At 43.2% G+C, this 288,358-nt stretch overlaps 5 protein-coding genes, 1 long non-coding RNA gene and 1 other non-coding gene across 16 annotated transcripts in view; 4 read left to right on the top strand and 3 right to left on the bottom strand.

Moving 5' to 3' along the window:
* Positions 1-10,196: 10,196 nt before the first annotated feature.
* Positions 10,197-28,826, bottom strand: LOC128330049 (uncharacterized). The gene is made up of 8 exons (XM_053262222.1): positions 28,602-28,826; positions 23,428-23,593; positions 21,495-21,608; positions 16,813-16,882; positions 16,415-16,613; positions 16,169-16,330; positions 12,266-12,323; positions 10,197-10,447 (listed from the first exon to the last, which is right to left on the bottom strand). Exons 1-8 carry the CDS (start codon positions 28,607-28,609, stop codon positions 10,340-10,342), a joined length of 885 nt encoding a protein of 294 aa, XP_053118197.1. The 5' UTR covers positions 28,610-28,826; the 3' UTR covers positions 10,197-10,339.
* LARS2 (leucyl-tRNA synthetase 2, mitochondrial) lies at positions 28,705-123,790 on the top strand. 3 transcript variants are annotated; one of them, XM_053262219.1, is made up of 21 exons: positions 28,705-28,848; positions 36,276-36,534; positions 37,157-37,285; positions 46,132-46,223; positions 47,074-47,134; positions 54,254-54,343; positions 55,856-55,999; positions 75,044-75,151; positions 77,118-77,277; positions 78,903-79,007; positions 80,929-81,044; positions 87,970-88,253; positions 92,483-92,581; positions 95,646-95,783; positions 99,233-99,336; positions 100,938-101,120; positions 101,691-101,860; positions 105,183-105,260; positions 112,796-112,907; positions 120,537-120,664; positions 123,237-123,790. In XM_053262219.1, the coding sequence occupies exons 2-21, from the start codon at positions 36,301-36,303 to the stop codon at positions 123,414-123,416; spliced, it is 2,715 nt and encodes a 904-aa protein (XP_053118194.1). In that variant the 5' UTR covers positions 28,705-28,848; positions 36,276-36,300; the 3' UTR covers positions 123,417-123,790. The 3 variants fall into 3 exon arrangements, with proteins under 3 accessions (XP_053118194.1, XP_053118195.1, XP_053118196.1); XM_053262220.1 differs by lacking the exon at positions 95,646-95,783; XM_053262221.1 differs by lacking the exons at positions 28,705-28,848; positions 36,276-36,534 and adding an exon at positions 42,812-42,966 and having other exon boundaries at positions 37,159-37,285.
* LOC128330050 (uncharacterized) lies at positions 46,591-136,584 on the bottom strand. Its single transcript, XR_008309933.1, has 6 exons — positions 136,501-136,584; positions 133,228-133,374; positions 72,645-72,737; positions 48,819-48,950; positions 48,498-48,621; positions 46,591-48,021 (listed from the first exon to the last, which is right to left on the bottom strand). It is a non-coding gene; the product is annotated as an uncharacterized LOC128330050 (long non-coding RNA).
* A 22,822-nt stretch (positions 136,585-159,406) lies between these two features.
* Positions 159,407-215,583, top strand: LIMD1 (LIM domain containing 1). Of its 5 annotated transcripts, none has more exons than XM_053265405.1 (9): positions 159,407-159,822; positions 160,538-162,326; positions 191,629-191,730; positions 204,250-204,317; positions 205,176-205,238; positions 208,123-208,253; positions 210,342-210,393; positions 211,837-211,905; positions 213,613-215,583. In XM_053265405.1, the coding sequence occupies exons 2-9, from the start codon at positions 160,850-160,852 to the stop codon at positions 213,748-213,750; spliced, it is 2,100 nt and encodes a 699-aa protein (XP_053121380.1). In that variant the 5' UTR covers positions 159,407-159,822; positions 160,538-160,849; the 3' UTR covers positions 213,751-215,583. The 5 variants fall into 5 exon arrangements, with proteins under 5 accessions (XP_053121380.1, XP_053121379.1, XP_053121382.1 ...); XM_053265404.1 differs by having other exon boundaries at positions 159,407-159,791; XM_053265407.1 differs by lacking the exon at positions 159,407-159,822 and adding an exon at positions 159,909-160,120.
* Positions 215,584-217,494: 1,911 nt separating this feature from the next.
* On the bottom strand, positions 217,495-276,218 carry SACM1L (SAC1 like phosphatidylinositide phosphatase). Its single transcript, XM_053262014.1, has 20 exons — positions 275,954-276,218; positions 252,198-252,295; positions 250,206-250,280; positions 247,315-247,442; positions 246,702-246,851; positions 246,170-246,229; positions 238,285-238,318; positions 236,383-236,484; positions 230,876-230,961; positions 230,638-230,724; positions 229,495-229,563; positions 229,325-229,404; positions 228,007-228,105; positions 226,619-226,757; positions 226,337-226,406; positions 226,160-226,232; positions 224,686-224,779; positions 223,827-223,919; positions 222,114-222,171; positions 217,495-219,503 (listed from the first exon to the last, which is right to left on the bottom strand). Exons 1-20 carry the CDS (start codon positions 275,989-275,991, stop codon positions 219,367-219,369), a joined length of 1,770 nt encoding a protein of 589 aa, XP_053117989.1. The 5' UTR covers positions 275,992-276,218; the 3' UTR covers positions 217,495-219,366.
* A 291-nt stretch (positions 276,219-276,509) lies between these two features.
* TRNAR-ACG (transfer RNA arginine (anticodon ACG)) lies at positions 276,510-276,582 on the top strand. Its single transcript has one exon. It is a non-coding gene; the product is annotated as a tRNA-Arg (tRNA).
* A 10,368-nt stretch (positions 276,583-286,950) lies between these two features.
* The window catches only part of SNRPD1 (small nuclear ribonucleoprotein D1 polypeptide), a 6,470-nt gene continuing 5,062 nt past the window's right edge, over positions 286,951-288,358 (top strand). Inside the window, exon 1 of one of the 4 annotated variants that reach the window (XM_053265508.1) lies at positions 286,951-287,177. In XM_053265508.1, the coding sequence (XP_053121483.1) occupies positions 287,164-287,177 (14 nt within the window). In that variant the 5' untranslated portion in view covers positions 286,951-287,163. The other 3 variants (XM_053265510.1, XM_053265509.1, XM_053265511.1) reach the window with 3 other exon arrangements.

The raw sequence follows: 288,358 nt of genomic DNA on the forward strand, positions 1-288,358 counted from the left end.
AGGAGAACTCATCCACCTACACCTACTTCTGCAAAATATCTGAGTTTCAAATATGGTTTGCTGTATCAGTTGCAGGGGGTGGGGAAGAGTTGGTGTTTTAGACACCATGATTTCATAGGTTCCACTGGGCACGGCAAATCAGTTGCACAGTTCTCTGGATCGTGGCTCCTATGTTTTCTAACAGTCCTGATCCTTTCTTCTAAACATACTTACACGGAAATAATTGCCAGCACATTTAACAGGACTTACTTTCTGGATGGAGACTAAGAACATTTACATAATGGAGACTTTCAGTACAGTACAATTTTTGGCTGTCCACAAACTTAATAGAATACTTTATACCTTTACAGGTTTGAACATTTAGAAGACATGGAAGATGGGGATACGTCTGTACACTGAAGGAAGCAAAAGTGTCAAGACATGGAAGGAGTTTTACTGTGTAGCTATTCCACGTGCTTCACTGCAGGGACTTGCAAGCCCTTTTAAGTCAAGGATCTTTTCAGATTTAGGCCTTCTTTCTATTTTATAAAGAGATAGAAACCTACCACACGCAGTACAGAACATTCTCTACAGTCCATTAAGAGATGATTCATGATACTCTATTAATTATTACCATCTGTACAGTCATTTTCTTTCCCATGTATTTAATATGCACATAGTGAACAAACTGAATTGACTAATCATCGTGAACACAGTGCTATGACGATGCCACAAGAAGTGTGAACACAGCAGTTTATTTGCACAGTACTGAAGCTGGGATTAAAGGGTACAGCAGATGCATGGCTGCTATCAAAAGCCAGCACCACCACTACCTCCTCTCCCCACATACATTTAGGGATACTCAACACATGAAGTCATCATGCTCCCCAAGTTTTCCCCACACCCACTTGATTTCACTGTGTGCATCTTGAAGAAACAGGAAAATTCATAGCACAATGACATTGGCACATGTAAATGTCACACATAGTAAAGTCATTCTCACATCCAATATCACTTTGGAGAGGAGAGCTGGTCTTGTGGTAGCAAGCATGACTTGTCCCCTTAGCTAAGCAGTTTCCGCCCTGGTTGCATATGAATGGGAGACTTGATGTGTGAGCACCGTAAGATATTCCCCAGGGGATGGAGCCACTCTGGGAAGAGCAGAAGGTTCCAAGTTCCCTCCCTGGCACCTCCAAGACAGGTCTGAGAGAGGTTCCTGCCTGCAGCTTTGGAGAAGCTGCTGCCGGTCTGTGTAGACAATACTGAGCTAGATGGACCTATGGTCTGACTCAGTATATGGCAGCTTCCTATGTTCCAGGAAGCTGCCATTCCCCCGCAGATGATCACTCTGCTTGTCTATGGCACATGAGCCACACACCCAAATGATCTGTGCTGTTGTAAGCAGCACAGATTTTTGGAGGCCAGGATTTTATTTTTTTATTTTTATTTTTTTTATTTATTGTTGCATTTATATACCGCCTTTCGTTAAAAGACAACCCCAAGGCGGTTTACAAAAGTTAAAACATACAATAAAAGACAATAAAAATATTAAGCTAAAAATATATATAAAAACAGACCAAATTTAAAATCTATAAAATACTAGCATAAAAAGGATGACATGTCCTGGCCTCCAGATATCCCAGAATGCACCATGCAACAAGTGCAGTGCATGGGGGATACCCCCGTGAGACAGGCACTCTAGGAATTCATCTGCAAACAGCCCAAGCACACACATAAAATCCTGGCACCAAGGTTAAGGGCATGCTTGTGCCCTTAACCTCAGCTATAGGCCAGGCTGTTAGGCAGATGGAGTTAGGCAGGTGAGCAGTACTGGGATCCACAAAGATCCCAGTGCTGCACACAAGCAGCCTAACCAAGGTGGGCTGCCCTAACCTGGGTTAGGCTGCCCGTGAGCACAGCCTTACTAAGTCACAGTGTTGCTGGTCTTGGTGGCAGCCTTGTGTCTGCCATAGATGTATAGTTCTGGCCTCTGCCTCATGAACTGGACTCATATTAAGTCTGGTCAGAAAATGACTCCACAAATTTGATTTCTCTGCTATTTACTCTCTCAGGTCTTAAGCACTTCTATACACTTCTTTGCCATGTGTATTTATCAGAGAGGAGGTTGAACTTTATTTAGCATGTCTTTTCTGCTTCTGAAAAGGTTACACTGTTTTCTTATTTTTGCTGAGTGCCACATATGATAGTGGAAGTGGAAAGGCAGGATACTTGTCCTGGAAATTCTCAGTCACAACAGTCTCTCCTGGGTTTGGGGGGGCGGGTTCCGCCCAATCTATAAATAACAGTACCAAACAATATCATTACTGCTGGTACTGTATATTATGAGGGCAGACAGCAATGTATTTTCTTAGATTCAACTATTATGGAAAGATTGGCTCTGAAAAAAGTATTTTCATTAAAACTTGCTGCAGAACAAATAATTATATCTGCTTGCTTTTATGGCAGCTGCCAATCAGTAGAAGATGTGCATCCTAAATAGATTTGTTGACTTGGCCTCTAGAATTAGGGACATGTCTTGAGAGTTCTTTTGGAATTACTTTCTGGCTTTCTGATAAATTTATTGTTGTAGCCAATATCCAGTGGATGATATAATATCACTAGTGAAATAATATTATTGATAACATTACTCATGGTAACTACTGATAGTTATTGATAAATATCCTTGCAGTGGAACGAAAACTGCATAAGAGTGATTCATTTCATAAAATACGGAACCTATTATTCAGCTCCATAACCTTATGCCTAGATTGCCAATATTTTTCTTCTTCTTCACTCCTCACCTGACAAGAATTTTATTCTAAAGCAGTACCACCTTTACTTCTTGCTGTTTTTTAGAAGAATGGTTCTGCTCCTTGACTTGCCTCCATGTACAATATAACAAAAAAGAAAAAAATCTTCAAGCTAGTCAGATTCTATGACCTGAAAGTTAACAATGTAAGGGAGACCAAGCTACCAATTAGCTTCAATCTCTCATCCACTATGAATTCACTATGCGGCCTTCAACAAGCTACTCTCTCTGCCTCACATTTGCAATTTGGGGATAATAATATTGATCTTCATTAAAAAGTTGTTGTAAGGATCACAGAACAAGATAATGGACATAAAGCTATTTTAAACTCAAGGCACTAAATATGATGTATTAATGTATGCAGATTATAATGCTTAAATCCAATCAGCACATAGCTACCAATTGTATGGTAGGTTAAGAGGTTTTCCACACACTCGTCTATCTTTACATCCTTATAGCAACACACTTAAAAAAATACATATTCTGGCTTAGTGGCTACCACAGGTTCCACACAGCCTGGAAAAGTGAGTAATAGAGAGCAAATCATATCAGGTAGATGGACCATTTAAATCAAATGCAGTGCATTTGCTCTTTTTGGAACAAACCACACAGCAGTGTCCTTAGGATCCATCCAATGTATGCTAGCATTTGTTGGCTTTAAAAAGCCAAGTTCCAAAACATACTCAGAAGCATTGCAAGTGGTCTTAACACCACTTACTGTGGCACCTTATAGATGCATAAGTGGTTGTGAATTATAGTCCACTTCAAATACAGTGAAAGCTCAGGTTTCAATAAATGCATTCATCTTTTACAGTGCCATAAGACTTTGTTGGTTTGGGTAGCTCAAACCCCAAACAGCTGTCTCCTGGTAGTTTTTTGTTGTGTTTCTGTTAGTGAAAAGGGATTTCAAGCATTGCTCTGGGGGAAATCCATCTCATTTCCCTAGCAAATTTGGTCAGAAGGTTTTTTTGGCCTTTGCTTGAAGAACTCACACCAACCCCCCACACGATACAGCTGCTCTCCAGAATATTTGTCATCTTACACTCCCATTACAAGCCATGTAAAGTATCTTTGGTATTTCTTTTACATGTTGTTGAGCTAAATAACTTCTAAGTAGAGTTTGGTGTCAAATGTTCAGGATTATAATTGGTGGTGATGAATGAGACAGAAAAGCCTAATATAGCATCAAAACCTGAAGCTACCGTGTTTTTATTTTAAATTTAAGATGACATCTGTTGCAACGAACACACATATGTTCTCTTGTGAAATTCAACTGAAGCATTAAGTATATATATATTATATAATGCTGTAGAAATAACTGTTTGAATTCTATTCTGCTGCCAGCTCTGTAAGGCCTATTCAGATGTCTGTTTTTCAAATGGTAAAACCCTCACATAAAACTATCCACTTCACAAAGGGGAAGTATTTATTGCATGCAATTTACTAAAGTGTGACAATTCTGCACAAAAAATCCCTTCATAAAACTAAATTTCTACACAAGAGTGAGGTGACTGAGCCCAAGGACTTTACCACCACAGAAAAAAGTGTCTGAATGAGACACTATCTGCCAGTAATTCCTACCACTCCGTTTGCCTGTCCTACCAAAAAAACAAAAAACAAAAAAAGCTTCTAGAGAGTGTGGGGAGGAGCAAGCAGCTGTGAGTCACTGACGCCATGCCCTGACCTTGGGAAATTTTACTGGGCAAACACCAGGGATGCTGCTTGCTTTACTGGGATGGCACCAGGCATTGCTTAGACACTTTTAAGCATATAATTGCAATCACAAAGACAGGAAACGTGCTTACAAGAGCCAGCCAGCAGTCTTAAAGAAAGTGAATTCTACACCCAATAGAATATTCTGTGCTTGAAGGGAAAGACAACACACCATCTACATACAGTTTTAATTTTTAAAAGTTACCATTATTATTATTATCACAAATATTTTTATACCACCTTTCAGCCACAAGCTCTCAAAGCAGTTCTCACAGAAAAAGAAACAGATGACAGAAAGCCAATTATGTCCTCTTAGCACCCTCAGACGTCTTTCAGTGAGTACATTAAATTCCATTAGGATAATATCTGCATTAAACCACCTTAAGTGGCGCAGCAGGGAAATTCTTGACTAACAAGCAGAAGGTTGCTGGTTTGAATCCCCGCTGCTACTATATTGGGCAGCAGCGATACAGGAAGATGCTGAAAGGCATAATCTCATACTAGGGATGTGCACGGACCGGTACGGAGGCCATTCTATAGGCCTCCGGACTGGTCTGGACACGGGGCAGTCTGGTCCGGCAAGATTCGGGTGGGGGGTTCCAAAGCGGGGGGGGGGGCTTTACTTACCCCTCCCAACAAAGGCGCCGTATTTCGTTGAGCTATCGGGCGGCAGGATAATTCCCTGCTGCCCGCTTCAATCCCCGCTTGGCTCCTTAAGAATTAAGAATCGGGTGGCAGGATACCTCCCTGCTGCCCCCTTCAAAACCCCGCTTGGCTTGCGGCTGCCCCCTTCAAGCCCCCTGCCGCCCCCAATCCCCCTGCCGCCCCCTTCTTGCCAGGTCTCCATTGAAAACGGGCGGCAGGATAACTCCCTGCCGCCCCTTTGCCAGCTTGGCTGCAAATGGCTTCTAAGAAGCCTTTTGAGTGCGTGCGCGCGCGCAAAAGGCTTCTTAGAAGCCATTTGCAGCCAAGCCGGCGAAGGGGCGGCAGGGAGTTATCCTGCCGCCCATTTTCTAAAAGGCTCCTTTTAGAAATCAGGCAGCAGGATAACTCCCTGCCGCCCCTTTGCCTGCTCAAAAGCCAAGCCGGCAAAGGGGCGGCAGGGAGTTATCCTGCCGCCCGATTTCTAAAAGGAACCCTTTTAGAAAACGGGCGGCAGGATAACTCCCGGCCGCCCCTTTGCCGGCTTGGCTGCAAAAGGCTTCTTAGAAGCCATTTGCAGCCAAGCCGGCAAAAGGGTGGCAGGGAGTTATCCTGCTGCCCGTTTTCAATGGAGACCTGGCAAGAAGGGGGTGGCAGGGGGGTTGGGGGTGGCAGGGGGCTTGAAGGGAGCGGCCGCCAGCCAAGCAGGGTCTTGAAGGGGGCAGCAGGGAGGTATCCTGCCGCCCAATTCTTAATTCTTAAGAAGCCAAGCGGGGATTGAAGCGGGCAGCAGGGAGGTATCCTGCCGCCCGATAGCTCAACAAAATACGGCGCCTTTGTTGGGAGGGGTAAGTAAAGCCCCCCCGTCCTTATTGGAACCCCGCACCCCAGTGCCGGACCACAGCTCTGCGGTTCCATGCACACCCCTATCTCATACTGTGTGGGAGGAGGCAATGATAAACCCCTCCTGTACTCTACCAAAGAAAACCACAGGGCTCTGTGGGCACCAGGAGTCGACACCGACTTGATGCCACACTTTACTTAATATCTGCATTACTTTCTAGCCAACTAAGAATGCAACTATCGTAAATCCACTGCAGCCATTGAGACGAGCATGTTAACATGCTACTAAACAGGTGTGAACCGCTTCTCCATCCCCATCTACTGTTATTGCCCTTTTATCATTCCAGACTACACTTACAATGTTATGTGAACACACACACACACACTAATAGTTTCTCCCACATCTGATGCCCTCTACAAACTTGCTCACAAATTCTCTCAGAAAAATCTGTTGTTCTTTAATTCCCAAGGTATGTGGTCCCCTAGCCTATAAAATGCTGAGACCCTTTACAATATGGACTGTTTAAGAGGAAGTCCTCCTGCATCCCAGAATGCCCTGTGCTAGCAGCACAGTGGCTTATCTCATTAGAGCAGCTGCTGCGCTGAGCACAGCCACTTCTCCCCCCCCCAGCTCGCTGCCCAAAATGGCAGCGGGCTGGGGGGAAGCCTTCCACCCTGTGGCAATTGCCCAGACGATTCCCTGCTGAAGTAGAACAAACCCACTGTTTATTCTACCTTGGTAAGATGCCGGGTAGAAGAACAGGGCTACAGGGAGCAGCCAGGAGCGGAGTTACCCCAGGCAGCTCGTGTCATGAGAACAGTCTCACCATCTTTTAAAGCAGGAGGAAGAGAAAGGGCAATTGAGTAGGCTTCATTGAACATCCTGCTAAGCACCCCGCCCCCACTTCTTTCTCCTCCTGTAGCTGCATACATGAGCAACACTGATATAAAGAGCTAGAACACTTTGTCACAGGCATAGTTATTGCTGAAAGGAGAAAATTGCACTGTACCCCTCCATAGAAGCCACAACTCTTTAACTCTAATATTTACAAGTTGTAAGAAAGGAGTTAAAAAGAAAGTGTTTTGGTAACTAACAAGATGACTTGCAATAATAGGGTAAAAGCAGCCAAGACAGGAACCAGACTGTTGGCCCAGGAATCAAGGAGGTGGTACATTTAGGAAGTCTTACAGGATTTTCCATGAGCCAATCTCATACAGTGTGTTCCTATTTGCAAAGCACAAACATTCAAATCCAGATTTCTCAGGAGACCAGCTGGCATTTTGATCTGCACACTAGTTACTGCAGATTAGAAAGCCAAAGATCAAAGCTTGAGAGCTTATTATGTTTAGAAATATTTTATTTTTCTCCCCAACTGCCTATGCAGCATTTTCCAGTGAACTATCCACACAGATAATATCAGCCCGCCATGCTCCCTCTCCAACTTTCCTCTCTTCTCTTTAGAACTCAGATATACCACTGTGGCAATTTTGAAGCAACTTTCTGAAATCAGAGTTGCTCGGCCTTTTCTTTCTTCCAGTTTGCAGATTCTGCATTCTTGGGCTCTGGGGAGGGTTGTCGGCAGCAAGCAACCTCAGAGGAACAATGATCTAAACCTATTAAGGGCAGGAAAGGCGGTCTGTCAACTCTATATCCCCGTCCCAATTATGATGAAAATTGCTGTAGTAGGGAGAAAAATGAAAGAGTTCTGTATCACAATGTGGATGAGAGGGCTTGGTGTGATGACTCAACCACCACTGACAAGCACAATAAAGACACAGAACCTATCCAGTTCACTGTTTTCAGGTTAGGTAGGTTAAGAATAATTATTTCTCCCTAAAGTAGTGGATCAATATGAAACAGGAAATGCAGTCCATTAAAAAAAGAAAATCCTCTATTTGTTTGATCAAAGACACCAAATGTCCGCTCCAAACTGAGCAAGACAATAAAAAGCTTCCAGGAGATTCTGGGGACTATGAAGCAGCAATCTCTTGGACCTCGTCCCTCAAACTTGGTATGGATTTCTTAGTATTGTCAGTATTGCCCCTATTTCCCAGTATTAGAAGAACAACATGGGAGGAGCTCACACTGAAGCAGCTCCCATGCAGGAAAAGGTAATGTCAGGAGAGGCCTTATGATATGACAGGCCAATACTTCTAAGGCTTTATAAGACTCAATTAGTAAGTCTTTGGTTAAAAAAAAAAATTGGGTTTCTACCCTATTCTTACAATTTTTGAAGTAGGAAGGGGATATTAGTGACTTGGAAGCATCCTTTAGAATAAAACCTTTTTTTTTTTTTTTTTTAAGTGTGGAAAGATCATTTATTTTTGCTTTCCCATGACCACTGATCTCCTTCCCTCTCAAAAAAAGATAACCTTTGATGAAACTTTTTCTGTAATGAGAGGCAAGGAAGTGCAGAGTCCTAGCCACAGGCAAATCTAAAACTTTAACTGAATATAAAATAAAATTAACTGAATATAAAATGCTGAAAATTAAATTAATGCTATTTAATTTTGCACAATTCATTCTGTATCTGCTAGTTATTAAGAAGGGCTTGGAGGACACCAACTGAGGACCATCTGCTCTCCCATGAACTGCCCAACTGTGAAGGCCCTTTTCAAAGGGCACCTTTGGAGGCCCTTGCCTGTGGAACTCCACCCCTCGAGATGTTAGCAGGATTGGCACCAAGTCTTTTTAATGTGCTAGTTAATACATTCTCATTTGCCCATGTTTTTAATTAGCAGGACATAGTTTGTTACTGATTTTTTAAGTGTTTTAATTTTTGTTATTCGCTTATTTTATAATTCCTACCATATCAGTGTTTATTTGTTTCATGGTAAGTATGTTTTATTTTAATGCAGGGACTTAAGAAATCATCCTGGTGGTGGTTTTTTTAAAAATTAAAAATGCAGGGCATAAATGGTCTAAATAAATCCACCACCCTGTGACTACTAGATATAGTATAGACTAGCTGTGACTTCTGAAATTTTACTGTTTCCTACACATGAAGGAATTGTTCCCAGTTGCCCCTTTCTGGCTGGTGTCAGCTGCCTGGGGTTTTAATTTCCCATCAGCTTCAGCCGCCATACCAGTAATTATACTCCAGAGAAACATAAAAGTAGTAGAGTTTGTTTTTATAATTAAAGTAAAAAACAAACCCTTCTGAATAGTAGTTGAAAAACTGAATGGTGCACAGACACCGTCTTCTCAATAAATTGTGCTAACATTAACTCACAGTTAATTCCTATATTACTATTAAAACAACAGTCTCACTTCTTTCTCATTCTCTCCCTCAAATTACTTGGCATTCTTTCCCTCCCCCAGTTGCCTTGAAATGTATACTTCCTCCCATGAAAGGCAGTTTCGTTTCAAATCTCAGGTCAAATTCTAGTTCTCTCATGGGTTCGCCTTGATGCTAGCTTAGATACAATTCACTTACATGAATTACAATTAATTCCACACCCTGTGACTGGAAATATTACTCTGCAGTATCTGTGACGTCTTACGTTTTATGCCCATTGGCTCTAATATACCTTTGCAATCTTGCTGGCTAGAAATTTTTTTTTTTTTAAACAAAATGAGCACCAATATTTCTCAAAGATACAGAATTCCAGTGCAACTGCAGCACACAGAGAAATCTAACTGCGCTACTATACTTCCAAGTCTGTTTTTAAGAACACAAAGCAAAGTTAGCAGCAGAGATCCAAACAGAAAGAAGGAATACAGAAAGGAAAGAAATGTGTTTATATAGCAACTCCTAGCTCCTAGGCAAGCTCTGACCCAAGGCACTCAACAACTACAATAAACCAACACATAGAATCCAGAACTGGGATCTTATTGTTTTTCCTTCCTTTATTATTTTAAATTTCTAGTTTTCAAGCAACCATTAGGGGTGTGGGAGGAGACCATGCATGCTATCTTGAGTTCCTTGGAGAAAGGGCAGGATAGAATCTACAAAGTGTTTGCAAGTATGCAGGAACTATTTGATTTTAAGAGGAAAAGGATTCAGCTTTTGCTATGAGAACTGCGGAAAACTCTTAAGTTCACCAGGGTCAGAGAACAACTGCTATCTGGCCTTGGTAAAGACCTGAACATGTATACCCTTGCTAGGTTTTGACCAAGGACGGCCTGCCTCCTGGTGGATATGGAAACAAATAAAAGGCAATAGAGCCCTTTCCTTGTAGAACCTGTTGGCACGAGTGACCCAAGGCATCGTTTTCAAGGAATCTTTATTACAACAGATAAAAGGATAAAACAAAACATCCAAATAATATATGTTTAAAAAGATTAGAATAAAGCACTTTCCTTTATTCTTGTGAGTCTTCCATTCACAGTGCTTGCATCAAACATGTCTCTCATCTATCAAAAGGTGCTGGGGAATGGACAACCAGAGGCTGGAGAGGACGTAGAGCTCTGTCCATACCGAGCTCTCCACGAGCCATCCGGGAAAGGATCCCATCCACCTGCACAAGAAAGAAAGGTCTCAGTGGATCTAAAATCACAATCCTGTCTATCTGTCTGTCTATCTATCTATCTAATTCACTAAGATGTACCCATGGCTAATCTCATGTGGGGCAGCTCTCGTGAGAGTTTACGAGCGGGCAGCCGGGGGAGGGGGAGGGAGAGAAGGCAGGGGCAGCGGGTGGGGAGGCCAGGGAGAGAAGGCGGGGCGGCTGGGGAGAGTGGCTGGAGAGAGAAGGTGGTGGTGGCCAGAGGGGTGGAGAGAGAAAGCGGCAACGACCGGAGAGAGAAAGCAGTGGCACTCGGGGCGGGGGGAGGCGGAAAGAGAAAACTGAGGAAGAGGAACATCTGCCCACAGGTAGGGCCTAGGGTGAGGGACTGGGTGCCTGTCTGTCTGCTTCCCCCCCCCTCGCTTACTATCTGCCCCCCAGGACCGGCTGCTGGACTGTGGTGAGGTTTTGCAGGACTGGGGCCCAGAGGAGGTGGTTTCCATCTGCCGGAGCTTGCTGCTCAGGGATATTTAGGGTGCTGCCAGTGGCGGCAGGCACACCACCAGCAGGGCTGAGGGCCAGGCTTTCTAGCCCAGGTATTTGTGTGTGGGGGGTATTTAATTGTGGGGCTTCTGTTAAAATTAGTCCTGGGTGTGATTGTTTTAGAATGTGTCTGGGCTTACCTGGAGATGGGGGCCGTGTCCACTGACTGCAGTGCAGCAATTCCGGTGGTGGTGGGGAACAGAAGAAGTAACATTGGCAGGCCAGTGGGTCGTTACAGCAGAAGGGGACTTGGAAATCTAATAACTACTTTACTATGTCATTTATTTTGTCTTAACTAACTGTTTTAAGTTGGGTGTTTTTTTTGTCATTTATTTTAACTAACGTTTTAGCTTTTTCTTTGTTTGTTGTAAACCGCCCAGAGATGCAAGTTTTGGGCAGTATAGAAGTGTGTTAAATAAATAAAATAAATAAGATATGCCAGCACACAACTAGACTCTCCAGCTACTTCTTATAGCTGGGCTATACAACTTCAGTCCTCCAGCTGTTGTTGGACTACAACTTCCATCATCTCCAGTGGCCAATAGTCGGGGATTATGGGAATTATAGTCCAACAACAGCTGGAGGGCCAAAGTTATGGAGTCCTGTCTTACAGCAAAGTCATCTTCACCTCTTAAGTAGAAAGCTCCTGTGGTCCTTCTCTGGTATCCCCAAATAAACCAGCCTGGGGAAGCCTCAGATCTGAACTAGGCATGTGCCCGAAACGTTTCGGAGGCCATTGTAAAGGCCTCCGAAATGTTTTGGCGCTGGGGCGGTTTTCGGTGTTTCAGCACCGGCGGGGGTAGTACTTTAAGGGCGGGGGAGGGTGCACTCACCCCCCCTGCGTTTCCCCCACCGGCGCTCTGTAAATTTCAAGCCCCTCGGGGCGACAGCGTTCCTCCCTGCCGGCCTGTTCCCCCCGTCGGCCGGAAGTCGCGTGCGCACACACGACGGGCACACGCGCACCCGCCACTTCCGGCCGATGGGGGGAACAGAGCGGCAGGGAGGAATGCTGCCGCCCCGAGGGGCTTGAAATTTACAGAGCGCCGGCGGGGGAAACGCGGCGGGGGAATGAGTACACCCTCCCCTGCCCTTAAAGTACTACCCCCACTGGTGCCAAAGACCATTCATGCACCTCTCTAATCTGAACCAGATATTTCCCATTCCAAGTCAGAGATAAGGATAACAGGAAATGGCCACTCAAGCAATGAGCACCTCCATAGTAATGATCTCTGACAGATGAACAGAAGCACTGAAATAAGACCACCTCACCCTTTCCATGGTACTCACTCGCTGGGCATAAGCCTGGTCCTCTTGAGGTTGGTACAATTTCTTTATCTCTATGGTCCTGCAGAGCCAGGGCAGAGAGGTTATTATTAAGTAAGCAGTTTAATAAACCATCATCAGAGATGTGGGTTTTCTGGAAGATTTTCCCATGCAAAATTTCCCACAATTGCATAACGCCTTTCCCTTAAAAATTACTGTAAAAGCTTTCCTGATTGTGGAAATCAGGGGCATCCTCGAACCATGCTTCGAGCACCGGTTCAAGTCCTGGTTGGGAGCGGAAGCTTTAAGAAAAAAGAGGAGAGTAGGGCCCTACCTGCTCTCTGCCATACTATGCAGCTTCCTGCTGGGGAAGCGCTCGGCCTCTTTTTTTAAAGCTCCTGCTCCCAACCAGGGTGCTTTCCAGACTATCTGCTGGAACAGCAGCAAAATGCCTCCGTTCGGGCAAGTCACATTCGGATTATAAACAGTAGGGGGAGCAGTCTTGTGGAAACTAACAACCCGGAAAAACAGCAACTTTTTAACACCGGATATACTAGCTCTATATAGTAGCAATTAAATTTGCAACAAAGCATTGGAAATGTGAACTGCACCCTGCGGTCCGCATAGGGACTGCGGTGTCATGACGCAGGAAGTGTGGAAGTACACTTCCGAGATACGTCCTGACCCCGTTGTAGGGTCTAGTCAGGAAAGCGCCCAGGACGTGAACCAGTGCTTGAACCACAGTTCAAGCATACCCCTAGTGGAAATTACAATTGATTGCGATCTGATTTGGCATGTTACTTGACAAACTTATACAATTAAAAAAGTAATCAAGTAGAAATTTTAGAAATGGAAAATGTTCTACTTCACATTTCTGGCCATCATCATGTGCTAAGCTCTCTCTCTACCCAACAGCAACCATTTTTAAACCAAAAAAAGAGAAGGGATGAGATATGCTTGCAGCCGAAGCCCTGGTGAGAAGCAGCAAGTTCTCCATGTCTTATGGAAGAGGAAAATAGATACCTAGATATATTCTGGTGCTTGTGCACTTTAGCTTCAGTGTGCACACAAAAGTCCCAAACTCTGCTGAAAATTCAAACATTTAACCAGCATTTCTCAAACTTCTCAAAACTCACACAGATACACCCACTATTGCTAGCTGTGCTTATTCTGCCCAGCTCCCAAAGGCTCCCTGCTTGCAGTTGCATCTCCAGGATTGGAGATTGCACTTTTACTATGCTCAGGAGCTGCACCGCAGTGTGAGCTCTCAGTTTATAGTATGCATGGGGACAGGTCACTTAGTTGGTAGTGGGCTAGTTGCCCCTAGATTTGGCTGCAAGCAACACAAATTGGAATAGGGATAAGATGCACACACACCCTCCCTGTGAACAAGTCCCAGCTAAGTAGACTCCAGAGTTAACTATAAGAGAGTTAACTCCTGAGGTTACTCTGAACTTAGAGTGAATCACCTCATTCCCCTCACAGGAAATACCTTGCTAACAGAACCAATCATGCCAAGCAGGGAAAAAGCAGATTAGACGGTGAAGTACTCCTGCTAACTGGGCAAAGAGGCACCTTTTACCATGGTGATTCTCTTTATTTAGCAGGGGTAGAGTAACTGGCCCTATCCACCCCCAGCACAGTACTTCCAGTGACTGTTGCTGATGTCTGTCTTATGTTTCTTTTTAGATTGTGAACCCTTTGGGACAGGGATCCATCTTATTTGTTTGTTATTTTTCTGTGTAAACTGCCCTGAGCCATTTTTGGAAGGGCGGTATAGAAATTGAAACAACAACAACAACAACATCAAAATAATCAACATAGCAATACCAGGGGATAGCAGAATAGAAGAAAAAGAAATAGAAAAAATAACCAAATACAAAGATCTACAAATTGAAATTGAAAGGCTGTGGCAGAAAAAGACCAAAATAATCCCAGTGGTAATTGGCGCCCTGGGTGCAGTTCCAAAAGACCTTGAAGAGCACCTCAACACCATAGGGGCCACAGAAATCACCATCAGCCAATTACAAAAAGCAGCTTTACTGGAAACAGCCTATATTCTGCGACGATATCTATAACAATTGACAATAAAATTGAGCCATCCCAGGTCCTTGGGAAGGACTCGATGTCTGGATAAAACAAACCAGTCAATAACACCTGTCTGACTGTGTAAACAAGATAATAATAATAATAATAATAATAATAATAATAATAATAATAATAAGAAGAAGAAGAAGAAGAAGAAGAAGAAGAAGAAGAAGAAGAAGAAGAAGAAGAAGAAGAAGAAGAAGTAATGTTCTCCCCATCACAAAAGAGATAAGTCAGTAACGTGGCTTAGAGGTGTAAAGGTAAAGTGTGCTGTCAAATCAATTTTGACTCCTGGCGCCCACAGAGCCCTGTGGTTTTCTTTGGTAGAATACAGGAGGGGTTTACCATTGCCTTCTCCCACACAGTATGAGATGATGCCTTTCAGCATCTTCCTATATCGCTGCTGCCCGATATAGAACCAGTGAGAATTCGAACTGGCAACCTTATGCTTGTTAGTCAAGCCTTTCCCCGCTACACCACTTAAGGCGACTGCTTAGAGGTGTACCCATTGAAATCAGTGTTCCCTCTAATTTTTTTCATCTGTGTGCAGAATGAATTTTGTTCTGGGAGGCAGTATCAAGGCAATGTGTGCACACATACATTCAGAGTGGGGCATTCCTGATTCAGCCTGAACAGGATCTAAAATTAACTGAGCGGACATTAAAAAAAAACTTGTGAGTGCACACAAGTGTGCACACAGAGGGAACACTGATTGAAATTATTGATAGTATTACTGGAGAGTCCTTCAAGCACAGATATTCTTTCATGTACCTGCATACTCACAATCAGTCTTGCACACAAAAAGGCGATTCACACATCGTCTCACCCAGGAGGAACAATCAGACACACTGTGTTCCACGCAGGTACATCCTGGCCCTTCTAATCAGCAAACAGTAGGAATGTGCCCCAAGGCACGTTTTGGTATAGAAGTGTCCCCAGTTCCATGACCCAGTGTGCTCTCCCTTGCCTTCCACTGGAGACTCCGACAAGAACCCCAGCAAGCAATCTTGGTGCTCCCTTGTATGCTGTCCTTGGGACCCCACTGAGCATTCCATGTGCTCTCTTGCAGCCTACAAAGAGCTTGAAATCACTATCTGGATCGGTCCTTGTGCCAATCCATCCAGCTTGCCTCGCACCTATAGGAAGCTGGATCCACGGAGAAACCTCTCTCGTGGGCATGCCTCCTCATACTAATTCCGCCAACCCTCCTGCCTTCCGTCACACTGAGGAGTGAGATTCTGCAATCCAGAAACCTTGTCGTCCAAGTCAGGTGAATATGAGCATTGGCCATCCTTGGGCCCCGAAACAATTTCTTCTCCCCTTTCTTAAACCCAACCCCACCTCTCTGTCTCAAGCCTCTTTTCGCTTACCCGCCTGGAAACTTGCACAATTAGACCTTAAGCTAAATGTTGTTTATTTAGAAACATACAATTTTACTACAATGAGGCATTACTAACTTAAAGAGTTAGTAATGTCTCATTGTAGTAAAATTGTGTAGTAACATTTCTGTTGCTCTAATCACACCATTCTCTTCCTGTATCCCCCTTATTTTAAATAAATCCTTCTTTAGATTTTAAACTATATCTTGCCTCAAACCCAATCACTTCTTGAGTCCAAACGTTTACACAAATTAAAACTGGTGGAGCTGCCCCTTTAAGAGCAAGTTCCCCACAACACCCGAACATTGGGGGTGCCTACCAAACACCCCTGGGTCAGTTTCATTAACACCACCCACCCACACCCTGAATTAAAACTGGATACACACTTTTTGGGTTGCCACGATCTTTCTCCTTCTATGAATATACTTGAGAGATAAGTAGCTCTGTGGACACTGCTCACCTTCTTCTGTCATTGGATGCACCAGTTGATGGGAACAGAGGCTGAGATGCACTCAACTCACAGGGTGTCTCGACCTTTAAGAACTTCTGAGTAGAGGTAGTCTGGTTACCTTTCCCCTGTATTTGATGGCACAAGAGACATCTTTTGGGCTTCTCTCGATTCCTGTGGTAGTGAACCAAGAGGGTGTTAAACATGGATTGGGTGAAGGATCCATAGGAGGGAGAATAGACAGTGATGGAACTTCACCTGAGCACACAGTCCTCACAGACATGGTTGTCAGACAAGTCATCGGGGACAGGGATGTTGAGTGGGGGCAGGAGAAATGGGATGAGGTTCTCCCCATCCTGGACACAGACCACACCTCCACGGAGCAACAGAGGAGCCCAGCTGGATTTTGGGCGGTAAAGTGCCATTCCATGGACCACACACCAGCCAAGGACATCATCTAAAAAGAAAGCAATTCTTGCTCAGCAGTGCTCCCTCACCCTGTCATCAGGCTTTGCAGATGTCTTTCTTCCCAGCTCTGCAGAGTCCAATCTGTCATCATCTCTTCCAACAGTCCCAATTTTCCTCCCCAATACCCCTTTATCTACAAGCCTTAGTTATCGCCTTAATTCATTCCCCCAAAAGAAAAATTTAGTCACCTGTTTTCTTTTCAGAGGGCCCAGTTTTCACATCCTTCATCATATCCAGAGGAGGGACTATCCGTGATGCCTGGAAGAGGTGGACATCAGAGACACACAGTTGACCTCTTCACTCCTGACCTTACGCTTTCCCTTATTTCCACAAAATGTATCTTTCGCCCATCCACCTTCTGCTCTATGTCTCACCATGCCCACAGCAGCCTCTCTCTTCCCACCCAAATATTTCTCTCTGAGCATTTTTGGACCCTAATAGCCCCATCTGTGCTGTGCCTTTATCAGCCCTCATCTCCTCCCTTCACTTTTGGCCTTGTCTTACTTTGACAGCAAGTTGCCTGAGCAGTACTATACCATTTCTACATTTGACATTTCTGAATTAATACATTTTAATATTAGAAGTATTTATTTATTTATTGTTAAATTTATAAACCACCTGATCCAGGCCTGCTGGATCAGATCAAGAATTTATCTAGTCCAGTATCCTGTTTCCAGGAATGGCCAACCAGATGCATTTGGGAAGCCCATAAACAATGTATGAAGGCATCAGTCTTCTCATATTCTGTGTCCCAGCATCTGGTATTCAGAGGCATACTGGCTCATAGGAACATAGCAATAGCAATAGCACTTACATTTATATACCGCTCTATAGCCGGAGCTCTCTAAGCGGTTTACAATGATTTAGCATATTGCCCCCAACATTCTGGGTACTCATTTTACCGACCTCGGAAGGATGGAAGGCTGAGTCAACCTTGAGTCCCTGGTCAGGATCGAACTTGTAACCTTCTGGTTACAGGGCGGCAGTTTTACCACTGCGCCACCAGGGGCTCATAGGAAGCTATTGATCCATCTAGCTTGGTATTGTCTACACCAGGGCTGCACAACTCAAATGCCCTGGTGGGCTGGAATAATCCACAACTTGGCATGCAGGGGCTGAGGTCAAATTCTTAGCACTTGTGGATCTATAACCCTTGTCAATGGACCCATATTTTTTACCAAGGATAGTGGCCAGATAATAGGCCCTGTCCCTGCTCAATCAGTGGGGCCCCTAGAGTGCATGCCAGCCCAACAAATGCCTAGTCCTCTCCTCTCCCTACATCATTGTTGCTTTCAGGCTGCAATGATAGGCATGCTTACATGGGAGCACTGGCTGCACTGGGCACACAATGGAGCATATTTCTGAGAAAGCATGCACAGGATAGCGCTATAAGGCAGTTCTCAGCTCCTGTGTTGCTGCAGGATACCTGGGGGCCAGTAAAATAGTCCCTGTGGGCTGAATTCAGTCCCCGGGCCTTATGTTGTGCAGGTCTGATCTACACTGACTGGAAGCAGCTCTGCAAGGCTTCAGACAGGCATCTCTCCCAGCCCTCCCTGGAGTTGCCAGGAAGTGAACCTGGGACCTTCTGCATGCAAGCAGATGCTCTACCACTGAGCTACTACCCCAAATATCTTACAGCAGACAATGCTCACATGTAGTCACCCATCCAAACGCAAACCAGGCAGACCCTGCTTAGCAAAGGGGACAGTTCACACTCACTACACAAGACCAGCTTTCCTTCCCGCAACATCATCATCCTAGAAAATGCAGAAATCCACACCTGAAGCAGATCACTGGGCCATCTGGCTTAGTGCTGCCTACTTTGATTGGCAGTGTCTCTTCAAGGTGTCAGACAGAAGTCGTTGCTTTGCAGCAGGACTCCTCCCTCAACTGGAAATGCTAGGGACAGATCTGGTCCAAACTTTCCCAGCCCTTGAGGTAATGTAGTGAGCTGCATTCCTTACATTTTGGCATGCTCTGCATGTCAATTCCCTGCCACCCTTGCTCTGTCCTATAGCATGTACAGTGTGCTGCACACACCAATTTCCCCACTACCTACCCAATTTTCTCCACACTGTACAGAAGATGCTACATACCCATCTCTCCCCAAACCATACACCATTTGTGCTGCACCTTCTCACCCTGACTTCTCCAAGCAGGAATCCCAGCCCCCTATCCAAGAGGGACTGAAAGGCCAAAGGGAGGACTGGGCAGGGAGAGCAAGGGTGGCTGCCAAGTGGGGGGCAGGAGTTAGTCAGCTGGCCAAGGAAGCTAGTGGGCAATTCTCTGCCGCCACCTATCCATCACTTGAGGCAACCGTGGTTCCCTTTAAGCTGCGTGGCTGTGCACCAGTAGCAGGGTAAAAAAAGGGTTAGCTTCCCTTCCTGCTGCTGGTCCTTCCCTCCCAGGAGGAGGCAATACAAGATTTGCCTTCATTCTTGTGCTGCTCACGCTAGGCATTTGAATGTTAATTAGTTAGTTATTCGGTTTCTATACCGCCCTTCCAAAAATGGCTCAGGGCGGTTTACACAGAGAAATAATAAATAAAAATAAGATAGAACCCTGTCCCCAAAGGGCTCACAATCTAAAAGAAACGTAAGACAGACACCAACAACAGTCACTGGAAGTACTGTGCTGGGGGTCGATAGGGCCAGTTACTCTCCCCCTGCTAAACTTGGCAAAGAGGCACCTTTTGATGTGGTGATTCTCTTTAAGGTGCCTCTTTGCCAAGTTAGCAGGGGTATTATTAGTTAGCAGGGGAATGTAATTATTGCAGATCGAGAAAGCGAGGCGAGGAGGAGCTGAAAGGTGGACACTGACTGGGCTTGTGTTGCCTTCCTCAGTAAAAGTAAAACAAAACCCTTGCAAATCTCCATTGCATGTATGTGTTTGTTTCTTCCCAGCTTGAAAGCGTGTATGTGCCTGGCTGCTGTGTGCTTCTGAAAGCCAGTTTGCTTTTGTTTGTTCCACAAAAGGGGGGCGGGGGGAGAATGGCAGCAGGACAGCTTGGAAGGGATATAAATGTATAAAATGCATAAAAAGAGGCTAGAAAACAAATGAGTAACTGTACAGGGGAAGAGTCTTAATTTGCTAGAAATCCCTGTAGAACTGTTGTAATCTTTAGCTGATATTACCAGAATGTTTTCAGACAATTCCTTGATTGTTTTGTGCTCATTATTTTGTCCCGCTATGGACTATCAATTGGAGGAGATGATCACATTAATGGAGATGTTGTGTTGCATTCAGGCTTAGTCAAGCCGTTTTTATTTTAGCAGAATGGGAAAGAGTGGAATGGGAGACTTAAACTGTGTACTTGCTACTTATATCTATCTGGGCTAGTCTTTTTAATCCCTGATCATGTTATGATAAACATGAATGGTGCTGGACATAAAATACCACTTTTCCAAAATATAATGAATTCCACCCTGCCCCGCCGCCATATAATGTCCAAACACTTTCCCCCCTTTCTTCCCCCACCTCTCCCTCTCTTCCAATAACAACTGCTTAGGAACATAGGAAACTGCCATATACTGAGTCAGACCATTGGTCTATCTAGCTCAGTATTGTCTTCACAGACTGGCAGCAGCTTCTCCAAGGTTGCAGGCAGGAATCTCTCTCAGCCCTATCTTGGAGAAGCCAGGGAGGGAACTTGAAACCTTCTGCTCTTCCCAGAGCAGCTCCATCCCCTAAGGGGAATATCTTACAGTGCTCACACATCAAGTCTCCCATTCAGATGCAACCAGGGCAGACCCTGCTTAGCTATGGGGACAAGTCATGCTTGCTACCACAAGACCAGCTCTCCTCTCCTCTGCTTAAGTATAGTACAGGTTGTTGTGATGATAAGCTAAATGTTTTTATTATACTTGCAGTGAAAAAAAGTAAAAATCCAATTTTATATATAGAATTGTAAGATATACTTTTTCAGAAAAAAATCTGAATAGCATATTTTAACTATTATTGTTCTCAGCAGATTTTTAACACTCAATAATGATCTCAATAATAGTTAAAATAGGATATTCAGAATTTTTCTGAAAAAGCAAAAAGACTACTAAACTCGTGTTTAAGTAATGAAAACAGCTATAATTATATTTCCCAGTTAATTAATTGAAGGCTTTTGTTCCATATGTGATTTAGTTATTCCAGATCTTGTCTACTGAGGGAACCTACTAGCACTATTCCCCAAGAATTATCAAATTTTGATAAATGGCAGAGAAGATAAAAAAGAATAGATCAAGCAGGAGCCTAACCCAGTAGGTATGGTTCTGCCAAGATTGGTTTTGACCTATTGCCATATCAACACTCTACTTTCAGAAAAGCCCAGACAGAGCTTGGCTTCAGCCCCAAAGTTAGCATACTTAGTTGGACACTATAAAGCTATAAATCCAATTTTATAAATAGATTTTATATTATAATTTTATAAATAGAACAGAATTGTAAAATACACTTCTTTCCTTCCATATTTGTATGTGTGTGTTATATCCATAGTGGCACATAATAATGCATGTGGATGCACACTGCCTTGATAATGCCATCCAGAACCAACCTCATTCCACTCACAGATGAAAAAAAAAAAATTAGAGGGAACACTGGAGGCAACTACTTCACACAGTCTTATTGGCAAGCTGACTGTGACTAGGGGTTTGCATGCAAAGCTCTACCATGGAGCTAGGAGCACTCATCAGTTAAGCATAGCCCTCTCTCAGTGCTGCCACAAGATGGGGGTGGGGAGGGAATGCATCTACCCCCTGCCTTTGCCATTCTTGTTTCCAACCCAGACATGCCAATTTCCACTCTCCTGATGGCTGAGTAATACATTAGCAATGTTCTCTGCGGAGACCTTACTGTCCTACAATTGGGACAGTACACTCACCTGATGGCTCTGGCAACACTTTTCAGTACTGTTTGTGGCTGCTGCTACACCACTTTCCATTTTCAACGCTGGTTGTCCATGATAGGATTTCAGCCTTTCCACCAGTTCAACAGTCTGGGAAGGAGAAAGTGGAGAAATGGTCAGAAGGTAAGAATTTAACATGGGTCACTGGAGCAAAAATATTAAAGAGCCTCTTTTTCTTGTCCACTAGTGTGTGTGTGTGTGTATTAAAAAAAAATAATCAAATGTGTACATTGCCCCAAACTTTCATCTCTGCGTGGTTAACAATAGCATAAAACCAATTAAAAACCATATACAAAAAACTTTAAAACTATTTAACAATTTAAAAATAAACCAGAAATTAAAATCCAAAAATTTTAGGAAGCTGAGAAAGCTTGGGTGAAAAGATGGGCTTTCAGGTGTTTTTTGAAAATTGCCAGAGATGGGGAGGATTGCATCCCAGCAGGGAGCGCATTCCACAATCTTGGGGCAGCGACCAAGAAGGCCGATCTCTGTGTAGCCACCAAACGAGTCAGCGGCAACCGGAGACGGACCTCCCCTGGTGACCTCAATGGGAGGTGGGGCTCATAGTGAAGAAGACGCTCTCTTAGATACCCAGGGCCTAAGCCGTTTAGGGCTTTATAAGTTATAACTAGCACTTTGTATTTTGTCCGGAAACGTACTGGCAGCCTTCCATATTTGTATGTGGTTTCATTTGATTTCTCTCTTTGAAATGTTAGAACTCCCAATATTTTGTGAAACTTCTCAGCAGCTAGATATTTTAGTCCATCAGAAGTTGTACCCCAAGGCAGGGGAATAAGTGCAGTTGCTTCTGAATAAGCAGTGCCTCCTGTTTTTGCCTTATCAACTCCGAAGAGAAAAGCAGTATTTTCTTTATTAGCATTCAATGAAAGAATCTCATTAAATGGAAATCTGAAATGGTGCTAGACCATACTATCATCTAATAGGGGTGTGCATGGAACCGCGGAGCTGCGGTCCGGCACTGGGGTGGGGGGTTCCATTAAGGGCGGGGGGGGCTTTACTTACCCCTCCCAACAACGGCGCCGTATTTAGTTGAGCAATCGGGCGGCAGGATACCTCCCTGCCACCCGCTTCAATCCCCGCTTGGCTCCTTAAGAACTAAGAATCGGGTGGCAGGATACCTCCCTGCTGCCCCCTTCAAACCCCACTTGGATGGCGGCTGCCCCCTTCAATCTCCCTGCCGCCCCCAATCCCCCTGCCGCCCCCTTCATTCCCGTTTCTCCATTGAAATCGGGCGGCAGGATAACTCCCTGCCACCCCTTTGCCGGCTTGGCTTTTGAGCAGGCAAAGGGGCGGCAGGGAGTTATCCTGCCACCCGATTTCTAAAAGGAACAACTGCTCCTTTTAGAAAACGGGCGGCAGGATAACTCCCTGCCCCCCCTTTGCCGGCTTGGCTGCAAAAGGCTTAAAAGCCTTTTGCAGCCAAGCCAGCAAAGGGGCGGCAGGGAGTTATCCTGCCGCCAGATTTCAATGGAGAAACGGGAATGAAGGGGGCGGCAGGGGGATTGGGGGCGGCAGGGAGATTGAAGGGGGCAGCCGCCAGCCAAGCGGGGTTTGAAGGGGGCAGCAAGGAGGTATCCTGCCGCCCGATTCTTAGTTCTTAAGGAGCCAAGCGGGGATTGAAGCGGGCGGCAGGGAGGTATCCTGCCGCCCGATTGCTCAACTAAATATGGCGCCGTTGTTGGGAGGGGTAAGTAAAGCCCCCCCCCCGCCCTTAATGGAACCCCCCCACCCAAATCTTGCCGGACCGGACCGCCCGTGTCCGGACCGGTCCAGAGGCCCGTAGAATGGCCTCCGGACCAGTCCGTGCACATCCCTATCATCTAATACTAAATAGTGTAATTAATAAGGCACAGAAAGTTCAATATAAATCAGGACAACTTCCTCTCACCTTCCCTGTGGCGCGCAGGCCCAGCTTCTTGCATTGCTGCTGCAGCTGTGTCCTTTTCAGGGCACTGTAGTCAGTTTCCTTAACTAGTGTACCCAAAGAGCCCTTGACTGGTGGACGCAGAGACTGTTTCGTTAGTTTGCGGCCCGGGTGGCACATTGCAAGGCCCCTAAGCAAAAAAGAAAAACAGTAAGTGGAAATCAAGAGTGGGGGGAACCAGTCTCTGTTTTTCTCATCCATGTCTGATATTACTAGCCAGTTTAAGCCATCAACACCCATGACTAATCAATGGATGGCAGAAATGCCATTCTCTTGTTGAACAGCAGATTGACTAAATTCAATACCATGGTGGATGAGTACTGGCATACCAGGCCTCTTCTCCTACTGAGAGCCCCTGGTGGCGCAGTGGTAAAACTGCCACCCTGTAACCAGAAGGTTGCAAGTTCGATCCTGACCAGGGGCTCAAGGTTGACTCAGCCTTCCATCCTTCCGAGGTCGGTAAAATGAGTACCCAAAATGTTGGGGGCAATATGCTAAATCATTGTAAACCGCTTAGAGAGCCCCGGCTATAGAGCAGTATATAAATGTAAGTGCTATTGCTACTGCTCCATTTTCACTGGTTCCTCTGGTTTAGAGAAGAACTCAGATGAAGAAGCAGAAGGAGAAAATGCAGATAGTCCCCAACTCATACCAAAGCGAATTGATTGTATAGAACACCCACACAGAAACTTAATTGCTATATTCTTTGCAAATAAAATCACTTAGAGTGATTGCTAGTTCAGATATTCTGTATTGCAGGTTATGTTTCAATCAGTACTTTGTACCTTACTCCAACAAACATCACTTTCCATTGCATTACTTGAACAGAGCACAAAACTATAGTGCTTAATAGTTTTTCCTGTACTTGAAGAAAAAGTGCTTTGGAAGGATGCTTCTACAAAAATGACACTGCATCATTAGCCAGCTGGTCCAGGTTTCACCACTTTGTACAACCTGGGGAGATGAAGGGGCAGCTTAACAGGACAGTGTGGTAGTCCCTGTCTGGTGTCATTAAACTGCAAGTTTTTCTAGAAGGGGAGACCCACTGACAGCTACACTCCAAAGCAGTGTTCTCTCTAATTTTCTTCATCTCTCTGTGTTGCACCAAACAAAACTCAAAACATAAGTTTTGTTCTGGGCAACAGTACAAAGGCAGTGTGTGCACATGCATTCAGAGTGGGGCCTTCCTGATTCAACCTGAGTGGGATCTAAAATTAACCAAGTGGACATCCAAAAATGTGTGAGCGTGCACACATGTGCACACCTTGGAGGCAGACAACTGTATGCTTTCTCTCATGTTTGCTACAATTACACTTTTGCACTTCTGCATTGTCCACTTGTGTTTGCTTTGGGGACGAGTCCCTGTGGTGCAACATCTGGAATTGTGGAACTGCCCAGCAGGCCCGTATCTACACTGGGTCAAAAAGGGGCCCAGCCCTAGTAAGTGACTTTCCTGTCAGAGATCGGGCAGCAACCGCAGCTCACTGACAACATTGCACTGTCATAACATAAGAACAGCCCTGCTGGATCAGGTCCGAGACCCATCTAGTCCAACATCATGTTTCACACAGTAGCACACCAGGTGCCGCTGGGAAGCCCACAGGCAGGAGCTGAGGACATGCCCTCTCTCCTGCTGTTACTCCCCTGCAACTGGTATTCAGAGGCATCCTGCCTCTGAGGCTGGAGGTGGCCTTTAGCCCTCCAACTAGTAGCCAATGATAGACCTCTCCTCCATAAAGTTATCCAAACCTCTCTTAAAGCCATCCAGGTTGTTGGCTGTCACAAATGTTCCCTCTAACAGGGATTTCCAGATGTTGTTGACTACAACTCCCATAATCCCCAGACAAAGGCACAGCTGGGGATGCTAGGAGTTGTAGTGAACAACATCTGGAAATCCCTGTTAGAAAGAACATTAGCTGCCATGATATCTTGGGCAGAGAATTCCACAAGTTGATTATGCTTTATGTGAAGAAGTACTTCCCTTTGTTGTACCTAAATTTCTTGGCAATCAATTTCATGGGATGACCCTTGGTTCTAGTGTTATGCGAGAGGGAGAAAAAATTCTCTCTATCCACTTTCTCCACACCATGCATGATTTTATAGACCTCTATCATGTCTCCCCACAAGCATCTTTTTTCTAAACTAAAAAGCCCCAGGTGTTGTAGCCTTGCCTCATAAGGAAGGTGCTCTAGGCTCCGATCCTCTTGGTTGCCCTTTTCTACAATGTCCAGTTCTTTAGGTATGGACAGTTCTATAAAGTCCTTCTTTAGGTATGGTGACCAGAACTCTACGCAGTACTTCAAGTGTGGCTGCACCATAGTTTTGCATAAGGGCATTATAATATTAGCAGTTGATGTCACCATCATCCTCAGAGCACAGAAGAAGCAAAGGAAATAGGGAGGTGCCTGCTGCCTGGTGGAGGAAAGTAATGGGGAAGGAGAGTTGAAGACGAGATAAGACAGTGCCTCCTCCTCCTCCACTTCATTCATTCAATTTCTATATCGCCCTTCCAAAAATGGCTTAGGGTGGTTTACATGGAGAAATAATAAATACAAATAAGATGGATCCCTGTCCCCAAAGGGTTCACAATCCAAAAAGAAACATAAGATAGACACCACCAGCAACAGTCACTGGACATACTGTGCTGGGGGTGGATAGGGCCAGTTACTCCCCGCCGCCCGCAAATAAAAGAGAATCACCATGTTAAAAGGTGCCTCTTTGCCAAGTTAGCAGGGGAGCACTTGTCCTTGGCTGAAGAGTGTGCAGGCTGAAGCCGACTGACAGCTCCTCTCCAGGAATTTCCCTCAGCTGAGCAGTAAGCCAGCCTCAGCCTACACACTCCTCAGGAAATGGCAAGCAGAGGAGGGACTCAGGGAGACAGGGGTGGGGATAAGAGAGAAAGGAATTCAGAAGGTATTTGCTTGGAGATAGGAGGGAGGGGAGATGGTTGTGAGAGGAACAGAGGGGGTGGGAGAAGAGCAATTCAAACACCATTTTTGTATTTCTTTCTAAAATACAAAAATGGAAACTTTTACTTTAAAGTTTATTTAAAGTAAACTTTAAGTGGTCAGTTTACTTTAGGGAAATTTCTTTTTGCGTAGCACACATTCATTCTGCAGTTGTTATTATTAACCGCCAGAGATGAAAGTTTGGGGTGACGTACAAATTTGATAAACAGATGTAGGTTACAAGTTCCCACCCTGGCATCTCCAAGACAAGGCTGAGAGAGACTCCTGCCTGCAATCTTGGAGATGCTGTTGCCACTCTGTGTAGACCAGGGATTCTCAACTGTTGGGTCCCCAGATGTTAATAGACTTCATCTCCCATAATCCCCAACCAAAGGCCACTGGGGCTGGGGATTATGGGGGTTGATGTCCAATAACATTTGTAGACAATACTGAGCTAGCTGGACCAATGGTCTGACTCAGTATATGGCAGCTTCCCTTGTTCCTATGACGCTAGGCCTGAATAAGAATATCTGCTGGAATGCTTTAGCTGCTCACTACTGTCCATTTAGCCTTCTTATTGGGCCTGGATTTACAAGGCAATGCAGAAGCAGTGGACACTCCTGCCAACAGCTGTGCTGTTTTAGATGTTCCATCCCCCTGCATCAGGGAGTGAGGCAATAGTATTGCTGCTGGAAAGAGCATCTGTGATTTCCCACCACTGGCTTATTTGGTAGTGGTGGGGCAGCAGCAGTCACCCCAGGGGTCAGCAGGGTGGGTTCTTGGACCTGTGCTCAAATCACTTCAGAAACCACCCCTGAGAAGCCAAGCCAAAGACAGAGTCAGAGGGGGTTCTCCTCTCCTGGAAGGGCTGCAGCTTTATTTTTGGCAATACCTTTTACCAGAAGAGTTAAAACATTTTGCTGCCTGCTCTCCTGTGTTATTAATCAAGATGCATGTTTTTAGAAACAGTTGCATTTCATATGCAACTTCAATGAGCATGTTTTTAGGAAACAGTTGCATTTCATATGCAACTTCAATGAGCATGTTTTTAGGAAACAGTTGCATTTCATATGCAACTTCAATGAGCCCCTAGTGGCGCAGTGGTAAAAACTGCTGCCCTGTAACCAGAAGGTTACAAGTTCGATCCTGACCAGGGGCTCAAGGTTGACTCAGCCTTCCATCCTTCCGAGGTCGGTAAAATGAGTACCCAGAATGTTGGGGGCAATATGCTAAATCATTGTAAACCGCTTAGAGAGCTTCCAGCTATAGAGCGGTATATAAATGTAAGTGCTATATTATAGAATACCCAACTCTTCAATACAAGAAATAAATCCTAAAAAGTCACCACTTTCTACCGAGGGTTTTATTTCTGCATGAAACAAATTACAAGCACACATTTGTTGGCAGCCAATAGCAACAAGGCACAACAAAAAGGAGAATAGGATGTAGCCTAGAAATATAGTGTATTGCATCCTGCTTTTTTATTTTTAAAAATAGTAATAATAATCAAATCAATTCTCATTATTTTGCCTTAGCTACTAACAAAACACGAGAAAGCTTTGTAGTAAAAGTGAAAATTCCAGGTTGTTTTTTTTTAAGGTCAGTTTGAACTTTGAGGGGAGATTGTTATAATACACATTATTCAAAGGGGTTTATCAGCTTGCTAGGAATGCAAAGAGAAGGAACGGCCACTGGCCGTCGGCCAAGGACAGAACTCAGGAGCAATCCCCATTTTTATTTTGTCCAAGGACTCTCTACTAACTAACGTGGCGAAAAGCAAAAAAGACACAAAGCCTAGTAATACCCAACTATATCGAGTCACAGCGACACATTTATCGCTGGTTACCACATCACTGATTCAATTAATGAAGACGAACGGAACCAGACCTCTTTCGCAAGGCTAAATCTCTTTTCTAAAACAAGTTTAACTCTCAGCCAGAGATCACCCACAAACTAGCGCGGCAGTTTAGGAACACAGTTCTGGGCAAGAGATTTAGAGGGAGTGGGAAACCGACTCCATAGACAGGGTCGGTTACGGTAGGACTCGAGGCTATTTCGTTCTACACTGATTGGAGTTATACGGACAAAGCCAGTTTCTCTCTCACACACCCAGCTTGCATGAGGCTGGCACACAGGGCATGAGAAGATAAAAAGCAACACTGCTACGAATGGGAAGACACGCCAACTCACCTCGGCATTCTGAACCACGCCTAGTTGCAACTTCGCTCAGTGCACTTTCCGTTTCAAACTGCGCGCACTGCTCTGCAGCGGCTACTCCCAGAACGCGTCTCCCCTGCCGGTGTACTTTTGCGCCTGCGCGGCCTCTTCTTTCGCTCAGTAGTGGGTGGGATTAAAGTGGCAAGATGGCGGCGCCCAGCGGTTTAGGAGAGTAGAGGGAGACGTGAGTGACCGCGATCTCCCCTCCTCGTGCGCACAGGTAATGCCCGCATTTTTTTCGCCAGTCACTTATTGGCCCGCCGGTCACTTTCGTTTCGCCTGCCCGCTCGGCCCTGCGCTCAGCTGCCCACGTTGCATACGCTTATTGAGTAACCTCTTCTTGCAGCAGAGGCGCTTGCAGTCGTATGCGCTCGCTTAGGTGTAAGCCCCATAGAGCTCAGCCGAGCACTCTTCTGAATAAACCTGCCTGAGTTTGGGATGCAAGTGCATTAGATGACCCTTCCCACCTTTTTGTGTTGGGGAAAATATCTCCGTGATCTAAGGCTTCAGTTGACCCCAGGACGCAGCACTCATCTATAGATCAAGTGAAGCAAAGTAATAAAAACACTACATATCTTTAAGAGTGAAGTGAGAGAGCGATGAATTGCAGAGTATGACAATGCAAGGCCGTCCCTAAAGGGGCGTGGGACGCTAGCTGGGAGCAGCAGCGCTGGGGCATGGGTGCTGGGGCATGGGCAGCAGCACCCACCCTCACCGTAGTAGCGGCTCAATGCGCACACTCGGACCCATTCTGCTCAACTGTGCGCCCTTGGCGCAGGGGTAGGGGCAGGGGCGATGGTCTTGATCCAAAGCCCCTGGGGACGCTCCTGACAGGGTTCATAGATAAAACAACACTGATCTGAAAATTTCAAAGGCACGAGGTATCATATCTGATATTCCTCTGTAAACGTTCAGATATACTGTATATATAAGATTATTTCATATATGCAACCAGATGGCATTCAAAATTTGAGCTTTGCACCTTTTTTTGCATGTGTTTGCTGTAAGACTACTGATCTGGAAAAAAGAGTGTTTTTTTGCATACGAAGAGTGCCTTTATCTCAGCCATCAGAGCCTATTTCACTCAAAACATCTTTTGATGTTGAGGTGTGTGGGGTGGGGGAGGGTGGAATTGACATATGGGAGAATGATTCATGCAGCCGCCAAGGTCTCTTCTGAGCTGGAAGTGGAACATTTCCACTTCCTGGAGCACCATGTGACAGCATGATCTTTCAAAACATATAGATCATGCTCTCCCTCACAAGTGCCTTTGCACTAACACTGGCAAAGCATCTCTTTATTGTAGAAGTTTGTCCTAGAACATGTTCCAGGTGAACAGTCCCAAAGAACACTATTGTAGAGCCCATATACTTATGTATGTATGTATGTATGTATATATGTGTGTGTTTATATTTGTACACTGCCCCAAACTTCCATCTCTGGGCGGCTTACAGCAACATACAACAAAGCAAAACAGAAATCAGTATCTTACAACAATTCAAAACCATGTCTAGTTAAAAAGCTTGGGTGAATAAATGTGTCTTTAAAGACTTTTTAAAAGTTGTTAGAGATGGGGAGGCTCTTATTTCATCAGGGAGCACATTCCAGAGTCTCAGGGTGGCAACAGAGAAGGCCCATCCCTGTGCAGCCGCCAAATGAGCTGGTGGCAACTGCAGATGAACCTCTCCAGATGATCGTAATGGGGCTCATGGTGAAGAAGACATTCTCTTAAATACCCTGGGCCTGGGCTGTTTAGGGCTTTATAGGTTTTAACCAACACCTTGTATTTTGTCTGGAAACTTAGTGGTAGCCAGTGTAGCTGTTTCAATACAGGAGTAATATGGTCTCTCCTAGATGCCACCTGGCTGCCACATTCTGTACCAACTGCAGTTTCTGACTACATACAAAGGCAGCCCCATATAGAGCTCATTGCAGTAGTCAAGACTGGATGTTACCAGCATATGTACTACTGTTCTGAGGTCATTCATCTCAAGAAACAGATGCAGCTGGTGTATCAGCTGAAGCTGATAGAAAGCGCCTCTGGCTTCCTCCTCAACTTGAGATACCAGGGAAAGGTTTTGATCCAGAAGCACTCCCAGACTGTGTACCTGTTCCTTCTGGGGAAGTGTGATCCCATCCAGAACTGGCAGATAAAAATAGTCTCCCGAGTTCTGATCCCACACAATAAGATTAAGTAAATACATAATAAATAAATAAAGTACCTCTGTCTTATTTGTATTCAGTTTCGTTATCCCAGGCAGGCATTTCTTCCTCCAGGAAGGCATTTAGGGAGGTTATGACTTCTCTTGATGACGCTGGCATGGAGAAATAGATTTGGGTGTCATCAGCATATGGATAATACCCTGCACCAAATCTCCTGATGATCTCTCCCAGTGGTTTCATGTAGATATTAAAAGACAGTATGGAGCCCTGAGGGATGCCATATAAAAGTTCATGTTTTGAATCACAGCCCCCATGCAACATCTTCTGTAATCTGCCCGAGAGCTAGGAATGGAACCACTGCAAACCACTTCCTCCCACTCCTAACCCTCTCAGCCTCTCCAAAAGGATACTATGGTTGATAGTAATGAAAGCTGCCGAGAGATCCAGAAGTACCAACAGAGTTGCAATCCTTCTGTCAATTCCCCATTGGAGATCATCCATTAGGTCACCAGTCTCCACCCCATAGCCCTCCCCCAAACCAGTTTGAAATGGGTCTAGATATTCAGTTTCTTCCTTGGCTGTCTTGAGCTGGGAGTCCACCACCCTCTCAGTTACCCTGCCCAACCATGGAAGGTTGGAGACAGGCCTGTAGTTGCTTAACTCTAAGGGATCCAATGCAGGCTTCTTCAGATGATGGCTAATGATTTCCTCCTTAAGTCAGGAAGGCATACTACTTTTCCTCAGAGAAGCATTTATAATATCTACCACTACCAGGCCCTCTGCAACAACTCCCCTGCCAGATAATATAAGCCACGTTGGACAAGAGTCAGGAGAACAGGTGGTAGGCCCCACCATTCCAAGCAGCTTATCTACATCATCAGGAATCACAAACTGAAATTGATACAGTCTAACCACATAAGAGGAGTTGCTAGACACCTCCACATTACTTCAATAATCATGGGGTCTAAGTTGGCCCAAATACAAGAGATTTTATCCACAAGAAACTTATTTAAAACATCACAATGGGTAATTGATGGTTCCAAATTCTTATTTAAAAGGAGGAGGGGCACATGCTAGCCCTCTCACAACCCCAAACAACTTGGCTGGGCATTAGCTTGTGGATGCAATACTAATACTGGTCCCATAGTTCTTCCGTATACCAAGGGGCCAATTTTGAAGTGGGTCAGAAAGGATGCTTTGGAATGATCATGTCTACTGCCCTGGTGAGTTTGCTATTCCAGTTCTCCACCAGAGCATCGACAGAATCACTGGCAGAGTCAACACGAAGTCCTTCCAAGGCTTCTTGGAATCCTATGAGATATAACCTTCTTGGGCAGACAATCCTAATAGGCCTGTCACCCCTGCAGAGGTGGGACATGATTGTGAGTCCAACCTTAACCAGATGGTGGTTTGTCCATGACAGTGGGGAGATGACAGGAGTCCCCACCCACGAAACACGACCCTGATCAGAGTAAAAGACCAGATCAAGCATGTGTCCTGCAATGTGTCGGTCCAGAGGCCACTTAGGATAGGCCCATAGTTGTCACGGCTACTATTAACTTGTGAGCCGCCCCGGACAAATTGTTCTCAATGTGAACATTGAAGTCCCCCACCACCATAAGCCTGGGAGACTTCAATGTCAAGCCCGCATATGAACACACTCATAATTTCCAAGTATACCATTTTATTTTAAAACTTCTTAGCTGCCTTTTCACAGAGAACTGTAGCCCTATTCAGATATTGTTGTACAGGTGTACAGATGTTTGTATATGATGTTTTTATGTGAATGACTATACCTGTGTTCATTTTAAAAGTGAAACTGGGTACAGGCCCCTCGAAGGATAGGAAATGTACTGCTGCACCTGTGTTCAATGTAGTGTGTGAATAACTGTACCTTTGTACACTGTACACTTGTATGTGTGTTCAGCATTAAGTCTGAATAGGGCTTCTGTGCACAGTGTGATGTGCAATAAAATAAACATGAAAAACATTGGATATTATATAATAAAACAGCAACCAGCAAAAAACAATGCAGTTTCTAACTTCTGAGCACAAAAATTCAGCTCACACGATGTGTGCAAACATAAAGACCAATTTTCACTTCCTTTGAATACAGAGGGGCTCAAGTGGGTTTTATCTGTAAGAAAGTTCCAGAGGGTAAGTGCCAAATTAGAGAATGCTCTACATTTTGCCCTTATCAACCTCATCCTGAATAGAGGGGATGCAGCCAAGGGTCCCCAGAAAATCCCAGCAAATGGAGGCAGAGGCAGTCCCAAACATATGCTATGTTGTACCCGGCCTGTTTGCCTATCTACCTAATTGCTCGGATTTTATGTATTCGTTACATTTATATCCTGCCTTTCTTCCATGATGGAACTCAAAGTGGCATAACCTACAGGCCTTTCGCTGCTTGAGGTGAAAGGCAGCAAGCCATCTCTTCTGACACTGATGCCACCCCACCTCATCAGCCCTGCTCCTGACACTGCTCCAACCCTGCCTCCCTCACCAGCCTTCTCCTTGTTCATCAGACTGGCCTCACCTTCCAGGATGTGAGCTGCCACTTGGTGTTGTCCATCCTTGATCCAGCAGCGACCTCTCCTCGTTGCTGCTGCACTAGCACCACTAGTTTGCTTGTGCATGTTCTCTCTTCCATCCAGGAAAAAACTTATCTTCCATTTGGGAGCAGACAAAATGTTGGGAGACAAATGTCTCCCGATGCTGTCCTTGAAGGCACAGGTGGCGGCAGTGTGCAGGAGTGCTTTTTACCAGCTGCGGCTGGTACATCAGCTGTGACCCTACTTGGAGAAGGCAGACCTGACCTCAGTCACTCATACTTTGGTGACATCCAGATTGGACTACTGCAATGCACTCTATGTGGGGCTGCCCTTGAAGATGGTTTGGAAGCTTCAGTTGGTTCAGAATGCTGCTTCCTGGATGCTCGTGGGCACAAGTTGCTTCATGAGGGTTATACCTCATGAGGGTTACACCTTATCCTGTGGCAGCTTCAATAGTTACCGGTCCGCTTCTGGGCTAGATTCAAGGTCATGGTCTTAACCTTTAAAGCCCTACACAGCTTGGAACTGGGGTACCCGTCAGACTACATTCACCCATAGGAACCTGCAAGGACATCAGCATCTCATCTTATACCTAATGAGGGTTACACCTCATGAGGGTTACACCTCATCCTGTGGCAGCTTCAATAGTTACCAGTCCACTTCTGGGCTAGATTCAAGGTCATGGTCTTAACCTTTAAAGCCCTACACAGCTTGGTACCGGGGTACCCGTCAGACTACATTCACCCATAGGAACCTGCAAGCACATTCAGCATCTCAGGCCTTACTCATGGCCCTGCCACGAATGGCGATCCACCTGGCAGAGACTAGAGACGGCCTTTTCGGTTGTGGCCCCTCAACTCTGGAACACCCTCCCAGAAGATACTCCCTCCCTTAGTGTTTTTAAGAAACAACTGGAAATGTATCTTTTTAGAGAGGCTTTTAAATATCTGATCCTCTGCTTTTATCTGGTAGGTTTCTTAGTGTTTAGCTTTTTACTGATAACTTTTAATTCTAGTTTTAAAACTTGTTATTTTAATTGTGGTTTAAAAAACTTGTGTGAGATAAACAGATAATTTTCATCTTATTTTATTAATAGATAATAGATAAATAGAACATAGATTGCAAGCCACCCAAGCAGTAGTGCACAGAAAGGGCTGGTTATAAATATTTTTGATGATGATGATGATGATGATGATGATGATGATGATGATGATGATGATGATGATTGGAGCAAAAAAAGTTGCCTAGAGGGAAGAAAGACAGAGGGCATTAGTGAGCTGCTGGTGCAAGGAAAGCAGTGGTGACAAGGAGATGCTGCCTCTGAATGCATGCTCTGTCCTTGGCACTGCAAGAACAAGCAGCAGCAGTAGCATGACCGAGAAGGTGATGCCAGCCTGGTCAGGGAGAAGAGAGGGGCATTGGGGCCAGTGAGGCAAGGGGTGGGGCTGGCAATGGGGGGAAATGCCAAGAGATGGGGCAGCAGTAGTAGGGGTGAGCTGGGGGCAGCAGACAGGTGGGGTGACATCTGCAGAGGGGATCTGAGGGCCCACACTTGTGGTTTGATGCAGTTGCTACACCTTATGGGGAATCTGCCCCTGGTACATGGGGTTTCCCTAGCAGTCCCATCCAGACACTGGCCAGACTCTGACCTGCTTAGTTTCAGCAAGTTTGCTGCCTCACAGGCACCATGAAACACTTCTGGAAACCTTCTGGAAAACAATATTCTTTAACAAAAGAATTGTATTATATTTATATGGCGGAGTCTTCATCATAAAAGAGCTACACTGGCTACCGATGAGTTTCTGGGCAAAGTACAAGGTTTTGGTTACCCTCTATAATAAAAGCCTTGGGTGTGATCCCGTGTCTCTGCGCCCGTGTCTTTCTCGGCCGTTCTGGGCATGCGCGGAGCGTCCGAGAAAGATACGGCTGCAGAGACACAGCGGCCATGTTGGAGGAGGAGAAGCAGCGGCCGCCGTGAAGCCGGGCGGGGGGAAGAGGCGGCGGGGGAAGCTGGCCGAGGTGGTGGCGGAGCCTTGGCCAGAGGACGCGGCACGGCCGAGACAGCGGCGGAGCCTTGGTTCTGGCCTGGCTGCGCCGCCGAAGCCGGGCGGGGTGAAGAGGCGGCGGGGGAAGCTGGCCGAGGCGGCGGTGGAGCCGAGGCCTGGCGGCGCTGCCGAAGCCGGGCGGGGGGAAGAGGACCACCCCACCCAAAACCACCACAGAGGAAGAGGAAGAGGAAGAAGCCGGGCGAGGCGGCAGCAGAGCCGCCGCCACCGGACGGGGTGAGGAGGCGGCGGGGGAAGCCGGAAAGGGGAGGGTGGCGGGGGGCCCTTGCCTGGCCGGGGAGACCGGCCGCGGCATGGAGGCTGGCGGCGGGGGGAGGGGAAATGGCGGCGGGGGGCCCGGAGCGCACAACTCTCCTAGCGCCCGTTAATTTAACGGGCCTAAAATAACTAGTAGCCTATAAAGCCCTAAACAGCGTGGGTCCTGGGTATCTAAGAGAACATCTTCTTTGATATGAACCACACCGCCCATTGAGATCATCTGGAGAGGTTCGTCTGCAGTTGCCACCAGCACGTCTGGTGGCTACTCGGGGATGGGCCTTCTCCATTGCTGCCCTTAGGCTTTGGAACACACTTCCTGCTGAAATAAGAGCCTCTCCGTCTCTTACAATTTTTTAAAAGGCAGTCAAGACTCATTTGTTTACCCTGGCTTTTAATTAGCTATTGTTTTAATTGTGTTTTAATAGTTTTACATTTTAAATTTTAATTTTTGAAATGTTTTAATCTTTTTATTTATTAATCTTAATCTATTTATTGTTTATTGTCTTGTAAACTGCCCAGAGAACTTGCATTTTGGGTGGTATAAAAATGTGTTAAGTAAATAAATAATAAATAAATGACGATGAAATAACGTTGTGTTTTCACAGGGCTGCCACCGTAATATGCTGCAGAATGCAGTCAACTTTTCATACCTTTCTCACTTGTCCCTCATATTGGGAAAGACCATTAAATGGAGCATTGAGCCGAATCAAATGGCAGAAGAGGCTAGTTCCAAGAGACGTCAGATCTATTTACAGTGAAACAGGGAAGTGGGAAAGAAACTATGGATTGGAGACTAGGCAGAGAGTTGAAAGCTGGTGGTATTCAAGAATAAAAGACCAGTTCAACAAAATTGCAGACATAGATGTAAGCATGATGACAATGTTGAGAATACATATTGTTCTTGTTTCTCATATTAGCTGTTCATGGAAACAACCCCCCATTTCTTGCAGTTCTCAGCCCATGCTATTTCATCTCCAGTCTGAAACAACTGACCTGCAGCTGTCAGGAATTGCATCAACTCCAGTGAATTGTGTGATCCAGGCTTGGCCTGTTGTTAATGTGCAAAACTGTTTGAACCCTGCCCATAGTGAAAAGTGCAGCTTATCACCCTGTTTCCAAAATATAAATATTGCTATATTCATTACAGCACTGAATACCAGAGCAAGACTCTGTAAACTTTTCTACTGAGTCATCCTAAGTTAGGAAAACAGTTCATATCTCATTTTGTCATTCCCTATGAAGCCAGAACCAAAAGTGACTTCAAAAGAAATAAATAGGACCATAACTGTTGACCGTAGTTTTTCAGTTTTGCCATCACCAATTCCTTTAATTGAATGATCATCTAATCAAACTTGCAGCCTTCCTTTTAAGATACACAATGTTAAAAAACAAACTAAAAAACAACCCAACTGTGAATTTTTAAATAGCATGCATTAAATAGCTTTTTAAAAGTTAGAGCTTACAAAAGTTTCTTTTGTTTGTCTAGAAATCAAGACCAAAGTTTTATGTCCTGTCAATGTTTCCATATCCTTCTGGAAAGCTTCACATGGGGCATGTTCGAGTCTACACCATAAGTGACACGATAGCACGGTTTCAGAAAATGAGAGGAATGCAGGTATCTTATTACTAGGCTATTAAATTCTGGTTTTTAGATTGGATCTGATTTTTTACTAATTTTAAAATGAGTTTTTAAGCTGCTTCGTATTGTATTTTGTATTTTCTTCTTCTTTTTTGTCTGTTATGATTGAATGTGTTATGTGTTTTAATTATATGTTTTAATCCTCTGTTGTGGGCCTCCAGAGAACAATTTGTTATAAGGTGGCTAACAAATAAAGTGTAATAATAATAATAATAATAATTTCTTGTTTACACAGTTTACATTATCTCTTGTTTACACAGTCAGACAGGTGTTATTGACTGGTTTGTTTTATCCAGACATCGAGTCCTTCCCAAGGACCTGGGATGCCAGAATTTTATTGTCAATTGTTATAGATATTGTCGCAGAATATAGGCTGTTCCCAGTAAAGCTGCTTTTTGTAATTGGCTGATGGTGATTTCTGTGGCCCCTATGGTGTTGAGGTGCTCTTCAAGGTCTTTTGGAACTGCACCCAGGGCTCCAATTACCACTGGGATTATTTTGGTCTTTTTCTGACACAGCCTTTCCATTTCCATTTGTAGATCTTTGTATTTGGTGATTTTTTCTATTTCTTTTTCTTCTATTCTGCTATCCCCTGGTATTGCTATGTCGATTATTTTGACTTGTTTTTCTTTCTTCTCAACTACAGTTATATCTGGTGTATTGTGTGGCAGATGTTTGTCTGTTTGTAGTCGGAAGTCCCATAATATTTTTACATCTTCATTTTCTTCAACTTTTTCAATTTTATGGTCCCACCAATTTTTGGCTACAGGTAGCTTGTATTTTTTGCAGATGTTCCAGTGTATCATCCCTGCTACCCTGTCATGCTTTTGTTTGTAGTCAGTCTGTGCAATCTTTTTACAACAGCTGATTAGGTGGTCCACAGTTTCATCTGCTTCTTTACAAAGGTGGCACTTGCTGTTTGTTGTGGATTTTTCGACTTTTGCTCTTATTGCATTTGTTCTTAGTGCCTGTTCTTGCGCAGCCAGTATTAAACCCTCTGTTTCTTTCTTCAAGCAACCATTCTTAAGCCATTGCCAGGTCTTGGTGATGTCTGATTTTCCACTTGTATTGTGCAAATATTGACCATGCAGGGGCTTATTTTTCCATTTTTCTGCTCGGTTCTTGACTTGTTCTTTCTTGTAGGCCTGCTTTCTTTCATTGGTGTTGAATAGTTTTGCATTATTGACCATTTGAAGTGCATCTTCTTCACTGTCCTTGATATATTCTTCAAGGCCTCTTTTATCCTCCTCTACTCTTTGATGGGCTTGCAGCATTCCTCTTCCACCTGAGCTGCGAGGGAGGTATAGCCTATCTACATCACTGCGGGGGTGCAGAGCATGATTGATGGTCATGATTTTCCTGGTCTTACGATCTAGCGTCTCTAGCTCTGCCTGGGTCCAGTCTATTATTCCTGCAGTGTATCTGATAATAGGTATAGCCCAGGTGTTTATGGCTTGTATGGTGTTCCCGCCATTGAGTTTGGACTTTAGGATTTTTCTAACTCTCCTGATGTATTCACTTCCCATTTTTCTTTTAACTTCAGTGTGTGTGATGTTATCAGCCTGGAGAATGCCCAAGTATTTGTAATGTTCTTTCTCTTCCAGGTTCTTGATCTTGCTTCCATTGGGCAGTTCTATTCCTTCTGTTTTTGTTGTTTTCCCTCTGTTCATTATTAATGCAGCACACTTGTCTAGTCCAAACTCCATTGCTATATTGCTACTGAATATACGGACAGTGTTTAGCAGTGATTCAATTTGTGACTGGGACTTTCCATACAACTTCAGATCGTCCATGTACAGCAGATGGTTGATTTTACTTGATGTTTTAGATGTTTGGTATCCGAGGCCTGTTTTGTTTAGTATTTGTGAAAGTGGTGTCATGGCGATTACAAACAACAGAGGGGATAGTGAGTCCCCTTGGAAAATGCCTCTTCTAATGCTAACCTGTCCAAGTGTCTCGCCATTGATTGTTAACTGTGTACTCCACATGCTCATTGCTTTTTTTATAAATATCTGAATGTTTTTGCTGACACCAGTTATTTCTAAACATTTTAGTATCCATGTGTGAGGCAGTGAATCGAAGGCTTTCTTGTAGTCAATCCATGCAACACTTATATTGGTTTTTCTTCTCTTGCAATTTTCTAAAATCATTTTGTCAATCAGCAGCTGGTCTTTTGTGCCTCTGGTGTTGGGGCAATTTCCTTTCTGTTCAACTGGAAGCTGTTTGTTAGTTAATAAGTGTTGCATGACTTCATCTGCTATTATTCCAGTTAATAATTTGAACATGGTTGGCAGGCAGGTGATCGGTCTATAATTACTTGGAACTGCACCTTTTGCTGGGTCTTTCATGATGAGATGAGTTTTCCCAGTTGTTAGCCATTGTTCAATATCACCTCCTTGCAAAATGTGATTGAACTGTTTTGATAGTTGTTTATGAAGGCTTGTTAGGTGTTTAAGCCAAAAGCCATGCAGTTCATCGTTGCCTGGAGCAGTCCAATTTTTAATTTTCTTTGCTCTTTCACTTATTAATTCTGGTGTTATTATTAGATCTTGCATTTGTTGGTTACATTTTTTGACCTCTTTCATCCAGCCTGCTTTTTTATTATAATCTATTGGATTGTCCCATAATTTCCCCCAGAATTGCACTGTTTCTTCTTTATTTGGTGTTTCTAGGTTTCTCGCAGTTTCTCCTTCTATGCTTTGGTAGAAACGTCTCTGATTCGACTGGAATTGGAGATTCTGCCTGTGTTGTGTAATTCTGGCTTCATACCTGCTAATCTTCTTTGATACTCCTGTTATTTGCTGCTTTATTATTTCCAGGACTTCTCTAATTTTCCTTGAATCTAGGTGGTAGTTTTGGATCAGATACTGTTTGGTGTTTTCATTCTTCAGCTTCTTGTCTTTAATATCTTTCAATTTACTAGCATCTGATCTAAGCCTGGAGATTTTATTTTCTAATCTAATCTTCCATTTAGGTGATGTACTACTTTCTTTTTTTACAGGTCCACTGATCTTATATCCGAGCTCTTGTGTTGTTATTGTTGCTGCACTGTACATTAGTTGGTTTGTTTCTTGCAAATTCTTGGTTGTTATCTCTGCAAGTGCAGCATTGACATCTTTTAATGCCTGAGCAAGTTGTTTTTTGGCAACTGTTTTTAGAGCTGGAAGTCGAACCCTGGTGGTTGTTTGGTTCATGTGCTCAGTTATTTTTTGTTTTAGTTCTTGTTGCTTTTCTGTTAAACGGCATTTGGGTTTTTGAGGTGAAGGCAAAGGTGTGGTTGCCTGGTTTTGATTTTGAAACAGTTCAGTAACAGTGGCATCCTCGATTTCCAACACCTCCTCCACCTGCGCCTGAGCAACTTCTTCAATTGGTGGTAATTCTTCTTCCATATCTTGAGCCTGTGTTGCTCTTTGCAGTTCTTCCAGCTCAACTCCTGTGAATACTTTATTTCTTATTATGTATCTTCTCTGGTCTGCTAGCCTTTGTTCTGTTATTTCTGTATCTGGATGCTTCTCTTTCCAAATTTGGTACATTCTTTTTAAATAACCTCTTCTAGTTGGACTAGACTTGTAATAGCAGATCATTATTTCCTTGTTGGCATTTTTCGTATATTTTTTTCGGTTATGCGACGTTTCTTCCGGTAACTTTGCTGTCTTCAGCCCTGGTTGCTCAACTGAAGATCCTGAGTCCTGTTGCCCACTTGCCACCAGATGTCCAGGGACTATAGCACCTGGCGTGGTCCTTGTTGACCCAGGCGACGACCGATCCGGTATAGATTTGTTAAAGTTACATCTCACCATATTGTTGATGGGAGAGGCACTCTTTGTCTGGCTCCTCTGGTGAGACCTGTCCAGTAAGGTTGGACCTCTGGCATAGCTCTCACCTTCCTCAGAGCACACAAGCCCCACAACCACGCCAAGGTAGTGCCTCACTGGGGGGAATAATAATAATAATAATAATAATAATAATAATAATAATAATAATAATTATTATTATTATTATTATATGCCATGAATTTATATAAGCCCTTCTTAAAATAATCCAGGTGGCTGTCACCACATCTTGTGGCAGTTAATTCTGTAGATTATGTGTTGTGTGAAAAAGTACTTCCTTTTGTTGGTCTTAAATTTCTTAGCAATCATTTTCATTGGATGACCCCTCGTTCTAGTGTTGTGCAAGAGGAAGAAAAATTTCTCTCTATCCACTCTCTCCAAACTTTGCATGATTTTATAGATCTCTGTAATGTTGCCCCTCAGTTGTCTTTTTTCTAAACTAACAAGCTCCAGGTTTTGTAGCCTTACCTCCTAAGGAAGATGCTCTAGGCCCCTGATCATCTTGGTTGCCCTATGCTGCACCTTTTCCAGTTCTCTAATGTCCTTTCTGAGGTATGGTGACCAGAACTATACACAGTACTCCAAATAAGGCCGCAACATAGGTTTGTATAAGGACATTAAGATATTAGTAGTTTTATTTTCAATCCCCTTTCTAATACTTCGAAGAATGGAATTGACCTTTCTCACAGCTGCCACACATTGTGTCGACACTTTCAAATGAGCTGTCCACCATGACCCCAAGATCTCTCTCCTGATCAATCATTAGCTCAGACCCCATCAGCATATAAGTGAAGTTGGGTTTTTTTTTTTTGCCCCAAATATGCATACCTTTACACTTGCTGACACTGAAACACATTTGCCATTTTGTTACCCACTCCCTCAGTTTTGAGAGATCCTTTTGGGGCTCCTCACAATCTGTTGTGGATTTCACTACACTAAATAGTTTGGTGTAATCTGCAAATTTGGCCACCTTGATGCTTATCCCAACTTATAGATCATTTATGAATAAATGGAAAAGCACTGGTCCCAAGCACTGGCAAGAGTGGCTTTTATAAAAATGAAACATCTGCTCTGTAATAGGGATTTCAGTATAGAACTGAAAATTTGCATGGTGAGGTGTTACATCTATTCAGCTTACATGGTGAGGTGTTACATCTGTTTATCTTGCTTTATGGAATGGAAGCTTGGACACTTTAAAAAGAGAATATGAACAAACTAGAATCTTTTGAGCTCTGGATATATCAATGTATATTAAGAATATAATGGGTAGATAAAATTATCAACGAGGAAGTTTTGAGAAGAATGGCAAAAGAGAAAGAGCTAATTAACATCATTAAGAAAAGAAAACGTGAATATCTTGGCCATGTTATTAGAGAGGAAAAATACTCCTCACTGCAGTTAATCATGTAGGAAAAATTAAAGGAAGAAGAAGTGTTGGAAGATGAAGAACAGCTGAAAAATTTGTGTGAATGGATGCACATCCTCAGAACCTTTTCGAGCAGCAGCATCCAAAGTCAGAATAGCTTTAATGATAGCTAACCTCTTGTAGGAGATAGCACCTGAAGAAAAAGGTCCCAATACAGATCCCTGGGGGACCCCACTTCTTCCTTCGCTCCATTTAGAGAACTGTCCATTTATACCTACCCTCTGTTTCCTGTCTTTTAACCAGTTACCAATCTACACATGAATCTATCCCTTTATCCCATGACTGCTAAGCTTTCTCAGGAATATTTGAGGAGGAACTTCGTTGAAAGCTTTTTAAAAAACCCCAGTATACTATGTCAACTGGATCAACTTTATCCACACGCCAAAGAACTCCAAAAGGTTGGCGAGGCAAGATGTACCAATACTAATACAATACAATACAATACAATACATTGTATTGTAATGTAATGTAAGATTTACCTTTGCAGAAGCCATGCTGGTTCTCATTCAGCAGGGCCTGTTCTATATGCGTAACAATTTTATCTTTGAGAATGCATTCCATCAATTTGCACGGCACAAATGTTAAGCTAACTGGCCTGTAATATCCCAGATCCCACCACCACCACCCCGATCCCTTTCCCCCCTATGTTTTGTGCATTCAAAATGTATCGTTTATAATGTATTTTGTACAATACATGTTTTTGTATGGTAGAGCTGCTTAACCTCAGCCCTCCTATAGTCGTTGGCCTGCAACTCCCATAATCCCTGGCTCTTGGCCACCGGGACTGGGGATTATGGGAGTTGTAGTCCAAAAACAGCTGGAGGGCCAAAGTTGAGCAGCCCTGCTGTATGGTCACAACTAAAGACATCTGTTCCAAAAACTAACTAATGAGTTAAAACAAACAAACACACACAGTTCACAGGAATTTAATTTGCATTTAAATATGATAAATATATACATGGGTCCACAAATTTAGACTAGGATTTTTGGTGTTAGGATCAATTCTTCTCCTCCCCTCAGTCTTGTGTAGGGAGGAGTATCTTCTTTGTTCTCATGCTGGGCAGCCATAAGGGTTTCATTGCTGAGCTGCTAGTAGCAATCTCTCTCCATATAATACACTAAGGCTGTAGTGGCAAGCCCCGCCCACACAGTGCTTTACCAATCAGAGATAACTGAACAGAAGCACCGTGGTGATTGGGCAGTGGGGGTTCAATAAGCAGATAGGGAAGAGGAGACAGTAAGGGGCGAGTGAAAGAGTGAGTGGTGAGGGGGGGCAAGTGAGTGAGAAAGCGGGGAGGGGGCAAGCAAGTAAGTGGGGAGAATGGCTGAGCGAAGGGGAGGGGCGGGCGAGTGAGTGAGTGAGCGGCATGGAGGGGGCAAGTGAGCGGTGGGGAGGGGGTGAGTGAGAGTGATCAGGGAGTGAGAGAGCAAGTCGTGGGGAAGGGGTGAGTGAGCGAGCAAGCAGGGAGTGAGCAAGCAAGTGGCAGTGAGTGGATGCGAGCGAGAGAGCGGCGAGTGAGAGAGCAGTGCGGAGGGGGCGAGTGAGAGAGCAGCGGGATGGGGGCAAGTGAGTGGAGGGGAGGGGTGAGTGAGTGAGTGAGTGAACAGGGAGTGAGCAAGCGAGCAGTGGGGAGGGGTGAGTGAGCCTTGGGGAGGGGGCAAGTGAGCGAGCTCAGAGTGGGTGTCTGACACTGAGCAATAAAGCAGGGACTGTGGCAGGAGGCAAGGAGAGCAACAAGGTCCTAGCGCACAGATGCTCTGTGTGGGTTCAGCTAGTATTTATTATTTCTTAAGAACCTAAAAGAAAACTGTGATTTTATGTACAACATAAAAACACAGCATATGAAAAGCAAAATCCTGCCCACTGTCTAAAGAAACATAAGGAACAGGGAGTGGAGGAAAGACAGACAAATGATAAATGAAATGCAGTTAGCTCAATTAATTGAACAAAATAGATTTGTCAGCATATTCATGTGAAAATAGATGTGCCTTGAGGTACTTCTTAAAGAGTGACAGGAACTAGACTGACTGTCTGAATATCTGGAGGCAATGAGTGGGTGGAAGAACTAGGGGAACTAGGGTAGTGCATGTTGATATCACATGACCAGTGGCTACACAGCCCTGATGTCCACAAATTCATGTGAAAGATGCCTAAACACAAATAGCTACCCATGAAAGCAACTTCCATGTCACTGGGGCAGTCAGAGAAGCAGGGAATTGTCCCTAAGCCTATGCTGCATTTTGGAGGTACAGCTCAAGGTCAGGGCCCCTACTTCTTGTGGAAGGAGCTGTGCCCCTTGGGCAACTATAGATTTTTGGTTGGCCACCAAGGTGTTCCCAATTAAGGCTATAAGGTCAGTATTTTGAGGTGGCGTTTTTCCATGGAGGCCTTATATGAAACCCAACATCCATTTGGCATTTTCTCTTTTTGCCTACACACGTATAGACAGTGAAGAGACTAACAATATTTCATTTCATCAACTTCAGCGTCACAGCCTGGAGAACTTTTCAGAGACCTGGAGATTTCATCACTGATCTTTGAAAAAGCAGTGATGAGTTCCCGCTGCTAATCACTCTAAAATTAAGTAATTCTAGTTATTGAGCATGCTAAGCTGTAGAACATTTATATCTGTAAGAACACCACTCTTCTTATAAAACATGGATTGCTATAATAGCAAAGTCTTTAACAACAACAAAACCACTTTATAACCAGAATTCATAACAAACACACAGCACTGCTGGATGCCTTACTTTGATAAGTTAAATGTATTATATAGACATCTCCATGTTAAGTTGGTCTCTTTGGGAAGCTTGGATGCAACAAGAAAAAGTATTTCTTGGACAGCAAATGTGCCAGCTGCAGCTTCAGAATGTTAAAAAGTACACTTTTCTTGATGCAAACTCTTGGACTTCTGTGTGAATCCATGTGTGTGCGTGTGCAGAGTACGAACAAGACAAAAAGTATCCCATATGTTGTCCTTAAAGTGAAACTGTTTGTGACAAGCACAGTTTGGATGACTCAACAGAAGTACAAAAATGCTGAAATCTAAAAGATGCCCATTTATTTATTTATTTATTTATTTATTTATTTATTTATTTATTATACCGCCTTTCATTAAAATGATCTCAAGGAGGTTTACGAAACATTTAAAAACAACATAAAACCATTAACAACTACACAATAAGAATTCAAATGGAATAAAGCCATAAAAAACTACACAAAAGGAATTCAAATGGAATATAAAAATACAAATCTAATTAAAAGTTTTTAAAAAACATGTACAATATAACCATAAGATACAAAGTAGCAGCGAACAAAACGCTCATTTAAAAGCCTGGTTAAAAAGCCAAGATTTTACTTGCTTGCTAAAAACGGTGATGGAGACCGGGAGAGCATTCCAAAGACTGGGCGCAATGACTGAGAAGGCCCTGGCCCATGTACATGACTGGTGAGCCTCCCTCATTTTTGGCACATAAAGCAGGACCCCTTTTTGAGCTCTGGGTGTGTTACTAAATTCATTCCGGTAACTGACAAAGGATGACATGTCTTATTTTTGTTGCAGGTGATAAATCCAATGGGATGGGATGCATTTGGATTACCTGCAGAGAATGCTGCCATCGAGCATGAGTTACATCCAGCAAACTGGACACAGAGGTGCTTATTTTTCTAACTGAACTACAAATTTGACAGTGCTTAAGCAGGAAGTCATGCTTAGATTGCTTCTCTTGCCCTCCACTCAACTGATCAGCAAACCACAGGGTTTGGATGTGCATTAGCCTGCATATTCATCATTTTAATTTATCTATAAACCCCCAACATTTGGCACAAAAGTCTAGGATTGTGTATATTTTCCATGGCTCAGTTTGTATTGCTGTGTGCCTCCTCCTAGATCAAGGGTAGCAAACTTGGCCCTCCAGGTGTTACTGAACTACAATTCCCATCTTCCCCAGCCACATTAAATTGTGGTTGAGGATGCTGGGAGTTTTAGTCTAGAAACAGCTGGAGGGCCAAGTTTGCCCCAGCCACCACATCCTAGATGGACGAATACAGCTATGGAATATGTGTATTACAGCACAATCCTATACATTTTATTTGGAAATCCCACTACATTCAATGGGGATTACTCTTTAATAAGTGTGTAAGTTAATCATCCCAAGTGTGTGTTACTTTATTGCTATTTTCCCCCCCACTGGACCAGAAAGAAATGTTTTTTCCTCCCTTAAATATATTTTTGCAATGCTGAAAAATTGATGTGACCTGAGTTAATTTGTTACCCGGAATGAGACTCAGAAAGTATCAGCCTTGCAAAGCATTGTTGCAAAGTGAGTGATGTTTGGAGCTGTGAGGCAAGTGGATGGACCTAGGATAGGCAGAGTTGAGTCAGCTCCAGTTGGAAGACGTTGGGTGACTGGAACTATGTGCAAGCTCCACCATTTCTGTTTGGCATCACCCGCCCTTGAAATATTCCTTGGTGCTCAAAGATGAATGTTGTTTTGTCTTTCAGTAATATTCAACACATGAAAGAGCAGTTCAGTGCATTAGGCCTGTCTTTTAGCTGGGATCGGGTAAGCCATTTTTAAATGAGTTAAATTTAAAATGTAATTGCTAAGCTTCAAGGAGCAAAGTTATCTTTGTAGTACTGAAGTTTTAGCATCTAGCTATATCATATTGCAGTCTTATTATAAAGCCCTCCAAAGTGACTCTCTGCTGCAAAAAAATATTTGTCTGTTTTGGTGGTTTGGGAGGGGGTGTCTTTTATTTTATTTTTTTACTTTAGTGCTGTGCCTCTGCAGTGAGGGATGCAGGGTGGGGCCAGCAAGTAGGTATAGGAGGTGAGGTGGGACGGCATCAGTGTCAGGGAGGGGGGCTTGTGGCTCAAGCAGCGAAAGGCAATGAGTTAGCGTCTCATGCATGCTACCTAGAGTTCTAGCATGGAAGAAAGGCAAGGAGTTATTATAACAAATAAATAAGGTAATAATTAAATAGGGGACATTGGGGAAGTTGGCTGGTGGGCTCCAGCAGTTCCGACACTGGTGTTCAGTTGCTGCTGATCACCATTTTTGTTCCTCTAACCACTCATCCAGCAAAAGTTCCAGGTCATCAATAGCAACCAGGTGAGTGGTTAGAGACAGGATTGCCATATTGTTAAAATACATGAAAACCAAAGTTAAAGGATTTTATTTTCTCTGCTGGTGTAGGATGTCACCCATCGTGGGTTATCCCCACCCACATGCTCCAGAAGGCAGGACTTATGCAAATGAAGAAACCACACCATATATGCCCCTTCTGGGCAGTTCCTTATAGTTCTTTTATCCTACCATGTTCCAAATGGCCATAGATAGCCTGTTTCTCTTTTTGGGCCTACTCTCTGCTAACTCTGCTTTTTCACCCTTTTTCTTCATCCTCTTGTTTTTTTCCTTTCTGCTCTCCATCGCCTTATTTTCTGCCTCTTCTGCTACCAAAAAACAAAACAAAAAAAAAATTCTTAATTTGATTTGGAATTGCTCCCTTTTCTGTCTTCCTCCTCCCTTCCTTCCAGCCCAATGGCGTGTGAGCAGCAGAAGCAGATTGTGCTGGTGTTTAGGGCAAAACACGCCAAGCAGCAACTTTTCCTGCTGAGAACGTGGGAGGTCTCCCCAGCAGGAGACATCAGAGGGAGCTTCGCTCATGCCTCTGAGTCCCTGCTGCTCCTCTCTAAGACGCAGCCAATGAAAGAGGCTCTGGATGCAATCCTCGCCACAGGAGCTCGCCCAGGCACTGCAAAAAGAAACAAACTTGCTCCTCCTCAAAGCAAAGGCAGCGAGATTCATTGCAGGAGGGGAGTGAGCACATTGAAGCGGGCAAGAGCCCATCGCCTACTGAGATGCTCTACCCTCCACCCCCGACTCGCTCCCCAGCCAGACGGAGCCCCAAGGTGAGCGCACACACCTCCTTTGCCAGGCTCCTGCTAGAACATCCAGCGACCCAGTGGAGGGAGAAAGCAGGTCCTGCACCTTTCCCAAGTTCGCCTCCTCAACCAGTGGGTGGCTCCAGCTACACTGCCAACGAAGACCTGGAGAATGAGGGGGAAGAGAGTGGTGGGCAGCTGAAGGAGGAAAGCACACCAGTCAGCAATCTGGTGGACCCTTTCCTTAATACAGGGGGACCAAATAATCAGGCAGACCTGATTATTAACCTCTGCTCCCTCCCAGCGACCCGGACGACCCAGCGGCTCCACCCCAGACAATAATTACTGAGCGCCCGTCTCACCCTGTGGGCTGGCAGGAGTGGGTCATGCAGGCCGTTCAAAGATCCATAGAGCCAGTCATAAGGAATGCAAGGCCCATGGCAGACACAGGAGGCACAGGGACAGCTCTGATTCATCCTGTTCTTACTCTGTTCCTGAAAAAAGGCATAAAAGAGCAATGGGAAGAGGCCGAGGTCTCCTCAATTCTGCCATTCCTCGGAGTCATCAGGGAATAAATCCCCAAACTTGTTCCAGCCTCTGGGATCTCTGGATCCACTGGAACATCCTGACTCTCTAAGTGATCAATCTACTTTGTAGGAACTGTTGTGAACTACACCTGGTTTCGCACTCTGTATATGCTCAGAGGGAAAGAGGCAAGGTCACATCATACACAAACTGAATTGGTTCTTGGAGATGGTGACCATGTAGTATCTGGGCGCGTAAACAGAGATAGAGAGAGACACACTCAGAAAGTTCAATGGGCTTTATTATTTAAAAAATTGCTCATTGGGATAAAATAAAAACATGTTTCCGATTCAAAGTGTAGTGTAATGTGGCTAACTAACATATGTGTGTGCACTCAGTAATCACAGCTATCTAGCAGTCTAACAAATCCTAATGCAACATTTAGAGAGAAACAGAGAAAGAGAAGGAGGAGGAAGGGAAGGCTTAGGAAGGGGGGTGGCAGTGATTAGTAGGGAGGAGGGAAGTGGGGAGCTGGCTAGGCTGTGCGTTGAATAGGCATCTCACCAGGTCCACGAAGAAGGCTTCAAAGGAATTGTTCATTGCTGGAACTTGAGAGCGATGCAGGCTTCAGCTGGAGGAGAAACGTGGGTGCTGGAGAACAGGAAGCTGGGGGTGATGCAAGCTTCTAGCAGCCAAGCAGGCTGGTCAAGAAGACAGTTTGCTCAGAGCGAGGCAGAGAGTCAGAGCACCATGGCTGGGGAAGTCTTGACTTCTCACTGCGCAGCAGAAGTCACAGACAGTTCCTGTCCATGGACAGAGTTCCTGCTTGTTGCCCCGCGGCTTAGCAGCAAACTCTGGGATGGCTCTTGAGCAAGTATGCTTGTTAGGCAAAGATTGCTAATCTGCCATGTCCAGAGACTCCTCCTTATAGTGGTTTCATTTTTTGAGGTCCATTTGAGTCTCCTGGATCACAAAAGGTGTCCACTGCTGTTATCCTCTGGATATTGTCTTTTAATTATCAAAATTAGCTCAGGATATTTGGTCCGTCCAGGGTAAACAGGGTCTCAGTTCATCTCCTTTTAGCAGAGTATTGTTCTATTGTCATTTCCAAAGTAAATTTGCCTCTTGGTCCCAAGAATGTTAAAAGTCAGGAGTTAGTGAAAGAATTAGCTCTATTTGTGTGAGACAGCGATTAAATTACTTCTTGTGTACATCTATCTAGTGTGTAATTATAGCAAAAGAATGTTTAAAGGAACATCAAAAAGGGGTACATGTTTGAGGCTTGTTAATCAATACATTTGACTAAGGGAGAAGCATCCTGTCAGCGAGGTAAGGGGATTTCTGGAGAGCAAATTAATTTTAGCAGTGTGAGACTGGTAATCAAGCAAGACCCATTGTGTCTCTTGTGAGTTTCACAGACACTGATAAACAATGCTAGATTGCCCCTGCCCCTGCCCTGAAACAAATCATTTACCAGGCAGTCATGAGATCTGAGTAACATGTACTTGTTAGGTCATCTGAATTCAGGCCTTAATTGATTTCTTAATAAAATGGAATCAGACACAGGCCTGGGTTCCATATAATTCTGGGTTGGTGGCTCTGGGTTTAATGTTGGGGTCAGGGTGTCCCCAACAGAACAGGAAATGGTGGAGGACCCCTCTTCTGCCCCAAATCAACGTTTGTTTCTATAGGAGGATTTTCAAGCCTTGATTACTCAGGTTTTAGCTGCCTTGGGGCTTAAGAAAATACAGACTGAGGCTCAGGAAGCTCACTCTAAGGGTTCACTAGTTCTTCCTATGCCCACAAAGCCTCAGACTAGGGCCCATATGTTAGAGGGCTTCATTAAAATGGTAAAGCAGGAGTGGGAGAAGCCCTCCTCTTCTGAGCGCACTAGCTTTATGCCTAACAAGTTTTACAATTTACAAGAAGAAGCACTGGAGTTGCTTAAGGTTCCCCCTAGTGATGCACCAATCATGGCACTCAATGGTGTGGTGTTGCCAAGGGATAGGGACTCTATGCTGAAAGAGCCTACCAACAAGGGCTGAGGCAGCCATGCGTAAGGTCCATGAGTCCTTGTCCTTGGCCTTCAGGGTGGACACTGCTGCTTCTTTAATCTCCAGACCGTCCATACTCTGGACTGATGAATTACTAAATGACCCACCCTCAGATCCTAACTAGCTGAGGCATAAGCTCCTGCGGCTGCAAAGGGCTGCAGCCTTTACATCTGATGCTACATTGGACAGTATTAAATTCTTGGCCAGGGCCTTTAACTCAAGCACAAGGCCCTGCTTTCCTCCTTTAAGAGGAAGAGCTGGTCTTGTGGTAGCAAGCATGACTTGTCCCCTTAGCTAAGCAGGGTCCACCCTGGTTGCATATGAAAGGGAGACTTGATGTGTGAGCACTGTAAGATATTCCCCTCAGGGGATGGAGCCGCTCTGGGAAGAGCAGAAGGTTCCAGGTTACCTCCCTGGCATCTCCAAGATGGGACTGAGAAAGATTGCTGTGTGCAACCTTGGAGGAGCCACAACCAGGCTGTGAAGACAATACTAAGCTAGATAGACCAATGGTCAGTATATGGCAGCTTCCTATGTTCCTAAGGAGAAGGGGTACAATTGTAAGTTTAACCAACCTCTCGGAGCTTTTCACCCTTCTTTCAATAACAGGGATGTTCCTAGGTCCGCTAGGCCATCATGGAACAGATCCAAAGGACAGGGCAGGCAGTCTTTCCAGTCTCTGCAGCCCCATTCAGCATCACCCCGCATCATCACTCTCATGGCCAACACATGTGTGTGCACTGAACAGGGCTTCAAGCAGGGAGCTGCAGTCCTGCACCCACGAATTTAAGCAAGCACCGAAGGGTGGAAAGCAGCGGGGCAGGGAGGGCCTGATAGGAAGAACCTTCTATGTCACTTAAAGCAACTTCCCCACCCTCCTGGAAGTGCACGGAACCGGTTCCATGCACATCTCTATTGGTGACCATGATCTTTGCATCACACAAAGCCTCCACGGATTGTATCTACCAGACAACATGGAGGAGCTTCCTTTGTTGGGCTGCATGGAACTCCTTATCTGTACAAGACTGCAAGCTCACAGGGCTCCTTGCTTTCCTACAGGAGGGTCTCACATTGGGCTTGAAAGCTAGTGCCCTGAAGAGACAAGCATCGTGTCTGACCTAGATGTTGTCCCAGGATGGCCCAGGGCCTATGGTTTGTCAGCCTCTGCCACAAAAGTTACTCACGGGAGCTGCCTATCTGTTGTCTCTGGTTTGTCATCACTTTCCAACATGGGACTTGCATACGGTTCAGCAGTCGCCCTTTGAGCCATTGCACAGAGCACCAATACGGATTCTGTCCATGAAGGTGGCGTTCCTGGTGGCAATTACATCCACCTGGTGGGTTCTGGAGTTTCAGGCCCAATCAGTTCATTTTCTCCAAGGAGGACGAAAGACTGATTCCAGATCCATCTTTTATTCCAAAGATCAACTCAGTATTTCATAGATCAGAAGACATTTACTTATCTTCTTTTTGTCCAAAGCCACAACATGACAAGAAGCACTGGCAGAAGTTGGGTGTGTGCAGGGCCCTATGCATCTACATCACGTGTACGGGATCTTTTCAAAAGTCTGACTCAATGATTGTTTCAATTCAATCTCGTACATTGGGTCAGAGAAGGTCTCAGCGGCTACCATGGATGCTGGATGAAGGCGTGCCTTAAGTTGGCGTATGTGGAACAGCATGTACCTGTTCCACATAGTGTGACAGCTCATTCCATCAGGTTGGCTTCCACTTCGGTGGCATTTTCCACTAAGACTTATCTGGAAGAGATCTGTAAGCGGCCACCTGAAGTCACAGTCCACATTCTCAAGAAATTACAAGATGGATGTGCATGCCTCCTCTAGGGCATTGTTTGGCTGGAGAGTCCTTCAAAGGGTCCTGTCCAGGCAGTAGATCTAAGCCAGGCTTGTTCCCTCCCATAGGTCTGAGCTGTGGCATTTCACATGATGGATGACCTCCTACAACAGCAGAGAAAGGAACACTGGTATTCACCATGAAAGTTTCTTCTTGCTGGTGTAACAGAGATCACCCATGCCCACCCCGGGTTATGGGCCCAGTTCTACCACCCGGGAAGACTGGGGGCTTGGCTTCCTTGCACTGCTCTTGCCTCAATTTCTTGCCTGTCCTGCTGTATATACTTCTTTGCACCTTGTATGGTGTTGTTTTGAATAACTTGTTCTCGCTAGTTTGTTCTATTCTGTTTTCTACCCTTCGGGGGCTGTTTATTTCTTCTGTGGCTCAGGCTTTTCAATGAAACTAGAAGGAACTGCCCAGAAGGGGTGGTTTCTTCATTTGCATAGTCCTGCCTTCTGGAGCATGTGGGTGGGGATAACCCATGATGGGTGACTTCCATTATGCCTGCAAGAAGAAACCTTCACGGTGAGTACCAATGTTCCTTTCTAAGATTATCTTTCTTTTGAAATTGTCAAATAAATAATAGGATAGCAGCTTGTCAGCTTTTTGTGTCTTTGGTGAAGAGAGGCTTTATTTTCCTTGCCTTTAGCTAGAAACCAGCTAGTCAGCTTTTGTGTGTGACCCAAGAGAACTGTTTTTATGTTCCTCACCTGCATCAAGACTCTTACAAAGCCACACAGTGGCCAGAGAAGTCATTGAAGCACATACTCAAGGGATGCAACTCCATAATCCTGCACCTTGAGCTCAGTAACATAATTGTGCTACAAAAGCTGTGCTGTGCCTGTATTGGAAGAAAACATAGACCTCCCAGATATACCCCACCCTCTGATTGTAAAACAGCAGTTAGATGGCCTACCTGATGACAGTCATGGACTAGTTTAGCTATGCTAGATTGTGACCATGGAGTCCCCGCCCACCTAAAATGACTTCCTCATTTGTTGAAAATAGAAGGAACGACTTCCCCATTTGTTGAAACAGAAGTAAAGCAGGAGTCCAGTGCATTCATCAGAATGCATGTGGAATATTGAATCAGGTGATAGTCAGTGTTCTCTCTAATTTTTTTCATCTGTGTGCGGAATGAGTTTTGTTCTGGGCGGCAGTATCAAGGCAGTGTGTGTGCATGTGCAGTCAGAATGGGGCCTTCCTGATTCAACCTGAGCGGGATCTAAAATTTACTGAGCTGACATAAAAAAAACTTGTGAGCACGTGCACATGCCTTAGAGGGAACACTGGTGATAGTCTTTTGGGGGAATGCTTGGGTTGTGGTAACTCAGTATTAGAATTGTTCTTATTCTTTTTTACAGGAAATAACCACTTATTTGCCAGACTACTATAAGTGGACGCAGTATCTCTTTATTAAACTTTATGAAGCTGGATTAGCCTATCAGAATGAAGTAAGCTCAACTCTGTTACATTACATTGTCACATTATGGATGTGCTTTTGAAAAACCCCGGGTAGTTATTCTTTGCAAGACAACTTTCAGGCTCAGAGATGCAGGTAACACGTGCACAGGGTGCACTGTGCACAGGTATTGAAAGGTGTTCTGCATCACATGTTATCTATAAAATTAATGAACGATTGGTAAGAAACCATCTTGCAGTGCCAGGTTTAGTTATATTGTATTAAATTTTAATAATAAAGTGTCTTTTGTGGACTATGTGGGATCAGTTGTTCTCTGTAAGAATTTCTGACTTTGCCAAATGAATTATGTAAACTTCCTGGGTGTGCCAGATGCATACAAGGAAGAATTGGGCATCACTTGCTTTAAATAATTCATTCACAATATAGGTGCCTATAGAAACATGTTGGCTTTGCTCTGGTTCAGCCTAATAAGCCCTTGAGCAGCTGTGGGTGAAGAAGTCAAATGCAGGAATTGCTGTGAGAAGACATTTTTCAGCCCCTTAGAACCTAATTTGACGAGAACCAAAAAGGCCTGTCTGTGAATGACAGTTCACACAGCAGACTCCTATCTCTTTAGATGCAATATGAAAGAATAAGGTTTGGAGGGAGTATAAGAACTGAGGTGTTCAGAGAGACATCAGCTTAATATGAGGGAGGGCTCAGCATACAAGCTGTTTACATAGGCATTGTTTAGCTGTGCGATACTTGAAAAAGTAGTAAAAAAAGAAATTTCTTTCCTGAAATTATGCAAATTGCTTTTGCCTCATCAAAGAGGACCTAGAGCAGGGGTGCTTAGGCTCTTCTGTAGATGTTGGCCTGCAACTCCTATAATCCCTGGCTGTTGACCACTGTGGCTGGAGATTATGAGAGTTGTAGACCAAAAACAGCTGGTGGGGCCTAAGCCTGACCTAGAAGCAGCCTCTATACAGGTCAAATTACTGTCTGCAATTCCTGACAAATTATTACTCAGGGCTTTCTGTTTGTTTTAATAGAGAAGGCACTTCTTTCAGCCCTGATTTGTTAAGGTTATGACCGGTCATTGAGTACCATGCGCTTTTGCAGCTGGGGATACTTCAGAATCAGTTTGTGATTCAACATTTGTGTGGGCAGGTGGGATGTCTGCTGCTCAACAGGGAAATTCCACTGGATGAGTACAAGCCCTAAGAGATGCCAAAAGCAGCACTGGATCCGGGCCCAAAGGTCTCCAGCCTTCCTCAGTAGGCTCAATTAGAATTCGGTTCAACATTTGTACTGTATTATCACCATTTCCCCTGATTCTGAATAACTGAATGCTTTTTATGAGAGATTTGTGAAAAACAATTCTGGCATATGCACTTCCATAAGGCTTTAAGAGGAGAATCAATTGTTTGTCTCTAATTGCAAGAGGCACTCTCAAACTGATAAGTGATTTGGGCGCCCACAAAAAGTATACTTTGGCTCTTTGGTTTGGTGACATGCTTCCTAAAACCAGTATCTGCTCTTTTTAATTCCCGGCATCATTTAGGCAATGGTTAATTGGGATCCTGTGGACCAGACTGTTCTTGCTAATGAACAGGTGGATGAAAATGGCTGTTCATGGCGCTCAGGAGCAAAAGTGGAAAAGAAATACCTCAAACAATGGTTTATTAAGACTACTGCCTATGCAAAGGTGTGAGTATAAGTGGTTTTGGGCAATAGAGCCTACTCTTGAGAGATCTTTCCAGGTCCTTATCAAGTTTGTAGATCATAGGATTGATTGATTGATTGATTGATTAGGTGCTGTCAAGTCGGTGTCGACTCTTAGCAACCACATAGATAGATCCCTCCGGGCTGATAACATAATATTGATAACAGCTATTTATTTATTTATTTCTATGCTTTTAATGTAAGAGCAGGACTTTGCTCCTTTGGTGCAAATATATACTATAACTATGCTAGCACAAACAATCTGATACAGCTACATCATTATAATGTGCTTAGAGCATCCTTTTAGGTTTGGAACAATGGACTATTTCAGTTTTTAAACTGAAGCATTTTCTGGTGTAAAACTGGCGAGTTGTGCTAACACAGTTTTAAATGCAATTTACACTTTTAGCAGACTTTATTATACACATCTCTGTGTGTAGAGAACACAAACTTGATATGTATGGGTCATGAGAACTGTTTTTCTTAGACAATATTTTCTTGTCCTGTTTTTTTTCCTGTGTGACAAATTGGAAATACGGGTTTGCTGTTTTACATTTCAGTGCCTGGACCAATATGAACCAAATCGGGTACAGTTGTAGGGACACATAGGGAGGGACATCTCAGTGGCATAGTTTGTGATGATGTCATCCACCCCGATTCAAGATGCGGACATGTAAATGTTTGAGATACAAGTGGGCTAACTTGTGAACCGCCTAACCAATTTAACCAAATTTGCTACAGCTGTAGGGACACATAGGGATGCCTCAGTGGCATAGTTTGTAATGATGTCATCTACCGCAGTTCAAGATGGACACGTGAACATTTGAAGTGCAAGTGGGCTAACCTATGAACATTTTAAACCTAACATTCCAAGTAATTTGAACCAAATTTGGTACAGTTGTAGTGAGGGACACACAGGGACAATGCAATGGCATAGTTTGTGATGATGTCATCCACCCTGATTCAAGATGGCAGACATGTGAACATTTGAGGTGCAAGTTGGAACCGATTTGGACCAAATTTGGTACAGTTGTAGGGACACTTAGGGACACCTCAAACGCATAGTGTGTGATGTCATCCACCCCAATTCAAGATGACAGATGCATGAATGTTTGAGGCGCAAGTGGGCTAACTTGTGAACTGCCTAACCAATTCGGACCAAATTATTCCAGTTGTAGGAATAGTGAAAGGAAAGCAGGCAGATTACTTCTTACTAGAACAACTTCTTAATATTGGTGTAGTAGCATAACCATTCCTTAGGAAGTCTTATTACCCCTGTCTGTTAACAACATTTTACAAGTCTGCTTTCTCTTGCTGCTTTTTAAATACTTTCTTCAGTGAATTTTGATAGGCCATGTTATAGGGCAGGCCAGAGCAGGGCAGGTTTAGTCAAGAGCTATGGGCCACAAGTATGTAGCCCACAAAGGTTTACTCCTTGCTCCACAAAGAGTTTCCAATCCTCTCTGTCCCCGCCCCCCACTGCCAGTGGTTGAGTTACCATGTAGCATCAAGCTACATGAGCTTTGGAAGAGCTCTTAGGAACCTGCACATAGCCTCTAGAACTTACTATGCCTATTATAGGGAATTCAGCTCCATATGTGAACATATCTTGTTGTCTTCTTTTTCTGCCTCTTTCTCTCTTCACTGATAACTTCTGTATTTCTTTTTGTTGTTTTACCCAAAGTCATTTAACTTGTGAATCAATTAGCAGCAATAACCACCTGTAATTTCTACTGTATCGCAGTAACATGTACTTGGCATTATTAGCTTTCCAATGTCAGTGGGGTTTTTTGCTCTGGATTGGCTGTTGTTAATTGTGAAGGTAAAGGTAAACTGTGCCATCAAGTCAGTGTCAACTCCTGGTGACCCCAGAGCCCTGTGGTTGTCTTTGGTAGATTACAGGAGGGGTTTACCATCACCATCTCCAGCGCAGTATGAGATGATGCCTTTCAGCACCTTTCCTATATCACTGCTGCCCGATATACGTGTTTCCCATAGTCTGGGAAACATCCCAGCGGGGATTCAAACTGGCAACCTCTGGCTTGATAATCAAGTCATTTTCCCGCTGTGCATTGTTAACTGTACACACATGAATACAGTGGTCCCTCTACTTACGAAATTAATCCGTTCCGAATGCACATTTGTAAGTCGAAAAATTCGTAAGTCGAAAAGCGGTTTCCCATAGGAATGCATTGGGAACGGATTAATGCGTTCCGGAGCCTAGAAAAAAGACCCAGACCCCCAGTAAGGCTTGCAAACTGCACAGGAACATTTCTTTTCAAGAATAAACAGGCAGTAAACAGGCAGGCAAGTCAAGGAAACCGCATGTAAAATTTGTAAGTTGAGGAAACCCCATCTAAAAATTTGTAAGTCGAGGAAACCCCATCTAAAAATTTGTAAGTCGAAAAAACCGCATCTAAAACCGGATCTAAAACTGCCGTTTGTAACTCGAAAAATACTTATGTCGAGTAGTTTGTAAGTCGAGGGACCACTGTATTGCTGATTCACCTGAATGGGCTTGTTTAACACAGACCAGGAGTTCATGGGGTCCATGTCTGCTTTGAAAACAGTTTCCTGCTTTTTCAGAAGCTTGTTTTGCCAATATAATTTGATTCAGTGGCTTTGCTAACTGACACATTGCCTTCATCATGTCACAAGACATCCATAAGCTTTTGGATCCATCCATAAACGATCTCACATTTTAAAGGCCTATTTTTTTAAAAAAAACTCCCTCTAACCTTGTCACACTGTCCCCTGTTAACCAACAACAAATCCCTCCTTTAACACAACTTCTCTGCTCCCTACTCCCAAAGTGTGATATTCATTAATCTTCCTTCATAGCTATTAGTGGACCATGATTGACAGCCAGAAATATCTGTATAGGCTGCAAAAAATGCCAATGAGCCATGCTGGGGTCACATAATACACCTCATGTCAGCCATTCCTCCATAATGTCTGCTTGGTGCACAACCAAATCACATTTTGAAGGTTCTCTTATGCTCTCAGTGGGGAGGGGGGGATCTTTAAAATAATTAGTGTTTGTTTTTTTTAAACCATTTTGTTTGTATGTTAAAAAAACCTCTCTGATATTTCATATACAGTATTGATGATATATTTTAAAAGCAGAATAAATTAGTTTCCATAGTTACTTAGTTATATATGCAGATGCCTTTAGAAGGCTCCCACTTAATGTTACTAGTTAGTTATTTTTGTGTTGAAATCGGAGAGTGGCTTCTTTTTCCCTTCTACTGGGAATTTCTTTTCCGTATATATTTATGTGTGTGTGTGTGTGTGTGTGTGTGTGTGTGTGTGTGTGTACACACACACACACACACACACACACACATATACTGGTAAACTGGGCTTGCATTCCTCCTAGACCATGAAAGGATCATGCACCCTCCATTGTCTTTCCCTGCCATGCTGTTGCTGCTGCTTATGCATGGCCGCCATGTGCTCACCGCCAGTTTGCCTTCCAATGGTCCTCTTGCCTGCCCCGTATTCTTGTGCATGCCACCTCAAGCATGCCACTAGTCCACCTGCTACTCCTCTGCCTGCCTCCATCTTGTGTGCAGCATGCATCCCAGTACATCTCCTGCAGGGGCGTAACGAGGCTGGAGTGGGCCCAGAGACAAAATTTTAAAATGGGCCCCTCGCTGATACACACATACTCACTTCACATTTGACTTGCCTTTGGGGGCCCCCTCAAAGCGTGGGGGTCCCCAGGCAGCCGCCTCCCCTTGCCTAATGGTAGTTACGCCCCTGATCTCCTGCCTGACTCTGTTTTTTCACACATGTCATCTTGTGTGTGCTGCCAATCCACCTCCTGCCTGCCTTTGCCCTCCTGCCCACTCCTCCATCTCTTCCTCAGCCTTCCCGCCATCCCTTCCTGCTTCTGACCCCTGCAGGTGAATGGAGGGTGGTGTGCCCATGCCCATGTGCTGCCACTGGGGGAGAGGGCCAAAAACAGACCCCCTGTGTACTAGCTGTGACCCTGCTCAAAAAGTACCCAAAGGTTTGTCAGAAGGTATCTTTCCACATGCTTTTCAAATGGGAGAGTTTTTCCATGTTTTCTGGCAACTTAATTTTTCTGGGATTTTTTATTTTTCTAGTAGTCTGGGCGAGGTCTGCAGCCTACCTGCCAAATGGCATGTTTTTATCTTTCGTGATTTGGTCTGGGAATTTCATGAGAGTAAGTGAGGCCCAAGCAGCGTTCTATAAAGCTGCTTGAGCCTCACTGACTGACATGAAACTCCCAGACCAAACCACGAAACAAAAGAAGTTGAAAATCCAAGAAGAATTCATTAGAAGAATTCATTAGTGTCCCAAACAATGTGAAAAATCTCTCCCATTGGAAAAGAATGAGAGAGGGTTAGGATTACAGTTCGAACAAGCTTTGGGAGTTTTCTCGGATACTTTTAGGTACAGAAAGTCCAGATTTTGTGGTTCAGGAAGCATGCTTACAAACTGCAACCTATTTAGAGAAAGAGAGATAGAGAGTGCTATCAAACCCTAACTTAATCAGTGATGGAAGCAGACATTCCTTATCGCTGGCCACTGCTAGTATTATCCTTTCCAGAGTGTTATTGCTGACTGACCAAAAGGCTTTGCATTGGGAGTGAACAAGCTGCCTCCTAAGAACATAAGAACATAAGAACAGCCCTGCTGGATCAGGCCCAAGGCCCGTCTAGTCCAGCATCCTGTTTCGCACAGTGGCCCACCAGATGCCATTGGGAGCCTACAGTCAGGAGTTGAGGGCATGCCCTCTCACCTGCCATTACTCCCCTGCAACTGGTACTCAGAGGCACCCTGCCCTTGAGGCAGGAGGTGGCCTACAGCCCTCCGACTAGTAGCCATTGATAGACCTCTGCTCCATGAAGTCATCCAAACCCCTCTTAAAGCCATCCAGGTTGTTGGCTGTCACCACATCCTAAGGCAGAGCGTTCCACAAGTGGATCACGCGTTGTGTGAAAAAGTACTTCCGTTTGTTGGTCCTAGACCTTCTGGCAATCAATTTCATGGAGTGACCCCTGGTTCTAGTGTTGTGTGAGAGGGAAAAGAATCTCTCTCCCTCCACTTTCTCCACACCATGCATGATTTTATAGACCTCTATCATGTCTCCCCGCAGTCGTCTTTTTTCTAAACTAAAAAGCCCCAGGTGTTGTAGTCTTGCCTCATAGGAAAGGTGCTCTAGTCCCCTGATCATCTTGGTTGCCCTTTTCTGTACCTTCTCTAGTTCAACAATGTCCTTTTTAAGATGTAGTGACCAGAACTGTACGCAGTACTCCAAGTGTGGTCGCACCATAGTTTTGTATAAGGGTATTATAATGTTAGCCGTTTTATTTTCAATCCCCTTCCTAATGATCCCTAGCATGGAATTTGCCTCTTTCACAGCTGCCGCACATTGAGTCGACACTTTCAACGAGCTGTCAACCACAACCCCAAGATCCCTCTCCTGGTCCGTCACCGACAGCTCGGATCCCATCAGCATGTACTTGAAGTTGGGGTTTTTCGTCCCAATGTGCATCACTTTACACTTGCTAACATTGAACTGCATTTGCCATTTTGTCGCCCACTCCCCCAGGTTGGAGAGATCCTTTTGGAGCTGCTCACAATCCGTTTGAGATTTCACTACCCGGAAGAGTTTGGTATCATCTGCAAATTTGGCCACGTCGCTGCTTACCCCTGCTTCTAGATCATTTATGAATACATTAAAAAGCACCGCTCCCAGTACAGATCCCTGGGGGACCCCACTTCTTACTTCCCTCCATTGTGAAAATTCTCCATTTATACCTACCCTCTGTTTCCTGTCTTTCAACCAGTTAGCAATCCACACATGTACTTGTCCCTTTATCCCATGACAGCTAAGTTTCCTCAGGAGCCTTTGATGAGGAACTTTGTCAAAAGCTTTTTGGAAGTCCAGGTAGACTATGTCAACTGGATCACCTTGATCCACACACTTGTTGACACTCTCAAAGAAGTCCAAAAGGTTGGTGAGGCAAGATTTACCTTTGCGGAAGCCATGCTGGCTCACTCCCAGCAGGGCCTGTTCTTCTAGGTGCTTTACAATTTTATCCTTGAGGATGCTTTCCATCAATTTGCCTGGAACGGATGTTAGGCTAACTGGCCTGTAATTTCCCGGATCTCCCCTGGATCCCTTTTTGAAAATCGGTGTTACATTTGCAACTCTCCAGTCCTCTGGTACAGAGCCCGATTTCAGGGATAAGTTAAATATTTTAGCAAGAAGGTCGGCAATTTGACATTTGAGTTCTTTGAGGACTCTTGGATGGATGCCATCCGGCCCTGGTGATTTGTTAGCTTTCAGTTTTTCCAGACAGTTTAGAACATCATCCCTTGTCACTTTTATCTGACTCAGCTCTCTAGCCTCCATCCCTAAAAAGCCTGGTTCAGGAACAGGTATATGCTCAGTATCCTCTGCCATGAAGACAGATGCAAAGAACTCATTCAGTTTCTCTGCAACCTCCATATCCTCCTTAATAATCCCTTTCACTCCCTCATTATCTAATGGTCCAACTGCCTCCCTGGCAGGTTTCCTGCTTCTGATGTACTTAAAGAAGTTTTTGTTATTCCCCTTGATACTTTTGGCTGAATGTTCCTCAAACTCTCTTTTTGCCTCCCTTATTGTCACCTTGCATTTCTTTTGCCAGAGTTTGTGTTCCTTTTTGTTCTCTTCGTTAGGACAGGCCTTCCAATTTCGGAAGGAAGTCTTCTTCCCTTTTATGGCTTCCTTGACGGTACCCGTTAGCCATGCTGGCATCCTCTTGTGACCCATCCTCTTGATGAGTCACTAATTCAACAAACTAAGAGGACCTTGGTGAACTGGAGAGCAGTCTCCTGGAAGAGACAGGCATATTGCATACATAAGGATGGTCATGTACCCAACACCACGCATCGCTGGAGCCTAGTATGAAGAACTTTCTTTCTCATGGTTCCATTAATAATGCCTCTGATTCAGCTTACCTAACATTAACACCGTCAAAGTCAGTAATAGGCAAATTTAGCACTTGAGAAGCATGAAAAGTACAGTACATGTAGAATTATAATCAAAAGCTTATCTAAGGTTGCACTGATAACCATTCATTGTTACTAATAGATGCTTGGAAACAATGGGGTTTTTTGAACTGGAAAAAGTTCTGTTTTGGAAAAATTGCAGTCCCACATCTCTGGACAGAGGAATGGAAAATCTCTAATTATTTGAAGACCTTTCCAGACAATCATTTTGTAGTGCAATCAGTGTTCAGTAGAGGCCAATTTGTTGGGCAGAATCCAGCTGTTTTCAAGAAGATATTTTGAAAGGCTGGTTTTCATTAAGCTGTTTTGACCTGGCATTTTAGAGTGATGCTTTATGCTTAAAATTGACCTGCTAGCTGTAATTAAGACATCAACTATACATGGCAATGAAAGCCAACTACAGTATAGTCCTATGGGAGCTGGAAGCAACCTGAATTTTAATCTGAGTCTCTTGTTCTGAGGCTGTGTTATCTAGATTGATATGCTCTTAACAAACTTTGACTTCTTCATTTTAATTACCTGTTTTACAGCAGTTGCCAGTAAGGATAATCAAATCACCATTTCAGTAAAGTACCATGTAAAAAATAAGCACAGAATCTACAATTAATACACCACCAAAGCACTTTAGCCTATATAAATGCTTCCCAAATCTTTGTCAAGAGGTGCCCTTATTTTTTCTGAATAAAACCCAAGAAGGTTTACTTTTGGAATTTGTAAGAGTCAGAACTAAATGTCCCTCAGAGGAGCCTACCCACTGTGCATCTCTGCACGAGTCACTGTTTTGGGCATGCCTCCTTTGAGGACAGGGAATTCTGTGTTGGGAGCAATTGCATTGTTCAAATAGAACAGATGTAGAGATGCATCAGAATGACCTGCTCCCAGTGGAGGCTGATTAGGAGGAGCGCACCCAAAACGGTACTTCATACAGAGAAGCACAGGACCACCTCCTCTGTGGGTGGGTAAGCACTTTAGACCAGATACTTGCTTTAAATTTTTTTATTTTATTTTATTTTATTTTTTGCAGCACATTTGTAGTTAAGTCAGCACACAGTTTTGGAATTTGTGGCCTGTATCATCTCAAGCAAGTCTGCAATGCAAGGCCTGTGTTGTTTTGGTGGCAGGAACTTGAAGCACATGTAATTTGTATACCTTTTTAGGGGAGCTGTGTGCTTTTCCCACACAGCCAGGTCCCACAACTCACCCACCATGGGTCCTATCTGTGAGTTTTGCCCAGGTTCTAGAAATTTGTTTCCATGTGTGTTGGCAACCCTAGTGGTAAAGATCTTTTTAACTGCTAACCAGGTGCTGCCTACACCATCAAAATAGATGGTTTGTTAGTTTAAAAAGACAAACCCTGGGCTTTAGACAGGGGTATTTTCCAGTCCTACTAGGAGATGCCAGGGATTGAACCTGAGACCTTTTGCTTGTAAAGCATGTTCTCTATCACTGAGCTACAGCCCCTTCCCAATAGCACTCTGAAGAACATGATTTATTTTCTTTTCAGTGAAAAATGAAATATTTCTTTGAATAGAAAAAAGGAGCATGACCTAATCTCTCTCAAAAAGAAGTTCTTAAAAACAGGTAATGTCACTTTGTTGCCAGAAGAATAGTTTTGGTTTTTTCCATGCTTGCTCCTATTTTTCCCTGTCCCCAGGTTTTTATATCTGTCATTCCTCATGGTCCTTTGTCACAGTTCTTATCTTCCTAGCAGAGAGATATTAAAAACTGTTTTCAAGTTTTTGCATCCTGGAAAGCTTTGGGTGGTGTTTTTCCCCGCTCCCCTCCCTCCAGGGGTTCTCTAAGCGCCATGTCCCAAAGTGTCATGGCCTGCTAACAGACAGAATAATCTACACTCCCTGTTGTGGGCAAGATAAGGAAAGATATCTAAACAGTCTTGACTCTTCAGACTGAATACCAAAAGACTGTCCCTAGATTCTTCAGGGACATTCTGTAAGGATGTTGAAATTATCTTTAGTAACCTGTTAAAATAATGAAATGTTGAAAAAATAATATTGATAATAATATAGTTAAGTTATCAGGTACTGTTGATCTGAATCATTATTGCCTAAAATTAATGGACACAGTTTAATTTAAGCAACAGTTGTGAACAAACTTGTGGGAAACCATTTGATGAATAGTTTTTGTTACTGATGGCGATATTATTATTAGTATTAGTATTAGTATTAATTCAATTTCTATACCGCCCTTCCAAAAATGGTTCAGGGCAGTTTACACAGAGAAATAACCAACAAATATCTCTCTGACATAGGTATCTTTCTATTTTCAGCATCTTGTTTTAATAGGCAACTGTGATGCTGGAGATACATCGACTATATAATATTGGTAGCTTTCTGCAAACAATGCACTTTGATATTTTGAAAAATAAAAATGAGAACTTAGCGGAGGAAGGACAGTGCTTCACATACTATGAAATTCCTCCCCGCCACCACCATGACTACTCTGCAATAAGGAGAGGAGAATGTGGGAAGGGAAGACATCTCTCTCACCACGCCAGGCCATGCTCAGATTCAGAACTGAGGTGCAGAGGCAGTGTAGCACAGGTTGTGGTCAAGGCTGCAGGCTGTGTTACAAAATATGTCAAAAACTAATTTTCTTAGTTATCAGGCAGCTTGGGTTTAGAATACCTCATTGTAAATAAATGCTTGCTACATAAGTTTAAATTTTGGATTGGTCAATTTCTACTTCCCACATTCTGCTCTAGTTCAGGCATAATAAACCATGAACAGGAGATCACGCTTGCAAACACCCCCCACCCATCACACTTTTAGGGAAGAGATTGGAAGCTTCCTCTGATGTTTTGTGGCAAAGCACAGTTTTCCCTTTCATCCAAATTCAATATCCTGATTTGCTAACCTGGTGTGTTAACTAACTGTAGTTTGACGAAACCATAGTTTCCTCAGTTCAGACAAAATGGGAAGTTTCAGGTTGCTACAAATCTTTCGAAAAAAGCTTTCAATCTCTTTTCCTCACATGTGAGCACAAAGCTTGTGTTCATAACAATAAATCATGATTTGTTGTGTCTGAACTTGGCTTTCAAAAATTAGTTTTCCAGAGAATAAGCAGAATTCCTGTTTTTGCTATTATTTAGGCCAGGTTTTGTACTATGTTAAAATTATTTTTCAATCTTGGTGTTTAAAGCAAGGGAACTTTGGAATGTTAATTCCGAGATAAGCCATGGACTTAGTATTCCATGCACTTTCACTGTTTAAATTGTTTATGTTGACTCTGTTGCCGCTTAAATTTTAAGTAGAATTTGAAAGGTTCATTCCTGGACACTAATCTTTTCTCTTTGTAACATCTCAGATCTGTTTTCAATCTAGGTCATCCTTTTGCTAGGTACGCCCAGCTCTATAATTCCCTCATCTCTCTGTCTCTTAGCAACTGGCACTATTGACTGCCATCTCTGAAATTTCCTCTTGTATTGCTGGATTCTCTTCTCCATAAAGTTTTGTCCTGCTGTTCCACTGCCATCACCTTTGAATTCAGGCAGATTTTTGGAGTAATGCTCAGTTGTAAATTATTCTAACTTCTCCATTGTTCATATTGATTTCCCTGGAGGATCAGAAACACTGATATAAATTTCTCCTAAATTTAATATCAATTTCTAAAGATTAAGATATATAATTTGTGCTTTATGCTTCCCCTATGATACACTGTTTCCTTTTACAGATTTGTTAAAATCCTTGTATTTGAATATGCAAGGCTTCTGCTTTTGCTGGCAGCACACAAGTACCATAGGATCTAGTCCAAGCCTCTGAGCATTTATTCTGGATTATTTCTTCTCTGAAAATGGGTCATCCCAGGCCTCTCCTGCTAAAACCAACCTTGTTCTTCTGACTTCTATTACTATGCTTGGACTTGTATCCTCGTGACCATTTAAAGCTACACTCTCTCTCTTTTTTTCTGCATGGCAAACACTATGTCCCACACAAAAGGAAGGGCGAACAATCTAGTAGCTGTAGTTGGTCTCCTTCTAGAGAAAGAAGCAAGTGATAATTAACTGGAATCCCTCTAGATTGAAGAGGGAGATGCATCCCTTTTCTCCTTCTTCAGATTTGTTGTGCCTCAGGAAGAGGAGGGAGGTGTCTGTTTGGAGCTGAGTACAAGAATTGGAATGGCGAGAGAGTTGTTTGTAGGGAACTCAGCTGTGTCTATCGATTTTTTCTTTTGTCTCAGCTAGTTAGTTGCTTCTAGTATGACAGTCAGTTTCACTAGGAAGCACATTATGTCCCAAAGCTCTTTCTTTCTCCCATCCTTTCCCCACATCGCTCCAGTTATACATTCATTCCATTGGTACACACAATAGCATGCATCGATGTAGCCACAGTTGCTTACCTTATGTATCAGACCCCATCACTCTATGCTGCATATCGACCACAATCCCTACTCTAATATACTTCCATCTATTTTGTGCATAGATTTATTCTACTCTGTAGTGGCAGAAAAGGTGATATATAGGGGAAAAGCTGCTATGACAAACTTTCTCTAGTCTAAATCCACTTCTGGCTTTGTAACATTTTTGTCCCAATACAACACCTGCATTTTAAGGCTATGCTTATTCGTTTTTGGCACCAGTCACAGATCTGTGTTGGACACTGTTGTCAGAGAGCATCTGACAATGGGTGTGCCATTGTGTTCATGTTGTGGTTGACCTCAACAGGTTAGATAGGACAGGTATCTCTTTAAATGAAATTATATAATTTTGTAAGCTTTTCAGTATGCCAAGCAGCTATACATCCATGCCAGTATATAATGTATATTAAAGAAATGGATATTAATGTTATTTCTAGATTCTCTAATTAGAGCTTCACATCAAAACTACTAGCTGTCAAATCTTTGTCAGAGTGGTAAAGTCTCCATCTAAAGAATGCATCTAAAGGACCCAACAAGAGCCCACCACCATATAGCAGCCTAAAAACTCAAATTTTAAAAATATGCATGGAGCATTAAAAACTATCTAATTTATAAATGGTGGAAGTATGCAATACCTCCAAATAACATAAGTTAAAAGGCAATATAAGATAAATATTTAATAAACACTCTCTTCTAACATTAATGTGGACAATGTATATAAAAATGTAAAAACATGTAACAATAGAAAACAAATGGAGAGCAACAAATTTGTAAAGTAAGAATTAACATTCAGCCTTGCTGCTGAGAACCCCAAAATAAATATGCAACTTGCAAGTCAGTCCTCCATAAGTCAGCCTTCTAGGTATCTAGAAGTCCAATATGAATAGAAGGAAGATCCAGTTGTCCTTAAATCAGATGAAGATGTGAATTCTGTATCTTATGGGGCGTTGACAATAATTGCAGGTCATCTATAGGGAATGTCCAGCGGAATGGAACCTCCAACTAACTCAGTCAGACCCTAGGTCGCCCTCAGGTGAACCTATTCGCATCCCCGCTTAACACGAAACTTCCATGTTTCTTCTCCCGCTTCCCTTGCCCACAAACGGAAGTGACAGATGCACTATCAGTGCTATGGCCCAGGGAACTTCTGCACACATTTCCACCAATCGCAGTGATCAGCCACCTACTCCAAGGCCTTCGCCTTCTACGAACACAGGTGGTTCTAGTAGCCCTTTACTGGCCATGATGGTCATGGTTCACAGAGATCCTGCAGCTCACTACAGCAGGCCCCTGGTTTCTCCTAATAGCACCCAACCTTCTCAGCCAGGGCCCAGTAATCCACCACAACCCATCATGGTACAAGTTTGCATCTGGTGACTGAATGCAACATCCTTAAATGCCATGGGTATGCTTCCAAAGTACTAGACACCATTCTTGTCTCTAGGAGAGCTTCCACCAACAGGATATACCAATAAATATAGCAGGTATTCCTGCATTGGTGTCAACAACGTAAGCTGAAGGTTGAGAACTGCAGCATCGCAGAACTCCTACTGTTCCTCCAGGATGGCCTAGACAAAGGCATCAAAGCAAACATGCCACCACCCTGGCAAACATTCTTTCTCCATCCCAGGAAAAAGGCCTTGACTCCCATCCTCATCTCTGACAATTCCTGAGAGGTGCAACTCTTTCCTCCCTGCTGGTCACTGAAGGTTCTCCAGGTATGTATGCACCTCCATTTGAGCTGCTGAGATAGGTACCACTTCGCATATTGTCCTTCAAATTGGTGTTCCTTATAGCCATCACCTTGGCCAAGAAAGTCTCCGAGCTCAAGACCCTGTCATCACACGAGATTCTGTGTATTCTTCCTCAACTTGGTTAAGCTGATCCTGGAGCCATCTTTGCTTCCCAAGGTGACTTCCATATTCCACCACTCCCAGGACATCGTCCTTCCTTCATTCTGCTCCAAACCTACCCATCCCAAGGAAAAGGAGTAGCACAAGCTTGATGTGTGCCGCTGCCTCAAGATATACCTATCCAGGACGTCATCCTTCTGGTCCACAGAAGCGCTGTTCATTTCATTCCTTCCATTATCCATGGGCCAACTGGCATCAGCTGCCACACTTGCAAGGTGGATAAAAACCTGGATCGCCTTGGTGTACAAAGTCCAAAACCTGCCCTCGCCTCTCAAGGTGACAGCTTGTTCCACATGAATGGGCACATGGGGATAACCAAGAAGAGAGTAAGGAAAAACATTTACTGGACTGGATTTGTCCAAGGTGTAACTGAGTATGTTAAGTCATGTGATGTTTGCCAGTGGGTGGGGAAGAGCCAGGATAAGGCGCCGACACCTGTACAATCCTTGTCTGGTCTAGGCACACCAGTTCGCAGAGTGGCAATAGATATCCTGGGGCCTATCCAACCCAAGACCCCTCAGGGGAAACAATACATACTGTCTCTAGTGGACTGTGCCACTAGGTGGCCAAAGGCAATTGCCCTGAACCAGAAAGATGCAAAGGCTGTAAGTCAGGCCCTCTTGGACATTTTTGCTGGGATTGGTTGGCCAGGGAAAGTCCTGACTGATGCAGGTGCCAAGTTCATACATGGGGTGATGAGGAAGCATTGGAGCACTAATGGCATGGAGCATCTTGCCCTGGTGTCTGGCCAGCTCCTGACAAGTGGAGCAGTGGGAGAGGCCAAAGGGACTTTGGGGGCCACAATCAAGAAGTTCATTAAGGAACATTCCCAGGACTGGGACTTGGGGCTGCCACAGCTGTTGGAGGCCTATAGAGCTATGCTGCACTCGACTTTGGGACTGATGCAATGTCAGTGGGAAGGGAAGAAAAAAACCTAGGGATGAAATGTATTGAACTTTGGAGACAAGCCCCAAAACACCCTGAAAGAGACCTTCTGCAGCACAATCTGCGGGAGACCCAAACAGAGCAAAAGGCCTGGCATGGCCTACACGCCAGGGAGCGTGTCTTTGACCCAGGAGAAGAGGTGTCAGTCCTCAAACCAATCGGGACCAACAAACCCAATGAGAATCTGTGGTGGAGGGTCTGCCAAACTGCTTTTGAGGTGTCAAAAGCAGCCCTCAGTAAAAAAAAAAAACAACCATCCTCCAAGCCCCAGACTTTAAAAGAACTGTCACTCTGAGCACTGATGCTTCTGAGAAGGGCATTGGGGCAGAGAGGATGCCATTGGGTCCAGACCAGGCCCCTCATACGGGTGTGGTCCATAACCAGAAGCGATCAGTGGCAGGAGAACCACTGGCTACAAGGGGCTCAACTCAAGAAGAAGAAGAGGAACATCATGACAGGTGCCTTGTCACAGGGACACTTTGAAGACTCCACTGGACACTAAAGGACCTTTGGGGAGGGTGGAGGCAACAGGACAAGAGATTCCAATTGTTATGTTGACATGTTATTGTTTATTACTGTTTTGTATGTATAGATAGTTAAGTTAGGAAATTAAGCTTTGTGTTCCCAACCCTTTTGAGACAGGAGCTGTCAACTCCCATTTCCAGTTGCCTATCTCAATTTAAGGAGAGGGATGTAATGATCAGACTCCCCGCCCCCTAAAGAGTTAACTGGAAGTGAACCCTGTCTTGACTGACAGGCTGGTGAACTCCAGGGCTCAGCCAATCAGCACATCAGGTGGGTGGGACCTAGAGAGCTGTTGCCAGGAAGAAGGGGGTTCTTTGTTGGGAGAAACTAGGCTGGAGGTGCACAGGAGGACATGTGGCCATGGAGGTTGGCTACAGGAGAATAACTGTAGATCCTTGAAAGACAGGAGGGCAGGAAGCTTGAATTCTCAGCAATTTGCTGAGTTCAAGGAAAAAGGAATCCAAGGCTAGTGGTTTCGGAAGTTTAAGGCAGAATAAAGTGGTTTAGTAAGAGTTTTCATTATAATTTCTGTTTCTTTGGTGTGTGCTTTTGCACATTCTTGATACTGTTCTTTTATTGTTTACCTGTAATATAATTAAAAATAAGAAACACTAGCATACGCCCATCCTACCTAGGGCATTGTAAAAGACTCTATAAACATTTAAGTGTGCATTAAGACAACCTATTTTTGTAACCTACTAAGTATTTGTGAGTATATCTAAGAAAGCTAGAAGTCTCAGACAGAAGCAGTCTGTAGTAATTGAATAAAAAAAAATTAAGTTCTTTTCTTTTTACAATCCTCTCCAAGCTGGTTTTTAACTCAGGAAAAGGGGGGGGGCAAAGGGGGATTTCTCTGCTGCAAACATGTCCTCAAATGTTCAGCTATCAGTTTTCTCACCACATGTAGGCTCGTACGTGGAGATTTTTGTACTTGTCCAAGAGCCAAAATAAGAGTTTTTTCTGGGTTATCCCACCCCAAGCCCAGAGAGATTCTGTAGACAAAAGGGGTGGTGTGGCAGCATTTTGAACCTAATGGTAATGCAGAATAGTTTTAGGAGAAGCCTTGCCAGGCAGCTCAGCAGGAATGATTCAGCATTTCTTTCCCTCACGTGAGCTTGTTCTGAGGCAAAGGCTTTAATTCACAGCAGTAAGTAACCAGTTCTCCTCCCTCTCCCCACCACCACCACACACACCGTGAAATGGACATACAGTTTGTTTGCATCCTATTAATATTTTGAAGTGACCATTCATATTCCTTCTCCTTTTAATAAGCAGGTTATGCCTAGGCGCAGAATTGTCTGTACTGGTGCTTTGCCTTCTTCACACAACTCCTTTGCATAATATCCTGATATTTATTATGGCTCCCTCTGCCTTTACCCCCTGATGATGTAGATTACTCTGACATCTATTGCTCTCAATTTTGAATACAAATAATGATTTAATATCTCCTTTGCTCTCTTGGTACATTTCGTGAGTGCTGCTTACTGTTGATTTGTTCATAAAGTATACTAAATTACATTTTAACCTTTCACTACATCCTGATTTCTCCTTTAGACTCATTTCCTTATATTAAATCTCTGTTCCTGTTATTTTACTAGACTTTTATTTAGTCATTTGTGTGGGCTTATAAAGCTCTGACATACAATTTCCATGTCTTTTCTCTCTGCAAAATTGGATTGCATGCCCATTCAATTAAATTTCTTTCCAGAGCCTAACTTGCCTAGCTCTCCCTAGGCGCCCAGTTTGGTGGCATGATACCATTAAAAGCAGCAAATGGTCAATTATTGAGTGAGTAGGGGTGTGTTTTTTTAACCACCACAAGGGTACCATTTTAATTACCTTCCTCAAGCACCAAAGTTTCTTAAGCCATCTCTGTCTGTCTCTTTCTCTCTCTTCAGAATCTTCAGACTTACTTAAGTCCTATGTCCATTACTAGAATATATAAATAAAAGATTCAAAGTTGCTGAATCTGACCTAAGAGTATGCATGGTCATTATTAATATTCCTCTTTTTTATTTGCGAGCAAGCATTTACTCTCTTCAAAATCCAATCCAGTAAGTCTATGATAACATTACCACATTAACTTGTGGTGGTTGGTTGAAAAGCTATTCTTTCATGGCACAAATATTAAAGGACAATTGGGCTTCCTTCTTAGTAAGGAAGTTAATATTAAACAAATGGTCTAAAACCCATTTTGGAGTTGGAGACCTGTTGAAAGGAAAATTCAGGGATGAGTGGCAGTTCTCTTTTCAGTACTTCTTGCACTACCACTGCCATAAACCATAGTGTTTCTTTTTTGCTTCGTGCACAATATCTGATCTTCACCATTTTAAGTCAGGAAATATTTTTTCTTAAAATCAGGTTGGTAACATGAGTCAGATGGGGGTTTGCTTTCCTCTGAAGCATATGGCTTGGCTTCCTTGTTTGAGTCCTCTGCTGCTGATTGTAATCTAAATGTACATGGATTCAGTTGTAGTGGTCCTAATATATAGAAAGATCTCTCATGAGGCACAAAGGAGCAGACTCAGGGAGCTTCTATTGACTTCTGGCCTGTGATTCCCTGCATGGAGGGAGACCGGGGCGGGGGGGAGGGCTACACCAGATTATTGTCTTTAAAGCAGATAAAATCCAGTTTCTTTGGGGTAGAAAACATGAGACAAGATAATCTCTTAGTAATATTTAGCACTACGCCAGATAAGCCCCTGGTGGCGCAGTGGTAAAACTGCTGCCCTGTAACCAGAAGGTTACAAGTTCAATCCTGACCAGGGGCTCAAGGTTGACTCAGCCTTCCATCCTTCCAAGGTCGGTAAAATGAGTACCCAGAATGTTGGGGGCAATATGCTAAATCATTGTAAACCGCTTAGAGAGCTCCGGCTATAGAGCGGTATATAAATGTAAGTGCTATTGCTATTGCTATTGCTATAATCTCTTTTAGTAATAGTTAGCACTACACAATGTTTATATATCATAAATTGTTACAGTGCTGCAGTTTTTACAAGACAGCAGAGGAGAATAGTGTAATAAGGATTCAAAATATAAGCCATTAGCAGCTGTATTTATTTATTTTAAACATTGATATCTCACCTTTTTCCATAGACACAAGACTGTGTATAACATAAAGATTCAGAAGAGTAATCAGTAATTAACATTACAATAAAAACAGCATGAGCAACCACCATTCAAATCAAATAAGAGCAGAGACCAATAAAATAAAATAACAAGCAGCCTGAAAAGACTTGCTGAAAGAAAACAGTTTTAAGCTTCTTCCTGGAAGCAGACAAAAAGGAGACCAAGCACACATCAAGTGGTAGAGAGCAGTGCTCCCTCTAACAGGGATTCCCAGATGTTGTTGACCACAACGCCCAGCATCCCCAGCTGCAGTCACCTTTGCTTGGGTGTTATGGGTGTTGTAGTCAACAACATCCGGGAATCCCTGTTAAAGGGAACACGGGTAGAGAGTTCCGAAGGGTAAGGACAAAAATAGAAAAGACCTGTTTGCACGTCACCACCAATCTTCCTTCATTCGGTGGTGGACTACACAGAAGAACCTCTCAGGAAGATCATATGAGCCAGGCACATTCTTTCACGTAATGAAATGTGCATGATAAATAATATTCTTATTTTAAAGTTACATATAATCCTGAACCCATTCTTAAAACTAGTGCCGAACTTTCAGCTATGCCACACATCTTTTATGTGCCATATAAGTTATCAAAATACAAGATTGGGCACCGTATATAAGCTGCATCCAGGCCTGGTGGCAGGTTCCAGCTGGTTGCATACTCTGCCTCTGGTGTCCTTTTATGCATAGCGAACCTCTGCACCAGGGATTCTCAACGTTGGGTCTCCAGATGTTATTGGACTTCAACTCCCATAATCCCCAGCCCCAGTTTGGGGATTCGGTTGGGGATTATGGGAGTTGAAGTCCAATAACATCTGGGGACCCAATGTTGAGAATCCCTGCTCTACACCATGTCCTCTGTGCACCTTTCTTAGTGTTGACAATCTGAGAGAAAAAGCAATATTTCTCCAATCCTATCTCCTCCAAAAAAAGGGGGGGGGAGAATGAAGAGAGCAACTTCCATGTTGGGGTTATGGACAGTTGCAGGGAAGATGTACCTTACAACCTCCTCAGGTCTGAAGGCCATGTTTAGTTTGAGCAAAGAAGCAGGCAAAACTTAGACCAAGCCGCTCTCCCCATGCTTGAATTATTAACAATTGCTCTATTGTTACGGCAGGCCATGCTTGATTCATTGTCAGATCTCCCCACGTGGTATGGAATAAAGGAAATGCAAGCCAATTGGCTAGGGGACTGTACTGGGTGCAATTTTGAGTTCATGTTAAAGGTGAGTCAATCTCTGCTAGAATTAAGTAGCAATAACTGAAGATTGCAATGATATTTATCATAATATACTACAGATGTCTAAAAGCTGTGGCAGTATAAGTGGTGTTAGAACTTGCACATGGTGTGTGGATGGGATGATTAGTCCTTTAAATAGAGTATTTCAGAGTACAACAATATGTTCAATGAATACTTGGTACTGCAGACGTAACACTGCCCGATCCCCCTAATGATTTATGAGATCAGGAACAGTTGTGAACATGTTCTTCCTTTGCCGTATTACCGCACCTCTCTTTTCCTCTCCTTTCCTGATGTATACAAATTCATCTCTCCCTTTCATTTTTGGAACTAATCACAGTATAGTCAGCTTCAGTGGCTTCGCTAACCGTGGTTAGCTCCTAACAGCAGTTTGCCACCATTGTTAGTTTCTCCTCAGTGGCTTGACCCAACCATGCTTAGTGAAAACATCAGTGCAGACATAAGAATGTAAGAAAAACCCTGCTGGATCAGGCTGAAGGCCCATCTGCTTCACGCATCCTGCTTCATCTGCGAAGCCCTCAAGCCTGAAAAGAGGGCAATCGCCCCCTTCCAGTGGTGATCACTAGCACTTGGTGTTCAGAGGCATGCCACCACTGTTCTTGATGGAAATATACAGCTACCAAGGCTAGTAGTAGGCTAGCCATTGATAGCCCTACCCTCCATCAGGAATGGCCTGTGTAGGCGCCGCTAAGGGGGCAATGAGAGGCACCTTTAAGCACAAATTAATAGGTGCTTACCTCTGCTCCAGCTGCAGCTGCAAACTACTCTCCAGCTGCCCGGCACTCCCTGCAGTGCCAGATTGGCTCCGCCACTCACCATGCCACTGGTGAGAGATGAGCTCTGCAGAAGCCAGGTGGATGGCAGAGCCAATCCGCCATTGCAGGGAATGCTGGGCAGTTGGAGAGTAGTTTGCAGCTCCAGCTGGAGCGGAGATAAGCACCTATTAATTTGTGCTTAAAGGTGCCTCTCGCTGCCCTCCATGAATTTATCTAATCTCCTTTTAAATCTGTCTAGTTGATGGCCATCATCACATCCAGTGGCAGCAAACCTCACAGTTTAACTACTGGTTTTCTTTAAAAAGTGCTTCTTTTTTGTCTGTCCTGACTCTCCCAGCATTCAACTTCCATCAGTGGTGCTTCCCATTTATATATATATTACACTGCTCATGAATGACATCCAAGTGTTCTACAACCTACTCCTGTAAACAAAAATGTAACTGAGAAAGGCAAGTACGTGTAAACTAGGCTGAGGACAGGCAGGGTACTACCACACAACTCCTAGAATCTCATGGTACCTGCATTCAATATACATGAGAGCTTGACCTATACTGACTCTCAGCAGTACACTGCTGAAATTAAACAAAAAATGGCAGTGCTTTGGCATAGATTGCAGAGACCAGCATCTACTTAATTGGCCTAACGCAAGCCATACTGAAATGAATAGAGGAGATGGCATCCAAATCTTTAGTGCACTGGAGCCATTTGATGGAAGTTCTTTCAGTGAGTGGAATGAGAGGTGTGCTCATGCAAGGGAAAAATGGAAAGGTTCCAGACATGAATGTAATTCCACTTCCATGCACAGAAAGAGCTTCTGTTGATGGTGCTCCACTGCACCAAAGGTTTGACTGCCAGCCAGGGAATTCAGAGAGTTTTGGTGATCCTTAGATTGATTGCAGTATTTTTGAGAGTTAATGTCTATTACCAAGATTATTCATGAAACTATTGTCTCTATTTAAAATTAGAATCCGTAAGGAATCACTGTATCCTCAAATGAATAATGTGGCTTTTATAACAGAATCACTGTTAGCAGAATTTATAAATGGCTGAGGTCCTTAAATATGCCTGCAAATGGAAAATGTGTGTATTGTTCTGGGGGAAACGTGTGTATTGTTCTGGGGAAAATAGCTATAATATTTTCCTGTCTTTTGTCAGGTTAATAACATACCAACAGGAGAGAGAATCACAGCCTATGCATATACACCTGAAGCCATCAGTGGTGCTTCCCATTTATATATTTTACCCAGCCATAGACTGTTGCATGGAAATAGCTGTCTAAAGGAAGTCTTCCAGAAGGAGTTTGTCCCAGGCAAAGGTTGTTTTTGTGTTTGTTGTTATTGAATGCATTTTGTTCTATTAGTGCATCATTTAATAAGGCAAACAGCTGTTTTTGTAGCTTATCGGAAGCAGACTGGGAAATGAGACTTCAAACATAGGAATGTTCTTGCAATTCATTCCTGTCCAAAGACAGGCATAAATATATTGCTTGAATGGATGTGCTTGAAGGTACAGTCAAGGCAAAAGGCTGGACATCACAGAGTAAGTGGGCTGGGGGAGGCAAAGGAAGGAAGGCACTGGGTAGGTAAGCAGTTCTGTGAGGTGTGGCATACTTGGGTCTTTTCCTTAGAAATTGTTTTCTCTGGCAGAGGAGCCAGGCTGCACAATGCTAGGCCTCATCAGATAAGATGAAACCCTATTTAGTGCCGCCTTTCACCTGAAAACCACTGTGCTGGTAAGCTGCCATAGCTCTTTCCATCCAGACTCATTGGTGTCATCTAAATGTAGCACTTTAAAGGGGAGTCTCTCTGCTGGAGAACTGCCACAGTGATGCAGAAAGTAAGGGTCTTGGGTTTGAACCTGTAGTACGCTATTTTAAATCAGTCATCTTCTTTAAATGGGAGAAACATGTACATAATTGATTCCTGCCACCCCTTCTTCCCCTTTTTGTTGCTCTCTCTGTTGGTTAGAATACCACATTGCAGGCTATTGCATTTTTCCTTCTGAGGAAAAAAGATGCAGAAAATAGTAGTGCCTTTGACAGGCCACAGACTTAAGCTTTCTTAAGAGGGAAATTTCAGTTAGCAATATGTAGTGGCAGAGCACAGGATTAACTCTATTAAAACTAAAGAGGGGACAGAAAATAGCAACCCCAAAAGAACCACTCCTCCTAAAGCAATATATAGATGGACCTCGATATTCGTGAGGGTTCTGTTCCAGGCTGCAGCCGTGGATATGGAAACTGCAAATATTGAATAATTGATCCTATGGGACTGTGTGGGTAAAGTTCTAGCTGCTTACATTACTCTGCTGCTCCACCTGAGTCATGCTGTGACCCCAAATTGGCCAAAAATCAGTGCGTTTTTCCCTTTTCCCCTTTGTTTTACAAGTGGCTCTGTCAAAGAAAAATGGCAGCCAGAAATCATTTCCGGCCACCTCCAACCTATGGACATGCGGGGTTGGCATGCCCCCCCCCCCCACGCGTGTGTATGCTGAGGTCAGGTGTCTTTTTCCTGACTGTGGATACACGAATCCGCAGATATGGAATCTGCGGATAACAAGGTCCACCTGTATGAGAAAAATTCTCCAGTGTAATTACAAAATAATACTGTTTTTCTGTTTTTATTTTGTTTGCATAGTTATCTCCTTTGCAATTTGTTTTAAAAAAAACACCATCCATGTAGCCTTGGAGAATAGCAATTCTTTTTTCAGGAGGAAGAAATGAGAATTGAACAGGAGGATACACAGTTCACGAGAAAAGCTTTCTACAGCTCGAGCCACTTTGTTTTAATTGAAACTAATCAAATTCAAAATCACTGACGTTCATTTAAGCAGGTTAAAATCTAATCTCCAAGGCTTTTCTGGAGAATATGGTAACAAAACACAGCAATGAATCTTTAGGCATTATGTTTCTGTTATAATAATATTTACATTTTTTTCTAGACTCTCTTACTTCCGTGACAGCTGTGAACTTGTTCACTAGTCAAGAGATCCCTGTAGTCATATCCGCAAAATCAGAGTGTGAAGGCTATCTAGATGCTAAAATAGGTGAGCACTAAAATATGAAGACCAACAACGGGTAGCATCCAGCTAATACTTCCATCAACGGAAGAAATTCTGCTCATGCAAGGAAAATGTATTTCTGATGATTGGGGGATATATAATATTACAACATGTTGAAATAGCAGAACTTGAAAAGTATTTAAGTGTCTGCCTCTGATTTCTAGAAGCATGCATGGAAAGAGAAATAACTTCACTGATTGATGAGAGCTGGTCTTGTGGTAGGAAGCATGACTTGTCCTCTTAAGCTAAGCAGGGTCTGCCCTGGTTGCATATGAAAGGGAAACTAGAAGTGTGAGCACTGTAAGATATTCTCCTCAGGGGATGGAGTCACTCTGGGAAGAGCAGAAGGTTTCAAGTTCCCTCCCTGGCTTCTCCAAGATAAGGCTGAGACAGATTCCTGCCTGCGACCTTGGAGAAGCCACTGCCAGTCTGTGAAGACAATACTGAGCTAGATAGACCAGTGGTCTGACTCAGTTTATGGCAGCTTCCTATATTCCTATGCAGCTACCACAGACTCACTTTCTGTATTACATAGTGTTTCATTGTTGGTATATGTCGTCTAATTTTGTATTCTCATTTGCTGAACTGTGTAAAAGACTGAGCCAATATGTGGCAGTATAGTGCTGGCTTTAATGCTTAATTATCTTCAACTGAAATGAAAAGTTCAAATGCTATTCTTCAGATTTGAAGGTATTTAAATAATGGCTGACATGCTGCAAAGGCTTACGGGGACAGAGCAGGACTCCGTACTCACAAGCAGCCAGGAAACGTACCGCATAGCACTGGGTAGAGGGAGGAGGAAGCAATTTTCACTTACCTACCCTTTTCACAAATGCCCTTTTTGTGTCCAGGAATATGTCTGTGAGGGCGGCTTGTGAGGCCGTTGTTATTGCTCTGCCCCATAAACCTATGCAGCATGTCAGCCAATGTATGGTTAGTTTCCCCGTTTAGTGTTACCTTTTCCAGTTGACAGCTTTTTTAAAAGCCCGTGTAAAAATCAAACACTTGATTTGAAATATCGGGTAAAATTTTTTTTAAAAGTTTGCAAAACTGAATAGGGTGACATGAAATTAATTTCTGTTACCTTATTGGTAATATTATTGTCAATAATACTTATTAACATCAGTATTAATCCAGTGTTGGCCGGGATGCAAAAAGCTATGATAGCACAATCCTATACATGTTTACTCAGAAGTAAGTTCCATTGTGTTCATTGGGACTTACTTCTGAGTAAACATGTGTTCAGTGGGACTTACTGCTACATGCAGCCTTGAAGGGTCTTGTGCTAGTCCAGTGAAATTCTTAACTTCTTTTATGAAAATAGCAAAAACAATCCCAAAAAACCACTAACCCCTTAAGTATCACACATGGCTTGGACTTTGAAATAGTGTCGCAGCTGTTTGTTCCTAGCCCTTGATTGCAGCTAAAATAAACTTTGCATCTTAATATATTAAGATTGATGTCCTAATAGGCATTTAAAATGTTCAGGCACAGGCAACTAAGAAAACCAAGGCAAAAAAACAGAAGTATTTTCCACATGTCTTGCATCTCAGAATGGCAAAGCACAAGAGTTAATAGGGAAGATTCTCATAAATCCCAAGATGAAAAGGACAAATTAGTCTATCAATACATATTGCATTGAATCTTTCAAGAGCTATGATGAGTGGAATGCAAAGTCTCAGTTTAATGGAGGTGAAGATAGGAGAATCTAAATACGTTTTGATTTGTTAGACTGAAAATGATACAAGGAACTTGAGATGAAGAGGTTGATTCTATGTACTCTTTTGCTGCTGGCTAAACTATGAATATGAAAATGGAGTACATTTCCATATACTGTAAAAACCAAAAGGTAAAATAGTCCTAATCTAAGTAAATACATGTTGTTGTTTGTTTTTCCTCTCCCCAGGAATCCCTTGCACTAGACCAGATGATGCCGAAGTTGCCAAGAATTTGGGTCTATCTTTTGAAGAAGTCATTGAAACTCTTCCAGATGGTTCAGAGAGATTGATCAACTCTGGAGAGGTTGGTGTACTACTGTGAGTTTCTGCCTTATTAACCCTAGGCCCACATGTTTCATGGAAGCAGCTTTCAGTGCGGGGGGCAAGGGGGAAGCATATATAGTAGGTTGAAAAGCAACTTAACAGCAGGCTTGTCAGTTGAAAAGCAACTTAACAGCAGGCTTGTCAGGAGGCTCTGGAACCTGAAAGGATACACTCAGTCACTAAATATATATACAGGAGAATCTCATTACTTGCAGAACCGCTGTTCACAGTTCTACGTATTTGCGGGTGAATCGCTGACACCTGTTTTCAGTATCTGCGGATACTAAAGGACTAAAATTCACGTATCCGCAGTTCCTAGAGGGCCAGAAGTTACCACGGAGGTCACTTCCACTGCCATTTTGTCTTGAAGAGCCCTTTTGTGTCTCATTTCTTTTTTAAAAATGGATTTTTTAAAAAGAGCCCCTGGTGGCGCAGTGGTAAAACTGCCGCCCTGTAACCAGAAGGTTACAAGTTTGATCCTGACCAGGGGCTCAAGGTTGACTCAGCCTTCCCTCCTTCCGAGGTCGGTAAAATGAGTACCCAGAATGTTGGGGGCAATATGCTAAATCATTGTAAACCGCTTAGAGAGCTCCGGCTATAGAGCGGTATATAAATGTAAGTGCTATTGCTATTGCTATTGCTATTTTTCCGTGCTTTGGGGGGCATTCCTGGGCACATGCAGACCCACAGTAAGTAATTTAGAGGAGCACACCACAGTAAGTAATTTCATGTTTTTAAGCTGTTTTAAAACCATTTTTTAGCATTTCCCCTCCACTCTGGAACCTATCCCCCCACCCTTTCCCATAGGAATAATGCTCATTACTTGCAGTAATAGGTGAGGAATGGAACCTCCACAAGTAACGAGGTTTGCCTGTATATATATTGAACAAAGAGATGATTGACAATGGAGATCATTATTAGATAACTATCTCATCAGTCATATTTTTGTACAATATACACACGTTTAATTTGACAACTTTTACAAAATAAAAATAAAAATATTCAAGCCAGAATCGAATAGAATGAAATTGACAAAAACACATATACCTGGAGCAATTTACATGTTTCAGATTTAAGCCCTGTTCACATGGTAAGTTTAACACAGGGCCATCTGTGTGCATTGTACACATGTGCAGTTATGCCCACATTATGTTTTGCACATGCACAGAAGTCTGCTTTCTATTTATACCCTGAATTTGAGGAGGCCTATAGACAGGTTCACTTTTAAAACGAACACATGAACAAACATTCACATTAAAATGTGTATATGTGTACAGACACCTCTACAAACATATAATGTAAGCACAGTTCCAATCTATGCAATGTGAACACGTAGAAGTTCTGGTTCTGCGCTGATTCTTCTGCACTTCCCTGGCAGTCCACACTGCAACCTATTAAACATATGCAGCTGCCTTATACTGAGTCAGACCACTGGTCCATCTCGATTAATATTGTCTACACTGTCAATGGCTCTGCAGGATTTCAACAGGGTTTTCCCCAGCCCTACCTGGAAATGCCAAGTTGGACCTAGGACCTTGTGCATACAAAGTATGCACTCTAGCGCTGAGCTATGACCCATATGATCAGCGCTGAGCTATGATCCTGCCCATAGGATCAGGTCGGTGTTGACTGCTGCAGCACTCGATTTCATCCTAGCACTCTGCTTATCTACTAATGTTGCTGATTTTTCATCACAGACCCCTGCACTGAATCAGGTTTTACTTAGCGGGGTGCCCTAGCCATCAGGACTGGCTTTCTGAGGTGTGCAGGGGTAGCAATAGGGAGAGAGCCTGCACAGTCCTGGTGTATATGCAGAACATTGCACACAACTTTTGATTCCTGAGCTCTCTATATTCATTAAAAAAAAAAAACCAACACCCTGCTTACTGTGCACTTTCACACAAGATACCTCCATTTTTATTCTTGGCAAGTTATATTTGGAGTCAATAAGAAAAAAATCTCAGAAAAGAGCTTTTGAATCCTCCAAAGGCCAGCAGGTAAATTGAATTAATGTTCTAGGGAAATGCTCTTCTTGTTTTTTAGACCTGAAAGAAGACTACTGTGATCTCAGAAAGGGTGAACAAATGAGGAGTCTTTGAGCATTGGGACCTTAAATAGAACTCCATTATCTTGACTCTTGATGGAGGAATAAATGCCATATATTCTGAATACGACATCCTCACCAGTTCAGTGGATGGGGAGGCAGAGTCACTGTGGTCCATCAGGATTAGATTTCTCTCTTCATATAACTCTATCCAGCAGTCAGCCATTTTTGAGTGTCTGTATCTGTTGTTGGACTTTCAAGACTGGATTGGGGTTGTGTTGGTGTATTACCCATTCTGCTGCCCAACAGTTTCCCAGCATAAACTGGTAGATATCTCAGAAGTGCTGTTGAGGAGCCCAAGACTGATGATCTCGGAGGATTTTACATCCACAGGGAAGTTGCCTTATGTGAAATTATTCAGGAGTTCATAGCTTCCATGACAAAGGGCCCCTGGTGGCGCAGTGGTAAAACTGCCGCCCTGTAACCAGAAGGTTACAAGTTTGATCCTGACCAGGGGCTCAAGGTTGACTCAGCCTTCCATCCTTCCGAGATCGGTAAAATGAGTACCCAGAATGTTGGGGGCAATATGCTAAATCATTGTAAACAGCTTAGAGAGCTCCGGCTATAAAGCGGTATATAAATGTAAGTGCTATTGCTATTGCTATTGCTAACTGTGGGTGTCTTAAGTGATATCTGAAAGGAGATATTGCAGTAGCTCAGTGACAGAACATCTGCCTTGCATGGTTCAATTGTCCTGTCCTAGGTTCAATTCCTGGCATCTCCAGGTAGGACTGGGAAATATTCCTGCCTGAAACTTGGAGAACCACTGCCAATAAGTGTAGACTGTACTGATCTGGATGGATCAATGGTCTGACTCACTCTAAAGCAGTTTGCTATGTTCCTGTTTATCCATAACACTCAGATCAGAAATCACACTGGCTGCAAGGCAAGACCTACACTTGACTTATGTTTTCTGCACATATTAGAAGGAACAATTCCTTTGTCACTGGCAGATCACTTTCTGGATTAGGCTTGGACTGTGAGCTGCACCCAACCTACACAGGGGTGGTGGATCCATTAAGATGGTAGCTCCTCAGAGGTTTGTACAGTATTTACCCAAATACAAGATGACAAAGACAAGCCCCTTAAAAAATAAATACAGGTTATACCCTTATTTACCCAAAAAGAAGAGAATTCTGAATTTAAGATGACCCCCTGATTTCTAACATGACAGAACTTGAGGGGAAACTAGTCATGGATTCGGGTAAATGCTAATGACCTTGGTCGTCCTGCCAAGGCCCTGGGTTTTTTGGCATGAGAAAGCGACTTAAGCAATTGACATGATTGCTCCAAGACAGGCTTCCCCAAACTGCGGCCCTCCAGATGTTGCTGAACTACAGCTCCCAGCATCCCGAGCCACAATTTATTGTGGCTGGGTATGCTGAGGGTTGTAGTTCCGCAACATCTGGAGGGCCGCAGTTTGGGGACGCCTGCTCCAAGACAACCATGCTCAAGCCATAGAGCCAGTTCAGCTTCTTGTATACTGAGAAGCTGAGGAATATGAGATGTGAATATGAATTGGCATATGAATGCCAATGCCTAGAGCAGAAACGATGAAAGATTTATGATGAATCTGACCAAACACAGGATAGACCCCGTATTAGAACTGACCTTCTTCCTGTATAATATCCGCCAATGAAGTAGTAAGGGAGCTCTAACAATTTAGCCAGCCGGCAGCTGATTGAATCTTCAGTAGCCCACTGAAACCAGTTTGCAGTACATTTTGATGATAAAATCACTCACATCTATTTCAGCATAGACTCCATAGGTGCAGGAAAGTCAGACATGAATGTAGCCAGTGTGATTTCTTATCTCATTGTTATGGATCCCTTTTGTGTTGTTCAACCTGAGAACATAGTCAGATTGCTTTGACAGTTGAGGCCTACCACTTGCACTTTTGACCCTTGCCTTTCTTGGTTAATTAAAGCAGCTGGAGGTGGCTTATTCATTTGAGTTTCAAAGGTGGTTAATGCCTCTCTCAGAGAGGTTGTGGTCTCCTTTGCTATAAAGGGAGCTGCTCTGCTACATACAAAACCCTGACCCAGAATCAGGTCATCTACGAATGATTTAGCACCAGGTTCCCCATGAACGTGCGGTGTGCAACGGGCGAGAGGCAGCCCCCTTCTGGCTGCGCTCCACTCCCGAGGCGGACTGTTCTCCGCACCGGGCAAGACAGCCCAGCTATCCAAGGCCAACCGAGGCGCCACAGCTCTGGCTTCTTGCAAGGGCTGACTTTCAATAGATCACAGAGAGGGAGCTGTTCTGCTAATAAAGGGAGCAGTAGTGTGACCTTTCGTGAAGAAGACTACTCTGATTGAAAAATTATCAGCTGATATCAGTTCTTGCCCATTCTTGGGCAAGTTGTTGGAATGTATAGTGACATCCCAAGTCCAGGTAGTTCTGGATAATGCCAGTTATTTAGGTCTGTTAGCTCCCCTGCTGACTGGGCAAAGAGGCACCTTTTTAATGTGGTGATTCTCTTTATTTAGCGGGGGCAGGGAGTAACTGGCCCTATCCACCCCCAGCACAGTACTTCCACTGACTGTTGCTGGTGTCTATCTTATGTTTCTTTTTGGATGGTGAGCCCTTTGGGGACAGGGAGCCATCTTATTTATTATTTCTCCATGTAAACCGCTTCGGAAACTTTTGTTGAAAAGCGGTATATAAATAGCTGTTGTTGTTCCAGTTTGGCTTCCAGTCTGGTTTTGGGATGGAAACTGCCTTGGTCACTTTGGTGGATGAGGGAGTTCTGATTCTTCTGAACCTCTTGATGGCTTTTAGTATCATTGATCATGTTCATGGTATCACTCTGGGTTGTCTTGCAAAGTGGAACTTGTAGCTACAGTGTTACGGTGATTTTGATAGTTTCTGTAAGGTTGAACCCAAAAGGAGGTTCTGGGAAACCACCATGGCCTTAGGCTTAGGGCTCCCTCTTTCCCTCAGGCATGTCAGTATCTACATGAAACTATTGGCAGATGTCATCCAGAGGTTTGGCCTGAAGTGTCAGTAAAATGCTGATGACACTCAGCTTTACCTCTTACTTCCATCACCTAAACCTTAAGTGGCGCTGTGGGGAAATGCTTGAATAACAATCAGAAGGTTGCCGGTTCAAATCCCCACTGGCACTATATTGGGCAGCAGCGATCTAGGAAGATGCTGAAAGACATCATCTCATACTGCGCGGGAGGAGGCAATGGTAAACCCCTCCTGTACTCCACCAAAGAAAACCACAGGGCTCTGTGGGCGCCAGGAGTCAACACCAACTTGATGGCACACTTTACCTTTAATCCCAGAGAGAGAGAAATCCTGTACCAGTGTCTGGAGGTCTGCATGAAGACAGGAAAATTAAATCCTGATCAAATAAGATACCATGGACTGGGAGTTCTGTTGATCTGGGTGGAGCTGTACAACCTCTTTTGAATGGTGGTGTGCTCCCTGTGAAGAACATCTGGGTTCAGGTTCCTTCTGAATCTCGAGTTGTCTTTGAAATATGTTAGTAACCAGGAATGCCGTTTTTTCACCTTCAACTGGTTTGCCAATTGTAGCCTGATATGGAGAAAGTGGATCTGGCTTTGTTCACTCATGCACTCATTTACATCCAGGCTAGACTACTGCAATATTCTTTACATGGGGCTGCTTTTAAAGACAATTCAGTAATGGCATTTGGTTCAAAATGTGGCTGCCAGGATGCTAAGAGGAGCAAGACAGTCAGCGCACCAATAATGTATATTTGATGGTATTCTTATTATAAAATATAGTATTATATAGTATAAAATATAAAACATGGTCTTATATAAAAACAGTGGCTCCCAACCAGGGTTCCCCCAGATGTTCCTGAACTACAACTCCCATCATTCCCAGCTACAACTGATTGTGGCTGGAGGTGAAGGGAGTTGTAGTTCAGCAACATATGGAGGAACCCTGATTGGGAATCACTGTCATAAAATATAGTATGAAATATAAAATATTGTATTATAAAATACCAGTTACATTGGTTACCAGTTTCTTCGAAAGTTATTTTAAGGTCCGTCTTTGCCCATATGAACCTACTCAAACTTTAAGATAATCATCACAGTAAAGGTGAAGGTAAAGTTGTGCCGTCAAGTCAGTGTCGACTCCTGAAGACCACAAAGCCCTGTGGAATTCTTTGGTAGAATACAGGAGGGGTTTACCATTGCCATCTCATGTGCGGTATGAGATGACGCCTTTCAGCATCTTCCTATATTATTGCTGCCCAATATAGGTGTTTCCCATAGTCTGGGAAACATACCAGTGGGGATTCAAACCGGCAACCTCTTGCTCACTAGGCAAGTTACTTCCCCGCTGCACCATTAGGTGGCTAGCCTGCCATTAACTCAGATGTGACTGGCAGGTACCAGGGCTTTCTTGGAGGTGTCAGCACAGATGAAATTATGTCTCTGGGGAAATCGTGACAAGCCTCTTTTCTCCTTGCTCTTAAATACATCTTTAAAACTTTTCTGTTCTGTGAGGATCAGGTGTTCCCAGGTGTAGTTGTAGTCTCCAGCTGTAGGACTACAGTTCCCATCATCCCCAGCCACAATGTTTGAACATTCCTGCTGTAAGACATTTTGTGACAGATTGTATTTCTCATGCTGGCTCTTTAATAGATGTTTATGCTGATATTTTAATCTAATTTTTGTTATTTTTAACTTGTAAGCCACTTTGGGGAAACTATGTTTTTAAAGGCAGAGTATAAATGAATACACAATTCTTAGGCATATGCCTGGGACTCCCAAAGCAGGATGAATAATGGGGTACATAGATCCCTCTCTCTTGTCAGTTCACAGGTATGAGTAGACAAAAAGCATTAAATGCCATCACTCAACAAGCCAGAAATAAAGGAGTAGGAGGACACCTAACGAGCAATAAATTAAAAGATTGGCTGATATCACGACAGCGCTATTGGGGAACACCCATACCAATCATTCACTGCCAGAGCTGTGGTCCTGTCCCTGTGCCTTTTGAGGATTTGCCTGTGAAGTTGCCCAGCATTGCATCCTTTACAGGAAAGGGTGGCTCACCTTTAGCTTCTGCTTCCCACTGGGTAAACTGCTCGTGTCCAAGGTGAGTACACTGTATTGCACATTTTCTAAAATATTCTGATCATAATTTGTTGAGCAGAGGAGTAAATGTGCACATTTTCCCTTGTTAAGGCACATCTCTCTCTCTCTCTCTCTCTCTCTCTCTCTCTCTCTCTCTCTCTCTCTCTCTCTCTCTCTCTCAAATAAAGTTTACTTTGGATAGTAATTAGTGATCTCTTTTTTCCAAAAAGGCAGAGAAATCTAAAGCTTTGTGTTCTTCCAGTGTTACTTTTCTCACCAGTCTGTGCACTGTGCCATTGCTTTTTGAAATGTTGCCAGTTCTCATTGCTCAACAGTTTAGAACAGCTTCTTCCCTCCTAATTTTCCTTCCTATTTGCCATCTGTTTTTATAATAGAAAGATTCTCTTTGTAAAAGACGGTACTTCTGTTCTCCTCTTCCCGTTGCTGTGCTCAGCCAGGAGCATGGGATCTGCGTTTGCTTCTGTTTTCTTTTTCTGGTGGCTGCATTTTCCCCCTTTATAGCAAGATGTATCTTTATTGCTATCAGAAGCAGAGTTCAAGCAAGGCCCGCAGACTGCCTTCCTTCTCTCTGCTATCTCTTGCTGAGGAAATTAGGATCTTTGTTCACTTCTATTGATGTGAGTCTAGAGCGAGGGCTGCTTCACACTTTTTTCCAGTGTGTAGGAAAAATATGTGTCCTATTACTTCAGTTTTTTTGTAGTTACAGAGATCAGGAAGCTGCTGGGCTGTGTACCAGGAGATTATTTCCATATAAGAAAAAGTTGTAATGTGTGAAGTCTAGGGATGTGCACGAATCGCGATATGCAGAGTGATTCGAAACACATCCTTGGCACCTTTAAAACGGAGGAGAGCAGATGCATACCTGCTCCTCCGCCGCTTGCCGCTGCTTCCTGTATCAATAGCGCTCCCCACCCCCGCTGTCACTGTGTGCCGGTGGCGCTCTTCCCAGCTGCCCTTGTGTGATGCCGGTACGCACATGGCCTCCATGTATCAGGTTTTTCAGCACAAATCTGAGTGCTGTGCTGCTTATGGCAGGCAGTTAATTGGGTGAGAAAGGGATTTTTTGCAGGCCAGAACTAAACCTTTTGTTTGCTTGGTCAACAGAGCCTAATTCAGATTTAGTGAATTACATATTCATTAAGATATCTACTTCTGTATCCTCTAGGGCTGAGTGCATAGCAAGCATGTGTGGGTAGAAGGCAGCAGAATTTCCTCATGTCCTTCCTTGGGTTACTGTTTCCTCCTCTTGTGTATAATGGAACATTACTCTCAGTAGAGTTGACATGATTAATTCTATATTGTTAGGCTCCCTTGATGAAACCATAGGTGTTAAACTTTCTCTGGCCACGTTAGAAGACCAAGGCAGTAAACCTGTCACTTTCCCTGGACATTCAAAGGCTAATGAAGAGATTCTTTTTGGTAATGAGGTGGCTCAACACTGTGACTCATGAGGACTCTGTTTTTGATTTTGTTACAAAAGGTGTTTGAGATAAAGGAAACTCACACTGACAAATATCAGCAAAAGAAATTCCTTCCGGTATAGATCTTTCTTTATAAATGAGCCAACAGTGATTTCTTTAAAAACATGAATAATGCAAAGAAACATCACTGGATGATTCTGGTGTCAAGCAATAATTCTATATGAGAGGAGAACTTTGCCTTGGAAATGCATTGCAGTGTCAGGTTTCAGCTAGGGATGTGCATGAATTGAGGTCCGTGCACCGATTCGAAGCCGAATTGGTTTGTCGGTCCGCCGAACTGATTCGACTAGTGGAGTACAGTGCCGGGGCAGTGGTGAGCGGCACCTTTAAAATGGAGGACAGCAGGCTCTTACCTGCTTCACTGCTGCGCTCCCCCCAGCAGCCCTCACACAGCAGTGGTTGCGCTCCCCGCAGCAGCCCTCGCGTGGCAGTGGCACACACATAGCTTCCATGCATGCGCAGTGGCCATATGCATGCCAACGCTACACGAGGGGGGCTGCTGGGGTGGGGGGTGCCACTGAAGCAGAAAGCTGCATGGAGCAACAGTAGAGCATGTAAGGATTAACATAGTAGCAAATGTAGCATTTGCTACGGGCCCCGCGTTTTCTAGGGCCCCGCACGCCTGGCTTGAACGCCTGGCCCTTCTTTCTGCTCTCTATTTGGTGCTCTCTGCTGACTCTCCTCATTGCCTGCTGCTGCCCATTCTCTCGCCTCGCTCGCGCGAGGGCATTTAAGCAAGGTCTTCCTGGCACCATGGTGTTGATTGGGTTATCTATTATGTTAAGCAGCCCGGGAGGGAGTAGTAAGAACAACAATAGGAACAGATAGCTTGCAAAGGGGTCTCAAAGATAACTTAATCGCCAGGGAGTTGGTCCTTATTTGTTTAAACTGTAAAGTTTTAAAAAACATACACACAGAGAGAGCAAAAGAAATAAAAGTAGTTTAGATTAAAAAAACAACCAACTATTAATGCCGGGTGGAAGAAAGGAAGCTAAGGAAGATGCTAGTTGAATGTTGCCAGCGTTTTCCGACTGACTGGGAGAGGGTAAAGATAAACAGTGAGAACGTGTACCTTTAAGAGCAAAAAGAAAGCCAGAAGTAACTCAGATGTTCGACAAGAGGAGTCTCAAAGTTTAGTGGGTCAGTTGAGGGGAGCTTATATCATGGTCTTGTTGGGTAAGGTAACTTATATCCTCCTTTAGTATCTAGTGCTGTTGGGAGGGAATTTGTGATCATTGCTTTTCAAGGAACTGCCAAATTTAAGGTGAGCTCCTTTCCTCTCCTCTAGAACTAAAATAACTACTGCTGTGTTGCCAACTTCATTAGCTTTACATTGGGATGCCCGTTGAAATTGTCCAAAGATAAACGGAGGCTGCAAACCTAAACACGCTTACTAGAGAGTAAGGCTCATTGAGTTCAGTGGGACTTACTTCTGAATAAACATGCTTAGGGTTGCACTGAATGATTTGTGCATTTCCTCCTTTTAATATTAAGCATGTTAGTGTAATTTAGCTTGAAAGAGGCTGTGCCTCCTGTGAAAGATTGTCTTTTGGATACTTCTGTTTTCATGGAAGCTGCTAATGCACCTCATCATAATCACATTCATTTGCAATGCATCAACTATTTTAAATATACATCTGCTTTCCTGTCAGGCTTGCACAAGAGGTTAAACATATATTCTTAATATTGTCAAATGGCCCTTGTAATGTGATGGCTGCTGGGATCCAATATGTTCTGCACACATTGGAATCAAACATCCACTGTTGTGTGCCAAAATTGCTAATAGGTTCAGATTTCTCAAAGTACAAAATTCCTGAGAACCTTTTAATTTAAACATTCAGAGTTTTGTTCCCCACCCCCTTTCTCTTTGTGAAAATAACTCCAAAGGAGAACCCACGGTCAGGAGTCACAAAAGTGTGTGTGTGTGTTTTGCAAAGTTTGTTGACTGGCTGGCTCAGCTGAGTGGAAGCATGGTTGGTGCAGGGGGCACTAGGCAAATGAAAAAATTGAATTACTTTACTATGCAAGTAAATAATTTATGTTTCAATATTTATGTGCATTTTTTTTAATTTGGGGTCCATTCATAACATATGCTACAGGCCCCACACTAGCTTAATCCGGCCCTGTTTGTGTTCCACTCATGCAGTTCTTAAGGTGGAGGGATGGCTCAGAATCAATGATCATATCCACAAGGACAAGAATTCCTGAGCTATTCACTCCTTCCCACCCACCCTCACTTTGCAAAGCAGCGGCTTGTGGATCTCACCATGGCCAAGATCTGTGAGCCTTTGCATGTTTGGCTAGAAGCTAGGCTACAACAACAACAAATATTTATATACCGCTTTTCAACAAAGGTTTCCAAAGCAGTTTACATAGAGAAATAATAGATAAATGAATATGATGGATCCCAAGATGGATCCCCATCCTGCAAAGGGCTCACAGTCTAAAAAGAAACATAAGATAGACACCAGCAACAGTCTCTGGGGGGGTACTGTGCTGGAGGTGGATAGAGCCAGTCGCTCTCCCCTGATAAATAAAGAGAAATACCACTTTTAAAAGATGCTTCTTTGCCCAGTTAGCAGGGCTTGCAGTGCACAATAAGTGAAAATCGTAGAAGTTTAGCATGCAAATGGGCTCTTATGTGGCTTATTTGATCTCAAGGGGACATCAGCAATACATCATGCTAAAAGGGGAGCAGGCTAGGGTGTTTTATTGTGATAGAACCCTAATAATAATCTGTATTCCTCAGATGCAAAGCGCCTGCGAGGAGGGAAACAGACACCATGGATACATTTGTTGATTCATCTTGGTATTATTTAAGGTACACTGATCCTCATAACTCTGAGAGGTAAGTAATATGAGCATCCCGCATTCAGGCAGGATCCTGAATGTATAATCCCATAAACTGGCCCTGTTTTGCATAGCCAGGTTGGAAGAAGGTTCTGCAGATAATCTTTTGTCTTCTGTTTATGCTGAACACAATGGAAATAACTGGAGGGAATCTCTTGGGATTTTCTGTTGCTCTTTTCAGGATGCATAAAGATTAGCCCGCTGACTGCTTTGAACTGTATCACTTAGTGCAGGATTTGACAAGGTACAGAATGCATCCCTGTTTGAGCAGAACAGTCTGCCTCATGCAGCTTTGCTGGAGGTTTTCAAACAGAGGCTGGACAGCCAACTGTCTGGAATCCTGTAGCTGATCCCTACACTAAGCAGGGGCGTTGGACTAGAAGACTTCCAAAGTCTATGATTCCTTGTCTAAAATACTGTTAATCACGTTTCAAAGTTCTGCCCTCTCTACCTCTGAGCATGTGAAGAATTTAGAATGCTATAGGCATTATTTATGACCCTATCTTTGTAGCCAAATATTACCAGCTGTGGGAATAAAATGTAGTAAATTTTCTTAATTGTTTGTGAATATACTTCCCGAAGAAAAACCTAGATAACAGTAACTTCTACTCTGTTACACTGTAATAACGTGGGGGAAACGCTTTAGCTGGATTTTTAAATTTCAACAGTGAGCAAATTACCTCTGGAAGCATCTGTATTTCCAGATCTGGGAAGCATTCTCATTTGGCTCTCTCTCTCACAGAAGTGAAAAAGTTACTCAAGATTAGCAGCAAGCAAGGCACTGGGGGAAAGACATGCTTCCACTAGAAACATTTAAACAAAACCTTGGCTGGTGGGCCTTGGCTTTACAAGGTTAATACCTTAATGAGTCTGGATTAAGGAAACGGCATCTGTTGAATCTGTCTGGATGCAGATTCAGCTATAAGACCAAGGCAAAGTGTGGGTGCATGGAACCTAATTTGTAAAGCTGGAATAATATACAAACTGTACAGTCTTTACAGCTTATACAGTGCAGATGTTCAGATGGACACCTTAACTTGCAAATTCCATGCTTTTTAGAGCATGAGTGAAAACTGAAAGTAACTTAACTCTCATCTTAAACCACAGGCTTTTGGATTACTGAATATACTCCGAACGTGTGATTCTGAGTGGTAGAATTTTTAAAACACTAATTGTGCTCTTGAATCATATCCATATGATTTAACATTGTGTATTCCTAACATCATTCCATTTTGAACCTATGTCCTCTGCTTATTTGTACAGAAGGCATGCAAACATTGCAATCCATGAGCATCTGTGCATTTTTGGCTTTATGAAGGATGTTGCTCATTGCATATTATATTGTCCACTGTGTGCATCTCTCAGGGAAATGTTTTTTGCTGACATTCTGGCAAACATCTCAACTATGAATGAATTCAAGAAAATCTGTTATTTAAAAGTGACAAATTTGTAGCATATAAAGCTGCTTTGTTTATATCAGTGGCTCAGAAAGCCAGATACAGCACAATCTGGCACTGTGAGACAGAGGCCACTGGTTGAATGAACTTGAGGTTATTTTGAGCTGTCACTCTTGGCTCATCTGTTAAGAGATATTAGCCTCCTTTTTAGTGTTTTTAAAATTATTGCTAATCTAGTTTTTGAAAAAATGTAAGTCCAGCTCCATGTTTCAGGGGGTCCTTGGGAAACTGCCCTCCATGATCCCCCTCCTACTTGGGTGAGTCCCAAGAGAGTTGCTCTACCACCACCACACAAAGTTGATGGGCACAGAATTCTCTGCCAGAAGATGAGCCCCATTGCCCGTCAAGATCATCTGGAGATGTTCATCTACGGTTGCCACCAGCTCGTCTGGCGGCTACTTGGGGACGGACCTTCTCCGTTGCTGCCCCTGGGTTTTGGAATGCACTCCCTGTTGAAATAAGAGCATCCCCATCTCTGACAACTTTTTAAAAGGCACCGAAGACATATTTATTCACTCAGGCTTTTAATTAGATTTATAGTTTTAATACTTTTAATGTTGGGTTTTAAATGATTTTAATATTAATGATTTTAATGTTTAAATGATTTTAATTGTTTTAATTCATTTTAATGTTTAAATTATTCTAATTGCTTAATTGATTTTAATTTTTAAATGATTTGAATTGTAAACTGCACTGAGAGGCAAGTTTTGGGCAGTATAGAAATATGTCAAATAAATAAGATGTAGTGACAGCCAACAACCTGGATGGCTTTAAGAAGGGTTTAGATACATTCGTGGAGGACAGGTCTTTCAATGGCTACTAGTCTGCGGGCTATAAGCCACTTCCAGCATAAGAGGCAAAATGCCTCTAAATACCAGTTGCAGGGGAGCAACAGCAGGAGAGAGGACATGCCCTCAGCTCTTGCCTGTGGGCTTCCCAGAGGCATCTGGTGGGCCACTGTGTGAAACAGGATGCTGGACTAGAGAGGCCTTGGGCAGATCCATCAGGACTGTTCTTATCTTCTTATCTAGAGGTGGTCTCAGGAATCAGCAGTGGGCCCTTTTGAGGGCCCTGAGCCCTTGCCAACCCCCCAGTAATGCTGATCCCTGCTTGACACTGGCCCTAAAAAGATTGCATTTCTTTAATTTTAGGTGCAATTTTCACCTTGTAATGTCTGAGATCTTAAGCAAATACATGTATTCATTCATACATAGTTACGTCACTGATACTCCTTGTCAAGTATATACTACTGTACATAAGACAGTTCAAGAATAAGATATACTGTCCTAAATAATCCCTACAGAACTATCTCAGGCCATTTGCCTTTGTTCTAGTGCATATAAGCAATACAGAGATTTGATTTTATAATGAACACAGTGTTTTGAAGTCCAAATTAATAATGACTGTCAAATGTTCGGAATGCAATTCCTTGTAGTATAATGATGTTAGGTTGCCCTCTAATGGTAGCACCCAAAATGTAGGCATCCTGTAAGCCAGTCAAATCCTTTTAAACAGATCCTTATTGATAAGAGGGATTCCCGAAAGTGTTTCTAATCTTTCTTGCTTCATTACATTTACTGTAGACTTTTGTTGCTTTGCTCGTAGGCCTTTTCGCAAAGACTTGGCAGACTATTGGATGCCTGTGGATCTGTATATTGGGGGGAAAGAGCATGCAGTTATGCATTTGTACTATGCAAGGTTCATCAGCCATTTTTGCCACAATCAAAAGTTGACAAAATACAAGTAAGTGCTGTTTGATTTCTGAGAAAATCATGCCAAACTCAGTCCTGAAATGCATATTCTGAATGTAATACAAGCTTTATAGAGGAGGCAGGGCCACAGATGTCTTCTTTATCAGTTTATTTTGCATTGTGTTTAGGCTGCGTGCATGACAGCTTTTCAAAGAGCTAGACCTGAAAGTGGTATTGTTGAGCAGTCATTACTTATGATACATACATCTATATTTTCTGTCCTGCAGTGGTCTCTGGATCAAGTGATTTTGTAGGTTTCCACAGCGTTCCAATCAGTATTAGTAAAAATCCCAAACCAGACCCCAGCAGTGCCAATGGGCACTGATGGGAAAGATTTATCCATCGCAGTGGCAGTCACAGCTACCTATTGGATCATGCTTATTAGGACTGTGCACGTCAGTAAAACTGGATTTCTGACATCGGAAACTCCTTCCCCCATCACCCAGGAGGCATCAGGAGGCAAGTGTCCTGTATAGTGCACTGGTGGTGGAGGCCCTTTAACTTGCCCACCCAGCAGGGGCGGCTGGGCATTCTCAGGAGCTTTTTGGGGGTAGGGAGTGATTCAGGGTAGTTTGGGAAGTCTGAATGGCTGCTGGGAGGACACACAGGTGTCTGGGGATTGTAGTCCCACTCCGAATTTCTCCCATGGGATGGGGTTGAAGCCTTCTGGCACTACTAGGCATCCATGTGTATGGATAGCTGTAGAAAACTTCAATATACTTAGGTCCAGATTAGAAATGGAACGGGTTCACCAGGGGATGAGTAGGGAAGATGCACTTTTGCTTCCCAGCATGCATAGGGAAGCAGTCTAGGTATGAGTATCACATCCAGTCCAGCCCTCTCTTGCTAATGTTTCTTAGGAGTGAAATTGACTGTGCTAAATATTGCCCTGTTGCTGTCTGTTGAAGTCAAGGGAAATGACTATGACTGGGTTCAGAATGCAAAGCAAAAAGATATTTCCCCCACAGTGAGTTTCCCCCCTCATTGCATCTGTATGTTCATCAAGTTACTAATTCTGAATTGGAGCTTGTACCATGGCAGCTTCCATTGCTCTTTAGGCATTCTGTCTCATTTTGTTTTTCTTGCATGTTCTTAGATTTGTGTCAAAAGGCAAATAATAGGAAAAGACTGCCTGGACCCCCAGTCATGATTATGGTGTGAGTGATTTAAGGGGAGTGACTGGCATTGGGGACTAGGGATGTGCATGAACTTTGGTTTGTGCACTGGTCGGCACCACACAAATGGCCGCCATGCTGACACCGCCATGCATGGGCTGATGCGGGGAGTGCCACCATAGCAAGAAGTGGCATGCAGTAGCAGTGGAGCAAGTAAGGAGCTGCTGTCCTCACTTTTAAAGGTGCTGCTCCCCGCCCCCACGCCACACTCGACCTGCCAAACTGATTCAGCTTTGAACCAGTGGTGCACATCCCTATTGGGCAGAACAAGGGAAAGGAGATCTTGTTACTATGAGCCCAATATGTGTGGAGAAGAGCCAAGTGTGATCTGAATAATGGAGATCCCAGAATAACTCCTTGAAGAAATAACAAAATCCCAAATCATGCTATTGAATTCAGAGTTCAAGAGATATTTCTGGAAGCAAGCTCTTCCCAGTATGTGATCTGCACAAAATAGTTGGTGTGTGCTTCCATATGTGATCATGAGATGGAGCTGTTACTATAAAACTGTTAACAAATAACTGATAAGTTGAGCAGTAAGAAAAATGTGATAGAATTTGTTGTGACTCGGCGCTGTCTATTTCCCAGATTTTTGCAGGCAATTTTAGATAGCTCCCCTGCTTTCCCCACCTTCTGTTTTCCATTCTAACAAACAAGCATATGCTTTTTTTACTCCCATAAATGGTCAGGTATTTTGTACTTTTACCAGCCTCTGTCCCTGCAAACAAATACAAGCTGAAAGCTCAGCTTGTATCAACAGTACAACATATGTGAATTAACTCTGTGTCATCAAAGATAAGCATTCCTTGAAAAATTACCTCTGACTTGGAGACTTGCCCAATTTTTTAAAATAATTTTTTACTTCAGTTTGCTTTCCCATGTATGGTAAAATGTAGTGGTTTGAAATAACTTATTTTAGTTGAGAGAGGCCTTTGGATTGGATTACATTTTAAAATTATTTCCTCCCACCCTTTGTATGTTTAATAATGTTTCAGAGTATACTGTAGTATTATCTCTCTCCCCTGCCACCCACCCACTTTACTTCTGACACTAAAAACCGCATAGCAAATCATTTGGATTGTGAAATGAGCAAACGTTGTGTGTTTGTCTCAGAATGAACATGTATGAACCCTTACTTGGGTATTCTTCTTGCATTATGGTGGTAATAAGGGCTCTTTTTGATGTTTCATGAGTGATGTGAGAAGTCCATGCTATGATCCCCACCCACCCCCATCCTACATTAGTGTTGCCACAGTTCTGGGAAGTAACACTGGTGTGAGATGGGTTCACAGTGTAGACTCTTTCAATGTGGCCTGGGGTTATTCAGTTACCTCAGCAACTTGAGGAGCTGCACAGTAGCAGCTCCATGCTGCCAGTGTAGCATGAGAAGAGTATCTTAGAGGGATGTGTTAGCTTATGGAGAACCCTAATCTAGCAGTGATGAGTCTCTCTCTTTGTCATGCATGTACACATTCACACCCAGTGGCTAGATTAACAAGAACATTTTTATTGTATATATCCCAACATCAATTTCTCACATTTGGCTGATACATCAATTTGCCATGAAGAAAAACCCTCTCAGCATATGTATTGAAATCGATTCTCAGGTTCCTTAGAGATCTCTGTCTATAATGAGTTGGTAGATCACAAATCATAGAAAGTATATGCATATGTTTCAGTGAATTCTTGTACACTTATTGTTTTGTAGGTACGGATTATATCAGGCTGCTGCTCTATTGTGGCTGTTCATCTTTAATGGTCAATGAGCTGTACCAAAACATGGTGCATTTTTGCATGTGTACACATTTTCTCATGCAGAATGGAAGAGATGAAATCTCTATCCATCTTTCACAGATAAGCAGACACAATATGCTTCTTGTGATCAAGAACTTCATCTCCTTGCTTATTCTCAGTTAGCTTCCTCCTTAGATCTTATAGACTTATTCATAGCATAGGCAGACCTGGAGCCTTTGCTATTCTCTGACTTTCTGTTGGTAAGCCCTTTTAGCATCATGTACCTCACCTGCAAAACCTACTGAGACAGACATAATCCTTAATCATCCTACCTTTGGTTGACACATTCTACAGAGATGGGACAAAAGCAAACTGGGATTAGTTATTCCAGCTAGTTTAATGGAAACATAAGGATGTTCCAATCCTGGTGTAGTCAACCTGATGTTCCTTCACAAAAACAATATGTATGAGGTGCACTTAATTCATTTTGTCTGTTATTTTTCAACAGACTCCTTTCTCTTTTTGTCCTCAGAGAGCCTTTTTATAAACTCTTAGTTCAGGGTCTTATCAAGAATCGGACATTCAGACTAGAATCAACAGGCAGATATTTGAAGAGGGAAGAAGTTGATTTTACAGGTAAGTGAGGTTATGGGCATTGGATTAGCTTAGGTATCTAGCTAGTGTATGAAAAGGGCATTATATCTGCCTTCATGGTTGTTAGATAGCAGGGCATAAATGCTGAAAATAAATAAAACATTGTCACAGTACATCAAGTCTAGCAACAATGGGCAAATCTTTAAACTAGAAGTTGACTCATTTATTATTGGCTGGCTAAACAGATAGTAAGAATACAACTATAGTGCTGAATTATTATTGTTGCTGTTATCATCACCATCATCTTAATCATTATTTACCCTCATTACTACTATTATTAGAAACTGTATTATTATAACTGTTGTTGTACTGTGGTTTGGAGTATTTATGCACATCTTTTTTTTTTAAAAAAAAGTCCTCAGAATGATTTACAAAGATAAGAAGATTGTTCTCTGTCCTTGAATCTTATTTTACTAAAGTCTGATGCAATGATTCCCAATGTGATGCCCTAACACCCCAGATTCATCTCTCTAAAGATTCTGAACAAGTTCTGGATAGTGCTGTGGGTTAGTCCTGCTGTAGTTTTACAGACCTTGCTATGAGCTTACAAGAAGATGAGCCAGACTGCACTACAGTGTTGCTAGAGGATGTTCCAAGGTGCAGCCTGCTTGAACTGAGCTGACTACAATAAGGGGTGTCACTGTTAGGTCAGTGGGGTGAATGAGGGCTCTCTCACTCTGCAGTTTATGTTCTGCAGTTACCAGGTTGTTCAGGAACTTGAGCTTGCTGCTTCCCAGTAGATGAGTGTGGATAGATACATGGGGATGTAAATATGAAAAAAGTGTTCCTAAGTTTAATCATATATGAAACAGATGTATATTGTTAGGAAAGGGGCCCTGAGAAGGCCCTTCATGGATTGACAGAATTACTCCTAAGGGAGATCTGCACATTACAGTGAGAGAAAGGTGCCATGACAAAGTACATTTTTGTTGTTTCCATAACTAGAACATACATGCTTCACCCCTCTACTCTCTTTTTCTGTCATTTATTTGGAAGCATGATAAAACTGAAACTCACTGCTTCCTCCTCTTCTTTGCTACTTCATTCTTCATCTGGTCCCCCTCATGTGGACACGAAGGTTTTCCATCTTTCAAAGGGGGCTTGGCTTATACAACTGAAATTCTGGTCCTTTTTCAGAGTCATTTTTCTGGTCCCTTATTATGATGTGTCAAAAAAGTTCGTATTTTCAGTTCCTAAAAGGCAGTTCTGTTGATAGTACCTTTTTTTTTTAACCTTCAAGAGGTTAGCTATACCCGTATTTTACGGACTATAAGACGCTACGGACTATAAGACGCACCTTAATTTTAATCCAGTTTTTCAGAGTTTTAACATATCAAACTGTTAAAACATATAAAACGCACCTGAATTTTGGCGGATATTTTTCAAGGAAAAAAGTGAGTCTTATAGTCCATAAAATACGGTAGACAGAACAAGCAGAGAATGTTCCTTTCCACTTGCCTTTCAGCATACATTTTAAATATTTGTGTAAAAAGGGATTAAAAACAACCAGCTCTTAACATTCAGACATTTTGGGGGTTTGTAGGGCTAAAAGAGTCATCCTTCTGTATGTTCTGTGTATTTAGGTCCTGAACCTGTTCACATAAAAACCAAAGAGAAGCTGCAGGTGATGTGGGAAAAGATGAGTAAATCCAAGCACAATGGCATAGAACCTGAGGAAATGGTCCAAAAGTATGGAATCGACACGGTCCGACTCTACATCCTATTTGCTGCCCCTCCAGAGCAAGACATATTGTGGGATGCAAAGAGTAAGGCTTCCCACTACCACATCCATTACCCAGATTCTTCTGCTCCTTGATTTATATTTGAACCACAACATGCTCTTTGGGAGTCCAACAACATCTGGTGACCCAGGGTTGATAACCCTTGAGCTAGACGATTATAAATGCTCAGTCCATAGTGCTGGACAATCAGGGAGCACTGTGCTGACGTTTCTTTTCCAAGTGACACCACTTGAATCAGTATCTTTTCTCTTTGACCTCCATGGTATGAAAGTACTTGTTTCTGTCATCACTGTGCATCAGTTTTTAAAGGGAACGTTTCTGGGAAGGAGATCCTGTTATTAGCTGCCTTTCAGCCTGAAAATGTGAGAAGTATTTTTCCCTAAAATTTTAAATAGAATGTGCTATAATATGAAACTAATGAGTAATTGTTTTCCTCAATTAGTTATCTGTTTAAATGTTAGATTCAATGTAGTTGATTCGCTTTATTTTAAATGCTGACTCATTACGAGGGACAGGTTTTTCCTCCTACAAGTGTTATCTTAACTTGTGTTAATGAAAACCTCTCTCTCTCTTGCCATTTTTCATTAAATTCAGCTGATGCGATTCCCGGGGTGCAAAGATGGCAATCTCGCCTCTGGCACTTAGCAACCAAACTTATTGAAGCTAGGAATTCTGGATCTCTGCCCAGTCCTCGTCTATTGAATCAAAAAGAGAAAGCTGAAGCCAAACGTATCTGGGAGCGGAAGAACCTTGCCGTCTCTGAGGTTAGAATGAATTTTGACTATTCTAAAAATGATGTAGTCATATGATCTCTAGTGACTGTGTGTGTGTGTGTGTGTGTGTGTGTGTGTGTGTGCGCACATGCTTTTCACACTAAGTGTTAGCAGTGGAATCTCAGTGTACTTTTTATTTTAGCCAAACAATCACCTTCATATTGCTCTTCTTAACTGCTTTTAAATCTTTCTCCTTGTAATATGAGGAAAGTAAATGTGTTTCTACAGTGGCATTTAATTAAAACCTCAGATGATCTCTATTAGATATGACCTAAGGTAACCAGCATCCAGGGTTAAGCATTCTTTAGGTGGCCTTGGTAGTCAAGCCAAAAATTGTAGTTGCCAAGACCCTGCCTCTCATCATCCCTGTCCTTGCATTGCAACCACCAGTGAGGTGAGAGACAATCCCTCACCTCCAGCTCCAGACTCGTGGCCAGAGTCAGGCTTGTTTTGCTGTCATGGCCGGTTTTGATCCTGAGCTATGAGGGACTCAAAGCTATGATCCTGAGCTATGAGGGACCTTGGCAATCCAGCACCAAAACAACAACCCCTTCCTGGAGCTGGAGAAGAGAATAGCTCTGTTCTCCATAGCTGTGCTGCACTTCCTAGTACAGTACTACTGTGAGGATGATCCCCACTTCTTCCCCACCTCCAAGCTGGAGAGAGAGACAAGGACTCCTCTATTCACACTTGACAGAGGACAGTAGGTCTCTCACCATGGTGAGTGGAATTCTGGACCCCGAGAGAAGAAGTCTTAAGTTTTATGAAGACTTTTAGTTATACTGCGAGCAAGGCAGCAACAATGCTGTGCTCCATAAAGATCATAAGCACTTCCATTTCTGTTTTGTATTGTGTGGCACATCCAGATTTCCTATGAAGAACATTAGGAAGATTTCTAAAATATTGCTAGAGAGTAATCATCGTTAAAGCCAGGAACAGTAGAAGTTCCTGAATCACTGTGCTTGTTAAAGAGGAAGATAAGCATCTAGCGGCAGCTTCCTTTGAAGCCTACCCAATGCTACTTATTTTTAAGAAAAACACTGTCATTCTGCCTGTTCGGCAATTAACTGAGGATTTGCAGTATCTCCTTCAGAGATTTGGTGGGCAGGAGGAAGGATGGTTGGTATGTGAGAGGCTGGAGAACTTGGGTTCAAATCCTTATTCAGCCATGAAGTGGACTGTGTGACTTCAGGGCAGTCGCCGTTTGTCAGCCTGACATGCTCTCCCGGGTTTTGTGAGGATAAAGTGAGGTAATCATATGTATTCCTTCCAGGATTTCGTGAAGGAAGGCTATAACAAAATGGCAATAAAATATTAATAAACAGCAATGCAAATACACACTGCAGATGACAAGAAAAGGCTTTTCTAGATAATAATTTATAACATACAGCATATATGCCGAGTTCAGTTAAAACTTGGAGATGTTTTCTGTAACATTGGTGTGAACTTCACATTTCCATTTCTGAACATGAGTAAGATAAACGTCTGATGTTACACAAGGTTTTTATATGTCACAAACTCAACCTGCTTTCACAGGTTGCTCAAGTTATTTCAGAGCAGAATAATGTAAACCACTGGTTGCAGTTAACAGTGACTAAAGGAACTGCTTCTGGTGTGCTCCTCCTATCCACCAGCAAAATGACTTGCACCAAGGAGAGCAATAGAAGTAGAATGTACTATACAGAAAGGTTGTTTATAGCATAAGATTAGATCTTGGCTATTCTGGTAAGATATAATAATCAGTCTGATTCTGGAAGATGAGTGATAAAGAATTCGGTAGTAGGCCGACTAAAATAATAGTTGCTTTCATAAATTGGATAGGGGGTTTTCAGAGGTGAAACCCGAACAGATGAATGGTAAAGAGAAAGTGTATGATCAAAGATGTGCCATATATTGCATATGAAAGTGTGTGATCATCTATGTGCCATCTGTGCATATAGCTGACAGCTTATGGTTGTGTGTGCTTATATGTATTGTAATCGAGGTTAATATATAACCAGTATTCTTATTGTGAGAGAGGTTTCCCACAGAGACAATATCAGTTGCTCTGGGAGACAACTGATCTCCCAAATCTATTTTTGTGGATGTTTTGACACAATACCTTTTGTCATATGCTTGCCATTTTTTTGGGAGGGGCAGTATGTAAATCTAAATAAATAAATAAATAAATAAGGATTGTGACCTCCATTAAGATAATGTGTTCCATGTCCCATCTCCATCCAGGGTTCAGATTAATGGGTGTACAGGAAGAGGCCTTCTTGGTGGTGGAACATAGGGAACTGCCTTATACTGAGTCAGACCACTGGTCCATCTAGCTCAGTATTGTCTTCTACACTGACTGACAGCAGCTTCTCCAAGGTTTCAGGCAGGAGTTTTTCCTAACCCTTTCTACTTAGCTGGGGATTGAACCTGGGAGCAGATGCTCTACTACTGAGATACAACCCCACCTAGGCACTTCGGTGGTGCCTAGGTTCTGCAGTTTCATTCTCTGAAAGGCATGTCTGGTACCATATTTTTACTCCTTAAAATCTGAAAAAGAGTTCTATTTAGATGAGTGTTTAGCTTTGTCTGATCCCCTGTTGTTGATGTTACCTATGTGGTCTCTGGTTGCTATTAGTTTATAATGGATGTGTTTTAATTTATTTTAATTTGGTTGTTTTGATGGTAAGCTACTTTTAGGAACACTGTTGTAAAAATCGCACATATATACACACACCTTAAATTAAATACATATGGGAAAGATACAGTTCAGGATCCCAAGAGCTGCTTCTGGCTAGCCCAAGATCTTGCCCTCACCCAGAGCGATTGTTTAGCTTTTTTTTTTTTTTTTGTAGATCCCTATTATCATATTGAAGACTACTTCTATGTTATCTCTCCATGCAGAATGGGGAACATAAATCCAAAGCACCCTTGGAAGTGTGGAACATATTAAATCATTCTTTGGATCCTAACTGTAACATAATATACATGAAACTTCCTATACTAATATGTCAGTCTCTATCACAGAACAGGTGACTGTGTGCCTCTCCACTTGTATTTACTGGCCATGCTGATTATGCCAGGTCTCATGCCTGGATGAAAATGAAAGGTGGAAGTAGAAGCCCTTTCTTGCCATCATATTTGCATTTGGAGTAATATGACAGTTAGTTTACTGTTTGAGTCAAGGGGTTATAACCATAAAAGGTGCCTATATATTGCATACCTAGAGGAGATCAAGCTCTTGTTTCCTTCATTGTTCCTGCTAATGCAAAGTTGAAGAACCACGAGATTTAGTAATTTAAACTATGAAAAATCTTTTATTTTGTTCCATTAGGTAACAGAATACTTCCTCAAGGATTATTTGTTTCATACTGCCATTTCTTATCTGATGGGCCTCAGTAACATGCTATCAGTGAGTATGCTATGTAAATTAGCATATTTCTAAAACTTCTTTCTTTACTCTTTTGGCGAGTGCTATGATTGCAGGCTTGTCATTGCAGCTGGTGGCATAAAACCTCCAAATATTTGTTTTTTGCATTTCTTTGAGATCATTTGATTCCATTGCATTGAATATTCATTTGAGTTTCAAAAAAAAGATTTTTCCTTTTAAACGGGCTATTCATACTGTCAACATTTACTGAAAAAACAATTAAATGCTCCATACTTCTGTTGTTGTTGTTATTATTATTATTCAATTTCCAATAAGGAAAAAAAAGATATTTTATTTGGTTCCTGTTGAATGAAATTAAACTTTAACTTGGTGTTTTATGGTAGCGATTGACTAAATCAGTATACCTGATGTGAATTATGCATGTTGACACAGTACTGAAACTACATATATCTTGGAGCTAATGTAACCATGACCTTTCCCCCCAGGTCATCTGTTCACACCCTTAGCAGATTAGTGAGTGTAGAATAAGAGCACTTAGGTAGTGTAGTAAAACTAGTTTACATTGGCATTTCAACATATCAACTTTCATTGCTGCATGAAACCAGGAAATATCTAAAATTAGAACAAGCCCAGGTTTCACTTCATGACAGAAAGCAATAGATCTCTTCTTCTTTCACATTAAGAGATCCTTTCTAGTAACAAGGCTAGGCATAAGCACTGTCCCTTTGGGAAGGCCCCAGTGAACGATACTCCTGATGGTCTGAAGACAGCTGTTGAATGAGGAGAGGTGAGGTATGTTTGGTACAATTACTTATAGATAGGGAGTCAAACCATTAAAATCCAAACCATTATTTGGATTCAGTTCTGGTTCAGGCTCATCAGTATTTTTTAACTCTTTGGTTCAGTTCTTATTCAGATACTAACTTTAAAAAGTCGTTCAGACATTTTGAACTGGTTTTGAACCAGTTTAGATACGTTTCATGTAGAATAATTGATTTAAATCTAAAATTAATATTTTAAATGAATTAAATCTTAATTAAGATTTAAATTAATTAAATCATAAGACAAAAACATTAATGCTGTTTTAATACCCCCTTTCCCTACACTCAGGGCCAGTGTCAGAATTGCAGCACATTGCACAAATGCTGGGGTCCCAGGGCACTTGCTACCACTGCTGATGCCTCCTGCACTGCCAATGGGCCCCTAGATCCTTCCGTCAGAGTCCAGGGCATTGTGGAGAAATAAAAACTGTGTCTCTAGCCACACCAGCACTGAGGGGAGCACCAGTTTGCTCACCACCTGTGCCAGGTGACTAAGCTGCCAGGTGAAGCCCCATGTAGATGGGCCCTGGTGGGCATGGGAACAGCCAGCAGCACTTCTCTCTGCACCCGTGCATTTGCAGATGCCATTTTAATTTTTCCTAGAGTGTCCCAACACTGACAGAGCATTAATCAGAACAGCACTACATTGGGGTGAGGACACTGTGGGAGAGTTCAAGCTCTCATGCTAGTGCTGAGAGAGTGCAGCTGCCATTGTTGCCACTGCTGCAGTTGCACCACAGCAGTAGCCAAGGCTAGTTGCCAGCTGCTAAGCCTGCCAGCACCTGCCCACATGGGGGACCATGACAGGAGAGGGCCCTGAGAGGACATTTTGCTCAAGACTCTCTTGAACAAAAAGGCCAGGTTGGTCTCTGGGTCATCTCGGAGAGACCACATTACTCCTTTACTGGTGGAGCTACACTGGCTGCCAATAGGTTTCCAGACAAAATACAAAGTGCTAGTTACAACTTATAAAGCCCTAAAAGGTTTAGGCCCTGGGTATTTAAGAAAGCTTCACTACGAGCCCCACCGCCCATTGAGGTCATCTGAGGAGGTCCGTCTCCAGTCACCGCCAACTCGTTTGGAGGCTACACAGAGATGTTCCCGGTCACTGCCCCGAGACTGTGGAATGCGCTCCCTGCTGAGATACGATCCTCCCCATCTCTGTCAATTTTCAAAAAACATCTGAAAACCCATTTTTCGCCCAAGCTTTCTCAGCTTCCTAAATTTTTTTAGGTTTTAATCTCTGCTTTGCTTTTGAATTTTTAAATTGTTTTAAGTTTTTTGTATTTTTTAAACTTGTTTTATGCTATTGTTAACCGCCCAGAGACGAAAGTATGGGGCAGTGTACAAATTTGATAAATAAATAAAACGTGGAGCATAAGGGGGAAAAACAGGAAGCACCCAAACAGACACGCAAAAAAAGGAGACCATCTCACAGTGCTGTGAAGCATTTATTGAAGCCCAACACGTTTCAGCCTAGAGGCCATTAGGGGCAATAATTTGTGACATTACAAAGAGACCTTGAGCAAGTAACCATTGCCAAGTAGCTTATAAGAAGGCAAAGGCTACTTGCTCAAGGTCTCTTTGAAATATCACAAATTATTGCCCCTGAAGCAGGGCTCTGTGCTGAAATGTATTGGGCTTCAATAAATGCTTCACAGTACCGTGAGACTTTGTCTCCTTTTTTGCTTCTCTCAAACTTGGAGATGGCTCTGCCTATAGTCACACTATAGCAGTGTACCATTATAACAGTTCTACTAAAGGGAGCTAAAGTTGAGGAACTGCGGTTTGGGGGCTTAACTAGAATTATAGATCTATATCCAGTATAGGCATAGTAAATAGTTTCTGTTTCATGAAACTGCAAAGCTAATAAATAGCATGTATAATAATATGCAATGATTCTATTTTGAGAGGAAAATGTCCTCAGCTAGTGGATAGAGGAGAAAAGCTTTAGGCCAGCTCAGACAAAACAACAAAATGATTAATAAAATATGTAGAAACACTGCAAGTAAAACTGCTAAATATCCCCCACATAACACACCTTCAACTGAGATTCCTTTCCTTCTTAATCTCACTGTCTTACTTCTTTAAAAAAATATAATCTCTCCAAGCCCAGTTCCTTGCGACTCTATCTTTCTTTCAGAATGTTCCATTAAGAAAAGAAGTTGTTCTAGTAAGAACTAATCAACCTACTTTCTTTTCACTATAGTTTCTACAACTGGACTATATTTGATTCAAATCAATGTCCACAAGTTAGCTCTCTTGCACCTCAGATGTTCATGCGTCCGCCATCTTGGATTGGGGTGGATGACATCATTACAAACTACACCACTGAGGTGTCCCCATGTGTCACTCACTACAACTGTACCAAATTTGGTTCAAATCAGTTAGACTGTCAACAAGTTAGTGCACTTGAACCTCAAAGGTTTATGTGTCCTCCATCTTGAATTGGTGTGGATGACATTGTCACAATCTATGCCATTGAGGTGCCCCTATGTGTACCTACAGCAGTAGCAAATTTGGTTCAAATCGGTTAAGCAGTTCACAAGTTAGCCCACTTGCGCCTCAAAATTTATGGTTCCGCCATCTTGATTCACGGTGGATAACATAATCGCAAACTACACCAATGAGGTGTCCCTGTGTGCCACTCACTACAACTGTACCAAATTTGGTTCAAATCATTTAGACACTCCACAGGTTAGCCCAATTGCGCTGCAAACGTTCACGTGTCTGCCGTCTTGGATTGGGGTAGATGACATCATAACAAACTATGCCATTGAGGTGTCCCTATGTGTCAATCACTGAATCTGTACCCAATTAGGTTCAAATGGGTTAGACAGTAGGGATGTGCAAATTGATTTGGGTACAAATTGATTTGTACCGGAATCTAGCTGATTCAGGTGATTTGGAGACAAAACGAATCACCCCTGTGGTCCATTGGCTAGATTCGGGTACAAATCGAATCGTGCCTGATTCAATTTGAGATTCAGATCCCTCTTACTAATTCCCCCAGATTCTCAGCTTTCATTTAAAAAAAAGCTAAGCTCTAGCCCTTGTAGAAGTGGAGTTATGGAGCAAAATATGTAGTCACTATTTTGCAAGTGTTTGGATTCTTTGGTATATAATAACTACCCCGCAATGAATCCCTATGAGGATTCATTACACACCTTCATTTCTTCTATTCATTTTGACTGTCTTTTCGACAGTGCCAACTGTCAACTGCCATGTGCCAACTACACCCCACTCCCACCCGCAAGGCAGTGGGATACTACTCAGTTTATGTTCTAGGATTTTTTTTCAAGTGTTTAGGCTCTTTGGTGTCTAATAACCTTTCCTCATAATGAATCCCTATGAGGATTCATTACACACCAAAGAGACTAAACATCTCAAAAAATCCTAAAATATAAACTGAGTACCCAGTGGTTTGTGGTTTGGGGGGTAGTTGGAACATGAGATGCCACTAATTCCTCTTCCCCACCTGCAAAGCAGTGGGGTCAAAATGAACAGAAGAAATAAAGGTGTGTAATGAAGACACCAAAGAATCTAAACACTTCAAAAATACCTTAAAAATAAACTAAGTACCCCAGTGTGTGTGTGTGGGGGGGTGTAGTTGACACATGGCAGTTGACAGTTGGCATTGTCCAATGATAGTCAAAATGAACAGAAGAAAAGTAGTCGTATAATGAATCCTCATAGGGATTCTATATAGGAAAAGTTATTATACACCAAAGAATCCAAACACTTGAAAAATAATGACTGCACATTTTGCTCCATAACTTCACTTCTACAAGGGCTAGAGCTTAGCTTTTTTTTTTTTTAAATGAAAGCTAGGGATCCGTATCAGGGTTAGGATATGACAGCTTCAAATCTCCATTGTTTCCTATGGCAGAAATGTTCAAAATCAGTAAAAAAATAAAAAAGTCATTAAAAATCAACCAAGTGCCCCACTGTCTTGAAATATGGGTGGTAGGTGGCACCCATGGGGACCTACCCAACACCCACATTTGGTGCCCCTAGGACCTTCTTAAGTGGTCCGAATCTTAATCGAATCAAAGCAAATACAAATCAAATCTGGGGTGATTTGGAGGGGGTAGATTTGGATACAAAGCAAATCAGGGGTGATTTGTTTTGGGCACAAATTGAATCAAAAAATTGATTTGTGCACATCCCTATTAGACAGTCCACAAATTTGCCAGCTTGCGCCTCAGATGTTCACGCGACCACCATGTTGGTTTGGGATGGATGACATCATCACAGACTATGCCATTGAGGTGTCCCTATGTGTCCCTACAGCTGCAGAAAATTTGGTTCAATTTGGTTAAACAGTTTACAAGTTAGCCCACTTGTGCCTCAAAAGTTTACGTGTCCGCCATCTTGGATAGGGGTGGATGACATCATCACAAACTATGCCATTGAGGTGTCCCTATGTGTCAGTCTACAAATTAGTCACCTTGCGCCTCAGATGTTCACGCAACCACCATCTTGGATTGGGGTGGATGACATCCTCACAACTACACCGTTGAGGTGTGCCTATGTGTCCCTACAACTGTACCCAATTTGGTTCATATTGGTTCAGGCATTGCGAAGTTGATAGGGAGGGGACACATGGACAGACACACACACAGAATGCCGGGTGATCTCATAAGCTTACTGGAATGTAGGCTAAAGGGGGTGGGGGCGGGCAGGGGAGATAACGTACTCTGTTTAGGAAGGACAGCAGCAAGGAGGAACTGAAACACAAGGAAATGCAAGAAGCTCCCAGGCTTAGTTCAAGTGTGGTCCACACTGAGGCCTGATTAGTAAACCAAAGCCTGTGAGTGAGCAAGTCTCTACCTGAATCCCAGGAGGGCTTCCAGTCCCTACCCCTGCCTACCAGTTTCTTTTGCTCCTCTGCTCCTTCTCTTCACAAGGCCCACTGGGAAATATAGTACAGTGGTCCCTCGACTTACGTAAATAATCCATTCCGAATGCACGTTCGGAGGTCGAAATTTTCGTAAGTCGAGGAGCGCACCACGGAAGTCTCAAAGCACTCGTAATTCGAAGAAGCCGCATCTAAACATTCGTAGGTCGAGTAAGCAACTACTTCCGGTAAGCAACTACTTCCGGTCTTTTTGTCGCTCGTAACTCGAAAACAACGTAAGTTGAGTAGTTCGTAGGTCGAGGGATTACTGTATAGGAAACATAGAGCTGGAGCAGAGAGAAACCTTCACCCATCCCTCAAGAATCTCTTATGTACCACTTATTTCTTATTTTTTTAACAAGTTACTACCATTTATGTTTAGGGATTCCAATCATGTTCAAGATGGTCAAGAGGTTTAAGATTCACATTCAGTACCAGTTCACTGAAAAAAGCTTTCTAAACAGGTTTTAGGGTTGAGTTTGGGTTCAGTTTGACTCCCTCCTAGCACACCTATCACTTGTCGACCTATCAATGGGCAGGGAGAGCTGTGGAGTGTGCTTTTTTACTCTCTGTTTGTTGATACAGTCTACATACCTTCTCTCAAGGTAACACTTTGGGACTATTACATTTTCTAAGCACTTGAAATACAGTATATTGTACCTGTGGAAAATACGCTGTTTTCTCCAGTCGGCACTGTCAATGCAATTGTAATTATTGTGTAGAAAGGAGCTGAATGGATATCATAGTTATTGCTTGTGAACTTATTTGTGACAAGTATCACAACTCTGTCTCTTCCAACCACCTTGTTCACATTTTTATTTTATTTTTCTAGGACTGGAAAATACACAGCAATGCACATATAGCCACACTCTGGCCCAATTCTGACATAATCCAAGAATGAGCTCTGTATCTGTGCACTTCATCTCTTCTATCTTCCTCTGTCTTGTGCACCTTAATTATTATTTTCTAGTTTATTAAACCATAGTTTTCCTCAACATCCAAACTAGAAAACTATGATGTGAGTGTTCTGTACAGACTGGGATGTCAAACCACAGTTCATGTGGGATCACTCAAATCACAATTTCCCACTTGTACACAGAGTGATGTGGTAGCATGTCTGTTCAGATTTTTTAAAACAATGACACCATGGCACAGCTGTCTCTCCACAGCAAGACAATCCCATCTGCCAGTGCATTATCTGTGAGTGTGATATTTTCTCACTCACAAAAAGGGCCCTTGTGGGAGTAATGACCAAAATGAGAGTAATGACTAAAATTTGTTTTCTAACACTGATAAACTAATTGCACAGCATAGAATAACCCCACAATTCTGGCTTTTGGGAAACTGCTAGTTATTTTTCTGCAATTCTGGTCTTTTCTGAAGCCAGCTCCATACCTAGTTTTATCTACAGCAGACACGGCTGGAATGCTGACAAAGTATCCAAACAAAACACAGGCCTGCACAGCATTATCCATCTTGTCTAGCTTATCTCTTGCATTTACAAAGGGAATTATGAATTTAGTTAGTACTACAGCAGCGAATTCTTGTTTCAAACATGCTCTTTGAGGCTCTAATCCTATAAACTGATCTTCATGAGCCCTCTGAGGCCTGTGCAGAGTCCTAAGCACTTGCTTATGTCAGTGGTAACCATTGACAACCTAAATTATCTGTGGGCCGTGTGTGTACTCAACTCTTTTCAGCTCAATATTTTGCTGACAGAGTTGGAATTGATATTTCACAATAAAAATAGTGCATTTTTCTGTCATTGTTCTTCATGAATGGCTATCTTATTGAAAAATATTTACATTTTATAAATCCCTTCCTTTTTCCTGCAGCAAGCTTCCCCACGGCTTCTTCTCCACAGCGTAGAATATGAAGATGCTTTGGCAACTCTCTGTATTATGCTTGCCCCAGTGGCCCCACACATAGCTTCAGAGATCTGGAAAGGTACAGTAACTTACAGTTGTGTTTTTATTTAACACTGTAGAATAAAGACTTCTTGGAAAATTCTGCAACCATTTCTGAATTATCTATATATGTATTTCTCTTAGGTATACCCGTCGCTAATCCCATGCGTGGCAGCTCTCGCGAGAGTTTGCGAGCAAGCTGCCGGCAGGGGAAGAGGAAAGTGAATTGTGTATAAATGTCTGATAGTCTACTCTAAGACAGGTGCTCCCGATCTTTTTTAACAAGTGTACCCTTTCCATCATAAACTTTCAGTTCAGGTACCCCAGAGAGATTTTTAGCGTATGTTTAGTTTTATCTTTCATGGTTTGGTCCAGGAGTTTTGTGTCAGTTAGGCCGTGAGGCCCAAGCAGATTTATGTTATAGAAAGATACTCTATCTTTCTGCTACTGTGTGCTTCAAAGCAATTTATGTCTTTGAGCAATACTTGGCATGCATCTCAGTTACTTGCATACAAATTCTGAAAATATACCTTTGTATATTATCACTTAGAGTTGCCATATTCAAACTTTCCAAATCCGGGCACCCTAATTTGCATGCCGTGCAAATCAGCCTGCAAATAATTTGCTTATTGTGCAAGTTATGCAAATTAAGTGATGTGCTTTCCAGTTGACTTGTATTTGCCCTGGATATCTACCAACAATAATTTTAAAAAACACAAAACCAAAATATCCATAGGAAAAAACTATACTAAGTTTGAGATATTAATAGTAGCAAGATAAAAAATACACTGAGCTTTTCAGTTAAGGCTGCAATCCTATACACACTTCCTTGGGAGAAAATCTTATTGAAACCAATAGTACTTACGTCTAAGTAGGCACGCACAGAATGGATTGCACTATAAAGCCAAACTGAGAAAGCCAAAGAATACCAAAAAGAAGTCAATATGTGCTTTATTGACTACAGAAAAGCCTTTGATTGCATCAACCATGTCAAGTTGTGGAATATCCTTAGGAAAATGGGCTTTCCAGAACATCTCATTGTTATCATGAGAAACCAATACACAAGACAGGAAGCCACAGTCCAGACGGAACATGGTGAAACAGACTGGTTCTAGATCGGCAAAGGAGAAAGACAAGGTTGTCTAATTTCTCCTTATTTATTCAATTCATATGCTGGACATATACTGAGAGAAGCTTGATTGGAGAAGCTGAGCATGGTTTTAAAGTTGGAGGAAGAAACATCAATAACTTGCGCTACACTGATGACACCGCTCTGATAGCTGAGAATGTGGATGATCTGCAAGCTCTAGTAATGAAAGTCAAGGAGCACAGTGATAAAATGGAACTACGACCAAATGTAAAGAAGACTAAACTAATGACAACGGGTACAGCAACCAGCCTCAGAACTGATAAGACATTGAAGTGGTGCATAGTTTCTGCCTTTTAGGATCGACCATCAACAGTAAAAGATCCAACAATCAAGAAATCTGCTGCAGACTAGCACTTGGTAGGGTTGCAATGAAGGTCTTGGAAAGGATATTTAGATGCTATGATATGTCTATACCTACAAAGATTAGAATTGTTCAGGCAGTGGTTTTTCCCGTGACACTCTATGGATGTAAAAGCTGGACTTTGAAGAATCAAAATGGAAAAAGTATTGACGCTTTTGAACTTTGGTGCTGGAGAAGACTTTTGAGGATACCATGGACAGCCAGGAAAACAAACAAAGGGATCATAGAACAAATCAATCCATAATGTTCACTCGAGGCACAAATGATCAGGCTCAAACTATCATATTTCGGACACATTATGCAAAAACCCAGCTCCCTTGAGAAATCCATAATGCTGGGAAAAGTTGAAGGAAAGAGAGGACAACCAGCACCAAGGTGGATGGACTCGATTACGACAGCAATGAATGCACCACTGAGAGACCTCAAAGGCCAGGTTGAAGACCAGTCATCCTGGAGAGAATCTCTCTATGTGGTCGCTAAGAATCAACGCAGACTTGACAGCACGTAATCAATCAGTCAATAAAGCTAAAAATCTTAAAACATTACAATGTACAGGTAGGCAGTGATTTACATCAAAATCTAGCTATAGAGATCCCCTGCTGACAAAAAACAAAGACCACATTCCTCAGAGGGATTATTTGTTGTGTGAACCTGTCCCAGACAGCCTTCTGTGCTTCTCCTGCCTTTCTCGAAGTCTGATTGAGAAGAATACTACTTGCACATTTTGCTCCATTTCTCAGCATCTACTAGGGCTAGAGCTTAGCTTTTCTTTTCTTTTTAATAAAAGCTGAGAATCCAGACAAGCTAATGGGCTAACTGGGCCCTGGGGAACATGCTTAAAATCCAATAAATACCAGGAAATTCGGGGGAGATGGCAACCTCAGTATCAGAAATATGTTTAACTAAAACATATCATGTCTTGTTTCGATAGTAGGAAGTTCTGATGATTACATTTTTTAAAAAATCTGCGGGCTAAGAGAAATGGCAAACAGGAAAGCATGCATTGGCATTTTTCCAGTCTCATATTAAATTGTTTGATCTCTCTTTGAGATGAATGTATTTTCTGTTTTAATCATATTTTGTGGTTGGCAAATATTCACTGCATAATTGCATACACCCAATGTTCAGTACATCAGTGGGGTGTGGGGCCAGGGGAGTATATGCTTGGCCTATTTATTTAGCCTGTCCCTTTCCCTGAATTGAATTATATCTTAAATACTATGATTGCCTCTGCTATTTGTCCATGTTGTTGTTGTTGTTTGCTCCTTCCTGAGGAGACAAAACAAAATAAGTAGCTAATACTGTATATATTAGTGGCATTATTGATCTCTGGGTACCCCAAGCAAAGCCTGTTGTCCCCATTGTGCTAGGGCTTCATAATATTTTAAGAAGCAAAAAATATAGCTTCTGTTGTAAACTTTTGTTTAGTTATCAATTATCATCAGATCTCTATATGGGCAGTGTAGTCAAATCCCCAAAGAATTGTTTGTTAGTGATGGCATGCCTTTAAGGGGTGGGGTGGAACATGTTCACAGTTTTGTTTAAATCACACATTTAAGTGCTGTCATGATTTTTTAGTTTAGTTGTAGAATCATATTTGTGATTCCTTAGCAAATAGTTGAATTCTGTCTTTAAAATGAATTCTACTTCAGCTAATGGTATAGTATTGTTTTGATATTTTGGGGTATTGTCCTTTGCAAGGAGAATATTTTCTTGTACGCTCATTCTTATCAGGAAATTGCATTGGGTGGTTGTGTTTCTTTTTTTTGATGATGTGTGTATTATGTGGGGTGTGTGTTTCTTGTGTGCTCATTCTTATGAAATTGCATTGGTGCATGTGTTCCTTTTTCTCTCCTCTCTCAAATGTATAGTGCTGCTTTGATGTTTTGGGGTATGAAATTGTCCTTTGCAAGGAGGATGTTTTTGTGTGCTCATTCCTATCATGAAATTGCATTACTGTGTGTGGTTCTGCTTTTAAAATGGAGTGCTTTACAAATCTGCCTGCACAATGCAGCATGCATTTGCTGCCAAAATGTATGTGTCTGTGTGAAAAAGTATGTCAGCCCTTCACTTGTGGCCAGAGTTCATCAGACTGATAACTTGGCAATTTGCAAGGCAAGCAGGATGAGGAAATCTGTTTCCTTCCTGGAACTTTGTATCTGAACAACATTCAGGCACTACATCTAAGGCCTTTTACTATTTATACTAATAAAATATTTTCCTATTCACACAAGGATGTAAAGGCTACTTGATCTGCAAGCGTTCATTTATATTGGGAATCCTGTCAAGCAAAAGGGGAAGTTATTTTGGAAATGGCACGTGAACATGTTAGGTCTCCACATTCCACTTCTTTGACTTGAAATTTATCCTTTTGATCAGCATCAGTTATACCATGAGGCTGGTTCACATAGTGCAGCCTAACACTGAAGTAGGCATTACACCCAGGGAACATTGAAGCAAAGAATGAGTTCATGTGTACCATCACACAATGTGAAGAATGTTATGTGTGTGCCCCATGTATATTCTATATGTGTCTGCTTTAATTTCACGCTTATTTAGACCTCTGCTGTCTTTCCCTAAAACAATAACAAAAGCTACATTGCATGAAAATTAGGCATTTCACTTAATTCTGTGTGTCCTGTCCCATTTTGATGCATCAAATATTTTTGCACTGTTTGGTCATCTTTGTTCTTTCTAGTTGGAGCAAAGGGACTGTTTATAGAAAAACATAGCCTGTGTGGTTTGGGGAGCCTTAAATTAAACCAGATTGCATCTGGTGGGCTACTGTGTAAAACAGGATGCTAGACAAATGGACCTTGGGCCTGATCTAGCAGGGCTGTTCTTATGTTAACTGACCTTAATCTATCTGAAAAATTAGATTTGGTAAGTATCATAGCTCAGTTACCTAAAATTCCAATGTAAAATAACTAGCAACAAGGACAAAGCAAGATTCCTTTAGGGCAAAAGCCTGTTTTAAAAAGGACTTCATCTGACAGTGGAAAGTCATCAGAGAGACAAAGAGCATGGTGGGCCCCCCTTGTTAGAGAATCCCGTAGTTGAGGTACAGCCATCAAGCAGGTGATGTTCCAACCAAATGTGGCTCAGATGTCAACATTCTTAATTTCTGGGCAGGCTCATACAAGAGAAGGCTTTCCTTCAGGTGTCCTGGTCCAAGGCTTTATAGTCAAAACCAGCACTTTGAATTGGGCCCAGAACACATTGGTAGCCAATTGATTCAGCAAGGGAGTTAACACCCCAAAAGCTGCTCTGGTCAGTAATCTGGCCACAATATTCTGGACAACTTGAAGTTTCCAGGTGTTCTTCAAATGCAGTCCAATGTAGAGCACATTTCAATAACCCAAGTGCGATGCAGCTAAAGTATGTGTCCCCATAGCAAGATCTGCTTTTTTTCAGGAATAGCTGAAGCTAGCACACCAACCTAAATTGGTCAAAGGTGCTCCTAACTACTGCCATCACCTGGGCATCCAGGTTCAAAGCTAGTTCTAATAACACCCAGACTCAAAACTAGAGCTTTCAAGGGGAGTGCTACCCCCTCCAGGACAAGTTGAATTCCTGTTCCCAGGTTGGCAGCCATACTAGTGACCTGGAATACTTCTGTCTTGTCTGGATTAAGTTTCAGTTTGTTGGCCTTCATCCAGCCCATTACTGACTCTAGACACTGGTTCAGAACCTCATCAGCCTTGCTAGATTCTCATTAAAAGGGGAGATATAGCTGGATATCATCAGGGTGTTGGTGACCCCTTGTTCCAAAATTCTGGACAGTCTCTCCCAGGATATAAATGTTAAGCAGCATAAAGGACAGAATAGATGCCTAAAAGTCAAGGCATTGAACTGGCATCCCCCTGCACTACCACCTTGGACTCTAGGAATTTCCAGAACAACTGCAAAATGGTACCTCCATGCCTCATCCCAGATAGACAGTCCAGAAGGATACCATGTTAGATTATACATAAAACCACCAAGAGGTCAACAAAACCAAAATGGACACGCTCCCCCTGGCTAGCTCTTGGCTTAGGTCATCACCCAGAGCAACCAAGGCTGTCTCTGTCCCAAAACTGGTCCTGAAGTGGGATTGAAATGGGTCAGATGATCAGAATCATTCAAGAGAACCATACTCATTTACCAGGAGTATTCAACAGAACACAAAATTTGAGCTACATATGTTCGTATGAAAGAATACAAGCAAGTAAAAGTGCAGAGACAGATGCTTTTAAAATATTTCCAATATAGAGAATTGACATAATTGACAAGTAATAGATGCCTACTCTTGTAAAATAGCCCTTTTGATAGTTTAAATGGATTGAGTTGCTCATAGATAATTCACTTTTCATAACACTGGAAACAGTTAAAGTTCCGTCCACCTTACCTACAGTATATACTAGAATTACTGAATATAGCAATGGCTTCTATTTTGAATTCCCACCGTGTGAATTAGGACAGGAAAACAAACAAGCAAAATAAGCAGAATTTGGTTTTAATTATAAATCATTGGACAGGAAAACATAACAGATAACTCTGCACTGTTTTATATAGTTATGTTACTAATTCAAAAGGAGCTCATCTCTCGAGCAAATGTCCAATTTGCTATTTTGATATTGTTCCCCTAAACAGTCCTCCTGTCTGTGTTTGTTGATATGTCATATAGCATGTAACCGATTTTACTATTTTGGGCCATTTGAAACAGTGTGAAACATCCAGTTAAACAGGAAAGCAGGGAGTGGTCTGCAGCTACAATTTTTTGCTGTCCTGTTCAACATGTGTTCACTTGGAAATAAATGAGCTCATTTACGAATGGAAAAGTCCTAAGGAAAAGAGGCCAGCAAGAAAATGAATCATTGAGGCAAATTACTTTCCTTTTACAACAATTTCACTTACGTTCTCTAATTAAGCACTTCCATCATGAAAACTACATTTTCCCCACCTCCTGATGAAGTATTTTATCAGGGTGCTGCTCCACATGACAGGAGCATATGTTACAGTCACATGGAGGGAAAAGATTGGCTGCCATCAAAAATAATCCTTGAGGCTTCTTCGGATGACTAGTATTCAACATTTGCAGAAATTTAAGTCTAGCTTTTATCAAACAGATTTCAGGCTTGACCCAGCCATTGTGAAGCAATTTACTTCAATGGAACAAAAGTGCAACGCATGCTCAAATTCCCACTGGGATCAATGGAACTTAAAATTCCCTGACTTTGGCCAAACTAACTCTGATCATGTTGTTTATTTTGATGTTATCTACTGTCTTTGCTTGCTCTGATTCCTAACATTAGTCTCTTAATTAACCATTATAATTTAAATCTCTTTATCAAGCAGCATCCAGACTAACATACCTCTCATGTAAGAATGTTTCTTTCATGCAGTGGAATGGGAGGATTTTTGTTGATGCCCTCTGAAAATTTGTCCCTGAGGATTCCCCCTCAGAGTGCTTCCCATTATGTTTTGGAAATTTCCTATCCCATTTAAGTTTTAAAACTCATTCATAAACATGATTCAGAGCAGATCGCTTAGAACAATTTATTTCATGATTTTCCCTGAGCCTGTTTGCTTTTTCTGAAGGCAAAATGATTTTCTCCTTACCCTTTTTGACTGTGATCCCCTGCTAACTGAGCAAAGAGACACTTTTTTAAAGTGATGATTCTCTTTGTTTAGCAGGGGGAGAGCAACTACCCCCATCCATCCCCAGCACAGCATCCTCTCCAGTGGCTGTTGCTGGTGTGTTTATTATGTTTCTTTTTCAGATTATTAGCTCTTAGAGGACAATGAGCCATTTTGTTTGTTTGTTTGTTTGTTTGTTTGTTTGTTTGTTTGTTTGTTTTAGTAAATCACTTTGGAACTTTTGCTTAAAAGCAGTATAGTCATCACATTCGTATCCAGAATTCAGTGCCTGTACAGTTTCTAGTACCGTGTTTCCCCGAAAATAAGACAGTGTCATAATAATTTTAGCCCCCAAAAATGCACTAGGGCAATTAGCGGTACATCAGAAATTACTGCTAGGTCTTACTTTCGGGGTAGGTCTTACTTTCGGGGAAACAGGGTAGGCTGGCAGTTTTTGTACTGAACAAGTTACATTGAGCAACCAAACAATTTAAGCTTGCTTTTAAGTACAAAGAATCCATTTATTTTGTGTTTTTCAGGCTTGTCTCATATTCAGAACAAACTTTGTACTCATCATCACTGGGACATGGACGTGCTGCAACAGCCTTGGCCCACAGTGGATCCGGAATACATTCAGCAGCCCGATATAGTGGAAGTGTCAGTTCTGGTAAGTACATTTACTCTTGTTTCAACAGTGAAAAGCAGGAGGTGTGTAGATATTCTTGAATATTCCTGACCTCACCTAGCAGCAGGGAGTAGGGCTGTGCATCGGACACTCTGATCCCAATGAATTTACAATATCCCCGTGCTGTCTCATGGAAGTGGCTCCAGCCCATCGATCTCTGCTCAGTTTCTCACTTTTTCGAGGGAGGAGGCACTCTTCTGCTGGAACCGAAGCCTGCAGGGATGTTGTCAAGGTGTGTGGCGACATCCGGGAAATGTAATTCTTTCATGGGGAAAGTTCTGGGAGGCACTATGTTCCCAGATGTCACTACATGCCTTCTCAGCTGGCCCCACAAGCTTCAGTTCCAGTAGAAGAGCCCCTCCCTGCCCAGTAATGGAAATCTGAGGATCTGTGTAGAGATGGCCATGCTGGAGTGGCAGTCTTCAGTGAGGCTTGTCTGGCCCCGTCACTTTATTTTTTTCGATGCCAAGTGAAGACCTTTCTGTTCACTCAGGCTTTTTAAAATTGATTTTTAAAATAGGTTTTTAAAAATATTTTTAAAGTGTTTTGAAATGTTTTGTATTGTGTTCTGTATTTTGTTTTGGTTTGCTTTGTGGTTTATTGTGTTTTATGTGTTTTTATTTGAAGTTTTAAGTGTTGTCTTGTGAACTGCCCAAAGAACAATTTGTTATGGGGCGGCTAACAAATAAAGTGTATTATTATTATTTATTGTTATGTGTGTGCTGCAAATTCTCAGGGTAAGAGCTTCTGAGGCATAGCCCTAGCAGAGAGGTATGTGCAGAGAGTTTGATTTTCCTACTCTTGGCATCCAGGTAATAGTCCTGAGAGCAGCTGATGCTGCAAACACTGAAGCAACATGGGTACAGACCTGATCAGCAATCTCAAAGAGATTGCTGGGAATCCCATCCATTATTTATTTATTTAGTGCATTCATATACCGCCGCATACAAAAAAGTCCCTGGGCAGTTCACAATATGAAAAGTGGAAGAATATTACAAATTTTGGATGGGCCTACATGGCTGCCTATAATGTTTGGCTTCTACCCAGATATAATTAACCTTAACTAAGCACCAACAAAATCAATGAGTAGTGACTGACTTAAGCCATTAATTTTAATGGTTCTTAGTTAGGATTCACTTTTGTTGGATTTATACTCAGTGACACACCACACCCATTTTTAAAATTACTACCCAAAAAACCCAACTTCTGAAATATTTCTTTTCCTGTTCCATTGAAACTCAATAATGGGGGCTGGCTTAAAAACAGAAGTCTTGGGGAACTCTGTGAATACTGCAGCTTTTTTGTTTTTGTTCTTGTTCTGTGGTTAGAATATTTATGTCTTTAAAAGTTACGTTACGGTTAATTATAACTGAAGAAGCATCAGGTTAGAGTGGTGCAGAAGGTGTCTGAAGCAAGGCAAGGAGATGTACTGTGTGGCTGATTAACAGCTTCTCTAAGTTTAGTAAATTTGGCAACAAAAGAGAAAACAGAATTGCTCCTTCTAGGCACCGAGCATTCTGAGAAACATTTCCTCTTGGAATTGAGTTGTGATGACACTTTTTGGACCAACTCTTGGAAAAATTTTGAAATATAAAAATCGAAGAAAGAGCTTGACAGAATAACAATCTAAAGCCTGGGAATTATATTCTTAAGCAGGTCACTCCAACAAAGCATGTTTTATTTCTCAAGCAAGCTGTATACATACACTCTCACATGGTCATTAACAGAATATTCTTCTGATGCTGCCAGCTAATGCACATTCTATCATACCAGGGATATTTTCCATATTTAAAATCATGTTCCTTCAGGAAACATGTAAAATGTGAAAGGAAGATGAACATGTCCAAACACGTAGTTGATATATTGCAGGGAATTGTGGTTTCACAGTGCATGCTTCTCTTTGTTTGAAGATATATGCGCCTCTCCTTCACATTTTTACAAAAGCAGCGACAATTATTTGTTTCAATTTTTGCTTTAACGGAGCTCCACAAGTAAATTGGCATGCAAAGCCACAGCCCTATATTTTCCTCAGTACTTCACACTGCCTCAGGCTAATGACATGTTGCTTTCCCAGACACTGTAGTAATCTGTCTTGGCATAACATACTCCAGTTATTTCTATTTGACGCTGGATCTGCCCATATTCAACCCAAAGTACCAACAGGAAGCATCATGAAATAAGTCACTCTGCATTTGACTTGTGTGCTGCAGAATGATTGCTCAGCAGGTACCTAGACATAATGAAAGGTGTGTTTCATTATTTGCTCTGCCAGGACCAATGTGGGGTCTGAGAGTTGTGTTACATCATAGCATCTTGCTTTTTTGCTTTTTTTTTTAAGGAGGCAGCTGCTATCTGATATAGTGTGTCAGTTTAATAAACTAACAGAGGCTAATTAATGCATTGGAATTTTTAAATATCAATATATGAATATTATATAATTGTCAATTGTTTCTCTTAATACTAGCAAATAGGGGTAAATGAGCTCCAATATAAGAAATAATGAGAAGGCTTGTTTTAAAATTCTATCTTTAGTTGTCACCTGTATCTTTTCCAGATCAACAACAAACCCTGTGGTAAAATTAGTGTACCTCAGCAAGTAGCCCGAGATGCAGACGTAGTTCGTGAACTGGTTGTTCAAAGTAAGCTGGGAACTGAGCATCTTCAAGGACGTACCATTACAAAGTTCTTCTTATCTCCTCGAACTGCCCTCGTCAATTTCCTAGTCCAGAAATAACGGGCAGAGGTATTTTCATAGAGAGACTGTCTGGGTGATTGATGGAATTAACTGAAAAAAGACTGGTTGAACATCCACAAGACAGTTGTTCAAAACTGACTTCAGACTTGGGAAAAGCAAAATAGTATTGTGAGGAAAAGAGTGACTATCATTGTATCACTCTCAAAGTGAAAACATTTGGAGTATCCTTTCTCATTAGGAAGGGAAGCTACCTGACCACTCTTCAGCTTGTTAAAGATGCCACAAAGGACAGAAAGGTGAAAGAAAAGAGTAGAGAGTGAATCTAAACTCTATACCATCAGTGAACCTGAGCAATTTTAGAAAGGTATGTTTTTGGAAATCCATTGTAAAATAAAAACTTGAGTTGACCATTTCCTCCTTTTCTCCATGTTGTCAAATATGAACTGAAGTCTACAGTGAGCTTTTGGTGCAAGATAATCTGTAATACATTGAATAATCCCCTTTTCTACCTTCTTGCTCATTTTCTACCTTCTTGCTCATTTCATTAACATACCTCTTTGTTTGCTACATTTTTTACCAGTTCCCATAGGTCTCACCAACATGAAACGAGCTGATGAAAATGACTTCTAAGCAGAAAAAACACTACTTAAATGATTGCCTCCCTGTTTCAAAGCAATGTGCTGATAATAGATCGAGTGCAGGCACTGCAGTGTTGCCAGGGACAGCCATACATGCCAGACTTGGTCTTTTGTGCAGCAGTAATTCTCACACAGCTATAAACATTAAGCTAGAATGAAAGTTGTTATCTTGTCAGTGGACTTAAAAGTGGAAATAAAAAATGAGGTGTCTCAAGTGTGGAGAGTCAATGATGTACTTCCACAGCATGCATAGCAAGTTGCCTGGACCACTGCAGGCCCTAGTACAATAAGTCAGCTGTTCTGGGTATAGGAAATCTTTGCATAGTGCAACAAAGGGGTAGGCTGAAGCCTCCTGGCTTCCGTTCTTCTCAACAACATTCTTGGTTTATGGAGCGTAATGTGAGATCATCTTCACTTTTTGCAATTCACAAGGAACGTCATCATATATCAGCTGCCCATCTTGACAGTTTGGAGACTAGCCCAAACACAAAGAGCCAGTGTCTTATAACCCTTAAACAGATAACTCTGAAGGGCAAATGCCACAATTAGATGTTTCTTAGGAAATCTTATTTATTTTTGTAACTGTATATCCCACCTTTCCAAATGGAAAATAGCTCAGATGACTAACCATAGGATTAAAAACAACAATGATTCAATTAACTAAGAATTTTTAAAAAAACATTAAATGCAGCAGACAATCCAATATACCCAAGAACCAGCAAAATAAAAGCATAAAACTAGCTGCAAGCCTGTCGAAAAAATCAAGACTTCAGCTGATGCTGGAAAACAAACCAGCTGGGTTGTTTCAGGAGACCAGGTCAAACACCAAAAATATAACCTTCTTTATCACACACTGAGCAGGTTCAGATGACCAACAGCAAGTAGGAGGAAGCTGCAGGTTCTCTGTGGGTGTGCATTCCCAGTGCAAGCTGGTACTTCTGCTCCTTTCCATGTTGTCTGAAGCCAGAAATATTGGGTTGACAACATTGGGTCCCTTTGCCACCTGACATCTTTAACCAGTATTTGCTCTCCGAGCCTTTTGTGCTCCTCTGGTGTATGATGTGAGAACCTGGAATTTCTGGACAATCCCAATCAAACCGTATTTAACCAAGATAGATAACAAGGATCAGATCCTAGTTATCTATTTCGGGTAAATGAAATTGGGCAGAGAATGTTGGGTAGTGGAGAGGGTTCAGATGATATGGAAATGAATGGAAATACTGGTTTGTGCTGGAAATGTACTTTCTCCAAGAACTCATGGCTCCCAGACTTTGTCTGTGACAAAGTTGAAACAGGATTAATTAATCTATTATCATATATAGATAGATAGAGATAGATATAGATATAGATATGGCGTACCCATCGCTAATCCCATGCATGACAGCTCTTGTGAGATTTCACGAATGAGGGGAGAGGAAGGCAGGCAGCCAGCAAGAGAAAGCAGCAGCCAGGCTGGCTGCTGAGCAGTGAGAGAAAGTGGTGGCCAGGCCAGACAGGCGGCGGGGTGAGGAAGCGGCGACTAGGGCAGCCATTGGAGGAGAACTAACTAGGGCTGAAGGGAGTGGGGGGCAACAGCTGAAGGGATGGGGGAGAGTCAGGGAGAACTAGGGGCACAGATACTCTGCGTCAGGTCAGCTAGTATATTTTAAAGAGTGAGTTTGCTTATTTGTGGATTTGTTTGTGCAACATACTTCCTGATTACTTACAGATACCAAATTTTGCATAAACAATCCAGCCACTTAAATTAGCTGAATACACTACTTTTTATATCAGAATATTCTGGGTGGGAGGTTTAAATATTGGGGTTTTTTATCATTTTTGAGAAGAATTTATTTCTTCTCAGTAATTATTTTAACTGTTATTCTCAACAGATTTTTAACATTCAATAATCAGATCAATAATTAAAAAAACAACATCATGCCCAAGAGAAGCGGAAGATCTTTCACAGATTCAAATTTAGTATGATTCAAATTACTATCTATGAATTAATTTTCAATAATTTTATTGAAATAATTTTGTGAGCACATTAATAAAAGACTAGTAGACCTGGCGCAGAATGTCTGGGCCCTCTTCCCTCGGGCATCTCTGACGCCTGCCCAGCCCGCTCCCCCTCTCCCCATTTCTGGCCGGCTTTCAAGGCAGCCCATCCCCTCCCCTTCTGCTGCCGCCTCTTCACCCGGGTGGCCAGCCTGCTGCTGCCTCCTCGCTGCTGCTGCCTCCCCACCGCGGCCAGGCCCGCTGCCGCCTCCCCCCACCGCGGCCAGGCCCGCTGCCGCCTCCCCCCACCGCGGCCGCCGCCTCCCCTCAGCAGCCAGGCCGCCATCGCCATCTCCCCACTGCCGTGGCTGGGCCCACTGCCACAGCCGCCATCTCACTGCCCCTGCGGCCAGGCCAGCCACCGCCACCACCTCTCCACCATCTCCCCAAGGCCGGGCCCGCTGCCTCCCCAACGTGGCTGGGCTGTCACCGCCTCGCCTGCTTCTCCTCGCTGCCAACAGCAGCCAACTGGCACCCAGCCAATCATGTGCCTCCCTCGCCGGCACGCATAGCCTTGCCACATCCCTACGCATGGCTGGTGGCTATCTAAGAGAATTAAGTATAATGGTGATTTTATATATGTATGTCTGATTATATATGCAAAATGAATTTCCCTGATCAATGATGGGCCTCACCTCCTAGCTAATATCTATCTATCTATCCATCCACACACACACACACATATATATATGTATATGTATATATATATTTATTATATATATATATATATATAGGCCGCTTTATCATGACCACGGCAAGCACAGTTGTGATCACAGAGCCTGCGAAGTGTAACGTGAGAACCTGGAATTTCTGGACAATCCCAGTCAAACTTCATTTACCCAAGACAGATAACTGTGATCTGATTCTAGTTATCTATCTTGGTTAAATACAGTTTGATTGGCATTGCCCAGAAATTCCAGGTTCTCACGTCAAGCTGCATGGGAACGCACAGGGCTCGGAGATCAATGTTAACTTCTTAACTGTGCTCCCTGTGGTCATAAGAATGTGACTATATCTGAAGGTTCTGTACCACCCTGTGGCTAAGGTTCACAGCAAACTATCTAAAGAAAAATGAAAGTAACAAATATGCTAAAAACATGCAGTCCCTAAAGCCTTATGCGCAAATTCTCCAAACTCAAACCAAAATTAATTATACTAGCTAAAATCCATTCCACCCTGGTTTTCCTAAATGTATTTCCTCTCCTTCCCTTACTATTGATCCTTGTCTTCAGTAACGGAAAATATAATAATGGAACCCTTTATGCCTCAGGGCCATCAACAAGGCTGGAAAAGAATCCTTATTAAAATGAATCAGACCTGAACTGCCATATATCTAATGACCTCTCTGGAGTCCTGCTACTGACTGCTCTGGAACTGGAATGCATACAACCTAGAAAGGTCATTCCTCCATTTCAAAAGCTGTATACTTCATCAGCTACAGTAATGGTGCAAAACCTAAGCAACAACATGGTTGTTACAATGTCTCTCTGCAAATGTATCCATACACTTGGCTGCATAAGTCTCTGTTCACACAACAGAAAACAGAAATGTTTCCCCAATCAGAAAACAGCCCCTGAGTCTGTTCTAATAGTCCCATAATTATATTGCTTCACCCACTGTTTGCAGGGGAAAGTTTTACACTAGCTCTTTTGCTATCCTAGTCTCTTCACATGCATGGAATAAATCTAGCCGTTTGAAAAGATAGGGAACGTAATTCCTTTTTCGTAATAGTAGCAAGCAACATTTTAAAACAAGTATTCCCCTTAGGAAGCGTATTCCCCTTCCACCACTCCACAAAAGGAAAAATGCTGAAGATAGTAGTTCAAGCCGCGTTAGCTCTTGTCTGTCCTTGTAGCAGAAAGCTCCCCTCAACCTATTCCTTGTCACAAACATCTTTTTCAATAATCAAAATGAACTGGAAAAGAATGTTAATTAGCCCTTTGCCCATTGTTCTGTTCCCTGAGCAGTTTGCAGTGCTACAGTGCTTTGCTGAAAATGCCAGAATATCTCACATATTGTGCCAGGGTTTGGACTTGCACTGTAAGCAACACGCTTGATTAGAAAAGGCTGAAAGATCACAAAATGGCCTTTATGTGTTTCTGTAGTTTTCAGCACACACAAAGAAGGAGGGGGGAAAGTCAACATCCTGGACTTAATGCTCCAAATGCATGGAAGATAAAAACAGGCTTTCAGGAGCGAGGAATTATTGTTAACCAGTGACCAGACTCTGAAGCTGGTAATGCTCAGATAGATCCTGCTGAAATAATTTTTTTTAAAAAAATTCCAGCTATGCAGAGCTTTGAGGCCACATTCTCTTTCCAGATATGGTTTCTGCTGCCCAAGTTTTGAACAAAGACATTGATCCTATGTAGCCATTACCCGTAACCAGACTGGAGAGCATATAGAGCCAGCATAGCGTAGTGGTTAGAGTGTTGGACTAGGACTGGGAAGGCCCGAGTTCAAATCCCCATTCAGCCATGAGACTTGCTGGGTGACTCTGAGCCAGTCACTTCTCTCTCAGCTTAACCTACCTCACAGGGTTGTTGTGAGGATAAACATAACCATGTATACTGCTCTGAGCTCCTCGGAGGAAAAGCGGGATATACATGTAAAAAAATAATAAAATAAACAAATAAATATAAATATAGGCAGTAGCCTTGTATATTCCTGAGTAGGTGCTATATGACATGCAGCTGCAAGCATGGGATGTCCAGAGAGAAACACAAGCTGTCTTGGAAATGACTATAGGAGGGTTCCAGCAGTTGCCACCAGTTTCTTAAGGAGATGGCTGCAGGCAGAATGTGGGGGTGTGGGGGGTGGGGGTGGGAGTAGGGAGACACTTGCACAAATCCATATGTAGATTACCAAGCCCTTGCTTTGTGCAATTTAAGCTGCAATGTAGGCTGTGTGTGCGATTTAAGCTGATGTGATATAGAGCATGGACTGTGGACCAAGTAACACGTTCCCCTCTAAATGTAGCCTTGAACCTATCAGATGGCCTTACTGAATTGTAAGAATTACTGAGATAATGGAAAGGGCATTGACTTTGGAGGAATGGTACCAAGGCTGCAGTTAATCCAATTATTACGAAATGTGCCATTCAATTATGGTGCAAATTGTTGAAGTGGGCTTGGAGTGTGGGGATTAAATGTGAATGTGATTTCCTTTCTTTGCTCACTGTTACAAGAAGGGGACGGGGGGGTGTGGAATCTGTCAGAATCCGATATCTCAGAAGAACTACCAAACTGATTTGGAAGGAACTGTCTAGATGCTTCAGTAGACTTTCTCTCCAAGCATATCAACATCTACTGTGGTACGCTCTTTGCTTTCAGAAAAAGCTTTAAAATTGCACTGTTTAAAAAGCCTGCACTTTGCATTACTATAATGTAGGGCAGTGTTCTTCACTGCAAGGCCCAGAGCCAGTGGGAACTCGCCTTCACTACTGTTCCCTCTAAGACGTGTGCATGTGTGCATGCTCACACATTTTAAAATGTCTGCTCAGTTAATTTTAGATCCCGCTCAGGTTGAATCAGGAAGGCCCCACTCTGAATGCAGGTGCGCGCACACTGCCTTGATACTGCCGCCTAGAACAAAACTCATTCTGCACACAGATTAAAAAAAATTAGAGTGAACTCTGGCCTTGACCCTAAATGTGACTCTCTCACTAATTGTTTCTTACGCTTTTGCAAAGCTTTAGCCAAAGCTGATTATTTTGCCTAGCCCCCGCTGGCACTGGGCAGAGTCCACTGTTCCCAGTGCTGCACTTTGCCCAGTGCTGGTGGGGCTCCTTTAGGTGAAATGGAGCCTTCTCGGGCCCCAGCACCATCTTGGAAGATACACATGGAGTGCTGGGCAGTATCATTCTTCCCCAGAGCTTCCCCACAGAGCTCTATGGGGAAAGCACTGGAAAGAACTACACTTCCCAGCACTCCATGCGTGCCTTCTAAGAAGGCACTGTGGCACAACAGGGCTTTGCTTCTGTTAAAAGCAATCAATAAATAATGAATAAATAAAAGGGTTCTTCTGGCAGTAGGGAAAGCCTGGCACTGTACAAAAGTCAACATGGTGGAAATGGCTCTCACGCTGAAGGTTTTCTTTTGCCAGAGCGGTCCCCAGTTGAAACATAGCGAAGATCACTGATGTAGCCCGATTGAAAGCTAGCCTGTTCTGTCTATTGTTCTATTACATGTTCTTATTGAATGTAGTGTCTTACAGTACCCTAAAGCAGCATCAGTGGTCATAGCAAAAGATTGTTAAACTCCATCTTTGCAGTAGTACTTTTGCAGTGGTGATCACCCAAACTAATAATGTTCAAAAGTTCCCAAGAACAATTAGCAGAATCCACTGATATTTTTTTCCTGCCCATGCTTCATTGAAATAAATTGGACCATGGTGGTGTTTTTGTGCAGCTCCCATTCATTGCAATTGAGCTTCTGGCAGGATTAGTTCCCACTGGACTGTGCTATTTTTTAGTATATAATCTTCTTTGGAGACCTTTGGAAATTGTACAGAAATAGCAATGATACAGTACAATGTTTGCTCTAAAAATTTCCCATGTGTAGGAGGCATGGGATGAACAAATGATCAGCAAGAATTTTCTCGGGCATCCCAGTGGCTGAATGCATTAACAATGACTCTTCAGTCTCTGCTGAATCTGTTAAGTCAAATTATCAACAGAATGATACATGGCTCGATAGTCCTTTGAGCCAAGAATTATGAAGAACAAAATACAAATCATGGCACTGTTATTTTACTTGCAAAGTGTAGATGATGTGGAATGGAATTGGCCCAGTTTTCCAGTTCAGCATAGTTCTGGGAATGTTTAGTTTAATTCTCTGTTCCCTCAGATCAGTTCTAATATCAGTATCTCTGCACATGCCAATAGAGGTCAAGTTTAGCAAGTAAAAGCCAAATGGCTGAGGACAAGGGTCTGGCTTAATTAAGTTATAGTGGCGTTAAGTGATAGCACAATTGATCCAGCTGCTGTTGATGGTGAGAAGTTGAACAAACCCATGGGGAAAGAGAAACTTAATATAGAGTGAGTCTCAAAAACAGAAGCAGCCTGTTGCTTGGCGTTCATCACAAGGCTTCCCTGCTAGGAATGCTACCATCTACAGTTTATACAACTGTGTAAACAATGGAAGAGCTTGTGTTTTAGAACTTAGAATAGCCCTGCTGGATCAGGCCCAAGGCCCACCTAACCAACATCCTGTTTCACACAGTGGCCTATCACATGCCTCTGGGAAGCCCGCAGGCAAGAGATGAAGGAAGGCATGCCCTCTCTCTTGCTGTTGTTCCCCTGCAACTGGTATTTAGAGGCATTCTGCTTCTGAGCCTGAAGGCAGATAGCTAAAGCTATAGTTCTGCATGTATGAGGCCCCATTATTCAGCAAAGATGATTACTCAGCCTGTACTGGTCCCTGTTATCCATGTGGACCTCCAGGAGATCACTTGGGCTGAAACCCTCCACAAATCATTGATTGGTGAGGATTTGAAATTATGAAAATGGGCATCCAACCCACTGGACATGCGAACCATTTGGATTTATTTCGTTAGTGAGGAATTTGCAGTACTGCTGTGGTTTTGCAGTGTATGCAATCTTGCTATTAACCTTCTCCTTAAACCTTTCTTTCCTTTCTTTCTTTCTTTCTTTCTTTCTTTCTTTCTTCTCAAGCATTTTCAGACTGAGTGCCTTCCTCCTTAATTCCCCCCCTTAATTCCTTTTTCTTTTCTTTGTGTCTTGTGGCTTCCTAGGTTGTAAAATATGGGCAGGCCCTGGCCTTTGATTTTTCTTACATACCGGATCTAGTTACTATTGGCTCTTGAATAGTTTTTTATTTAGTTAGTTATATTTTATGCCACCATAAACTCCCATGTCTGGGCAGACTACAACAAAATATAACATAAAAATTAAACTAAAACTAAAACATGGAAACAGTTTAAAAGCAAATTTACATTTTATAAATCTAATTAAAAGCTTGAATAAATATGTGTCTTAATAGTCTTTTTTAAAAGCTGTCAGAGATAATACAGAGTACTAATTATTACACAGTATTACATGGATTTATACAGTGTTAATATGCAGAGACTTTGAACTAATCAGCATCTCAATCCCTGTCCATTTTCACTTATAGAAGCACAGACAAAAACTGCCAGAACTGGGAGCTCAAACAGAGATACTGCAGATACCATTAAACCCTGGCAAGGGCCAGCCAACTTTACCATGAAAAATACATAAGCATAGTCCTTTATGAACCAAAGTTTGATCCTTTAAGACATATTAGTCAAAATGAATATGCCATTTTATCAGTACTTATGCCAGCTTATCGGTACTTATGGCTGTTGGTCTTTTTTTCTAAATTCCTTTGTTAAGCCATTCCTCCCCCTCAGGCTGTTCAGTGGGATTCGTTGCTCCCCGATGAAGTAATTACCATACTTTGTCAGTACCCAAATTGCATATTTAGTGCCCCAGCACCAATCAGGGTCTGCCTTTCTTTTCTTCCCCCACCCCAGGGTAGGCAGGGGCTAGTGCTGCCCGCCAGCCAATCAGAATTCAGAATAGTTTACCAGCACCTGTTCTGACTAATGTCCAGCAAACAAGCCAGCCCAGTCATCTGATTTCCCAGGGTTCTTCTAGGCAGGCTGAGCAGACTCTGGCGATCTGTGTGCAAAATGGGAGCTCTCAGTCTGCAAACAAATAGAGTTCAGAAGGTAGGAGCCCTGACTACCTTTCTCCACCCTCCCCTTCTCCAGAGGGAAATCAGACTTTTCACTCAGCACCCCGACAAAGCCCTCAGAAGACATTGGATTTCTCCAGCATTTGCTTGGAAATATTTACTTTTTTCTTTTTAAAAATGCCACCAGCAAATCTTGGCAACATTCAGGGATCTAAAGACTGAGGGGGCAAGTGGGAGATAATGGTGGACTGGCACTTTCCCTGGGTAGTTCTTTTACTAACAAGCAAATAGCCCTCCGCCTTCCCTCTTGTTATGGGAGTTTAAGCAAAGCCTGTTGTTAGCTCCTCTATCTTTCTCTTAGTCTCTCACTTCTCTTGATGGTGAAAGAAAGAGAGCAGGTTGTAACTTCCAAACACCCCCCCCCCAAAAAAAAAACAACAACAACAACATCCCAAGGCATTTTAACTGAAATTACTAACTGGACAATTTCAGACTTACCCTGTTTGAAATGTGTGTTTCTCGTCACCAGCTATGCTTATTCTGCGAGGCTCCCAGGAGTTTGCAGTTGCCTCTCCAGGCTTGGAGATTGTACTTTGGATATACACATGGGGAACAGGTCAATGGGCTAGTCACCCCTTGATTTGGCTGCAAACAAAGCAAATTGGAATGGGGATCAAGATGCACGCTTCCTCCCTATGTGGGAGCCCCAGCTAAGCAGACTGCAGAGTTAACTAAGGTAAAGTGTGCCATCTAGTTGGTGTCAACTCCTGGTGACCACAGAGCCCTGTGGTTGTCTTTGGTAGGGGTTTACCATTGGCATTTCCCAGGCAGTAAATGTATTTTTGATAGTAATAGTGCCTTAACTACATAATTCTCTCTTCGATGTATCCCCCTCCGACAATAAATATCTTCTTTTTATTTTTGAAACTATCACCTTGTCTCAGTCCAATCATTTCTTGAGTCCAAATGTTTGCACAAATCAAAACTGGTGGAACTGACCCCCTTAAGAGCTAATTCCCCCACAAAGCCCAAACATTGGGGTGCTGACCAAACACTCCAGGGCAGTTCCATTAACAGTCTTTAATGCAGCAATATTGGTTTTTAATTTTTAATAATTCTGAGATTATTGCCTTCTCTTCATGGGCAACCTTAACAGTCAAAGCTTGGAAACCAGGTCAGTCCAAAATAGCCAAGTAGCTTCACCACTTTATAGTCCTTATGCCAGTTTTTGTTTGCTGTTGGTTGGTTGTTTTGTGTTTTACCTTGAGGGGGGGGCGGGGATTGAGTGGTAGTAGTATTGAAAAGAGAGGTCCTCAGCATAAGTTATTTGGGCAGGTTTGTGATTTATATGGCTTAATTTTCAGACCTGATAAATGATGTTCTCAAGTAAATGCTACATGGAACTGCAGCCTCTGTACAGTTTATTCCAAATAAAGCCTTAATGAACCCATTGGAGCTTACTCTCAAGTAACTGTGTGCATAGGACTGCAGCCCAAGAACAAATCCCAGAAATGTTTATATAGCGAGAAAGGGAGAAATCAGGCTTGCTTTTTAAAATTTAAGTATGTACTGTTTGTGAATATTTGTAAGAAGAAAGTAAACTAATGGGCCAGCATGGTGTAGTGGTTAGAGTGCTGGACTAGGACTGGGGGGACCCGAGTTCAAATCCCCATTCAGCCATGATACTTGCTGGGTGACTCTGGGCCAGTCACTCCTCTCTCAGCCTAACCTACTTCCACAGGGTTGTTGTGAGGAGAAACTCAAGTATGTAGTACACCGCTCTGGGCTCCTTGGAGGAAGAGCAGGGATATAAATGTAATAATAATAATAATAATAATGTGCGAGCCAGCTCGCTTCAAGCTGGGCTTGACATCGGGACAGCCCAGTTTGGGCAGTCGGTATTTGAACTGGACTGGCCCCCAGTTCAAAGAACCAGCTTGCGGGCCGGCTCAGGTATACTTGTAAAGGGGAATCCTTGAGGATTCCTCTTTACAAATAAAGGGCATCCCTAATCCTAATAGTAAATGAGCATGTGGAGGGGTTAGCTAAAGAAAGCGCCCTACATCGGCCTCCGTACCTTTAGAGGAGGCAGTGGTGGAGAAACAGTGGGGGTCAGCACTTGGTTCCTCCAAGCCCCCTGCCAGCTTCCCAAATGACAGCCTGGGCAGGCTGCGGCCTGGTTTAGGCCTCTGCAGAGGCCAGCCCACGAACCGGCTTGAGAACCAAAGAAGGTCAACTGGAGGAAGGGTTGGAGTCTTGAGAGCCTGTTTGCAGGTAGGACCTGCATATACACGTCTCACACCGCTTGAAAATACAATGTATTTGTCTGGCTTGGTTCAAATCTGGACCGGATACAAATGGATCTGGCTTGGCTTTGGGCTCAGCCAAACCGGGACCGATTCAGCCAAACCTGAAGCCAGGCCGGGTTGGTTTGAATCCGGTCTGGATTTAAACCGAGGGGCTCTGTGTACGGCCAAATACATTGTATTTTCAAGCGGTGTGAAATGTGTGTATACAGATGCTACCTGAAAATAGGCACTCAAGACTCCAACCCCCTTCCCACTTCAGTTGATCTCCTTAGCCTAGTCCCGCATGGGGTGAGGAGGAGAGGGTTGAGATTGCAATGAGGGGGAGTTATGGAGGCAATGCTGATAGAAGACTGGATGGAGCTACTGAAGAGAAGAAGAGGCATGGGTGCTTTGCGGGGGCTTTGCTACTTTCCACACTGCCACCTACAATTAACCACTCTAAGAGCAGGACTCCTTTATTCACAGCCCAACCAAGGGGCAAATTTAGCACTAAATTAGCTCTAAATAGCCAGCTGCAGGAGAGTCTCTCAGCCCTATCTTGGAGATGCCAGGGAGGGAATTTGGAACTCTCTGCATGCAAGCATGCAGATTCTCTTGCACTAATCTATGGCCACATCCAGGGGCGTAGCAAGGTTGGAGTGGGCCCAGAGACAAGATTTTAAAATGGCCCCCCCCCCGCAAAGTCCAGGGCCTCCGCACACCCCAGGCCCCCAAGGATTTAAGTCTGATATTCCAAAATAAGTATGCTGCCTGCAAATACATTTCACTGAATACACACACACACGTCACAATATATAGTGATATACATTGAGTACTATACATTTGTATTACTTTTAATGCCTAGAACACACTAGAAAGATGAATTATTAAAATGGGCCCCTCGCTGCAGATTAGCAAAGGAGACTTTCAACCATGCAGGGTGAACCTATGTTTGTTTTCTCAGAATTCTGAACAAATTCAGTCAAGTTTGATTGCAGGAGGTTTTTCACAGGAGGCTTTTAAAGCCCTTTAAGACACATCTCCTCTGGAATGGAGGTGCTGCATTCACATGTTGGCCAGATTTACCCTGAAGTCCCTGCAAGTTATTGGGGAGCAGTTCACACACAAGAAAAATAAAATAAAATAAAAGCACAACACATGCTTCACAGTTCTCACTCAGACCTTCTGGGCTGCAAAACAACTTGAACATAAGTGCATTTATAAATGAATGAATGAATAAATAAAATTAATAAAATACTGTTCCAGAAGTTTTTGCAATTTTCTGCCATGAAACAAGCCACTTATAGGACTTTTTGGATAGTTTTTTTTAAGTCAGCAAATTTTCCAAGCTGTTTCAAAATAAATATTCAGAGACTTCTCGGTCCCTCCCCCCCCCCCATATCCAAGCCCTATGGCAAGCAGATCCCTATATATTGGGGGGGGGGGCGGGAAAGGTAACCACAAAAAGGAGTTCACACTCTACCTGGCAAATGCTGGTCTGGGTTAAGCAGGGCAGCAAGGGGTCTTCTGCTGCAGAGAACACTCTGGCTGCCTCTTCCTTCCTGGCTGGCTTGGGCCCTACTCGAGTTCAGGCTTCACTGCGGCCTACACGAGGCCTCCGTGGAAGCCCCGCCCACCCGCCGATCAGCTGAGAGGCGGGAGAAAAGGAGCTCTTGGCAGCTTGCCTGCTGCTTCGATTGCGGCCAGCAGAACAAGCAGGAGAGACGGCGAAGAGGGCAAATGGGTGAGAGGCTATGCGGCTGGGCAGGGGGCAATGGGGAGTCACATGAGGTGCCTCTGGGGTGCCCCTCCAGGCAGTGGGGCCCCCAGACAACTGTCTCCCCTTGCCCTATCATTGTTACGCGCCTGGCCACATCCTCTAAGGGCAATATTTTACAGTACTCAGACATGTAGTCTCCCATTCAAATGCAAACCAGGGTGGACCCTGCTTAGCAAAGTGGACAATTCATACTTGCTCCCACTAGTCCACAAGTCTCCTCCCTTTATCAAAGCAGCAACCCTGTCATTTCCACAGAACTTGGGCCAAACGTGATTGTCTTTGGATTTAGCTGTGCTAGAGAATCCGCAGCCATTTTGAGGAGCCATGTGCACTTTGGAGATGCTTGCAAAAGCCCATTCCACACACTTGGCAAGAGTGTTGTTGTTGGGATACTGTTGCACAATGGGTTAAACGTGACTTTTAAATGGGACGGATGGTTGAGCCTCTCAAAGGAATGCCGAGGGTCTCTGGGGCAGGCTATTCTGCACATTCCTGTAGATTTTAAGGCAGGTCAGATATTTGCCCCCTCAGTCTTGATGAGGCGCTTGAAATGGCTAAGAGCCCAGAGGCGTCCGCTTTATTTGGATCTCTTTCTGCCATCAATCCCTTTGTGTTTTTTTCTGAAACCAATCCCTTTGCTTTCTGTTCCTTTCCAAAAACATTTCCTCCTCCAAATTCTTAACCCACTCACTGTACAAGAGGTTGCTGCATTCCTTTGGCAAGTCCAAGTCTTCTCACAGAACAGGACAGAAGAGTTCCCATCAGATCAGTTCTGCCAGATCAGTTCAAAGATCCACTATGGCCAGGCCGTCTCCAGCTCCACCGGGGCCATCTCGCTTGATCATCTTTAGAATGGAAATCATGCTTGTCTGCAGAGGAAGATGCAGTTCTTCCTCCACCCCCTCATCGTGTTTTGCCAATATTTAAAGGTAAAGGTCATGTATGCTGTTGAGCTGGTGTCGACTCCCGGTGACCACAGAGCCCTGTGGTTGTCTTTGGTAGAATACAGGAGGGGTTGACCAATGCCATCTCCCATGCAGTATGAGACGATGACTTTCAGCTTCTTCCTATATCGCTGCTGCCCAATATAGTACCAGCGGGGATTCGAACCGGCAACCTCTGGCTTGATAATCAGGTCATTTCCTCGCTGTGCCATTAGGTGGCTTTACCAATAGTTAGATAATGTTATATTGTTAGAGTGATGAGAAATAAATTGTTGGTGCAAAACAAATGAGTATTCTACATTATTAATAAGCAGCCAGGGAAGTCTGTCTCTTGGAGCAAAAGGCTCCAAGGCAATTCAATTGAGAAACACCAGTGTTTGAAAGCCTTTCAAATTCATATACTTCACTGCTCTTTCATTAATCCAAACATGCCCTATGGAATGCAGAATCAATGGTTTCCTTATAGCCCTCAAAGGAGCTAGAGAATAGCTGTGACATTAGAGTGGTTGAGGCAATAGCCACGAAAGCATATGACATTTATTTATTATGTATTTTTCAAATGTGTAGACCACTCCAAACTTCCAACGCTGGGTGGCTAACAACAACATAAAACAGATTAAAATGAAAACCACTTAAAGCAATTTAACACCACAGTAAACTTAAAAGCTTGAGTGAAAAAAAGAGTCTTTAGCAACTTTTTTTAAAGGTGTCAGAAAAGGGGAGGCTCTTATTTCAGCAGGGAGCACATTCAAAAGTCTTGGGGCAGTAACAGAGAAGGCCCGTCCCTGTGTAGCCACCAGATGAGCTGGTGGCAACCACAGACAAACCGCTCCAAATGATCTCAATGTGCAATGGGGCTCATAGCGGAGAAGATGCTATCTTAAATACCCTGGGCCTAAGCTGTTTAGGGCTTTATAGGTTTTAACCAGAACCTTGTATTTTGCCCGGAAACTTAGTGGTAGGCAGTGTCATTTTTTTAGTATAGGAGTGATATGGTCTCTCCGAGATGACACCTGGCTGCCATGTTCTGTACCAACTTCAGTTTCCGGACTATGTACATAGGCAGCTCCACATAGAGCACATTGCAGTAAAGTCTGCAGGTTACCAGTATATATCCCACTGTTTATCTCAAGAAACGCATGCATCTGGCATATCAGCCAAAACTGATAGCAAGAGCCTCTGGCTACCACCTCAACTTGGGACACCAGGGAGAGGTTTGGATCCAGAAGCACTCCCAGACTGCGTACCTGTTCCTTCTGGGGAAGTGTTACTCCACCAGAACTGGCAGATCAAAATCGTCTCCTGAATCATAATCAACTTGTGTTATTCTCTGCCACAAGGTGTGGTGACAGCCAACAACCTGGATGGCTTTAAGAGGAGTTTGGATAACTTCATGGAGGAGAGGTCTATAATTGGCTACTTGTTGGAGGGCTATAGGCCACTCCCAGGCTCGAAGGCAGGATGCCTCTGAGTACCAGTTGCAGGGGAGTAACAGCAGGAGGGACGGCATGCCCTCAACAACTGCCCGTGGGTTCCAGCAACGACTGGTGGGCCACTGTGTGAAACAGGATGCTGAACTAGATGGGCATTGGGCCTGATCCAGCAGGGCTGTTCTTATGTTCTAATGAGTTCCAACCCCACACAATAAGTAAAGGTAAGGTAAAGTGTGCTGTCAAGTCAGTGTCGACTCCTGGTGACCACAGAGCCCAGAGGTTGTCTTTGGTAGAACACGGGAGGGGTTTACCATTGTCTCTTCCTACACAATATGAGATTATGCCTTTCAGCATCTTCCTATATCGCTGCTGCTTGATATAGGTGTGAAACATACCAGCAGAGATTCAAACCAGCAACCTCTGGCTTGGTAGTCAAGCCATTTTCCTGCTGCACCATTGGGTGGCTTCACTCAATAAGTACCTCCATCTTATCTAGATTCAGTCTCAGTTTGTTATCCCTCATCCATCCCATCATTGCCTCTAGGCAGGCATTTAGGGGGGGTTATGCCTTCTCCTGATGATGTTGTGTTGATGACATGGAGAAATAGATTTGGGTGTCATTGGCATACTGATAACATCCTGCACCAAATCCCCTGATGATCTCTCCCAGCAGTTTCATGCAGATGGTAAAAAGCATTGGAAACAATATGGAGCCCTGGGGAAAACCAATGTTCAACTTTGGAAGAACCACCGTTTCTAAGGGACACCATCTGGAATCTGCCTGAGAGGTAGGAGTAGAGCTGCTAGCAGTGCCTCCCACCTCCAACCCCTTAGACTCTCCAGAAGGATACTATGTTCGATAGAATCGAAAGCCGCAGAAAGATCCAAAAGGACCAACAGAGTTGCACTCCCTCAGTCATTTCTAATTGGAGATCATCCATCAGGCCAACCAAGGCAGTCTCCACCTCACAGCCTGCCCAAAAGCCAGTTTGAAATGGGTCTAGATAATCAGTTTCCTCCAGGATTGCCTGGAGCTGGGAAGCCACTTGGCAGATGAATCATTTGTAAGAGTAAATGGGAGCAAAAGCCCACAATGACATCAGAGGCATGGTTACAGAACCCAAGTGAATTGAAATAGCTAATCAAGTTTTACTGACTTTGTGGGGTACATTTGACAATCGGGGTATGCACAAAATTGGCTGGCCCAGTTTGGTCCGGCACCCCCTCAAACCCCCCCCATTTGGTTCAGGTTCGCAGGGTTCACGGACCAAAAATTGTTTACATTTCTTTTCTACCTTCTACTCCCCTCGAGGGAGTTCCTGGAGGTTCCCCCTCCCCCACCAGCCTTCTAAATCACCCCCTCACCCCATTTGGGTGCGTTCACCCCCCTCGCCTCATTTGGGCGCTCTTTGGCCAGTTTTCGGCCTTCGCCTGGCGGCCATGTTGGGGGCTGGGCATGGGGGGTGGTTTAGAAGGCCAGCAGGGGATGAACCTCCATGGACCCCCCACCACCACCTCCAGAAACTCCCCCAAGGGGAGTAGAAGGTTAAAAACAAATAACAATTTTTGGTCTGTGAACCCCCGAACTTCGGGGGAGGTTTGATCCAGGTCCGGACCGAACCCGGGGAGGGGGGTTGGTTCAAGACCCTCGAACCATCGAACCCCTGAACCAAAACTGCAAAACCCCAAACCTGTTTGCACATCCGTTTTTGACAAATGTAAAATCAAGACCCTTGGCAAGGCAATTGGACAGGGCAGAAACAGGTGGGAGGAGCCATTTAGTTCAGGAGGTTCCATATCATAGCCAGCCATCACCATACTGGTGCATATTATGTCGGTGATTCCCACCTGTGCTCCATCTCTGCCCTTTTCTAGTCTGCATTGTGACAATTTTGCAAGGACTCATCTGCCAATGACATTTATTCAGTTTTAATTGTCTATTCTGCCCTAGGATGGCGCATCATGATGGATTATGACAACATGGGGTAACTTGCACCATATTCCTAAACATTTTAGCAAGTTTTAGTTCTTCCTAGGCCAGAATTAACCATGATGCAAAAAATGGTTTTCAGAATAACTTGGTTCTAAATCTTGATCAAGCAAGCATATTTTCTGTTGCAGCATGTTTCCAGTTGCAGTTCCAACCATGTTTCCAGTTGCAGGGGAGCAACAGCAGGAGAAAGGGCATGCCCTCACCTCTTGCCTGTGGGCTCCCCAGAGGCATCTGGTGGGCCATTGTGTGAAACAGGATGTTGGACTAGATGGGCCTTGGGCCTGATCCAGCAGGGCTCTTCCTATGTACCAAATCACCATGTGGACCAAGACTGCTGTATGTTCAGTAAATAAATATAACCTTGAACTGGCCCCATTTTAGTCTGATCTCTGGGGTCTGTTTGGGTTATTCAAAACAATAGGATGAATAACTGAGGACTGCAGTCCAACCTTATTAGTGTTCTAATTTATAAATACATTTTAACATTACATGACAAGAATGTAGCTTTTGGAATATTTACGTGGAGCTTGGGTCCTGCGAGTTGATCTTGTATATTAGCATGGACTGTACACATTTTACTTTATCTCAGTGGCAACTGGAGCTAAGACTGAACAATCAATTGGCCCCTCAAGAAACCAGGGAAATTCTTCAAATTCCTTTTTGGGAACGGATCTCATCTATTCATTCAGAGTTGAAAGGAAAGCATCACCCCCAACACACTAAATCCTTCTTTGGGCTATTATTCATTCTCTGTCGTGTGTAAAATTGTACTGTACTGGAGTGGATTGATTCTTTGAACTAATCAGGAATGGGTTTAAGTTGAGGCTGATCACTATGACAATCAGGAAAAAAATGTTCTCTTTCTATCCTGGTGCAATTTAATGAGAGAAGAAAACTGAAGAGAGAAAGAAATAGGGTTCTGATTGCTGCATCTTTCAAGATGAGTTGGGATGGATATACTCTACTTCTTAACAAAATCCAAATTATGCTTAAAGAAAAGTCTAATTCTACAATGTGAATAAATTATACAAATTAAATAAATGTGCTTGTATATTATTCTTTTGCATAATTTGCTATGCTTCTGTTTAGAAGGGAGAAGGATAAGTAAGTACGGCACACCATGCCGTAACAACTAAGCCTATGTGTATATTAGGACTTGTTGATTGGTGTGTGTGTGTGTGTGTGTGTGTGTGTGTGTGTGTATATATATATATATATATATATATATAAAATTTATGTCCCACACTTCCTCCAAAGAGCCCAGAACGGTATACATGGTTATGTTTATCCTCACAACAACCCTGTGAGGTAGGTTAGGCTACTGGAATCCACTCCAGTCAGTTTCTTAGCTGAACTTGACCTTGATTTTTACCTTGGGTCTCCCTGGTTGTAATGCAAAAGTCTAACCTGATAGTAGACAACATGCAGCTCTCCAGATGTTGCAGGACCACAACTCCCATAATCTCCAGCTGTAATAAATTGTGACTGTACGATAGGAGTCATAGTCCAGCAACAGCTGGAGAGCTGCACGTTGCCTACCCCTGCTCTAACCACTACTCCACAGTGGCTCTCAGACCTTGATTGATTGATTGAACGAACTGATTCAAGGTTGCAACCCTAATTATAATTTTGAAGAAAGTCATATTTGCCGTTCGTGAAGCTCCATCTCTACCCAGAAGCAGTGCCTGACCTTTTAAAAGCCCTAAAACCCAAGAGAGGTTACAACAATGTACCTGCTGCTACACCAGTTCTAGGGGCGTAACTATAATAGGGCAAGGGAAGACAGTTGTCTGGGGGCCCACTGCCTTGGGGGGGTCCCACAGAAGCAAGTCACATGACTGACTCCCCCAGCCGCGCACCCACCCAGGCTTCCTTCAGTTGTATTCATCCTCCGAAATTGATGTGGGTGTTAAGACCTGGAGAGCTACCAGAACAGCATGTCTTTCTCTAGTACCATTAAATGACTTGCATCGTCCACAATTTACAAAACCTTTAAAAAAATAATTTAGGATGATGTTCTGTTGGGGCACATAGGAGATATATATATAATAAATTTTACTATGCTTTTTGTTACCACTATTCAGCCTCATTTAAGATTTCTTTACTTCATGAGCTGAGCTTTAGTGAGGGGGTCGCATTTTAAAATCTTGTCTCTGGGCCCACTACAACCTTGCTAGCCCCTGACCAGTTCCTTTCACCTGCCCACTTTTACCTGTTGTATGGGGAAAAACTTGAGTCCTGTTTGGCACAGCAAGCAGGAAAGGGTTGAGGGAGGGACCAAGGAAGCAGCAGGGTTTTGCCCATGCAAGATTTGCATGTGAATTATAAGCAGGAAATGAAAAGGTGGTTTTATTGTCATGTATCATACAGCCTGGTTGTAAAAGAATATAAATTAGAGGTTTAATCCATTTGGGGAAAGGTCCAATCCATTAGAAAAAGCAAGGTGAAAAGGTAGGAATTGAGGATTTGAATCACTCACATCATTTCATACCACCTGGAGGAGGGTGTGCAGTAGCGCTGAGTACTGGCAAAACTCTTCGAACAGCTCTCTAGGTCAAATGTGAAGAGATGGAGTGTTTTTCCGTGTTGTCTGTGCACATATTGTTTTACACATGGCTGATCTAATCCTTTTTGAACAGGAAGGAAATGTATTTTACATTGTTAAACAAAGGCCAACAGGGTCAGGGAAAGACAGAAAATAAGATGGCTGTTTCCTCCACGAGCAAAGCAACTTTGCAGCCTGAGCTTGAAATTGAATCAAAAAGCTCAGCATGACATCTTACATGGAAAGAGAAGATGCCCAACGTGGGAGTGATTCATTCTGAAGCAAACAAAATAGAGGAAACGATTCTACAAGAGTAGCAGAGCATTTTTTGCTACTTTGTTTCTAGGTGAGACAGAGCTGTGTAACATAATCCCTCCACCAAGCCTTGGCAGTTTGTAATCCAATTAACACTGGGCATGATTGAGCTAAAATTACACATTTTCCAGCCTCATTCATTTCAAGAGGAGAGAGTGCTGGATTCTGTCTATTTACTGAGAAGTATGCCATACTGAGCTCAGAGGGACTTACTTCCAAATAAGTGTACATAGGATTACAACCTTAATCATGAGGCTGACTTTAGGAACATAGGGAGCTGCCATATACCGTGTCAGACCATTGGTCCATCTAGCTCAGTATTGTCTACACAGACTGGCAGCGGCTCCTCCAAAGGTGTAGGCAGGAATCTCTCTCAGCCCTATCTTGGAGATGCCAGGGAGGGAACTTGGAACCTTCTGCTCTTCCCAGAGTGGCTTCATCCCCTGAGGGGAATATCTCACAGTGCTCACACTTCTAGTCTCCCATTCAAATTCAAACCAGAATGGACCCTCCTTAGCAGAGGGGAAATTCATGCTTGCTACCACAAGACCTCTTGACATAAATGCAACTTAAAAGTGCTAATACCATAGGGTTGCCAACTGTGACTGAAACTATACCTGGAGATTACACACACACACACCCCAATATTTTTCAGAATATCAAGCCATTAAAATCTCCAGGATTGCTTTCAATAGTCACCTGGAGATTGATGCTGATTCCTGGAGACTCCAAGGCAGTGCAGGAGGGTTGGCAACCACATTCCCAAGGGCCTAACCACACATCACACACACATGCATATGAGGAAAGCCCTATGCTTGCCTTTCCTGAGGCAAAAGGAGCTTTGGGAGGAGATAGTTTGAAGCGGAGAAGCTATGGGTGGGGAACAGTGTTCCCTGTAAGAGGGGTTCCCAGATGTTGTTGACAACATCTCCCAGCATTCCCAGTTGCAATGGCCTTTGGCTAGGGATTATGGGACTTGTAGTCAACAACATCTGGGAACCCATCTTACAGGGAACACTGATGGGGAAAGAGCTAAGCCCGCCCGCCCTGCAGCTCCTTACTATAAATCAGCGATCTTCATTATTTTTCAAGTGGGGGACACTTTGGCAAAATAAACCTTCCATGCAAGAACCATTTCACACTGTGCTGATCTTTGCAGAATATTGTTGTACTCTCAGTGCTGGAAGGGCTCATAAGAAAGATGGAGCCCTCTCTTAAGAGCTCTGTGAGGAAAGCGCTGGGAAGGGCTCCACTACAGCAGCACTCTGTGCACATCTTCCAAGAGGGTTCAGGGGCTTAAGAGGTCTTCATTTCCATTTCTAATGTTGGGTAAAGCACAGCACTGCGTGGCGAAAATATAAGTAAATAAATCTTTATTTCGGTCTCTGACCAGCATACAATAATCTCTATATATATTTCTCCTGGGTGTGCCCAGGAAAAATGCGTCCCGGCAGCCCAGCTGATTGGCTGGGCTGCGGGGGCGCCTGATTGGTCCTGGCGCACCCAGGAGAATTGGGGGGCTGGGCGGCTGCGGAGGCAAGGCGGCGGGCCAGGTGGCGGCGGCACTCTCAGCCCAGCTTCCCACCGGCCCGGCACTCTAGGGGGGCGTGGAGGGAGGAGGAGGCGGCGGCATGTGGGGGGGTGAGGCGGAGGGAGCCGGCGGCGGCACGGCTGGCTCTGCCCCCAGTCCCTGAGACGGCGGGGAACGGCTGTGTACAGCTAGAGGCGCAGATGCTCTGCGCCCGGGCCCACTAGTACAAACTAATACTGATAATCAATTAAATATCAAATTAATTCCATCAGATGGTGTGAGTGGGTGTCTCTGCATGGTGCCAGGGGGGGACTGTGCAGAGTAGTCAGCTTCAGCCAAAGCTTCACACAGGCCCAACAAACAATTAACAGAGAGGGCCTCATTTAGGGTGGGTGGGGAGCCACCACTGCCCCCTGAGCCTTACAGTGAAAAACACAGTTGTAAACTGTCCTCTGCTGAAGTTGCTTCCTGACCCTTTCAGCTTTTGGTGCTGTGTTGTTCGCTTCCGGTTGGATTGTGCCCAAAGTCGCTATTTTGATGCTTACAAGGTAAATAGTCTCTGTCTGAACATGAAATATTGATGACCAGGATCTAAAGAACTGTGAAGCTCCTACCATGAGCCCAAGGTAGCCTTAGAGTGTTTGTTTTGTTTTAAATCAACAGTTCCCTATGCTGCATGGCAGATGGGGACTTTCGAAGGCATTTTGTAATGTTTTGTGTCAACTTTTCAAAGATTTAAAAGTCAGCAATTCCACTGAGCATGCCCCCTTCCCTTTGCATGAGCTGGTCTCTGGATCCCACTCGATAGCCACTGAAATGAGAACCCACTGTAAAGGGGTTTGCGGGGAGAGCTCTCCCTGCAGACGATCAAGGCTGCAGCCCTGGGCAGCTGTATCGGCCGCCCACACGACTGCCAGCTCCGTCATGGAGCTGGCGGGGGCTGCAGGGATCGGGGCTGCAGCCCCTTGAAGTTCCACGATGCCCCACAAGAGTGCGCAGGGCATGCTGGAGAGACCCCCGAGCCCAGGAGGCTGCTTGCAGCCTCCTGACAGGGGGTCTCCTCGTGTGTTGCCACGGTGCGGAGCCATGCCGCGGCAATACATAATCAGAAAACCCGAGTTAGCGGAGTGCTCGCTGTGCTAACCTGGGCTAAGGGGAGGGGTATTTAAACGGGTGACCCGCTTTGGGGACACCAGGCTTGCCTGCGAGCCTGGTGGTTCCCACGGTCCATGGAAAGCGGGCTGAGCTCCCTTAGCCTGCTTTCCACTGATTGTGAGAATCGCCTCAACATCTTCTACTTTTTGAGTTTTGCTTTCAGCAACTAGAGGTTTAGTACCAATGATAATTTACAATTTGCTTGTGTCAGAGATCGCAACAAAGACAGATTAAATACGATCAAGGCAAACAATTTTTCCAGCCTTCAACAGCTTCTTTTTCCCAAGCTGCACCAGTGGGTAGATGGCCCCCTTTTCAAAAAATTAACTTTTCACTCAAAATTAACTACAAAAATTCACCAAACAGTAGTGTTATATATTCTTTGCCATATAGATGAGACATTGGAAATCTGTGATTGGATGTTCTTTCTCTTTATAAATTTATTTTAAAAGTAGCCACAGTGGTGGGGTGGAGGCTGTGGTGCTGAATTGGACTGCGATAGTGGTACTGGGAACGGGGGAGCTTAATCCTTTTCTCCTTTGCCATTTTTCAAATGTTAGTCAGCCTTCCGGTTACTACTTACGCCATTAGAGAAAATATATATGTGGCTATACATTTTCCCTAATAGGGCAAGTAGCAGCTAAAGGGGGGGTAGTTTAAAATGGTACAGAGGGGACAGGTTAATGTAATGGTCCCAATCCAATCACCACACCCCATGGCTGATTTTAAATGTCAAGTCATGGTATTGGCAAGTTTAGCCCTAAGATGTATGTATGCACCAACACACACTTCCCAAACTGGCCCCTTCTCAAATATAACCACATGACTAGGACCAGATAAGCAAAGGGCCAACAGTGGTTAACCAGAAGCCTCTTGAAATCTCACAAGCAAGAAATGATGAAGATAGCTTTCTCCTGTTGCTGGTTCTCAGCATCAAGGAATCCAGAGGCTTACCGCCTCTAAGGTTCTTTTCTTCTCTATTATGGCCAATGATTGGCAGATCTATACTTCATGAATGTGTCCGGTAGCTTTTAAAAAGTATCTCCTCAAAGGTTTCCTACCAATTAAGGCCCTCAGCAAATGCTACTGGCTGTGAAAATCACACTACTATTAATAATAGATTTTTTTTAAAAAAATCAGTGTATTTAATTTCTGCTTCCACAAATGGTAAATACTATCATCGAACAAGTGTTAATACCACAGATAAACTAATGTGTGTTGGTGATAAGCAAGCATTTTTGTGGTAAATGTTTACAATTTGTAGGATCCTTTAGCATCATAAGTGAGAATGCTCATACATGGTTTTTATCCAGTTAATCTGATAACACGTCTTTTAAAAAAAAGTATAGATGTATTTGGTATCAATAACCCACAAGAAGAACTGTCCTCTGGGAGGTTGCCCTGTGTAAGCACAACTGAAATGAATCGTTGCTGCTCATAAGCAAGGCTTTAGCATGCTCTTGTGTACCTCCCATTCATTTTCGTAGAGATTGCATGGACCAATTTCCTTGTGGATTATCTCCATAATGAATTCAATACATCAGTTATTCTTCCTTCATCAGATATTAGGATCTGTGCATTATTATCAATATTTGTTAGCATGTTTAGAGGTCTAAAATTCATGACAAGTTTAATTCAAAACATTTGTTTGTTTGTTTGTTTGTTTGTTTAATTTTTATACCACCCCTCCCAATTTGGCCCAGAGCCTATTAATTATATTAGCACACAGACTGTGCCACTTTGCTGAAAAATGTCTGAAATTTTAAAATCCTTTTGTGTGCAGTTTCAAACAACACCAGGCTGAAATAATGGATTAGCACATACCTGTCTCAGATTTGACAAACAACATCAGAATTGTCGAATCAATCCCAACCGGCTGGTAAAATGTGCTCCTGGCCACAACCTCAACCTGAGGCACCAGGGTGAGACCTGGGTCCAAGAGCTATTAACCTGTTCTTTCTGGGGGAGTGTACACAACAGAAAATTCTATCCCGTCTTGCAGATTATGACTTGTCCACAACAGAAAATTCTATCCCGTCTTGCAGATTATGACCCCCAACAATGAGTACCTCCATCATGCTTGGATGTGCTGTGCTGCTGCCAACCCCACTCAATGGCTTGGAAGCACTGGCACAATGCAGTGATGAACTGCCTGGCCGCGGCCATCCCAGCTCTCCATCAACCGAGCTGTGTCCGGGACGAGAAGCCAGCTGTGGCCTGACATTGTGGTCCATGATGAGGAATGGAAGAAAATAATCATGGTTGATGTCACCATCCCATTTGAAAACTGGAAAGCAGCCATGGTGGAGGTCAGAGAGAAGCAGCAGCAGAAGTATGCCCACTGGCACAGGCACTCAGGAGTGGGGCTATGAGGTCTCTGTCTCCGTCCATGCCTTATTGGTTGGGGCCCGGGGGTGGGTGGGCTGGGACCAACAACGAGCCGGTACTGAGAGCTTGCAGAGTGGGTAAATGCTATGCTAAACTCATGTGCAACTGATGATGTCTGATGCCATCTGGTGGTCCCGAGACATCTACACAGAACACATCTCGGGACACCGCCAGTACCAGGAGCTGGCTCACCCCCCTAATGCCCGAGAGTCGGAGCCAAACCAGCCTGCTCCCCTAACCCCAGAGGGGAGGGGCCACTGAGCACACAGAGACACGGCTTGCCCTCCTAAACCTCGAGGAGCCACTTACGGCTTGCCCTGCTATGCCCACAGGGGTCAAGCCACTGCATCACATCATGGAGATATGGCTCACCCTCCTAAAACCCAGAGGAGAGAAGTCACCTATGGCTTGCCCTGCTATGCCCACATGGGGCAAGCCACCACACGCTCCACCCCCTCCTGGTAGGGAGGAGCTCCACCAGAGCTGCAGACAAGCCCAGTGAGGTTTCCCCTCTGCAGGAGGATGCCAGACTGCCCGGAAATCCACAGAGGACACTCCAGATGATGTGCCACCGCCACCCCCCAGCCCAACAAGATGAGACCAGGTTTCCCTTCTCCCCTGGCTTGGACTCTACCCTGGACTCTGTCCAGATTCACATACACGTGGAACTGAAGGAGGACTTGCATACATTGGCGATGCCTTGCAGCTCGCGACTAATTGAGATTGACACTTGTCTTCTTATAGGTCTTTTGACCTGCATGTATGTAACTTCACACTTCAGGAACGTGGTCTGTAGTGTATTTGTATGCTAAACTAAACATGCTGGTTAGTTTAGTTAGTGCTGGTGTACAGATCTCATGAGACACATTGGTGTGGAAGAGACTTGCTCCATCGTGGTGAGGTTCTGAGGGTCCTGGCCCAGAGAACCGTCTAGTGGGTCTCCAACTCTAGGGCTCGCTCATGTTGTGGTCAGGTGTCAGGTGTCAAAATACAGAGCTGGGGCTGCTGCTGGTCCTGCTTCCTCAGCATTGCCTCCTCAGCATGGGAGCAGTGATAGTCTCTGGGCCATAATGTGGAGAGCCAATCACTATGTTTTGACAGTCTATTTAAAATGATGCTTCTTGTGCTATGTTCATCTCTGATTCTTGATAAAGCTACAGCTAATCCAAAGTCACTTTTAGGTTTGCAAAATCCAATCTCTGCTGGGTTGTTTTAAAGTCAAAATTTGCTTCAGAATGTATAAGAAAATAGCCTTTGTGCCCAAGTGTACCAGGAGCCTTGCATTGTCCTGCAATAGCTTTGAAGATGGGAGAGAATAATGGCTTCAGGGGCAATTATCAATGGGGAAATGGTGCAGGGGTAGAGGTCAAACTTTTCACTGCACACACAATAGTCCTGATTCAGATGACAACCCCAAGTGGCAATTATTTCTAAAGAAAAAGCATGCACAGAAGAGATCATTATGAGTTTAATGTTTTGTCTCATTTGACCTACAGGCTGACGCACACAGCTCATGACCCTGCAAATTCTCCAAGTCATATGCTTTGATTTCAGCCCAGGTTGCTGCAGGCAGATGGCAGAAGCGGTTGTTTGAATTACTCTTGGCATATGCCCAGAATGGCATTGTCACGTGCACTACTCAGCAAAATCCTGGTTAGTGTTAGTGTTTCAGGTAGCCTACTTGCCATGTGCTAGTACAGTCCTGAAAACCAATGCCTTGTAGGCACAATTGCTTCACCATGGTCACATGTATTGGTCATGGGGTTGGATGCTTGATGGCTGCATCAGAAATAAGATTGGAATGTAGTCAGGTCACCAGCTGATGGTACCCAGGCCAAATCATCCTGTTCCCCTTCTTCTCCCCAACTGCCAACACTTCCTCTCCTCTCCAAGCGGGTGGATCTAGTCAACAGTGCAACATCTTCTGCTAGTTCAAGGATTAGTCTGAAACAGAGGTTACTTTTCTTCCTTAAGCAACATCCTTATGCTAGTGAAAGTGTTACACTGACTATAGCAACACTAGTGTGGATCCTGTTCTCTCTGTAAGCAATACCATGCAGTTATACAACCAAATGTTCTTGTACTGTGGTTGGAATAAGTTCTTCATTCCTAGTTTCAGGTTCCATATATATGTATACAGATTTTGTCCCTCTTCTGCTTTTGCTCTTTGCTATTATTTTGCTTATTAGAATATGCAATGTACAAGTCAAAAGCCATATAAATCAAATAACAAATCACCTCCAGTCTCATTTATTTCAGTGACAGCAATTGAAATATGCGCTTAGATACAATTCCTTTGGACTCTGAAAAAGCACTCTTAGACAACAATTTAATAGTTTTATTTGACAGCACTGTAGTTTAATAGAGTTTAGCTTATTTTGTTTATTTATATACCACCCTTCATCCAAAGACCTCAGAGCAGTCAACACAATAAATATGTTTTTTAACAGGAACAGGACAAATGCAGCTAAAAGTTGTAAAAGAGCAAAGGACAGCTCATTGTGTCATGCTGCCAGGGGAGGCACATGTGGGAAAGGGGCCAAGCAGAGACAGGGGACTGACTCAGGAGCAGAGATGGAGCACTCCAGGCGGGGCTGAGCACAGGCTAACAGTTCAGTAGCTGCCGTAGGAGCAGGCCAGCTGGTCGTCAATACACTCCAAGATCATGCATCAGGAGATTAAGGAGCGCAGTGCTGCTGAAGAGAGTTCTCTTCCACTTGGTTTTTGAAGGAGCCAGCTGGGAGCTCCCTGTGTTGAGCTGTTGCTACAGCAAAGTTTCCTGGAGAAATGAGCAGCTTCTAAGGCAGGCCTGTTCCGCTTAGGCCCCCCAGCTGTTTTTGAACTACAACTCACATAACCCCCAACCACAGTGGCCAGTAGCCAGGGGTTATGGGAGTTGTAGGCCAACAACTAAGAGAGCATCTTCTTCACTACGAGCCTCACCACCCATTGAGGTAATCTGAGGAGGTACGTCTCCAGTTACCGCCAACTCGTTTGGTGGCTACACAGAGATGGGCCTTCTCGGTCACTGCCCCGAGATTGTGGAATGCGCTTCCTGCTGAGATACTATCTTCCCCATCTCTGGCAATTTTCAAAAAACACTTGAAAATCCATCTTTTCACCCAAGCTTTCTCAGCTTCCTACAAATTTTTAGGTTTTAATCTCTGCTTTATTTTTAAATTGTTGAATTGTCTTAAGTTTTTTGTATATGTTTTTAACTTGTTTTATGCTATTGTTAACCACCCAGAGACGAAAGTTTGGGGCGGTGTACAAATTAGATAGATAGATAGATAGATAGATAGATAGATAGATAGATAGATAGATAGATAAAATAAACATCTGTAGGAGGGCCAAAGTTGAGCAGCCCTGTTCTAAGGACTTCCTGGAGGGCCACATCCTTCTCTCACAAGTTGAAGCAACTCATGAGTAGCCCATTGAGGGCATATGCCTGGTAGCCAGCCTTGCGCTCTTGCGCTAGGGATGTGCAAGGAACCAGTGGGGGGATACTTTTAAGAGTGGGGGAGGGTGCTGTGGGGGAGGGTGCTCTTACCCCTCCTGCCATGTTTCCCCTGCCAGTGCTGCAACTTAAAAGGGTCCGGCGGGGTGGCAGTGTACCTCCCTGCTGCCTCGTTCCTTCATTGGACTGGAAGTACCCGGAAGTACCCTGTACCCTGCGCATGTCGGCATGTGTGCATGAGCGAGGGTGACGTGTGCGTGCTCATGCCCAACATGTGCATGCACACTGGGTACTTCCAGTTACTTCCGGTCTGACGAGGGAACGGGGTGTCAGGGAGGCACGCTGCCGCCCCACCAGACCCTTTTAACTTGCAGCAGCAGTGAGGGAAACGTGGCGGAAGGGGTAAGAGCACCCTCCCCCACCCTTAAAGGTATCCCCCCTGCTTTTGAACCAGCTGAACTGCCAGTTGTTCGAAAGGGCCTGCTTTTTATAGGCCTGCTTGAAGGCCCATAAAAGGACCTCCAAATAGGTTTATGCACATCCCTATTTTGTGCTGGGCTTGCAGGGTTTCTCGAACCTTGCTGTGTCATCGTCTCAGGGATCATGGAAGGGTCTCTCTGGGAAAGTCAGGCAGCTGGTTCTGGGATTCAAGGAGTCCCTGTTTGTAGGGGGTCTGAGGGTCCTGGTTTCTCTGTGGCAGGGTCAGACAGTGGACACTGCTGTGGGAGTCCAAGCTGTTGTGGGGCTGTGATAGGGGACATGGTTTGGACCAGGCCCTCCTCCTTGGGGTCCACCAACTCCACTGAGTCTGATAGGATCTGTATGGTCATCGGCCCTGAGGCTGGGATTGTGTCATCCTCTTCCACAAGGGCCTTGCCTTCAGGTTGCTCATCTGAAGAACCCCCTGCTGAGTTCAGTGTCTGACTTGGACCGCAGGTCTGGGTGGTTTCTGACACATTGGCCAAAAGCCTGGATAAAAAGGGCAGTCTTCACTTTCTTCCTAAAGGCTGGGAGGCAGAGAGCCATGCAGATCTCAGCTGAGAGTGAGTTCCACAGCCTGGGGGCAACAAGAGAAGGCCCTGGCCTGTCCCACATGCTTGGCAAACAGGCCTCAGCAGGCATCAGCAAGTGGAGCAGAGCCCTCCCAGCCGATCTAGTCAGGTGGTCAGATTTACCTGGGAGCAGACTGTCCCTAAGGTACCCACAGCCATGTACCTTACTAATGTCTCTTATACAAAGAGAGGCCAGCATCATTACACAGCATCTTTGGATAAGTTCTGGGCTCCAACACCTACACTGCCAATGGGCCCTCTTTAAATCCTTCTTGGCACTCCTCTCAGTGCCCTTGCCCCCAGAGTAGTGTTCTAGTGCAATGCTACGTTGGGGATGAGGCTTGTGGGCAAATTAAAATCGTGACTCTGGCCACACCAATACTGAAAATAATGCCACTACCATTACTGCTTTCAGTACCTCTGCTGCCCAGTAAGCCCACCAGGGATCACTAACATGGGGGCGGGGGGACTGGAGGGTATTTTAACAGGACCCCCCTTAAACCTGGAAATGGTTGTGTCTGCAGTATGTGCTTGCTAAGAATGCAGCCTGATTGTCAGTCGTGCTGGGACAGGGCACCCTTAAGACAGTGTATTTTGTTGTTGTTGTTGCTGCTGTTTCTTTTTCTTGTATTTATGCTGGCCTTGGGCCGAAATAAACAAATACAGTGTAAGTGATTGGTTCTTCCTGTCTTAGCATTTTGCATAGCCACCACTATTTCATGGATTAAATGCAACAGGGATGGAACCATAGAATTTAAGAACTCAAAAGGACCTTGGAAGATGGGATGAAACTAAAAATCAACTAGTGTTAGCTACATGCAATCTTGCGCCTTAGAAATGAGGCAGCTTAGCCTGTTCAAATACAAGTTTACAGAGAATTATATGCAGTTTCTGTGATTTAATATGTTATATTCCTAACTCCTGGTGACAGAAAGTAAAACAGAATAGCCAGGCAAGTATCCTTGGATGTCATGTCAGTACCTCTTCACATCCTGTTGAATTGGTTTAGGTGGGTGGGGTTTGTAGTGGGGCTCAAGGCCAAACTAAATGAGATGTTGAATGCATTGTCCAGTTAAGGACTTGTTTATACTGTATACACAAGACCCTGATCCAGAGCTATACCATGGCATAGAGGCAGAGGATGTTTAACCCTTTACTTTCACACCATAGTCTTGCCAAAAATTGTACCCCACAGCATCTATTTAACCTTGAAAGTGCCTTTGTAACAAAAGGTGCTTTCATGTTTGAATAGTCACTTTAGGGTTAAATAGCCACTTCGGGGTGGAATTTCCAGAAGGCAAATAGTATGAAAGTAAAAGGTTAAACATTCCCTACTTCTGTGCCATTATTTCAATACAGATGGCCTTGCACAGCTGCTTCTTTAGAGTAAAAACAAGCCTAACTTGTATTTAATGTCATGGCCCTCAGGATAGGTACCCCTATCTATCCAACCTTATTCTAGCTAGTCGTGGTCTACACAAGGGTTTTTTCTGTCTGCGGGTACCATGCTGTTGCACTTTCCTCTTATGTAGATAGATATATTATATGGAGGGTGGGGGCTGTGATTTTCAGAGCCATGTGCAATCACCATCATCATCCTGCTTCTCCTTATTAGGAGAGTAGAAGCAAACAGCTTTAAGGGCAGAAGAAAGAATTCTGGGAAACCTGCATCCTTTTTCTAGTTAGGTTTTCACAGAGCTGCACAGACAAGCAATTTCATTTTTCACTAAGACAGATTTCAAGAGGGGGCTAAATGTCCTCCTAGCTTTCAAGCGCAGTCTTGTAGCTTGTTATGTAAAGAGATTTCAAAGTCGTTGACAGAACATAGCATGATGAAACCAGGTGTTTGAGTTGGATTGTTTCTCCCCTCCTTATTTGCCGTTAGTATTTCAGTGTGTGGGAATTTCCCTAGTTCAAAGCCTCAGCCCGATTAATCATAGACAAGTTTCTTAATAGAATCAATCATGTTTGAGTTAAGGGCAGCAATTATTTCGTGAAAGGAAATGTCATGGGGCAGAAAGTAGCAGGTGTGAAAAATAAACAAGCATGTTTGCACACAATACATGCTTGTAATTTTCTTTCATACTGAAATAAGTACTTTGATTATTTCTCAGAAGGCAGTTTCATGACTTGGATGTCATAGGACTGATTAAGATATCCATCTACAGTATATCACTTGATATCTTACCAAGTAATTATTCTACACTTGATTATGTGAAACTGAATATGTGAATGTAATTCACGTTGACATCCTACTTAACAAAGCACTGTGCTCACCCATCTAGCTATCTGTTACCAGGGCTGGCCCTAGGATAAAAAAGACCTGGACAAAGAGTACCTTCCATATATCAGTATTATCATGGCTAAGTTATCTGTTCGGTGCCTGCTTCAGGTAGGTGCCCATTGGCAACCACCTGGCTCATCCACTGCTTAAGGCCAGCCCTGTCTGTTACCATACCAATAATCAAGGTGGGCAGAGATCAAGCACACTTTTTGAAGTATGGACTTCCCCAAGAACCTTGTCTCCTTGTTCAGATGAGACCCTCAGAAATTCATCCAAGCAACAGTGACTAACAGATGCTAAGGTGGCTTCAGGTACACACTCCAAAATAAAAGTGGCATCCATGCTGGAATGGATCTGGGGAACTTTATCTGCAAAATGCATTGCAAACTAATCGCAGCAGTCTATAGACGGTTTCATGAGTCTTCTGTAAAGAGGTTAGAACAGCATTCTAACAACTTGGAATAGCTCTGCTGGGTGGCATCCAGATGCAATGTAGATAGAGAAGTATGACTTCTTTGCTGCTATTCCACCATGAAATAGAGAAGACCTTCAAATGGGCCGTAGGTTGTACAGTGGTCCCTCGACTTACAAACTACTCAACATAAGTATTTTTCGAGTTACAAACGGCAGTTTTAGATCCGGTTTTAGATGCGGTTTTTTCGACTTACAAATTTTTAGATGGGGTTTCCTCGACTTACAAATTTTTAGATGGGGTTTCCTCGACTTACGAATTTTACATGCGGTTTCCTTGACTTGCCTGCCTGTTTACTGCCTGTTTATTCTTGAAAAGAAATGTTCCTGTGCAGTTTGCAAGCCTTACTGGGGGTCTGGGTCTTTTTTCTAGGCTCCGGAACACATTAATCTGTTCCCAATGCATTCCTATGGGAAACCACTTTTCGACTTACGAACTTTTCGACTTACAAATGTGCATTCGGAACGGATTAATTTCGTAAGTAGAGGGACCACTGTATTTGATTGCACTTGCCTTGAGCAGGCTGTCTCCAGAGCTTTAGATCCCTTGGCAAGTAAGTTCTTTGGGTCTCCTGCTCTATGGGTAGGAGGACCTAGTTTATCTTGGTGTGTGGGGAGGGGAGTAGATTTCTCAGGGACTCTGTAGCAACAGCAGCAGCTCCTCCAACTATGAACCCACAAATGAGAGCTTTCCTTCCCCAAGGACCAAGAACCTTGGGAGACTGCAACAGTACATGTGAGATCACTTCTGTAAGTTTAAGAACAGAGTCACTTGGGTAAGCGGGGTGGGGGATACATGAAAGCCTTGATCAGACTGGGGATGCTGTACTCATGTACAGTGCCCTGAGAGTGCACACTGAAGCAGCACCCCCTACTGTCCATGGTGTACAGTATTTGTCTGCAGAGACAAACTCTGTTCTCATGTTCAGATTCTTCCCATGATTGGAATGCCAGGTTCTGCATCATGAGAAGAAGCTGCCCACAATTATAGTGTTTGACTCTTCAGGCAAATGGTGTAACCATGCTGTAACCATGACTGTGGAGGTTGGGCTTTTGAGCACACTTTCAGGAACTCTGTCAGGTAAATTCATTCATTCAGTAGAGATAATCTGTTGGACAGGACATTTGGTGAGGAAGATGGAAGCTTTCAGGATCGTGTCAATTTCACCTCCCCTGCCCACTCTGCTGTTGTTGCAATAGTACCCAAATGAAGAAAGTCATACTAAGGCAGGGCCAGCTGCCTCATCCAAGGAGATCTCAGTGATACAAATCAGGTCAGTCTCTTCATCCAGAACAGAATGCTGGATTACAGTGGTTTTTATTTAAGGCTTGTCTAGCATTAAGAAGCAACAACAATAGAACACATTTAGGTTTTGTTTTCAGTTGTGTCTGTGAACATGGTGTTGAACTTGTTATTATGAACCTTAATTTTAAATACATTATTTCAACCTTTTGAGTCAGAATTGTTTCCTGTGAGGAGGACAGTTGATATGTGTACAGAGAAACACACACAGGAATAGGTCTTTCCTTTTATGCAGGCATTCTAAAAATTTCCTAATGTGCTGCACCTGCCAAAATACCATGTGTGTGATGTGGTAGAAATGACCCAATAAGATTATAAAGGAATATGGGAGCTAGCCAAAAGAACAATGAGATTAAATGTGGTATGGTTGTTAAGATCCATGCTCATTTTTGGACAAGCCACTAGCCTTATTTAGATGTTATGTTGTGTGTGTGTTCAGGTGTCTGTACATATGTACATTTTGTTCTGTGAATGACTGCACATGCATTCATTTTAAACATGAACCTGGGTATGGGCCCCTTGAAATTCAGTATATGAACAGGAAGGGTACTGCTGTGCCTGTGTTCAATATAATGTGTGTACACAGATCTGTATATGTGTATGTGTGTACACTGTGTATGGATTCTATGTGTGTTGAATATAACATGTGGATAGCCTACTGCCTCTCAGCTTCCCCATGTAAGATGAGAATATTAATGATCTACAACACAGGCTTGTTTTGCGTAAAAGACCTATTTAAAGGTGTTATAAAATAAGTAAGGGCTTAGTAAGGGCTTAGATTAACTACAAAATCCAACCTATGCAGCAGATGATGAGAAGGTGGTTCTCTTTAATCAACTGTATCTACATGACCTTACTATGCTTCTGTTTGGTTTACGGGAGGAAAGGAGAATTCATGTTTATACAGGTAACTCATGTATAAACAACTAGTAGTGTGGCATATGAAATTTCCACAGAGTCTTCCTGAGTGCTCTTAGCAGCAGGTGCGGATATGCTTCTGGATAGTGCACTGTGGCTGCAGGGGTGTGTCTATTGTGTAATGATACGGTGGCAATTACATATTTCAGCAGCACCACTACTAGAGTTCCATATGTTGTGCCAGTGCCTATTGGTCTCTCCTCTGTTCAGCCAAAGTGTGCGTAACTTGATGTTGTCTGGCTCCTGTCGACTAAAGTGTTCCTGCTGAGGGAGCATAGGATCCTGGCAGTGCTTTAAGTGCCAGCAGTCTTACCAGACCATAGAAATAAGCTGCTCATGTGAGAGGAGCCACGGCGGGCCTCAGCCCTGCTTCAAAGTCAGGTCCCCAGATCTGGAAGCGCTTTCCTGCTGATTCTGGATATGTGGCAGGCTATTTATGATTAGCCAAAGGGAAAGTGCCTTTTGAAGTCTCTAAGGTGCTCAGTTCCTTTCTCGAGGCAAGAAGTGACTTGGGCCGGTCAGCCTCAGCCCAACTTGTCTCACAGGGTGGTTGTGCCTGAAGATAAAAGTGTGCCTGAGGCGACCATTTACACACGGCCTTTAGATCTTCCGAGGACCTCGCCGTCATAGCTCACATGTTTGGGAGTCTGAGTGCTGGCACGGAAAGCAGGTTTCTGCGCTAAACCGCACACTGGCTCTGAGGCGGAGTACTTTCCCTCTGAAGGGCCTTACTGTTGGTCCAGCCGAGAGAAAAGCAGGGCTGTCCCGCGTGGCCCGCCCCCTCCTCCCCGCCCCCTCCACTGAAAGAGTCAATTCATCCTGAGCAGCTCGGCTGGCTCAGCCTTTGCCAACGGGCGCTGACACATCTCTGTCTCTTTCTTTCAACCACGTTGCAAACTCAACGGGACCTGCTCGGAGCTCCTCCCCTCCTGCCTCCGCCGCCTCCTCCTCCTCCAGCCAGGCAAGTAGAGAGCCGAGAAAGGGAAGAAGAGGAGGCCCCAGTTGTGCCTGCCTGAACGGCCCACAGCGAGACCGGGAAGAGGGTAGCAGGAGGACAGAGAAACGGCAGCCTCCGAAGAGGGAGGGCGCTCCGCAGCGACGGCCGCAGCGCCATGGGCCGCCTTGAAAGGAGCGTGATCTCCTAGCACAGACGCCGCCGCCGCCAGCCAAAGTGCCACGAGAACTTCTCGTCCAGAAGGCAAACGGTACTAAGTAGCAGGCAGCGCCCGCGCCGGAGTGAGTAATGCTGGGCATAATTAGCCGCCCGGGCGTAAGTCTCGTTTAATTTAGTGCGACGTCGTACTCCTCCTTACGCGTAAAGGTTCATAGGAGCGGAGCGGGCTGCCGCAGGACTCCTGCGGTGCTTTCTCTCTCGCGCGCGCAGTGGAGCCTCGAGCGTCCCGGACCAGACAGACGGACACGCAGGCGGGCGAGCTTTTTCTAGCTACGCGCGGGAACTGCAAAAGCAGTACGCGCACGGCTTGGGCAGGCGCCAGCTTCTCCTCTCCGCTTTGCCTCCGGAGGACGGCAGCTAGTAAGGAAACCGAAGCGGGGGCTGGCTGGGTGGGGGGAGAGGAAATAATCCTCTTTCCCAAGTTTAAGGCTAAAGGATGTGTCTGCATGTGATAGGACGGACATACGAGTTGCAAGGCTCTCTCCTGGCTGGGGGCAAGTCTGAAGTTCACGCGCTTCCTTCCAGTGAGTAGCCTGCGGCTTTCCTCTGGTTTGGTGGGTTTTTCCTGTTTATTCCCGTCAAGGTGGCCTCTTTCCCGTTTAAACTCTTGACCTGACCCACCCAGTCAAGGCTAGCTGGTATACGTAGCTTGTCTGGCGTGAAAGTTAATGCTAAACTAGGAAATACTTTCGTTTGGTGATGACAATAATGCAGGGATAAATGTTGTCTTAGTGAGACTCATGCTAAAAATATATATTTTATTTATTTTTTAATTAGGTGTTTTTACCCAAGTCACGCCAGAGAGTTCTGAAGAGGTGTTTGTGGTCATGTGAGATGTCCATACAAAAAAGTGGATGTTATCAACTTTATTGTTATCTTATAAACTGAGGAAGATACAATCTGTTTTTTAAAAGTGAATTTTTGGGATAGTATTTTTCCTATTTTCACAAAAATATTGTATATACAGGATTTTTGGAAGTTTTTTGAGTGAAAACCTGCAGATTGACTTCAGCACTCAAATCACATTGCTTTCATTTTCTCTCTCTTGGATTTTGTGTGTGTGTGAGGCACACATTAATTCTTTTAAAAATGGATAAATATGATGATCTGGGTTTGGAAGCAAGTAAATTTATAGAAGACCTCAATATGTATGAAGCCTCCAAAGATGGCCTCTTTCGGGTGGACAAAGCTGTTGGGAACAACCCAGAATTTGAAGAGACCAGAAGGGTTTTTGCTAAAAAAATGTCCAAAATTCATCTTCAGAAACAGCGGGAACAAGAGGAGTTGATGAAAGTTGTCTTAGGGGCTCCAAATGGTGGGGTTGGTTTTGGTACTCCGCCTCCAGGTCATCCTGTAGCCAGAGGCATTGCGGGAACAAATAAACTGCATTCTGGAGAAAATACTGCCAAACCCCCTTTGGCTGCCTCATCTACAGTGTGTGCAGGCCATCAGCTTGCCTTCCCAAACCAGCCACAAGCTCATGTTGATGAAGAGCGAACAAAGTTATATCAAGATGGCAAGAGAGCCAGTGGTGATTATGGATACAATGAGGGTCAGGGGGTGTCTGAAGTTTCTGGAGGATATGGATATATAAGGACTGGTCAGATGAATCCATGTAATGCTAAGACATCTTTTTCTTCCCTTTCCCATGAAGAACCCAATAACAGTGATAATCAGACAGGTATTCAAGGTTGGGGAAGAGATGCTGATAAATTTTCCAGCCTGAAATCCAGCAAGGGCTCCCATTTATGGTCAAAGGTCAATCACAGTGATTCACTGCAGAGAAGTCCTACAAAACCTCAAGCAGATCTCCACCCATGTCAGCAATCGCGAAACTCTTGCAGGTCTTCTGAAAGTGGGTATGGAAGTCAGGAAAGTGGAGGTGAAGGCCCTGGACTTAGTCACAGCTATGACCAAAACCCAGCTGCTCAGAGATCACCATCTCTCTTTACAGCCTGCTCTGTTGGTTTTGGTGATGAGTTTCCTGCGGGATTTTCACAACAGAGATCTTCCTCAGTCTCTGCTTCATCAGCATCCCCTTCTCAAGCTCTTTTGAATCGGTCTGATCACTTGCATCCAAACTGTGGAATTGAGATGGTGGCTTCTGCCACCCCAAATACAAGCAGTGGTGACAACCAGTCAAGACATAGTGATAACACTCAGTCTTCAGTTTCTGGTTCACTTCCTACTCCACTACCTCCAAGTGTAGGCCATCAGCAAGTCAACACTCATCCAAAGCCTACAGGCCATTTTGTAGTTCATGATCAAACTCACAGGCTTAATTGTGCTGGATCTGGCATAAACCCTGAGAAGAATTCCATCGATGTAACTTCTCATGGTCCAATGATTTCCGATATCCCAAAATTTCCTTTTAAAGAGAGCATCGCCACTCCGCAGTATGACTCTGGTCATCAAGAAACATCAACTTCTTCAAAAATAAAATTACCCTGTCAGACACTCCTTCTACAGCAAGAACAAGGACCCTCCACTGCTGAATTAAAATTAGAAGCTCTTACCCAGCGTCTGGAGCAAGAGATGGATGCTTGTCCAAGGGCTGACTACTTTGGTAGGTATAGTGGGTTTTTTAAAATTTATTTTTTACAAATGTACAGTGTGTTACTTTTTAGTAATAGGTTCAGTGAAAAGTGCTACTATATTTGCACCTGCACCCATGTTCTTTTATCCATTGTTACTAATCACAGGGACAACTAGTACTTTAAAAAAATTATTTGTTCTGAAAGCTACAATTTTATTGTAATAACTTAAGGAGAAAATGACAAGCTAGGGAAAAATGAATGAAAGGCATGTTTTTAGAAGCAAGTTGATATACCAATTTTAACATCTCAAAGGCTGCAATCCAGCGCTCAGTTAATTCCTGCTATGTGCTAGATTACAGCCAATTTTGGGGGTATACTATGATTTTCCTATTGTTTGAGGGGATTAAATCATTTTTTTGGTTTAAAAACCGTGAAGCCATTTGGTTGTGTCCTAATGTAGTTGCAGATCTTGGTCTGAGAAAATGTCTTATGAAAGACATTTGTGGATGTTGTTCCAAATTTATGGAAGAGAACATGGGCTCAACACTCAATGATAATACTGTATCCTGATTTTGTAATGTGTCTATGCAGCAAGGTTCACAACCTCATTTAAATCAAAGTGCTAGAATTTAAGATGCTGTAACTTGACTCTAAATAAATAACTGAGAAATTGCTTTAAACCTCTGGTTGGCCACTAGTTTTTTCCACAGACAACTTTGAATGGATTGATGGGACCAGGTCTTTTCCTCCTGCAACTTGGACCACAAAGTTAGCCTCTGCCACTCATCCTGCTTACTTTGCACAGGAGGTGGCAATGCTTGGAAGAATGGAAGTGGATAAGCAGAGTGAGAGTGTGTTTATAGTTTTCTGTACCATCTCAGAGGAATCTGGGCCATATTCTTTGTGTTTCGGCAGCCAGCTGGGTTATAAGGAACTATGCACGTTCACTATGCATGCCTCTTGCCCTGCTCTCCCATAGACCTGCTATGAATGTGGGAGTAGTACCTCTCTTATGGGAGACAACTGCAGGATTAGATCCAGTCCTAGAACACTAATTGTTGAAGCCTGTTAAAGCATTAAGTGATCATTTGATGGATGGCCTAATACCTTTGGCCTTCTTGATTTTTTTTAAAAAGTGCTGAACACCTGCAAATCCTACTAGACATTGTGGCATTCAGGTGCTCAACATGTTTTGGAGAAGATGCCTGATTGCTAGGGCATGTTCTCACTGAGGTTTTTTAATGAGCTTTTGGTGTGCTAATTCTGCAGACCTGAGCCTAGTAACTTGTAGGTTTCCATCTAATTCCTTGCAAGGTTTGGCAGTGACATTTCAATAAGCTAAAGAACCATTTCATAGCTTAATGAGAAGACATTACCAGTGTAATTAGAAGTAGTAGGTGTGTTGCTGATTCTACTGAAAAGAAGTGGATGTTGCTATTAATTTGTCACAAATTGTGTATGCCTCCCCCCCCCTTTTTCCAGTTGTAGACTTTGCAGTGTCCCTAGTGTAACAACATCAATAGAATCAGGGTGTACTCTATCATAAACCACATAAACTTTCTACCGCACTTGATTCTTGAGTGAATTTAAAATACTTGCAACAAACTGCAAGGGAAGGAAGGAAAACTTCCATTTACAGTTATTTCTGACCTTATGATTGCCATCAGTTATGAGAATACTCTATGCGCAGAGGCCAAATGAGCAGCGGGGGTGGGGCAGCCTCCCCATGGGATACTGGGACAGCTACCATCACCCTGTAGAGCATACTGTGTACAGCGGTATTCCCCTGCTGTCGCACACCGCCTCCCCACCCCTGTGAGTGGTGCTCACTGGTCACTACTGCAGGCACCAAGAGTTTGTTCATACTACTGGAGGAACTGCGTGTAGTTGGGGTGGAGATCTGGTCTTGTGGTACTAAGCATGAATTGTTCTCTTTGCTAAGCAGGGTCTGCCCTGGTTTGCATTTGGATGGCTCACTACTTGTGAGCAGTGTTTGCTGCAAGATATTTCCCTTAGGGACGTGGCTGTAGCTCAGTGGTAGAACCATGTGCTTCACACCCAAAAGGTCCCAGGTTCATGCCCTGGCATCTCCAGGTACGGCTAGGAGAGACTCCTGCCTGAAATTCTGCAGAAGCTGCTGCCAGTCAGATTAAACAATGCTGAACTAGATGAACCAATGGTCTGACTTGGTATAAGGCAGCTTCCTGTGTTCCTTATGTGTTGTAAGAAAAACAGGGCTGCCGCAGAAAATGGCATTATTGTGTAAAATCACCCCCCACTCCATTTCCTTTATAGTGTAATGACATCAGGACATAAAGTAAATGGTGAAGGAGTGAGGAGACTGCCACAGATTATTTAAGAACATATTATTTCTTATAATTGGCAGGAAGCTTCAAAAAATTGTTCTCTCGAGTGTGCGGGTCTAATAATAATCTTCTTGCTGGATTGGGCTAAGGGCTTTTCCAGACAGTGGTTGTAGCTTTTCAAGCAACTGCCTTGCTTAATGATGGGCTCTCCCGCAGGCTCCACATGCCTGCATCTGGTTCTGAAGAATCTCGTTCTTATTGCAAGTTTCAGCACTCCTGCCAGAAGTGCAACACTTTCCTTGTGCTATTTTTGCGCATGAAAAATGATCACTTTTCATGAAAGTGATCATGAAAAGAGATGGGAAAGTAAGCACTGGCTGGGCAGGTGGCACTGCAAAAATAGCGCAAGGAAGGCGCTCCTGTCTGACTGGTGAAACTCTCAAGAAGTCATGATGGGTTTCTTCAGAACATGATGCAGGCATCTGTAGCCTTCAAGAGAGTAAGGCGGGAGCTTGGAAAGCTAAACCATTGGAAAAGCCCTAAGTTAATCCTCTCTAGCATTGTTTCCAACAGAAGGCAACTAGACAGAGCTGAAAGCTGATAAGCAGAGCATGAGGATGATGGTCCTTCCCTAATATTTGTCTGTTCTTGGACTACCTCTGAAAAAGTATTGTTAGGCTCATAATGCAGACAGGCCTGAAGATAAGAGAGAGGTGACTTGTCCAAGGCCATTCAGGGAGTTTATGATTTGAACTGAGGATTTCCCTGCTTAAATCTCATGTTCATGACCATGATGTTGCATCAGCTTTCTTCTAATGATGGACATGTTCTTGAATGTTAAACCATATAAGAACATAAGAACAGCCCTGCTGGATCAGGCCCAAGGCCCATCTAGTCTAGCATCCTTTTTCACACAGTGGCCCCCCAGATGCTGTTGGAAGCCTACAGGCTACAGGAGTTGAGGGTATGTCCTCCCTCCTGCTGTTACTCCCCTGCAACTGGTATTCAGAGGCATCCTGCCTTTGAGGCTGGAGGTGGCCTATAGCCCTCCGACTAGTAGCCGTTGATAGACCTCTCCTCCACAAAGTTATCCAAACCCCTCTTAAAGCCATCCAGGTTGTTGGCTGTCACCACATCTTGTGGCAGAGAATTCCACAAGTTGATTATGTATTGTGTGAAAAAGTAATTCTGTTTGTTGGTCCTAAATTTCCTGGCAATTAATTTCATGGGATGACCCCCTGGTTCTAGTGTTATGTGTGAGAGAGAAGAATTTCTCTCTATCCACTTTCTCCTCACCATGCATGATTTTATAGACCTCTATCATGTCTCCCCATAGTCACCTTTTTTCTAAACTAAAAAGCCCCAGATGTTGTAGCCTTGCCTCATAAGGAAGGTGCTCTAGGCCCCTGATCATCTTGGTTGCCCTCTTCTGCACCTTCTCCAGTTCTACAATGTCCTTTTTTTAGATGTGGTGATCAGAATTGTACGCAGTACTCCAGGTGTGGCAGCACCATAGTTTTGTATAAGGGCATTATAATATTAGCAGTTTTATTTTCAATCCCCTTCCTGGAGGAGAGGAGAGCTGGTCTTGTGGTAGCAAGCATGACTTGTCCCCATAGCTAAGCAGGGTCTACCCTGGTTGCATCTGAATGGGAGACTTGATGTGTGAGCACTGCAAGATATTCCCCTCAGGGGATGAAGCCGCTCTGGGAAGAGCAGAAGGTTTCAAGTTCCCTCCCTGGCTTCTCCAAGATAGGGCTGAGAGAGATTCCTGCCTGCAACCTTGGAGAAGCCGCTGCCAGTCTGTGAAGACAACAGTGAGCTAGATAGACCAATGGTCTGACTCAATGTATGGCAGTTTCCTATGTTCCTAATGATCCCTAGCATGGAATTGGCCTTTTTCACAGCTGCTGCACATTGAGTCATTGCTTTCAATGAGCTGCCTGCATAATGGACCGGAGCTGCCCACATGATTGACACTTTCAACGAGCTGTCCATATGATGCTTGCCTTAACATGCTGCTACTTAAAATTACGTTTGTGAGCTGCAAGTCTGTAACTGTTGCCTTAGCAAAGGAGGAACTACTGGATTAAGTAGGAGAAAGGGGCTGGTTTATTATTATCTGGTTTTAGATGCATACCTAAGCTTAGTAGTGATATACTGGGGTAGGCCATATCTGGTTCTAAACAGAACTCTCAAGTTAGGCCAGTTTATTCAGTGACTTCTGAGTGCTTATCCCCCCCCCCCCGGTGCTTTTTTCCCTTTTCCTGCTTGGATTATGACACATGCAAAATTGCAGCCTAACTGCTCATCCATGTTAGGACTATTTGCAGCATAATGCAAAACTGCATCTTGTGATCATGGCAGTCAGTTCAGACAGTATTTTCATCATGAGTGTGGTATCATCTGAGCAGGATAAAAAAAAAGTGCCTGGCACAGAAGAGAGAAGATCATGTGAACTGATAACCCATTGACCTTGGACTGATTGCAAATTTTGGACAGCTGTAGTCAAATATTTATTTGAATCTTGCTTTTCTGCCGGAGAAAATTACATATAATGTACAAATCTGTGCAAGGAATGTACCAAAATAGATTGTGTGTCTACTCACAGAGTAAGCTTTAACTTTTGCCTTTTAAATAGTATTGCAGGAGGTCACTTTGCTGTTAAAGGGATGTAATAAAACACAGTTGTAATTTTGGAAACAGAAAGTCTAGGCTCCTGGTGTACAAGATTATTTTAATTAATGTCCTTGTAGGAAAGAGGATTGCAATGGAATCCAGTAACAGACCTCTTTCCTCTCTCCAGTAAATCTGAGAAGTGTGTGTCCAGTTCAAGAACCCCCAAAGTAGACTGCTGAAATAGAAGGGACAGAATGCAGTTGATGCTTGGCCTCTTTAAACATGTTTTGCTGCACAGGACTGCTTTCAGGATGATTCCTTCAGAGAATGAACATGGGAAGCTTTCCTTCAGAACTGAGATATATATTACTTTCCCCCCTGCCCCCAATGATCAGGAGCTGGATGGACTGCAATACCCTGATCACAGACCAGCTCTATACAAAATATAATCCACATAGATTTCAGTTTTAACAGAACATTTTCCTCTGTGTATTTTTCTGATTTGTTAGTTCTAAAAGCAGTCCTGTGGAGAAAATGTTACATAGGAACTTGGTGTTCTTGAGTTCTAGTCACATGAAATACTGTGGAAACGCTGATGTGGAAAATACCTTTCTGTGCCATCTTTTTTAAATCTCCTGACAGTTATCTAGGCATAAGTGGTGGAGTTGACTTTGAACAAGATAAAAGCACGTTGTTGTTAAGCACTCTGGCTTATATTGCAAATGGAGCAATCTTCAAAGCATTTCATCCTGTAGACTTTCTGGTGGAAGTGGTCACTTAATCTTCTGGACTTTAATAGTTAAAAGGAAATAATGATGTAATTATCACATAACAACTTGGTTTTAGACATCCTTCTGTACTGCTGTGAGCGTATGCACAACAGCTGCATTATTGTCTGTGATCACCAGGAAATGGAAACTTATTAAAGAGTTGAGTGTAAGTAACATAAGTGGTTTGAGAGTTATGCTAAAATTATTTTAGCTTTTACAGAGATGCTAGCTGCAAAGGCAGAACATTCTAAAATAATTATATCTTGCCAGTGTCTCCTCATAATTCTCATGTTGCTTGCTTTGGGACTAAATTATAAAGGGCAGGATAACTTTCCCGCCTCCAAAGTTATGGCCCCACTGTCATGTGAAAAGCCAAAGCTGGAATTAAGTCATTTTATAAAGATCAATATATACTTTTTTTAGGAATACCTGAGATACAAAGAATTTCTTCTGTGGTTTAGCATATTACAACTCAACTTCAACCTATACACTTTTGAGTCTTATGGTCGGGCAAAAGGATAGAACTGTTAAGTGAAGTCATAATCTCTGATTAGAAAGAACCACGGTTGTGTGAATCAGACTGCTTATGTTTGTAGTGATTTGAGCTTCTCTGTTATATAAAAGACTGACTACTGAAAATGCTGCAAAAAGGATTATAGGAAGTGGAACTGAATTGACACAGTTGGCTTAAGTGCATCAGTTCAGGGAAGCACCTTGTGTTTCTTAAAGTCTGACATTAAAATATGCATAGCTGTAGTGGTGCACAGAGGATCATTTGCCAAAATAGCTATTGCAAATTCTCTGTTAGGCAGGTGGGACCAATTAGTTGCAATTCCATTGTAGCACATTACCAACAGATGTTAGATTTGGAGATATGTACCAACACAGATAACTCACTTAAGTCTTAATGTTTCTAGGATGTCTGTTAGGTACATTGCCTCCAGTATGTTTAGCCTTTTTAAAAAATATTAATTTTTATTTATTAAAGGCAGAGCTTTACATAACATAATACAAGTTGTTCTGGTAGGAACTAATCTGCCTACTTGCCTTTCACTATAATCTTAATTGATAATTACCACCCTCACAATTGAGCCCAATTGAGCCTTAAGTGTTCATACCTTTGCCATCTTGAATTGGGGAGGATGACATCATCACAAACTACACTGTAGAGCCATCCCTGTGTGTCCCTACACCTTGGTTCAAATTGGTTAGGTGGTTCACAAGTTAGCCTGCTTGCATCTCAAATGTTCATGTGTTGTCCTTGTGTTCCTACACTTGTTCAGTTGTAAGGACACCTCAACGGTGTAGTTTGTGATGATGTCATCCACCCAATGACGGCATTACTTTTCTTAAGGAAAGTAGGCTATTAATATCACAGAATGCATAATAATTCACATACTTTAGCTTCCTAGAGATCAGATCTCAAGCATTATTATAGATGTTACCAATCCAAAACGTTAACCCAAACACATCTGAGCATTTTATAATGCACATCTTTCCATATCTGAATATAGCAAGCAAGCCATACTCTCCCATAGTTTCTTTGATTGATTTTAAAAAAAAAATTAAATCTTGCCAGGTCGCAAAGAGAGAATATGGCTTTGATTGTCTTGTCAGAAGATGCAACAAATGGGTTAATTTCTCTGCCGTAGCCTTTGTGCTAGCTCTAACGTGTCCCTTTCTGTGCTACATCAGAGCATTAAGTGCTGTTGCACCTATAAACATTCCCTAGTGGTGTGGAACCAGTGTTGTGTGGGATATTCAGTTTTATATTACTCTTTGTTTTGGTCATTGGTTTCCTAACACCATTAAAAGGGAAGCATTTCATATTCCTAGGAACCAGCATCAATGTTATCAGAGCCTGGGGGACCTAGGTTGTTTTCAGCCCTGCCACTGCAAATGTAAAATGCTGTTGCAACAAGGCTAGGCAGAAATCTTGCTCTACTTTTTACTGCCCAAGAGCTCATGGTTAAACTTTGGGGTGAGGTAGTGGAGAAATAGTTGTAGGAGTGTGACTGTTCATGGGTGGAGGCAAATTTGCTTTTTAAAGCTGTAGACTTATTTGGTCAAAGAAAGGGAAACATTTTGGCCTGTCCCCTAAATACATGGCCTGGAGAAGTCTTAACCAGAAGCTTTGTCATCCTGGCTTTAGTCCTATGTCTCATATGGCTGTGATGCCATTATGGTATATAATAAGGAAGGAAGTTTAAAATAGCAACAACACAACGTTCCCTATTTATACTAGTTTTGTTTATTTTCCAACAGCCCTATTTGCATTGCACAGTGTGGCATCACAGCATGGGGTGGGCAGAGCATGACCCAACAAGTGGGTGGAACATGCGAAGTTTTCCACTTTAAGGGACTGAGCAAACACTTGTGGTTTATGGGTCGTTGAATGCAAAATACAGAATTATTTATCAAATCAAAATACAGAAAATATGATATTTACCAAAGAATGGCAGTGATTAAGTTTCAAAGGTGAGTTAGAGTAGCACTGTAAAGGTTAATTGAGCTGCAAGTCATGAACTTGCATCTCGCACAGCTGTGAACTTACTGGGTGGTGTTTAGCCATTATTCACTGTCAGCTCCTCATCTCCAATGTGTGTGTATTGGGGAGGGGGGCGGGTACAGAACGTATTTGCCAACCTTTCAGGATTACTGAAAGAATTGGAGAAGTAATGTATGGGAAGTGTTTAAGGCTTCAGGAAAATCACTTTATCAGTACTAGATGGAATTATTGGGCAGCAGCCAGCCTTAGTTAGTCATGACTAAGTACCATTGAAATCAACAAAGCAAGTTGGTCATGGCTAACTGGTCCCATTATTTTCAGTGGGACTTTGTCATTACTAACATAGTCTCTGGATGCTGCCTGTTTAAAATCTAACCTGTAGGCTAAACAATTGCATTCAGTCTTTTTACCTCTGATCCCCTTATTGTATAAATCATAATAAATCAGCCATACAAATAAGGATGAAGCCTCCTTACTTTAGTTGCCTGCCTTACTCTTGTTGCTACCCCTGGTTTTAGATCCAGAAGTCTCCCAGTCAGGGCAAGCAGCAGAAGAGGAAAAGATGAAAATCTTTTCCTCTTCTGCTGCTTGCCCTGACTGGGAGACTTCTGGATCTAAACCAGTGGTAGCAATTGCTCCTTCTGATCACACCTCCTTGCAAGGAAGCTCAGTGCAGAGACTAGGTTTCTGCTACTGCTGCCTGGCTGCTGTGGTTTGGAAGGTTCCAAGTGTGAGGCATACAGCAGTGGCACCGGCACCCTGTGCATGTTTCCCTGACCCTGGAAGCGCAGGAGAGGGGAGAACTATTGGCACATGGTTGACCTAACAGGCCAGTATGGAGTCATGTGGGTTGTATGGCTGTCCCTTTTGGCCAGCAGGCATATATGGGGCAGGCAAACATGCAGCCTTATGGCTCATTTTTTGGGGTGTGTGCTTGTGCTTTTGTGTCAGTTGGTCCCAGTTACCAGGAGGGAACTGCTGCTTTCCACCAGTGACTAGGCAAGACTGCAATGCTGCTGGATACTCAGAACTGTTTCATAAGGGAAACTATTATGTTAGTTGGGCTCTAATAAACTGGCTGCCTGGAGATCAGGCACACCCAAGCAGTCATATTTCAACCTTGTGATTTACTCTGAATAAATTTCTATTTAACTTCTAGAAAGCTGATGATTTATGAGGGGCTATACTTTGACACATGTGTTTCAGAAACCCAGGAAGCTGGTCACGTTTTCTGAGCTTTGTGGGTGTGACTGACATTTTGAATTATTTCGGAGGACCAGGTTTCGTTATTGCCAGCTCCAAAGCCTCTGACTTGTGGGCCCCATGAGACGGGGCTTTTTCCGGTGGCAACATTTCTGGTGATTTATGAAGAAACCAAGTCTGATAAGAACCAAGGCATGCTTCACAGGGCATGTTTTCAGTCCAGCTGTGTTCCCTTGTTCAGAAATTAAGATACAAGTTGAACATTTACTTTCCACATGATGTTAAAAGGATCTTTGTGCAGGGACAAGTTGCCCTAGAACCAGAAGCCAAAGTGAATGTTATTACTTGTTTTTTATTTTGTTTTCCCCTTTTGGAACATTGCTGCCATTTTATCCAGGCTCTGAAAAGTTTAGCTTTTTAGGATTGCAAATTACATGTCTCTGAAGTTGCCTTACAGCATCATTCTGTGCATATTTGCTTGGAAATTTTCCTGTGTTCCCAGTGAGACTTGCATGCCTAGGATTGCAACCTGAAAGCAACAGAGATTTAGGGAGAAGAGAAGACTTGACATTTTTGGGAGGCTGGCATGCACTCCAGGTGCCCCACTCACCTGGCAGGGGGAGGGCTAATTTTCTGGCCGCTACCTTTAATTAAAAGTGTGGGTCCCTTGACGATTCACAAGTAACTAACTGCTTTCATTAATAATTTTAATGGAATGTGCTGAAAATTGGCCTTGGCACCCAAACACCAAGTCATGATTGATTCTGGCCCACTGGGGCATTTGAGTTGTGCACCTCTGATGTAGATCTGAGTTTCCTTATTTTCTGGTTAAGGGGAATGTGTCTGTGTGAGAGAGAGAGCCTACCTACCTACCTAGAGATTTAGACTTGTCATAAGGCTTCTGTCCTGTTGAATGTATTTACATGTAAGGGAATAGAGAATGTCCTTGCTCTCTCAAAGTAGCAGTACTCCGAGTAAGCACATTTGCAGTTTTCAGAGTTGCATGTGAAGATGTTTGAACTTTGGATGCCTTTTTAGCCCACGTTCCTCATTGACAGTAGTCTTATGAGATCACATTGCTGTGTGTATGTCCCCTGGGACACACAACTTCACAATGCCTGGACCAAATTTGGTTCAGTTGAAGTGCTACATACGGACATCCAAATGGTGTGTATTGGAATGATGTCATTTAGCGTAGTTCAAGATAGAAGATGCATGAACTTTTGAGGTGGACATGGGCTAACGTTTGAATCATTGAACTGATTTGCACCAAACTTGAATGTACTGTATGCTCAAATTATAGAGGACATTAAATCTTGATATCCTATAAGTGAATTCCTGAACTCATTTCAAGATGGTGGCTGTGTGCGTGTGGCCCCTTACAACTGTGTGCGTGTGGCCCCCTAACAACTTCACCCTGCCCCCTAACAACTTTGCAATGCTGGGACCAATTTAGATCAAGTTTAGTACAGTTGCAGTGCCACATAAGGACGTTTCAACAGGCTGTTTTATAACATCATTATCTCATTGCCATCCTCCATCTATGTACAGTGCACCCAATACTTGTGAAGAGGCTCTGACTACTGTTTTACTGTATACTGCATATTGCATTTGGTGTTTGGTAACAAAAAGTGCATGAATTTGAAGATGGTAATTATCCATTAAAATTAGAGTGAAAGGAAAATAGGCAGATTAGTTCTCACCAGAACTTCTTGTTACTAAAGCTTAAATTGCAGTTAAGGGGGGAAACACCTAGTGCTGATTATAGGTGTGAATGGTTGACTACAGTTTCTCAACAGTTATGGAGCACAAAAAATTGTGTACAGCACTGTCTCCTGACCAGTAGTTGGATGCTGTTCTGAACAAGTTTTAAATTCCAACTTTCACTCAAGAGCAGGAATAAGTAGTAGGTCTTTTACACTGATTCTAGGATTGTCGGTTCAACTCTGGTCAACACAATGTGAGTATTTGTGTTGCTGAGGCTCCCTATCAGCAGTGGCTGGTTTATTTTTGGTGTAAACAGACAGGGAAGTGTACACTTCTTATGAGAACAAGATGTGGTCTGTGGCTGATGAGAAATCCATGCAATAAGTAGTTAAAAAGAGCCCATTGTGAGCTCTTAACCAACTGCATTAATGGAGAAAAATGATCCCATCAAGTATAAAGGCCTAGAACATGAGAATTTCTGGCCTGAAAAAAGTTGTGTTTAATACAAATTTGTCCCCTAGCTTCTGGACTGTACTATAGTACATCTAGTAATTATTACAGTTCTACAAAAATTAATGAATTTACACGTTTACTATTTTTGTTAATTTTTCTTTGGGATTTTTTGCATGGATTTATAATTTGGTGGCTTTTTTAAATTAAAGAGAGAGAGAATTCTTCACACCTCTTATTAGAGAATAAAGATTTCTGCATGGCTAAACTGTCACATAACTTTTAATTATAGGGTTTTTTTTTTTTTTGCTATTCTAATGAATGAACTGCAATGTAACTATTGTTAAATAATGTTTAAAAATATGGTTTTTAAATTATAGCTAAAAATTAGTTTTAGCTATAATTTAAAAACTTTTTTTAAACAATAGTTACATTGTACTTCATTCAGTAGAATAGCAAAGAGAGTAGTGAGGGAGGTGTTGCTAGCTGTGCTTATTCTGAGAAGAGAGCTGGTCTTGTGGTAGCAAGCATGACTTGTCCCTATAGCTAAGCAGGGTCTGCCCTGGTTGCATAGGAATGGGAGACTAGAAGTGTGAGCACTGTAAGATATTCCCCTTACGGGATGGAACTGCTCTGGGAAGAGCAGAAGGTTTCAAGTTCTCTCCCTGGCTTCTCCAAGATAGGGCTGAGAGAGATTCCTGTCTGCAACCTTGGAGAAGCCGCTGCCAGTCTGTGAAGACAATACTGAGCTAGATAGACCAATGCTCTGTCTTAGTATATGGCAGTTTCCTATGTTCCTATGCCCAGCTCCCAGGAGCCTCCATTTTTGCAGTTGCATCTCCGGGCTTGGAGATTGCATGTTGGATATGCTCAGGAGCTTCACAGCAATGTGAGCTCTCGGTTTATGGTACACATGGGGGAAAGGTCACTTAGTTGGCAATGGGCTAGTCACCCCTAGATGTGGCTGCAAACAACGCAAATTGGAATGGGGATCAAGATACACACTCCCTCCTTATGCGGGAGCCCCAGTTAAGCAGACACCAAAGTTAGCTACAGTGAGTTAACTGGCATCTAAGGCCACTCTTAACTCAGAGTGAACTGCTTTAATTCCCTATATCCTATCTCAAGAGATAACGACTTGCTAATGAGCCAATTATGCCAAGCAGGAAGAAAAGTAGATAAGGTAGTGATGCAATGGTCTGCCCATCACAAAGAAGATTAGTCAGTGACGTAGACCTAGAGGTGTATTTTATTGAAATTATTGATCCGATTACTGAAGAGCCCGTCCAGGCACAGATACTCTTTTGCGCACCTACATACTTGGATTTTCATCACAATCAGCCTTGTACACAGAAGGCGATTCCCACATTGTTACACTCAGACAGAGCGATCAGACACAATGCATTCTGTGCAGGTCCATGCTGGCACTTCTAATCAGGAGGAAAGGGCAAGAGGAATTTGCTCCCAAGGCATGTTTTGGGATATAAGTATCCCCACTTCCATGACCCAGTGTCCTTCCTTGTATACTCCATCATCTGCTATACTTGGGATTCCATTGAGCACTCCTTGCTTTCTCTCACAACCTACAAAGAGCTTGAAATTACTAATAAGTTGGGTGATCTACTGCACACCCGCCATTTCAACCAGGGGTGTCCAGTTTTTCATGGCCACTTTCCAGAGTGGTCCTCTTACTAACCCATCCAGCTTGCCTAGCTGCAACAGGAAGCTGGCCCCATGGATGTACCCTTCTTGTGGGCTCCTCTACCTCCACTATCTCCTGCTAACTGAGCAAAAAGACAACTTTTAAAGTGGTGGTTCTCTTATACTTAGCAGGGGGAGAGCAACTGGCCCTAACCAGCCCCAGCACAGCATTCCTCCAGTGGCTGTTGCTGGTGTTATGTTTCATTTTAGATTGTGAGCCCTTTGGGGACAGGGGACCACCTTATTCATATATATATTATTTATTTTTCTATGTAAACTACTTTGAGAATTTTGTTGAAGAGCGGCATATAAATATTTGTAGTAGTAGTAGTACTAATCCCTACAACCTTCCTGTTTCCAATCTTACCGATGAGTCTCTGCAGCCCTTCCCGGAGTTCTGAGGTCCCGTAGTCTAGAGCAGGTTAAGGTGGCTGTTTGCCTGGCAACTAGGCTCAAACTATCCCTTTCTTAAATCTAAGCTACCCCCCCTCTCTCGCAAGCCTCTCTTTCTTGCCCACCTGGGAACTTACACGATTAGGACTTTAAGTTAAAACGCCTGGTTGTAGTTAAGTGTATTTTTGATAGTAATATTGCTTTAACTACGTATTTCTCTCTTTTATATACCCCCTTCTACAATAAATATCATCTTTTTCTTTTGAAACTATAACATCATCTCAATCCAGTCATTTCTTGGGATGTTTTAATGAAAGGCGGCATACAAACATAACAATAATTTTTTTTTTAGTCCAAACGTTTGCACAAATTAAAACTGGTGGAACTGACCCCCTTTAAGAGCTAATTCCCCCACAAAGCCCGAACATTGGGGTGCTGACCAAACTTTCCGGCGCAGTTCCATTAACAGAGGCTAGGGCAAGACAAAGTTAAATGGTAGTAGAAGCTGTGGGTTTTAAGGAACAGAGGAATTTGGGTTGATAAACATACAATACTAGTGAAGCTGATTTGTGTGTGTTATGTAGTGTAGCATTATGTAGCTCATCAAACAACGCATAACGGGCATAGAGCACCAAACCGATTTAGGCAGGGTCCCGAACTTCCTACTCAATGAAAGCCTAAGATACATTAGATCTCTGCTGTATACCTCATGCAGCTGGAAGACCCGAAACACAGAAGGGTCTTCACCCTAGGCTGCTATGGTGCCCTTAGCTCATCTGTGCTAGAAGGCACATACAAGAAGACCCCCTTCTCAGAATGCCTGTGCCCCTGTGATTCTGGACAAGTTGAAACTACAGGGCATGTCCTTCTCCACTGCCCATTCTACAGAGACATTCGTATCACCCTCATCCTTCCAGTACAAATCTAGTCCCCAAGAATTGCTCAGACCAATTCTACGTCTCTCTCCTGCTTTCTGACTCCACCCTGTTATTACACATAACTTTGCCAGGTTTTGTGCGGCAGCATGTAAAACACGTAGAGTCCTGACAGCAATAACTAAGCAGGCCTGATACAGCGCTTGGTCACAAAGTTTACTTTAAAACCCCATAGCATTTTATAGTTTTATGTTTTTACAGATGGATTTTAAGATTTTAACCACTTAGTTTTTACATAGTCTCACCCATTTTATATTAATCTTATCCCTTTTAACTGTCGTTTTAAGATAGCTCCCTACAATTCAACACTAGCTGTATAACAGTGTAAAGCTTTTAGGCCCTCTGCTCTCACAGTTCTGGGCATAGCCTGTTCTAATGCTGCCTTAATGCTGTATTAATGTAATCTACTTTATGCTGGTCAAATATCATAATAAAGATTGATTGCATTATGTCAGATATACATCGAGTCTTGCTGGTGATCACAGTTAAGGAGTCTCACCTAGTTTTGGTGAGATCCTGAAATTTTAAATGACTTGGGCATGCGATTGAGACTCTGACTATTGTGCTGTGTGGATACAAGCAGCCCGGTGAAGCATATTTAGGTCATCTGCTGAATTAACGCACCATGCCAACATTCTTTTGGTACTCGGTCACTTTCACAGAGATGCACCGATTATGAGGCAGCAAGGAAGGTATGTTCCTTCTCACATGCTTGATGTATGAAGCAGCACTGCAGCAGTTAAGGCGTCCTCTATGCTGCAGATGCCTCTGTTAGGATGGGCCACAGCTGGAGAACTGGCCAGAGTGACAGGCGGACAGAGTAGATCAGAATGGAGCTTGTCTAACATTGCGGCCGCATTGAAAAATATATCTTGAGCTGGAGGATAGGTTTCCATCTTGTCATTGCCTATAATTAACATGATTTGTGTTACCACTTGGGTGAACATAGCAAATGCCAGCTGGTAGACATGTTGCCTGTTACTCTTATTTCTGGAGTTGTTTACTGCAAATGTGCGGAGCCTCACATCAGCCCTTAAATATATATTTTAAAACTGGCTTTCAGACTTAGAACAAATCTTTTCCATGTTTTTATGTTAAGGTGTTCTTGGGGATTTGAGGAGTCCCCAGGCCATACAGCTGTGCCTTGGGAATCTTAACATTTGTTTTGTAGGGTATAGGCTGTTCGTCTCTGAGATATATTGCCTTACTTACACACACGTACAGAGCCAAGACTTAATGAGTGCAGTGATTGATGTGTTTTTCTAGATAGAAATATAGGAAGCTGCCTTATCCTGCGTCCCTTTGGTCCATCTAGCTCAGTACTGTCCGCACTGACTGGCAGCGGCTCTTCAAGGTTTCAGGCAGGAGTCTAATCTAGCCCTACCTGGAGATGGCAGAGAATGAGGACCTTCTGCAGGCAAAGCAGATTCTCTACCCCCAAACCCCTAAAATAAGCACAAAATACAACATCTAACTGTAAAACAGTAGATCAAAGTAAAAAACAAACAAACCCCAAAACCTACTTGGTGTCACTGTAGTGTAGAAGATTCTATTCTTTTTCTGTGTTGGGGAGATGAATAAAAGTAAGGTAAAGTTGACTCCTGGCGACCACAGAGCCATGTGATTTTCTTTGGTAGGATACAGGAGAGGAATATTCTACCTGTAACAGAAAGATGTGAATGATTGTGCTTTATCATTGAAGAAAGTGTTCTTCCCAGCATAAAGTCCTGGAGCATGACTTAGTCTGGGCAAGTCTTCTCAAATAGAGGGCATTGTACTCCAAATTCTGGAGGGGGCAAAGCCTTTGGTGAGCAAATGCTCAGTGTGAAAAGTGCTCAATCACTGTCAGTGGAAAAGCGCACCAGTTCATGGAAAATATGTTGTGCAGGTTTCACCGGATCTTATTTATGAGTAAGGGTGCTCAAGACTGTAGCCCTTCTCCATATAGCAAAATACACTCCAGTGAATACATAGGACAATATTTGAACAAAGCAAGTTCGACCAAGGTGGCATCATGACAAAGCAAGAGGGAAACCTGGTCTGCCATGTTTTTATATTTTCCTTCTAAAAATTTTTTTTTAAACCTTGAATTAAGTAAACGTGTTTAAGTTCAGAATCTAAATGGCATGTTATATTATTTCTTCTACATACCCCTGCCTCTCCTGACCCTTCAGTGGTCCATCACATAGTATTTTTACCCAGGACGGTTTGGACCAGCAGGATGACTTACTAACCTTTTTAAACTTTCTTTTTAGGCTGTGGATTTTAACCTTGTTGTGGCTTGGCCACTGTTTGTGGAAGAATTTTCTGACAAGAATTTGAGCTGAATACGTTGGCAATAAATGTTCTTGAGCTGCAGTCAGAATTGGTGGTCATGTTAAGAAAATATCTGTTTTTTAGCTGTAGTTCAGGTTGAACTGTAAACACTTTCAAATCATGCTTCAAATTGTATATCTCTTCAGTCGGTAGATATTAACAAATGTAAAAATTCTTGTTCTGTGTAAACATGTTTCTCATACTCAAGCTGAACAGTTGTTACTATTACTTGTTCCTTGAAGTCCGAAATGAACCAATAGTTGTTCATGTTTTGCTAGAACCATAATTTGTAACTTTCTTTTTCAAGCACACTCACAAATCCTATATGTTTATTTCCAGTGTCTTTCTGTCTCGGACGTTTTCTCTGGATAATTGTGTGGGTTTTGTTCTTTTTTGAACTTGTCGGTTTTGTCCCAGTCCTCTGTCTGAATACATATGTATTTAAGAAAACCACTATAATTTTAATGGTAAAAGTATCTGTTTGGTTGCTGACTTTATAATCTTATGATAACAGTGATGTTTTGGTTTACAAGATATAATGGCAGGACGTTTTGTGTATATATGGGGGGTTTGGGGATTTGTTTTGCACTGTTAGTACTATTCAAAATCTAGTCTGCTTTATGTGGAATATCTTTCTATTATCAAAGTACATTCTTTTAAAATAAAAGAGGGCTTTGTGATATACATTCCAGAGCCAAATATGACCAGTAGAGTTGCAAAAGGGTGTGAGGCTTCACTTTCTTTGCAAATGTGCCGGGGTTTGTAGTGAGGTCAGAAACTTATGATTATTAGGCAGCATAAAAAACCTAAAACTTAAGCTGGCTCTGCTGACAGGTTTACAGTGTAAATCCAAGACAAGACATAGTGAGAAGCGAAGGAAAATAAAAGGGAAGAATGGTCAATTGAGGAAGAGCCAGAGTGAAAGCTGGTGTCTGAGGAGGCCCTTAAATATAAGCAAGGGAGGAGCAGAATTGGATGTTGTTTGAGGGAAAATTCTGCAAACAAGAAATAGAGAGAATGATCTTAAGTGCAGCCAAATGTTTGAGAACTGTAATCCAAGAGTTCAGAGGAGAAGCATATAGAGAAAGAATAGAAGTTAAATGCAGAGGAGCGGGACCGTGGAGATGCTTGAAACAGGCTAAAGTGAGTTGGTGAGAGAGGAAGCCAATGAAGAGAGCAGTATAATGAGATCTGAACTTTGAACAAGGAGGTGAAAATGTCAGAGAGGCAACAACGTGTGTAAAGGTAAAGTGTGCTGTTGAGTCCTGATGACCACAGAGCCCTGTAGTTGTCTTTGGTAGAATACAGGAGGGGTTTACCATTGCCATTTCCCTCACAGTATGAGATGATGCCTTTCAGCATCTTGCTATATCGCTGCTGCCTGATATAGGTGTTTCCCGAACCAGCAAAATCTGGCTTGCTAGTCAAGTCATTTCTCTACTGCTTAATAGCAGCAGCAGCAGGAAGACCAAAAAGAAGCTTGAAATAATATTATGCATGAAATAATATTAACTAAATTTTTGGCAGTGTCCATTTTTTTTAAAGGGCAAACTATTGGTACAGTGATACGGATACATTGATACTGTCCTAAAAACTGTAGGACTTGGCTTACCAGGACATAGGGAAGATAGAGAAGAATCAGTGTGTACTCCAGGGTTCTGTATTTCAGGAAAAGACTACAAGCCAAATATTACAAAGAACAAGAGAGAATAATGTTGAGGAGAAGGAATAATGAAAAAACACACACACACAAACTCAGTTTTGGTAGAGTTACGTTTGAGAAAATAGTCATTAATATAGAGTGTAAGCAGAGAAGGCAGTAGAGACCCTGAGGCAGAAGGAGAACAAATAAAGTAGAGTTGTAAATCACTAGCACAATAGTCTAGAGAAAGTCAGCTCCCTCATCACAATCTTGATCAGCCAGCCCATGATTTGAGGAAGAAGCCATGTCCTGCATTATCAAGATTAGCATGATGCACAAGAAATGTCCCTGTGTACCAAGGAGCTGAGCATCTTAATCCTACAAGCACTTATATGCACAAACTATCTAATAAACTAGATATGGGTTATTCAAATGCTGACTTACATTATCAATCAATCTGTTTGTTTATACAGAATGGCACTGTGAAATATAAATACAAGGGAGGTAGGAGAAACAGGGTGTGAAAGCATCATTGCATGAGATAGAACAGAAAAGATAAGACAATGTTATCTTGGAATCAAAATATTAAGCTTTGAGATTATGTCCAGAATGCTGATACCTTTTCAGAAGCAATAAAATTCTCTCTCTTGCTTGGAGGAATGAGGAAAAAAAAAATCTGGTGTACCACTTGATAAATAGAGTGTTGTCTTTGGTCTCTTAGAGCAAGATTAACTCTGTTTTAAGTATAAAACTCTCTTGTAACAAGGGGCAAGTGTTGAGCATCTGAACTCTGCTTCATTGTCAAATTCATGCTTGTTTATGCACTAGCTTATTGTAACTAAATATTGAAAGTATTGCTACAAGTGCTCTAAGGTTTGGGACTTTGCAGTGACATTTAATAAGAGGTTATGGCATGATTACCACTAGAGTATACAGTAGAGGTTCTGATCATCCCAGCAGAGCCAGGGTTAAAGGGTTAGCAAATACTTGTTACCAGGCTTGCTCACACATGTGTATGCTAAACATCTGTGTGTGTATGTTTTGGGACTAAATTGGCAGAATCAACTCAAAAGTGAATTTGCAAGTGTGAATATTAAATTGATTGCTGTCTAGACAGAGGCAAGACAATGTTAGCTTGCCACAGAGGAGAAGACGACTTGGCAAGGCTTTTGAAAACAAGAGGTAATGTTTGTCTGTAAAAACACAGAAGCACAAAGTAAAACATGATGGTTGGTTGGCAACTTTGGTAGAGTTGCAGTTGTGCAGATAATGAAGTTGGCTCCCAGGAGGGAGAGAGGGAGCAAAGGAGTGAAGGCTCTAATAGCCTAGTGGTTGACAGGTGTGGGAATGTAGGCAGAAAGCTGGGGCGGCGGGTGGGGGGGGAGAGAATTGAGAGCAGTTTTTATAACTGTTCTCAATTTGGTATTTTGTGTGTGTCCCCACTGCAAAGGTTTTGCCAAAGTGGGAGGCAAGGAGAGACAGTAGAGTGCTGGTTTTGCACCAGATTGCAAGGTCTGTGGCGCACTGCATGCCCCCAACTTGCACTGGGGTTCCTAGGCAGTCCAGTACAGGAGTTAGCCCTTGACAAGCCCATGTAGAGAATAGCCCAGCCTCAGTGGGTCAAGAATTTCACTTCAAAGATCAGAGGACTCTCAGTCCGGGATGAGCCTGTGGCAAGTCCACACAGAGAGGAACTCAAGAGGTTTTAGTTCCAAGAATGTATGTGGCATTCTGTGCAGGTGTCTCCATGTCTTTGCAGGAGTCTCCACAACAGGCCCACATGAGAGCAACACTCAAGAATAGTAATTTCAGTTTAGCTTAGTGGTCTTGGACTCTGCAGTTCAGTGTTCCAAACTGGGGGAAACAGTTTGAGCATGCGGACTATTTTACTGCTGTCGGGGCAGTAGAAGGAAGCTTGTGCTGCTAAGCTCCCACTATCACTGTTTTGTAGGGTTTTCCCCTTTGCAAAGTTCCAAAGGTGGGAAAACTTAGAAATATAAAGAGAAAGTTCCAGCACATGGTCTTGGAGAAGGTACGGGTGTGGGAGTTAGTATTCTGATTGAGTATAGAAGGAAAGGGCTCTGTTGTGCTGAATCTACATAACTGATTTTGGACTTGACCATGAATATTTTCTGAGGTGTACCCTCCCTGCTTCTCCGTGGTAGTCTATAATATATAATATAATATAATATAATATAATATAATATAATATAATATAATATAATATAATATAATATAATATAATATATTGCTGTGCTTCCTTAAGAATGCACAGAGTTCAAGATGGGTGCATCACCTTTTCCTAGGTAGCTTTTGCACCAGTTCAGGATTTCCATGACACAGCTGTTTGATCCAGACACCAGCTTCCTTCCTGGCACAAGTGCCTGTCCATTCCTCGCTCAGCCTTGCATGTACTAGAAGCCATAGTTTCTAGAGAAGATGGGGAGGCTGTTTGGCAACAGACTGCTCTGAGATTTGTCACACCACTCTGTATTCCATCACTTGGTCCTAGTGAATCTAGGGCTGTCGTTCCTAATGTAAAGCCAACAAATAGAGAAATAGGTATAGTTGCAAGGTAAAAGTGGTGTGTGGATGCTCAGGACAAGAGTGGAATTGAACATGACTGTTCTGGAAAGAGGGAAAATAAAGTGAATGCATCTTGTGGTGATTATACTACAAAATGGTAAGAGCAGTAGGATAAAGTGCTGGTCATTCAACTGAAACAGCACATCATATGTGACTGTTGTGTCATTCAGCAAGTTGTTCTGAGAATCTGATCCATCTTAATTCACTTTTGTTGCCATCAGCAGAGAACATCTGTTCTTCCAGATGGAAATAATTGTGGAAGAACTGAGAGAAGACAATCTGGCATGGGATACTGAGTCATATTGAAACTTCATTTTAAGAAATTGAGAAAGAGAAGGACTCTGGATTTGGTATACTTCCCAGCCACTGCTTTATTGAGAAATGTCCAATGCTGGAAAGAGGGGAAAAATTATGACTTAAATTAACTTTAGTTCTGCCCACCAGATTAAAATTTTAAGTGTTGGCATGTTCTCGCAAGTCACTTATGAGAGATAGCTGGATATGCAGAGGTATCCCTGGGTGTCTGCATACTCACATTTGTCATTTGAGTAGTCACATGTGAGTAATACCTGCTTCCTGCATATGGTTTGGCAGGGTACTTAAATAAAAATATTGAGCAGACATTATTTTGTGTGACTTTAATCAAAATTTATATGATGAAATCTGTGTAGAGGATCCTACTACTTATAGACCTCTTCTACCTATAACATAGCAACAGGAGGGTTTAGAACTGGGCATATGACAGGGAGCCATGGTGAGTCCTTGATCTCTGGAGAATATACTGTACATGTTTCCAAATGTTTGTTCATCATTCACACTGTACATCTCACAGTTCATCACATTCACACTTTACATTTGCATGCTTTAACAAAAAGTAGTATATAAAGTGACTTTTAGAAATTCCTGATTCTACAAATTCCCAGCAATTTCCCATCCCTACTGATGATAGTAGGATTCAGAACTCACTGAATAAAATAACCATAATTAAGTATGGCCTGTACATCTCTATTGCCATTGTCATATTTAAAGAAATAAAATGTCTGGGTTACAACTCTGTCACACTCTAACATGACCAAAAAATGGACTCCAAGGCAGCATTACGCAAATAAAGTTGTCAGTCTCTGAAGGTGGGTCAAGGCTTAGTTTCTAGTGGCTCTTACCAAGTTGTTTGGATTGGTAAACTGCACCTCTCAATCAATCAATCTTTTTATGGTCATAGACCAGCATAAAGTATAAGGAGTGATTATATATGATAAAGATACATAGGGATAATAACCTCCCTAAATGCCTGCCTAGAGTTGGTGATGGGTTGGATGAGGGATAACAAATTGAGACTGAATCCAGATAAGATGGAGGTATTCATTGTGCAGGATCGAAACGCAGGATATGGGTTTGATCCGTCTGTTATGGATGGGGTCACACTTCCCTGGAAGGAAAAGGTATGCAGTCTGGGGTGCTTTTGGATCTAAGTCTCTCCCTGGTGTCCCAGGTTGAGGCAGTGGCCAGAAGTGCCTTCTATCAGCTACGGCTGATACGCCAGCTGTGTCCGTTTCTTGAAATAAACTACCTCAGAACAATGGTAATATGCTGGTAACCTCCACACTGGATTACTGCAATGTGCTCTATGTGGGGCTACCCTTGTATGTAGTCTGGAAACTACAGTTGGTCTAGAATGTGGCAGCCAGGTTGGTCTCTTGGTCATCTTGGAGAGACCATATTACTCCCATATAGAAAGAGCTACACTGGTTACTGATATGTTTCCGGGCAAAATACAAGGTGCTGGTTATAACCTAAAAGCCTAAACGGCTTGGGCCCTGGGTATTTAAGAGAACGTCATCTTCGTTATGAACCCCACCGCCCATTGAGATCATCAGGAGAGGTCTGTCTGCAGCTGCCACCAGCTCGTCTTGTGGACGGACATTCTCCACTGCTGCCGCAAAGCTTTGGAACAGGCTCCCTGCTGAAATAAGAGTCTCCCCATCTCTGACAGCTTTTAAAAAGTCTTTAAAGGACACACCTTTAATTAAATATTGTTTTAATAGTTTTAATCTTGTGTTAAAATATTATTTTTAAAATTTTAAATTGTTGTAATAACTTTTTGTTCTTTTGTTTTAACTAATGTTTTACTTTTTACTTTGTTGTAAACTGCCCAGAGATGTAAGTTTTGGATGGTATAAAAATATGTCAAATACATAAAAGTGAGAGTGCATGAGAAACATAAGGGCATAAAAACCCTAAAATGGCATAAGCATAATAAGACATTAAAAAGATAGAGAGCATAAAAGAGGGATATAAAAAGGTTAGAGGCCATAAGAAGATAGAAATGCATAAAATGCATAAAAACCAAGTAATACAACTAGATAATGATCAAGATATAAAAATATAAGGGGCAGTAAGGAAAAAGTCTAGGGCGTGCAATGTTGAATGAGTGAAGTGTAGAGCCCACTCTGAGTCACCGGAGGTAAGGCTGATAGGACCCACTGGCTACCATCTGTTGGTGCACGCTAGACGCTGCCACGCAGAACCTGGCAACACACTGTATATGTAATGGCAGGTTTAGCGGCAGAAAGCAGGAAGGAGACATAAAAATGGCTGGAGCATCCCAGATACTTGGATAGCAATGGAAGGATGAGGGAGGCGCGAATGTTTCTGTAAAACAAACAGTGGAGGAGGACGTGCTTGGTAGGGCTGCACCTCTCTAAGTGTGTTTAGTATTGCAGCCTTGGTGTCCATGTACATAGCGTGAGTGGCCACCAATGCACAGAGACTATTCCAATCAATCAGTTTTTTTATTACAGCCGCTGGCCAACCAAGAGATAAAAATCAGAATAACAAATATACACAAATAGTAACTGATAATCACACACAATAAAACAGTATACAAGCAACAGAGACTATTCATATTTTCCACTCTATCCTCCACCTCAAGCAGTTCTGTCTTTAAAAATTAAAACTAAAAGAAGTGTGTTGAACATTCTAACGTATAGTGTGTTATGCATTTTTCTAAAATAATCACCTTTGTAATTGTCTAGATACCTGAGGGAACAACTAAATGTGACATTGGAGGATAGCAGAGAAGGAGGTGTGATTTAACCCCTTCTTGCTGTGCAATTTCCCAATAAAGGTCACTCCCCCTTCCTCAGCTGCTGTTTGCCTCACAGTAGTAGACTGATGGGCTTCAGGGTCTCCCATGGCTGCTATTAAATAGCAAGAAATGTGATCTACCCATCTCCCAGTGTCCCATTAAGATTGGCCCTTGTGTACCATCCAAAAGAAGATGTCTAGGGCAAGGATATTTCAAAGGTAGAAGAGGTTTTGCCAAAAACACCTCTCGGTTCCTACGGTTTATGTGCTGCAAGGCCAACTACTGCTGACTCTAGAAATAATGACCACACCATAGCAGAGGAGGCTGCCTCTTTGGGGGTAGGAGTGGTGGTGCCCTGTGTGCTTTCCCTCCCCCCAAAAGCAAAAAAAACCAAAACATTTTTGGTTTTTTAAATATATTGTATTACAAATCTTGAAAACAAAGTTCAACTCTCATTCAGGACAAAATGCCTGTTTTTGTTAGAAGGAAGAGGGCTGTAGCACCTGTACAGACTAAAGCAAAAAAGAAAACATACAGTATTTGTAATTCTCCCCCTCACTTGCAAACATAAATGTAAATGGGTGGGAAATTTTTGGCTAAAACTGTGAATGTTAAAGTGATATGTCAGATGATGGTTCCTTCCTGCAGCAGTTTAGAATCTCATTGTTCACATTTCAGCTGCAGAAGATCTTTGAAGAAACCTGCAGCAGCAGCAAATTAGTATAGATATTAGTGGTTTTTTTCATGGTGTAACAGCACAGTTTGGTGTGTTAAGTTCCATAGATGTTGCAAAAGCAAGACTTGAAAGCAATTCCCATGACTATTTCATCTCTTTAAACGGCTGATGAAGCAAATCTCTCTAGAAAGCATTTTAACTGTTGCCTTTTGCATTTTATTTTGCACATGTGTATATACAAATATCTCTCATCTTTTATTATTAATTAGCCACTCATTATAGTAGTGCATGAGCATCTTTGAACTTATTTTGCACATCTACAGTTACTACCTTTTTTAGTTCACTCTCCCTGCCTTGTTCTTGATTATTGAAATGCTTTGATGTTGCAGTGCTCCTGTCCGGGCAGATTTGTTGCTGTACCTCTGGCTGCCATTGGCTCACGGGCTCTGATTTTATAGCAAAGATTGCTAGTGTTTGTTGTTGGGACTCCATGGGCTTTCAAACTATGCCTTGTTGGTTTGGTGGGCTTGGAGCTTTTAAATAAACACACATAAAACACTATACGTACATATGCTAGAGCAAGAGAGTGAAATCCAAAATCTAATAAAACATTTCCTTTGAAATTGGTATTTTTGTATAACCATGTGCTTTAATAACCAGGAGTTATTCTGGAGGAGAGCTGGCCTTGTGGTAGCAAGCATGACTTGTCCCCATAGCTAAGCAGGGTCTGCCCTGGTTGCATATGAATGGGAGACTTGATGTGTGAGCACTGCAAGATATTCCCTCAGGGGATGAAGCTGCTCTGGGAAGAGCAGAAGTTTCCAAGTTCCCTCCCTGGCATCTCCAAAATAGGGCTGAGAGAGATTCCTGCCTGCAACCTTGGAGAAGCCGCTGCCAGTTTGTGAAGACGATACTGAGCTAGATAGACCAATGGTCTGATTCAGTATATGGCAGGTTCCTATGTTCCTAGGGTGGAACTAGGAACTCTGCTGGGAGTGGCAGCCAAGATCCCCATGGACCCAGAGGCCAAGCCTCTATTATTCAAGCCTCATCCACTACCACATGCCCTGAGTGACAAGATGGACCAAGAATTGGATTGTCTACAAGCACAAGGCATTATTGAACCAGTTTTCAGACTGGGTCGCACCCATTGCTCCAGTTCTGAAATTGGATGGTCGTCTGCAGATCTGTGGCGACTATAAAATCACCATAAATTGAGTGGCCAAGCTTGATACTTACCCAATTCACAGGATTAAAGATGTCTATGCTAGCCTAGCTGGCAAGAAAACATTCATAAAAATTGACCTGAGTGATGTATATCTCCAGATCCCTTCGGATGACAGTTCCAAACTTTGTGACAATCAATACCCCTAAAGGACTGTTTCACTACAGTTGCTTGCTGTTTGGTGTTTCAGTGGCCCCAGGCATTTTCCAGAGGGCTATGGATACTTTATTCCAGGGCATGTCTCACGGTTGTATACACCTGGATTATATTTTGGTAACAGGGGAGACGGAGGCAAAACATTTGCAAAACTTAGACAAGGTGCTGACCATTGGCTTGGATGTGCCTCAGGAGGGACAAATGCGTTTTCCAGTCCCTGGGGGTTGTCTGCCTGTGCCATAGAATTGATCCAGCGGGGTCACTCTGGGATTATTCCCAGTTGAGGAAAAGATAAGGGCCATAACCGAGGCATCACCCCCATGTTCTGTGTCTGAACTGAAGTTGTTCCTGGGCTTACTTGTTCCCTGGTGGCGCAGTGGTAAAACTGCCGCCCTGTAACCAGAAGGTTACAAGTTCAATCCTGACCAGGGGCTCAAGGTTAACTCAGCCTTCCATCCTTCCGAGGTCGGTAAAATGAGTACCCAGAATGTTGGGGGCAATATGCTAAATCATTGTAAACTGCTTAGAGAGCTCCGGCTATAAAGCGGTATATAAATGTAAGTGCTATTGCTAAGTGCTAAGTGCTACTGAATTATTATAGTAAATTCCTACCAAATTGTCATTGGTCCTAGCTCTGTTGCATGTCTCTTTGCATAATGATGTGAAATTCCAGCACAGGCAGCTGCCTTCTCAGGAGCCAAGAAGCTGCTAACATCTTCCACCCGTCTTATTCATTATGATGCAAAAAAGAGAGAAAAAAGAACAACTTTTGTTGTTTTGTGATGCTTCACCATATGGTGTGGGGGTGGTGTTGGCCCATAAGATGCTGGATGTTCAGAGCTTCCCATTAGTTATGTGTCTAGATCATTGGCTCCAGCAGAAGAGAACTACTTGCAGTTGAAGCATGAAGAGCTAGCAGCAGTTGGGAGGTGGGATTCAGTTCATATCTGTTTGGCAGACATTTTGTCCTTTGCTTGTACCACAAACCACTGCTGGGTCTCTTTGGAGAAGATAAGCTGGTGCCTTCACTGGCTTCATCCAGGATCCAAAGATGGGTTTTGACATTGTCAGTTTATGATTATCATTTTGAATATAAACCAGCCCCAGTACAGCATCCCTCCAGTGGATGAAGTACGCCTTTTAGATTGCGAGGCCTTTGGGAACAGGCATCCATTTTTATTTTTATTTCATAATGTAAATTGCTTTGGCAATTTTCGTTGTCCGCCATGCATCACACTGATGCCCTCAGTAGATTTCCTCTGCCAGATATGCCCAAAGTTATACCTTAACCTATGGAAACTGTCCTCCTTATTGAGATGATGTCCACTGTTTCTATGAATGCTTCTGTAATCCAGCAAGAGACTAGTACAGATCCTCTATAGTCCAGAGTTTGGAGAATGGTGTCTGCAGGATGAACAGACATAGAGGACACTGTCCTGCAACCATACTGGCAAAGATGAAATTCCTTGAGTGTTCAGGAGGAGTGTTTGCTCTCGGTTCACAATTATTTATTCCCCCAAAGTGCCGACCTGCAGTTCTGATGCTGTTGCATGAAGGGGCACCCAGGCATTGTGTGTATGAAGGAGTTAGCCCGCAGTTATATTTGGCTTGGCCCGAGAAATTGAGTCAGTAGTCAGACAGTGTGGAGCTTACCAGTCTACCTGTCATGCTCCTCCAAAGATTCCTTACTTCCCTGGGAATGGCCGCAGCATCCTTAGTCAAGGCGTCACATAGATTATGCTGGACCTTTCCTGGGCAAGATGTTCCTCCTTATAGTTAATACCCATTCAAAATGGATTGAGGTCCACCCCATGACTCTAGTGAGCTTTTCCAGGACTTTGTGAACAAAAACAATATCTGATATATATGAATAGCCCCTTACCATCCTGCTTCTAATGGGTTAGTGGAAAGAGCTGTTCAAACTGACCAGGAAGGGCTTAAAAGGATGACACACACAAGCTTGGAGACTAATCTTTTTCTTCAGTATCGGATCACACGGCAGAGCACAACAGGCAGGTCACCAGCAGAGTTGCCAATGGCTCATCAGTTACGTTCCCACCTAGATTCATTGCCTCCTGATGAAGCTGCTAAAGTGCGGAACACTCCGAATGGAGGCTGTGTGGGATTTGACAGTGGGTGATACTGTCTAGGCATAAAAGTTTGCCAAGGGCCCCCATTGGCTCACTGGTCACATTGCTGCACAAGCAGGACCATCTTTGTGGTGGGTAGAATTAGTAGATGGTGGGTGCACCCGGTGGCATTCCAACCAAGTCCATATATGCTCCAGGTTGTTGACACCTACTAATGGCCGGAGTGTGGAGGTTCCTGTTCCAGTTTCTGTGGAGCCCCAACAGCAACCACTGCATACTACTGACAAACCATGCCTTGATATTCCTGATTCCATTGTACATCCGCTTGCGGCCACTTCAAAACCAAAGTATATGTCTAGAGGTTTTTCCTGAGCCAGGTTGTCCAGATGCTTTTCCTACTCACAAGCCCCTTATAACATCCCAAAATATTCCAGCCTCTGTTGCAGCACCTCGGCACCACTCTGATCAGATGACCAAACCAAGGCAGGGACTGAACTTGCAGCCTGGTTTACTCATGTCTTGATGCATGCATGTTTATGAGTTTGTTCTTTATTCCTGTGCTGTTTCCCCCCACTTTCTCCCTTGTGGGGGTACTTGTTTTAAACAATGGGGGAAGAGTGTAGTGTGTTTTGTAGTTTAGGAGTATTCCAGCTTGTTAATACTGCAGTCTAACTTACCTGGGTTGTTAAGCATGCTCCGTGGAGTTCTCTTTGTCTGGTGGGCTGAGCATGCTCAGTGTGTTTCTTCAGTTTGTGAGCTATGAGCTGCAAGATGGACGCTGCCTGAAGTATGTGCTCTTGTGAACATCTATTAATAAAAGCAACACTGTTTGGATCAGACATGGTGGTTATACATTACAAGTTCCGAATTTAACCATAGTGCACCTGTGTCTCATGAGTGTACTTCTTTATTTATGGATTTATTTCTGATTAAATCTTTTTTTTTTTTTTTGTTCTCTTTAGGAATCTGTGTGAAGTGCAACAAAGGTGTATATGGTGCAAACCAGGCTTGTCAGGCCATGGGGAATCTCTACCATGATGGATGCTTTACCTGCGGGGCATGTAGTAAGTGTCTTGCGTAAAGGCCTCCTGGCTCGGAGACTTTCTGATTCTCTAGGCTTAGAGGTGAAACTGAGCTGTACCGAAAATGTGGCTTGTTATTTTTAAACGCTTACTCCAGAAGAAATGCTCAGATGTGGTGCCAAAGATCAACAAAGTCAGGCCTCTGCAGGGGCCTGCATACAAGCGGGGGGCGGGGCACTGCTCATCAGAACCTCCCAAATCGCCACTTTAAACTTGCGTAGATTATTTTTATTTTTATTCTTTGCACGTGTGCTCTTGTAGCTACATGAAGAAAGGGAAGGGTCAGAACCTTGGCTGGTTAGGCACATCTTTAGCAGCCAGACCACTTTCTTTTCTGTCTTGTAGGTAAAATCTCCTTGGGAGTATCTCTTCCTCTGCATGGGGCTGGATCTCTAAGCTGCCACCCAGAAAAGGACACATTTCCTGTATTATGGGGCCAGGGTTTGGTGGAAGTGGAGGAGGTTGTGCAGTCTTTTGCTGATCTCCACCAAACCTGGAACTAGCTCTGGAAATGGTGAATGGTGTGTAATATTGAAAAGTAGCAGCCCGACAGACTTTTCTGGCATTCTCTTTTTATTTTATTTGGGAAGAGATTTTGGCTCACATGATGAACCCAAGAACTAACTAGCTTCTTCGGGCTTGGAGACTGGATACTCCCCAGTCAAGCTGTGCAGGGAGTCAGAGGCCCTTCAGCAGAGGCGCTCTAACCACATCTGTGGCCTCCAAGGTCCGGGTGGGGGCTCCAAATGGCTGGGGGGCGGCTCCTGCAGCCACCCAGCGCTTGCCCCGCTGTGCCGAACTGCTGTTTTGTTTTGTTTTTTAATTTCAGCCACCGTGCTGCCAAGGAGTTGAAGCCAGGGAGTCAGCCGAGCAGTCCTCTCTCCCCACCCACCCCTGCTGGCGGTGGCTGGAGTGATGCTGGGCCTGTCTGTTTGGCCCAGTGTCTCTTGCTAACTGCGAGGCGCGCCTGCGCAGTTGAGCGAGATCATCGCAAACCCGTGACGGCATGGGCTTTTGTAGTCCAAAAACAGCTGAGGGCCTAAGTTGAGTGGGCCTGATTTAGAGTGATATTCATTCGAATATACTCAGTACAGTTCTTTCTTTTATTTAGAGTTACAATGCAGAGAATGTCATTTATATAAGTCTGTAAAATGTGAGTAAATTTAGAGGGTTATATAAGCATCTATTCAATAATAGCTGAAATTCAACCTCTTGTCATCCTACACCTGTTTCAAAGCCTTCTAATAATATGCTGTCTTTCAACCTTTCTACTGGCAAGAACCTGTCTTCTGAATTGCTTCTGAAATTGGCAAAGGGTTCTGTTCTGTGTCTTAGCATGCTCAGTTCATGTGAGGTTCTATGTGAGTGCCCAACATCCACTGCAAACTGAGCGTGTGCCATAGAGCACACTTGATATCCCTAGTGGCTGAGCATTTGGAGGGGAAGATCAGTACTGTTGGGTAAGTACTGTCTTTCAGGGAAGCTTCTCTAACGGAAGAACCTCTGATAAGCTGTGTGGAAGCCCAAGGTTCCTTGGAACACAGTTTGACAACTGCCAGTTCATACGTTCTGAACATGTTAGGAGAGCAGGTCTGGTGCTAGCGAGCATGAATTGTCCCCTTTGCCAAGCAGGGTCTGCCTTGGTTTGCATTTTGGATGGGTGACTACATGTGAGCACTGTATGATATTCCGCTTTTGGGATGGCACCATAGTTCAGTGGAAGAGCATCTACATGACTACATGCCCAAGGTCCCAGGTTCATTCACTGGCATCTCCAGGTAGAGCTGGGGGAGACTCCTGCCTGAAACTTTGGAGAGCCTCTACTACCAGTCAGCATAGGTAATACTGAGCTAGGAGAACCAGTGGTCTGGCTCAATATAAGGTGGCTTCCTATATTGCAGGGACACAATTTTAAAAAGAGCTTGGGATCAGGGACATATTATACAATTTCTAAAAAGGGATTCCGCCCCCGCCCCCCCCCCGCCTTAGCACCCATGTCTCAGTTTATTCTAAAAAGGCCCAGTATTGGCACATTTGCATGGGTTATGCTACCTGAATTATGAGCTAAGCTACCTGAGTTTCTCTCTTGAACCTAACTGCAGCCATATGCTCATCTGGATCGGACTTCTGTTTAAAAATATTTGAATAAGTGGGCTTAGCTGTTCAGAGCTACAAATAAAGTCTAAATTCTATACTATAAATAGGTTAAACACTTGGAAGTAAATCTCATTTATTTCAGTGGAACTTGGTTCCAGGAAAATATGCTTAGGCTTGGTATTTATGTGGAGATTTAATTTTGTTGTTGAGGATAAATACTTCACATAACTAATCCATTTTATTCCATAGCAGATGAGAACCTCTGTATAAGACTAGCTCCATGCTTTGCATAGCAATCATTTTGCTCTGTGTTTATGCCACTTGTGTTTATGCCACTGCTGTCCGTAGCAGTTGCTTAAATTGCAAATGACAGACCTCCATCCTTGGAGACCCATGAACACGCAAGGGAGAGCTATAGCCCAACCAGAACTTCAATTATTATATATGCAGGCTTCTAAGAAAGTGCATCTGTTGTTCACACTTTATGTTATAGGAAACATCACTGTATCTGCCAAATAAACTGTGGCTCCACTCTGTATATGTGAAATCAGTACCTGACATACTGACTAAGGCTGCAGCAGTGTGCCAGGAGAAGATGCTCCCATGCTACAGATAACTTTCTTAGCTCCACAGCATGGTATGCGCAAGATGGGGCAGGGGGTTGATTTTCACTGAATTCTGCTTCCCTTAGACATGCCCTGATCCCTCCAAAAAGATACACGGGGCACTTCCAGGGGAAGCAGAGATGAGTGAAAGTCTCTCTCTCTGTTCTGCAGAGCTCTGGAAGCCTTCTGTGTGACTTCCAGGCACAGAGAGCCAGCGTGGTGTAGTGGTTAGAGTGTTGGACTAGGACCAGGGAGAACCGAGTTCAAATCCCCATTCAGCCATGATGCTAGCTGGGTGACTCGGGGCCAGTCACTTCTCTCTCAGCCAATCCTACTTCACAGGGTTGTTGTGAGGAGAAACTCAAGTATGTAGTACACCGCTCTGGGCTCCTTGGAGGAAAAGTGGGATATAAATGTAAAATTAATAATGCTGCTACCAGCTTAGGATGTCAACCAGTTTTTATTCCTTTTTGGACAGAAACGTTGATAACTTGCATAACCTTTGGGCTGCTGGGACTGTGTGGATATGCTTGAGGATTTCAGTTCATGTAAATCAGCTTCAGGCCTGTCCCATGACTCTGGGATTGAGTCTCGCCAGTGCTGCTTTTGCACAAGGAAAATCAAGCTACATCCCGTTCTGCATCTGGCTATACAAGCTGTTTTTGTAATTCAGCTTATTGGGCATATAGCTTGTGCAAAGATGCGTGTGTCTCCACATATGGAATGTTTCTTTGTTCAGCATCCTCTAGATTTTGGCCGTAATTCATAAAACATCCAAGTTATGTTGCTGTAACACGTGTGTTCCATTGTATTATGCCACAGAAGTAAGCATTTTAAATTATACAATATGTGTTTTCACCTGCCAAAAACGCTTTGACCTTCTAATACTCATGATCTAGTTTCACACATTTGTTATGGGCTTCTTGGAACAGAAATTCTTTTCAGCAGTGTTCCCACCCATAAAGCTGCTTAGGCTTGGCGTTCTTGTATCATATGGTTCTCATATTTTGAGCTGTGTGAACCATGAGATCATAGTAGCAAAGATGAAGGAAGGAGAAAAGTGCAGAGGAAGTACTTGAAATGACTGAGAGGAATTAGGAGAGGTAAAAGGTTTAGGAAAAGGTTTAAGGTGCAGTGGGAAATAATGTTCCAGATGTTAGGCAAGTCATAAATCCAAAATCAGAGTCAAACATTTTCCTCTTCTTGGAAAAAGATGAGTGATCAGCAAATGAAAATAGAAGACTTGTGCCCTTTTGGCATTTCCTTTTTAATGGCAGAGGTAAAAATGATGCTTGGGAAAAGGGATATGCTGCTAATTCTGTGGTGTATTTTTTTTGGCAGATTACAATGACAAATGATGTTGCATCATATTTGGAGAGCTGAATGTATAGAATGTTCTGAAATAAAGAATTTACAGTGGTCCCAAACATGCCTGTCAAGTCTTCTTTCGAAGACTATTGCCCATAATTTTCCTCCCATTTTCCAAGCAGATCCCTTTCCCTAAATTTTGAGGAGATGGACATTGGTTAACATATTTTATTGTATATACATAAAACACAGGTTCATACAGATTTCAGGAAAATATTGGAGTATGTGAGTACTCCTTTGGTGTACCAGATAACATCCATGTGTGTTCAGATGGAGAAGTTTCCCACAATATTATGTGGGGAGAATAAATTTGTGGTGGTATCTTATGGTATTGCCTATTACTGCTGCTGCAATTGGTCTCTGTGCTTATCTTGTATGCATCCAAGACTGACATAGAATTGTAACCCCTTTGTAACGCATGCACTGACAGTTGGACACAAACCAAATTCACAGCACATGGAAGGCAGTCCTAGGGAAGAATCACTGGCCAACATGATGCACACTCCAGCCTTGGTGTTTCTGGCCCACTGGGGCTTCTGCGCACATGAAAGACAAACCCAGAGCTGTTGCAGAGGTGGGCAGTTGTGCAGATATTTTAAAACAGTGCACAAGTAGTTGCCAATGGAAGTAGCATGACTCAAGTCCGAACCAGATGTCCTAGAGCTCTGGGTATCTGAAATTCCAGGTTAAAATCTACACGTCTATGGCGCTCTCTGAGCAGGGCCAGATTATGACATGCTGAGGCCTAAGCTAGGTCAAGCTCAAAGGGCCACATAGTATTTACAACATTCTCTCTCTCTCTCTCTCTCTCTCTCTCTCTCTCTCTCTCTCTCTCTCTCTCTCTCTCACACACACACACACACACACACACACACACACACACACACACACACACACACACACACCCCCCCCCACCAAAAAGGACAAAGAAAATAGAATAAAGCTTTATTATTACTTGGCAAAAATGTAACACAAACCTGATAATCTAACAAAAATAGTTATCTTGCAATAAGCCTGTTTGCATTAGAAAGGCCTTTAAATGAAAATGCATTATGTAAAAATTGCATTTCAGTAATTTTTTTTAATTCGGAGGCCCCTCATAATGTCAGCCCTAATCTGTAGCTTACTTAGCTTGTGCCTAAATCCAGCACTGTTGCTGAGTGATCCTTGGCAAGTTATTGTCTAACTTCCCCTGCTGCTCTGAGCTCTTTGGAGGAATGGTGGGACAGAATGTAACACACATGAAAATAATTAAACATTTGCTTACAGACTATTTAAATAAGTGCAGTGTGTGTGTGTATTCCTCTTCCTAAAAAGAGAGAGACCAAGTGCGCACACTAGAGATGTACACAGCTGGTTTGTGCGCAGACTGGCGGGGTGGGGAGCGGTTCCCTTAAGGAGCTCCTTACCTGCCACGCTGCTTTTCTGGGAGCAGTGCCCCTCTTGGACTGGCTGCGTGGGGCTGCAGCGGTCTTCCCTGCAGCCTCTGCACGGCGTTAGCACGCACATGGTCGGTGTGCACACACGCCGACACTACACAGACGTTGCAGGGAACAGCACCGGAGCCCCACGTGGCCGGTTGGGGAGTTCAGGGACTACACCCTGAAAAGTGGTGGGTCGTGGAGGAGCAGGTAAGGAGCTTCTTAATGGAACTGCTCCCTGCCCCCTGCCCCATCGAACTGGCTCAGTGGGGCCCGAGCTCACTCGGCACTTCTCAGAGGAGGCACCGAGCTGGTTTGTGCACTTCCCTAGCGTACACATTGTAAGTGCCTAAACTGTATCTTGCCTTTTACTGTAGAGTGATTCTAGTGTATTTTTGTTGTGTGGGGGAAGCTAAATACCTTCTGCCAATGAAATAGCAGAAGGTTGTTAGCTGATGGTTGCCCTATAAAGATCTCTCAACATAAATGAGAAAATTTTGATACACTGTCTTTTTCCCAGTGTGAATTTATTCTCTGATTTTATCTGCTGTCCTAGTAATCTTTAGTGGTTTTTCTTTTGTTGTTTTTATGGAAATATGTATTTTTGGTAACAATGGGCAGGATCCAAACTAGGACCAAGTGCTATGGAAATAAATGAGACATTATTAAAGCCCCATTAATTTCAATTGGACTTAGTTATGACTAACTTAGTCTGGATCCTGCCCAATATGTATTTTTTTGTGTCTAAATTGTCAGCTGCCTTGGCGTGACTGCATCTAGATTGGAGACTTCCAACTCCATGTAATTTCAGACTCATCTATTTGACATTAAACTGGCAAATTCTAGATTGCCAGCAGAATTCATTTTTAAAGCATGATTCTCTCCGATTTAAGAGCTTTAAATGTTTTATTTTCCCAGATTATTTCCGCAAGCAATGGGAAAATAAGATAGATATTGGATAGTTGAATGGTTACGTTAATATCTCCAGGGATCTAATTCAATGCTGACAAGAAATATTTTCTGTCATCTGCTTTGTTGCCCCAGCTCCTTCTTACTTTTCAGTTCTTCTGTGCTTCTTAGTACAATAAGTATAGGAGAACCAACTAACTCAAAAATAGGGAAACATTCAAAAATGTTAGGGATTGATTCCAACCAAGGGAGTCTGACCAACTTGTCATGTGGCTAATGTGGGTACAGAAACATGTTTAGGCAAAATTATATACAAATAAACTATGTCTTTACAAGTCAATGAAAAGGAGTACTGTTGAATTGTGTGGAGCTGCTGTCTTGCTTGTTGGTTACAAGCAGAGGAACTCATACTTTATAATAGCAAAGGTCAAAAGTCTAAATGCATTTTGATTATATGAGTACTACTGTCCACTGGAACATAAAAATATACTACTAGTAATCTTAAATTCTAGGGGAAATGAGTGACATTCTAGAAGTCCCCTGTTCTTAAATGAATCAGCCATACAAACATCAAAGATCTAATTACAAGCTGAAAGGAATAAGTTAGCCTTGTAATTATGGCCACTGAAAGGACAGTAGAACTGCTAAAGTGTTTACACTTGTGAGTCTGAAGTTTGGCTAGTAATGAAGAAGATGAACTTTGCAGTGCTGTGAAGTATTGTCAGGAATCAAGTTCAGCCAGGGAATTAAGCAGTCTGATGAATGTATGAGAGGATCTCAAATTAGATTTGTCCTTAGCAGGTGTCTGGAAAAAAGCATCCAGTGCTCTGATGCACTGGGAATAAAGCACACTCTGCCTCCTAGAGTTGCCTTATGCCCCTCATTTTAAGAGCGTGTCTCATATTAGAATATCATTACTCTGTAGGGATGTTAGTGTCTCACTTTCGCAGAGTTGTATACAAACATAAGTGGATCCTGCTTTCAATATTTCTATTTTAAAATTCTTATATTTTCTTGGGAAAAAGTAAGAACATTCTTACATCATATTATTTCAGATGTAGACACATTTGCTAACTATTTATGGAAGTCCAGCCCTACAAAGGCTTGTGCCAAGCCTTGTAGAACATAATGTAGGATGCAGAACATAAGCGGCCTTGTACTGCATCAGACCATTGGTCAGTCTAGCTCCATACTGTCTTGTCCACCCTGACTGACAGTGGCTTCCCAGGGTATTTCCCAGTCCTACCTAGAGATCCCAGGGATTGAGCATGGGACCCTTCCTTTTACCAAGAGAGTCAATGTGATGCATTGATTAATTACAGAAACAATTTCCTGAATTTTAAAACGAATTTTGTTTTTTTTAAATTCAAGAAAATATAAGAATTTAAAAATTTTAAAAATGTTGAAAGCAGGAGCCACTTATGTTTGCCATTCTTAAAAACTAATGAACAGATCTGGGTAGCTTGAAAACTTTAAGGATCTTGTCTCTAGTGTAATGTTCTATTGTGCAGAAAGAGTTGCTTGCCAAATAGTTCTCTCCCATCAGCAAGTTTCTCCTGTTAACTGAATAACAAAGGGAAAACTATGCATTCTGCCAGGAACAAGCAAGTGGCTCTAATCTACAGTCCACATTACTGCAGCCTTCCATTTGTATTGAGCCCCAGCCCCAGACTATTAGAATGCCTTCCTTTTGCAGTTTTCACCTCTTTGTGAAGTCAGGCATTGAGTGCTAGGTGTGTGTAGAACCGGTTCAAATCTAACCTGGTTTGATTCAAACTGGCCTGGTTCAACTGGTTCTAGATTGAACTGGGCCAGCCCCAAATAAAGGGGGCCAGTTCGAGTTGGATTCCTCTTTACAAGCCCCGAGTAAGGATTGCCCTTTACAAGCAAAGGGTATCTCTAACTCTAAAGGGGTTTGTGGGGGCGGGAGGGCACCTTACTGGCTCTGGCGGCGGTCCCTCTAGGCCCTGCCAGTACTCTGCCATCGCAGGCTGATGGGCAGCCCGGTACTAGCTTCCGTGCATGCACAGAGGCCACTTGCATGACCTCTGCACATGTGCAGAGGTCATCTCTGTCATCATGCAAACTTGTGCCAATTTTCAGAGAACATTGAATTTTGAGTTTTCTTCTGCTTTATGTTGTTTTTTGATAGAAAATTGTCTCAATTTCATTAATGTCACTAAAGGGTTAGGATCCAGACACACAGTGCATGTTATGGCTTTCTGCTGACTGGCTGATCCTTCCTAGGAAAACTAATAATTAAAAATTGGAGGATTGAACAAATCACTTCAAACTAAATACACAGAGTCCTGTCATCCTGTACTACATGTGCCCCCAATTTCAAAGCCCTATGCCCAGACATTCCAAAAATATAAAGGGGGACAGAAAAGGGTATGGTGTTATCCCAAGGGCAGATTCCTTCACATTTGAGTGGAATGATGGTCCAAGGCGGGGGCTTCAGTTCCAGAAATGTTTTTAAAGTTCTGCCACGAAACAAGCTGGCTTTAGCCATTTTTAGAATTGCTAAACATCGTTGGATTGACCAATTCACTTAAAATTAACTACACAGTCCTGTCATCCTGACCTACATGTGTGCCCAATTTCAAAACCCTATCCCCAGCCATTCATTATTTTTTATTTGTTTCCCATTTTGCCATTGTCATCCATGTTAAAAAAAAAAAGACAATTTTTTCAGATTTCCGATTGGAAATTCGACTTCAACCCGATATCCAACACTCCCAAGGGCCGTAGAATCCTATTCTGATATTCTTCAGATTGCATTGGATTAGATCTGTTATTTTCAATGGTGCACAGCCCTAAACTCCAGTATAGTAGCCAGGTTTTAAAAATAGACACATTATAGAATTCCTATTAAATAACTTGGGTCTGTCAGATAATGATAGTGTTAGCTGTCCTTCATGGTAGCTGAGGCTTTTACCCAAAAACATTTCCTGAAGTTACGGCATGTCAGGTGGCTGCATATTTTTCTTTCCCCCTTTATTTCTCTGTTTCTTTCTCTGCCTGTCCTCATGAAATTCACCTGCATGTTTTGGTAACTATTTTTAAAACATAAAACTGAAACATGTTAATTTTGTGACTTGTAATAGTATACATTATTTCTAAAAGGGAAAGTTTTCAGGGCATCTTGCAAGTTTGCTTTTTTAAAAAAAGACAGAAATATGACTGCTTTTCCAAGCAAAGACTGGAGTATTGCAAATCCTTATTGTCGATAGCTGGAGGGTTTTTTAGTATGTTGTTTTCCCCCTTAAACAGCGTGACAAGCAAGATCTCCAGGTATGGAATCCAAGGCCAAGGATTAGTATAATCCTATATACTAGTATATATACTATACTATATATATACATATGTGTGTTAATGTGCAGAATCAGCATGCTTACTTTCATATAATACAATAAGTATGCATGTCCAGGGATTAATTTGGGGTACAATTTGAGAGGCCAATTCCAGGATTCAGCAATATGTCATATAATAGTGCCAATGTGCAGTGTACGTTTTCAAACTTTCATAATTGTGAATTGTATGTATTTGGGGTCAGGACTTCTAGGTCAAAGAATATCTATTGTAGGTTCTTGTGCCTCCCATTTTAGAACTGTAAGCATTGTTGGTGCATTTGTACGTCTAAGTTCTCTCTATGCAGAGTGGGGGTCAGTGAGGAATTTGTATTTTATTACACTTGTATTATGCTTGTTTTCTTCCATCATAGAATTCAAAGCAGTATACCTAGTATTCCAAAGCGGTTACCCATCCAGGCATTGACCAGATCTGAGTCTGTTTAGCTTTAGCAAGGTGGCTGAATGAGATGCCCTCGGATCATGACCTGGGAATAGTGTATAACCAAGTATAACTTTGGTTAAAAACAGTATATAAATATTTGTTGTAGTAGACGTCTGAAGATAAATGTCAGTATCATTTACCAATGGGTGTACATCCACTTGACATACTTATTTGTCCGGCTGGCTTATGTTTTTACTTTGTCCTTCCAACTGTGAAATGGGCATGGGTCCACCTTTTTTTACTCAAATTTTTAAAAATAGGATACCGATATATGCATCTAAGCAAGTGCCCCAAGGTTTTGGTCTTGAGTTGGTAACCAATAATGTTGAAAAAGGGGCCAGAGTCTTGGGTTGCTTCTACACTAGAGCCCTTTAATTTTTCTGAGGCAGTGCCTTTCCTCAGCTAGCTGGAAGTGGAATCAAATGAAAGTTCCAGGCAGCATTTCATGAAGCACTATATGATCTAGCTGTACTCTTTCCCATGGCCAAGATCCTCCTAAAACATTTCTGCACAAACAAGTCTCATTCAGCAAAGGGTCGTCTTAATATTGGAAGATTTCTTGTTGCAGGTTCAGCCCATTTTATTGCTTTCCTGACATTCGCAGCAGGGAAATTGGTGCTGATTTGTCCTTTATTTAGTGGACAGTAATTTAACACTGCCCTGCCTTGGCAAGGGAAAATAAGCTGACTAAATAATGGATAATTAAGAGACTATTCAGCATTAATTCCTCAGGAGTGCTGACCACAAAATAAATAAAGCAGACTGAACCTACAAACAGAGACATAAGGTGGGAGGAAAAGCTCTATCATGTGTTGCCTGTACACACTTGACAGGCTGTTGCTGTAATTGTATTTTATAGCAAAAATGTCACCACCAATCAGGACTGAAAAAGCATGGGATGACAACTCGGGGGAGGGGAGGGGAATTGATTTGCAGTGATTTGACAACAAACGGATTCCCTATAAACAGTGATTAATCAAACGATGGCAATTCCAAAGGAAAAGCTATTTTGGAAGCTAGCATTTTATTTCACATCTGCTGGATCATCAGAAGCATTTTTCTGTCCTGGCTGGAGGCGCCCTCTGGTGTTAATGCAATGAGTTTGCTAAAAGAGAAACTAATTGAATCTTGTCTGGTCTGCTACAGTTTACATTCTTAAGTTTAGAGAACGGGCTTCTATTGGTGGATCATGACCCATCTAAAATAGGTTGCAGCTGTAGCACCATCAACACATTCTTTCCTCCCAAAGAGATGGGGAGAGATTTTGAGGAAATAATAGAGAGGCAGAGGAAGGTGGACAGATTGGGTTAAAGGCTTTGTAAGCCTGTAAAAGTTCTGTACCACTATCTGTAAACATCAGAGCAAATATTACTGTGTATCTAGTGTGCATGATATAACCGGATATAACTGTAACCGGAGTTACAACTCAGGTCCCCGCTTCTGGAACTTGGTAAATGGAAGAGCACAACAAGAGGGCAGTTGCTTCTCTAGGCTACAATTCTGCAGTAGGGGACCATGCATGCACCCATTCTGTGGAGGAGCTCTGGATCCTCAGATAATCTTGGAGCAAAAACATCTAAGAAGAGGGTGAAAAGGCAACCATTTGTGGAGCACCTCCCCAGCTTTGCCCAGCTTTCTGCTTTACGGCATAAGGCTGCATTCACACATAATGGGAAACCGGCAGTGAAGGAGCCTGAGGTTGACTATCTTGTACATACGAATTTGCAAAACCCTGGTCCCATCAGAAAAGTGACCCAAGGTTTCCCTTCCCAAACTCCAATTTGAAATGTAGAGTTGTATTGAGTTCTGCTGCTCCTACCAGAGGTTTGCAGCCACCAGTGTTGCATCTGAGTGCTGAACTGCAGGTTGCATTAGCTGTAACCGGAGTTGAGGGAAGAAGCTCATCCCTCTGTCTGGCTGTGATTGTCTGTTGGGGCTGTCCTTCATGCCAGAAGGAAGCCTGCACAGCCAGTACCCCTCCTCTCTGTAGTCTCTCCCTGGATGCAGTTCAGTTCACAGCCAAACCAAAAAGCTGCTCCTGCCCCACAGTCTGCAGGAGCTGCAGAGTGGTTTGGCTGCAAGTTGTAGTAGGTGACATGGCACTTTTAGAGCTCCATTCTTTCTTTTTCAGGAAAGTGCTGGCATGCTTGCCGTAAAGCATGGGGCTAATTACTGGTTTCTTTGATAGCATTTAGCTACATCAAAACTTCATGTTTTGTTTCTGGTGTCTCTAAGTGGCACTCAAATATTTTACTTTATTGTTCTTTGATCATCTCTGCTTTTTTAAATTTTTGTTTCCAATCCAGGTCGAAAGCTAAGAGGGAAGGCCTTTTATTTTGTTAATGGGAAGGTGTTCTGCGAAGAAGACTTTCTGGTGAGTACATTACAGTTTCTTACATGCTGTTGCTCATGGATAACATTCTAAGCAGTGTGTGTAGCATGCAAAAAAAAAAAGTATCCAAGAGAAGTATGGCAACTAGAGGTCCTTGTGGCAGTGTATATGTATTCTTCAGGTTATTTATTCTTCAGAGGCAGCCCTACTACATATTGATAAATTGATAGGGAGGAAGGTAAGGGATGATTGTGCATCTGTGGTTGAGTATCTTTAATGAAGCAATCTGTACTGAAGAAACTCACACACACACACACACACACACTTGCAGTATTGTGACTTTTTAATATCTTATTTGTCCTTGCAGATGCAACTGCAAGTATGTGTTATGGATATTGTGCGCTCATTCCAACTGTGTTTGCATTAGTGATGCAATAAATGCATGATCTGTGCATCCAATATGGCATTTATTTATGTGTTTTAGTAATGCCAATTGGCATTTGTATATCTCTTATTGAATGTTCACATACATCATCATCCTGATAATCCCTATAACTACTATGTAAAGGAGGTCAGTCTTATCCCTATCTTGCAAGTGGGGGCTGACGCGGAGAGAATGCTGAGGTTTGCTTAAGGCCACTGTATTTTTGTGGCTGAGGTGAGATTTGTACTAGGAGCTTCACTGCTTGTTTTGCCAGCCACTATAAAAAATTTGAAAAGCTTTGAAAGGAAGCAGTAAAAGGTGCTGTTGGGGGCCAACATGTGCTCTTTATAGCATTATAGTGACTATGTGCACCTATCACTTGGTCTTGCCCAGTTTGTTGTAAATCCAGAGTGTTTATAATTTTACTCAGTCTTACAAGTTTTGAACCAGTTTTCCTTTCTTTCCTCTGATTACAGTATTCAGGCTTCCAGCAATCAGCTGACAGGTGTTTCATTTGCGGCCATTTGATAATGGACATGGTAAGTGAAGTTAGTGGGCAAATCCAGACTAGTTAGTCATGACTAAACAACATCATTATTTATATACCGTTTTCCAACAGAAGTTCGCAAAGCAGTTTATGTAGAGAAATAAAAATAAGTGGAGATGGATCCCTGTCCCCAAAGGGCTCACAATTTAAAAAGAATAGACACTGGAAGGATGCTGTGCGGGGTCTGGATAGGGCCAGTTGCTCTCCCCCTGCTCGATAAAGAGAACCACCACTTTAAAAAGGTGCCTCTTTGTTCAGTAAAAAGGTGCCTCTTTTCTTGTCCTGGAAGGGTAAACAACATTAAGACCCATGAGACAAGTTAGTCATCACTAGCTTGAAGTCCCATTAATGTCAACAGGCCCTAATCTGGAATTTCTCATTATGTGTGAAAGGGGGGGAAACCCCAGCAATTTAGAAGAACGCCCCAAGTGAAATATAGAATGTGTATAGAACCTCACTTAGTTAGAGGCCATTATCCAGCTGCTGTGAAGGGGTGAGTGTGCAGGGCATCAGTACAAATCTCTGACCGGGGGGTGGGGTTCTTTCACAAGGCAAGGTGAGGCAGTCACCTTACCTTACTGAGACAGCAGCAGGGCTGCAAGATGCCTCCCACCATCGCCATCAGAGCAGCTCTTTAAGACTGATCTGGCCCTTGCATTGCACCTCCAGGCCCCAATAAAGACAAAACACGTATAGTTGGATGAACTAGGGCCACTTTATTAATTTAGGTAACATACATCCTGCAGTGAGGCATGAAAATTCAGTGTGGTTATCCCAGCTAAGGGCCAGCTTCCCAAGGAGGACCGTGCAACCCCGGGCGACAGACTGGGTGTTAATTCCGCCCAGAATGAATCCGGACCTCATAATAGCCATGGGGTGAAACTGCTGAGGGGAGGTCAGATAGTCTCACCCACCCAGGCAGCATAACTCTGTGGTGGGTGCCAGCCTGCCCCTGAGTAGGGGCGGATTCCAGCCCAAGGGCTGCAAAACCTGCAAGGGCTGTTCCTCTGCTTGCCTACTCACCTGAAACAGTCCTCCAGTCAAACACCGACTAATACATTTAAACTAAACAAACTACACTCATCAGCAAGTGACCAATCGAGAGGTGACAAACCCTAAATCAACTTCAGTGAGAAGTAGGCGAAAAAAGGCCAAACCACGGCCAATCAGGTGTGACTCAAAAAATCCCTACTTGGCCCCAACATGGTGACCGGACTTCCCTCACTGAAATGGGTGGGAGGGCGGGCTGCTCAGTCTTGGAAAATGGAGAACGGGTGCTTGTGCCGGCTTCTTAAAATGCCACTCCAGCTTCTTTATTGGCTGGCCTGTATCACGTGATGGGTTATAAACATGGCGGCCTCCGTGCTTGCCTCAAAGGGCCAAAAGCACAACCCTGCTCCGCCCCCCGCGATTGCATGAAGTGGTGGGGAGCGGCAAGCTCTGCACAGAGCACCTCTCCTCACACTCCTTGCAAAGCTTGCACAAACCACGAGGAGAGAAGCAGAGGCTGCTAGCAGTCTTCCCTCCTTCCCAGCCCCTGTGCAGTTTTCAAAGCTTGCAAGGGTCCATTTTAAAGGCCCCCATCTAGGCTGTGGGGCCAGGCACCATTTGTCGTCTCACCGCAATACCAGGGGCCACCCCTGTCTCTAACTTGTATTCATGTGTCACTAAAGGAAAATTGTGTGTTTTTGTGTGGGGGAATCTACTGTGTTGCTTTTACAGACTTCCTCTTCTTGTTCGTGATCTCTTTTTGTATCAGAAAATACATGTGCATTCTCAGTAGTTGCTTTGAAAATCAGGACATTTGAGGGAATGCTGATTGGGTTTCTTGTCCTCTGCTGTGACTAGCATGCGACTCTTAATACTTTCTCCACAGCTTCTGAGCAAACTACAGGAAAACAGAGAGGGCTATCCCAATACAAAGTAGATCTGTTATCTGATGGAACCTTATGCTATTCATCATGAGTTTTAGTCTTAAGTTGTTAAATTGTATGCACTTGCATTTAGAACTCTGTTTTTTCCTCAGATGTGCACACGTGTTGCAGTAGGGATCATCCACTAGGCGTTAGGACAGGCATTTCTCCCCTTTAAAAAACCACTGAGGAGGGAATGTCACTTTTAAGATGGCAGTTTTTATTGGTACTTGTATTCAAAATCACTTTACAATACCTGATTAATTGAGGACGCCTCTTCAGTCTATCAGAAGTGTTTGTCTAATCGATCTGTTAGATGAATTGGCTAAGGTGTTGCAGCCCTAATACAACCCAGTCCTCTCTGCATCATCCTCGTGCTCTAGGGTGGTGGCTCAGATCAGAGCTGGATGTTGTGGAGGATGTGTGGCTGCCCCTGAAAACAGCAAGCTTCATTTCCTCCTCGTTGCTCTCCTGCAACATCAAGTAATGCAAAACACTCTGTCCTGGCCCCCACAAGCAGTAGCCAGTGAAGTGGAATGAGGCATCTCATCACACATTTCGTGTTACTAGATATTACAGAAGAGAGGGATGGAGAACTTTCAGCTCCCCCGCCTTGCCGTGTCCTGAATAATTCATTTTTGCTGCATTCCTTGGTCCTTCCAGACTGAATGCTGTATCACATGCCATCGTGGTGGTGATGGTGATGATTTTCTCTTTAACAGTAACTTCCATCTCTTGCCAGATATTTCCTACTGAAATTACCCAAATTGATCACAGTACTCCAGGTTGGCAGTACATGGTCTTAGGAAGCAGTCCACCGCCATGAAGGGAACAATTAACAAACTTAGCACAAACTGTCCCAATCTCAATATATTCCACACAGTCACCCGCAAATTGACTGGTGTGTGTGTGTTTAAATTATTTGAATGTTTAATCATAAGTATTTCCCATCTCATACTGTAGATTCTGCAAGCTCTGGGGAAATCATACCACCCTGGCTGCTTCCGTTGCGTGATCTGTAACGAATGTCTGGATGGAGTGCCGTTCACAGTTGATAATGAGAACAAAATCTACTGTGTCCGAGATTACCACAAGTAAGGAGACAAATTTCCAAGGCTGGAATTCTAAAAGGATTTAACTGGAAATAAGTTCAATTGGAATTGGTGGGACTTGTTTCTAAGTTAGAATCAGGATGCCAGTGGTCCTTGCTAATAATGAGAAACCATGGGGTACTGTAAGGATATTGGGGGAAATTACATTGTCATCTTGCTTCTGTCTCTAGAGGAGCCCTTTCCGCTGTTCCCAGTTTTGCTAGATTTGGGAAAGTGAAAAGTGTGGTGTGATGGAATTCTGATGTGTAGACTGTTCTTCTGCACTGGTTCAACACATATATTGTTTTGCTTTAATTTTTTTTAGCATATTTAAGCTGTAATCCTCTGTTGATAGCAACACTCCAAGTATGATCAGAATCTAAAACAATAAAGCAATGGTAACTTAAAACATTATTATTTGCAGTTAACATGAGAGTAAAGCAATTAAAATATGCAAAACCACCTGCAACAGTACACACTGTTCTTGTCTCTGCTACACATAGGTGAGGGAGCAGGGAGCACTGTGAGCTGAAAAATGGCACAGGGTAAACTTCAGTTATCAGTTCCACATCCAGGACAGATGAAACCCCTGAAAAAATAAATAGGGCTTTATTTCTATTAATTACAATTGCATCCTGCTGTCCCTTCAAGGAATTCAGGGCAGCAATCACAGTTCTCCCTTTGCCCCCAATTTTATCATTGCAACAATCCTGTGAGTTATATGAAGGGGAGTGGGTGGGGGCGAGGAGGGGGAGAGAGTGGCCCATGCTCACTCATTGAGCATCATGGCTTAATGGAAATATAGACTTTAGTCTCCCCAGCTGGAGCTCAACACTGCCTGCACACACTAACTTACTGTGTAGTTTCTTCTAGACAAATTTTCTCCACTTTGTTGTAATTGGCATGATATGCAACAGCCTTGATGAGAAACTTCTGACTTATATTTTTATTGTTAATAAGGTCAGAATTGCAAGTAAGTAGGCTCGGACGCAAAGATGTTGGCCGACATGCAGACTAAATTACACACGAGTAGTTCCATTGAAATTAATTGGAGGATTTAGACATGACTAATTTCCTCATAAATTTCAGTAGGGCTGTTCATGAGTAATTTGGTCTGTATGTCAGCCCTCATCCATAAGATGAAAATGCTACAGTATTAATAAAATACGTATTACATCTGATCAATAGTGAGTGTGTTACTTTTGTGCGTTTGAAAACATAAAACATCTTTGGCATGAATTACGGTCTGTAAATTACTGCTAACAAATGTTCAATGGCAAATAATTCTATTCAGCACAAAGTTACAGAAACTTAAAGCACTAAAAACAAGGAATTGCAAAACTGATATGCTGAAGAGAGTTCATTGCCATGAGTTTCTATCAGGTAAAAGTTTAAAAATTAGCCACAACCCTCATACTGCCATTTTGTAACAGGCCTGCTCAGGGTATGTCTGTTCTATAAGACTCAATAGATCTACCTTGGTTATTTCTCCTCCTCCCTGCCTCGCTCACCCAAACCATTGGGCTTGTAGTTCTGGTTATTACCTTTAAAGCCCTGAATGGCTTAGGTCTGGGTTACTTGAGAGAGTGTCTTTCTCTACATGATCCCCACTGCTCATTAGGATCATCCGGAGGGGTCCCTTGAGCATCACCAGTTCATCTGGTGGCAACCTGGGACAGAGTCTTTTCTGTTGTCGCCCTTAGGTTGTGGAACATGCTCCCTGTGGATATGAGGGAATTATCTTTCTTGGAGGCCTTCAGGAGAGCCTTAAAGACCCATCTTTTAAACTTGGCTTCTAATATCTGTTCTTATTTTTACTTTTAATCTGGCTTAAACGTTTTCTGATTGTGTGTGTGTGTGTGTGTGTGTGTGTGTGTGTGTGTGTGTGTGTGTGAGAGAGATTCTAATGTAAAATTCCCTGAACCACTTTAGGAAGTGGCTTCCTTCCACCCTTTAGGAAGGGTGGTATATGAATTGAGTAAATAAATAAATGTAAATTAAACCCGTTTTCAAACTGATTTGCATTTGAATTTACATTCATGTTTGAAATTGTCTTTGTAACTTCACATTTGTGTTTGCTTTTTTTGGAAGAGTTTTGGCTCCAAAATGCGCAGCTTGTGGGCTTCCCATTCTGCCAAGTGAGGTAAGGAATGATATTTTCCTCCCCATTTCTCAAGAAAGAGCTACAGCACTCTTGTGTGAAGCTCCAGGGTTTCTAGATGGTGGAGCATGGCAGTCATGATGCCCTGCTGGACCTCTAAACACTGACCCTCCAGTCCAACTAGAAATAGAGGCTGACATTCTCTGCAGCGAAAGCTCTGCTTTGGCAGGCTGTTGCACACACGCAAGGCAACCCCAGAGCTGTTGCAGAGGCAGGCTGCTGCAAGACTCTTTTTAAAATAGTGCACAGGCACTTCTGCAGTGCTAGTTCGATTGTTTCCCATGGAAGCAGCGCTGCAGAAGTGTCCATGCACGGTTTTAAAGGGTTTCACAATTGCCCGCCTCTGCAACAGCTCTGGGGCTTTTGCATGCCCAGCAGCTTGCCAGCTGTGCATTCTCACTGTGCAGAACGTCGGCCAGCAATGCCTGTCCTCATAAAAGCAATGGGGCTTAATTTAGTTGTGATTTAACTTGCTCCATTGGTTTCAGATCATGACTAACACTAGCTAGTTTGGGGTTCAAGAGTACATTTCAATGAAAATTGGTGGCATTCATTAATGCTTAAGTTCCACTGAATTCAGTTGACTCGAGTACATCTAACACTTTTTGAGGTTGCACCCCAAATCGCCATGCTATTCTTGTTCTTCTCGCTCTTCTTCTTCTCGCTATTCATTCTCGCTGTGCAGAACGTCGGCCAGCAATGCCTGTCCTAATGAAAGCAATGGGGCTTAATTTAGTTGTGATTTAACTTGCTCCATTGGTTTCAGATCATGACTAACACTAGCTAGTTTGGGGTTCAAGAGTACATTTCAATGAAAATTGGTGGCATTCATTAATGCTTAAGTTCCACTGAATTCAGTTGACTCGAGTACATCTAACACTTTTTGAGATTGCACCCCAAATCGCCATGCTATTCTTCTTCTTCTCTAGTGTTATCTCTTGCTGTCCTTGTAAAGAGACTTATACTTTGAAACCACAGTGAATCATGCACAATAAGCATGCATATATATATATATAGCCAGTTTTTAAAATATGGCATTCAGGGTTTACATTCTAAAGGGGATCTCATATTATTTTAGAATGCATATATAAACATAAACAGGCTGGACAGCCATCTCTTGGGGACACTGCACTAGTCTTCTGCACTAAGCAGGTGTTGGTCTCCAAGATCCCTTCCAACTCTGCTGTTCTGTGATTCTTAGGTAAGGATAATTCCTGATTTTGGAAGGCTCTGGCCATTTGGTCTGTCTCACTTGGAGAGACTATAGGAGCCTTGCACAAAACTTGCCTTCCGGATTTAAAAAAATTGTCTAACTGTGTGAATTCATCCTTCACATCACCACACAGCTCAGTGCAATTCTGTATTACTCTTCTATCTGTCTTCACATTCTAAAAAAGTTTCCTTGGCTTTTTCCAATGCTTGCAGGGGTCTGATGAGACGATCCGTGTTGTGTCAATGGACAAGGATTACCATGTGGAGTGTTACCGTTGTGAGGTAGGCCAGAGAGTCTTTACAGATACTTCATGAAATATTATTACAAAACCAAGCCAGCTACTTCTGGGATTGCATCTTTCAGTTTAGAAACATTGCTACTTGGCCAGCACAGGAATACAGGCAGAGACTTTCCAAGATATGCTCCCCCCCCCTTCAAGACAATAAGCCCATTAATTAAGATCAAAAGGGCCCTTTAGGTAGGTGCAGGTGCAAGTGCTTCCATGCATATAATGGGAGTAGGTTCGGCTGCTTACATTATAAGGGGTGGGGCCCTAACTTTGTGGCATACTTTGCATGCAGCAAGTTACAGTTTCAGTCCTTGGCATCCTCCTCCAGGTAGGGTTGGGAAAGACCCTTGGCCTGAACATCTGGAAAGCTGCTGCCAGTCAAAGTAGACCACAGTGTAAAGGATGAGCATTTCTTGCATACTTTCCCAATGAATTTTGGTGTCATGTGGGAGTCAATGTGGGTGGCAGGGGTTTGGTATTCATTTCTCCTGGTTCCTCCGAGGCCCTCTTGGTTCTAGTTTGACTACCTAAACAAGATTGGAAATGTGACTTATGCAGGCATAGCTTCTGTAGCCACTCTTTCAAAACAAGGCAGTTAAATGCACATGATTTCACATGTTTAGACAGTTTCAGATGACTTACTTTGGGTCCATTTATACCAGAGAGGCAGAACAAGTCTCTCCCCCCGACCCGCCAAGCTGGTATTAGGAATAAGCTGGTTTAGTGTATTAGTCCAGCTAGTCCTCTGAGCAGATGTTGATGGTTCCAAGCTTACTGATAAGCACTAAAGGCGAGCTCTATGTCCCTTAATGTTCCTGGTGAAGAATGTGTCGCTGATCACCATGGACGTCATGGGTATTCACCAAGAGGGTATTAGATGGATGGGCAATAACCAAAACATGCCTGCGACATTGATGGAGCCACAGCACACACAGCAATTTCAGTGGTATTTCCTGGGCTAGAACTGCGAGAGGGGAGAACTGTGTTTTCCAAGCAAAAGCGAATTTTGATCAGAGTGATTTCCCTGCAGTGTAAGCGTTAGTAGCAGGAAAATATTTGGCTTGCTCTCCCCTGTGTTGGCTTCAAGCTGGCGATCCTCAGATGGAGAACAAATAGTACAAATGGTTGCAGTGTGGCAAGGCAGGAAGGCTCTGAGTAACCCCTGGGTGCCCTTCAGGTACCTCTAGGGGTGCTAGTACTCCCCTGTTTGGTTACTGCTGCACTGCATCATTTCAGTGAGGCCTTTCCAAAGTGTTTTTTCAGAAAGCCTTTCCACCATGAGAAAGTACCATGTGTGACCATGCCTGTTATGGATGAAGGTATCAAGGAAATACATTTAGAATGTATTGTCTCTGATCGTATCTCAGTGTCCTAATCAGAGAAATCTACCTCTTTTTACATAATAGTGTGAAAATTATGAAAATAGAGGTTACATACAGGTTCTACCTGTATTTATCCGAAATGATCACCCTGAATTTGTCAAAAAAACCCCAACCCAATTTCTAACATCAAAGAACTTAGGGCAGAGGGACCTAGTCTTAGATAAAGTAAATACAGTATTGCTTTTTAATAAAAATTCTCAGAGCAAAACAGTTATGTTTTGATCCTCATTTTTATGGAAGATCTTAGGACAGCTGTGAGAAAATGTACATTCTAGATAGCGGTTTTCATCCCCTCTCTCTTCTTCCCTCTTATGCAGGACTGTGGGATGGAACTCAATGACGAAGATGGACATCGTTGTTACCCACTGGATGAACACTTGCTTTGCCATTCTTGTCACCTCAAGCATATAGAGAAAGATGCAACTCCGGCAACTGCATATCGGCATCACTACTAGTCATCACTGCCAAGGTTCCCAAAGCTGACCAGAGGAATGGTTACACAGCAGTTTCTTTTGAGCGCTCATCTCTACTCCCCATCCCAACACCAGACAATTTGCAGTGAGAGTTGGAGGAAGAGGATTTATCCTAAATTCTGTGGATGGGACCTCTTACATAAGGGATATTTTTGACAAAGCACATGTTCTACACCCTGGACCCACCAGATGCTGTTAGCCTTCAACTCCCATCATCCCTGACGATTGGCTTTGGGGCTGGGGATGATGGCAGTTGTAGTTCAACCACAGCTGGAGGGCTAAAGTGGTACAGCCCTGATCCAGACTGATGTGTGGTTTCTTCTGTGCCCTAAGGGTCATTACTATGAATATTTAAATACTGCTTTTCAACAAAAGTTCTCAAAGGGGTTTACATAGGAAAAATAATAAAAGATAAAGATGGCTTCCTGTTCCAAAAGGATTCACAATGTAAAAAAGAAACAAAGGTAGACACTGGCAACAACCGCTGGAAGGATTCTGTGCTGGGGCTGGATGGAACCAGTTGCTCTTCCCTTGCTGCATGCAAGAGAATCACATTAGAATTCAGGGAGTCAAGTTGGAGCAGGGCACAGCCCTGGGCTGCCAAGTGGGGCTGGGGGTGCCCCACCATGCACCTCCTGCTGCTTGCCGCTCCCCCCGCCACCACCAGTCTGCCTCCCCTTGCCAGCTGCAACATGCTTGAATGATGGCACTGTCCCAGCACTTGTGAATGCTGTGGTATGCTCACTCGGGGTGGTGACCTCATTATGCCACATCTTTGGCAGCAATGACAGCAGTGAGTGGCCATAAAGGGGGGGGGGGCTTGGAGGTTTCTTATGTAGCCTTATTCATTTGGGAAGAATCTGTAAGTAAAACCACAGCGAACTGCTTTCTAAATGATTCCCCTCTAATTCCACCTGAATGTAGGATACACAGACCTGCAGTGCCTCTTAATCTCTTTTCTTGTAAGTCTCCCACACACACCCTCAAATGCAGAAGCACACTGTCGTCCTCACCAGGAAGTCTCTGAAGTGAGCAAAATCCTCTGCTGCTTGCACTAGAAATTTGCTGTGCCACCTCTGTCTCGGGGACATTTTCATGTGTTTTCCTGCATGTTTATTGTGAGTGTGATGGCTGAGAAGGTGGGGGATGGGGGAAGAAATGAAGCTAATAAGACCCTCTGGCTTCACTCTGTAGCATAGGGAGTGTTCGCTTTTGTCTTTCCCCTTCTCCTTCCTGTTGGACCTTTAGTAGCTGCTAAGCTCTGAAAAAGGCACAAACACTGAACCTGTTCTTATATGCAAGAGAGTGATCTGCTCTTCTCATTCTACTACTTAAAACACAAGTCTTTCTAGCCATTTCTGGAGCTCAGGCACCAGCATTGCTATGAAATAAATGGTAGTCAGAAGGTCTCAAATGCACAAATCTAGAGGGTTTATGCAGCCTGCTACTGTTTCATAACCCTGCTTATTTTGAGCACTCAACTTGAGAGCATATTGTGGACTTTGCCATGTGTGCAGCTTTAGGTGCCACCAAAGAGTGTTTTCAGGAATAGGCTTTTCTAGACTGTGTGTCTATGAAGAATGGTGACAGCTGTTTTCCTCTTTGAACTCTTGTGCCTTAAAACCATACCTTCTACAACTGAGTGTTTAATAAATGCAGTATGGACGATTGAAGATTTGTTTACTTGTAGTTGTCAGTTCTTGGGATAAACCAATGCATGTTAATTTTTTAAAGAAGTATTTTCCCCAGGATTCTACCAGTTGCTCATCCCAGAGCAAGCCAAGCTTTGAGTGCCAATAAACTTGTTCTGCTTCAGTTCTAGAGTGTGTGCATCTGTGACAGGCCCATCTAAAGGGCTTACTGTGAAAGTATAGCTACTGCCATAGCTGGTCTGTAGAAATGGTCTGTGAAAAGAATGTGGTATAAAACCTTCAGCTACCTCTACATAAGAGTTTAAATTAGGAAGGGCAGCTGTCATGAGGTGCAGTGTTACAGCTCTGTTAACACTGCACCCTGGAGCTGCCGCAGACTTCAGAGCCAGCCCCAATGCTGTTCCGAAGCAGCACTTCTGAAGCTTTCTCCATTGTAACAAGTGGGGAAATCTGCAGACACGCTGCTTCGGAACATTGGGGCTTGCTTTGAAGTCCACAGCAACCACATTGCATAGCATGATGGCCATTGATAGTACAAGAAGGAAAAGCCAGAACCATCTATCTGTTAAGGAACTCCAGAGAAAGGGATTTGGATGGGAATAAACACACTTCCCTTTAAAATGAAAAGGGCACTTTCTACTTAAACTATGTTCATAAATGCAAGTTCCTGCATTGTAATATATGTTAGCATTTTAAGCAGTCATTTTGCACATCAGTTACTTTTCTACTCAATTGTGCATTCCAAGCACAGCATTTGAACTAACAGTTTGAAAAAATTATGGCTAGTGCTGTATCCATTGCTACAAAGAGAAGGATGCCAAGTTTTCCTGCATTTAACCCAGTGCCTACTCAATTAGATGTCTTATCGGACTTGCTCTCTTTGGTATTTGTCAGACAGGTTAGAATGGCAAGGACTACATGCAAAGCCACCAGACACAGCAAGACTTTTCTGTTGTCTCCACTACACTTGTGTGATCTTAAGGTGTGACTTGTCAGAAGCCCTTTAGACGGATTAAATGTAGTGCAAGGGCATTTTTAAAAAAACCCCAACTGCTCCTGTATGTACACAAAATGGCTCATACATTCCAGGGCATGCAGTTAAATTCTAGCCCTAAGCCAAACTGCATCGTAAACATATAGAACACATTCCCAGCAGCCTATGTATAAAGCAAAAAAGCCTAGCAGAACCAAGAAGAGGTCTTATGGTTAGTTTAGAAATAGAGGTCTAATCAGCAACTCAGCCGAGGCTGGGGTCCCTCCCCTCAGTGACATCCAGGTAGTGTTCTGCTGTGCAAGTAAAGCATTACAGTGAAACATAGGATCATATAATCATTTAAAATGTTTAATATTAATGCAGCATGAGTAAACCAAATATTTTGGAATTGCCTTGTCTGCTTGATGTCATCTTGCAGCCTGAATACATTTAAACAGTTTCATCCCAATCCCTTGCAACTACAGCTCTGCAGGTTGTCCAAGTATACAGTACAGTCTCATTTGTGCAGTTTGCCAAATATCCAAGCAGCAGCCTAGTCATTAGTGTATTATGCTGCTTACATAGTAACAACAACTTGGCAGTTGTAAAGTATATCACTCACCATGGCTGAATTTTTAAAAAGTTACAATTTAAATGCAGACTTGCTTTGTAAAGGGGTGGGGATAGAAAGTTCATAGCATAATCCAATGGTCTTGAACTCCTACCACTGCCAGATAAACATTGGCTGAAGCAGTTTTGTATATACAAGCCCACATCTTCTACAGCATTAGGAGAGTGGAGCAAGTACTCCACAGCCAAGCATGCATTGGGAGCAGTTTCCCAGCCCCCCAGCTCTCCCCTCCTTCCAAAAGTACATTTGGCTTCCATAAATATGTCCTTGAGGGTCATGTAGCCCTCAGATGTTTTTGGAAGCCAAAGAGTACTTTTGGAGGGAGGGGAGAGCTTCCCCTCGTCAGCAGAGCTCCACAGTAGCCTCTCTGCAAGGGCTCTTGCTCCACCCTTCTAATGCTGCAGAACATGTGGCCAGTGTATTTTTAGAAGACTTTGATTTTGTTGTTGTTCAAGATGCAGACACAGAAGTCAGTACTTAGAAAAGAGTTTTATTATTGTTGGAATACATTGTATGTGGACTTTAAAATGCAACCTCTTTGCAAAGCCCTGGAATACAGACAATCTTCCAATCCCCCACCTTACAATAGTTTAGTTCTGTACTGACAATGCCTAGCTGCCCAAGGTAGCTTCTCTATTGCAGCTTAATGGGAAATGCACTGGAAAGACCAGTCAGAAGTTGTTTCAAACACACAATATGACAATGAAACCAAACATTTAATACACAAGCCACCTTCATTTTCCACACTTGAATAGATGATTTTGGGTTTTTATTTCAAACCAACTTTGCCAATCATTCTTTTCACTGCATCATCTAAAAAGCAAATAGGAGCTTCATATATTTATTACAAGTGATTGTGAGAGAATATTTAAACTCAAAGGCCCTCAAAGATTCAAGGTTAAAATGAACAATTGCCACTTGCAGAGTATGTACAGTATGTTCAATAGTCATACAATGAACATGCTGCAGCAGAGTGGAGTTCTAGCTTTGAGTGACAACCTTAGCAGTCTACACATTCTAATATTTAAATTCATAATTGCAATGTTTAATATACAGTTGTAAGTACAGGAAATATTAAATAATGTGCAGCACCTGAAGCAGATTCAAGTCTGGTTCTAAACAAGTAATTAGAAAATGGATGAGAACAGTTTAAAATTGGTCCTTGATTCAGATCATCTAGTTTTAATATAAAGCTTGGAAGCACTAAATTTGAGACACACATTTATTGATAACCAGCACAAGGCTATTATATCTTAGTCATTTTCAGTGAAAGTTACAGTTGTAGAGAAATATAATTACATCATGCACAAAAAGCAAGCAGATGTTGATCCCGAGTGCAAAACATGGAATTTACCCAAGAAAGTTTATCAGTTGAGTTATTCTCTCTTCCACAGATTATCCCTACAAAATCCAAGTCAGTATAAGCAGCAGCTGGTTTGCCAAATTAATAGGAAATATGTTCTCTGTTTGCAACGCTTCAGAAAGGAACAAGTACTTTGGACCTTTAGCATAAGAGGGTTCAAATAAGCAGTTTTACATTCTTTGATTCCATATATATATATATCTTTTTTAAAAAGACAAATGAACTTTTGAGTCACACTGAAATTTGTCATCCAAGTCCTCTAAGATCATTAAAGCAGTGCAAGACACATTCCAAACAAACCCAAGTTGTACACCCCATCTTCTCAACAATGATTTAACAGAATATTGCATCAATAGTCCCAGAATGGGCAGGAGAGACTTACAATTTGATTGGGGGAAAGGACCTCTTCCTCCACTCTTAGGAAAATGCATATATATGCAAGAACAAATAACCCTGCATTTGCTAACATTGACATTTTGTTTTGAATACATGGGTGCCCAACTACAAGTTTAATTAAGCAGCAAGTTTTGTTATTGTTAACAGCAAGGCTTTTACTAGTATCAGTATACAGTACTCTAGCAACAGCTAGATCTCTTGATCTCTCCATAGAACTGCATCTCTTGAAAGACTGAAAGGTTTGACAATAGTACACCGCTGAACTGTAAAGCTTGGGAGGTCCCTTTAAGAATGCAGTTCACACTCTAGAGAGGACCACAGTACTATTTGGCTTTCCTTTCTCAATCCCCCTAATGCTGTGTATGCAAGCTCACCAGAAAATGCAATACTCCAACAATCACTGAGACTATAGAACTAGAACAGTCAATCCCTTCCACCACCAAGGGACAAATTGGACTCATTTTTTCACCTGCAAAGATGAAAGCTAAAAAGACCACGAGTTGGTGTGGAAAGCAGGTCAGTAGAGGCTCCAAGTGTGGCTTGAGGAGCCATCCCTACCAAGCCGCTTTCCACACACACAAATTCAGTCCATCTTCTCCTTCTGGACGAGTTTGGGCGCATCTACAAAATCCTTGCCATTGTAAAGGATGATAGCAAGAGTTCCAAAGCTTGCACTTCCCCAGAACAACACATAGGCCAACGTCTCTGTCCATGTGTCACCTGTAGAACAGAATAAATGGCTCTCAATTACCCAGAAGAATTCTTTTAGGAATCACAAGAGCAACCAAATAAAGGAAAACCAGTCTGCTGAGGTGGCTAATTCCAAAATAATGTTCCTTATCTATAAAGGAACACACACAGAGAGAGCCAGCGTGGTGTAGTGGTTAGAGTGCTGGACTAGGACTGGGGAGACCCGAGTTCAAATCCCCATTCAGCCATGAGACTAGCTGGGTGACTTCAGGCCAGTCACTTCTCTCTCAGCCTAACCTACTTCACAGGGTTGTTGTGAGGAGAAACTTAAGCATGAAGTACACTGCTCTGGGCTCCTTGGAGGAAGAGCGGGATATAAATGTTAAAATAAAATAATAATAATAATAATAATAATAAAAAAATAAATATAAGGGGCAAGTGGAGCGGGGGGACATGAGCGTTTGTGGTGGGGGAAAGACAGAATGGCACAAGGGAAGATTAAGATGCAGGTAGATCTCTCTTGGCAAGGAATATGAAACAGTTGTATTGTGGAGTTGACCATACCATTTTATTCTCCACTAGTGTTTTTTAGCCCGTTAAAATAACAGGCGCTAGCGTGTCCCCCCCCCCACCTCCCGTTCCCTCCGTCTCTGGCGGGGCCGAGTGTGGCCGCCGCCGCCAGTGGCCAGGCCCAGTCCTCTCCCCGCCTCCGCCGCCATTGACCCCAGTCGCCCTGCAGTGGCCGCCGCCGCCAGCGGGGCCAGTCTCCCTGCCGCCGGCCGCCAGCGGGCTCAGTTCCCCCGCCGCCAGCAGGCCCAGTCTCGCGGCCGCTCGGCCGTACCGTGTTCTCTGGCTGAGGCGGCGGCAGAGCCACCACCTTGGCTGGCTTCCCCTGCCGCTGCCTCCTCCCGTCCGGCTTCGGTGGCAGCCGGGCTGCACCCGCCACCGCCGCTGCCCTCCCCGATCCCTGCGTCTCCCTCCCCATAGTTTCTTCTTAGCCCGCCGCTCTTGCCAACATGGCCGCCCGTGTCCCTGCGGCCGTATCTTTCTCAGCCGTTCTGGGCATGCGCGGAGCACATGCCCAGAACGGCCAAGAAAGACACGGGATCACGCTCAAGCCTTTTATTATAGAGGATTAATAGCATGTGTGTGTTTAACCATTATCTGCTCTAAGCAGATAACTAATGACTATGCTTACACTGTTCCGCCAAGTGGCTCATGTTTTAGCAAGCACTAATAAGCAGAGTGTTGTCTCCCAAGCCAAGTATAATTTTGTACAAGAGGCAGCACAGGACAGTCTGCCATTAGCGTAAACTTAAGTTGGGACTTAAAAGCAGGAAGTGGGGTGTGCAGAAGGAACACACCAGATCCCTCCTAAAGAGAGGAATTGTTTCCCTTCCCCACCACCCCACAGAGTAAACTGCAGCTCCTGCGTCATGCATACAGTGAAAGTTGCCACCCTTTAAAAGCGGAATGCTCCGAACTCTTGACCTTACAAGTCTAGCTGACAGAAGGTTTGGATGTGCAAGTTAACAGTGTTTGGTAGCCTGTAAGCCAGATGAAGAGCATATAAAACTGAACAAGACATACTTATAAATGTTTCTGCACTGTTAATCTTCCATCCCTCCCCTTTTTTTAATTAAGTAGTCCGTTTTCTATAGCCAAATAATTTTTTTAAAAAACCAACAACAGTATTTAGTTCCAGTCTGGGTCATGGCACTACTAATACAGTGGTCCCTCGACTTACGAACTACTCGACATAAGTATTTTTCGAGTTACAAACGGCAGTTTTAGATCCGGTTTTAGATGCGGTTTTTTCGACTTACAAATTTTTAGATGGGGTTTCCTCGACTTAAGAATTTTACATGCGGTTTCCTTGACTTGCCTGCCTGTTTACTGCCTGTTTATTCTTGAAAAGAAATGTTCCTGTGCAGTTTGCAAGCCTTACTGGGGGTCTGGGTCTTTTTTCTAGGCTCCGGAACGCATTAATCCGTTCCCAATGCATTCCTATGGGAAACCGCTTTTCGACTTACGAACTTTTCGACTTACAAATGTGCATTCGGAACGGATTAATTTCGTAAGTAGAGGGACCACTGTATATAACTGAAATGTTACTTGCTATGGTTGTTTATCCACTCAATTGTTTTGATTACCAGTTCATCAGCTCACCAGCAGGTAATACCAGTTTGCTCAAGTATGTGAACTGCTTAGCTACCAAAGCTGTGCCTTTCCTGTATGCACTCTGGTGCAATACACCTTCTTTGCAAGACACTAGTATGTGAATGATGGACTGGTGCTTGGAGGATTCTCCTTTGGAGCATGAAGCTGGCTTAGACTGCCTTCAAATACCTTTCAACTTTATGGTTCAGTGAGACTATTTCAAGCTTGTTTGATGGGATTTTCCGAGAACCCGCAGACTGTTCGTACACTGAGTTCTCTATGGTGGTTAGGCCATCTGTTAAATTCCTTACTCCATTTGCCACAGCACTTGTGATCACTTGGCCATGCACTGCTCAGACTTGGCCTTGAAGATACATCGCTCCAGGAGGAGTGACTAATTAATCTTCAAAAAACCAAAGTAACTAGTCATGGATAATACCTTGTTAGAAGTTTACATGTGTAAGTCTAGTGATCACTTACCAGCCATAAGCAAGCAGATAATGCACATGGAGAAAGCAACCACCATAATAATAGGCAACTGAAAAACAAAAGCAAAAAAGAATTAAGAGGCAATACATGTTTTAAAGCTCAGTTCTATGTGATGTATTGAATATGCTGCAATGCAGGCAAGTGGTATGTGAATATTTTAATATCCCAATCTAAGCAGAAAAATCCTGAGTAGGAAATGAGGGAAACATCCCCGTTTTCAGAAATGCTTAGCATATAAAGGATCCTGTGGCAACTAGTAAATTTATAGTATAAGCTCCAGTAGGCCTCCCACCACCACCCGCCCGCACTCTTCCAGGGCAGCTTACAACAGTAAATGGGGATACCTAAAAGAAAAAAAAACCCCAGCAGCAATTAACACACATTCCATCACAGACTGAAAGGCCTGGAAGAATAAAGAGGTCTTTGCCTGGTGCTAAAAGGACGTCAAGGTGGGGATCAGGGGAGCCTTCCTGGAGAAGGAGTTTCACAAGCAGGGTGCTACAACCATAGTGGCCCTCTCTCCAACCACCACCTCCCTTGTGTTAGGTGACGGGGCACCCAGGAGAGGGCCTTCAATAAAAGCCTCCATGCACAGACAGCCTGATGGGGGAACATTTCTTCTGGAACCTGGTCTCAACTGTGTATACCATATTTGTTAATTGTTTAAATACTACAATACCGTCTGCTAGTTTTTGCTGCAAGGTACTAACAGAGCTATCTTTCTGGAATATGTATCGTTTCTGTAACTATAAGATCTCATTGTGCATCAGAAAGGATACACAGTATCATGCAAAACATGTGCTATAAACACAAGCAACAATGTTTTTTTTGTTTTAGAAGTCTCCAGTTGCAGAAATAGGGTCGGAAATATGTACACAGTAAGAACAATAAAACCCGGACAGAAGTCCTAGGGACATCGGAAGCTGCCTCAGGCCATTGGTCCATCTAGTTCAGTATTGCCTACACTGACTGGCAGCAGCTCTCCAAGGTTTCAGGCAGAAGGTCTCTCCCAGTCTTTCCTGGAGTGAACCTGGGACCTTCCGCAAGCAAGCAGGTGCTCCGAGCTACAGCCCCAGCCTTACATGGACTGCTCTCCAAGTCAGTTGGTTTTAACCAAAAAATATTTTAAAGAAAGCTGGATTCTAGCTGGCCTTCCACTGCTCAAGGGACAGGACTCCCGCCCTCAAGACTGCCACTCCTCCCCTCCCACTCTGCTACTGTGCTTGTCAAGCCGATTCCAAACACCAAGTGAGGGCCTTGGCGGTGGCAGCCCTCCTATTGAAAATTGCGAAGATCACCGTGATCAGTGTTTTAGTCATTCATCTTCACAGTAGCCCAGTGAAAACAGTCACACGGTCACATTAACCACTGTGACACTGGCTCACCTACTCGCAGGAGGCCCCTTTAAGCCTCACCAGTGAAGCTCTGTGCCTGCAAAGGAGAGATCACTCTGATATCATTTGAAGAAGGGCAAGATACAGATCTAACCCATACTGGACACTATTCCTTTCTTGAAACCAAAGATCTAAGTGCTGAAAGGTACTCCACTTTTTATCAAAAGTAAATTAAGGCTTTAATTCTGGTAAGCAAGATGTGGAAGCTCATGCAACCCCAGTACAGAACACTTTATTACTCTTAGCTCAGTTCAGTGAAGTAAAGAACTGTTATAAAAACAGCATTTCAAATATTAGTGAAAATCCTTACAGCCAAGAATTTCCAGTCTTTGTGTACATGAAGAGGACTGAGAGAATCTACTTCATCCACAGCATAATTTCCAAGGAATAGATCAATAGCATCCTGAAAAACAATTCAGAGTTAAATGGTTTGCAATTAAGCCTCACGTCTTGCTAGAAAGGAAGAGTCTTTCAGCGTCTCTCAAACCCAACCTTTGTTAGAGAGATTCGAAATACCACAGCTCAGCCATTCTTCTGGTGGCTTTCCTTGCCACTTCATGACACTTTATCCGCACCTTCAAGATGTCTCTGTTAAGGTACTTCCCTCCCACTGCTATGGATTACAGCATCTCCTCAGCTTCAGCACCGGCTCCCAGCCAGCATGGTGCAGTGGCTAGAGGGCTGGGCTTGGATGTGGGAATCCCAAATTCAAAACCTCAGCCAGTCACTCTCTCTCAGCCTTATGTATTTCAGGGACTGGTGTCAGAAACAGAAATGACGCCCTCCCACTGACCATGACCAACTGCTCCATGAAGCAAGGGCAGGATATAAATGCAACAAGTCCTTTCCCTTTATCTCTACCCCTCTGTGTATTACCGTCTGCCCAACCTGTTTATCTTCCTTTCACTAGGTTTCTCCCTATGCCTAAAGTAGCCTCTCATTTGCTGGTTTGTCAAACCACACAAATATTTCCCTCCTCCTCCAGACTGCTTTTTGGGGACATCTCCAATTCTCCAGAACCAAACTAGCCTTGTCCTCACTGCTCTTCTTCCACCACCACACAATGGAAATCCCCGACCTCCCTATCCAACATACCCCGTAACACAGCAGACAAACTGGTGCAAAATAAAAGGAGCAATGATAAAACACAAGTCCTGGGAATTCAGTACCTGTCTAAATCCATCAGAAAAGTTGTTTTTGTAGTAACGTATGAGTGAGTTCCAGCCATCCATTAGCAAGCCCCATTGAGTTCTCTTCCCAGTTCTGAATGTATAGAAAGCCGGGGGTAGGGGGGGAAAGACAGACATCTCCAATAAGTTAGGAATTGAAGCCCACTGTCAAGGGTGCTGGGCAATGGACTCTTTGCATCCAACTGCCATCCAAAGGTCCACAAATATCAGCCTGGCTGACTAGCTCAGTATCAATCTGCCCTCCTCAACACCTCTCACTTCAAAACACACGGACAGCCCCCTTAGGACACTTCAAGCACCCCCACTTCAAAACTAGGACATATCCCCAAACACACAGCAGGACACCCAGCTGAAGGATCTGCCCCGCTGTATCTCTCTTTCATAGCCCAACAACTTAGCCCACGTTTTCTAGAGCAAACACCAGGCCTTCCGACAGTCCAAAGCGTTGTGGACTGTAACTTTACAGCTCAGTGTAAAACTGGCATCGTTACAATGACACCCGGTATCCATTAGCAATGCTAGTTCTTGGGCCAGGAATATATCTAGTACTGACAATGTGTACTTCTGTGCAGAAATCTGTTCTCCCTTCTTGACGCCACATCAAAAGCAAGAGGAAACTCTGCCTTTCTGCCAAGGCTTCCAGCAAGCAAAGAGTTTGGAAGAGACTACCTTTTGTCTCAAGTACACAGAGGTTTCATTAAAAAAACACTTTCACCATTTCTTATTCAAATATCACCTCAAGTATGAAAAATGCCCACCTCACTTCCAAGCCCTCTGCCTCTCTCAACAAGTGCAGAGTCATTTCTCAGGGGTGTTTCTCTTACCAGAGCTGACATATGAGTTAGAAACAAGACAGCGGGTGTGTTTCTTACCCAAACTCGGCATGTGCAACAAGCCTATGTCTTCCAAACCTAGTGGAGGGTTTGGGGGAGGAGACACGAGTTTCTTTTCATTTGAAATGCAGGTTAGAGGAGGAGGCAGGGGGGAGGGGGGGACACACAAAAACCATCCACACACTCACATCCCGCAACTGGGATTATGGGAGCCTGCTCCATCTCTCTATGTGATCAATAGATAAGAAACTGGTCTAACACAAGGTCTGATGTGTCGGTGTTAACCATTAACATTTCACACAACTGACTCATGGTAGCAGCAGCAGAAATGGCTTTTATTGTACTTCATGTCTGACCAGATTTGCTAGTTCTAGGATATGTTTATAGTGATATTAACTAATGCTTTGAGAGGCACATTAGTTAGGCTTGCTAAGCAGGATATAAAATTTTAAGGAGATCTTACAAGGGCCTTCATTGGTATATTGACTGTTAAGTGTTACACATGGTTTTCCACAGCAACTACTGTAGCCAGTTTGCACATCGGTATCTAAGCAGCAGGAGAGGCTTTCCCTAAAGTGACTTCTGTGCATCTTCTTCCAACAAGACTGGCTCAAACTTGCCTTGTGTAGTCGGTCTTTAAGGCACCTGTTCCGGCATACTGTTTGGCACAAGCATTTGCATTGTCAGCCCATGCTGTGAACAGAGGAAAGAAACATTTAAGGAGGAGGAGCGGGGAGAGACAGTAAATAAACTGCACACAGGGTCACTGTGAGTTGGGAGCCAAGATGGAAACCTACCATTTTTATAAATTTTCTCAAATTCTGCTTGTTCTTCAATTCTCTGGCCAACGTGCAACACACCCAACCTCTGCAATGAAAAACAAGCCAGTGCTTAGAAATACATTGGGATTCTGCTAACATGTTTATTACATGCATAACTGAGCACTTTAACACGTCGGGGTATGGGGTGGGGAATCTTGTATTTCAAGTATATTTCGTTTCAAGAACTGTACAGGCTGTTACTTCTACAATACCAGCAACGTGCTTGAAAAGAGAGAGAAAGGCTCGTAGGATGACAACCTGAAGCTGTGCTTGAAGAGAGCGGCGTGCTAAAAGGCTCTGAATGACATTCGTCCGGTCCAGGCAGTCCATACAGTTACTACGGAAAGTCCCTTCTTGTTGCATCACCACCTTGCCTTCAGAATCAACTAGAAAGTAGCTGAAATACACAAGGCAGCTTGGGTAAGCATGCACAAGGCCTAGCTTTAATTTATTCTCTACTGGCAAGACCAGCATGGCCTACGAAAGTGGGTTTGACCATTATACTGACAATGCCCCCACCCCGCAATTTCATTAACTTTAGAGGATGCCCACCAACTTCAGAATATTACTGCCATTTAATGTGTAGGTATATGGTCATCACTAAGGTTACAAGTCTTCTAACCATTCAAATCCTATCACACCTTTTATTTCTCCAACTTCAACATTTTAACACTTTCATGTTTTGTCTATCTGGTATTAAAGATAAGCGCCAGGACAATTCACAGAACTGTAACCCAAGTTTGATATTTCCCAGAAGAGTCTTGACTGCCGTTTCTTGAAAGCAGCCCCCCAGCTGCGTTTGAAATCAAGGGGAGATGCAAACCAGTTTCCAATATGGGCATAAACGTCTGCAGCTTAAAGTTTTTTTTTAAAAATCTCGCTGGGAGAACATGAGCTCTTGAACTTTAGGAAATTCATATGAAAGATTAATATTCAGGGACTGTCTGAGAGGTGAGGTGCAAAGCAAAGTTCGGTGGCTTAATACATAGAGCCTATATTCTTTACCTACATGATTTCTGGAATGAGCCAAGTTGTCCACAATCCAGCACAAATTAGTTGTGGCAATGCAACTAATTAAGGACTCACTTTTGCTCTTAGTTTTTGAAATACCCAAGGAACAAGATTTGGGAAGGAGGATTGTTTCTTGGAAGATTGCATTCATCCCTTTACCTTAAGGGATTCTTGCTATGAGAATTAGTTTTGGATTTCTTTCTTTCTCTTTCTTTTTATACACACAGACACACAGACACACACACACCTTGGGTTTAAGTTCTCCTTTTAATAAGCATTTTTATTAGAAAACTGCAGTTAACACTTCATCCTTTTGTCTGCCAATGAAACGGAAAGAAGCCAAGTGTCCTACTAGTAGTTATGGAGGGGATTTTCTGTGACTGCTCTGTAGGTATACCTGAATAAGAACTAAGATGAAGTGTTCACGCTAGGCTTCCTTTTCATATGAGATATTAAATTTTGTTAGAGCAGAAATTTTAGATTTCCTATGGCTCAGAAAATGAGAATAAAGTTTGCAAGCTACAGGACAAACTGTCTTGCAGTTTATTGCTGCTGTCTGGGGCACATAATCTAATTATTGAGTAGCTTCTAATGTCCACAACCAATTGCCTGCACACTGCAGTTTCCTGTATTACCCAAATTCATCCTGTTGTTCAGCTAGTTGATCCAATAAAATCTGTAGCCGATCCCACCTCATATGACTGCATTCTTTATGAAAGTCAAATGCTATATATCTAGGCAGAGAAAGAAAGTGTGTGTGTTAAGACATTATATATGTTTGAATCAGAGGGACAGAGACATATCTTTGCTAAAAGGAGGAAAGGGGACAAGTCAGCAAAGGCTGATGGATATGTTACTGTAGTAAAAATACATTTCATGGTATTTGCTTTGCTTTGCCAGCTTCATGTGCAGAGCAATGCTTCTTCAGAACGAAGGCTTACAGGATATGCACAATCCTGTCTTCAGTCTTTTCCAACAGCAGGTCTATAAGCCCCGAGTGTCCTATCTCAGATAAACACATACATTTCCAAAGTGCTCCCAGATCAAGAGCCGCATGGCAGTCCTGCGGCTCTCATCTTCAAGTCTTCCACCCACACCGACCAAGAGGTCACCCTTGGCCTGACAATCACTTTAAAGGGCTTCCCCTCCATTCCAGAGTGGGGACCTAGCTTCAATGTCCTCAGGTCTTCTCTCCACCCCCCAAGGAAAGTCATCATTCTACTTTACATCTCCTCCTTTCACTCAGGTTTTGCTTCACATGCATGCTTAGAACTTGCACATGTTCATTTCAATAAAGCAACAGAGTCATAGCACTTATTTGCAACGATGGGAAGGGAAACTTCAAGTTTTCCAGAGGTTATAGCAGGCCTGCACAATGTAAGGTGCAGGGGCCAGATCCGACCCATGGGGACTTTGTTTGCTGGCCCAAGGGCTGGCCCAAAGTATTGTGGTGCTTGAAGTGAGGTGCAAATTGTCACCTTGCCCCATGGACCTAGTGGGGGTCAGCCCCCTTTCAAAACTGACCTTTGAAGGCGTTGAAAATGCATGGGGGACAAGGAAGAAGAAAGGTTGCTAGGAGCCTCCTCTTCTCATGCTGTGGGCAACGAATACTTACTTTCATTAATTTTTTTAATATTTAAATGTCCACGTTATCATTAATGTGCTGAAAATTTACCTTGGCCCCTGCCTACCAAGTCATGGTTGGTTCCAGCCCGCCAGGGTATTTGACTTGTACACCCCTGGGTTATAGGGACAAGCTTTGTTCTAGTTCTTATCTTCCTGTAACGTAAGATTCAATTAAAGCCCTGAATAAAACCTGTGGAACATGAGTGAGTTAACACCATGTACATATAGAACCTGGCTAGTCAGTCTTTGTATACAGAAGTCCCATCAGGTCTTTTAAACAATCAGTTCTTCTAGAACAGATGCAAATAAATTTCATTTGGCATGTACCTGACCATTCCATTTCCCAAGCTGTTTACCATTTTTGCAAACGTTTGCTCAAGAGGCTTTTCTGAGCCCTTCTGATTAACCTGGAAAGGAGGAGGAGAAAAAAGTTACACACAGCTGTGAAAGCAATCAATCACATCTCCTTGAACTTGGATGCAAGATTAAGCTCATACCAGGTTAACAATCATTTGTTTTCCATAGCTAATAATCTGCGAGTCAAAGTGTCTTTGGAAGCCATCCATCTGAAAAAGAAGGTGGAACATGTATGCATTCAATATTATAAGTGTAGTAGCATCAAGGAACTGTATTTACCCAAATCAAAGACAACTTTGAATTTAAGACAACCTCCTTTAAAAGTAGAGGTTGAATACAGGTTATACCTGCATTTACTCAAAAGGAATAGGACTCTGAATTTAAGACAGCCTCCTGATTTCAAATATCAAAAAACCTGGAAAAAAGCTAGTCCTGGATTCAGGTAAATACAGCATTTATCAGCATATTACAAGGGATCCTTAAAGGGTGAGGGAGATTGAGGAATTTGTTTAGTTATGAATCAGACGTCCAGCTAATCCAGCATCCCATTTCCCACAGTAGCCCACCAGATGCCTTTGGTAAGCCCATAAACAAGACAAATAAGTGTCTAGGGAAGTGCACAAATGGTTTGAAATGAACCAGTTTGTTGCGAATTGGCCCCGTTCAATTGTGAACCAAACCGGCCCTCAGGAAAGGTGGCCTCATTTTTCTGTCTCATTTTTCTTTTACTTTTGCAGTACCAACTGCTTTTTGTTTTTTAAAGTTACCAGCACTCCAGTGACTAACTGTGGGGTTTATTCTTCTGCTGCTGGTGCATTTCCCCACCCTCCACCCTTTTCTGATTATGTGTGTGTGTGTGGGTGCCCACCTGCTCTCCCCCCGGCTGTTGAGTGCCAGTGTGTGCTTGGCCTGATTGCCTGGAATTCCTGGTCAGACAGACCACAGGCAAAGATGCCGAAAGACAACATCAGTTTGGCAAGGCCCAACCCCACAACCCCCCTTTAGAGTTCTTTCTTTTAAATAGGGCCCAGTTTGGGGAAAGAGATTTACGTAGTTGGATACTAGGACTGTGTGTAGGGCATGCCACAGTTATCCCCTCTTCCTCCCTTCCCTTACACTTACCCCATGCTTCTTTATTTGTGTGTGTGTGTGGGGGAGGGATTTAATTTTCCTAGCCTCTATGTGTGCACAGAGAAGTGTGCAAGGAGGACACTTATGAATACAGAATATTTCATTCATTATACTCCTCCTGCAGAAGAACAGAAGAAAAAATATGAACATACGTGATTGACTGTTTTGCTGATTTGGGGCTTTGGTTTATATTTGAGGTTTGGTCTCTGTGACCAGAAAAACGGAATTGATCCTCGTGTCTGGAAAAACAAAGGGAAGAGAAAAGTGAAGCATATCACCTCAGCTAGCATCTACATTTTAGCTTAAAGAAGACAAGTATTAAGAGGCGAGAGGCAGACTAATTTTTGTAACAAAAGCTAGTCATTAACTCAATGTAATAGAAAAAAGTACCTGGACAAAAGAAGCTTTGCTCCCATTGTAATGTACAATTTGTTCCGTTTCTACAAAATTAGCTGCATGTCCTTCCGAATCAATACCTGGGGGCAAGAGATTCAAATTACAGGTGACTGCCTACAGCACAAGCCTTTCATTTCTTCAAATCCTAGCCAGCGCATCATTTTTGTGAGGACTTCAGTTAATTTCTGAGTAAGATAAATATAAAAACCTAAAGTACAGGTGGCCCTCGTTATTCACAGGGGTTACTTTCTGGCCTACAACCATGCATAACGAAACCATGAATAATGAAACTCTGAATTGGGGGTTTAGGTTCCTGAGTCCCAGAAAGTTATCCCCCAAAAAAATCACCAAAAAAGAGGGGAAAGCAGAAATAAGGCTGGTGCAACCCACTGTAAAGGTGCTCCAGCAGTGGCCCCCAGATCTTCCAGTAATGTGTAATCATGAAGTTTCCCATCCCACAGTTGAAGTCCAACACTTATCAACCAATCAGGCCAGGGATTTGTGCTGCTAAGTTGGCCAAAGAGGCAGCACAGAATTGACTCCAGTTCAAGTAAATACATACAGGGGAGTTGCTTGACTCCACTGCTGGAGTTAGCAGCACTCCAGCTTTCCGCCTGGAGCACAGATCAGGTAGCAGAAGTAGGCTCTGCAGAGGAAGACCTGCTGCTAGCTTTGTTATGGTCATCAATCTCCTCCTCCTTGAAGCCATGGAAAGTGCAGGGGTCACTTTCAGGTGATGACTCCACAGCTGTGGTGGTGGGTATAGCTACCTTTCCAGAGTAGCTAGTGATCGTCCTTTACTTCCCCTTGCTTTGCAGAGCCCCCGTAGGTGTCCTAATAGAATTGCAAAGCAGCCTGCAGCTGCCTTTTGAAATTGATGCTTTGCTCCATCAGGGGATCTAATTGGAAGCTTTTGTTGGCCAACACAGTCCCCAGCTGCAGAATCTCAGACATTCCCTTTGTGGTGAAGGACTTGGGAAGCATCTCTTCCGCCTTCTCTTCTTCACACTCAGGGGTTACCTGGATAATGTCTTCCAATTCTTCCTATGTCAACTCCTCCTTTTGGAATTGGAGAAGTTCCTCCATCTCACATGGTTCCAGGGGCATAACTATAATAGGGCAAGGGGAGACCTTTGTCTGGGGGCCCACTGCCTGGGGGGGGCAGAGGCAAGTTACATGACTGACTACCCCAGCTGTGCACCCGACCGGGCTTCCTCCAAAATTGATGTGAGTGTTAAGACGTGGAGCTACCAGAACAGCATGTCTTACTCTAGTACCATTAAATGACTTGCATCATTCACAATTTACTTCATGAGCTGAGCTTCAGTGGGGAGGGGGGGCATTTTAAAATCTTGTCTCTGGGCCCACTACAATCTGCTACACCCCTGCGTGGTTCAGTGTGTTCAAGGCCTTCTCCACCAATGGTGTGGGCAAAGTTGGTGATCTACTCCACTTCATCAACTATTGAGGGAACGGCTGCTGCAGATGAAGAGGTGATTGCCCCAGGCCCCAACTTCTTCCACACTGTGTTCCATGTGTGTGATTTGATCTTTGCAAGGGATGCCGCAAAGTTCTCAGTGCAGTCGATGATGCTGTAGCTCCTCCAGCAATCGCTGACTTATAGAGATGAATCTGCTTCCATGTGATCCAGCATCCTCCTGAAGGTGTGGTGAGTGCAGTATGACTTGAGTGTTGTGATCAGAGTTCGGTCCATTAGTTGACTCAAGGAGGTGGTGTTGGGTGGCAAGAAGGCAATCTCCAGGTTCGGGTGCATGAACTGCAGGGTCTCAGTATGGCCAGGGGCATAGTTGAACTCCAGGAGGACTCTGAAGGCCAGATTCTTGGAGATCAGATCTCTGCACTTCATGCAGAAAGCAGTTGTTTACCCAGTTAGAGAAAAGTGCTAAAGTCACCCATGCTCTCCTGTTGGCTCTCCAGAAGACAGGAAGCTGGTTTTTATTCTTCCCTTTCAAGGCACGAGGGTTCTGTGCTCAGTAAAGGAGCACGAGCTTCACCATGCAGTCCTCTGAAGCATTGCCACACACCAGCAGAATGAGGTAGTCCTTGGCTGCCTTGGAACCTGGAGCAGTTTTCTTCTTTGCTGGTGGAGCAAGATAGCATCCACTTCCAGAATAGACTTGTCTCATCAGCACTGAAGACCTGTTTGGTCCTGTACTCAATCTGCTGCTGAACTCCAGTGGAAATCTTTGTGCTGCCTCATGGTCTGCCGATGCTCCAGCCTGACATTGTGGACAAGTGAGCAAATCAACCCTTGCTCACTTGGAAGCCATGCTCAGCACCTTCAGAGGTCCCCACAGCTTGACCACATCCCACCTTTATAGCCACAGTGCTTTGTCACAGATGACAGGTGCACTCAGTGGCATGTTCCTCTGGGCTTGGTCCTCTATCCACAGACTGAGGGTCTTTTCCATCCATTCCATGTAGGGATCGCATGGATGGAATGCCACTTTAAGACTGATATGTGCTGGGCATCACACTCACATGGATACTGGCTTCACTTTTCTTGATGGAGTCAATGGACTCCAGTGGATCCTTGCGTCAGTGGACTCAGAGATGCCGTAATGGCATGCAACGGATGCTGCGCAATCTCCACGAGCCAACATGTCCAGCAGCTTCACCTTTCACCAAGTGTTGCCCTTGAGTGAGACCTTTTGCCACTTCTCTCAACAGAGCTCTCCACTGTGCACTTTGGCTGTGGAGGAAGGAAACAATTGTACGATACTGTACAGTATAGTAACTTTACAAGACAACCCCTGCAATTGAAACCAATTTAACGGATATTTAAAACCAATATTTAAATAGATACAGTACTGTACAGCACCATACTACTTGAAATCAATTTAACGGACACAGTACTTGAAATCAGTTTTCAATGGATACAGTACAGTATTTGAAAATAATTTTTAATGGATACAGTATTTAAAAGCCATTTTAATGGACATGTTCTTAGTCAATTGAATTTTTAAATTGCCGTTTAAATTAATTACAGTTACACAGTAGAATACTATAATTAATCAAGATTAAAATTGAATTTTTAATTTGAATTTAATTAAAAATAAAACTTCATCAAAAAAGTTCAATTAAAGTGATAATAAGCATCTTATCAAGGCTGCACAATGCTGCAAGAGGTTCTTCCAAGAAGCTCCACAGAAATGGCTCAAGAACAGCTCTCAAAGGCCTGCAAAGGCTCATAAAGGCTCCCAAGGATACCAAATTCTATCAAAAACGTCTTTTGGAGCACAAAAACTCAAAAAACACAGACCAAAAACTCAAAATCCACAAAGCATGTGCAGGAAGAGCACAACCATATAAGGATGGAAATGCATTCCAGAACTAAGGATGTGCAAGATTTCTGTACTGTGGATAACGAGGTCGGGACTATTTCCCAACCGTGAATATGCGAAACCACAGATAACAAGGGCCACCTGTACACCACTGAAATACTAACAGGACTTGTAACCTGCAGAAGCACAAGATTTAAGATGTTTTGTCAGTTCATAGAACAATGCAGATCCAGCCTAATGCTTGCTGTCAAGTGGAATGGAAACTTTTGGTCATTGACCAGAAAAACACACACAACACAATAGATAAAGTAGTAACCTCCAACAACATGATTCTGCCAGTACTTTCTTACAAAACACCATTGCCAATATAACAATATAGTACAGTCAACACTCATGATTTTACCAATTGCTTCCTTACACAGCTTGCAATGTGGCAAAATTTTGCCACCTTGGTGGAAACATTAATATCACTGTCAGACAAAAGGAGACACACATAAAACGGCCAACGGCCTACCTCGGAATCTAGACAAAAGAGGCAACAAGAGTGCTAGCCAAATCTCTCTATAAAACAGTGAAGATTATTGATCAATTGTTGATATGATCAATTGTCTCAACCGCTCCTGACTGATACGGGCATAACCTCTGAGCAAAAGGAATACCGAGATAGCAGCCTTCTAAGAGAACTGAGGGCAGCACATTCAAGCATGCCAAGGCAAATGCCCTTCTCGATTTGGCAAGGACAAGCTCATGTAAATATTTAGCTGGTCTATGAGAGTGAGTTGCATTACTTAAGGAAAGTAAATGTCTGACTCGGGCCCTGTCTTCCTGAGTCCCAAATCTACTGCCTAATTATCTCCTTGGCTAGGGACACTTAGCCCATAACTTTCTAATTTCCTCTCAACTCCCTCTTTCCATGCAAATGCAAAGTTGTCCTTCAGGACCAGAGGTGTGAGGCCTGCTTGACCAAGATTTAATTTCAAATCATAAGAGATCTTTGTGGCCCAGACATGTGCTTCAGTTGATACTAACCCCAGTTCCAGGCTAAACACTGCATTGGGCATCCCTCTTGACAGTATAATTTTGAACTTTTTTCCTCCCTCAAGAAGTTTCTCCTATCCTCCCAAAGCCTGCATGACACACCACTTTTGAACTCCAGGAAAATTTCAAAAGCTAGTTTGAAGAGCAGCAGTGGCAGCATGGAAATGGGTTTGTTTTAAAAATTAATAGATGTCACTGAGTGCATTTGGACAGTATGTAACAGCGAAAGAATGGCAAGGAGATCCACTTCCTCCTACTCCCAGAAACAGCTATACAGTATTAGAAAGATATATATTGATTCCTTACATTTGTATGAATTTCACCTTCCACTCTTCTTCCAAAGAGCTCAGAATGACTCCTTAACCTCAAAACCACCAGTATAGGATAAGGATATAACTACACTTTCCATTAAATGCATAATTTGATCCTGCATTGTGAAGGTTTTGTGTGTGTTTTATTTTGGGGGAGAATAGCTTAAATATCAGTTGCAGGGGTCCAGTCAGTATTGGGTCTGCAGCATTCAGGGTGGAGTTTTTAAACCTTTTCTTCTTGCACTGCAATCCTGGCATGACTCCCCTGATGCTGGTCTTTCACTTGGGAGGGAAGCTATTAGTGGCTGACAGGAGCTTTGCGCAAGCAGAACATTTGAAACACAGCATGAGAGCGAAGGGCCAAATAGGCACTCTCTCTGCATTGTAAACCAGATCCTGATTAGGACCTCCCATGGCTACAACTTACAAGTATCTCACACTCAAAAAAGACTATGCATTCAACAGAATGTTTAGTTTGGCCTCTGAAAAATTATGGCTTGTACGCGAACATTCAATGGGCTTCATAGGTTAGGGTCTCTCGTATCCAAATCCAAGCCACTATTCTGCACTGGGCAATAACTGCAGATTATTACTCAGTGTGGGCAATTTAAGTTTTAACCACTAATTTACAAACAAACAAACAGTTTGTAGCAATATACAATGTTACCAATTTAGTCTAAAGCAGGCTTAATCTGAATATGGAGCTACTACAACTACCTACAGAATTTTTCTAGAGAAAGATTTGCACCAATAGGTGGCAGCATGGAACAGCAGCTTCATATAGTTGTTAACATGGTGCAAACAGAAGAACCCCTTTTATGTAGTGGTTGCACAGGTCTTGGCTTACCTCTCACATAGTAGCGTACACCAGCTCTGAAACAACTTCTTCGAGAAATAAGAATCCAGTCAAAGTATTTCCCATTAATGGAACAAGAATGCATAACAACAACTGAGAAGGTGACTGTTAAGGAATACATTTGCACATTCACTTAGCAGTAAGTTTGATTATGATCATCATGTGTTCCCAGAATGGTCAAAGCACAGCTTTATGGACACACAGAGCACATCTTCTATATTCCTAGCTCCTTGATTAAAAAAAATTAAAGAGCAAACAATTTATCCGTGAATACATGATTTGGAAAATGAAAGTGCTGCATTGCTTCAGGGCATGAGTAGAAAGAAAGGAGTTGCAATTTCCATCAATCTACTTCCAATTCAATAAGATAAAGATGAAGGTAATTAGTTTTTAAAAATTAACAAAATTACCTTCTTTATCTTATTGAATAGGAAGTAGAGCAATGGAAATTAATATAGTTACTGTGTTACAAAACAGGAAGAAGTTTGCCCTTTTTCTAAGCAGCAGCTAATACATCCTTAATGTTGTTAGATTAGGCAACAGAACTATCTATTATAATATGTAATCACAGCCTCTTAGAGCATGATCCTAAGCATGTTTATTCAAAAAAAAGTCCCTCTAAGCAATTAGACTTACTTCCTAGTAAGCAAGGTTTAAAAAGGACATCCAAAAGGACAGTCCAAATACTTAACCTTCATGTCAGAATACTGTTGATGGCCATGGAAACTTGAACGACCTTTTCCAAAACAAGGACAGGATAAGGTGACATTTTCCATGCAAACTTTTATGAGAGGATAATTTCTCATAAAAGCTTGGCAATTGGAAATGCTTTAAACTGAAAACCAGTCAATGATCCAAATTCTGTGTCACATCAACTCAGGGCTTCAATTTGAGATAAGACAGAGCAATAAAATCTAAGTTTTTCTCTTAGATAAAGCACAAAACCAAAAATTTTCACAAACACCAAGAAGCAGACTCTACTAATGTTAACAAGATACGGATGGACAAACACACACAAGCCAGCCAAAGTCAAGTACTTTTGAGCCCTCTTTTTTTAAACAGATATAGGTTAAGCACAAGCTTAAGTCTCCCATTAAAGTAAACAGGATACTGAATGTTGTTCTTTGGTGGGATTGTGCCCAATGTTTTTGTGCCGCATCACCAGGAACAAACCAGGCTGCGATGGATAAGACACAAAATGAGACTCAAAAGGTAACAGCTCCTCTCTCTTTTGAGACTTACCCCTTCCTTCTGCGCTTGTTACATATGACTAATAAGCTTTAGATTAAAAGAAAAACCACTGAAATGATTTTCAGCCCCAAGGAATGTTTCTGTATTGCCATTTCCACCAGACATTCCACCTGCATAAACAAGGTCTAATTATACAGAAATCGGAGCAGGCATATTGGACTGAGGTTTTCAGAAAACATCATTAAAATAATAAACCAACTAGTGGAGAAAGCAACACATTTAATTAAGGAAAGCTGCAGAAAAATTGTTTCTATTTTGTGCATTAGGTTAATAATGTTGAAAGAATAAATTTTTGTTCATTCAGATAACTGAAAATATGACATATAATCAACCAAGTAATTTTTTATGGGTAAGGAAGCTCTCAGTAATGCTTTTCCTGCTAGCGCCATTCATTTCAATATGGAGGAAGAGATCTGTATGGCATTTATATTAGCAAACCATAAAAAAGATGTAATATGGTGAAAGCAAAAATGAATAGTATTCAAGAATGCATATGCTCTCTTGCTGTAAATTTCTGCCTACAAACTGCTCAGCTATTAGCCTACTTTAAATATTATTTTGAAGAATGCATTTGGAATCATCTCCTCCAAAGCTCTCAGGGTAGTTAAGTTTCATTACTCTAACCAATTCATGAAAGGATACAGCCATGCATAACTGGAATGGCAAACCTATGGATCTGCAATACAAGAGGAAATTTACCACAGATGAAGAACCATTTTTCACTATTTGAAAATATTAATCAAGTATTCTACTATGAAAATAGAAGTGACAAAGGTTCTGGAACTCCAGTAAGCAAAACAAGCAATGCAGCATTGGCACAGAGTCATATTTACATTAAAAATACTCTCCACACATTTTGTATGTGCTTATTCTTTTCTTTGTCAATAGATTTCTTTCAGCCCTCAAAAGGGTGCCCAAGGCAGCATATAAAAAAACTGCAACCAATTAAAACCCACCTAGTACAATAAAAGGTTAAACAATTAGAACAGAAAGATCGCAAGAAAGAAAAACCAGACAATTAGATAATTACAGTATGCTTTTGAATTTAAAGCACTTTATGTACTATTTCAGCAATCTTTAAAACCGCCATCCTGCAAGGTTCAGAAGGTTATTAACTCCATGTTGTGCAAAGAGGGAGGAGCAGAGGCAGAGCCGCCGAGTGAGTTTATGGTTGAGGCGAGATGCAATATACAAGAGCCAGAAAGACAGCACCAAGGCAAGGAAGACACACACACGTCAGAGACAATAGATGTACGAGGAACGCACACACAGACACACACACGCCCCCTGTTCCAACCCTCCCCAAAAGGCAGCTAGTGATTTAAGAAGCCGTATCCCAGTACTTTTAAACTAAAAATAAGTTTCAGACACAACAATATTACTTCCTTTATATGCACTCCTTATGCATCTATTGGTTTTGCTGCTTGTGGGTTTTTCCCCTTGTGGTAAGATTTGAACCAGGGACTTGGTGGCTCACACTCCTAGTCGCTAGAATGCCAAACAACGCCACCATTTCCGATAGGATCTCATACTGATCCTGTTCAAATGCCAGTGGTCAAAGTTGGGGCTCAATGCGACTGGCAATTTTTAGACTATGCCACAGGTTATTCCTCATAGTAAATGTGAAGTTGCACCAGCATATAGAACAGCACAGAATAGCCCAGTCTTTCAACTTATTAAAAAGCTAGAATTTCACCCACCAAAACTGGGCATCAGACATTTAGCCATCCTCCTCTAAGCAAATGATGCCGTGCTCCTGTCACGGTCTCTGGTGAGGATGAGGAAAATGTTAAGAGCTCTAGCTGATTATTGTCATTAAACTTACTTTCCATCAGCTACCAGAAGACAAAGGTCGTAATGTTCACCAGGAAATCCATTATGCAAAATGGCAAATTAATGGGGTTAGTGTAGCCCAGACAAAGAAATATAAATATTTGGGAGTCATTTTTCAGGCATCAGGTAGCTGGAAAGAGCAAACTAATTACACTGCTACAAACGCTCAGAGATCAACTACTGAAATTTTGAAATTATTTTCAGATATGTGTGTTAGAGAGATTGATTGATTTCAGCCCACCTGAGAAGGTCCAGTCTAAATTCCTTAGGGCTATCTTTTCAACCCCCTGCTGTGTGTCAAATGCTAAGCTGCAGTTTGGAAGCAGACTTGTTAAGCTTGACCTATGCCTGGACCTATATTTTCAACTTTTGGTCGAAAGTGATTTAATTCCCTTCTGGTCTAGCTCCCCTAATTTTTAAAGGATGAATATCCCTCTGATTAAAGGTAAAATGTGCCATCAAGTCGATTTCGACTCCTGGCACCAAGAAAGCCCTGCGCTTTTCTTTGGTAGAATACAGGAGGAGTTTACCATTGCCTCCTCCCATGCAGTATGAGATGATGCCTTTCAACATCTTCCTATATCACTGCTGCCCAATATAGTACCAGCAGGGATTCGAAACCAGCAAACTTCTGCTTGTTAGTCAGCATTTCCCTGCTGCGCCACTTAAGGTGACATCCCTCTGATTAGATGCACCTAATTACTGAAAAGCTAAAATCATATGGATTGTCAATGGAATATCTTCTCTCTCTGGGCTATGATAATGTTAAGGTGATGCTTAAGCAGAGTATTGATATGGAACACCAGACAGACTTAAACCAGGCACCAAGCCCTTGCAAAAAAACAGCTAAATACCTGCATGATCTGATATATCCAGGACACAGAATAGCCCTGACATTGACTCGGCTAGATGTGCTGCCCTCTGCGGCACTAGAGGGTAGGTTTAGGAGAGTTCCCTATTTGGAGACTGTGGTCCTTGTGGAAATTGAGATATTGAGACAGCTGGCCATGTGCTTCTGTATTGTTCTTTCTATCATGAGCTGCATTCTAAACATATTGCTCCTCTCATTCTTAGATACCCTGATAATTCAGATGAATTTTATATAAATTCCTTTCTTTCTGATAAATACACCAATGCCTCGGATATAGTAGCCAAATTTTGTATGGCTGCAATTAAGATCCGCACATGTGTATCAGAAACTGTCCATTTTAAATTTTTCTCCCCATTTCTTTCTTTTAAATTCTGTTTTACCCTATACTATTTTATCTCAATTTTTATGTAATAGATTTGACGTGTGTATATACATTTGTACTGATATTTACCTTTAGAGTTCCTTTTATTTGGTCTAGATTGTATATTTGATCAACGATCACAATAAAATTGAACTGAACAAAGCTGTAGGTTAACAAGAACACATCTTCACCACTAAAAGAGATTAATCAAAGTTTCACAAACAACTGTTCTGTTAAGATGGCCATCATAATGAATTGTTTTTGGTACTTCATATGGGATAACTCTCCTCAAAACAAAACATTCTTACAGTGTTCTCATTCAAATATATTTTTAGAAATAATCACTAAATAACCTGGTTGCTGGCTGTCGATGGCTGAAAAGAACAAGACTGTTAGCTGAGAACTATCAATATCAACTCTTGGCCAGGAAACATTGTATCTTGCATGCATAATTAAAGCTTATTCTTGAACTGTGCAAGACGCCAGTTGTAGAAGAGTATCACTCACAAGTCTAAACAAGAGGATGGCAGACACAAATTTGTGTTTGGCAAAAAGACATATCTGGGTCAGAGAATATCCCTGTAAGCCACCACTTTATGAGGAATGACCTAAGACTCTCCTACAATATCTTCTTCTGAAATATCCCAGTCTTCTGTGTTTTCTTCTATCTAGTCTTCCCTTACCTCCACCCTCATTATTTCATTAGCAAACCTCGCATCCTCTCTTCCGTTGTAATTCTCTGAGTTGGGACTATATTAGCTCTATGTTCTGTACAATAAAGCACAGGCCCTAAAAAGAGATTGTTGCAGTAGCAGCAGTAGAAATAGTATCAGCACTGCATGGAAAAGGGAACTCCTGTTGCTACAGAAGAGAAAACAATGTGTCATATTTTTAATAATTTGTTTTAATAATTGTTTTATGTTACTATTTTTCTTTTTCTTTTTATGCTACTGTTTTAATTGTGTTATATTTTAATCTGTGCTGATTTGTAAATACCATGTTAAATTTTGTACACCGCCTGGAGATGTACATATCAGGCAGTATAAAAATATGATAAATAAATAAATACTAGCCGACCTGCACAGAGCATCTGTGTGCTTTGGGGCCGGCTGTTTTCCACTTCCTCTCCCTCCTGCCCCGGTCTCTCCCCCCTCCCTCCAGGCCCGCGCTCTCTTGCCTTCACTCCCTTCCGTTCGTTCCCCCTCCCCCCACATAGAGCCTCACCGGGTTGCAAGCGGCCAAAAAGGGCCTCGCTACCGCCGCTCCTCCTCTCCAACGGCGAACAGGGAAGCCCGGCCGCCTGATTCCTTCCCGCCCCAGGCTGCAACAGGTGAGGGGGCTGTGCCCCACCGCCCGTTCCCCACTCACCCCTGCAGGCGCCTCCAGGGCCAGTCTGTCCCGCTGCCTCCCACCTCCTCACAGCAGCCCACGGCGGCCGCCACCACCTCCTCACCGCAGCCGCCACCATTCCCCCCCACAGCTGCAGCTCAACTCAACGACCTCCTGCCACTCACTCAGCCAATCCCAACAGCTCCTGCCGCCCAGCCAATCCGCTGGGTTGCCGGGACGCATCCCCACAGAGGCACGTCTACGGGGATTAAATATATGGATTCATGCACAGAGTGCCAGGGAGGCTAAGATTTGCTCCTGTCTCTCCACCCTGCAAGATTTCTAGTCCTCAGTAGCAAACATCATCAAATATAAGTGCAGCACACTGCACTATTCATGGCTTATTCTTCTCATGCTCTACCACTAGAACAAGGCAATTCCATCTTCCTGAGCAGAGAGAAAAATACGTTTTCATGTTACAACTAAAAGAAAATTGACATTTCCTCCAAATCAGTATTTAACACAATTTAAATAATGCAATAAAATGCAAAATAAATGAGTCTATGAACTTGATTTTTTAAAGTTAATGTCCCTTCTGTGTAACGGACATAACATGACATAACATGAAATAATGGGAGAAAAATGAAACATTACAGGTTTCTTCTGAATATAGTATATTTATAATGCTGTTGGTGAAGTAACAAAGTTTAGGGCAGCAATATCACTGGAGCAATAGGGCAGCAAAGGGCAACAATATCACTGGTAGCGGGCAGAGGGAGATATGGCGGTGGTATAGCCCCTGTAACGGTCTGGCCGTTACAGGGAAAAACGGTCCAGGCTCCTGGGAGCTCCGAGAACACTCCCTCGTGGTTTAGGGTGCTGCTGCTGAATGCCAGGTCAGTTAATGCAAAAACATCTATCATCCAGGATCTGATTGTGGATGAGCATGCTGACCTAGTATGTGTTACAGAGACCTGGTTGGATGAGCTGGGCAGGGTTGGTCTCTCTCAGCTCTGTCCCCCAGGTTTCCAGATCATGTAACAGCCCCGTCTCGAGGGTCGGGGAGGGGGCGTTGCAGCCCTCTTTCGAGAGATCCTCCCCATTTCCAGATGCTCGGTCAGGCAATCTCAGAATTTCGTCTTTGAGGGTGGGCCTCTGAGATAGGCTGGGGATTCTGCTGGTGTACCGACCACCCCGCTGCACTTCAGTTTCCCTACCTGAGCTGATGGAGGTGGTCTTGGAGGAGGCCTTGGGTTCCCCCAAACTTAATGTTCTAGGGGATTTCAATGCCCATGCTGAGGCCCCCTTAGTGGGTGTGGCTCAGGATTTCATGGCCTCCATGGCAACCATGGGCCTGTCTCAGTTGATATCGGGCCCTACCCACATGGCAGGACATACTCTGGATCTTATTTTTGCTGACCAGAGAATAAATGACCTGGAGATGAGGGAGTTTGAGATAACTCCCGTGTCATGGACAGATCATCATCTGGTGGGGTTTAGTTTGACTGCTCCATCTGCCCTCTGCAGGGGTGGTAGACCAATTAGGATGGTCCGTCCCCGGAGGCTTATGGATCCGCTTGGATTCCAGATGGCCCTCGAGGAGTTTCCAGTGTCCAGAGCTGGTGACTCTGTCGAGGCCCTGGTTGATCTCTGGAATGGAGAGATGGCCAGGGCTGTTGACATGGTTGCTCCTAAATGCTCTCTCCGGCTTGGTGGAGCCTGTTCGGCTCCTTGGTTTTCCTCGGAGCTTAGAGTGATGAAACAACTCGGACGACGGCTGGAACGATGCTGGAGGAAGAGTCGTGCCGAATCTGACCGAACATGGGCTAGAGCCCATTTTACGGACTACTCCATGGCGGTGGGGGCGGTGAAGAAATGTTTTTTCTCCGCCTCCATTGCATCTGCTCAGTGTAGACGAACGGAGCTGTTTCGTGTGGCAAAAACATTGCTCCACACATCCCCCCAGGTAATAGGGGAGGAATCATCTACAGCCTGTTGGTTGCTCTAGTGGATGACCTTCGCCGTGAACTAGACAGGGGGAGCAACCAAGGAAGTTTCAACCCTACTCTCAAGGGTTGCTGCTCGCTTGACGAGATCATCTGAGGGGGCTCTGCTATGGGTGCCGACAATGAGGGAGGCTTGGCTATCGTGCACTAGGGACAGGGCCTTCTCTGTTCTTGCCCCCAGACTTTGGAATGCTCTCCCAGTGGTCATTCGCTCCTCGGACTCCATCAGTTTTTAGGAAGCTTGTTAAATCTTGGCTTTTTATCCAGGCCTTTACATGATTGTTTTATTGCTGGTTCTGTGTGTTTTTATCTGTTTACAGTGTTTATGTTTTGTATTTTATATATTTTAAATCAGATTTATTATATTTTTAGCTTAATACTTTTAGCTGTTTTTATTATGTTTTTTAACTTTTGTAAACCGCCTTGGGATTGTTTTTAATGAAAGGCAGTATATAAATTTAACAATAAATTTTAAAAAATAAAAAAGTTACACGTGTAATTAGTATACTGCTTATCCAAACATGATCTAAGCTGTTTAGACCTTTACTCTTCATGTGATAGTCCAATCTAAGCGCTCTCATCCTGTTGTCCTTCTGGTGGCTCAATTACATTGGTAAATTTCATGATGGCTCTTGCATTTACTGGCTCTATAGCTACACTCTGCTTCATTGAAGCTTCTTTGTGCGAGATACAGCACTTAGCTAACGTCCATCATGACACTGGTGCACCACATTAATTTGTCTTCAACAATACCAGGGAAAAATTATCTCTCTATCTGACAACAGAACTCAACAATGTACTTTTACATTCTCTGCTTCCAGCTGGCGGTGTTGCATTCATGTGGTCCTTATAACCTGGTGTAGCAGACATGATCACCACAAAAAGATGCAACAGGACTGATCTGTGTCAGTGTTTCCAGGCTTTTTCTGAGTTGATGAGATTGATGTTTCTGGGTAAAATTTGACTGCCAACCTCTTAATTACAGCAATTTTTTCTGTGGATCATCTGGGATTGCTTTGTTGGCATAATAGTTTATTTTACCCAAGAACTGGACAGATGAAAAGCCTTTTGCTAGTGAAAAACCAGAGCTATATTTTGCAGCTCTTGATGCTGTTAACAGATTCCACTTTCTCATTTTGTATCTTCTCATTCGTTTTTATCTGCTCTGCTTCTTGCTTTCTTTTCCAATTCCACCTTGCTCTGCAAGTTTTTTGCTGGTCATTTTTATCCCTTTCCTCCTGCTTCTTCTGGTTAGACATGCTTTCCATATATTTTTTCATTCTTCCCTCAGCTGTCTTGGCAATGATATCAAAAATTAACAAGAGCTAAGAAAGGAAAATGGCATAATATATGTAACTGACGTAACATGTGTCATGTCAGTTATCGTTAAGTGTTACGTCAGTCAGTCACTTGAAGTTCTTACAGAAAAATCACCACATTGTTGGAATATTACTAATACAAAAAGTTCAATTATATAAAATATACTTGATGATTCTCCTAAACTATCATGTTACAGTTGATTTCAACCAAACGGAACTATAAATAATTATTCTTGTTACTGGTATAACAGGTTCCGACTCACGTTTTGATTAGCTGCTGTCTGAAAATTGTTGTTAATTTTATTGGCGGGGGGAGGACCAATTCATTCACTGTAGATTAAAACACTAAATTCATCTGTGTCTGAATCTGGATATGTGCCTTTTGAACTTTATGATTTTTCACTAGATTTACAAGCACCACATGCATGATATTAGAAGTGGCTGCATGCCACATAACCTATTCATATGATCCAGACAACTATCCATTTTTAAATGTTGATAGGCCTACTTTTATGTGTATGGTAAATTACATAAAACTTCCAATATTCTTTTTTTGCATCCACTTTTCCATGGAATTGCTTTATATTAAGTGGGCATTTGCAAGAATCTACATCACTAGAGTTTCTGCTTCAATTTATATGAAACTTATCAATTTTTCTAACAAGATAGTTTGCTACAACAAAGAAGACTCCATCTCGTATCAGCTGTTCCAGTTGCCTAAACTGGAAGCACACAAAGCCATAAAGACCAGGAGTTTTTACTATGAGTTATTTTGGATATTATGTCAAACAAGATGCATGTACATTACCTCAGGCTGAGCAGCAAATTCTCTAAGAAGATGTCCATTCCATACAAACCGTGGATCTGCCTGTAAAGTTAAGTCACAAGATACATCTCAAGCAAATTGTCTTGTTAGTTTTAAGGAAACATTAATATGTTGCAGTAAGCCAGTTTCCCTGCTCTCTCAGGATTCCAAGAGAAACACAAGTCTCCTTTCCAGGAAATGCAAGCAAATTCGACATCAGGTCACTGGCTTGCAAAACTAACTCCTGAATGATCAGTTTAGAAGGGCTGAAGGATTTTTGTTGCAAGATTCCATCTTAGTTGTTATGGGCAACATCCAGACTAATTCCCACTGAAATTAATGGGACTTAAATTATGACTCATTTCTCTCATCAATTTTAGTGCTTCTTAGTCATGACTAGTCTAGATGTTGCCCACTGTATACATACCTTTTAATTTTTGCAATTGAAATACCAAGATAGCACACAATCATCTATCTACTGTAACTATACATTTCTTTACTAAAGTTGACAAGAAGCTGTCACAGACATTCTTACCCTCTCCAGCAAGCTCATTTCTTGAAACTCCGGACTTGTATTAGCCAACCGTTGTAGAGTGTGCGTTAAGTCATATGTTGTAGAGAAATAAAATCCATCCATGTTCAACACATGGCTAAGCATTGCTAAAAACACTTTATTGTCCTGTAACTGTTACAAAAAAACAAAAAACAGTTATTTACCATACTTTCACCAGTTCCACTATCTTCCACAAGTGGAGACAAGATGCCCATCATACCCAATAAACATATTTTTCCCTTCCTAGAGAACAGACAGAATTGCATTCTGCTCTTACAGAAAAGAGCCCATTTCCACGCCTTAGAGGCAACACTGATGTGCACTAATGTTTCCAGCTACATCCCCTCATGTTACACTAAATTTTGTTTTGGCGGGCCCCCTGACCTTCAGGGCTAACTTTTCAATGATCCAAGGGTGAGTAGGGCAAAGGCCCATGTGAAAAGGAAGCAAACCTATTTGTGAAACATTCATCATGCTCTGAAAGAAGCTTCAAGAGCATGGATAAGAAGATATACTATCATTTTATCTTATCTTGTCAGAAGTCAATTTTTGAGGCAGTCAAAAGACATTTTGCTGTTACCAAGTCAACTCCTACCTGAATATCAGTTAAATGTAGCATTGTCTTTTTGTAAGAGAGGATGTCAAAGTCTGTTGCTTTCCAGACAGCATGATTGAAAAAGTCACCTATTTTTCTCTTTTTTGTTATTACAATAAGGTATGTGCCTGTAAAACAGCAAGATACAAGTCAGCTACATAACCTTTTGGGTAAAAGAAAAAGTTAGTTATAACACACACTACACTACATGACTTCAATCTTCATGTCTTGTTTCTAATAAACGTAGTGGCCCCATCCTAAAACTTGAGAGGTGGTTGGGTTTAATGGACTTACAAAATGTGGATAATTTTGTATCCCATGGGTGTATTGGTTGAGAGGACTTCTGTTCTATTGCTTCCTGTTCCAGGTTCATGAGATTCATGTTCACTTTATCTTTAAAATATTCCAGATACATATTATAATTGGAGACTACTATTCCATAAGACTGCAGATGGGGACTTGTGCTTCAATGCTCCCCCATGCAAGAAGCTTCCTATTTCAAAAGTTATTGAATCAGGGAAAAAGATTGTGGTCCCTTCATCTTGATGTGTTACTTATATAGAAAATGTTTACACATGCATAAAGTGGAGCATTTGAACATGCAAATACCCAGCTTGCAGCCTGAAGTGATGCAGTCCCAGCAGAACTATACATTATCATTCTGAATATATAATCTCGCTCTTATCACAGGACCTTTGAACAGAGTGTACTATGATTCATCATTGTCAAAACATTCAGTTTAATACATCTCAGCTCCAGGTAGCCCTGGAGTGTGAATTTGTTGGTTCTCCTGGACTTCTCAGCAGCTTTCAATAACATTGACCATGGATGGTATCCTTCTGGGTAGTCTCTCTGGGTTGGGACTTGGGGGCACGGTTATACGAAGGCTCCAAAACTCCCTGGAGGGTCCTACCCAGATGCTGGGGGATGCCTGCTCCACCCCTTGACCTTTGGGGTGCCACAGGGATATATTATGTCCCCTATGGTGTTTAATATCTACATGAAACCTCTGGGAGAGGTCATATGTGAGTGTGGGTTGTGGTGCCATCAATATGCTGATAAAAGAAACTATATACATAAAATTATGTATATAAACCATGCATAGTAATCTGTTGAAAAATTACACTCCACAAATCAATATCGTATTACCAAAAAACCATTGTATCAAAAAATTGCAAACAAACAAATTCCTTACACATCTGTGGTAATTCACAAAATGGACAATTGTATGGATGTATTAACAATAAAGAAACACACAATAGCAATTAAAGAATCCCAAGGTTGTAGCTGAAGGGTCAAAAGGTGATTGAAAGTTCCTTTTTAGGTGTACAATAAAATCAAAAGCTTCCTGTAGTGTGTCACAGGATCAGTTCTTACATTTCCTCAATCTTGCTACTGCTCCAAAAGATCAATTCTTGCTTGCCTAAAAGAGTGTGGGCTGTGGTGCCATCAATATGCTGATGACACCCAGCGCTAACTATCTTTTAAGTCAGCAGGCACCAGGGAGGCAGCAGATACTCTGAAACGGGGTTTGGAGGTTGTTCTGGACTGAATGCGGGGCAAACAAGCTGAAACTTAATCCAGATAAAATGGGAGTGCTCTGGGTTGGTAAAACTGGTCATCTGAGTAGCGAGGTAAATCTGGTCTTGGATGGGGTCATACCACCTCTGAAAGACAAAGTCCACAGCTTGGGGATGCTTCTGGACCCAACACTGTACTTGGAGGCACAGGTAGAGGTGCTTTCTACCAGCTGCAACCCTACTTGGAGGAGCTGGAGCTGACCTCAGTCACTCATGCTTTGGTAACATCCAGATTGGACTACTGCAATACTTTACATGGGGCTGTATGGGAATCTGGTAAGGAGTCCCTTTATAAGCAAGCGGGGCATCGGGAATTCCCTAACTAAAAAGGAACTGTGGCCTGAGAGGGGGAAGCGAGAGGGCATCTTACCCGCTGTGGCTGTGGTAGCTCCCCAGCAACCCACAGGCACTCCTACCCCTTCATTCACCATGGGCTGGCTGGCAGTCAGTTCCAGCCTCTGCGCATGCATGGAGACTGGGGCCGCGGAGGGAGGGGGGCCGCAAGGTAAGGGCAAGTGGTAAGAGCGGCCACAGCAGGTAAGGTGCCCTCTCGCCCACCCCCCTCAGGTCTCAATCCCTTTTTAATTAGCGAACCCTCACCCCCCTCATGCTTGTAAAGGGGAATCCTTACCGATTCCCCTTTATGAGTAAAGCACTCAAACTGGGTTGAAAGCACTAACAGAATCACTGCCGGTTCCAAGGAACCAGATTGTGGACTGGGCAGTTTGCCACTAACAGAGATCCAGTTGGTAGGGAATAGAGATAGGGCCTTTTTAGTTATGGCCCCTCAACTTTGGAACACCCTCTCAGAAGAGCTTCACCATACTTCCTTCCTCAGTGTTTTTAAAAGAGATCTTTTTAAAGAGACTTTTTAATGTTTTATCTCCTGCTTGTATTGGGTAGGTTTTTTAGTTCTCAGTTTTTAGCTTTCTATTAACTTTTAATTTGAAACTTTTTAAAATGTGGTTTCAGTCTGGTCTTTTAACTTGTTTAACCTTATTAATGTTTTACTTTACATTGCATTTATTTTGTTGATTTTATGAGCGGCCCCAAACAATAGTGTACTGGAGGGGCGGGGTATAAATATATATATTTTTAACAGCTAAATCTTACCATCTATATTACTGGAGTTTAGACTCTCTTCATGACCTTTATTATTCAAGTAATAGGTTTTTTTGTTGAAATCAAATTTAAAGTTTAAAAATTGCCATTTCAAAACTTTCCACACACGTTTCTTTTCTCCACCCGCAACTTAGGAACAATTAATATGCTGACACCAATATACTTTCATTAGTTCAAATAGTCTCATACCTGCTACTAGACGTATTGTTCCCAAAATACCATATATTTGTCTAGTCACAGCTGAAGGCGGAACATCTTTCTTAACTGTCAAGAAAAACAGCATGAACTGTCAAACTATACCAACATTATGTCTATCACATGCACCTAAGAAAGATTCAGTAATGTGTCTAATTAAATAATTTTATAGTATTAAAATCAAAATTGAAAATCTGCTGGGGGGAAATAGTTAACATATGGAAATATCACCAACATTTTGTTAACTGAAAACATTCAGATTTTTTATCAAACAACTGAATTTATTCCAAAGCAAACTGAGTTGCCACTAGATATCAGAATGACTTTCTTTTCGAAACAAATAGAAACTTCAACAGTTCTTCAGTATCAATGTCATACCTTAAAACTAGTACCTGCATAAGGTTATGGGGGTGAGGGGCCATGTTCTCTGTAACAGGAATTCCCAGAGGTTGTTGACTACAAGTCCCATCATCCCCAACTGCAATGGCTTATGGTTGGGGATTATGGAAGTTGTGGTAAGTATTATCTGGGAACCCCTATTTCAGAAAACACTGGTAGTGGGATGGGGAGAAGAGGGAATGTTTTTAATCGTTTAAAGGCCTGTAGTAACTCCTGTTGACTATCAGTTAGCAAGAGTTACCCACAACTAGGGATGTGCTGAAACACGATTCAGGTGTCTAAATTGCAGGCACATCCCTTTAAAAACAAGGACTTACACAGCCCCTTTAAAGCTGAGGAGAGCAGGTCTATACCTGCTCCTCCAATGGTCACCATTGCCATAATCCTGGTGCTCCCCCTAGCTATGCCCACATGCCATCTCCCAGCTGCCGCTGTGCAACACCGGCACACACATGGCTGCCATACATGCGCAGCAGGCATGTGTGTGCTGGTGTCACACAGGGGCAGCTGGACGACACCCCACCAGCATGGGGCATAGTTGGGGGGAGCATCAGGATTAAGGCAATGGTGGCCATTGGAGGTGGAGCAGGTATGGACATGGGGCTGTGTAAATCCTCATTTTTTAAGGGATCATGTGCCCATGATCCGGATGTCCAAATCGCGTTTTGGCACATGCCTACCAACAACCAAGAAAGTTATGGTGGTGGGGAATTGGTACCAGCTACAAGAAATCTTTAAATCACTAAAACATGGAGCAATACTATGGATATTAGATTCCAAGTTAAATTTGCATCTGTTAAGGGCATATATTTAAACTGGTTTAATAGACATTCCCAGGGAGCCAAGCAAATTATAGTTCTCTGGAGGGGCATTAGGAATCTGTAATGGAACTGCCAGCTCCTCACCAAGTTACAATTTCCAAGATCCTGTAGGGAAACCTATGACTGTTAAAGTGGTATACATGCAATACAAGTTTGCCATGTAGACATGCCCCAGACTTGGCAGACATCACATTTCTAGCAGGTTCTTGGGTTTACACTACTGTAAACTCTGCTGCCAAATGCCAAATAATACAGAGGCAACAAGGAAGAGAGAACTCGTAACAGAGTAATCATTACTTCTTTCTTCATCACAGATGCATCAATCCTACATTCTTTCCTTTCCTTAACAACAGAATGCATCCAGGAACTGCACAGTTAAGAAGTCCACAGCATTCTCTAACAGTTTGCAGTAAACAGAACTTTCGAAAAACAGTAAACACAAGATTGATTGTTTAGGCACAATAAGTTAAATACAATGCAAGCATCAGAAACATACATATTCAAACTGAATAACTTTGGTAATCTTGATCTGATTCAGTTTTACAGAATGCACAGGTCACTAAAAATAAAAAACTTAAAAGTAATCATTTATCAATTTGCTGACAGAATACAATTTTGTGAGAGAGGAAAATGGTGAAATATGAGAGATGCTATTAAAATGAACCAGATATGAAAGCTTTTAGGCCTCTAACAACTTTATTTTGTAGGGTTTAAACAAAAATCTATCACCAAACCAGGCAATTTTTAAGTGACAGTGAAGAGATACCTGTAAGCGTGACCTCTGTGGAGACTCTGTCAATAGCAAGTACATCATCTGCTCCATCATCGCAAGCTTCCACATAAAACTTTTCTGGTGTTATGTGTCTAAAAGGAAAGAGACATACAAGAGAACATCACCAGACAAGCAGCAGCATCTTACAACATGTGGATAAAGGTGATCCAGTTGACATAGTATACTTGGACTTCCAAAAAGCTTTTGATAAAGATCCCCACCAAAGGCTCTTGAGTAAACTTAGCGGTCATGGAATAAGGGGAGAGGTTCATGTGTGGATCATTAACTAGTTGAAGGACAGGAACAGAGAGTAGGAATAAATTGACAGTTTTCACAATGGAGGTAGGTAGGAAGTGGATCAGTACTGGGGACCAGGGATCAGTACTGGGGACCAGGGCTCTTTAACTTGTTCATAAATTATCTAGAAGTTGGGGTGACCAGTGAAGTGGCCAGATTTGCAGATGGCACTAAGCTATTTAGGGTAGTGAAATCCACAACGGATTGTGAGGAGCTCCAAAAAGATCTCTCCAAACTGGGGGACTGGGCGACAAAATTGCAAATGTGGTTCAATGTAAGCAAGTGTAAAGTGATGCACATTGGGGCAAAAACACCGACTTCACATATACGCTGATGGGATCTGAGCTGTCAGTGACGGACCAAGAGAGAGATCTTGGGGTAGAGGTGGACAGCTAATTGAAAATGTCATCTCAGTGCGTAGCGGCTGTGAAAAAGACTAATTCCATGCTAGGAATCATTAGGAAGGGATTGAAAATAAAAATGCTAATATTATAATGCCCTTATACAAATCTATGGTGCGGCCACATTTGGAGTACTGTGTACAGCTTTGGTCACTGTATCTTAAGAAGGATATTGTAGAACTGGGAAAGGTGCAGAAAACGACAACCAAGATGATCAGGGGCCTGAAGCACCTTCCTTATGAGGCTAGGCTAAGCATCTGGGGCTCTTTACCTTGGAAAAGAGGTGACTAAGGCAAGACATGATCGAGGTGTATAAAATAATGAATGGAGTGGAGAGGGTGGACAGAGAAATTTCTCTCTCTCACAACACTAGAACCAGGGGTCACCCCATGAAACTGAAGGTTGGGAAATCTAGGACCGACAAGAAGAAGTACTTTTTCACACAGCACATAATTAATCTATGGAATTCTTTGCCATGGGATGTGGTGAAGGCCACCAGCTTGGATGGTTTTAAAAGGGGCTTAGACAGATTCATGGTGGACAGGTCTATCAATGGCAACTAGTCTGGTGGCTGTGGGCCATCTCCAGCCTCAGAGGCATGATGCCTCTCAATACCAGTTGCAGGGGAGCAGCAGCAGGAAAGAGGGCATGCACATACCTCTTGCCTGTGGGCTCCCCAGAGGCATCTGGTGGGCCACTATGTGAAACAGGATGCTGCATTAGATGGGCCTTGTGCCTGATCCAGCAGGGCTGTTCTTATGTTCACATCAGGGTCCACTATGATTCACAATACTATATATGGCTGGTTATTATCTTTAAAGCCCTTAACAGTTTGGGCCCTGGATACCTGAAGGACTGCTTGCTTCCAAGGATTTCTGCCCGCCCAAAAATATCAGAGGGCCTTTGCTCCATGTGCCAACATTGAGAGAGGCTAGATTATTGTGCACATGGGACAGGGCCTTCTCTGTTGTTGTCCCCAGACTCTGGAATGCTCTCCCAGTGAATGTTCACTCTGTGACAACTGTGGCTGCTTTAAAAAAAAACTCAAGACCTTTTTATTTACTCTGGCTTTTACCTCCTAGAGGCTGCCAGGTTTCTCAGCTTTCTTGCATTTGTTTCTTTTTAATTGTTTCTTGGTGTTGTGATCTTATACTAGTGGCATGAATTCCTGGTAGATGAAAATACTTCTTCCTTTTGGAAATTTTCACCCTGGTTTCCAAAGCTTCTACACTGCTCAGACCTGAGCATTAAACAACTAATGCTAAACTCACCAGAACTATATTTTTGCAGTAGGTGATCCATATACTTTAATAGTTTCTGTTCTTATGAGTATATTATTTATTCAATTTGTATACTGCCTTTCATTAAGGATCTCAAGGCAATTTACAAAAGTAAAAATACAATAAGATCCCATAAAAGTTACATTTAAAACCTTACAATCAATTAAACATTAAAACCATACATTTCCTGCTGTCCCTTGTCCCACTTATAGTAGTGCACTGCATCAGCCTTTCCCCACATCATGTCTGCTCCTTAAGAGCCGACACATTGGGATCTCGCACATTGTACTGGTCAAAGACTGTAATAAAGTTTATCTGTCTCTCACATGTGCAGCATCCAACTAGCTACTTAGTAAGGGAAAAGAAAGAGCTAATGCAGCTGCGACCACATGCCTGCACTTTCCAGGCACTCTCTCAATTCTTCTATTTGCCCCTCCTACTTCTCCCTTTGCACCCATGACATCCCATTCTTTTATGCCTCCGTATATCTTACTCTCTTTCCAGAGTTCTAGGCATGGTGCAGTGGGGAAATGACTTAACTAGCGAGCCAGAGGTGGCTGGTTCAAATCCCCGCTGGTTTGTTTCCCAGACTATGGGAAACACCTAAATCGCGCAACAGCAATATAGGAAGATGCTCAAATGCATCATCTCATACTACGTAGGAGACGGCAATAGTAAACCCCTCCTGTACTCTACCAAAGACAACCACAGGGCTCTGTGGGCACCAGGAGTCAACACCAACTCAACAGCACACTTTTGCTTTACCTTACAGAGCATACAGATGTGATACGGAGAGGCTGGTATAGTGCAATGACTGAGAGAGAGATCTGCGAGCCAGAAAGCCTCCTGTTTAGACATCATCTCAGCCATTAACTTACTTAGTGGTCTTGGGGCAGACCACCAATATCTACAAAACTAACTTTAAAGCATAGGTTTAACTCTTCCAACTTTTTCCACTGCCTTCTTCAAAGCAAGAAGGTTGGTTAGGAAAGCATACATTAATACAAAATACATTACTAGGGAAAGACACGCATAAAATACTAATTCAGTGAGCGGAGATAAGATGGTTTTCATAGTTCTTGCTAATGGCAGCTGTCCAACAACACAACATGCCAACTCACTTCCACCTTCAGGGAGGAAAGCATATGAGAGCCCATCTTTTTATCGTTAGCAGAACAACTGAAGCCTTGGCAGCTTCAAATAGAGCAATACAAGATGAGAAGTGGAAACAAGCAGTCTTTGAAGGGGTTGATTTATGAGCAAGGAACAAAAATTTCAAAGTTTTGTTAAGCAGCAGATTGATGTATACCCAAAAGGGGAACAGAAAAAACCTTGAGCAGTAGAAGAAAACTGGAGTATGGATATGCATATATTTATATGAGTGCTTCATACATCACCATTCATTATGCTGAGAGACAGAAGCTCCATTACAAGGCACTCAAAATTAAGAACAGACAACAGGGAAGATAATCAACCAGGTGATTAAGCTAGGTAAGCCATTTCCATGCTCATCAGCTGGAACACAGATAGGAGGCTTACTGCTTGAAGTTTCAGCCATCTGACTCCACATTCTGTTTTCACAGTGGCAGGTTTTTCAGGTAGCATTTCTGAGCTAACTCTTCCCCCCTCCTTTGATCTCTTTCCATTTCCTCAAGGCAACGAGAGAAGGCTAGAATCACAGGATATCAAATGGAGGTTTAAAGATGTTAATAAGAGCAACTGCAAACTCTTAGTATAACTCTTAAAACCCCTGCTAACTTAGTAAAGAGGCAACTTTTAACGTGGTGATTCTCTTTTATTTAACTGGGAGAGAGTAACTGGCCCTATCCACCCCCAGCACAGTACCTCCAGTGACTTTTGCTGGTGTCAATCTTAGGTTTCTTTTTAGATTGTGAGCCCTTCAGGGACAGGGTTCCATCTTATTTATTATTTCTCTATGTAAACCACCCTGGGCCATTTTTGGTAGGTAGGTAGGGATTTATTTGATTTCTATACTGCCCTTCCAAAAATGGCTCAGGGCAGATTACACAGAGATATAATAAATAAATAAGATGGATCCCTGTCCCCAAAGGGCTCACAATCTAAAAATAAAACCTAAGATTGACACCAGCAAAAGTCACTGGAGGTACTGTGCTGGGGGTGGATAGGGCCAGTTACTCTCCCCCAGTTAAATAAAAGAGAATCACCACGTTAAAAGGTGCCTCTCTACTAAGTTAGCAGGGGTTTTAAGAGTTATACTAAGAGTTAGCAGTTGCTCTTATTAACATCTTTACACAGAAAAGTGCTAGAGAAAAGACAGTACACAATGAATTTTGAGCTAGCAATTCTAAAGAATATAGCCAACAAGTTAGATATCCAAGTGTGCTCTAAACAGAATCATTACTCTATATGACAGTAGGGCCTCAAGCTTGTTCCTCATAGGGACGTGCATGAAACAGATTTTGCATTTTGTTTCAAGCTCGAAACGAGACACTAAATGGTCAAAATGTTTTCTTGGAACAACTTTTGAACTGGCTGTATTGACTAAACAAACTCGAAAGTTTTGAGTGTTTCGGCCATAGGAAACAATGGAACTCCAAAAGCCCCACTGTTCCCCATTTGTAGTTCCTAGGTATACCAAAGTGGGTTGGGTGAAAATAGGAAGCTGCCTTATACCAAATCAGACCATTGGTCCATCTAGCTCAATATTGGCTACACAGACTGGCAGCAGCTTCTCCAAGGTCGCAGGCAGGAATCTCTCTCAGCCCTAGCTTGGAGAAGCCAGGGAGGGAACTTGGAACCTTCTGCATGTAAATGCTCTTTCCAGAGCAGCCCCGTCCCCAAAGGGGAATATCCTACAGTAGTCCCCCATTCAAATGCAAATCAGGGTGGACCCTGCTTAGCAAAGGGGACAATTCACGCTTGCTACCGCAACACCAGCTCTCCTCTCTAAAGGACCCTATGGGGGTTTGGGGGAGAAGTTAAACATTTGTTAAAATTGTTCACTTGCTCATTTCTTTTGTAGGTTGGATGGTAGGTAGCACATATCATGCCCTACCACCCAACCCACTTTGGTGTCCCTAGGAGTTACCCATGGGGAATAATGGGGTGTTTCAAATTTCATTGTTCCCTATGGCCATTCACTGCACACAAGTTTTTGCACTCAAATTTGCAATGTATTTTGCAAGCACCGTTCCCTCTAAAATGCATGGCTGTGCACGCACGCACTCCTTCCAAGCCCCCCCCCCAGTGATCTTTAAGAGCTGCTCACTGCAGCTGCTGCTCTCCTCCCGCCGCATTTCTCCATCACCTCTGGCCCTTGCTTGTCTGGCTGGCTTCTCTTCCCTCCCACCCACCCTCCGCCTCTCTCTGCCCACTGCTCAGGCTCTTCTGTGGGGAATCATCACTCTCAGAAAGTGAGTCCTGTTCGCTGCCACCCACCACCACCATGTGGGCTCTTGCAAGGGCAAGATCGATCTTGTCCTTGAAAGAGCCCATGCCTCCGCCTCTCCCCACCCGCTGCAAGAGCCCATGTGGCGGCAGCGAACAGGACTTACTCTCAGAAGAATACAAGTGGCAGGCAGAGAGCAATTCAATATCAAAGCAATTCAAGGTATTTTTCCCCCAAAATATACTTTACAAGCTCATAAATGTAATGTAAACTTAGACACTGCTTAAGAAAACTAGGACCACTTTGGAAGAAAATAAAGAAAAATACAAACTAGAAAGACAAAATATTTTGCTATGACTTGTTGTGAAGCATAATCTTAAGGTTACTAAGCAAATATGGAGTTCTATCCTAAGTTGCACAAGGACGCTCATATAACAGAACTTTCCCATTCCTCTCTCTCTTTCTCTCTCTCTCTCCACAGCTGCCCTCTTAGTTCTGGGAAACCATTTTTGCAGTTGTGCTCCCAATTACCCTAATTCTTATGTTTATTCCCTCTTTGCCTATTAAACAGCAAAATTTGAGTTCAGGTGGTGAGCCCTTGACATCCTTACCAGTGTCTTATCCACTAAACTCCAAGCTGCTTTGGCTCCAAGAAGCAAGATCACCTTTGCAAGAGATAAGTTGCCACATCAAAGCAGTTTGCCTTCCTACAACTCACTTCTCCAATAGGTTAAGTAATATGGCATAATTAACGTGAGTTAACCAGCACAAATATAAGCTTTGAACACACTTACTTGAACTTACAAAGATGAACAATAATTGGCTCCAGCCTCCAATGAGGTAGGAGTTCTGCTAATAAATTATTTATAATATTGATAAATTAAGTAATAATTGCTGGCTGCTATAGTGCCATGGAAGGAATACACAGTCTCTGGGAGGACCTGCATGCCAAGCCAAATCTGAAATGAGACAGAACACAACACACACACGCCAAAAATATGGAAGGAAAGAAGTGTACTCTACAATTCTATTTATCTGTCTTCTGTTTTAAAAGCAATTGTATCTGCCATTTAAGGACACAAAATTTATTTAATTACAATAAATAAATAAGGCATTTATTTATTTAACTGTATTTTAACTTTTGTAAATCGCCTTGGGATTTTTATGGGCTGGAGAGCTGGTCTTGTGGTAGCAAGCCTGACTTGTCCTCATAGCTAAGCAGGGTCTGCCCTGGTTGCATATGAATGGGAGACTTGATGTGTGAGCGCTGCAAGATATTCCCCTCAGGGGATGAAGCCGCTCTGGGAAGAGCAGAAGGTTTCAAGTTCCCTCCCTGGCTTCTCCAAGATAGGGCTGAGAGAGATTCCTGCCTGCAACCTTGGAGAAGCCACTGCCAGTCTGTGAAGACAATACTGAGCTAGACAGACCAATGGTCTGACTCAGTATATGGCAGTTTCCTATGTTCCTATGAAAGGCAGTATAAAAGTGGAATAATAAATAATAAAATGTGATCCAAGTCTAAACACGAAAGGTTACTGTACACTGTATTTTATTTTTTTTAGGTTTTATTTAAAGTATAAAAACAAATAAGCATTAAATTTATGATAACTACATGTAGCTGTAAATGTAATGAAAACTAATTGCGAGAAAATTTTCAACACAATAACATTGCTGGTCATGTTAGATTCAAACATGGCATTTTAGGTGGAGATGAAATTCAGATTTCATGTGAAAATAATGTTTTGTACTTTAAAAAAAGCTTACAAAAGAAGTTAAATGCAACACCAAATACCAGAACTAAATATGGCCTGAGAAACCTGAGGGAAAGGGTACATCATTGTTGACATCACCATGAGAAGGAACATCAGAAGCAGTTGAGGGACAATACACTGTACTGCACCTTTACAAAACAGAGCAGGCACCAACAGAGTGCCAGAACAGACGCCAACAGAGCAGGCGTCAAACTGAGCAGGGAGTGGAGGAGGAGTAGGCATGTGCACGGACCGGTTCGGAGGCCATTCTAAAGGCCTCCAGACCGGTCCGGACACGGGGTGGTTTTGGTTCGGGTGGGGGGTTCTAAAAAGAATAGGGGGGGCTTTACTCACCCCTTCAAGAATTCTGAACGTATATATTCGAGTAAGCGGGCGGCATACCTCCCTGCCGCCCGCTTCACTCCCCCTCCTCCGGCGGCGCGCGTTTCTCCTTAAATTTCTGGGTTCAATTGCAATCGGGCGGCAGGGTAGCTCCCAGTCCCTGCCGCCCGGCTCTTCCATACCCCCGTGTCTCGGCTGGCGGCCGCCCCCTGCTTAATCACAGGACCCCTGCCACCCCTTCCCTTCCAATACACAGGCGGCCGGCAGGAGAGCTCTCCTGCCGACCCCGTCCCCTTCCCCGGCTCGGCTGCAAATGGCTTCTAGGAAGCCTTTTGCGCGCCTGCGCAAAAGGCTTCCTAGAAGCCATTTGCAGCCGAGCCGGGGAAGCGAGCGGACGGCAGGGAGTTCTCCCGCCGCCCGCTCGCTGAAGTTAACGTTAACTTCAGCGAGCGGGCAGCGGGAGAACTCCCTGCCATCCGCTCGCTTCCCCGGCTCGGCTGCAAATGGCTTCTAGGAAGCCTTTTGCGCAGGCGCGCAAAAGGCTTCCTAGAAGCCATTTGCAGCCGAGCCGGGGAAGGGGACGGGGTCGGCAGGAGAGCTCTCCTGCCGGCCGCCTGTGTATTGGAAGGGAAGGGGTGGCAGGGGTCCTGTGATTAAGCAGGGGGCGGCCGCCAGCCGAGACACGGGGGTATGGAAGAGCCGGGCGGCAGGGACTGGGAGCTACCCTGCCGCCCGATTGCAATTGAACCCAGAAATTTAAGGAGAAACGCGCGCCGCCGGAGGAGGGGGAGTGAAGCGGGCGGCAGGGAGGTATGCCGCCCGCTTACTCGAATATATACGTTCAGAATTCTTGAAGGGGTGAGTAAAGCCCCCCCACACACTCTTTTGGAACCCCCCACCCAGTGCCGGACCGCAGCTCCGCGGTTCCGTGCACACCCCTAAGGAGGAGGGCTTTCCCCTATAATCCCACCCTCCCTCATCCCCCTCTGCTCCTTTCCCTTCCCGTCCTTGATTTACACTTTGGCAGAGGCTGCTGCACCAGCTACCGGGCTTGTTCTCCCCCGCTCGCCTTCATCTCTAGCGCCAAAGCTAGTGAGCGAGCTGAGGCATTTTGTTTTTTGTTTTGTTACAAGATGCTCAGCTGCAACAAGTCGGTGCTGCGGATGCACGCTGTGGTGGTTTCCAGATTCTGGATCATTCCGGATGTCTGGATTAGGGATACTCAACCTGTAGTAATGCATATGTGCACACACTGCCTTTATACTGCCACCCAGAACAAAACTCATTCCGCTCACCTATGAAAAAAATTAGAGGAAAGCCACATTTTGACTGAGTAGACCTCACACGAAAGAATGCAGAGCAGACCAGAGCAGTGAGTGAAGCACAGATTAGTCTCAAGGCCAGACATGGAGCTGATGACAGCAATCACCAAGAAATATCACACACACACCTGCCACTGTCCATTTCTTAACACAACACTATCTCACAAATAAACCGCAACTCAAGGAAGGTAGGCACCCAAGTTCTGCCTTTGTCAATCCAAGATCCAGCAAAGCCAGATAGTTATAGCAACAACAGCAGAGCATATTATATTCACTGCTGACTGGGGCGGGGGGGGGGGCATGTCTTACCTTCAGGGCATCTTCTGCTGGAGACTAGCCAGGAGCTGCTCTCCAAGGCACTCGGCCGAGCAGACATTGGGACTCAACAGCTGGGGGTAGGGTAGGTGGATGTCACTGCCAGGCAGGAATCCACCCATCCAAAAAGGGGGGGGGGAGTGGGAGGATAGAAACACTCATATCAGGGAAACAGAGAGAGCCTGGCAGGCTGGGCACCACACAGAAGTCACTGAACACATCAGCATATTTTTTTAAAAATGAAGTCCAATCCAGGCACACAGCAGCAGCAAAGGTGCAGCTTGGGGCTTCAAAAGGGGGGAAAAATTAGCACAGCATCCCAGTTATTAGACACTCTAGAGCTGGCTAAAAGAAGAAGAAATCCACAAAAGAAAGAATTCACAGCAGCACCCAGTTAAAACCACTGGGGCTGCAGGTACAATTAAAAATCCAGCATCCAGCAGAATTCTCGAGGAGACTTATACAGGCCCCTTCCGTTCTGGCTTTGGAGACATCAGTTAGCCACTATGAAGCTTTTAATGAGTTTTGGGGGGACAAAATATCTCATATTTGAGCCAAACTGGATTCCATTGTTAGTGCAGAGTCTTTAGCGGGGGTATCCAGTAACTCCTCTTGTGTGGTTAAATAGGGATGTGCACAAACCATTGGTTGGATAGTTCGGCAGCAGGGGGGGTTACCTTTAAGGAGCAGGGAGTATGCCCCCCTATCCTTCTAGATCTCTCAGCAGCATTCAATACCATCAAGCATGGTATCCTTCTGGATCTCCTGGGAGGAGTGGGCATAGAGGGCGTTGCTTTGCAGTGGTTCCACTCATACCTCTCAGGCAGATTTCAGAAGATGTTACTTGGAGACTATTGCTTTATGAAGCAAGAGCTTTTGTATGGTGTCCCTCAGGGCTCCACCTTGTCTCCAATACTTTTCAACATCTACATGTAACTGCTGGGAGAGATCATCAAGGGATTTGGTGCAGGGTGTTATCAGTTCACGGATGAAACCCAAATCTACTTCTCCATGTCAGCTTCATCAGGTGATGGCATAAATTGCCTAATGCCTGCCTTGAGGCAGTAATAGGCTGCATTAGGGATAACTAACAGACTGAGTCCAAACAAGACAGAGGGGCTCATTGTAGGAGGCTGCAGTTCAGGAAATGGGAGAGATCTGCCTGTTCTGGATGGGGTTAAACTCCTCCAGAAGGCACAGGTTTGCAGTTAGGGAGTACTTCTGGACCCAACCCTCTTTCTGATACCTCAGGTGGAAGTGGTGACCAGGAGTGCTTCTATCAGCTTCGCCTGGATTGCCAACTCACCCTTTCCTGCTGTCAACAAAGGCACATCTCTTCAGCCAAGCTTTTTAGCTATTTAGCAGTTATTATGGTCTAGTTATTTTAATTTGAACTTTTATGTGTTTTAATTGTTCTAAAATTTGTGGTTTGTTTTATTGTTGTAAACTGCCTAGAGACTTTGGTAGTAGGCAGTATTGTTAAATAAAATAAACAAATGAATAAGAGAAGAAAAAGCAGTTGGTTGGCACTGCAAAAAGGGAAAAGAGAGAAAGACTCTGATAGGTCAGCAGGCGCACTCTGTCTTTCTCTCCACTGGGCCAGGAAGGCCCTCCTCTATAGTTGTTGTTCGTCTGTTACCCAAGGAGCATATTTTCCAACGGTTCATAGGATTTTTGGTTGTTGCGTTTACAAAAGAATTTTATGAAATTCTGCTGCTTTAATTTCAGGGAAGAGGGGAGCACACAACTGTGTACATCTCTATATCCTTTTAACACCATCACTATGAATGGACAATCTAGGTGGTGGCAAACAAGCACATTCCTGTCTGAGCATTTATAAGCACATAAAATGTTCTTCACATACAATTTCCCCATCCTCCCTGAATGCTGCTGAAAGCATGTGCACTAACATCCAGGGCCTCAGTCCCTTCTACAGCATTTGTTAGTCTTCCTGTCTTGTTAGTCTTCACCTTGCAGAAGTGTGGTGGGGCAAGACAGGAGACAGTGCACAAGAGCTTCAAGACAGGCCACAGCAAGAATTAAGATTTTGGGGCCCTGATGAATAGTAGTGATGTCATTGTTGGAGCGCAGAGCCTAAGGCAGGGGTGGGCAATCTTGGCCCTCTAGCTGTTGAACTACAACTCCCAATGTATTGTGACTAGGGATGATGGGAGTTACAATTCAATATCAGCTGGAGGGCCAAGATTGCCCCTCCCCCAGCCTAAGGGGGAGTCACCTTAGGTTGCACAGCAGAGAAATACTAGAACAAGCAGAAGGTTGCCAGTTCGAATCCCCACGGGTATGTTTCCCAGACTATGGGAAACACCTATATCGGGCAGCAGCAATATAGGAAGATGCTGGCAGATATAATCTCATACTGCATGGGAGATGGCAATGGAAAACCCCTCCTGTATTCTACCAAAGACAACCACAGGGCTCTGTGGGCGCCAGGAGTCAAAATCGACTTGATGGTACACTTTACTTTTACAGCCTATGGGGTGCATTCTGCTTCAGACCATGTGAATTCAAGGCAGGAAGGGGCAACAGTATGATTGCATTTGTAGCAACAACTTATTTCCTTTCCTTCCTAAACTGGGTTCTTGCCTGTCTTCAGCTTTCACTGCACCCAGCCTGTCATCCCTGATACAAGACAGCTGCACAGAAAAGGGCTGTGCTGCTACGGTGAAAAGGGATACCTTGTCTCCCTGATGCAAGAAATTGGTACAGATTCGAGACTGCATCTTTCATGAAAGATACTATCCACTCACCCTCACCTTGTGGCAAGAGGCTGCAAATCTATGGCCCTTTTCTCTTTACACCATCAAAATGAAAGTTATTTCCTCTAGTTATTCATAACAAATTTTAAACTATACTCTATTATTCTGTTTTAAATGGGATACCCACAAAATACTTTTCTTTTAAAAACTGCCACTTGAAACAATATCATAAGAGGCAAACATGTACTTTAGCCTCAAAACCAAAATGTTATTTAAACTGAAGTTTTCTATAGACATGTTTAATTCTATTCAGAATAAAGCTCTCTCTAAATTATGTTTCATATTAGACTGAAACAATTCTTGGTGTACACAATATTAAACATTTATGGACACATTTAAAATTAAGTCATAGAATATTTGTGCTATTTTCTTCAATTTTCAACAACCTTACACAAAGGTTCAGAGAAAAGTCACTTAGAAACAACATTCATTTGGGGTATAATTATGTCAACCTTACCCCCAACAAAGTACCTTGCTCTTTTTCCAATTATGGAAAAAGACATGATGGACTCACTCTTTGAAGCACTAATGGCATCTAAAGATAGCCTGCATTCAATATCAGTTAAGAAAAGTTTCTGCCACAACCCTGATTCACATCAGTAATGTACACATTTCCATCATGAATGCTCAATATTATTATAATACAGGAAAGCACTTGATGCCAAACACCAAATATTGCAGTGAAAATAAGAGAATGTGCTGCGCTATAACACATCCATCCATCCAGATACTGCCTAAAAGAAAAGTGAGGAAAGCCAAGCCAACGTGCATTAACATTTAAGCAGCACTCTAAATATAGGCAATCAAGAGTTTAAAAGATGTCATATTTCAATTTTACTTATGCTCGGAGTTTAGCAATTTACCCATGTAGCAATTTAATAGTTTTCAAATGCCTGTCTCGCCACAATCCCTATTAGCAAAGGGAATCTTTTTTGTTTTAAACACAAGGAAGCAATGAGAAAAAAAAAATACAATCAGACCCTGCTCATGAGAGGAGAGCTGGTCTTGTGGTAGCAAGCATGACCTCCCCTTGGCTAAGCAGGGTCCACCCTGGTTGTATATGAATGGGAGACTTGATGTGTGAACACTGTAAGATATTCTCCTCAGGGGATGGAGCCACTCTGGGAAGAGCAGAAGGTTCCAAGTTCCCTTCCTGGCATCTCCAAGATAGGGCTGAGAGAGATTCCTGCCTGCAACCTTGGAAAAGCTGCTGCCAGTCTGGGTAGACAATACTGAGCTAGATGGACTTTTGGTCTGACTCATTATATGGCAGCTTCCTATGTTCTCGTATTCAATTTTATTAGGGATACTGACCACCAATTTAACTGGTCAATTATTCTATGACTGAAATTATGTGACAGCCTCTCTCAAGTTACATCATGGGACCCATCCAACAGCAAAGGCAAAAGTAAAAACATTCATTGCTTCCCATTTCTATAGGAGTCTGGTTGTACACTGTTTTTCTAAGACCATGAGATCTGGCAGTGTCTGAAGTAGTTTATGGCCAACCACAAGAAGTGCTGAATCCCAATCTCCTAAGGCTCCTTTTGTACCACTGGGAATTTTAAAACCAGATATGTGAGCTGGTTTAGCCAAACTTGTGGAACATACAAGTGATCCTGTGCTCCAATCCTGCAGTGGTGTCACAGCAGGACATACTCCAAGAGCAGCCCGCTGTCAGAGAACCAGTGGTTGCTGATGGGCTGGGTGTCAGAAAGGGGGTGCAGCCTTGGCTATGTGCCAAGGACAGCAGGGCTGGTTGGGAGATGGAAGGAGAGCAGTAGCTCTCACAGGATCTCACAAGGACAAGGGAACACCAGAGGAAGCAGCCAGAAGTCATTCCTGAGAATGCAGACATTGCAAGAGGCTATTTAATAGAGACAGGAATGTGCAGGGCTGAGTGTGCTGGCTCCCAAAGGACCCAGAGAAAACATAATCCTGAAAAAGCCAGACTTGATTTTCATGCTAGACTTCCTACCACAACCATTTGACAATAAGACCTCAGTTCACAAAGCAATGATGCAAAGCCACTTTATCAGTGTCTGTCCTTGCATTCTCTTCATTCAGACTTTAGTTACAAGTGACTGACCTCAAGGCCTGTATTAGTATTACAGAATGTTTCTACTGGCAAACCAGTAATTCTTCAAACCATTGTTTAAAAGAATACTTTGCATTATCATCTTTAGCTCTTACAGATAACCATCACATTCTTCCAGACACAGCATAATATAAGCATCTTCCAAAATGTCAACATAAAACAAAACACATTTCTGAGTTTTAAGAAGTTAAGAGTTCAAGAAAGTGTTCTATGAACGGAAAATAAGTTGACATAGTTTGAAAAAGGCAACAAATTATCAGAAGGTTGGAGCAGCTTCCTTGCAAAGAAAAGCCAAAGAGGTTGAAGCATGGGGGCGGGGCGGGGAACCAAGGGAATATAATCACAGGATCAAAAAAACATATACTTTAAGTACCCTAAGTACCACAGAGCATTTCCTCTGGCCCACTTTGATGTACTGCCCTCGGCATTTTTATATGGTAGATATGGTAAGGTTCCTTATTCTAAATGCTACTAGGGATGTGCATGGTCCGGAGCAGTCCGGACCGGCACCGAAGGGGGGCCTTCCTTTTAGGGCGGGGAGGGCTTGCTTACCCCTCCCGCCTCTTTGCCCCCTCCAGCACCCGTATTCTATTGTATAATTGGGGCGCTGGAAACCAGCCGCCACCGCTGCCCCCCCCCCGCGAGCGGATTGGAGCAAAGAAAAGCTACTGCCGCCCTCCCACCCGCCGCCCCCCCGAGTGCTCACCACGTTTGCCGAAAATAGAGAGGAGCTCCTCTCGGGCGATCGGAGGCCCGGTCTACCCGGCTTTTCTCCTCTCGGGCGATCGGAGGCCCGGTCTACCCGGCAATCGGAGGCCCGGTCTACCCGGATAGTAGCTTTTCTTTGCCCCTAATCCGCTCACGGGGCGGGGGGGGGGCGGCGGAGGCGGCTGGTTTCCAGCGCCCCAATTATACAATAGAATACGGGCACTGGAGGGGGCAAAGAGGCGGGAGGGATAAGCAAGCCCTCCCGCCCTTAAAGGAAGACCCCCCACCCGGACCCGGACCGGCCAAGTCCGAACCGGTCTGGAAGTTCGGAGGCCTTTGGAATGGCCTCCAGACCGGTTCGGACACACCCCTAAATGCTACTGTCCATGTGATGTACAGGCCGTAGAGGATGTAGGTCATGTTTTTTGTTTTGTTTTTATAGGGACTCGCATGAGTCATTAGTTTTACCACTGATTAAGGACATACCAGGCAGAGAAGATAAAGTATATCTCTCATTCCTCTTTCAGACCATCAAGCCAAGGTTACCTATAACGTGGCTAAGTTATGTCTAATAGCAATGAATATACAGCAACAAGTAATGACTAATGTAGTGGAATAACTTACTATGTCATTGTCTACAGTATATTCGTAAAACTATACTGTTGCTATATGGGTGTGACAATGTGTTCTTTTCTTCACGTTTCTGTACTGGTCAAAGACTGTAATTAAGTTATCTATCTAATTAAATACACACAAGACAAGATTTATTTACAGGTAGTTTTGAAAATTTCAGTGCCACAAGGTGTAGCAACAGGCATTTTCCTGGTGCCTTTAGAAAGGTATAGATGAGTTCTTGGAGGAGAGGTCTAAAGGTTTATTTATTTAGCTGTGATTACTAAATATAAAACCTTAATCTGAAGCAATTAATGGATGCTGGCCCAAACTATAGGAGGTAGTCAACTACATCATGCCCTGTTGGTGGCTTCCTTCCATATAGGAACTGGAAACATTACTGGGTTTAAGTGATAGATCTTCGCTCTGATCCAGCAAGGCTTCAAAGATCATCTGTGAACATCCCTTGTTTATAGGAAATACCCCTCCTGTATTCTACCAAAGACACCCACAGGGCTCTGTGGTCACCAGGAGTCAACACCTACTCGGTGGCACACTTTACCTTTTACCTAGACTAGGATAACACATCAGGAGGGAGAAGTGTATGGGAGAAGAAATTCTCCTGGAAACCATCCAGGATACTTTCTGTTTGAAAGAATTTTTCATACAGCAAATATCCTAGATTGTTTCCAGGAAAATTTATACTTTGTACTTTGAGAGGGTTGTAGATTACTATATTGCCACTGAAAAAGATTCAACATAGTTGAAACGCGTCTGGCAAAAGCATAAGACAGATCAGCAGATGTTAGCAAAATTTTGATAGAATATTTCATCCTTCAATTAACATGTTACACTGTGACCAGATGACTTCTCTCATCTTATTGGCAACCTGACGTTTTTGAAATGAACCATTAGATTTTATTCTTCTAGTTGGATACTCAGAGACTATTTCAATGATTACCTTTTACAAATTTTACTGAGACATATAGAAAAATATTTTCTAATTGATTTAGATTTACTACAGCTAGACAGTTTTTCAACTACATGGTTTTATTATTATTTTTTGTTTACCTAGACTAGGATATTCAGGGGCAGAATTATTTAATCCTCATTTGTCCCAGGCAGACGTATTTCTGTTATCGGTGTGTTACTTGTAATGGAGATAGAGAAGCCCATTTACCATCCCCCTCCACAATGTTCATCTTCAAGTCCAATAATTTTGTCAACTGTCCATTGTATGGCTCTGAAATTTTTGAGATAGCTCTTGGATCCGAAGAAAATTTGTCAAGGCCCAATTTAGAAGCAGCACAATTCTTTAAAGGCTATTCTACTACCAGAAGTGTAGATTTTCTGGGAAATTATCACATAAGTTTCTCTAATATTTGCATAAAATCTTCATTACTTTTTCTAAAAATCTACTATAAAAAATTTCCCAAAGGCCCTAAAATACCTGATTTGGCATGTTGCTTGACCTATTTATACAGTTAAAACACACACTGCCACATATTAATTTCTTGCACTGTATCTCAGAGGTTTTTCAAGCAGCCAAGTAGTATAAATATTTGGGGATATTACTTCATGTGCTTTAATTGACTTTAGTCCACAAAGTCAAAGCTTTATGTGGAAATAATTTAATTGTAATACTTATGAATAGGGATAATCACCTGAAAAACATTAATTATAACTTTAAAATAACTGAACTTTCCTAATAAATTGCAGCTGGTACAAAACAGAGCTGCAAGATTATTAAATGGGACTGGACATTTTGAGCATATTATGCCAGTGCTTCGTCAGCTGCACTGGTTCCCAGTCAGTTTCTGGGTTCAATTCAAAATGCTGGTTTTAACCTTAAAAGCCCCAAATGACTTGGGACTGGATTACCCAAGAGAGTGCCTTGCCCCATATGTCTCAACCAGGACCTTAAGTTCTTCTTTGGAGGCCGTCCTCCAAGTGCTCCTGCCAAACAAGGTGAAGGTGGCTACTAGGAAGAGGGCCTTTTTGGTGGTAGCACCCCACTTATGGAATAGCCCTCTCAGTGAGGTTCACCTGGCTTCATCACTTTATTTTAGACAGCAGGTAAAGACCTTTTTTTTTTTACTCAGGCCTTTTAAATTTTGATTTTCAAATTCAATTTTAACAGATTTTTAAAAGGTTTTAAAATTGCTTTGTACTGTTTTTGTATTTTGTATTTTCTCCCCCCCCCCCTTTTGGTCTGTTATGATTTAATGTGTTGTATGTTTTTATTTATTATGTGTTAAGTATTTGGCAGCTAACAAGTAGTTTATTATAATTTATTATTCTATTGCATTGACATCCGTTGATTGTTACTAATGCATTTTATGGAACAATGCTGAACATGCAGGCTAGCATTATGCACGTAGAGCAGTGTGAGTTCCAGACTACTGCTATGCTGTCACTTGAGCAATTTTTGTCGATTCTGATGTCGATTTTTGTCAAAGTTCATGTCGATTTTTGTCAATCTTCCCTTCTCTCTGAAGTCTACTATGCATCACAAAATATTGTCCATTTTGGAAAATTTTCACCCTCTATCCACCACACTTCCTTTCATGACCTATTCTTAGTTTTCCGTGTGTGTATGTATATCTCCCTTATGGATTTATGTTGTGTTCAAGATACCACCAGCTCTGACTAGTATGATGGAGCACTGTCTGAAGTAAAACTTGCTTAGAATAGAGCTAAAAGGCAGTGCACAATTTCCACTCTGTTGCATAGACAAATGTATCAAAATGAAGCTCCTCTTAATAAGCACAGAGTCTGCACTGCTCTAGCTGCAAGACAGAAAAGGCTAATCATCATCCTTGTCATTCATCAATTATTTCATTGGCTGTAGAGAAACAAGTCAACAATTCTAGCAACCTGATGCAAAGCCAAGCCTCCAAAGATTATATCGTTATTTTAATATAAATCCAGAAGCAGAACACTATTGCCCCTGATACAATATCATACTCCTACTAACTTCAACCAGCACTTTACATACACAAAGCTTAACAGATTTAACAGGACGATCGGGCTATTTGCTTATTACCTCCTCCAGTGTAACTAGCATATCCCCCTTTCTTTACACTGGATCTATTGATCTAAGTACTTGCTGCTTCAAAAGGCAGAACATTCCATTCAGCATCACGTGAGCATGGCTTGAGAAACTGGAAAACAGAGTTGTAGAGCAAGGCAATGGTACAGTAAACAGTGTTGCAACATTGAAACAACCTTTCTATGCTTTGTTTTAATACTGAAACATCAAGATCTACTTCGCTTGGGTTTTGGCTTTACTGCAGAAGGAATACAGAAAAAATAGCCAATGAAAAACAGAATCAGCCTTTTAAGATAAAACGAAGTATATGTGAAAAGCTCCTTGCATGCCCCTTCAGCTTGGCCGGATAATGCAACAACTTAATTTTATTTATTTATTTATTGCATTTATAGACCGCCCCATCCAAAGGCTCTGGGCAGTGTACAAGTTTAAAAAGACATAAAAACAAACACCATTTAAAACACACTGCTTAAAACAATATAATATTTTAAAATAATTCAAAACCATTTAAAACCAATTAAAGTACTTAAAAATTTAAAAACCGTGGAAGGCCAGGCCAAACAAGTTAGTTTTTAGGGCTGTCTTAAAGGTAAACAGCAAACCTAAACTGTGGATATCTGCCAGGAGGACACTCCATAGGCCAGGAGCAGCTACAGAGAAGGCCTGGTTCCAAGTCGCCACCAGAGTCGTACCAGTGGTAACTCTGGAGCAGGACCTTTCCAGATGACTTCAACGTGCGATGGGGATCATACAGAAGAAGGCACTCTCTAGGGTAGCCTGGACCCAAGCTGTTCAGGGCCTTAAAGGTAATAACCAGCACTTTGTATTTTGTTCAGAAACATATCGGCAGCCAGTGCAACTGTTTCAAAACAGGCATAATATGGTCTCTCCGTGTTACCCCAGAGAGCGATCTGGCTGCTGCATTTTGAACTAACTGAAGTTTCTGAAATACATACAGAAGCAGCCACACATAGAGTGCATTGCAGTAGTCAAGCCTGGAGGTTACCAGCTGATGCACCACTGTTTTGAGATTGTTCTCTTCAAGGAATGGGCACAGCTGTCAAATCATCCAAAGTGGGTGGAAAGCACTCCTGGCCATAGCCTCCACCTGAGATACCAGGTTGAGGCCTGGATCCAAGAGCACTCCCCAGCTGCGTACCTGTTCCTTCTGGGGGAATGTAACCCCATTCGGGACAGGAAGATCTAACCATCCCTCAAATTCCAATGCCCCGCAACGAGCACCTCCATCTTGCTTGGATTCAGCTTCAATTTGTTATCCCTCATCCAGCACATTACTGCCTGTAGGCAGGTATTTAGAGAGTGAATGCCATTTCCTGATGAGGAGGAGGAATAGATTTGGGTGGCATCAGCATACTAATAACACCCTGCACCAAATCTCCAGATGACCTCAACCAGCGGTTTCATGTAGATGTAAAAAAGCAAGGGTGACAAAATGGAGCCCTGAGGGACTCCATATAATAGCTCCCATTTCGAAGAGCAACCATCACCAAGTTCCACCACCTGGAATCTGCCTGAGAGATAGGAGCGGAACCACTGCAGAGCAGTGCCTTCTATCCCCAACTCCCCCAGGCGATCCAGAAGGATACCATGGTCAATGGTATTGAACACCACCAAGAGATCCAATAGAACCAATAGAGACACACTCCCTCCGTCGATTCCCTGGTAAAGGTCATCCACCAGGCCGACCAAGGCAGACTCAACCCCATAGCCTGCTCTAAAGCCAATATGAAATGGATCTAGATAATTGGTTTCCTCCAAAACTGCCTGGAGCTGGTTAGTCACCACTCTCTCAATCACCTTGCCCAACCATGGGAGATTGGAGACCGGCCTATAACTATCCATCACTGAGGGATCAAGGGAAGGCTTGATATTTAAGAAAGTTTAAATCTTTAAAATTTAAACAAATAGCAAGTCATACAAGAACTAGTTCTACCAGAAATTTTAATTGTAAGAATCTGATTAAACACTAATGGCAATTACAGATGTTTCTGCAGTCAACTACACAGCATAGGTACCTGAAGACCCATTTAGATCACAAAGCTTTATCTTACTAGAATTCAAGAGAGACAGAGTGTGCACCAAGGAAGAGAAAGAGATTCTGAAAGATCACCAGATTCATTAGGTCATCCATTATTAAATACACTGAGGACTGCACAATAAATTTAAAATAGGAAACAGCAGCACAATACTTGAGAATTCAAACTACAAACCTATACTTAAGATCCACTGATTTTTCACTCAGATTTAATTCTGCATAACTATATTTATAGTCAGGGTGCCAGTTGTCTTTCTTACCAACATTAAACCAATATTAACAAAAGACTCTTCATAAAGTGTCCCAAGCCACCTTTCTTCTCAGAACCATGTCAATCAGTCAGTCTTTATTGCGTTCATAGACCAACATAAAGTATAAGAGTGATTACATGTTAAAAGTGAGAATAGATAAAAAGTGATTACATATGGAACGGTACTTAAGGTACATAATAATATCAAAAATACTATTTTTGGTATTATTCTGGTGTATTTCTAATAGTAGTACACCAGAAGCATGAGGGCATAAAAGCCTGAAAAGTAATAAGAGTGCATAAAAGGCATAAAAGGGGAGGGCATAAAAATGGATGTAAAAAGAGTAAGAGACATGAGAAGACAGAAATATATAAAAGCCTAAGTAATAAAACTGGTGAATGGCCAGACTATAAGGCTATAATGAGCGGGGGGGGGGAAGGCGGGGAGCCTAAGTCTTTCTATTTAATCAGTATTGAGTGAGCAATTGGCGAGCCCGCCCTGAGTCACTGAGGGTCAGATTGAGGCTGATAGGGCTCACTGCCTACCATCTGCTGACAGATGCTGATCGCAGCCGCACAGTACCTGGCAATGCTATATTTATTTTATTTATTACATTTATATCCCGCTCTTCCTCCAAGGAGCCCAGAGCGGTGTACTACATACTTGAGTTTCTCTTTCACAACAACCCTGTGAAGTAGGTTAGGCTGAGAGAGAAGTGACTGGCCCAGAGTCACCCAGCTAGTTTCATATGTGATGGCAGGAGTCAGAGAACAGCAAGGAGCTGTAGAACTGGCTCCAAGGTCCTGGATACTTGCCTAACAATGGAAGGATGAGGGAGGCATGAATGTCTCTATAGAACTAACAGTAGAGGAGAACATGCTTGGTAGTTTCAATCTGTCCTAAAGCACAAGGGCATAGTTGCTCTGCAAATGGAGTCCTTCTATAACGGCCTTCTAGCACTGCTGAAGGGAGGTCATGACAGCGAACCAGAGTGAACGCCCTTCTGTGTTTAGGACCCTCCAGATGGGCGAGGTATGCTGCTGGAGAGGCAGAATATATAAGCCCATCACTGATATGAAAGTTCGGGATCCTGCTGAGATTGGTTTGGCACTTAATGTCTATAATGTGCTGATTGATGGTGGCTTTCGCCTGGTTGTAACTCATACTAAACAAGGTCAAGGAGGAAAGACCCAGAGTAGCTATTTTTGTCTTGATTGTCCGAATCCAGCTAGATTGGTAATCATCACGTAGGGTTAGAGAGGCAAGACCAACTTGGCAAGAGGATAGTCTGAGCCAGTAGCAGAGGATGGCCATCCACACCCTAACCTCCAGCTTGATCAAGCCTGTCTCCAGGGGCAGAGTGGCACTGGAGATACATCTTGGTAGTTGAAGCGCTGCCCGCAAGAATTTAAGATTTATTGTACAATGAATAAATAAATAAATAAAAAGTCCCAGAGTTGCAAAGCTGGGGAAGCGGCCCAGCTGTGCACCATACAGGAGCTGAGCTAGTGGCTTGGCTGCGAACAATTCAAGAGCTGCAGGTACATAATGGCCTCATCCGCAGGAATTCGAGAATGGCAGATGAGCTTCTCTGAGCATTTAGCGCCACATGTTCCCCATGAGCTTTCCTAGAGACGCCAGTCTGAAAAACTACCCAAGTATTTGAAGTGTGCAACTTGCTCCATCTTATGCCCCTCAATCTGCCAAACGTGGATCTTGGGCCTCCTGGCAAAGGCCCACGTCCCCTCTCTTTGCATGCCTAACACTGCTGGGCTAACTTTCACCTTCGACACCAGCTGTCTTTCAGGCTACAGTGCTGGGCAGAATGCAACTTTCTTTGTAAGTTTATTATTTGCATTTACTAGGAAAGAAGTTGGTAGAGATGGATCTACTTTTCTGGAACTATAGCAAAGCAAAAACATTGGTTGTGAAGAGGGTATTTGGAACAGGGCTACTATGAGAGCATAGAAACAAGCCATAGGCAGGCCAAGTGAAAAGAGGGAGGAAGATGACTTGAACTGAGAAGATGCTTTTATGTAAGAAGGTATAGGACACTTGTGTAACAAGGAAAGTGCATGCAACAAGCTCTCCTCAATTAGAATTACCACACATCAAAAAAAACTCTTATATGGGAAGAGCTCTGTAAGGATTTTGTCATGTGCACCTGACTCTGATAAAGCAAGCCATCGTTTACGACTGCTTCCACAATAAAGCAGGTTGCAAGATACTGCAGCCAGGATGTTATTAGAGTACACACACTGTTTGGAGGCAGAGCTCAATAGAAGAGAATAAACCTTCAATGTGAGGACGAGGGAGGAAACTAGGGGCTAAGACTATTGCCTATGAGGGGGAATCGGTGTAGGTCAGACAGGGATAGGAACATAGGAAGCTGCCATATACCAAGTCAGACCATTGGTCTATCAAGCTCAGTATTGTCTTCACAGACTGGCAGCAGCTTCTCCAAGATTGCAGGCAGGAACCTCTCTCAGCCCTATCTTGGTAGTTTGTTGGTTCAATAAAAAAAAATATTGTCCTATAATAAATAAATAAATAAATAAATAAATCTTGTCCTATCTTGGAGATGCCAGGGAGGGAACTTAGAACCTAGCGATCAGCGGGAAGAATGGCAGTGGAAGTGCGGTGTCAGGAGAGGACAAAGATGCTCACAGAGCCCATAGGGAAGGCGAAGCTGCCATGGGGCTGCTTTGGCCATCGACGTGGTGGGCGGCCTTTAAGTACGACCAGCACGTCGGGAAGAGGACAGCCTCGAAGAGAAGCAGAGGAGGGAGGGAAGCCCTCAGCGCCGGGCGAGCGGGGAACCAAGAGAGGGGGAAGGTGAAGGGAGGGAGCCATTTCCCTGCGACGACAGAGAACGCGGGAAGGAAAACGGAGGGCGGAAGGAGGGAGGAAGCAGGACACGGGCCAGTGGACCGCGGAGGGCAGGAGAACAAGGGGGGGGCCAAGCCGGGGGGTGGGGAAGGGGATTCATAGGGCCACTGTGGAGACAGGAAGGCGGGGGTTCCGTGCCTTATGGCGGCGCACTCTGAAGAGAGTCTTGCCCCTCGGGGGCAGAGTAGGGCAGCGGCCGGCATTTCCCTGCCCCTCTCCGGTCACTCACAGCTTTAGGTTCTCATAGGCTCCTCCGGCCGCCGCCATCGCCCCGGCCTCCCCTTCCGCCTGCTGCTAAGTGCCGCCCGGCTTCGGCTTGGCGTCCAGGACTCTCTCCGGCTCTTCTTCTCCGCTGCCGCCCCCCCCCCCACACACTTGACGCGTTCGGGCCTTCAAGACGGAACCGCGCTTAGGACAAACCTAGTCCTTAAGCATTTCGGCGCCTGGTGAAGGGCTGTAGAATGACATGGGGAGCTGCGATTGGTGGAACCTTGTGCTCTGACCACGCCAACCTATACTAGAACGGAAGGGAGAGTGTCAGACTTGTGACGCTAAGGTCCTGGCAATGCCGAATGGAAACGGGCCCAGCATTGGCCACCTTAACGTGAAGAAGCTTGGAGGCTAGGACACTGATTGGTGACTGAAGAGGGGGCGGATCCCGTAGGTTTTTGATTGCTGGATTTGGTCAAAGTTCTCCGCCCACCATTCCACTCTAAAACATTTGCAGCCAGTGGGAGGCCTGTCAATGAAATCAGAATACAAGCGAATATTGGTTGCTTTTAAGCGGGCCAGTGGCGCAATGGATAACGCGTCTGACTACGGATCAGAAGATTCTAGGTTCGACTCCTGGCTGGCTCGGTAAAATTTTTCCCTCTTCTCCTCCTTAATAAATAAATATCGTAAGACTTAATCTAGTTGTGTATTTTAGATTTTCTCCTGTTTTCACAATGCTATTATTTCTATTATTTTTCTACTTCTTGTTTTGCATCGGCTGTTTCCCTGTCATTGTTCATTAGTGGACTAAAGCGAATACTTCAATCAATCGATCAGTCTTCATTTTTAAGATGGTACAAATCTCTTTGTTGTTTTGCTGCAACAGAGTAACAGTTATCCTTCTGGAAACATAACTTTTAAATGTTTTTATCTCATCTTTCCTGTCCAAAAGGCTTCCCAAGGCACCTTACAACAAATAAAAAGGTAACCACTGAAACCTTTGAGGAAGAAAAATAAAAACCATGAAAATAAAACAATGGCAAACAGTACTGTAGTAAATTAATAGTCCCAGCACCAAAAAACCCATACCAATAGCCAAACAAACTTCACCTGCAAAAACACAACAAAAAAAGCTGCAGCTTTAAAGCCCACCGAAAAGAATTAAACGTTAGGGATTGACACCCGTTTAGGGTGGAGAATTTCCGCAAATCCGTAATTGTACATGTGGAAATGTGCTCGTTGTATTCTTTCTACATTTTGATAATACTGGAGGCATACTGGGTATACTTTTGATACTGTATATTAAATGGTGTACCAAAAATCTGCTGCAATATTATTTCTCAATGCATAGATTTTGCAACAGATTTCAACACTGCTTAAGTTACCCGACATATAATTATTAGCCTGTGACTATAAACGATCAATACAGGGGCGTAACTATAACAGGGCAAGGGGAGACAGTTGTCTGGGGGCCCACTGCTTGGGGGGGCCCACTGCTTGGGGGGGCCCCCAGAGGCAAGTCACATGACTGACTCCCCCAGCCGCGCACCCGCCCGGGCTTCCTTCAGTTGTATTCATCCTCCAAAACTGATGTGAGTATTAAGACCCGGAGCTACCAGAACAGCATGTCTTTCTCTAGTACCATTAAATGACTTGCATCGTCCACAATTTACAAAACCTTTAAAAAAATAATTTAGGATGATGTTCTATTGTGGCACATAGGTATATATATAAAACACTATGCTTTTTGTTACTACTATTTAGCCTTATTTAAGATTTCTTTACTTCATGAGCTGAGCTTCAGTGATGGGGGGGCCATTTTAAAATCTTGTCTCTGGGCCCACTCCAACCTTGCTATGCCCCTGGATCAATGACAATGAATTTAGAGTTAAACCAACATCCTTTTTCAGATTTGTGGAAAGAGAGTACAAATCTACTTATTTAACCAGCTTCTGATTGCATGCTAATGTTTCCTGACCAGCATTTTCATTTCCCATTACGATGAGCAATAAATTTCTGTCTGGACATTTAGAAACTGTCCCTAAAAACCAGTACATAGTGTTTAGGGAAGATTTATTGTGGCATAAGCTTTTGAGGATGAAAAATAAGCTATGGAGTAAGTGCTATGGCATTTGGTGACTAGGAGTCTTGCATGCTGAACAAAACACATCCAGGAAAACCCTGAGCCTGTGCTTTAGAAGTTATAGGGGGCCACCCAAATGTCAAGCATGCTGACTGAAATGCAGCTGGTTCTTATTTTTAAAACATTATTTGTTTCAATACATTAACAAACAATTAATCAATCAATCAAATCTAAAGGAACACTTCTTAAACATTCAACATCTGTGGTATCCCATACCACATGTACTATATCATATTCATCATGCTGCACAAGATAATTATTTTTATTTATTTATTTATTATCACATTTGTATACCGGCAGATATGTGTATCCCTAGGTGGTGTACACAATTTAAAACACAACAAATATAAAACAGAGTAAAAACAATTAAAACAATTTCACAGAATAGAAAAGTTTTAAAATTTTCATGGGTTAAATTAAAGAATTAAACAGTTTAAAACCAATTTCAGTTAAAAGCCTGTGAAAATTGGTGTGTGTTGAGGGTCTTTCTAAAAGCAATCAAAGATGAAGATGCTCTTATTTTGACAGGGAGCATATTTCAAAGCAACAGCGCAGCTACAAAGAAAGCCTGGTACCAAGTCGCCACCAAACCAGTCAGTGGCAACCATAACCATATTCCCCAAGATGACCTTAATGGGCGATAGGGTTCATGACAAAGAAAGTGTTGTCTTAAGTACCCTGGACCCAAGCCATTTATAGGTAATAACCTTCAATCAATCAATCAAAATTGGAGGTATTTGGTCCCTTCAGGTTGTCCCAGAGAGCAGTCTGGCTGCCACATTCTGTACCAATTGTAGTTTCCAGATGACGTACAAAGTCAGCTCACATAGAGTGCATTACAGTAATCAAGCCTGGAGGTTACCAGCATATGCACCACTGTTTTAAGGTCATTTACCTCCATAAATGGGCATGGCGAACATGGCGGACATTAAGGGCATGGCGGACATTAAGGTCATTTACCTCCATAAATGGGCATGGCGGACATATCAGCTGAAGCTGATAGAAAGTGGTCCTGGCCACTGGCTCAAACTGAGAAACTAGAGTGAGTTTTGGATCCAGGAGCACTCCCAGGGTACTGTATAGGCCAATTCCCTGACAGGGATCCTGATAAGGGAGACGGTATTATTATAGACCACAGCCACCCCCACCTCCCTGTCCACATCCTCTCACCTGCTGCACCACAGAGTAACCCACTGGGAGAAGCTGGGAGCCTGGCACCAAACTGGACTGGAAACCAGGAAGGACATCTTAGAAATATTTTGCACTCCTGCACAGGATTTTTACAAATTTACCACAACATATCCTGGACATTGTAGTTTAGTGAGAGTGTCAAGAATGCTTTGTTAAGGAGCCCTAGCCTCTCTCACCAAACTACCTAGTTAAGGAATCAAGCAGTATTTATCCCTGGAGTTTGGGATAGCCTGGGATGTCCCCAAGAGGAAATAGAAGCATGGAAAAATGCACCTTGGTTTCTTAAAACCAAGCTGATGGCATGTTTGTTTCCCAGCCATCCTGAAACAACCCCAGGCCAGTCTCATTGCCCAGATCCCCCTGGAACATGTTTTCAGTGTTTTATGCATTCCTACATGTCAACACTGAATAGTTCTGTTCCTCTTGGATCCACTCTGTTGCCCTAGGAGGAGTCCTGGCACCTTTGCCAACCTCCATCTCCAGTATAGCTTTCTCTAGCACTTTCTGGATGGTGTCCCCACCATTATTCTCACCTGCTCCATTGTCTTCCTACTGGAAATGCAGTATTCTCCTACTGCCCTCCCATTGTCTTCCTACTGATGGTCCATTAACAGCAAGGGCCAAGCCAATCGCCTTAGTCTTTTTCTTATGACTGCCTGAAACCAGTATTTTGTCTTTTTGTTATCAAGTTAAGCCTATCCACATCTGGCTATTTTTAATTCTATTTTTCCTATTATGACAGGAAGTGCCCTCAGGAGATCAATGACTCACCTGAGCCCATGTTTATTTGGCCCATACAAGAGGCTCCCAAAGCTCCATCTCTCTCTCTCTGCACACCATTTTTGGCCCTGCTGCTCCACTTCAACTGAACACTTGGCTTCATTGCATCTCACCTGGACAGATAATCTTTCGCACTTTATCCTCCTTCATCCTCTCAATCTTAAGTCTACACAAGGGTGTCGCTCTGTGTTAAAGTTTCAACCTGGCAAGGCAGAAACTGTTTAGTTCTTAACCAAGATGAGGAGGAAATGATTTTTCACGTTTTCCATGGGAAAGGTGGCCAATTCCTCCCCAGAATAAAGAGAGGACCTGTGAAAGGATCCTCAACCTGAAGGTAAACCCCAAAAGTTGCACTCATGAGGAGTGGCAAACGTGTAATAGATTTTTTTAAGTCAAAAACATCTAGAACACACACAAACTATTCTTTCATGAGAGTGCTGGTCATAGTGACAAAACCCAGGAGCAAATTCCTGTTAGTTTAGGATGACTTCAATACTGTCAACCACAATATCCTTCTGGATTGCTTGGGGGATTTGGAAATAGGTAGCACTGCTTTGCAATGGTTATGTTCCTATCTCTTGGGTAGATTCCAAATGGTGTCGCTTGGAGATAGTTTCTCTCTGAAACAAGAGCTATTGTACGGTGTCCCTCAGGGCTCCATCCTGTCTCTGATGCTTTTTAACATCTAAATGAAACCACTGGGTGAGATCATTAGATTTGGAGCAGGGTATTATCAATATGCTGATGACATCCCAATCTATTTCTCCATATCATCATCATCATGATGAAACAGCATAGCCCCCTTAAATGCCTGCCTACAGGCAGTAATGGATTGGATGAGGGATAAATAAATTGAAGCTGAATCCAAGCAAGATGGAGGTACTCATGGTAAGGGATCATACTTTGAGAGATGTGATAGATCTTCCTGTTTTGGATGGGGTTGCATTCCCCCTGAAGGGACAGGTACGCAGCTTGGGAGTGCTTCTGGACTTCCTATCCTGGCTGGACAGAGTGACGTCCAGCCAGGATGGGAAGTCCAGAAGCACTTCCAAGCTGTGTACCTGTCCCTTCAGAGGGAATGCAATCCCATCCAAAACAGGAAGATCTATCACGTCCCTCAAAGTATGACCCATTCATACGTGATATGACAGCTATGTCCGTTCCTTGAAGATAATGATCTCAGAACTGTGCTGCACTCTCTGATAACTTCTAGGCTTGACTACTACAATGTGCTCTACATGGGGCTGCCTTTGTATGTAGTTTGGAAACTTCAGTTGGTTCAGAATGCAGCCTCTAGATGAGTCTCTGGAGTTTCTCTGAGAGGCCATATTATGCCTGTTTTAAAGCAACTACATTGGCTGCCAATAGGTTTCTGGGCAAAATACAAAGTGCTGGTAATTACATTTAAAGCCCTAAACGGCTTAGGGCTGGGTTTCCTGGGAGAGCGCCTTCTTCTGCATGATCCTCACTACATTAAGATCATCAGGAGAGGTCTGTCTCTGTATACCGCCAGCTTGTCTGGGGGTGACTCGGGAGCGGGCCTTCTCTATAGTCACTCCGGGGCTATGGAATGCACTCCATATAGACATTTGTGGGTTAACATCTCTACCAGCCTTTAAAAGATACACTTTTTAAGCTTTTAGTAATCTCTGTATTGCTTTTAGTGATCTCTGCATGTTTTAAATTTTTAATTGCTGTTTAAATTTTTTAATTGCTGTAATCTTTGAACGTTGAATTGTTTAATTGTTGTTTAATAACTGGTTTTATTCTGTTTCTATTGTGTTTATTTTTGTGAACCACCTAGAGCCTTTGGAGTTAGACAGTATATTAAATAAAGAAATGAAATTTTTCCCCAGCCAATTTTTCCTCCCAAAAAGCATCCGGACGATGTCCTTCGAAGTCCAAGCGACTCTCCTGCCACTTGTGCCTCAAGTGTTCCTTCCCAAATGTCCAACTCCCCAGAGCTTCAGAATGGCCCTCCCTTCTCAAGGTGGCGCTTATTGTAATCAATAAAATATATTTTTATTTGGATTTTAAATCTGTAGTTGTCATTTCTTGTGAGAAACTGCTTGCTTTCTAACCCTGGATCGCTTTAAAAGGGGCACAACAGTGCCCCCTCATTATATTGTCTGTGGGTCATCAGGAAGTATGACTTTATTTCACACAAACAAAAAATTGTTCGAAATATATATTAGATATGTATATGAAAATTAAAGCATTGACTAAGACTAATGACTAATTGACTAATATGAAAGGGAGACTAGAAGTGTGAGCACTGTAAGATATTTCCTGTATTTGATGGAGCCGCTTTGGGAAGAACAGAAGGTTCCAAGTTCCCTCCCTGGCATCTCCAAGATAGGGCTGAGAGAGATTCTTGCCTGCAACCTTGGAGAAGCCGCTGCCAGTCTGTGAAGACAATACTGAGCTAGATAGACCAATGGTCTGACTCACTATATGGGACCTTCTGTGTTCCTGTGTTCCTAAGACAAGCCACAGCCCACTTGAACATTAATCTGGGAGAAAAGCTAGAATCCCGAACAAACACCTCCGTTTCAAGCATAAAAATAAACAAAGAAATAACAGTATACAGAAGCACACATCTAAAACTCCCCGGTACTATCGTTTTCTCCCCGCTTCTTCCACTATGTTACAAAAGTTTTCTTAGTTCCTGTGGTGTTGCCCAGGTGGTCCAACAAGCTGACAATCCCACAATGTAGGTCACTGTTGCAGTCTGACAGATCCCCTGCTCCTCACTGCCATTCTGTCCCCCAAAGTGCAAGTCCTCTCATCCTTTGTCACCAACCTTTACTGACAATATTATTATTAATTTATTTATTACATTTATAAACCACCCCATCCAAAGGCTCTGGGCGGTGTACAAATACAAATACACAATACACAGCTGTTTCCACTTCCCAAAGTCTCAATCCCACTATTTCTTCTGTACTCTTATGTTCATCCCTTTTCCTCCTCTTCCTCTTCAACTGTCCTACTTAACTTGCACACACCAACGTTCTTGTCTCCCTAGCAACTGTTGCCAGAAGCACCCTCCATTCTCTTGGCCCCTCCCTCTCTTCACTGCCTCCAGGACAGGAGTATCTGCCACATTTGCATTCTATGATGAACATTACTAGACATATTCTATGTATATAGCAATAGCACTTACATTTATATACCGCTCTATAGCCGAAGCTCTCTAAGCGGTTTACAATGATTTAGCATATTGCCCCCAACATTCTGGGTACTCATTTTACCGACCTCGGAAGGATGGAAGGCTGAGTCAACCTTGAGCCCCTGGTCAGGATCGAACTTGTAACCTTCTGGTTACAGGGTGGCAGTTTTACCACTGCGCCACCAGGGGCTCATTTCATATTGTTTCATGTAATATATTTTATTGGTTATTGTACTACTTAATGTGGTGGTCTTTCTTAAATAAGCAAAGTTGCTACTCTGGATAGATTTGCAGTGATAAGACCCTCAATTGGCAATAAGTGATTTAAGATCTAATCTTATCAGTTGCTTCTATAGGTTAGGTGTTTGTTGAAGGACAATCAAAGGTGGGCTATGGATAGCTTTTTAAAGATGTTCAGAATTTTCAATAATGGGGTGATTGATTGCTTGGTGAAAGTGAGGTGAAGCACAGTGAAAGTTGACCACAAAAAGAATACATTCCTCACTGATGGGTCTTGGATTTAGTCTTGTTTATGAGAGTTTTTCTGACAGAATGGATGCCCAGTTGATGTTTTGATCAATAATATAAAGAGGGTACACAAGCTGTGGAAGTTCTTCTTTAAGTGATTTGGTTCTTGTGTGTAAAAAGTGATGGTGTCATTACAGAAACACTTAGAGCAAGACCAAATGTTGTTGTTTTAAATGTATTTTTAATGGCAAGATTTGTAGTTTAGATAGAGATGAAAATATAAGTCGGTTGTAATCTTTTGTTGACTAATCCTGAGAACAATGAAAAAAGGAATTTGTGGATTTTCAGTAGTACTAGCCGACCTGCACAGAGCATCTGTACGTACTTTGGGGCTGGCTGTCCCCCCTTCCTCCTGCCCCCTCCCCCTCCCTCCCTCCTGCCACACTCTCTTGCCCTCCTGCCTCCCCTCGACCCACACTCTCTTGCCCTCCTGCCTCCCCTCGACCCACACTCTCTTGCCCTCCTGCCTCCCCTCGCCCCACACTCTCTTGCCCTCCTGCCCCCCTTGCCCCACTCTCTTGCCCTCCTGCCCCCCTCGCCCCACACCTCTTGCCCTCCTGCCCCCCGCCCCACACTCTCTTGCCCTCCTGCCCCTCTCTTGCCCTCCTGCCCCCCTCCCGCCCCCTCTCTCTTGCCCTCCTGCCCCCCTCCCACCCCTCTCCCTTGCCCTCCTGCCCCCCGCTCCCCCTCTCTTGCCCTCCTGCCCCCTCTCTTGCCCTCCTGCTCCCTCCCTCTTGCCATCCTGCCCCTCCCACCCCACTCTCTCTTGCCCTCCTGCCGCCCCACTCTCTCTTGCCCTCCTGCCCCCCCTCCCGCCCCACTCGTACTAAGCATTTTACCTCACCGGGCGGCGGGCGGCCATTTTTGGCCGGACCTCACCACCGCCACAGGCTCTCCTTACCGGGCAGCTGAAAAGGGCCCCGCCGCTGCCATTCCTCCTCCTGGGTGGCGGACAGGGAAGTCCTGCCTCCTGATTCCCTCCCACCCCGACCACAAACGGGCACTGGAGCTGCACCCTGCAGCCCGTTTCCCACTCACCCCCTTTCCCGCTGCCGCCTCCCACGGCCAGGCTGGGCGTTGCCACCGGTGCCTCCTCCCCCTTACTCAGGAAGGCCTGGCCACCACGACGACCAATCCTCCTGGGTGCGCCTCAGCCAATCAGGCGCGTCCACCAGCCAGCCAATCAGCTGGGCGCCGGGATGCACATTCTAAAGGCTCACCCAGGAGGATTAAATATATAGATTAATTGTAACTAACTGAACCCACACAGAGCATCTGTGTGCTAGTGCACTCAGCCTTTGGCTCTCCCCCAATCGACCATTCTTCCCTCCCACCATTTGCCCGTTCCTCCCTCCCCCCAATCACCAGTCACCCATTCCTCCCCCCACAGCCACTTGCCCGTTCCTCCCTTGCAGCCACTCACCAGTCGCCCATTCATCCCTCCCTCCGCTCGCCTCGGAGGAGGCGCCGTCTCCTTGCCTCTTTGAGCAGGAGGCCCCCAGTGCGGACTGATCCGTCATTTGGTTGGCAAGTGGGCCCAGAGAGGGGGCTGCACCCCCCTCTCCGCCGCCTGCTCGGCCAGTCTTGTAGGAGCTGAACTGTCTGGACACTCAAAATCCTCTCACCCATTTGCCTTATTTTTGCGACCGCCCACTGCTTTCTTCCTCCCCCCACAGCCGCTGCCTTCTCTCTCCCCGCCCGCCTGCCCGCTGGTCTTAACTTTGCCACCACTGTTGCTTTCCTCTCCCCCTCCCAGCAGCTTCCTCATCTCACGAGAGCTGCCACACATGGGATTAGTCACGGGTATGTCTTAGCGAATTATATATATATATATATAGAGAGAGAGAGAGAGAGAGAGAGAGAGAGAGAGAGAGGATAGATTCAGGGGCGTAACTATAATAGGGCAAGGGGAGACAGTTGTCTGGGGGCCCATTGCCTTAGGGGCCCCCCAGAGGCAAGTCACATGACTGATTCCCCCAGCTGCGCACCCACCCGGGCTTCCTTCAGTTGTATTCATCCTCCAAAACTGATGTGGGTGTTAAGACCCTCCAAAACTGATGTGGGTGTTAAGACCTGGAGCTACCAGAACAGCATGTCTTTCTCTAGTACCATTAAATGACTTGCATCGTCCATAATTTACAAAACCTTTAAAAAAATAATTTAGGATATATATATATACTAGTGGGCCCGGGCACAGAGCATCTGTGCCTCTAGTTGGGCTCTGCCCGGGCCCACCACCGCCGCCCATGGCTCTGGCCGGGCCCGCTGCCGCCTCGCCCGGCCCGCCTCCTCCTCCGGCTTCCCCCGGCCTCCGGCTTCCCCCGGGCCCGCCACCTCCTCCCAGCCGGGCCCGCCATCTCCTCCGCCCGGGCCCGCCGCCTCCTCACCTTGCCCGGCCAGGTGTGGCATTTTAAAATCTTGTCTCTGGGCCCACTCCAACCTTGCTACGCCCCTGAATAGATTGTTATGAAATGGTGCATATTATATTGAAATATTTTGTAAATTTTCCAAGGCTTTCCTCCTCACTCAGTAGTAAAATAATTTGCAGTTTGCAAGCATCCTTCCTGTACCACGAAGTCCAGACTTTCTTTGTCTAAAAGTACCCGAGAAAACTACCAAGGCATGTTTAACGTAATCCTAACCCCAACACATGCTTTTCCAGTGGGGGAGTTTTTGCACATTCCCCACAAGATTCATTTTCCCCGCGATTCTCTTTTGTTTTGGTAGTCTGGGCCAGTCTGGAGCCTACCTATGAAAACAGCATGTTGCTATCTTTCATGGCTAGGTCTGGGAATTTCATGTCAGGGAGTGAGGCCCAAGCAGCTCTCGTCTATGTGTGTGAATGATAAGTTTGTGTGTCTTTTTTTTAAAGCAATTTTATTTCAATTACCACAGGCGTTGAAATACTCAGCCACCTCAGGAGCCGCCTATGAAATCCCAGAGAAAAGCCTGGGTTGGAGTAGACGCCTCTCAAACGAAGAGTGAGAGACGATATAAGCAAATGTAAGCCCCAAAAGCCGTCCGGGTACGGGCGGCAAATCATATAAGGACGGCATAGGCATGTCACCCCCTCTTCCCTTTTTCTCTCCTTCTCTCCGATTAGCTCCACCTTCATTCCCATCTCGCTTTGCAATGAGACTTCCGGGCCTGAAGAGGGCGCCCATTCCCAATTACCCCTTCTCTTTTTCAATTCAGTGCCGGGACGGAGGGCAGGAAGGGGCGGCACTTCCGGCCGTTCCGCGAGCGCACCACCATTAGTCGCGCCGCGTAACGGAGCTGCGTGGTCTCGAGCGGTTATTCCGCGTTTAATTTTTGCCGCTATTAACCCCTCACTCGGCTTGGGCTTCGTATCGCTGGGGAGGGCGCGGCCTGAGCTTCCGTCCACTCGAGTCGTGCCTATTGCTTTGCCGCCATGAAGCTCGTGAGGTAAGCAGCAGCGACGTGGGAGGAGGCCGGCTGGGCCTGGGCGCCTCATTCATTCATTCATCCATCCATGCAGCCACCCATCCACTCACTGGTGGCGCGCTTTTCTTGCTTTCGTCCCCCCACCCCCGCGCTCGTCCCCCACCCCACGTCAGCTCAAGCGCCGCCTTCCTCCTCGCGCCCATTTAGCCGTTGCCCGCCGCTGGGCCTCCTGTCTCCTTGCCCCTCCCCCGCCCTCCAGGTTCAGAGCCCGTCGACTCGGCCCGCCTCTTCTCCAAGTGGAGCGCAGGTGATTGGCCAAGTCTCTTTGCGTGGGGGCTTCCCATTTCCCGCCTCTGGGCCTGCTTGTCGTCGCGGAAGAGGGCGCTTCCTGTCGGTCCTGGGGCACGGAGGAAGGCGCTCGCCCCGGGCCGCAGCCTTCCAACTTTTTAAAATCCAGAACTAACCCCAGATTGTAATGTGGCATTTTATTGATCTCCCCCACCCCATCCCCTATGCCCGTTTTCATTTTTTTTTCGGATGACCAGAGAGGCAAAGCAGGATTATTGTATAGAAGTGGGGACAGGGAGTCTTGGTTTGTTTATATTAACTCTGTTTTGGGAGCATTGGTTGAAAAGCTGTATGTAAATGTTCATTGTATTTGTAAGAGAGGATTTTTGTCTGTGGCTGCAGCTTTTCAGGCATAGATGACTGCTGTACCTCCTAAAGCATAATCTTTGCAGCTATTAAAGCTAAAGAAATGCCACCCATCTTTCTTGCTCTCTGCTTGTATTATTCTCTTTGAAATGAATTCCAAACAGATAAAATAGTGATGGTGCCCTGCAGTGTTTCCTGTAACAGCAATTCCCAGTTGTTGCTGACTACAATGCCCATAATCCCCAGCTAAAGGTCATTGCAGATGGGGCTTTTTTGATGGGGCTTTTTATTCACTACATTTTAATACCGCCTTTCTGCCTTGACAAAGGCACCCAAAGCAGTTTACAATATTAAAAGAAGCAAGCAAATAACCGATTAATAAAAAGTAATCTCAGGCTGTTGGTCTTGTCAGGAGCTGAGGACAAGAGCTAGCTGGCCTGGGTGCCTCCTTTCTTGCCTTCCTCTCAGGGTGGTCTTTCTGTACTCCTGGGAAGGGGGGGGCCTGCCCCAACAGTCCTCACAGGCCAGAGCTGGTCTCTGCGGGGGGC

This window comes from Hemicordylus capensis, chromosome 6 (genome assembly GCF_027244095.1).
Source record: "Hemicordylus capensis ecotype Gifberg chromosome 6, rHemCap1.1.pri, whole genome shotgun sequence".
Classification (NCBI taxonomy): domain Eukaryota; kingdom Metazoa; phylum Chordata; class Lepidosauria; order Squamata; family Cordylidae; genus Hemicordylus; species Hemicordylus capensis.

Coding starts and splice junctions, on each gene's coding strand:
- LOC128330049 (XM_053262222.1), bottom strand. Junction 12,324..16,168: donor GCATCCAATGACAGAAGAAG/GTGAGCAGTGTC, acceptor CTGGCTCTGCAG/GACCATAGAGATAAAGAAAT. Junction 10,448..12,265: donor ACCAGGCTTATGCCCAGCGA/GTGAGTACCATG, acceptor TTTCTTGTGCAG/GTGGATGGGATCCTTTCCCG.
- LARS2 (XM_053262219.1), top strand. CDS start 36,301: ATGCAGTCAACTTTTCATACCTTTCTCACTTGTCCCTCATATTGGGAA. Junction 46,224..47,073: donor CCAGCAAACTGGACACAGAG/GTGCTTATTTTT, acceptor TTTGTCTTTCAG/TAATATTCAACACATGAAAG. Junction 88,254..92,482: donor GTAAACTGCTCGTGTCCAAG/GTGAGTACACTG, acceptor TGTATTCCTCAG/ATGCAAAGCGCCTGCGAGGA.
- LIMD1 (XM_053265405.1), top strand. CDS start 160,850: ATGGATAAATATGATGATCTGGGTTTGGAAGCAAGTAAATTTATAGAA. Junction 204,318..205,175: donor TCTGCGAAGAAGACTTTCTG/GTGAGTACATTA, acceptor CTCTGATTACAG/TATTCAGGCTTCCAGCAATC. Junction 208,254..210,341: donor TGTGTCCGAGATTACCACAA/GTAAGGAGACAA, acceptor TTTTTTTGGAAG/AGTTTTGGCTCCAAAATGCG.
- SACM1L (XM_053262014.1), bottom strand. CDS start 275,991: ATGGCGGCGGCCGGAGGAGCCTATGAGAACCTAAAGCT. Junction 226,758..228,006: donor GAACAACAGGATGAATTTGG/GTAATACAGGAA, acceptor TGTGTATTTCAG/CTACTTTCTAGTTGATTCTG. Junction 222,172..223,826: donor AAGACTGGAAATTCTTGGCT/GTAAGGATTTTC, acceptor TTTGTTTTTCAG/TTGCCTATTATTATGGTGGT.